The following is a 288358-nucleotide window of genomic DNA, read 5'->3' as shown; positions in this document are numbered from 1 at the left end:
TGCATGTAAAAACTGCTGCCATCTATTGAGGTCAGTTTTAGTTTAGTGCATAATTATTCATCCGATAAATATTGTATAAGTTAGCAATTAATAACAGAAATCCCCACATGTAACACCTTACCTTTCAATGCATTGATGTACTGCACATCTAACATGCACGTTTTGTCTGTCTTTGCAATTACATGATATCTGGCATCATTAAGGGGACTGATGCGTGGAGCCATTTCAAACTGTAGGGACATTTAAAAAAAAAAAGTTAAATTAGTTTAGTAGGGGATATCCTCTCTACCCCTACTCACACCTACACGCGGTTTTACAATTAATTAAATTACAATGCGACTGGCACTAGCTGGTTGGAAAAACAGTAAAATAGTTCTGATGGGTAACGTTTGTAATCCTTAAAGGACAATTCCGGTATTTCGAAAATAATGGTGAGTGGTGTTCGGTGACGTTCCAAATCATCAGTATCGTAGCGAAATACATTTTCTGTCGTGTTTTATTGCACATTTATCGCATTTTGTAAATCCCATTGATTGCTGTTGGAAGACTCATTGCTCGTTGGCCGGTAACGGAAGAGGAGGCTGGTTGTAGTCTTTTCGCTCGGTTCTAGCCCTACTGTTGATACGGAGAGCCGAGCAAAAAGACTACACCTACCGTGCGTGATTTGGAACATCATTAAACACTCGGCAGGGGCGATTCTATAATGAGCCGAATACCCTAGTCAAAATGTCGGTGTCAACCACTATTTCATCCTAGACAAACCAGAACCGGGGCTCATTGTTCAAAATATCGGAATTGTCCTTTAGAGTACAATTAACCTCTCATTAGTAGTAGAGTAGCATCCAGCTGCAGCCCTGGAGCAGGGCCGGTGGTGTATCAGCTCGAGGAATCAAGACATTGTCCATTTTTAGCTTAAAACGCCAAAAGTGAACGTTGAAAAATTAGACTGGGGCAGCTAAGGGCCGACTGTGACGCAAAAACGTCGAAAAAAACCCGAGTTATCCCACACCACAGGTCCCGTTGCCACACAACGTGCCCCGGCTCCGGGGCTGCAGCTGGATGCCATTTAACTAGCTGTCCGGCTTACTAATATGGGTTAATTTGACGGATAAACACTCGTAATACTGGTTTGTCATGCCAAAGTACCTACCGTGTGTTTCGCCTTTGCTCCTTAGAAAAAGTCCTTCTGTCATTATCTCGTTAAATCGTCGTATAAATCCTTAATGAGCTGCAAGCGATTTGGCAGACCAGCAAACATGCAGTCAGGCACCTGTCTGCACGTAGTGGACAGGAAATCACGTAATGAGGCAAGCGCGGGACTTGGTCTTCTTGTCGTTTTAACCACCGTGAAGTAGCCACGGAATAAACAATATATTTTAAAAAGGCGTTACTCAAACTGCATTCTTGACGGTTTTTGTGTTTTTGTGGACTTGTAAAACGTATTTTATGAACTATTTATTTGGAAGGATATTAAAAAACGTGAAGAAGGATTCGCCAATCAATGGCCGATTCCATTTCATTAATTTGTTATGCATCCGGTCCTTCTCCCCTCTAAATTGAATATACCGTTGGATCCTTCCAAATGAGTGGGCGATTCCTGGTGGTCGTACCTACCTGGAAGTGGGCGGTACCTAACCATATTTGCAATCCGTGTTTGGCGCAGTGAGTGCACTTACAGCAGCAAACCTTTAGGGCCGCAACTTGGCATCCTCCCAAACACTCACACACCTACCAGTAAACGTGAGTTATGGGCCATGGCTAAAAACCACACAGGCACCTTTAGAAATAGTTCCTGTATTCATTGTAAAGGGTTATCCTTTAGGGGACCTGCTTTTTTGTCCCCACACCGCAAGAGGTCCCCATGACGTGACTGTGTTTACAAATTGATGTCCCCACAACGTGATGAATACCAGCACATACACACACACACACACATACACACACACACACACACACACACACACACACACACACACACACACACACACACACACACACACACACACACACAGACTGCACTGGAAGGGACATTGCACCGCTGTGCATTTCGTGCATATACGCCACACAACCACCCATTGAACTGAATTGTACAGTAGCGCTGGTTTACTCGAATAACTGTTCAGGACTTTTTAATATAGGGTAATATAATATTATAAAACTAATATTTAATATATAGTTTTAATATAGATATAGTTGGATTGGGATTCGAACGTTAAATGCACATTTGGTGATTTAGCATGGAAATGTGTTTTATGTTTTCTTGGTTTAAATGTTACTGTTGATGGGAACAAATGTATGCACACTGTTGACTGTTGGCAAGTATCTTTTGAGCTATTTTTCTGAAATATAAGCTGTGTTTCATGTTGAGTAAAAATCAGAGGTAAATTACAGACATTTTCTATTTTATTTATTTTGTATTGGGCTACTTATCTGGGGGTAGGGGCGCTTCACCTGTTTAGCCGAATATTAGTAAAGAAGGGGGGTGGTGTCATGTTGCAAACACTGCACACACTTTAGGCGGTCCCTCAGGACATCCTGAATCCTACAATCCTACCTGTCTAGTAGGCTACCGTTGATCTAAATGGCTAAACAGTGCACAACGTGTTCACTCACCTACGTGTTCACTCACCTGGACATTGAAGCCATAGGCATTGGGTGTGGGGGACCTAGATCCTGTCCCACTCAGTCCTCTCCAGACTAAGAACTGTGTTACCCCTACAAGGCGGCGGCAATAATCCCGACCGTCACATATGACTGATATGTATTCCTTTTGATTGTTTATTGGCATTCATATGGGCCAATATGTAATACAGACAGTGTTGGGGGTAACGCGTTACAAAGTAACGATATTACTTTTTTGGTTAACGAAGTAAAGTAACGCATTACATTTAAAATATTGGTAACTACACTACTTTACTAGACTATAGTAACGCGCTTTCCTGCGTTACCCAAGCCGTGTTTGCCTGCGTGTAAAGTTCTGATCTGTTGTGGTGCGTGCGTGCTGCCTCTGTGTCTGCAGCGCCTGCTTGCCTCCGCACGTTGCCATAGCGATCGATTTGAGTGACGTAGCTGCTTGTGCGAAGGAGTGTTCAAGTGTTGGAGCGCAGAAGCAGGTGACACGGATAGACCGGCTGGTTGCAGGGTTCATTGTAGAAGCCATGCTTCCCCTGTTGACTATTGAATCGCCCAGATTTAGAAAAATAGTAGATAAAATACCCGCGACTCGCAAGCCAACATCAGACAGGAAGACATTTTCCCATTACCTGAACAAGTGTTATACCAACATGGAATAGAAGCTCAAAATAATTTTCGAGTCCTCCCTGGATCATGTGTCCACCACCGCGGACATTTGGTCCGCCAACAACAAAAGTTACTTAGGAATGACGGTCCACTGAATAGACAGCATTACTTTAAAACTTTAGAAGGCTGCTCCTGCCTGCAAGAGGGTGAGAGGAAGACACACTTACGATGTCATAGCTCGTGAAATAGATCAGGTTCATTCAGCCTTTGGACCACATAAAGTAACAGCATGTGTCAACGCCGCTTAAGTGCATTTCTGTTTTAATTGTATGGGATGAAGTGACCTTTTTATATTTTTCATTGACTACTTAGTCTTTCTTCTCATGTTTCCCGAAGCCTGTGTTTTGAAACTTGTATGTTGCTACTGATTGACCTCACCATAGCATACTTCATCCTTTTGTTTGTGGATTTTACAGTGAGGCATTTCTTTGTGTAGACAGGGATATCGTTCTTTCATATTTTCTATTAATTAATTTTAAATACATTTTATTGTATGACAGTGTTTATATGTGAAGCACTTTGAGTCTGCCTTGTGTATGAAAAGTGCTATATAAATAAAGTTGCCTTGCCTTGCCTTTCATATGGTTTTATATGCTATTTTGTATAGATTTATACAATAAACACGAAGTGATGATAGGGCTATGATGTTTGTCCATGTATCTACAGTAAATTAAACGGGAAAGTAAAGTAATAAGCAGTGGAGTTACTTTTCAAATGCAGTAAGTAGTAAAATAATCTCATTACAATTTACAGAAGTAAGTAGTAATAAGTAACTAATTACTTTTTTTGAGTAAGTACCCCAACACTGAATACAGATCAAATGTACTGGACACATAACATAGGGGATTATCACCACTGTTGTCCTAAGCACTTATCAACATTTCTCTTTTTATTATCCTTATAACCTGCTTATTAACTTTGATGTCCATCATCATGAATGATAACTGTTGTCCTAGGAAGACAAAAAACTAAACTGGCCATTTTGTGCCTGTTTTAGCTGTTATTTTCTCCCATTTTTCGGAGATCTTTTTTATCTCATCATTAAGCAGCTGACAGTCTCTTCCTAAAATTTCTACTGCTGTTGGTGGCATATTTATTTTCCCAAGTCTACAAACATTGCATCTTTAATTACATTTATTTGAGATATTCTACTCTCTAGTTTAAATCTTTTGCTTTGTCTCTGCTGATTGGAATGTGCTCCCCTCCCACCGTGGCCGATTCTTACTTCTGCTCTGCCCTGGGGCTCTTTACCCCTCCCTGATCTCCAACTTCTCCTTTCGTCACGGTTTGATACAATAGTTAAAATAGTAGCAGGTTATGTTATGTACGACAAATCCAGGAAGGTTTACACATTCACTTCAGACTAACCAAATGATTGCTAATTATTTACTACAAATCCAAGTACTTTCTATATGCTTTTCCAGCACCTCTCTGTCTTCTTATTTATTTGTGACAGAAACAACTAAAATAAAACGGGCCGTACAAGTCTCCGAGTGAATTAGCCCTACCACGGCTTGAATACAGAAAGTATGGTAGAAAATAATGATTTAAACGGTTTAAAAGGATATCTCTGTCAAATGTTGGAATATATTAGTGGAGAGAAATGTACCAGCAGGGGAGGAGGGGCAGGCTCCAGACCCTGTTCCATTGTTATTCAACACCTCAGAGGGTCCGGAGTTGACTGGAAAACAGTCATCCCAATGTAGTCAATGACATCAGTCTATTTCTCAGTTCACTTAGATTATAAGTATGAGTAAGGCAAGGCAAGGCAACTTTATTTATGTAGCACTTTTCAAACACAAGGCAGACTCAAAGTGCTTCACATCTAAACATTTTCATACAATAAAATAAAATAATAAGTAAGTAGAAGAAAACATATGCAAATAAATTGTAAAATAGATCAGCATTTTAGAAAGTGCAATGTATTTAAGGTCAGATCAACAGTCTCTCTGGTACCCACATCGGGACTCCAACCCGATCTAAAGGAATTTGGTCCTTTCTCTGGGACTCCAACCCGGATTCTAGGACTCTAACCCAGACAGAACTCGGGTCCCACCCCTTCAAAGTTACCCACATCAGGACTCCAACCCGATCTAAAGGAATTTGGTCCTTTCTCTGGGACTCCATCCCGGATTCTAGGACTCTAACCCAGACAGAACTCGGGTCCCATCCCTTCAAAGTTACCCACATCAGGACTCCAACCCGGCCTTAAGGAATTTCGTCCTTTCTCTGGGACTCCAACCCCACCTAAAGGAACTTGGTCCTTTCTCTAGGACTCCAACCCGACCTAAAGGAACTAGGTCCTTTCTCTGGGACCCAGATTCTGGGCCTCAAACCAGGATTCTAGGACTCTAACCAAGACAGAACTCTGGTCTCAAACCCTTATCCTTTCTCCCTGGTAGCAGTTCATGTATCTTTCTGGTAAAAAATAGAAAATTAAGGCAAAGTTAAAACGGCATATTAGTAATAAAATGAAAAATAAAGGCAAAGTTAAAAAAGCATTTTTGTAAGTGCAATGTATTTAAGATTTAGCAGAAAGCTAAAGCAAACATAAGTCTTCTGATTTGTTTTAAAAGTTGTCAGAGTTAGGGCAAGTCTTAAATCCTCAGGGAGTTTATTCCAGCTATTTGTTGCATAGTAACTAAATCCTGCTTTCCCATGTTTCGTGTTTAATCTAGGGATAATTAACAGATTGGTCTCAGAAGATCTTAGTGGTCTAGAAGCAGAAGCGGAGTGGGGCATTTTCCACACCGGGAGCTTCCCGTCAGGAGCTTCCCGTCAGGATTCTTCCCCCCCTGAAGAATTCTGACGGAGGTGGCAGGGGAGGTAGGTTGCAAGGCGCTGACATTTCGCGATTGCTCCTTTGCGTGACCTAGTACACAGTGGCTGCTAGGGGTTGCCAGTGCCCCGAATTACTGCCGCGGCCCACAGGGAAACCTCCCGATCGTCCTAATGGCCACTCCGCCTCTGTCTAGAAGGCTTATGTAGTGGAAGCATATCAGTTAAATATTTTGGCACTAAACCACGTAGGGATTTATAGGTTAGCAACATGATTTTAAAATCAATTCTCTGACCTACAGGAAGCCAATGTAACGATTTAAGAATTGGTGTCTTGGTCGTTGTTAGAACTTTAGCAGCAGCATTCTGAACAAGCTGAAGCTTGGAGGTTTTTTTGGGAGACCTGTAAGGAGGCCATTGCAGTAATCAAGCTTACTAGTGATAAATGCATGTACAAGATTTTGAAAGTCTTCGGTGGACATGAGCCCTCTAAGTCTTGCTACATTTTTAGGTGATAATATGCCGGTAGTACCCTGACAGCCCCAAGAACCGCCTCTTCCTTCTTGGTTCTGGGCTGAGGGGAGGCGGCCACCGCCGTGGTTTTAGCGACCTGTGGCCGGACCTTCCCCCCCCCCAGGTGGTACCCCAGGTACTGGATCTCCCTCCGCCCGATCACGCACTTCTTCGGGTTGGCCGTGAGCCCCGCCCGTCTCAGCGACTGAAGGACGGCCATCACCTGCCACACATGCTGATCCCACGTTCCACTATAGATGACCACGTCATCAATGTAGGCAGCAGCATACGCGGCGTGCGGCCGTAACACCCGGTCCATCAGTCGCTGAAACGTGGCCGTGGCCGGGGCCCTGAACAACCCGAACGGAAGCACCTTGGATTGGTATAAACCGAGCGGAGTGGAGAACGCCGTTTTTTCCCGGGCTGCTGGAGACAGCGGTATCTGCCAGTAGCCCTTTGTGCAGTCCAGAGTCGTGTAATAGGTGGCCATGCCAAGCTGGTCCACGAACTCGTCGATCCGAGGCATTGGGTAGGCGTCGAACTTCGAGACCGCGTTCACCCTACGATAGTCCACACAGAACCGGACAGACCCCTCCGGCTTCCCCACAAGCACGATGGGACTGCACCAGTCGCTGTGGGACTCCTCGACCACGCCCAACTCTAACATGGTTGCTAATTCGCGCCACACCACATCTTGTTTGTGGACGGGCAGCCTATAGGGGCGTGTCCACACTGTTAACCCGGGCTGCGGCCGGGCAGGGGCGAAAAGACGTCGGCGAACTGGAGTTGCAGGCCGGCAACGTCCCGCGCCTGACTCCGCGAGAGGTCCTCGCCCCGACCTACCGGAGGGGTGGGACCTGGGCCCGGGACTTCCGGCCCGAGCTCTTCTCCCTCCGGCAGCGTCGACGCAAACGCGACAGGGACCACGTCATTCCACCTCTTCAGGAGGTTGATGTGGTACACCTGTTTGTTTTCGCCCCTGTCCGAACGCGCTACCTCATAATCTACGTCCCCAACTCGCCGTGTGACCACGAAGGGCCCTTGCCACTTATTAATTTGGTGCTAGAGGTGGGCAGCAGTACCAGGACCTTGTCCCCCGGGGTGAGATCGCGTAATCTTGTCCCTCTGTCATACAGGCGTCTCTGACTCTCCTGGGCTCGGTGCAAGTGCTCACGTGACAATACCCCTAGTGAGTGAAGCTTTGCACGCAGGTCCATGACGTACTGGATAACATTTTTGCTGTCACTGGACCCCTCCTCCCAGTTTTCTTTAATGAGGTCCAGGACACGGGCGCAAGCCCAGGGAGTAACTCAAATGGGGAAAACCCCGTGGAAGCCTGGGGCACTTCCCGCACTGCAATCAACAGAGGGTCTATCCATCGATGCCAATTTCGAGCATCTTCATGTACGAACTTGCGGATCATGGACTTTAACGTCCGGTTAAACCTCTCACACAAGCCGTCCGTGGCTGGGTGATAGACGCTTATGCTAACGGCCTTGACATTCAACAACCCGTGAAGTCCTCTAATCGTGCGTGACATGAAATTGGTGCCCTGGTCAGTGAGAATCTCTTTCGGGATTCCCACCCGCAATACGACATGAAACAACGCCTGCGCAACACTCTTCGCGGAGATGTTGCGCAACGGAATTGCTTCCGGGTATCGGGTTGCGTAGTCGATCAGGACTAACACAAATCGATACCCGTGTGCGGAACGTTCTAATGGCCTAATAATGTCCATGCCAATGCGGTCGAGGGGGGCTTCCACCAGGGGAAGGGGCCGTAAGGGAGACCTGGTGACGGCCGGGGGATTCACCAACTTGCATTCAGAGCAGGATGCCCACCACCTGCGCACTTCCGACCGAATCCCCGGCCAATAGAACCGGGCCATTATCCGGTTAAGTGTTTTATCGTACCCCAAATGGCCCGCCATTGGGTTGTAGTGCGCCGCCTGGAAAACCATTTCCCGGCGGCTCCTGGGCACCAGCAACTGGGTGATAACCTCCTCACTCTGGGTGTCACAACTCACCCGATACAGCCTATCTCTAACCACTATAAAGTGTCGGTAAGTCAGCGCCGCGTCATACCCGACTCCCATCAATAATTATCACCTGGTCGTAGGCTGAGCTCAATGTGGCGTCACGAGACTGCTCGAGGGGGAAATCCTCCACCGGTGGGAATCTCGGCGCTGGGACCTCGGGTTGAGGACCCCCCCCTTCCCCCGATCCCTGAGCCGCGTCAGACGCCCCCGCCTTGGCGCAGAACACAGCACACGACTTACATGTCCCTACCTGTCGTGTCCACATCCCCGTAGTCCCCCTAACTGCCTGTGGAAACCCCGCCCAATCCAACCCAAGAATCAGGGGATGCGAGAGGCTCGAACTAACCGCCGCCTTGACCCTATATTTTCTACCCCCACAACGAATTTCGATGGGGACCAAAGGATTCTCGTGCACATCGCCGTGTATACACCTCAACGAAATGCTCGACGCCTCCACCAATGCCTCGGACCGCACCAGGCGCTGGTGGAGCATGGTCTGCATGCAGCCCGAGTCCAACAGCGCCTGGTGCATACCCCGTTGTATCCTCACCGGGATACGGTACGCCTCGCCGGGACCGTGGGGAGGAGACGGGGCCCCGGTGACGCGGACGACCTGACCCACCTCCATCATGGGACACTCCCGCCGGAAGTGGCCAGGCCGCTCACACCGCCAACACCCCTCCCCTGCCGTCTGAGCGCCCGTCTGTGGAATGGGGGGGGGAGGCGACTCATGTGCCCGCTCTGGATCGCCCCCCCCCCCATCTCGCCCTCGGCGCCGGGGTTGGCCTATCCCGCCGTGGGGCAGCCGCCCCGGTACGTGGGCCCGGTGTCGGCGGTCACTGGCTCGCCGGTGGTGGCTGCAGGTGGCTCTCCGCCAGGACGACCGCGGCAGCGAGACTCTCGGGCCGGTGGTACCGGACCCAGGCGGAGGTCCTAGCCGGCAACCCCTCCACGAATCTTTCCAGGGCCACCTGCTCCACCACGTCCTCCGCCGTGTTCCGGTCTGGGACCAGCCACCTCCTGGCCTGGTCCCTCAGCTGCTGGGCGAAGGCGAAGGGTCGGTCCCCCTCGCTGAAGGCCAGCGCTCGGAACCGCCGCCGATGTTCCTAGGGGTAGAGATGGCCCTGGTGATGGTATTGTAGTCCCGCTGGGCCCCGGCCGGCAGGCTGTGGGCCGCGAGCTGCACATCTCCGGTCAGGAGCGGCAAGAGGCGGTGCGCCCACCCCGAGACCTCGGCCACCCCCTGGAAGGTCTCGAGGAAGGCTTCCGCATCGTCGGCCTCCCCCATCTTCGGGACATATATGTGGGCGGCGGACCCCGGCCCTTGGGGTCCTTCGCCGCGTCCGCCGGAGGCAAGGAGCTCACGGAGCATGGCCCGATCGGCGGCCATCTGGGCCAGGTGCCCGAGTACATTTCCCAGTGGGGACTGGTCCATCCTGCCGTGCTTGCGTTCCACGTTGGGCTCCACTGTAATGGTTTCACACACACACAGGCGAGCAGGCAGGGGAGTCGTCCCTCAGCGGGAGGTCTCTTTTATTGCTTTTTTAACAAAAACACAAAAACTCGTAAGGATAACAAAAAGGGGGTCCGTTCTCACAATGTCTCCCTCTCTCTGGCCCTCGGGTGGGTTTCCCTCGTGGGGGATCTCGGGGGTCCGTGCTCCGGGTTTCTCCGTTTCACTACAACACAAAGCAGGCACATAAGTACACCCTCCCTGCATTGGAGTGCAGACACCTGCTTGCCATCAGGTCCAATCCCCCCGGCCAATCCCGTGCGCTCCCAACCTGCCCATACTCCCCCTACAGGCCAGACATCGCACGTCCCCCCACAGTCCTCATTTAGTTGAAGGACAATGTCTTTGACTTGCTCAACGCACTGGCACAGCAGATCTATTGGCCGATTTGGTGATAGCGATACATAGATTTGCGTGTCATCAGCATAGCAATGAAGGTCAATATTGTTATTTTGTATGATTTGCCCTAGTGGGAGCTTGTAGATGCAGAATAAAGAGGGTCCTAAGATCTAACCTTGTTGGACTCCACATGTCACGTTGGTTGATTCCGATACAAAGTCGCCAATGGAAACAAAGTAGTTCCTATTTTGTAGGTAGGACCTAAATCAATTTAAGACTGCCTGAAAGTTTTCTAACCTGTCCAAAAGTATTGTATGGTCTACAGTGTCGAATTCAGCACTGAGGTCTAGTAACATTAGTATTGAGGTTTTGCCAGTGTCTGTTAAGACGGATTTAGTTTACTAAGTCCTTTAATAAGGGCGGTCTCTGTGTTGTGCAGGGGTCGAAATCCTGATTGGAAGGTGTCATAGCCAGGGGTGCACATAACTGGTACGCAAGTATGCATGCTCACCTATAATCACGGATGCGTAACGTCACTTGTAAGGCTTTCTGGAAATTGCCTGATTGGAGAGAGTAATTTGCAATATTTCTATTGCTAGGCAGTCAAAAACATTATTAAAGAGGTTCTTAAAGAGGCAACAGGTAGATGGCTTTAGTTGTGTCACTGTTTCCACAAGCGTTTTAGAGTCTATGACATTAAAGCATGTCATCATTGCCATGTTACTTTTGCCTGAACAGGGTGGTAGTACAACATTTTTGTTTGAAGTGGCGATATTGATGGCGCGTCTAATGCCTTCAATTTTATCTGTATAAAATGCTGCAAACTCATTGCATTTCTGTGTTAAATGGAGATCAGGTGGAATTTGTGTTCGGGGGTTGGTCAGTCTGTCAACAGTTGCAAATAGGGTTTGTGTATTATTAGTATTGGTTTTAATGATATTGGAGAAAAATGTTTCTCTAGCACTTTTTAAGTCTAAATTGTAGGCATGGAGGCTCTCTTTATAGGTATCATGGTGAATATGAAGTTTTGTTTTACGCCAGATGCGTTCAACCTTCCTGCATTCCTATTTCTGTGCGTTTACAGAAGCAGCTTTTCTCCAGGGTGCCTTTTGCTTTCCAGAAATCGTTTTAACCTTATTAGACGGTGGGCCGAGACGCCGTATCAGCTTTAGTTTTTGAAAATAATGATCCCCATGGAGGGAGAACCTGGATCTTTGAAGTTTTAAAGTTTATTTTTTTCTCAATCAGATTTTCCTTGTTGGCACTCGTAATTCTTGCACATTTTTTCATAATCATAGTTTAAAGTTCGTTAAATTTTCAGGCAAACGCGGCAGCCTACTATGTCAGTGGAACCAATGGCACGCAGCGCTACAAATCACGTGATGTTATTAAACCAATCAGACGGAGATGCTAGGAACAGCTGTTGATCTAAACATTTACCTGGTGGACACATCACGAAATATTATAAGCTAAATAAGAAGCTTACACGTGTGTGGGGAAGTATTAATGTTGTTGGAAAATGCTAGCTATGTGCTAGTTATTTGTATAACCTTTGCGAGGCGGCGTGAGCTTCACGCGTGAAGCGTAGGAGACCTGAATCTATATTTCAATATCACTGACTATTCTCATCGAGTTTATATTAACATTATTCATGTCACACGATGTGAATAACCCAAATTGTTGGAGGTTAAGCTGTGGCAATTTGGCAGCTGGCCAGCGTCATTAAGAGCTTGTTCAGCCACGCACTCAGTATAAGTGTGATTATAAGTAACGTTACTGGTTATTATATTGGTGTTGCCGTTATACCCAGAGAGAGGGATAACAGAAGGAATTTAAATGATCTAAAGACATGGTTCTCTGTGGTATACCCCAGTCAGCAAATTTCAAACAGTGAAGTAAACCCCCCTGAAATGTTGTTGAGCATAATGGCATGTTTTAATAGTTAGGCTAATAATGTATTGATTCATTAGATAAAAATGGACTAAAACTTCTGTCTAAGTTTAAATTGTATTTAAACCAGCTTCGTGCCATATCAATTATGTGAAAGATGAATTCAACTAATGGAGTAACAATATTTCCACTAGGTGATACTCCCATGGCAGACAATGAGAAATGGTGCTCAAACCATACACTGTTGGTGAGTTAACTTTTATTCTAATATCTAACTGTTAATAAATCAGAATGCTTGGTAACATATTTACAGAAACAAATAACATTAACATGAACAGTACTCTTGTTTTCACCATGTGTTCTTGAACACGGCACTGGTTGATGAAGGGTGTTAGCCTCTCATGCTGGCCCTGGAACCACTAGTCATCTTCAAATGACCTATTGCCACAATTTGTGCATTGGCACAGGTTTGTACATGGCAGCTCATGCATTTTGCAAGTGCACCTGCCCTTAACACAGTTTGTTTTTTTACAAGAGCAGTGCACCAGTTCAAGGATTGCCTCTGGAGCTGGGGGAAGGGTCATCCAGTCCACTTCTAAGAATTCTCCTGCCATCTTCCAGCCATGACATTCAGGGGCAGGAATATCAGGCCTACAGTCAAGGCTCCTTCTGTGGACTGCAGCCTGATAGTTAGCACGCTGGATGTGCTTGTCCAAGCAGTCTTTGTTTGGAGGTAAGTCTCTCTCAGAGCACTTTCCTGACTTGAACAGCTTAACTCTTGCCTTGTTAACATCCATACACTCCTGATCATACAGGTCACATGTGAAAGCCTCCACTGCCTTGCAGAACTCTGGGGATGGAGTGAAACTTGTTCCTAGTTCTCTAAACAGGGTGATGTATTGTCTCTGGGAAATGAGCTTTTTATATGCTTTGGTTTTCCCCACCCCATATATAGCGCTCAGTGTCACATCCAGAGAATGCATGCAGACCCACAAGCGCATCACATTTGTCTTCCCCGAGGTGGGCATGAAGCCTATTGATGTCAATAATATGTGGATTTCTGCCTTTGACTGTGTGAAAGTACAGGTGACCATCAATTTTGCTGCAGAACCCAAGAGCCAGCACAATTTGCATAATGTAATTGTGTTTTCATATTGTTTTTATTCACAGATTCACAGCTGAAGTTCAAGATTCACATTGACATGACTATTCTTTTCTTATTGGACACCTACCCTCTTTTTCTGCCTCCTTGTAAAATAAAGGCGCCTTTTCAAATCTTCTCTGGGCTCGTTTTATGTTTGTGATGTTGGTGAAGTGGCTGTAGCAGTCTCTGTGGTAGCCACAGTTAGCTGGAATAGCAGCAGGTTCCTGAAGTTTGAGGTTCACAGTTAACTTATTTGAAAGGACAGATAATGAAAGCACACATAATAAATAAAAAGATATATAGTCAAAGTTAATTTCCATTTTCAGTCTCTTGGCAAGCCAAAGCCAGCCATATAACTACTATATAGTATGACGACAAACCTGGGTTCTAAGATTAAATCTCAGCACTGCCTCTTCTGCAACAGTACTCTCTCTGGTACCAAGGTCTTTCCAGAGAAACAAGGCAGCAATAAATTTCCTCCATCCTGTGTCTGTAAACGGGGTTACAGGACCATCTTTTTCCGAAACATGCATACAGCACTCCATTGTTTGCTAGCTAACGTAGTTTCAACAAGAGAAATGTAGTGTGGCTAATTGCGAAGTCATTTTTGTCGGATTGACAGGTGGAAAGAACTGTACTCCGATGCCGGTACTGACAGCAGTTAAACAAAATATCCCTGGTAACCGCCAGCAAACAAAGAAAAAACTTAAACCCCCGGGAAATTTCGAGGCTTGTCATTGGACAATAACTACAATGACATCATACATGTCGGACCCCGAGCATAGCTGCCCGCTCAGTTTGCCGGAACCAGTAACTCAGACAAAGTTACCGATAAACAAAAAATGTGCAAGAGGTAAGAGTGCCAACAATTTTTGTTTAATTTGTTGAAAAATGAAGATGTTGTACACAGAAAATTACGTCCTCCCTCGGTGGGGATCGTCTGAATACACGTAATCTCCCCTTGGCCCACCATCTATATAAGGTGCAATGACATCTATGACTTTCAAAATGTTAAAATTAAAGTTTTCTACAAGATCAGCAGAACATGGGTTGAGAGATAGTAGCAAGGAGATGGCAATGTATTGGACTTTGAACCTGGGGTCCATCAAGGTAGCCATGTCAAGGAGATCGTCTGTCAGGGCCAGCATACTTCTCATCAAGATAGGTCATTATTTTTGTTTTCATCTCTTTTGTGAGCTGAGTGTCTTCCTCGTTTACTTTAAGCAAATTGGTGCGGAACAGGTGGAGCACAGGCTTCACATAAGACACTGTCACATATGACTCCCCAGAAAGGGAGTCTGTGAACTCCAGGAGAGGAGTTAAGGCCGCATTCATGGACTCAAGGACATCAATATCCTGCCACGTTGGGATCAGGTGCCGGTTGTTTTTATCAGCAGACAGAACGTCAAAGATGGCCTTTTGTTTATCTACGACCCTTGCCACCATCTTTTGTCTCAAGCCCCACCTGGTTAGTGACTCTGTGATCAGCTGCTGTGTGGAAAGATTGAGATGTTGCTGTGCTTTGGAGAGTGCACTCTTTTTCTTCCATGAGTAAGAAAAGGCAGAGACCACTTTCTTGCAAACACCTACAGCCCTCTCCACTCTTTTGTCCTTTCCTGCGGCACCTGCAGTAAAACAATGACAGCGTAAATTACAGATAATAGATGAGGTTGAGTCAGTCAGTAAGTCAGTGTAAAGCTGCTTTCATGGATAATAATAATAAAAATTATTAATAATATAATAATAATTATATCATCTTAATAATAATTATATCATCTTAATGCATTAGCTAATAAAATCAATACATGAACCAACATGGATGAGTACCATCAAAATGACAATGCTACTCACCAATATCAGAGTGCAAACGATGGCCAAAACACTGTAGCCGAGTCCAGTCGTTCAGTGAAGTTGCCTTCACTACATTTGCCACTCTGTCCGTGGTGATGCACACCATTTTGTCTTCAATTAGAGACCAGCGGCCGTACTCACAAAGCATTTTATCTTACCGCTAGGAGTGCTCCTAACTCGCGCTAAAACATTTTACGTAGGAGTTTTTTCTTAAAAGTTATTCACAAAGCCGCTGAGACCTACTCTTACTAAGGATGAAGACTACTCGACTACTGCAACTCGCTCCTGGCTGGACTCCCTGCCTCTGCGATTAAACCCTTGCAAGCGCATCCAGAATGAGGCAGCGCGCCTCGTGTTCAACCTACCAAAGTTCTCACATGTAACCCCCCCTCTTCCGAGACCTCCACTGGCTCCCTGTAATAGCTCGCATCAGATTCAAGATGATGGTACTGGCATACAAGGCAGTCGATGGAACTGCCCCTGCCTACCTCCAAGCATTAGTAAAGCCACACACCCCAGCTCGATCCCTCCGCTCAACTACCTCAGCTGGACATCTGGTACCGCCATCGCTAAGAGCAAGCAAAGGTCGATCAGCAAAGTCACAACTTTTCTCTGTTTTGGGACCTCAGTGGTGGAACGAGCTCCCTACCGATGTCAGGACCGCAGAGTTCATCTCGACTCTGCATAGAAACCAATGCACAGCCACCATTGAATGTTGTACGTCCTGGCACTTGTACATTGCACTTATTCAAGGTACTTAATTGTGTAGCATCTACATTAGCTGCTATCGTTGCTTTACACGGGGAATGGGTTAGCCTAGCGATTGTAATACTTGCACTTGGTTCTATGAACATCTTTACTGTACCGACAGCGATATATTGTTTCACTTTTTATGACAAATGTACTTATTGTAACAAATGCACTTATTGTAAGTCGCTTTGGATAAAAGCGTCTGCTAAATGCCCTAAATGTAAATGTAAATGAAGAAATATGCGTGAACCTAAATGCTTCCTTCCCTGCTGTGTGTCACTCTACCGACGATTGCGAAAAACGTTGGCATGCACTGCAATCACAGTGTAGGTTGGAGATTGCCGACTATAAAAGAGCTGTTGCGGCTACAGGTAAGTCCATTATTAACATTGCTTGCATTCATTTGGGAAATGCATTTGCATGTCTTAAATTTACAATTAACAAAGGCTACAGTGATATGAAATGTGAATGAAACTGAAATTTAATTTGTTGGTGGAGGATCTGCACCAAAGCCGTTGTCCCCGGTCGCATCGGTGGTGTACGCCGTCCTAGGCTCGGACACAAGCATAGCTGGCCTTGAGGGTGCAGCTGATCCTGCAGTCGAGTTGCTAAAGGAGATTGAGGGGTATGCATGCATGATTGCAATAGGCTACACGAAAAACCTTTCTGTTTAATATTTACAGAAGAATTACAATGTGCAACTGGTCAACCCACTTTCCAAAAATGTGTTACAAATTCTATATATATTCCCCACAGGAGAAATGAAGATCAAAGTGCAGCTGCAGCATCACATCACACAGCTCTTCCTCTTCTCCCCCTCCTAGCCCTTCCTCTGCCAGCTCTTCCTCTTCCAGCTGCACCTCCTCTCACAGCTCTTCCTCTTCCAGCTGCACCTCCTCTCACAGCTCTTCCTCTCCCTGCTCTTCCTCTTCCAACTCTCCCTCTTGGTGCACCCACTGCCTCTCCTCTCCCTCCTGCTGCTGGTGCCAGTTCACTGTTGGAGAAGAAATTGAGGATGGAAATGAGGGTTTTAAAAAGGCAAAGAAAGGTCCTCAAAGCGAAAGAGTGGCTAGTAAAAATGAAGACAGAATATTAGTCTTAAGATTGAAAATTGAAAGAAAATAAATGTTATGAACTACACAAATGTGTGTTGACTGATTTGTGCCAATGTGTTTACCTAAAATGTGTATTCACAAAGTGATCCCTAAATGCCAGTCCACTCGGTTCCACACGGCCAAATTCATTGTCATGTTGATCGCCATCTTCATCATCATCATCGTGGTCGTCGTCCTCGTCATCATCATCATCATCATCATCATCGTCTGGCTGTGGAATGTTCCTCCACTTGCAGAGGTTGTGTAGAATGGCACATACAGTGATGACTGCTTGCCCTCTCTGGGGTGAGGCGTCTTTCGCCGTGGAGGACATGAAACCGATGTTTCATCTGCCTAATTCCTCTCTCCACAACATTTCGTGTATGTTTGTGTGCTCTAACATATATGGAGGAAAACAGTAAACTATAATAAATATGGATTCAACAAATACGATGTGTTTTACGCATAGGACTAAGCTTAATCTGCGTAATCACTTACATGTTATACTTTAACTGTGCTCCCGGTTGTGGATTGAGGTAGGGTGTCAAGAGCCACGTCTTGCAGGGTTAGCCACCGTCACCCAGCAAGTGACACCCAACTGGTACATGGTGCCTCTCAAAAAGCTGCCTCAGACCGCTCTCCATTAAAATGCGCGAGTCATGGGTAGCTCCAGGCCTCTTCGCAACATCATCCAGTATGTTAAAATTTGCATCAAAAACAACCTGCGTTTTGATGGAATGCACTTTCTTCCTATTGACGAACAAGTCCTCATCTTTTGATGGCGCAATTATTTTTATGTGCGTCCCGTCAATAGCACCGACCACACCGGGCATACCTGCAATTGCCATGAAGTTGGCTTTGATCCTGTGTAAGTGTTGAATGTCCAACGGAAACTGGATAAACTGTTGGATGATATGTGGTCTAGAGAGTGCGTTGATAGTTTGGTTTATGGCACGGCTGACTGAAGGTTGCGATATTCCTAAATCGTCGGCATTGCAAAGTTGGATTTTCCCTGTTGCTAAATAACGTAGTGTTGCCAAACATTTTATTTCGGGATTAATCTGATTATTCCTGTTAGTCAAGGATGTTATTGCATCCCGCACTAACTCCACAACAAGTTTAATACCCTCACGATTTAGCCTATATCTCTTCATTAACTCACAGTCTTCCATTGTCTCCAAAAATATTTCGTCTCGCAGTCATTTTACGATTCTTTGTGAATAGGTCTTACTGAGTTAGGAGTCCTCTTGAGGACTTTTAAGCTCTCCTAGACTTAGGTGCTACTTTTAGGCCTAAAATACTTTGTGAATTGCTCTTAGTGAAAAAAGTTAAGAGTTCTTAATTTAAGCGTGACACGCCCATTATTTTTAGGAGTTACTCCTAAATTCGCCAGTTAGGACCTACTTTTAGCCCTAAGATCCTTTGTGAATACGGCCCCAGGTCAACAGTGCCTCCTTCAAGCCTTCTGCTATATTTTCTCCTGTGTAATCTTCAGGAAAATATGCTGTTTCGAGGCATCGGGTTTTCAGATTCCATTCGTGGTCTATGAAATGAATGGTCAAGCTAATGTATGGCTCTGAAGTACGGCTTGACCACAGGTCAGAAGTTGTGGCAAAGTACCTGGCTGACAGGATTTCTTGTTGCACAGATTCTTTACACATCAGATAAAGTTTGGGAATGGCAGTCTTAGAAAAGTACTTTCGCCCTGGAATCACATAGCGTGGGTCAAGCATGTGAAGGAGATTTTTATAACCGGGCTTCTCAACAGTACTGAGTGGAAGCATATCCTTAGCTATGTGATATGACAGTGCCTGGGTTATGTCTTTGTAGCGTTTGGATGCTTTGTCATAAGGCACTGATGCAGAGTACCTCTCCATGGTGGTCTGCAGCTGCTTTTGCGGTGTTGCATTTGCACCCAGTCTTGGTGGGGACTATGGTCTTGCATAATTTACAGACAACATTAGTTTGACTACGGTCTGACTTGTGAAATCCAAAGAACTGCCATACTGGCGAGCTGACATTTCCATTTTTATCAACAATTTCCTCGCTCGTTGCGGTACTCATCTTTCACATCTCACAGCACGCTGTTTCTGTGAACACGAGACAACGAGATGGCGCAACCAAACTTGATACTGTTACATTATTGGCTATTAGCTTGTCACTCCATATGTTGCTAGGTACCAGAGGACGAGTGCCTTTGTTTGTGCAACCAACCTTGCTTCACAACCTCTGGTTCAAAGCGGAGCTAGAAGTAGACTTTTTGCTCCGGTTTCTTACAACGAGGAATAAAAATAATATCGAAACGTTCTATCGAACACATTTTCTATTGATATTGATTAAGTGTCTATCGCGATACATATCGTTATCGTTTTATCGCCCAGCCCTAATTTTAAGTAAGGTGAACTTGAAGTATAAAGCATACAAGATTAGTGTTGTTCCAAATGTTAAACACTATTGATATTACCTGGCTTTCCTTGGTCAACAAGTGCCTGCATTCTGAGGGACATTTACATGTGTTCCTCATTCACATATAAGTGGCCCCTCAGAGACGGTTGGTTCAAGTCACGGTGAGAGGAAATGCCCTCCTATGGTTTCTCGTCTGTGGCTTTAGAATGTATATTCTGTAGGCTCCAAGTTAGACGGTAAATTAACTAATCCATACCCCGGTTAAAATCAGACACTACCAGCTTTAGGATTATGACTGTATATGCCACAGGCAAATAAAGTGGCATTGTTAACGATTACAAATGCATATTTTACTGTTTAAATTAATATTGGTTTCACAGGGCTCATCTCTTAAACCCAGGTGGGTTTAAGATCATGGTGATTTAAGATCAGGTTGTTAAACAAGATGATGAATGGATTTTAATTCATATAACTAATGTAAGATATGTAATTTCATGTAACTAATGTTTAATATGTAATCCTTTTGTACGTAATGCTTGTATTAATATATAAGAAATGTGTCTTGGATATCGTGTCCGTGAACATCCGAGGGCCCGTAGTTTAGAGCATTGTGATTGGCCAAGGACATCTAAGGGGAGGTCACACAATTAGGATATAACGCGGAGCTCCGAGATTGTTTGTGAGTTATTTTGCAAACCAACTGAGGTAATGTTGTTACTCTCTGCGGTGACAATAAAGCCTTGTTCAAACCTAGTCCTTCTCAAACTCTTGTAATTTGTTATAGTATTAGACTGTGGGTATTTTCCACGACACTGTTAGCTGGAAATAGCTTTCAGGAAAAGAATCTTGCCTACCGCTATTCCCCTCTGTTTCAGTCCCTTCAGAATGTGCTGTTTCTGGTGTTTGTAGCTTTAATGCAAATGACCTGCTGCCCATTGACCAATGAGCTGGCAGACTGAACCACAGCATGGAGGAGAAGGGATTTTTGCCGTTTGCGGACTCCTGGAGCTCTATATCTATATAATATAATGCAGCGCCGGTCAGGGAGACTCGGAAGAATGAGACGGGAGACAGGTTTCAACCGCTTAGTACCACTCTCGCGCCCCTTACACCGCACGACTGCGAGAGTTGGTTCTTTATTTTAACAACGAACGTAACAGAAACACGGGGCACCTGACCAACACACGCAACACTCTCACTAATGCCTCTTCTGCCTCGTCGTCGATCCGTGGAAGCGGGTACGAGTCCTTCCGAGTGACCTCGTTAAGGCACCGGTAGTCCACACAGAATCTCCAGCTACCGTCCTTTTTTTTTACCATGACGGCCGGGGCCGCCCATGGCCTGGACGAGGGCTCGATCACTCCCCCGGCAGCCATCTCGCGGACCTTGTCCTCCGCTGCCTGGCGCTTGGCTAGTGCTAATCGGTGGGGCCGCAGGCGGATGGGCCGGGCAGAGCCAGTGTCGATGGTATGCTGCACCAGCCCTGTCCGCCTGCAGTCCTGTCCGCCTGCAGTCCTCATCCCGAGCTGCGAAAATGTCCCCGTACTCCTCGAGTAACAGCCTCAGCTGCCGACTCTACTGTACGTTGAGGCTAGCTCCACTGCGCAGCCACAGCGCATTGACGGCCTCGGCGGTCTCAGGGGAAGGAAAAGCAGCAGACACAGGGCCGCGGGGAATGCAGGGACCGGGCAGAGGCTGAGGCTCCCGGGGCATAACCTGGCGACTACTCCGCTGGCCGCCAGAGCCCCCGTGCCCCCCCCATCCGGACTGGAGCGCCACAGTCTCCGCGCCGACGGTGATGGTCGCTCCATCCATGTCCAACCTGGCACCCCAACGGTTCAGTAGGTCCAGGCCGATTATGCACGAGTCCCGGATGTCGGCGAGCAAAACTCGTGCATGACCTGCCGGTCACCCACTCGGAGGGCCAGCCGCTTCCTACCCCTCATTCCGGTCTCCTGTCCCGTAACGGTCGTCAGGCGGACGCTGGTCGCCGTCCACCCCCCTGAGAGTGCGCCGGCGATGCCCGGAAAAACGCCCGGACGCACCAGGGAGATGGTCGACCCAGTGTCCACCAGGGCCGTGCAGGGTTGGCCGTTGATCCTGCAGCTGAGGTAAAGGCCCCTGGCGCGGCCCGGGCCGCCAACCAGAGCGCACCGACCGTGGAGAGGGGCAGGAACCCGAAACGGCGTTCCCCTCACTGGGCCGCTCCGCCGCAGTTTTCCGCCGGACGAGATGGTCTAGCCCGTGGTGCCGGTGCCGGGCAGTCACGGGCCAGATGGCCTGGTTCACCGCACCGGAAACAGTGCCGGTCAGCTCTGGACCCTCGTCTGTCGTCGGGTGGTGGATGCTGCGGTGGACGCTGTCGGGGACGCTGGGGCGTCCATGCCTGAAAAGACTCCTCCCCGACGTCGTCCTCGTCCCGCTCGTAGTCCGCCTGCCGAACGTGAGGTCGGGAGGCACTGGACGGTTGCAGGTCGGACAGCTCCCGCTCCGCCCATTCCGCCACCTCAAGAGCCACCTCGAGGTTCGGCGGCCCAGTGAGGCGGACGTGCCGTCCCAGCCGCGGCGGGGCAAGCCCTTGGAGGAACGACTGAAGGGCTAGTTCCTCCTTAGCCGCAGCAGGGAAGTCGGGGTAGCCCCGCTGGGCGTAGAGCAGTACATCGGCTGCGTAGGCCCCCAACCGTTCCCCCTCCCGGCGGCGGCGGCGGCTGGTCAGCAACTCCCGGCTGTGGCCCACGACCCCCCGCTGTCCGAAACGCCTCTCCAAGGCTAGGGTCAGGGCCCGGAGGTCCTGCTGGTCTGCTGGGGCCAGGTCCAGCAGAACCTGCAACGCCGTTCCCTCCAAGGCTAGGGCAAGCTGGGCGGCGGACTCGTACATAGCCCAGCCGTAGTACTGCGCGGCGATCCTCAGCTGCGCCAGGTAAGGCTCCAGCGGTGTCGCCCCGGAAAATTTGGGCAGCCTGGCCACCAGGTGGCGGCCGACCGCCGCCGATCCTGTGGAATCACCAACGGCCGCTGGGTGGTTCTGCGACGCCGTCGAGCCGGGCCATTCTGAGTCTTCCTCCTTCGGAAGCTCCAGTTTGAATAATGTGTTCTTCTCCATAATCCCACTTCTGACACCAATGTAGCGCCGGTCAGGGAGACTCGGAAGAATGAGACGGGAGACAGGTTTCAACCGCTTAGTACCACTCTCGCGCCCCTTACACCACACGACTGCGAGAGTTGGTTCTTTATTTTAACAACGAACATAACAGAAACACGGGACACCTGACCAACACACACAACACTCTCACTAATGGTCCCGATCACACTACAATGGAACAACACACAATTAATAAAGACCCCAAACCCGTTAACCCCACTTAACCCCAACAACAGAACAAATCAACAAAACCCCTTTTGTCAACTGACAACCCCAACCCCAACTCCCAGAATCCCCCGCGGCTCCGGAACATGGCGCCCACACCCGTGGTCGCCACAATAATATAATAATAAAAATATTATATATCGGTATTTCTATAATATTATATCTACTTTCACGGACAAAAGCTATGTGCGCCTCAGATGATATTGATAATATGATGATATATATGGCCTTGACTCTCTGAAGTCCATGGAGGAGAAAGGGATTGTACTCCGGGAGCTGAGATGCCGAACTGCCGCCGCCGAGGCGGCAGTCTGGCAGCTCCAGTGGTGTACTCCAGGCGCTGCACTGCCGCCGAAGCTTTCCGGCTGCTCCGGCGGGTGTCCTCCTGGAGCTGAAAAGTCCGGCGGGGTAGCTCGGCGGCAGTCAGGCAGCTCAGTTCCGGGAGTACAATCCCTTTCTTCTCCATGTCTCCTCCTCCGGCAGCTCCGGCGGCAAAGAAAGGGATTGTAATTCCGGAGCTGAGCTGCCGCCGAATTCCCCCCACCGGAGCAGCTCGTCCGCTGGTTCATAAAATCGTAGCTATGCTCTAGAGTTGTGATGTTCACGAACGAACCGAATCTATTGAACGGTTCTTTAACATGAACGATGGGAACCGAGTCGCAGTGGTGAGCAGTTCTTTTTCTTTTTCGTTCTTTTCTTTTTTTTATCGCTGTCACGTTCACAGCATGCGCACACAAGCTCCTTCTCCTACTCCACTGAGACGGAGAGCATGCAGAGTGCACTCGTGTTGGAAACGCGTTTGTTTGTTTCACGTGAGTGCGTCTGCGGCGGAGGCAGAGTACTGCAAGTATGAACCAAAGAAAGCGCAGCAGCATCTCTTTCTAAAAATATTGTTTACTAAGATTTGCACAAATGTTACAAAGGACAGTTCAGGAGTCCTCTGCAGTGTTATACTTGAAAGAAAGTTGTTTTGTAAAAGTTTTTCTATTTAAATATATTTTTGTCAATTATATTTTTGCATGGAAGTTCATTGCCTGCTTAGTTTTTATTGTGCTACAATTAAAAAGGTGATACATGATGAACAAGTGAAAATAGCTGTATTTACACTTCGACACATTGTATACAAAGATCCAAAATAGTGATCTCAAGCACCACCTTCTGGAATGTTTTCAATGAATGCAGATCAGACATTAAAATCTAGTCCACACATGTTAAATTAAATTATAATCAATATTTAAAATATATCAAACTCAGATATCTGATGTCTAAGTTTGAATAATTCTGATCCAAAATTTACCCTATCATTCCTCCCAGTGATTATTTCCCATATAAAAAGGGTTACCACTAGGCTAGCTTCTTAAAAAAAATGGATGAGCCTTGAGTCTTTTGAACGGCTCTTTGAAAAGAACGGCTCCTCAAGATCCGGCTCCCTTGAAAGAGTCATAAATCCCATCTCTACTATGCTCTGATTGGAGGGGAGTGGGGAAGTGGGAGGTAATATTCAACTGTGCCACCTTCCTACGCGGCAGGGGCGCCGGAACTGACTCGCTTGTTTGGTAACTGTAGACGGGGTACTTTCAGAAATGCATATCTCGCTCAAAAAATCATGTACAGACTTTTTTCAAAGTTTGTATGTGTGTGGGAGCACGAGAGACCCAAAACAACACCCCACATCCCAGGAAAAGTTTTGTTTTCATAAAATGTCCCCTTTAAACACGTGGTAAGTCATGGTGATCAGGTTAATAAAGAAGGCGATGAATGGATTTTAATCAAAGATCTCACTTCATATAACTGTAATGCATAAATAACTTAATATAACTAATGTTTAAGATGTAACTATTTTGTACCTAATGAATGAATATATGAGACTGTAATATTGGCATGGGAGCGGGATTATAAATATTAATGGGGACCAGGGAGTGCCATTAGATTTAATTTTAGAGCGCTGGGTTACCTCAGAGATCGCGGCCCGGTTGGGGCAGTTCTTTGCAAACAAACTCAGGTGATGTTACTCTCTGCAGTCACAATAAAGCCTTGATCGATCAACGCTAGTCTTTCTTGACCTCTTGTATTTTGTATTAGACCGTGGTTTTATCCACAACAATAGCCGTGTAATAAGCGGGATAATGTATTATACATTATCCCGCTTATTGAATTAATTAATCGCCCTGCCGGGGCTTATGCCCCCAATAATGACCGGCATTCTATACTGTATAGAACGCCGGTCATTATTGGGGGATTAAGCCCCGCCAGGGCGAACCGGACCCCGACGCAGAGCGGTGGGGTCTTGCTTCGCCCTGAAGGGGTTTATTTTGCTGATGATGACCGGCGTTCTATACATTAACCCTTACTTAGTTCAGTAGGTTGCTGCCTTAAGCTGTTGTTACATTTACATTTTTTATTTATTGAAATTGAATAGACCCTTTTCAAAGGGGCGCCAAAGGCAACTCTGCTTTTGCTCATTATGGAAACAAAAGAGACCTTACAACTAACTTTGGAGGAAGGCTGATTTCAGGACGATTTGTATGGAGTGATGAATTGCTCTTATCTGAGATAATAAACACCTCTAAAAAATTAAATGTTCTCTGGCCATGGTATAAATTAATGTACATGATTGTAATGTGAGAGGCTTCACCTGTGTTGCGTATGATTATATGAGTATTTCTAAGTGTAGCTTGCTAGACTTTATCCGGCGTAGGTCATTGCATCCACGGGGCCACGCTTAAGCGACTCCATCCTCTAACACTGCCGCTTGTGATATACATGTTTAGTACATATGTGCAACATGTGCATGTATATAACCAGGGTGCAATTTGTGAAAAAACCAGAGGGGGGGATACTTTTGAGAAACATTTTATTCAGGAAAAATAACCACACAACAGTGTGAAAACTTATGAAAACAGTTGACCTTGTGACCTTGTGTATCTAAACATTACACTTAGGCTTCATAATGTAGGCGGTAGGCCTATTTTGAACATGAACTTAACCACTGCATTTGCAGAAATATTTTCTCATAGCTAATATTGTTTTTAAATGTAGCAAATAAAAAAAAAAAAAATTTTTTTCCCCGATATCAGTTCAACAGAAAATATGAAATACCACAATGTGCTGTCAAGACGTTTTTTTTTTTTTTATGGGTTAATTGGGTAGACTATAGGTCAGACTACGAAAACAGTCCGCTCTGATGACGCACTTCAGCCTCTTTTTTTTGCTTTCCTGTTGGCGGATCGATAGCAGCGTGGTGACCCTGCTTCAACCACATCTCTGCAAATCTGCGGGCCGGGAAGGAGGCAACATCTGGTGCATTTACAGAGATGAAAAGCAGATTGTGCAGTGTGGACACATTCATTCTGTTTCTGCCATCTGTAAGAATGTGGTTCATGGCGCTGAAACCTCTTTCACACTCGGCTGTGGACACTGGGAGCGTGGAGACAGCGGTGAGAACTTTGTGCATGCTCTCTCCTGTGACACCGTGACATTTAAACTCATGGAACTCCTTCAGGAGTATGGGACTGGTTGCGGCCTCAACAGCAAGAGTTTTGTGTATGGCGAGAAGTTTTTCATCGCCGTAGAGGATGCGCTCGTCTTCATCAGATGGCCAGTTTGATGGATTTAGAGCGGCGGCGGCAGAGATTATCCCGTTGTCATCCAGCCTGCGCTCAATGTTGTCAGCCAGGGAGACGAAAAATCGCTCGCGAAACACCTCTGCCTTGCGACGGCCCCCATCACCTGGCTGAGACACACTGACCCCCTTGAATGTGGAAGATTTTTCAAATTCCTCCCTCATGCATTTTGTGTTCACACCGTCGGCGTTCCTCATTGATCTCAGTTTGCTCAGTGCCACGCCCACCTCAGTGTTGGCACGGACAGCTGTTGCGTCTCTCCTCTGAAGGAAAAGTGACAGGGCCTATAGAATCTCCAGCGCATCTTTAATCAGTGCCATCTCCACCAAAAAAAGCCACTCTGTCATTTTAGTGTGTATACCCTGACATCTTGCCCTCTCCTTGGTGGATCGGGATGGGTTTTTGGCCACCTCTCCAAAAAGTTTCATCAAGGCTGGATAGCTCTCCCAGAGAGCTGTCACTGACGTGCAGGATGAGGACAGCCAGCGCACATCAAACACTCTCCCAATCCTACGAGCCTGGATGCCCAAATCAAAAGCTGCAGACTCAAGCTCTTTCATGTGTTTGGGGCTTTGAGAGAAAAATGCATATAGAGAGTCGATGAACATTTGGAAATGACTGGCATCTGTGGTTTTTTTCACAGCATCATGGACTGCAAGTTCTAGCTTGTGATTCATGCAGTGAATGACCATCAGGTTCACGTTGACCCTCTCACGCAGGAGTGTGGCTGCACCTCTGTATTTGCCCATCATAGAAGCTGCCCCGTCAGTTGCAATGCCAATTAGCCGGGAGCGCAACACGTCCTCGGAGATGCCCTGCTCAGCCAGGCTTTGTAGCAGGGTGTCACAGATGGATTCCCCGGTGCATGACTGCAGTTCGATAAGATGAAAAAAGAAGTTGCAGATCTCGCCCTCATAAGGAATTCTAATATAGACGATCAAGCATGTTTTGTTGGACGCTGTGGTGCTCTCGTCAATTAGGATGCTGAACTTATCGGGTGAGTTTTTGATGAAGTCCGCGAGCTGTGCTGTCATTTAATCTCCAATGAACATGTTTATGTTGCGGCAAGCCTTGTCTGAATGCAGCATACATCCGAGATTTACCCCGTTAAGCTGCTGAAGTTCCACCAGCTGTGGCTGCATTTTGAATGAAAGGTTGTTTTTACATATCATGTAGGCAGGTTTTCAGTGGCCTGTAAACGTTTTGCATTATGTTTTCTCCACAACTCGGCGCTGTTGTCAACTGCCTTCTCAATTGCGGCCTGTTGTCTTGTCTGTAAAATATCAAGACATTTCAGGTGGGAGTGGCACTTTCCATGTCGGTTTATTTTGTCATGTAGTTTTTTCGCTGACTTTGCTTTTACACCATTAATGAATGCAGGGTCGATGTGGAGCCTCTCTTGTGTATAGGGACCCAGATTTTTAATTTCAGAGCATGCTGTGCACTGGACTGACCTGTCTGTGGTGACAGTAAGCCACTCTCGACCCTCTCGCCATTTAGCGAAGCGACCCGGCTCAATGCAGCCCCCAACCATAGTTTCGGGGGGCAAGGGGGGCGAGGGATTAGCAACTGACCCCTGTCCACTCGGATCGGCCTGGGAGCTCTCCTCAGCCAGGGAGATGCTGTCCACCATCCGATCGGCAATGTCAGATCTTGTTTCATCTTCTGTTATATTTTTTCTCTGAATTTTTTGTTGTGATCCTGTAAAATATGAAGATATGCTGCTCTGTATTCTTTTCATTTTTCCTCCATTTGATTTAAACTTTTGTTTCGGCGGGGACAGGAAGTTGACTTTTGAAACCATAGAAACGCAAGTAAATCCGGTTGGTTTTCAAAATAAAACTGCTTTCTGCGAGCGCGACGCCTCTGACTCGCTCCCGGTAGATCAAAATCACAGCACAATCAAAATGAAGACGGACCCTGTGTATTTTGGTTGTTAATTATTATGATGTAATGGTGAAAATACTTTGGGTGGGGGGGATAATTTTTATCCCCACCGAGGATAAAAATAATTCAGCAGAGGGTAGGACGTGTAAACCAGAGGGGGGGATAATCCCCACCATCCCCACCGGCAAATCGCACCCTGTATATAACACACTCACTCTATAGATTATGGTGATGTTACCATTATGTCTGTCTCAACCATCTCTGGAAAGAGGAATCCTGCACTCTGCTTTCCTTGGTTTCTTTGAGTTTTGCTTCCCCACAGGATGAGGGCTTTCACAGACTAATGCCTGGGAAGCCCTTTGAGACTATACTGTGACGAAGGGCTATGAAAATAACTTTGATTTGACTTACGGTGAAACTGCAATTGAGGACTATACAAATAAAATGTATTTCAAGTACTCGAAATTACAAGTGTGTGGTGAGGATGGATGAGATTTAACTTCAGCACTACAGCAAATAAAAAATTTGTGTAGGAAAAAAAAAGCATACATAATATATATGTATGTTATATTAGTATCATAAAAGAGGGAAATAAATGCCTGAAATGCAGAAAGCAAACAATCTTTAATAGAATATAGAACAATGTGGATGCATAAAGATGGCTCTGATGCTTCAACACTGTTGGATCTCCGACGGCAGGCCGATAGAAAATGCGTATTTAAATTTGTTTGAGACTGGAGAGGAAAGAGAGATACAAACATGGTAAAATACAGAAATGGAACAGATACATGCACAAATTATGGTAGATCGTTTCATAGAATGGAACAATAAACTAATTTGGTTTTCAACTACACAATATTAGTCAGGTATAAGCTTCATTTAGCGTGGCCGTGTTTTGACATTGTCCCATCGGTCCATTTTGCATCATACAGCCTGATTCCCGGGTTTCAAGCCATGGGTGAAAGTTTTTTTTCCATAGACTTTCATTTGCTAACATATATTGGAATTAAAGCTAAAAGGGGCATTGAAAAGGTATTGGAGCTTTGAATAATTTAATGTACCCCAACATTCACAGCAATGTACACAAAATATATAAGATATTCAAGATTCAAGTCGAATTATAGAGGCAAGGGGTAGCTTAAAGGATGTGTGTTTATATTATATATGTCCCTACTAAGGATGAATTGTGGCAAAACCATGTTCATGTTGTCTCAAGTTTTTCTCAACATTAATCATCTGACAGTAATAGTATAAATAACTGTTGCTAGCAATCTATTGCACATTGTTTCACTCACTGTATTTTTTCCTACCCATTATCACTCATGAAGCAAACCTCACCTTCAAAGCAGTCTGGGATGCTGAGGGTTCCATTGATGCACTGGCTTGGCACAGCATAACCACATCTCCCAGCAGCATTCATGCAGTAGAAAGAAACGTTTTCGTTGTGAAAAACTTTGTTAGGATTCAGCTCCTTAATCCAGAGTCTCCTTCCGTTATATAATATCCTCCCTCTTTCTATGTCCACAGAGCAGGGGGCTGTAAACCAAAAGACCAGGACAGCGGGTGTTAGAATGGAATAACCAAAAGGGATTGTATGTTATTACGAAACAATAAATTTGAGAACTGAGGTAACTTGGTAAGATCCATGTTCATGGACGAGTAAAAATAACCTCATGAACAGGTTGCGCATACTTGTAACATTATAATGTTACTGTGCACATTACATGTTTCCCACATCATTGTATCGTACTTGTGGTGGTAGCTGACAAGAGGATTTTGAAAGGGTTTTAAGGTTGTTGTTTTTTTGGGGGGAGTTTCACACTTTGTTAATTGCTTCTCTCAGGGACCTACAAATGACAATTACATTTAGGCCCCGTCCACACGGCAAAAAAAAAATTGTGGAAAGGCCTACGTTTTCTTTGATTTTTCTAAGTTTTCGGTGACTGAAAACACACTTTTTTGACACCAGGTCCCAGGGTGAAAACGAGAATAACTGCGTTTTCGTGTTAGGATTCGTGTGGACGCCTGATATGCAAACAATGATGTTATCGCCCACCCACTAGCTGGGCCCCGTTAGAGTTCCTTAAAAAAATACTTGTTTGATTTAATTTGTATTATTTTTTTAGCTTTAAATTGAATTACATTACATTAAAAAACGTTTTCTGCTCAATCTACAACGTTTAACAACTGCTTTCTCCTCCTTGAATGTATGTTTGTATACAGCGCGCAGGCTTGATACATATGCTCCGCTTCGTATTCTTCTTTCTTTGGTGGGGAACCAGCACCACATAGTGGCCCTGAATGGGTACTACAGCATTTCTACAGCTAGATGAGTTTTTTGTCAATGAGTCTGTCTTTATGGAGATATTCCTGAAACACTGCCAAGGAAAACGGAAATGAAAAGATTGTTTTCGGGGGGCCTCAAAGTTATGGATACAAAGCAGTTTCCATTTTACCCAAGAAGACCAAACAGCAAAACACTACAGATAACAGATACAGAAATAAATAAATAATATTAAGTAATAATAATTAAGAATAGAACAAAAGAACAAAAACAACACCAATACAACACCAGTCAGTACAAGAATAGAATAAATAAATAAGTAAAAGAACCTTAGTAATATCTGCTACCTGTTAACACGTCAGACATTAAACAATTCTTATAGAGAGGAATCGAGAGGAAATTTAGTTTCCAACGAATTGGAAGAATGGCCGCCATATTTTCCAGAATCTTTTAGAAGAACCTCGCAATAAAAGCCTGAGTTGTTTCCAGTTTTAGAAAAATAAAGAACATACCTGGAAAGCTCATTGTGGGACTGGCTCAAAGTGGCTGTAATTCTATAAGCATCCATAAAGTAGCATGCTATGGGACCTTTAAGCATTTCTCTCTAGAAGAGTAGTAAAGGCTAGTGCTGCCGCGTTTAGTCGACTTAGTCTACATAATCGACCTTGAAAATTTGTTGATGCAATTTTTTTAGTCGACGAGTTGTTTTACTATTGACCTATTTATTTTTTTTCTCCCGTCTCAACGGCTCACTGTGATTCACCTCCACACAAACCTGTGCGTTGTGCACGCCGAGTCCTCAGAATCAAGTCCAAGAATGAGACCAAAAGCTTCCAAAGTATGGGAGTATTTCAGGCCAACTGGTAAAAGCGTGTGTCACGGCTTTCAAACATATAAACCATAAAGCCTATGGATGCCTCGAGACAGACTTGTCAACGTGCTGCGGCATCACTTTAATTGATGTTGTTTTGATTGAAGTTTGGCAGGTTGTAGAGGGTGCATGCGTGAATGAATGAACGTGTGTGTGTGTGTGTGTGTTGCGAGCATATGCGATTTCAAAGTGACAATAAAAACTCAAAGCCTCCAAATGCATCTAAAACTATTCCTTCAAAACCAAATAAACAAATCAAAAACAGCATTGCTTATTTGCTTCAAATACTTTCTTTTCTCTTCAAAACTTGGGAATTAATACAGCGCGGTACCGAGCGGTTGAAGAACATCTGTTGGCGTTTCCTGTGTGTGCCTTGCGCACCTGCTGCATTAGATTACTTAATATGACTTTGGGCGGCAGTAATGTATTAAACCCCACCATGCACCAAAGTGTAAACGCGAGCAGCATAGCTGCGTGCCTGCCTGCTTTCAGCTAGTAATTTTTTATTTGGTTATATTTAAGTTATTTATATTGTTTACATTTGTAATTTCTGTAATGAACCCATTGTCCCTTTCTGGGTTGTCTAGAATGAAATACAGTGGTTGACACCGAAATTTTGACAATTGGTCCTGTTCGGGTATTTGGCTCATTTCGATTGCCCCTGCCTGCCTCAGAATGGCTGGCTATGGGCATTCACCAACCTGTCCTTAAAACAATCCAAAACGTTTTTTTTCAGAAATGTGCAACTCACTGAGTGGTTAGTGGTGCTTGTTAATGTTAAAAAATATATATATTGTTGCAATATATGGTTTCCATCTGTGTTATTTGCTATTGTGGAACTATTCTTTCAGATACCTCACCTCAACCGTGTATACACTGAAAGCATTACACACTCCAACCACTTGATGGCGACAATGATCCTTTACTTTGGGCATGTAGCTGCACATAGTAAACAAGCAGAAGAAAGCGTTAAACTTCATTGTCGAGTTCAAAACCAAGGCATCAGCACTGGTTACCGAGCAATCGAATATGGAAATAATTTGTGCGGTCAGAGACTGCCGGAAATCCCTAAAAAAGGAGTTGTCATCAGCTTCCTCTCCACACCTCTGAAAGACGAAAGTTGTGACTTTCATTCCTTGGGTTAGACATAAATGACCCTTTAAATGTTCTTTGGGAAGCTGACCATCACTTTCCAAACCATCCATTAGTGACATGGCCGCCTCAGCATGCAAAGCAGCCACTGTGTCTGCCGCTTATACAACCAAAGGGGATTTTCTCATCACCTTCATTTACTCAATCGAAAAATAGATGGCCAGTGACTGCCGTAATAATTGCATGTTTAAAAATTGTTCAAACACGGTATGCAATCCTATCGTCGGGGACGGAGGTCTGTTTGTTTATCCCTGCGGCAAGAAGCCAACACGTACTATACTCAAAGTTAGTACGTTTTAGTCACACATTCATACCAACAGGCCACATATGCCCTTGCCAATTAAAGAGGCTTCTTTCTCATCTTAGGGAGGTATCCTGAGGCAGGGAGGCGTCCAGCTCATACAGGAAGCCATTCATCATGTGTCAATTCTAGAGATACGAGCGGTCAAGATGTTCGAGAGACCCAGAAGCTCAAGGTCACAAAAACAAGTGTAATGCCAACACATAGCCGCAAGAGATCAGCATAGAGGCATAGATGACATTACCCAGACCACCACTCTTGAGGTCTGGATTAATGACATGGCTGGACTTTGTTAGTGCCCCCCCCCCATTACACCTAAGACCTTGTGAGACTCATAGTTTATGGCAAGCTCTTACAAAGTTAAATAAAACGTATAAAAAATAAAAATAAAAGATAAACTTCAGAGGCAAGAACATCATAACTATATGAATTTAGTTTGAGTATGCTTTAAATAACAATATTTTGATTATTATCATGACTACAGTTTCAGCACGCGCATTGTGCACACTCAACCTCTAGTTTTAAGTAATCCCATAGCAATAATTTGGAAACCCCATTCAATAATGTAACACATTTCTGAGCGTGTGGAAATTGCATTAAATGAAGGATACAATTTCGCACGTTGAGCACACAGTTGTGTGACTCGTTTATTTAGTTTTAGAAAACAGGAATCAAAACGTGCTGCAAGTGAACATATGCCGCATCGGCCTCCGCGTCATGAGAAGCTCGTAATCCTTAACGGGACAGCGATCCCTGAAACACAGAGACAGTAAACGACATGCCTAACACAGTGTAAAGAACAACACATAACAAAATACTGTAGGGGAATTATGTTACACTCACTACACATGTCCCCCCAGAATTCACCATCAGGAGAAAACAAAAACAAAACAGTCATCGCGGGGGCGGGCGTATTAACCGGCCACAACGGCTGCGTCGTACAGGAGGTCGAGGAGCCACAACTGTGGCAGGCGTCCCGCCATGACAAGGGTATGAGGCCTGGAGTGTGGGAGTCCCGGGAGGGAGGGGAGCAGGGGGCAGGGGCAGAGCTGGAGGTCGTCCGCGTCGTGGGGGCTGAGCCAATTCAATGGGCCTGGCCACGTCCAAGTGAGCTGGCTTGAGGCAGTCAAAGGAGAGTCGCTCCGGCCTGCCGCCCATGTCCACCACAAAATGTTTGTCCCCCGTCTCCAAAACCCGGAACGGGCCCTCGTAGGGGGGGCGTAACAGTCCCCTGTGGGCGTCGTGGCGAATGAAAACGTAGTCAGCCATCCGAAGCCCTGCGGGGATGTGTGACTGAGGGAGGTCGTGACGGGAAGTGGGGAAAGGTGCGAAAAGCCTTGCATTGTCCAGTAGCGTGGACCGCTGGAGAGTGGCAGACCAAGGAACGGTGGTGCCAGGGAGGAAATCCCCTGGAACTCGCAGCGGCTGGCCATAAACAAGCTCTGCGGAGGAGGACTGTAGGTCTTCCTTTGGTGCAGTCCTGATGCCAAGCAGTACCCATGGGAGCTTGTCGACCCAGTTGCTGTCTTTGAGGCTGGCACGAAGAGCAGCCTTCATCGACCTATGAAATCGCTCACAGAGTCCGTTAGCCTGTGGGTGATATGCGGTCGTGTGGTGGAGTTTCACTCCGAGGCTCTGTGCGACAGCGTTCCACAGCTCAGACGTAAACTGCGCACCCCGGTCAGAGGATATGTCGGAAGGAGTGCCGAAACGGGCAACCCAGGTGCTGATAAACGCCCGTGTCATTTCGACCGACGCTAGCGACGTCAGTGGCACAGCCACTGGGGGGGGGCCGACCAGATCCACGTTCACATGGACAAACCGTCTCTCCGGCACCGGGAACAACTCCAACGGGGCTTTAGTGTGGCGGTGCACTTTGACCCGCTGGCACTCAAGACAGGTGTTAGCCCAGTCCCTAACGTCCTTCTTGAGGCCGTGCCAAACAATCTTAGCCGCAACCAATCTCTGTGACGCTTCCGAACCTGGGTGGGAAAGACCATGGATGGCATCAAAAACTTGTCGTCTCCATCCCGTGGGAATGATTGGGCGAGGACTGCCTGTGGAGACGTCACACAGGAGCGTGGTGCCGGCATCGCTAAAAACCACATCCTCTATTTTCAGCCCTGTTGTCGAGGTCCTTAGGAGTTGCACGTCTGGGTCTGTGGTCTGGTCCGCTGCAATGCGGTTGTAATCCAAGCCAAGATGGACTGCTCCTACCACAGCCCGTGACAGGCAGTCCACCACCTGGTTGTCCTTACCGGCAACGTGTTGTTAATCGGTGGTGAACTCGGAAATGTAGGACAGATGACGTTGCTGGCGGGCGGACCACGGCTCAGCCACCTTGGCCATGGCGAAAGTCAGCGGCTTGTGGTCGACAAAAGCGGTGAAGTGTCGACCCTCCAACAGGGAACGAAAGTGTCTGATGGCGAGGTAGAGACCAAGCAGCTCCCAGTGGAAAGTGCTGTACTTCTGCTCGTTGGGACGCAACTGACGGCTGAAGAAAGCAAGTGGCTGCCAGGCCAAGCCCACCCACTGCTCGTAGACGGCACCGACAGCGTAGTCCGAGGCATCCGAGGCGATGGCGATGGAGGCTGTGGGAGAAGGGTGTGCCAGCATGGTGGCGGTCGCCAGGGCTGCCTTAGTGGCAACAAAAGCCTTGTCCCTGCCCTCAGTCCAGTCCACAGCGTGCTTGGGCTTACCTTGCAAGGCCTCATGCAAGGGTCGCATGAGCTGGGCGGCTCGAGGGATGAAACGGTGGTAAAAATTCACCATGTCGAGGAACTCCTGCAGGGACTTGACAGTGAGCGGGCGTGGGAACTGTGCGACCGCCTCCACCTTTGATGGGAGGGGGGCTGCACCGTCCTTAGTGACTCTGTGTCCCAGGAAATCGATGATGGAGAGACCAAACTGGCACTTGGCGGGGTTGACAATTAGCCCATGTTGGCTGAGCCGCTCAAAAAGCGTCCGGAGGTGCGCCAGGTGCTGGGATTTGGACGTGCTCGCCACTAGGATGTCATCCAATTACACAAAAAAAAAGGCAGCTCCCGCAAAACAGAGTCCATGAGGCGTTGAAAGGATTGAGCTGCGTTTTTAAGGCCAAACAGCATCCGCAGGACCTCAAACAGACCAAACGGCGTGATCACTGCTGTTTTGGGAACGTCCAGTGGGTGTACAGGCACCTGATGATATCCCCGGACAAGGTCCACCTTGGAAAAAATCACCATACCAGCCAGGTGGGCCGAAAAATCCTGAATATTCGGCACTGGGTACCGGTCAGGCGTCGTTGCCTCATTTAGCCGCCGGTAGTCGCCACACGGGCGCCAGCCGCCACCGGGTTTGGGGACTATGTGGAGGGGTGAGGCCCACGGGCTGTCGGACCGGCAGACTATACCCAGGCGCTCCATGTTCGCAAACTCAGCCTTCGCAACGGCAAGCTTGGTCGGGTCGAGGCGCCGAGCACGGGCGTAGACGGGTGGACCAGTAGTGGCGAGATGGTGCTCCACACCATGCTTCACGGCAGACGCAGAGAAAGTAGGCTGAGTGAGGGCTGGGAAACCGGCAAGTAGACGGTGGAAGTCATCTGAGGTGGAGAGCATGCTAGACAGTCGTATGGAGTCAGCCCCGCTGAGCGTGCACGCATAGGAACAAAACGTGACGGCGTCAATCAAACGGCGGTTCTTTACATCCACCAACAGTCCATGCGCACACAAGAAATCAGCGCTGAGGAGGGGAACGGAGACCTTTGCTGTAATAAAGTCCCAGCCAAACCGATGACACAATTCAATGTACCTCGTTCCATAGGTACGGATGGGGCTACCATTAGCAGCTTCCATACGGGGGCCGTGGCCGTCGGTCACCATGTCCAAACGGGAAGCAGGAAGGACGCTCCTCTGTGCTCCCGTGTCGCACAGGAATCGCCGTCCAGAGATGCTGTCGCGGATGAAAGCAGCCTGCCAGCACGGCCGACGCTCATGGCCACTACCGAGCGCCGGCCCTGGTGTTTCCCAACCCGCCGTAACTGCATGGCGGACGGCATTTAAGAGCCTTCGGTCCAAACTTTGCATGGTAGAAACACATGCCTGAAGACTGCTGCGGGCCTGAAGACTGCTGGGGGTCAGAAGACAGCTGCCGACGGGAAATGGTGGCAGCAATGAGCGTGGAGTCGTCCAGTGTCACAGCGTGACGAGCGATGTGCGCGGGCAAAATCGCGGCCACACAGTGCCCTTGACCCGCCAGGAAAAATTTATCAGCCTCCTCAGCCAGCCTCCCACAGTCAGTGATCATGGTGTTGGCCAAAGCAGCCCTCACTTGGGAAGGCAGCTGACGCAGGAAAAGCTGAACAAAAAGAAAATCGGGTTTGTGCTCACCCATGAGATCCAGCATACGGTCCATGGGCTCAGACGGTTTGCTGTCACCGAGCCCTTGAAGTGAGAAAAGCCTGCTGGCTCTCTCAGCGGTAGAAATGCACAGTTCAACAGACCTGACGAGGTTTGAGTACCAATATGACAACACAAATTAGATATTTCCTGAGGAATAACTGTAATAACAGACATTTTATTAAAAGTTATATAATTTATAATTTAGAGATAATAATCGGCAAAACTTACAATTAGAATAAATAAGTATGATAAAATGTTATAAAAACTCCATCCTGAGTGTGATGGAGAATCTACATGTAACGTTTTTCTTTATGAACTTAGGTTTTGTATACTATTCTGTGTATGGTCTTGTCACCCTGTTATTCTGCAGGGTCATCTAAAATGTAAACCTTTGTAGTTGGTGATGCAATCTGTTCTCACTCTGTTCCTGTGTTATCTTCTGTTGGTTTGGGCCTGTTTTCTTTTCCCCTGGGTAGCGCAGAGACACATGTGATAAGGAACGGCTGCGACCACTTATTTATGACATCCTAAGGAACTTAAATTGATAGATTACCTTCTGGTTAACAAGGTTTTGGTTTATGGGGGACAGCTGCCCTCAAGAACCCTAAACAAGTAGAAGAACTCCTGACCTTAGCCACTCAGCGGACTTCTCCATGCGAACCTTTAGAGAATGAAGTGAGACGCAGGGGAGAACTCCCACCTGAGACCTCAGATTATTGTACAGTATGCCTGTTTTGTTGTTAGTTGATGCATGTTGTGATGTATCTTTGTTCGTACTTTTATTACAAATATATATATTATAAAATAAATAAAAATAAAATACACAACAAATGGAAGATAAATATACCATGTGTGCATGTCTTCTCGTGTGTGTCAGGGCCACCGAGACAATGGAGGTTACTCCCCTGGTGGACTACACAAGGGGATATTGAAAGCATACTTCAGATAAAACAATAAGGTTAATTAGGAAATAGTCTTTATTATAATTGATTACGATAACATTTCTGTCGACCAATGACTAACATGTGAATTTTATTCTTTAGGTTCAGTTTTTGTTTTGTTTATTGTACATCACCGTACCTTTAATACCCAGATGTATGAGCATAATTGTTGTGACTTTGGATGACTCTTTATTCTACCTAGTGCAGACAGTTTTGATTGACCTGGCTCAGAATTCCTCCCACAAACTTGGTGTCAGAAGTAGGATTGTGGCTCCCCTCAGGGAGCCTCCAAGCCAGACGTCGACTAACTGATCGTTCCTGCGGGTACTGGAGAGGTGACGGTGGGGCTCGTGGGGGGCTCCGGGAGAGTGGGCGATCACGGATCCATGTGGTGAGAATTCAAGTCAGTCATGATTAGAAAATGGAAATAATGTATTGATTTGATGTTGACCAACAAACAATTAGGTAAATATAATAATAAATACTCTTTATGTAATGGTATAGGCAGGTCAGGGACTTGCATAGCTAAAGAAGCAGTTTTGGAAATAGTAATGAATATGGGACATGTATAGCTATGAATACGTAAAGATAAAACTGGGTTTTACTTTACTAGTGTAACAAGTGTTGTATGTTGTGTTATAGATTCCGCCCCAATTCATTTATTGGTTTAGTTTTACTGTATTACCCGTTGTGGTGTTTGTGTTTTTATTTTGAAAAGTCTTGGAAGTTCGCGCTGTGTCTGGAATGTCGGTTGATGCAACGTCCGGTTGTCTGATGTCAACCGGATAATTGGTGAGTCGCGCTCCTCGTGGCTCCTGTGTCATATGTTGATATTATTCTGTTTAATTGTATAAATTGCCGCCATACTGTCATTGAAATGTGTTTTATACGATGGATGACAATGTACATTGCGAGGGTGGGGTTTCCACAAGTGAATTTGACGGCGGTTGCGCCCCCTTCTGTTTCTGTGTGACACAGGTGGGTCACTGTATGTACATTTCCCATTAGAGGTTTCTTTGTATGTTTTATTTCTGTGTTTTTTATTGAGATTTTGTAAACGTTTATGTTATTAATGCATGCGGTTGTCTGATGTCCACCGGATAATTTGTTTCCACAAGTGAATCTGACGGTGGTTGCGCCCCCTACTGTTTCTGTGTGACACAGGTGGGTCACTGAGAAAATAAAAGTGCTCGTGTGGAGATCAACCCTGTGTCCTACTTCTCCGTCGTCACATAATTGAATGAGGCCGGTTACACTAGAACAAGTCGTATTCACGTTTGATGTGGTATGCAAAAGTTAGAGCAAATAAGGACAACACGGAGGGACGTGTTGGGTACATAGGAGTGAATCAAAGTGTGGACAACATCTAATGCGGGCAATAGGTAGAATAAAAGAAGATTAAGTCATCCAATTTAAATAGTTAGTGTAGGACAATCGGGTAGAATAATGAAGGGAATTGTTATTATCAGAAACAGTTTACACAGACGTTAACAAGCAAAGCAAATTTTAAAACAAGCAAATTTTAATATTGTGATTTTTCTTTTTACATCTCTTTGGTTAAGGACAACAGATGGATTAGCGCTACATCTGCTGGGAAGGGATCCCACATGCTAGCTTCTCAATTTAGATTCAGACGTAGTGGGTTTACCCTTCAAATGCCACTACTACTGCTAACTAACTAACGCTTTGATGAAATGTTAGCATTTGATATTATGATATTTTTAAGTCTGATAAGTTACTTTTGGACCCACATCATCCGCCCCGACACACACACAGGGTAATCGCCCTGATGTGTACCCATTACACACACACTTGGCTGCATGGGTAACTGGGACTGAAGACTCTGTCTCCATCCCTCCACTTTGCAATCTATACCACCAGATGGTTGGGGACTGATTGTATCCCAGGCACGGCTTCCTGCAATAAGCCAGTATGGAAGGCTGGTTGGCCAGTGACAGGTAAGATCCCAACTTGACATCTGGGACAACCTAAGACAGGCACAGTCACGATTACTTGGCAGAGTCACTGTGAGCAATGGCTCACTTGATCATGAAGTGACGAGCTGAAACCATCATAGGAATAGCCGGTTTGGTGGAAGGTGGAGGAGGAACAGGAGTCAGATGTCAGCTCAGGCAGCGGAAGTGGTGGAATTGGAACGGGGCATGGCGCGTTTTCGTTTATTTGACTTTTGCGGTATATAAGCCTACTGACGCAGGTAACGTTTTCGGTTTAGTGCTTGACTGGGAACAGCGTGGTTTCATGGCAGCTGATGGTAAACCCACCAATATCGACCATTGGTTTTGGATATACTGGCTTTGATTTCCCTTCTCAATAGATTGGTTTTATTTACAGATAGTTAAAGAAAGGATCTTCAACTTGGTTGCACCAACGGCGTTATAAGGTTTGGTTATCATTTAATGCGCATGACCGATGCCATGCGCAAGGAGGGAAGTAGTGTGAAATTAAATCAAGGTGTAATGACATTTTTTGACTAGAAATGTCATGCCAAGGTTGAAATTAGATCAGAATATAGAACGGGAACAAAAATCTAAAATCTGTGCAAGCACTAAATAGAATCAGGTAGATGCACTATCTATAGCACTACTGAGTTATTACATGCAAGCTAATAGAATGTCACAGCTAACCTTGCATGAAATGCTTACGGTTAAATTCATGCCTTCCCCTACATTTCATGGGTCCCATAAGGGATTTCCATTAGATCAATTAAAAATAGAATTAACCAAAATATGCTTGAACAACTACCTGCTGTACATAAGTTTGTATTCCAATAAGAGAAACACAAAGTTCCAGAGCCAGATGCAGACACACCCGGAAGCTACCAAGTACTTCAGGATCAGACCCAGCCGAGCAAGGAGCAACAGCCACATGAGGCAATCAAATAATGGCAGGATTTTAATCGGTTCTGTTTTGGTGGTCCACCATTAGCAAAAATGTTGATCGTATGAATTACATATACCATAATCAGCAACAGTTTGTACAGTTTACCACGGATAAGGTTAAAGGGCTATATAGATATGGATATGTTATTGGCAGAGCAAGGAGGGGTGTATGGGATGATAGGCACAACATGTTGTACTTTTATCCCCAATAGCACAGCTTCGGATGAGTTGGTGGCCAGGGCGCTGGCAAGATTACAATCCCCCAGGTTTGAAGTGGCAGAGAATTCCGGCATTAATGACCCTTTCACAGGATGGATGGAGAACATGTTTGAGAGGTGGAAAGGCATGATCCAGTCAGTGCCCGTCGTGGGAATAGTGGCAGTGACCGTGTTAATTGTGGATGGCTGCTGTTGTATTCCCTGCGTGCGAGGGCTACTGAATCGGCTGATCACCACAGCAGTGGGTGCTACAGAAGCCTCAAGTACCATTCAGGCTTACGTGGGGATCAGGTATGATCCGGTGAACATGGACGAGATATCACCTTAGGGGCCCGACCCTATCCGGCTGCAGCATGTGCAATAGTCAACACTAGTAGTAACGCCTGTATCTAAAATAATCAAATCCCAGATTTACTTGAATGACGAATTGTTAAACGACCAATGCGGGTTATGTTTGTTATTGTGTAGTATTGTTTGGTTGCGAGTGCAACCTGTTATTTCTGTATCACTGCATTGATAATGGGACTGTTTAATTTCTTTGAGACAGTTGTTTAAATGTTTCTTGCTGCTGACACGACCGAGTAGACGACTGAACGCCTGAAGGAGGCTCACATGATGGGCTAGTAACCTCTCTATGTGAGCCGCGCCCTTGACAAGGAGGGACGGATGTTGGGTTCATGAATTACAGGTCCTGAGGACGACAGAGGAAACGAGCTGCGACTACAACAATGTCCAAAACCAACATGAAGCGGCGCACCATAAATGAAGATCACTGGAGCCATTCTAGTGTCCAAAAGCCCCCACATACAACAGCTCACCAATACATGAACATCACCTGAGTGATTCAAATCCATGAGAGCCTACAGACAATCTTAAATGTTACAATTTTTATTATGTCATTAATTTTTGTATTTTTCACTTTCAATGCATGCTGTAAATTCATGTCACCTATTTTTGTACCTTTCACTTAAATGCGTGCTGAAAATGTAGAACTTTGTCACATATAACCAGAAGTATTAGTTTGGATTTCTATGAATGCATTTATCTATGTGCCCTTATGACTATGTTATTGTATGACAACCAGGTAATATGCTTATTGTTGTATTGTTGGCAATGACCTGTATTGCCTTTGAGACCCACCAAGGTGAATGCCGTTTTTAGAATTAGGGAGACGCGTTGTGGTTTTCTCTCCCCTATGGAGTTTTTCCACCTCGGTCGGTGGTGTTGATGATGTTTTCCTATTTTGACTGTTTTCGGTGTGGTAAATGGTGCTTATGACTTAAAATCCTATAGAATGGTCATCTGAGATGACCAAGTAGGGATTGTTACGTATTTTAAGCACATAAGCTGCCACATAGCCACAAGGAAGCAGGATCGAACACACAAGCTGCATTACCTCCACATAGCCACAAGGCAGCAGGATCAAACATATAAGCTGTAATTACTATACATAGCCACAAGGGGAGCAGGACCAACATATAAGCTGCAATAACTACTCTAGCCACAGATGGCAGCACCTTTAGACAGGTGAGGAAGCCGGAGCCAATACGTCACATAGGCCACGCCTACTTGATACAATCGGGGAGTGGGAGTCTGATGAGGTCAGAGACATATGGCAGACCCGTTGAGAGCCCCGGGGAAAGCCCCCCGGGGCTTTAAGATAGCTCTGCGGTATTTCTCTCCACACGTGTTGAATACAATTCCCTCCTTTTGCTTCATAGTTACCATACCGAAAATTTTTAACAAATAAAGTGAGTTAAAAGCGACCCAGACTGAACTACTTTCTTCAAGAACACGACAGACGATAATCTGGTCCATAGCCAAACATTTGAGAATCACCTGAAAGATGTAAGAAAAGTGCTTCAGCGCTACCAGCAACACGGGGTGAACCAGGTCAGATTTCTTGGAAAAACTGTGTCAAAGGAAGGCTACACAATGGATCCTGCAGAGGTACCCCCTGTGCAAGACATGAAGCACAGGAAGCCATCTACAGTGGGTAAGGTGAGGAAAGTATTGGGGTTCATCTCATACTACAGAGCCTATATCCCAAATTTCTCTCACATAGCTAAGCCTCTATATGCCCTGCTGTGTGCTGAGAAGTCAGGCAGTGAGACTCCAAAAGACAGAAAGAAGCAGAAGGCTGGGGTGAGAAAGAAAAAGCAAATGCAGGTACCCTCACACCATTGCATTATATGGAAAGAAGAACACAACATTATGCATTGTGATGCGTCCCAGGAGGGACTTGGAGCGGTGCTCTATCAAAGACAGGAGGGAAGGTTAAAGGTCATCCCTAATGCTCCGACACCCTCTCTGCTCAAGAGAAGCTAGAGTTTTTAGCAATGAAATGGGCAATATGCAAGAGGTTTAGGGATTATTTGTATTATACTTCATCATTTGTTTTATATACCAGAGATGGGACAAAGTCACTGTTTGGCTAGTCCCAAGTAAGTCCCAAGTCTCAGCAGTCAAGTCCGAGTTGAGTCCCAAGTCAAGACAGGGAAAGGCAAGTCGAGTCAAAGTCACACCAAAGCCAAGTCGAGTCCAAGTCCAAGTCCCAAACTTTTTCAAGTCTTGAACAAGTCACCATGTAATTTTACTTAATGTCATTATTAGGCTATTGATCATTTCAACCTATCACTCTAATGTACAGTCATTTCTTATCAATACAGTTATAATATGTTCATTTTTTCTGTCTTCAAATGTGTGATGATATGCGCATGCGCCAAAATCTTATGTTGTTAAAAGTAGCCCAATCTGGCAACACCGCTTGAACGTCCTCAAAATGTAGCCCAATAGGGCAGTAAAAAACACCCAATCTGGCAACACTGCTGAACGTCCTCACCTCCAGCGTCAACGTAAATCAATGAGACCAACTGAAACGAAGCCGATATGGAACTTAAACTGTGATTCTGAAGAAACCATATTATTGAAGATAAGAGTGTGTAGATTTGTTACATTTTTTGAACAAAGGTAAAGAGTTGAACAATGATTTAGTTACGATGTCTTAAGTGTCAGAGGCTGGCCAGACGGCTTCAATGGGACCAACTCAAACGCAGCCGATATGAAACCAAAACTGTTATTCTGAATAAAGTATAAACGATATTGAAAATTCGTTTCGATATTATTGAAGTGTAGATTTGTCTTCGCTCGCTGTTTTTTTTTCATCTTCACGGAAGTGAATGCGTCTTGGGTGTCTAGCCCTCTAGGCAGGAAATAGGTTTTCTAAAAGAATAAATGTTTTTGACTCAAAACATGTCGAGTCATTACAAGTCAAAGAGGCAAAGTCCAAGTCAAGTCTCAAGTCAATAGCAGTCAAGTCTAAGTTGAGTCGCAAGTCACGCGTAATTTTGTCAAGTCGAGTCTGAAGTCATCAAAATCATGACTCGAGTCTGACTCGAGTCCAAGTAATGTGACTCGAGTCCACATCTCTGGTATATACTGTTACATTAATTAAGCACATAAGCTGCATTACCCCCCCATAGCCACATGGGAGCAAGCTCAAACATATAAGCCGTAATTACTACACACAGCCACAAGGGAGCAGGATCAAAAATACAAGCTGTAATAACTACTCCAGCCACAGAAGGCAGTATCTTTAACACAGACACGGAAGCCGGAGCTATTACGTCACATAGGCCATGCCTACTTGATACTGACGCAGCGCTAGGAGCCAGATGAGGTCAGAAACATAGGGCAGTCCCGAGTTAGATACGAGGGCCAGCCGTTTGTTGCTCACACGTGTGTTAAATACAATTCCCCTCCTTTTGCTTCATAGTTACCATACCGAAATACTTTAACAAATAAAGTGAGTTAAAGCGATCCGGTTTAGACTACTTTCTTCAAGAACACGGCAATACGGATAATAACCCTCTCACATATGTGCTGACAACAGCTAAATTGAACGCCACATTGCTGAGATGGGTGGCTAAATTGGCAGACTTTCGATTCACAATTAAGTACAGGCCAGGAAAGTCTAACTCTGACGCAGACGGGCTATCAAGAATGCCCCTTGACATAGAGAAGTACATGCTTACCTGTTCACAACAGATACAGTCTGAAAGGTTGTCCATTGTCTCCAAAGGGTTATCAGTTCACCAGGAGGAACGAGAGCCATTGCTATGTCCATTGACCATCGCCACGGCCATCGCAGAGCTTAGCAGTGAGCTGCAGGTGAGCGCAGTGAAGCAGATCTCCCCTCAAGCACTGAGAGCCTCTCAAGATGAGGACCCACTGCTGCGGCAGGTGAAATGGTGCGTCACACAACATCAGTGGCCGAGGGTAAAGGACACTCACAGTGAGCTGGCTGTGTTTACAAGGGAGAAAGCAAAGTTGGTGATTGATGCTGAGGATGTGCTCCGGAAACAGACAGCAACACGAACACAGCAGGTAGTGCCTATGAAGTTCCGCCCCCTCATCTTGAAAGAGTTTGAATAAAAGGGACACTTGGGTGTTGACCGGACACTCCATCTGATCCGTGAGCGCTTTTTCTGGCCTCACATGCAAAGAGACGTTGAGCATCACATCAACAAGGTGTTTAGCTGCGTGAAGCGGAAGAGACCACAGAAAGCAGTAAGAGCACCACTTACCAGTATTGTGACAACATACCCCTTTGAGCTGGTCTCAATTGACTTCATGCACCTAGAGAAGTATAAAGGAGGATATGAGTACATTATCGTGGTCATGGACCATTTTACACGGTTCGCTCAGGCGTATGCGTGTACGAACAACGCTGCTTGAACTGTTCTCACGCCACCCCGTACTACCCGAAGGGGAACGGTCAAGTGGAGCACTTTAACCACACCCTGCTGGCCATGCTGCGTAACTTGGATGATGATGCCAAAGCCGATTGGAAAAGTTCTCTTGCCAAGGTTGTGCACGCCTACAATTGCACTCGCAATGAGTGCACCGGAGACGCACCGTATTACCTGCTCTTTGGTCGTAACCCCAGACTGCCCATCAACATCATGTTCGGCATCTCTCACAGTGATGGCAGTGCATCTCATGATGACTACAAAGAAGTGGAAAAAGAGGATGGAAGAGGCAGAGGTCGGCCCGGCAATCAGTCGTATGCCTCGTTTCCGCCAAGCGGTGCGCTACAGTTTGTTGCGGTACAGTGTGACTCTGTTCCATTTCCGCCGAGCGCTGCGGCTCAGTTTGCTTATTTTGGCGTTTCCAACACCAAAAGTGGGGCAAGGTCCCGAAATAAACATACTGAGCCTACCTATTTTTCGAAACTCCTCTGTTGGGTTACCAAGCCGTCTCAAAGGGTGGCGAAAACGTGGAGCTGCACATGCCATTATTCTGAAATCACTTAAAAATAACCTGTTTGGTATGACCAGGTCGCTGATATCTTTGCAACACAAACAGCGAGGAGGATTGACTTGATCTATAAATGAAGTCCCTCAACCTTAATTGGCTTAACACCATGACCAACATTCTGAAACATCCATTAACATCGACATTTGCCTCAAACAATGTTAGGCTTACAGCCTATGTTGTCATGATCCGCCCCTGGTTTTCCCATTCACCTGCCTGCCACCCTGATCACTCCCAATTAACCCAACCACCTTCACCTGTGTTTCCCCTATATCAGTCCTTTCCTCCCAAACATTCCCTGCCAGATTGTCTCTTGTGTTTCACAGTGCTTTCCCGCGATTCGAATCCTGATCTACCACCTATCCTGCTTGCTCCCTGATCCTCGCCTGTCTGACTATTCTGCCGGTTCCTGATCCCCGCCTGTCCGACTACCCTGCCTGCTCCTGATCCCCGCCTGTCTGACTATCCTGCCTGCCGATCCTGAATCTGAATAAACGATTGACACTGTTCCACGCTCTTCGCCCGTCTGTGCACTTGGGTTCAGCCAAACGCTCACGTTACAGAACAATCTTGCCAACAATGGACCCAGCCCAGATGGACGACCGCATTTCCCGGATGGAGAGCGCGCTACAGCAGATGATGGACGTCACGGCTCAGGGACAGCAAGACCTGATGCGAATCCGCCAGGAATTGGCAAACGTCCAGACCGGCGACACCGCTTCACCTCCTGCCCCAGCGGCGACCGAGACTCGGGCTCCTCTACTCCGTGAGCCTAGTGTAGGAGTCCCCGAACGCTACGATGGTGATCCTACCACCTGCAACGCCTTCCTGTGCAATTGCACAATTCTCTTCTCCCTTCAGCCACTCACTTTCGCCTCCGAAGAAGCCCGGGTGGCTTACGCCGTAAATCATCTCTCCGGACGGGCGCGTCTTTGGGGCACCGCTGAATGGCAGAGAGGTACCTCCGCCTGCCGCTCCTTCCACTCCTTTGCCGAAGAGCTCAGGAGAGTCTTCGGAACCGGTTCTCTGGGAGCCGAGGCTGGGCGGGAGTTGTTAGCCCTGTCCCAGGGACGTCGTTCAGTTTCGGACTACGCCATCGACTTCCGCACCAGGACCAGGACCAGTGCAGGTGTCTTTTTACACTGATAAGGAGTTCAAACATGTGCCATTGATACAGATAAACAGCCTCTTAAAGAAGAAGTTACAGGTCTGTGACAGCCAGAAATCTTGCTGGTTTGTAGGTGACCAAATACTTATTTTCCACCACAATTTGCAAATAAATTCTTAAAAAATCAGACAATGTGATTTTCTGGATTTTTTTTCATTTTGTCTCTCGTAGCTGAGGTTTACCTATGATGAAAATTACAGGCCTCTCTCGTCTTTTTAAGTGGGAGAACTTGCACAATTGGTGGCTGACTAAATACTTTTTTGCCCCACTGTATATACATATACATTTATCTAGTTATAATATAAGTAGATCATAGCTTTTATTCAATGAACAAGATCTGTATCTGACCATTGACCAGCCTGAATTAAATTCATATTAACGGTATGGCACTATATCCCTATTCTCGCACACCCATCTTGAATTTAATATACCATTCTCGTTGCTTCGAGGAAGTCTGGTGGTCTCTGTATATATTAAATAAATACATACATATCCAAAAAACTATCCCATAGGAAAGATGCTTACAGCGTCTATTGGAGCCATAGTCGGGTTAATACAGGAGTGAATGGGCTTCTGGAGCAGCCGCTCTGAACGTTAAAACCAATGGCGGTTCTACACGGGGGCCCACGGGGGCCCGTGCCCCTGTGGACATGTCCCTGGCCCCCCCTGTGGCCCCACCGTGCTGACCAAATAAAACAATTATGAATTGATTATGATTTTACACGCGAGTGCCAAAAGCGGAACTAATGCGACGCAACGTTCTACACGGGTAAATTAGAGCGGCGCACCCAAACGGCGCACCCAAACACTGTGTTGCTGCTGCTCGGTGAATGCGAGCTCAGCAAATACTCCTGGAGAAAGAAAGGAGCTACGATTTCTCCTGTTGCAAAAGTCGAAGGTAAGCAAAACGATTTAATCTTTTATGTGACTTGTTGTTCTTGTTGATCTTCCCGTGTTAAGTAGGGAGAGATGGTTATGCAACGAAGTGTAATGCATGCCCCTACGATTTTTTCTTCTAATAGCAGCTATCATGAAACGAGGAAAGAATATAGCATCCTTTTTTGCCCCAGTAAACAAAAAAGTGAAAGAAACAGCAGTGAGAGAAACAAGTCAAGGTATTGAGAGAGCTGAGGAGCAGGAAGAGGGAGAGTCGGAGGAGGTTGGAGAGAGGGCATGTGATGAACGTGAGGGCTCTGACACAGAGAGGGAAATTTCAGAGAGTGAGAAGGATGAAGAGGGTGAGGAGGAAGAAAACATACAGAGACAGAGAGAGAAACAGCCAGAGGTACAGCAAGTAAATCCATGTGGATCAAGTACTGCAGGTTTGTGATGAAGAAGGTTATTTCTGTTTGCAAAGTAGTGCAATTACAATTTCATTGTAGGTCTACTGTGTATCCTTAAAATTATGCTTTCTGCTGTAAATTCAATTTGTGCCAATATGGCACAAACTTGAACTACATGCAGATATACATGCGTAAGTAAATAAATGTTGTAGTTGTGCTCTATGTTTACTGTACATCTTTCTACAGATATCAGCAAGTCCAAGAATGATGCACCAGTACAGCCGAACTTGAATATATTCCCAACCACTTTGATGGGGGACAGAAGACGGTGCTTCAGGCAAAACTGGTATACTCTTCATCCATGGCTTGAGTATTCTGTCATAATGGACTCTACATATTGCTATGCATGTAGACATTTTAGCACACCAAAGGCCCCTGACACTGTTTTTGTTTCAACCCCTGGGTTTAGAAACTGGAAAAATGCAACTATGAGAAAGGCAGGGTTTTCAGTTCATGCAAAGTCTGAGCGACACAAGTGTGCGATGATAGCATGGCGGGATTATCAAAGTGCTGTTAAAAATGATGCAACACTAGCAGATATCCTTAACAAAGAACACACTAAACAAGTACAAGAAAATCGGGCATACATTAAAACAATTGGGGAAGTGCTGTTACTTACAGCTACACAAAACATAGCACAAAGAGGGCATGATGAATCTGAAGAGTCCAATAACAAAGGAAACTTTAGGGAAATTCTTAGCACAGTTGCTAACCACGACCCACTTGTTAAGAGAAGATTAACTTCTATTAACAATGCAAAGTACACAAGCAAGATCATCCAGAATGAGGTTTTGGGTTGTTTGGCAGAAATGGTTCGTTCTGAAATCATAGAAGAAGTGAAGAACAGTGAGGTTTTCAGCATCATGGCAGATGAAACAAAGGATGTTTCAAAAAGTGAACAGATTTCTTTCACACTCAGGTACTATTACAATGGGGCCATTAAGGAGAGTTTTCTCCATTTTGAATCTGCAGAGAGGTTAGATGCAGCAAGCCTCACTGGAAAAATAGTGAACTTACTGGAAAGTTACGGCCTGAACTACAAAAATAACCTTGTAGGCCAAGCATACGATGGCGCTGCCGTTATGAGCGGTAAACATTCAGGGGTTCAGGCAAGGATCAAAGAACAGGCTAAATTTGCCTTCTACATTCATTGTAGTGCACACTGTCTCAATTTTGTGTTAATTGATGTAGTCAAAAATGTCCCAGAAACAGAGGAGTTTTTTTCTTTGTTACAGAGCCTTTATATTTTTACCTCTGGCTCATATGTGCACCCAAAATGGCTGTCTCTCCAAAAAGAAATGTTTGGCAAAACAAGAGAGTTGCAACGTTTTAGCGACACACGTTGGGCATGCCGATTTCTAGCACTACGCAACATAATTGACACTCTACCTGCCCTTAAACGACTACTGCAACAGATTGCTCAAGAACGCCACGGTGAAAGAACTGTTGAGGCCCGAGGTCTTCTGCCTCAAATTGACCTACAATTTGTTGTGCACCTTGTCACTCTTAGTAAGTTGTTTGGGGAGACAAAACTACTGTCTGACATGTTACAGTCACAAACTGTTGATCTGGCTAGAGCTGTTGACTTGGTAAATGCTTTAGTCCAGACATTGAAAGACCACAGGCAGGAGTCTTTCTTTGATAAGTTGTGGGATGAAGCATTGACTATTTGTGAGCACTGTGATTCTGCACCATCAGTGGCAAAACGTCAGACAATGCTGAGCACTAGGCTCAGTGGCTACTGCACACTAAGCACTGTTGATCAGAGGGAGGTAGAACGTGACAAAGCTATGTTTTGCACATCATTTTTATATCCTGTAATTGACAGCATGCTCAAGGAGTTGAACAGACGTTTCTCCAATACCAACTGTGAGCTCATGACAAGCATACCGTCTCTCAACCCCCAGAGTGATGCCTTTTTAAAGGAGACAAATGTTTTTTCATTTGGCCGTTTGTACAATGCAGACATTGATGATTTAGGGCATGAGCTCCATCAATTTAAGAGAGTTTTGGACAGAAAAATACAGAGTGGTGAAATTACAAAGCCATGCAATACAGTTGAGCTGGTTTGTTTTATTGAGCCATACAGGGAAGTTTTCTTTGAACTCTTTAGACTGTGCAAGATTGCCGTAACCCTTCCTGTAAGCTCAGCCTCTTGCGAACGCAGTTTCTCCACACTGAAACTGATCAAAACCTTCCTGCGGTCCACCACTACTGACATGAGACTCAGTGATCTTGGTGTCCTGAGCATAGAGTCCAGAAGGGCCAAGGCTCTGGATCTGGATGCATTTGTGGACCGTTTTGCCAGACAGCACAACCGCCGTATCCTGTTGTTGTAGTGTAGTGTTTACATTAATAGGTAATGTCACATTTTTATACCCTTTGTTGTACACTGGAGGTTTGTTCACATTGAATTGAAACACTGTATTTGTACCCTGTACTGTATTTTTAATTTTTCTACGGCCCTACCTCCTTTAGCTTCAGGATTTAGGGCATGAGCTCCATAAATTGAGTGGTTAAGTTAAAAAGCCATGCAGTACAGTTGAGCTGGTTTGTTTTATTGGGCCATACAGGGAAGTTTTCTTTGTATTTTACTGATTTGAAAATAAAATAAATAAATCTTTAAATATCATTTTGTGCCTTTTTTTTGTGCCCCTCTGGTTGAACACCGGCCCCTCTTTGGCCCCCCTAGTAAAATTTGTCTAGAACCGCCACTGGTTAAAACATCGCCGGGGATGGCATAACATTGTATTGAATTGAACCCCCTCTCCGTCTGCAGACGACGCTGAAGGGTACCTTTCCCTCAGCGACCGAGGCTAAAGTGCCCTTGCCAACAGTTGGTATCTGACATTCTCGGAGTGAGACTGTTGTCAATGCACACCCAGTAAACACTCAGGAGGAGGAATGACCTCTCACACATGATAACTTAAGGAATTATTTTATTAATATTGAATTAATTTAATATTAAAATATATATACATATATTTATATATATATATATATAAATATATATACAATTGTTTCATTATAATATTTAGACCATGTAGCTTTTATTCAATTATCGTTATAACAAGATCTGTAGCCTATCTGACCGTTGAAAATCCACTTCCACCAATGTGTAAGTGTGGTTCAAGTATACCAGACAATATTAAAACATTCATAATATAAAAACAATGTAAAAAATAAGGTTATTGGCCGAATTCGGTTAAAATTAAGCCTCTGCTGGCCCACAAATAGACTCTTTTCCTCGTTACATGCTTTCATTTCATTATATTTAAAATATGACTGTGGAGCCTTTATTTTCTTGCCGTTATCATTGCATCCTTTCTCGTTTTATCGATATAAATTCTCGAAACACAGTGGAAAAGAGAGAGAGGAAGCCATAGAGAGGGACACTGATGCACTGCGGAGCTAAGTAACTGATGGGCTTAAGAGGGCCTCTCCTATATAATGAATATATATATATATATACAGGGTGCGATTTGCCGGTGGGGTTGTTGGGGATTATCCCCCCCTCTGGTTTACACGTCCTACCCTCTGCTGAATTATTTTTATCCTCGGTGGGGATAAAAATTATCCCCCCCACCCAAAGTATTTTCACCATTACATCGTAATAATTAACAACCAAAATACACAGGGTCCGTCTTCATTTTGAAACATTTTAAAATGTTTCTCAAAATTATCCCCCCCTCTGGTTTTTTCACAAATCGCACCCTGTATATATATATATATATATATATATATATATATATATATATATATATACACAATTCTTGAATTTTGATATGGCTGGGTGCTAAAGGTGTTCCAATATATGTAGAAACAACACATGCAAAATATTTTTCCAGTACATGATGATTTAGGGCCGCCACCGCACATCTGTTTTTGTTGGATAAAGTGGTTAACAGGGCTCAATGGTTGCCATGGAGATCTGAGGTAAACAATACTACAGCTCAAGAAAACTGAGGTGATCTTTCTGTTTGAGGTGATCTTTCTGTGTTGGGTATGTATTATTACATATTCCTATCTAATCTGTAGTTGTGTCTTTGTATAGTTATTTAATCATAAGTCATTTAAGCCATGTTTATAGGATTTGGTGCTCATTACATCTAGGTAACGTTAGCTAGCAACAGTTTGCTATCTATGTTAGCTAGGCTATTAAGCTTAACATCAACAGTATTCTAGAGTGGACAATGTCATATTCAGAATATAGATGTCTCGTGTTTATTGAGAGTAGCATTGTAGTTGTTACAGTAAATTAACATTTTAAATACAAGTATATTTGCAAGCACAGCTAGCTACTCTGGTAGTGATGTAACAGTAAGTTATGATGTAGTTAGACTATGTACAGAAAAAATTGAGGCTTATACAAGAATGGTTGATCATAATTGTGTGATATTAAGTATGGTAAGATATGATTTTAAACACTATCTTTGAGTTTGTATCCTTTTCATTCTCAGGCACTGCACAACACAATCCACCCCAGGATCCAGCTCTCCTAAGATGCTGCTCTCACCAACTGGTCCCTGCCAGACGAGCAGTCGCAGCCTGGTCTTTGGTCTTGGCCCCAGCATCACCAGTGGGGATGGCATCATCACAGGTGCCAAACTGCCAACAGGTCGTTAGATCTTACGCTGCATGCTTGCCAAGAAACCTGGTGCAAATGGAGCGTTGTCGCAGTTCGAGGCAGCCAAGGTTGTCCTGGAGCAGGTGCGGCCATTTTACAAGAAAGCCAACATCCCAATGGTGAGCGATAAGCGTGCGTCCCACAAGATGGTAGACTTAGTCAATGCTAACAACAAGCTGCGGAAAATCTCCCAGGCCAAGCGCTCCAATGAGAATACAGCGAAACAATTGGAGAAAATGAAGTGCAGACTTGATGCCACATTTCCGCTGAGGCCTCCAAATATTGAAAAGCTAATTGATGACAAAGAAGACCTAGCTTTCTTGGCCAGCATGAAGATTGACAGAGTGGCCACATTTGGTGTATTGGACAAAAAGCTGCAGCTCAAGGTGAAGCGGCGAGAGGAGCGTCAAGCTGCCCTAGCAGCCAGGCAGTCCCGCTGTGAAAAGGAGCTGGAGGAGATGACGGCAATGTCCATCTTGGAGTCGGAGAGTGATGAGGAGTCAGAGGAGGATACTAACAAAGTCTATCCACCATCTGAGGGCGAACCATCCCACAAGCATAAGAGTGGAACAAACGTCTTCATTACACATGACATCCTTAGCCGACCAAGTGTCGTGTCACTGGCTACAAGGTTGAAGATGTCACCAATGCAACAGGCTGCCTTCACGCGTGGCCTTGTTGCAGAGTCAGGCGGTGAATGTACACATCTCTCTGCATCTTACGCAACAGCTGACCGAGCAAGACGCAAAGTGCTGGAGACAATCAGTGAGGAACAGCACAAGCAGTGGACACCACCTCCATTGTGCACCCTACACTGGGACAGCAAGTTAACACCGATGCTCAGCAATGTGCGCCAGTTGGAGGAGCGTCTTACAGTGGTCGTTGGAGATGCAGAGCGGCAGAAACTGCTTGGTGTCCCAGCATATAAGAAGCAGACTAATGAGGCATGTGGAGTGATCATTACCTGGTTGACATGCAAGTTGCTGCAGGACTGGTGCTGCGCAGACCAGGTTGTCAACATGGCATTTGACACCACTGCGTCAAACACCGGCCATCTCACAGCAGCCTGCATTGCCATACAGCTCTCACTGGGCCGACCACTGCTTTGGTCTTGGTGCCGGCACCACATTGGTGAGGTCCTCTTGAATCAGGTTTTCACAGACCTGAAGGTGGAGACATCACGCTCGCCAAAGGTTACCTTGTTCACACATCTGAGAGAGAAATGGAACCTGTTCCCACAAGAATCAAGCAGCCAATGGTCCCGCTACATTCCTGGCAACACTGAGCAATCAATCCTGGGCAATTTACGTGCTGAACTTGTCAGGTGCACAAAAGAAGTCACAGACCACAAGCGAGGTGACTACCATGAGTTTGTGCAGCTGTGTCTTGTGGTTCTGGATGCAGATGGTGAAGAGCAGACTGCAGTGACCTTTCAACGACCGGGAGTGCTCCACAAGGCACGATGGATGGCCAAGCTGCTCTATACTCTCAAGCTGGCTTTGATGGAGCAGCACATCGCGTTGCTTCCCCAGGGCACAATCACCACACGGCAGCAGGTGCCGAAGATTCGGGCATTTACCATTTTCATTACACACATCTATGCAAAGTGGTGGTTGACCTGCGAGAAAGCTGTAGATGCTGCCTGGAATGACCTGACACTCTACCACCACCTGCAGGCATACAAGGCTGTAGATGAAGGCATTGCAGCATCAGCGATCAAGGCGCTGGAGAGGCATCGCTGGTACCTGACAGATGAGATGCTACCCCTGGCTCTCATCAGCAGCAAGGTGCCTAATGATGACAAGCGTGCACTTGCTAGAGCGATCTTGTAGCACAAGCCCGCTGATCTCCCCATGCACATCCCTGAGCAGCGCTTTGGCACTGGCTTTGGCAAGCCAAAGTTCCCCATCCTCTTGCCAACCACCAGCTTGGCTGACCTTGTCAATAAGGATTGCTGGTTTGGGATGCACCAGCTGCAAATTGATCAAGAATTCATGTATCTTGATGTGAAGGAATGGGCCACCAATGCTGCATTCAAAAAGAGTGAGGTCAATATACGTGCAATGAACGTGGTCAATGACTGTGCCAAGCGTGGCGTCAAGCTCACATCCGACTTCGTCGAAGTGGCAAGGAAGGAGCAGCACCTGCAGAATATGCTGCAGGCAGTTGAACATGACCGCAACCAACAGCCAAACCTTCGTCGCTGCAAACGCAAGCTAATCCCTGAATAGGACCGTTACTCTTGGGTGGCGGGTGGGGAGACATATCTGGGGGGAGACGCACTGGCTAGGTTCAGGTTCCATTTCCTCTCTCTTTCTCCCTGGTGATGTTGCTCAGTGCACAGACTGAGCAATTAAGTTTGAAGTTTAGTTAGTGTCAGCTCTTACCATTAGGCCCTGTTAGTTGCCAGTGAGTTAGCCACTAGAGAGGGTTTGTTCTTTTAAGTGTGTCAGTATCGCCCCTTGTGTTTAACAATAAAGTCAATTAAACTTTATATGTGTGTCCAACATCCATCACTGCTGCACAAAATTCAGGGTAAGGCCACGTGAACATGTCCCATTGACCTCCATTAATTTTGTCTATAGAACAAATGAATGAAGAATCTTGAAAGTTGAATTCTGAGAAATGCCCAAATTACCCAAAGGGCAAACAAACAACTTTTACTTTGATAACCCTATAGAACATGTTACTGTATACAATTTCACTGTACTCAACATTTCCAGGTCAACCTTTTGGCAATTAGACAAAAAATTGCACATTTTTCGAAATTTTGCCAAAGTTCATGTGTTAGGTGGAACCCCTAAATCTCAATAGAATTCCTCAAAACTTTGCAAAAGTCTTTTTTTGTGTTAATTGGAACAAAATGCAATGCCAGCCAAATTGATATTTTGAAATTAAAATTTCCCATTCAAATTTGATGCACCTTAATATATATATATATATATATATATATATATATATATATATATATATGCCTACCTGTGATTATTCTGAGAAACGCTCCAATCCAAAATGCATGGGTTTACATTTCATTCTGTGTAGTACAAATAATGTCAGGCAATCCTGCGCTGGGACACGATTCAATAGATTTCTTTCCGTGAGCGTGAGAACGAAAGGTTTTTGAGGAGGTCTGCTGTAAAAAACGGGGAAATCAGAGTATCACTAATACAATACATTTACCCTTTGATGCATTTGTTGTTTTGACACATACATAGGTAGAGGGTGCACTGTACTATCTGCGCACACCCCTTCTGTGGTCGAAGAAAATATCCCAATTGAAAGGCAATGTTTTAAATTTCGTACTGTGTAGCACAAAATAAGTCAGACAATCGTGCTCTGGGTTACGATTCAATAGATTACTTTTCTTGGGCATGAGAACAAAATGGTTTTGAGGTGGTCTGCTGTAAAAAACGGGGAAATGCCTAGTACACTACATTTACACTTGATGCATATATTGTTTTGACACAAACATAAGTAGAGGGTGCATGGTACTATCTGCACACACCCCTTCTGAAGCCTCTCTCTCTCTCTCTCTCTCTCCCTCTCGTTCGTTTCAGTTTTTGAGGAGGCATGTTTAAAAAATCTGAAATATTGACATATATATAACTAGAGGGTGCGCTGTACTGTATGCGCACACAGTCTCTCTCTCTCTCGTCTGAAAAATGCTCCCATTCAAAATGCATTGGTTTACATTTCGTTCTGTGTAGCACAAAAAGTCAATCGTGCTCTGGGACACGATTCAATAGATTAAAATTAAAGTTTTTTGAGATTCAGTTTTTGAGGAGGCATGTTTAAAAAATCTGAAATATTGACATATATATAAATAGAGGGTGCACTATACTATCTGCGTACACCCCTTTTGAAGCCTCTCTCTCCCTCTCTCTCTTTCTCTCGTTTTTTTTCTTGGAGTACGTTAATTGTCTGAGAAACGCGCATTCTGTGGAGGACGTTCGTTTCAGTTTTTGAGGAGGTCTGCTTAAAAAATTGGAAATATTGACATATACAGTGGGGCAAAAAAGTATTTAGTCAGCCACCAATTGTGCAAGTTCTCCCACTTACAAAGACGAGAGAGGCCTGTAATTTTCATCATAGGTAAACCTCAGCTATGAGACAAAATGAAAAAAAAAAATCCAGAAAATCACATGGCACCTGTTTGAACTCCTTATCAGTATAAAAGACACCTGTCCACAACCTCAAACAGTCACACTCCAAACTTCACTATGGACAAGACCAAAGAGATGTCAAAGGACACCAGAAACACAATTGTAGACCTGCACTAGGCTGGGAAGTCTGAATCTGCAATAGGTAAGCAGCTTGGTGTGAAGAAATAAACTGTGGGAGCAATTATTAGGAAATGGAATACATACAAGACCACTGATAATCTCCCTCGATCTGGGGCTCCACGCAAGATCTCACCCTGTGGGGTCAAAATGATCACAAGAACGGTGAACAAAAATCCCAGAACCACACAGGGGGACCTAGTGAATGACCTCCAGAGAGCTGGGACCAAAGTAACAAAGGCTACCATCACTAACACACTACGCCGCCAGGGACTCAAATCCTGCAGTGCCAGACGTGTCCCCCTGCTAAAGCCAGTGCATGTCTGGGCCCGTTTGAAGTTTGCTAGAGAGCATTTGGATGATCCAGAACAGGATTGGGAGAATGTCATATGGTCAGATGAAACCAAAATAGAACTTTTTGGTAAAAACTCAACTTGTCGTGTTTGGAGGAGAAAGAATGCTGAGTTGCATCCAAAGAACACCATACCTACAGTGAAGCATGGGGGTGGAAACATCATGCTTTGGGGCTGTTTTTCTGCCAAGGGACCAGGACGTCCGATCCGTGTGACGGAAAGAATGAATGGGGCCATGTATCGTGAGATTTTGAGTGAAAACCTCCTTCCATCAGCAAGGGCACTGAAGATGAAACGTGGCTGGGTCTTTCAGCATGACAATGACCCCAAACACACCGCCCGGGCAACGAAGGAGTGGCTTCGTAAGAAGCATTTCAAGGTCCTGGAGTGGCCTAGCCAGTCTCCAGATCTCAACCCCATAGAAAATCTTTGGAGGGAGTTGAAAGTCTGTGTTGCCCAGCGAAGGCCCAAAAACATCACTGCTCTAGAGGAGATCTGCATGGAGGAATGGGCCAAAATACCAGCAGCAGTGTGTGAAAACCTTGTAAAGACTTACAGAAAACGTTTGACCTCTGTCATTGCCAACAAAGGGCATGTAACAAAGTATTGAGATGACCTTTTGTTATTGACCAAATACTTATTTTCCACCAAAATTTGCAAATAAATTCTTTAAAAATCAGACAATGTGATTTTCTAGATTCATTTTTTTTCATCTTGTCTCTCATAGCTGAGGTATACCTATGATGAAAATTACAGGCCTCTCTCATCTTTTTAAGTGGGAGAACTTGCACAATTGGTGGCTGACTAAATACTTTTTTGCCCCACTGTATATAACTTGAGGGTGTACTGTAGGCTACTGTCTGCGCACACTCTCTCTCTTTCTTGTCTAAAAAACGCTCCCATTCAAAATGCATTGGTTTACATTTCGTTCTGTGTAGCACAAAAAACATCGGAGAAATGCTCCCATTCAGAATGCATTGGTTTACATTTCGTTCTGTGTAGCACAAAAAGTCAATCGTGCTCTGGGACACGATTCAATACATTAACGTTTGTGCGCATGAGCACAAAATCGCGTGATACCGGGTTGAAACCGGATGACTATTCCCCTGAAGTCAGGGGGTAAAGGGCATATGAAGCCATCAACACAATGTAGCGTCACCTTGAGGTTTTATCATTGTATGTAAGAACACATCTCAACATATGTACAGCACAAGGTCCTGTCCACACGGAGCTGAAACGGGCGAAAACAATCCGGTTTCGTTTCATGCAGTTCAGGAATATCTCCGTAAAGACGGAGTCATTGCGAAACCGCATCGAGCTGTAGAAACACTGTAGTAAATATTCAAGGCGCTGGTTCTCCACAGAAAATGTGGAGCGCATGAAGCCTGCTTGCATACAGCCTGCGAGATTCAACCTTTTAAATTGAGCTGAAATACTTTTTAATGTATAGTTAGTAATTCAATTTATCAAGGGGCTTTATTTAAAGCTACAAGAAGAATACAAATAAAATAATAAATAAAAAATTAAACTCAACTCTGACGTCCCCCAGCTGGTGGGGGGCTAATGACGTCATTGTTTGCGTTTCAGGCGTCCACACGAATCCTAACACGAAACTGCATCGGTCCGGATAGATTTGAAACCACCTCCAAGGGTGATTTCAGAAATGTGCGGTTTTGGGCACTGGATTTGTCGGCTCCGTCTGGACGGTCGGCCGAAACGCACAAGACTTATGCAGTTTCACCAAAAAAACGGCTTAGTGTGGACTAAGTCGTGTCGTTTTTCGATATTTCTGAAATGTGACATAATTTACCTTTCAATATTTCCATTGAAAGTTAGATGTTGTAAAACATTTCAACTCAACTCTGTGTAAGTAGATTAGTAAACCTCCGGCCTTAGAGGCAGAAAATTATTACATTGCCACACACCAAGTGAGTATGGCCCTTGAGGAAACCTACCGCCACAAGCAGGCTTGGGGGACCACTGTCCTGTCTCCAGGCATTGGACAAATGGGTTACCAGAAAGGATGTAGTCTCCCGTGCAGCCATATTTGATGGTGTCCTTGTAGTTGCTCATGGTGCGGGAGGACATGTGACCGTGAGCGATGGGTTCTGGACTGGGGCAGGTCACCACTGGAACAAAGGGAAGGTGGTCAAGCAAAGCAGGATGTTTTAGCTTGTCTTCCCACTTGAAAAGGTTTTCTAGTGCTGGCTGTGTTTGTGTTCCCTGTAAGCCAAGTGGACGATTAAAAAGTGCCTTCAGAAACACGATTGGTGGAAACAAACATGAAGCAATGACAGTGAAACTCCCCGTTCACCCAGATCTGAGCTCCTCTACCATCAGACTTTAGATTGTTAATCTAATCTGATATCCGAGACTAATTCATGCATAACTTCAGCACAGGGGATTCTCTTTAAGAGCAACCGTCACACTTGCTATTTTCTCAAATTCTGATAAAAATAGCGGCAGAGGAAGGAACAATGGTTGACCATTGTAGCATTATTGTCTTACTTTGACACACGGGTGCTACTGTCCAGGTTCCAGAGGAAGTGCATTCTGCTCTTGGGTTTCCTATGAGGGCCATAGGAGGCACACATTTGTACGTCCCTTTCACACCAAATTTGGCTTTTTCCCCAGGGGCCCTTCGAATGTCGTACACAATTCTACCGTTATCCGGGATAGGAGGTGGACCACAAGTCACAACTGGGAAAACAGACAAAAGGATGTTTAAGCACAATCAATTGTTTTTGAATGAAGTAAAAGAATTTCAAGAATTTGCATTTTCCTAAATATGAATCTATACTTACTAATTGTTGATTATAATTTTGTTTGAGAAATGACGATAAATTTTGTTCACTCATTACGCAACTAGACAGCAATTTCTTTTTTTAATGTACACACACTCACAAACAAATGAGTTCATACCTTTGCACTCTGGACTTGATGCGCTCCATTCTGCATTTTCTTGGCACACAACACTGCTGGCTCCATGCAAATTGTACCTGAACAGACCAAGCCAACAACAATTGCATAACCATTCAGTGCAAAAACAGACTTGCCTATTTTGGTCAGGTTTTTGAATATTGGAGCATGTGAGTGTACATTTCCCAAAAAGTACTAGTATTTAAAAGTTCAGTGTTATTATATATAAAAATAAGCACCATGTGAGTGCATTCAATTCATCATATATATATTTACACAAAGTGTTTAAATGTCATGTTAAGAGACAATACTTGGTTGATATCTAAGCGTTGGAGAAGCTGCTGTATCTCCCTTACCCCTCATTGCAGGTGAAGTTGACTCTACTCTGGTATGAATTATCCTCAAACTGCATCTCTGCATTGAGTGGGGTATCTATGGCAGGGCACATCTTTGCTAAAGTAGAGAAAAAGGAAAGATTACTTTGGCAGGAAGTGCTGCTGGCTCTAGAAGATGGCTCCAGTTCTGGGTCAAGTTCGACTGGACAAAACTAATTTTGATGACTTGGAACCTTCCACTTCAATCGATCGATTGTTCATGATTCATGAGTTTTATGAAATTTCATAAAGATTGGAAAATGAATTTTTCTTGTAGGCTGCTCATCAGAATAAATGTATACATTTTGCAATGATTGAATCGATGATTTGTGTTTCCACTACAATCAGCAGTCCTTTTTTGCTTTTACATGATGAATATATTTTGTTTGATCAGAAGTACCCACGCTGACACACAAACTCGATCCTGCCCCATGTCCCCCGGACGCTGCAGATGATGACCCCCTCGCCGCTCTGGATGGTGTAGCCCGGGGCACAAGTCAGGTGGGCCTCCGTCCCCGGAGGAGATAGCAGCTGCAGCCCCAGGGCCTCCACGTGAGGCGTGAGGACAGGTCTGGGACAGCCTGTTGGGGAGACCATCTCTCTGTTTTCCTCCCTCTTTTAGTTTCACTCATGGAGCCTTTCGTATGATCATGTCAGTGGAATCGCTGAAGAGATCAGACTTTCCCTTAGATAGTTAGATATGCTCAACTTTCAACAGCATAGAAAATTAATACATTCACTGACAACCTTTAAGACATAACCAACCACTCTAAATATCAAGCAAATGGCGGAAAAGGGAACAACTGGAGACAAATAAAGTAAGAAAATATATATTGAAGCAAATATAAAGCCAAACACAAAACCTCTCACACACACACACACACACACACACACACACACACACACACACACACACACACACACAAACTAATATGTACACACACACGCACACACAAAACTCAATACATACACACACATACACACACACACACACACATACCCTCGAGGCCCTTGATTATTACAAATGAAAGATTTGAATGCGGTACCTTCATTCTCTGACCTCACGATGGATAGAAATGGACTCAACAGAAGTAGAGCCAGTAAGAGACGCATGTCTGCTGGCTTGACCGAGAACTCCAGGCCCCTGTTTGACTTTGTTTAAAGGTTAACAGATAATATTGAATGAGCTTGCTGGCAACCCTACTCTCAGTTTTTCTGAAGGTCCTGCCTTTTTATTACGGGCAGAGGAGGAGTCAATTGTATCTGTGCTTTTTGTGGCATTAAACCACAGCAGACAGACTGCATTTTGCTGCAGTTTAACTGACTTTAGATAAAAAAATAGATTCACCTTTAAGAGCCAGTGATCTTTTGCTTTAAACGTGGTAATATGTCTAATATGAGAGGGCTAAGCTTCTCAGTGTGATGTCACGTTGTGTGGCGCCATTCATATACAACGTCGCCCCAACCTTCCTTCAGCTCTCAGCCCAAAGCGCATTTTTTTTTATCTCATCGTGTTTTAATCGCTGCTGAAATTGTAGGTTCACTGGCTCTTTAAAGAGGAATGGTCGCATCTATCGATAAAAAAACAAAAAACAGTATGCATACTTCATGTCTGTTTTGGTTCCTCTTTTACTTTACTATCTTTTTTTAACAGATTCAGGTAGTCAGGGTGTCGTTTGAAGGCTGAGCCTTTTGTATCAGTTAATTGGGAGATATATCAAAAAACACATCTTCGTAATCTTTGCTTAATGTGGTGGTAGTGAAACAGAACTTTTGTTATTTTCTTTGTCGAAGTGGACATTTGCTTAGAAAAATCGTATCCTTGCATCATGTTTTTGAGTTTTCCTAATCTGTTCGAGTGTATGGTAACAGTGAGGGAAGTGTGTGGTAATACACCCTTCCTCTTACTCAATGCTGCTGTGTCCAGGATTCATGTGAGCATGTGGGTTCTACTGGGAACCCTTCTGTAGGCGCAGATCCCCAGGGAAATTACAGGTCTTTGTGATCATTAAGTGAAGATAATCCATTGTAGCGAGGACATCAGTCATCAAACAGTGGATGTAAAAGAAAGAAAAAACTGTGTTCAAAAGTGTGACGGGCGGTAGAGTGAGGTTTGAGTAGATATTATGGGTTGATAAAAATAAACTGTACCCTTGACTGCAAATCAACACCCAATATCGCTGTGTCCTTCACACTTTCAATATTTCATCTTTATTTAATCCAAGACACTTAATAATTATATTAGCTTCTGATGTTTTTTTTATGGCTTAATGAAATTAGTTTGACAAGCAGTACATATATGCAAACGGGAAAATGCTGAAGTAAGATGCAGCAAAAGAAGACCAAACTGTTATTGAACAGCGCCTGTTACTGCGTTCTAGTTGTCCATGGCCCTGGCCCTCGTCCTGGGGTAACCACTGGGGCTGGCCCTCTGTTAGGCTGGCGCAGCAGAGCTCGGAGCAGCAGAAGGATTGGCATCACACACGTTGATCTCCGACGGCAGAGTCTTCGGCCTCATGATGTACTCCATCTTTCCTGGTTCTAAAAGCAGGCAACAGTGAACCGGACAGTTTGGTGGGAACCACATTTATTTTGGAAGGGATTTGACCAGTATTATACCACAGTTAAATTATAATGAAGGGAAAAACACAAAATGTTGTATTATTTAAAAAGTAACAGCAAGGCTAGATTCTCACCCTCGTTCCAAACTAATATGCAACTAATATGCAATGCTTCCTCAATTAGCATTAGCTGACCAACTAATATGCAACACTTCCTAAATTGGCATTAGCTGATCAACATTGCGGTCACAAAAATAACCCAGGTAACTCATTATAAACTAGCATTTACCAAGATGAAAAAAAAATCTTCCTGAAATTTGTTTTAAGATGCTGCTGCTCAAATCTCCAGGTCCAACAACCCGATCCTACTATCTTAAAAGTAATGTGACATTTGAGGCTGCAGCTGCTATCTGAACTGCAGTACTTGTTATGGTGAACTGGTACATTAGAAGCCCTATCATTCTTAGCCCTGTGTCATGCTTTTGATAACAGGATCCCTTAGATTTCCCCTTGGGGAGGACTCTTGGGGACCATGGATATCTACTGTTGGCTGATTGCACTTACCCTCAAAGCATTCTGGGAGTGTCAGGGTACCATCATTGCAGGTGGAGGCGACTGGGTACCCACATTTCTGCACTTTGTTCTTGCAGTAAAAGAGCACCCGCTCCCCGTGGAGCACCCTGTTAGGTTTCAGATCTGCAATCCAAAGCTTCCTGCCGTTGTAGGAGATGCGCCCTCTCTTGATGTTGACTGAACACGGGGCTGTAGAGAGACATTTGGACATTAAAGCATGCCATCAGTGTTTGATAGGATCAGCTGAACACGGGGCTGTAGAGAGACATTTGGACAGCATGCTGTCAGTGTTTGATAGGATCAGCTGAACACGGGGCTATAGAGAGCGTTTTGGACATTACAGCACACTGTCAGTGTTTGATAAGATCAGCTGAACACGGGGCTGTAGAGAGATTTTTGGACAGCATGCTGTCAGTGTTTGATAGGATCACATTGAGATTGCAGTAATATTTTGATTCCCAGGTTCTACAAGGGTCCACTTGGGTTGAAGGGTTCTCCCATGGTGCATCCTGTCTAGTGAGTGTTCAGCTGCAGTGAAGGATGGGGCCTCACTCAGATGTTGACTTTGAAGCGTAGAGGTTCAGTTCTGTCTGGGCTCCACTCGCCACTTTCACTCATAATGATATCATTCTCTGTGTTCTGACTCTCTGTGGTCTTTCATTGGGTGTGTGTATGTTAAAGGTGGTTAAAGGAAGCCAATATGATGATCTTTTTTAAAAGTTTCTTCACAATGGCTCGCCATCACTCACCCCTGCAGACAGGCTTAGTGGACCAGTTCCCTGTGTTTGTGCAGCGGTTCTCTGCCTGTCCGTCCAGCACATAGTGGTCGTTGCAGGCGTACCTGACCGTCCCCTTGTAGCCATGGGTCCTCATGACTGCGAAGGCGAGGAAGCCATTAGGGATCCCCTCAGGAATGGGACAGCTGACATCTGGGATAACAGATGGGAAAAGGGGTGCCATATTGTCAGTGTCCCAGTCTGGGTTAGGGACACAGGAAAGTTTTCTGATCTTGGGGATCGTGATGGTACCTACTGTCTGCTTACTTTTACATGATGTCGCACCTTGACTGTGTTATCAATGGTTGGAATGAAATAACTGCCACATAAACCAAGTTTGATTTTAAGACCGCTTTTGGTTAATGTCTGCCCAATCAGGGTATCTCTTCACCAATTGGTTTGGGATCCACCTTAACTGTCAATCATCAGGTGCGTGAAATGCAACACTTCTCAATGGTGGACAAATGTAGGAAGGGAGGGAGCAGGGAGGAAATGTTTATTTGATTGTTTAGTTTCAAAATTGGGCTCTCTCTCTTTACAAATCTCAAATCGGACCTACAACAGTTTAAGGGAGAAGAGTTGAACCAATTGGAATGTAAAATAGGTTAGAAAATAAGATGTTGCAGGTTGTTTATGGCTTGTTGAATTTCTGATGTTTTTTACCTTAATTTGAAGGGGGAGGTACAGATGGTTAGCCTACAGCCTAAAGAAATGACTTACCAGGTTTGTATGTATAGCAGTTAGGGAGGAAGACATTTTATCTGGAATCAACCACCATTTCCATGTAAAAAATTGATATTAGATATAGATAAAGGAGGCACGTTGGGGAATGAGATTTACCGCGACAAACGGGCGGTTCCGTTGCGGTTCCGTCAGCCAAGCACTCCCCTCTCTCGAAGCTGGGAGCCTTGGGTGGGGTGCACTCGTACGTCCAGCCCTGCCCGTACATGGTGCTGGTTGCAGTGTGTGCCTTGTCCAAAACAAACCTACCGTCTTGGGGCGGCTTTGGTAGTGCACAGCTCACTGCTGTTGGGATAAAGTCAGAAAATCGAATGTGATTTTTCTTTTCCCTGACCTGCTCTCCATTGCCTGAATTCAGTTGTGCAGGAGCGGTATAGTGAGCCATGTTGAATAAGTAATGTGCGCCCCGTGGTTTTAGACTATACGTTTAGAGAAGCTGAACCCTCTCTTGGACGCGGACATCAAAATCAACCGCTGGTTCAGATGGAGCTCCTCACACACACACACACACACACACACACACACACACACACACACACGCACACACACACACACACACACAAACACACGCACACACACACACACACACACACACACACACACACACATACACACACACACTGTCCATTACTGTCCCTCACATGATAAATGTGAGTTATTTTCTACTGTCCTCAAATACCTTTGCAAAGCGGGGGAGGATGGCTCCAGGTTCCGTCAGCTAAACAGCTGCTCTCATTGGCTCCTGTCATGACATATCTGCATAAACACAAGTCAGCCAGGACCGTTGATGATTTTTGTTTTTCTTTTCCGTACATCTTAAAGTTTCAGTGTGTAGAATGGAGTGGCATCTAGTAGTACAGACTTGGAAGAAATTTCAAATAGTGTATAATCCCATTCAAATATGAATGATGTTACATTAGAATCAGAATTCATCAGAAGATTAACCCTATCTTGGACGCAACTTATATAGCTTCTGAAGACGGGCTTATGCTCCATCATTTCACAAAAATATCCTATTAATTATACTGGAGTTTCAGTTTTAATGTCAGTGTAAAGTAGTGTAACAAATGGTTGTTCGTGGATGAAGGGGATTATGATAAATTAGCATTCTTTCATATTCAGTTGCTTGCAATCTGCAGCCCCAACGCTAGTTGCTATTCAATTCTGCTCGCTCGACCTTTAATGCCTACCCTTCATCACATGTGTAGTTCAGCACCGTCTTGAAAGGAACCTGGGTTCTGCCCGGCACAAGAGCCTGCAGAGGTCTGGGGATAGGACAGGTTCTAGCTGGAAAACAGGAGAACAATTGAGGGGAAAATGGAAGGAACTGTAGCAAACACTGAACTGCATGCATGAAAACAGAAACATATATAAAATAATGTTAAGAATATATATATATATATATAAATGTAAATATATTCAATGCTTATCAAATATATATTTATATATATATATTCTATAACTGTATAGATATAGAGATATAAAAAAAAGTAGGTAAATCCTGGTTTGCTGGTGTGTTTAAGGAGGTTAGCTTTGTATAAGAATGCTATCTAACATGTAAGTATCACGCTACCAGTTGGCCCCATGCCAAATAAGTGAGAAGCCAGCTGATGACATCATACTTAGTTTTGCCTGTTTGAAGCATTCCTGAAATTCAGATTACAATAAAATCTATGCAAATTCCACTGTACACTCAACCTTAGTTGTTCATTTTGGCTGAAATGAGCTTGAAACGTTTACATGATCCTACCTCAGGGTCCGGCCTCAAGTGACCATTTGAAGTCGAAAAACCTTTCTTGTTGAAAGCTGAGTCATTGAGCCAGTATAGGTCAGTGAAAGCCATGTAGCCCAGCCGTAGCCGGGAACTCACGTGTGCACGCTAGGTCGGTCACCGTCCATTCCTGGGTGGGGGTGCAGGCCAGCTTGCGCGGGGAAGGAGTAGAAGGTGTGTAGCCCTGTTCACACGCTAAGGTCACTTCCTCCCCAACGTCATACACGCTCTTCAGACTGGACACATCGATGCCATCGCTCAAGGGCGGTCGGCCACATGCTGATCAAAGGGGACAGACTCATGCATTCAATCACGGTCAGGACAAAGTTTGTAAACCATGTGTACATTTCAAAACACTACACAGACGCAAATAGAGACGACCTGTTTAGCCATTCATAATTCACCAGAGAAGACTTGTCTAACAGTTCACCTTTATTGGGAAAGACGGAATGAGGGAGAGACCTTAGAAATTAATTAACAATTGAAACATTTTGTATTCGAAATAACTTTGAAAAAACTGAAAGTACAATGTTCTATACCTTTTTTGGATGTCACTGTTGTATATAAGGCGACTTGGCAGAGCAGCAGGAAAGCGAGTGGAGCCATCTTGTCTGGAGATCAACAGGATGTGACCACTCCAGCAGGTCTGGAGGAGGCATATGGGTACCATGCAGCCATCTTCCAATCAGAAGACATGATTGATTCAGCTCAAAGGTCAGCCCATTCATGCATATTTGTTCAGAGTTAAAGAATAACTTTCAACTTGGGATAGTGTGCAAGCCCCGAACAGAGATGCATCATGTGCCTCATATGTCTCTTTATAGCTATAAAGACATTCATATACCTCTATATAGCTATATAAAGCCTCATATCTATCTTTATAGCTATATAGAGACTCATATATCTCTATATAGCTCCATAAGGCTCATATATCTTATATATCACTATAAAGCGATAGAGATATATTAGCCCCTATATAACTACTGTATATAGATATATATATGAGATATACAAGCCTATATATAGGTAAATAGAGATATGAGGAACTATATAGCTATATAGAGATATATAAGCTATATGAGCCTCTATATAGCAATATAGAGATATCTGAGCCTTTATATAGCTCTATATAGATATATGAGCCTATATATAGCTATACATATAGATATATGAGCTATATGAGCCTCTATATATATATAGAGGATTATTAATCTCTGTTATTATATGTATGTTACTGTCTGTCAGTGTGTCTTTCTACTGGTTGTTTGGGTGTGTCTATTTATTGAAACATTGTAATCATTAACATCAAATCATAATGTTGTCATATTTTTCTGGATTATATGCTCAACCATGCATTTAATCACCTGTAATCTGCCTGTAAAATCCCTCACCAACTTTCACAATCTCAACTGTGTCAATATATTAGCCTGCAACCTGTAACTTTGGTGATTTCAGCACTGTTCAACCATACAGTGTGGATCTAAACCGGGGGTGCCCAAATTCTTCACAGTGGATGGCCACAATTAAGTCTGGTTCATGTTTTGCAGTATATTAAGTTCAATATGTGTATAGCATGTGCAAAATAAACACTATGAGAAAGTTATCTGGCTACTTTAAATTAGAAAAATAATTGAAGCACTAGGAAATATTTGTAACATGGTACAAAACATACCCCCATTAATCATACAAGTAGAACATACTCCAAGGTTACACATTGGAGGCCTAGGCCTACACAAGTAGACAGACATGAAGCCTGTCCTTGGTTTTTAGAAGTGTCTCAATATCAGGCTCCAGCTGACTAACTGAAATAGTGAGAATTTCATGCAGGTGAGTCAGATAAAGCATATATATTTATATTTATATTTTGAATTATGAAATTATACAGTGGGCAAGGTATTGGCTGAATATAATCTGTAGAGGGCCAAGTTTGGCCCACAGACCCCAAAATGGGCAGCCCTGATCTAAACGATAAACCTTTTCCAACAGGCTCTATGTGGACCTGTTGTGGCCCATCAGGTACGTCTGCTAGGAACGGATTTTACATGTTTTATGGCTGAAGTATACCTTCTCTCTGTCCAACTAGTTGGTCGGGGGGTTGTGAATGTATTTCATATGTAGAATGAAATTCTAGGTTCATTCTAATAAAAATCTTTCACTGCAGGTGAATTTACTACATTCCCTTTTCCATGACTAGATAGAAGGATCTGGTATCGGAATTCTGCGGAGGCAAGAAGCCAGTAGGACAGGAAGTCAGACCTCGGACTGGGATGTAGCAGCTGGTGTTGTGTGGAATTACCCACAAACACAATGATATTCATTGAAGAAGCCCACAAAGGCCTGAGTCTAATGGAGAAAGAACCAGGCAGACTGGACCAAACCAACCACACCACAACACATGAAGTCAGCATTAAGGGTTGCCTTGATGTGTTATCATTTTACTCCTCCTGACCCCAATTTAATTATTGATCCTATAATTGCTGCATAAGTGCATTTGATTATTATACATTTGTATTCAATCATTTAACAAAACAAACATCCAGACTAACTAGGACCCCTGCCGGATCCCCTCTGCATTCAACTCCAATTGGTACGGCCTTTGGTCTGATCAGGCCCCTGAGCATGGGTAACCTCAAGGGAAGCTCAGACTAGAAGAGGGCAGGATGATATTACACATAAAGAAAATGAGGATTACCTTAATATATTAAAATGTATATGCATATAAAGATAGAATGGGTTAAATTCATGGGACCAGTGAGATAGATCAAGTAGCATCATCACAAAGCCCCGTCCCTTGTGGCCCTCCGAGGGCCAGGGAGGGGCCCTCAGTTTAGCTGAACCACACCTGGGGCCTCCAACCAAACCTTGCATGGCAGTGTGTGGCAGCTGCTGTAAACGAGGTCAGTTCTACCCCAGGATAATTTCAAGAAGTAAAAAAGAAGTGTTCCGATATTAAGGTCGAGTAAAAAAAAACTCATCTCAGAATACCGGCAGAGTGTAACTGGAAGTGGGCACGAGAAGCCCCATCACCCCTGGACAAAAGGGTGGCTGGCATCATAGGGGAAAAGTTGCTTCCTGGAATTGTGCCTGAGGATGAGGGCTACACAGACTCATGTAAGTGAGATTGAAAAGTTGTATTAAAGCTAATACCCTTCATTATAAACACATCCACTCATACAAATTCAATACAAAACAGGAGACCAAAATTCAATTTATATATACATTTTTCCAATTGTGGTAGTGGCAGCAAGAAGTCCCACAAGAAATGTGCGCCAAATGCCAGCGTCCTTTCATGCATCAGCGGCCTCAGCGACGTCTCCCCCGGCTTTTCCAGGCTCCAGTGGATCCAGTGCCACTACGCCGGGACTCAGCGACGTCCTCCCGTCTTTGATAGGCTCCAGTGACTGCTCTGTTTCCTTACTGATGTTGTGATGCAGTCACAGAAAGACGTAATCGAAGCCATTGGTAAATTAACTGCCGAAGTGTGCAATGTCACGAGTGTATTGTCTGACATTTGTTGAGCATTGAAAGATCGAAAAAAGGATATCATGTGTCTTACCTGTCCATAAACGCTGCATACCTTGTTCTCACAATGCAACCACTCTAGGAGCGTGCTCCTCATTCGCCACGTGCGCATCCATCTCGTCTGGCAATATGGGAGCAGGTGCAGGAATTCCGTTCCTCTGTGGCATGTTGTGCAAAACTGTACATGCCCAAGCCCATAAACCACCAAACGACGGCGTGCATGAACAGCATTATAACGATGCTGAGCTTCGGTTTGTGGGTTGGGGAAGGGAGTGAGGAGCCAGTACATCAGGTGATACCCAGTGTTATCTCCTGCATGAGAATTGTAGGTTGTAAAATATTGTTGGAAAACCACTCTAGATAACTGTTTTACACAACCAAAAACTCACTTTCTCAGAAGCCAACCATCCTGCACAGCGCCAGCCTGGAGCCTTCTTCCTACACTACTTTGTCCCAACATAAATGAATCGTGGGTTGAGCCTGGCCAGCGAGCCAAGACATTTAATAATGTCTTGTCTGCATCACAGATAATTTGCACATTAACTGCGTGGTATTGCTTCCGATTCACATAAGCACATTCATTATCAGTCGATGCTTTCATAGCAACATGTGTTCCGTCAGCAGCTCCCATTACATTAGGTAAACCGGACATTGCAGCAAATTGCATTTTAATCTTGGATCTCTCAACAGCAGATTAAGGTAACTTTATGTAGCGGGGGGTCAATTCAATCAAACCATGCCATACGGCTTGCATAATCACGCTCAGTGATGGCTGTGATTGGCAAGCTTGCGCACGTCCCGGTAGCCAAAAGTCCAAGAGTGGTCAACACTTGTATCTGCACAGGTATAGACCTATTCTGTCGAGTATGTCGTTCTAAGGTTAGTGCCAATTCAGCACAGATGTCAAGGAGAATGGCTCTAGGTAACCTGAAACGGCTTAATAGCCATTGATCATCATGGGCCAGGATATCTTGTTGGTCTCGAAAAATCGCACTCGCGTCTCATACCCCTTGCCAATGCCAAAGCTGCCATATTTTAGATTGTTAGAATACAGAGGACACCAGGAGTATTATTTATAGGCCTTGCCAATAGGAATTTTTTTTTTTTTGGGTGAAAGGATGCTTAGAACTGCTTACTCTTTTCCCCATGGATTTTTTCTGTAAATCATGACTTTGGCAGTGAAAGATGCGTACACCATTTCCTCCCACATTTTTGTTTTAAACCAAGAAGTTAAATGAAAACTCCTTGAGCGAGCCTTGGTTGGACACATTAACAAACAGAGCAGATCAAGCGAATGGTGTAGAAAAGAGTTGTACTTCCTCTCCAGGGACTCTTTCTGTAATGATAGAAGATAATCTGAGTCTGTCAGATGCTAATACAAGCTCTTCTAGCGCCACACAGGGCCTGGGGCTGTTGCCCCTCAGGATCACAGCCCGTTGTAGATCATGGCTGCAGCGTCTCACTCAGTACTGGACCAATCTCCGAATGGTAGTCCTCATTATTCACCAAAAGAAAATCCCCAAATTTTCCTTTAACGTTATCTAATGGGTTTGACTTTGGAAACAAAACTTCAGGGTCTGCCATCTCTGTCCTGGTGGGATGATTCTTAATGCACATTAAAGTGTTGAGATGTCTTGTTTTGTCACTGTTTCTCTCAACTTGCTGGCTGCTCTAAGATCTGATTAAATAAAAATGTATCCTACCCATCCTTGTAATAGTTCAGTTCACTCTCAGAATGTCAACTTGTCCATGTTTAAGCTTTGCTGTCTTGGCCTCCCACTAAAAACACTCTTTTGTTTACTCACTAGATTGTGCAAGGGATGCGTGTTATCGTCCATAATACTCAACAATTTCTTTACCATCCTTCTCTCCATCACCACCTCCAGGGACACTACAGCAGTCCCCAGCACATAGCCAGCCCTCCTTATCAGCTTGTTAAGCTTTTTAGAGTCACAAGCCCTGATGCCGCTGCCCCAACTGATGGCTGCAAAGAAAATGGCACTTGCCACAACAGACTGATAAAACATACATAACATTTTGCTACACACATTAAAAGACCTAAGCTTCCTCAAGAAGTAGAGTCTGCTCTGACCCTTCTTGTAGACAGCCTCTGTTTGTTGCTTCCATTCCAGTTTATTGTCCATGTGCACACCCAAGTATTTATAGCTCTATACCACCTGCACTTTATCCCCAAGGATAGAGATGGTGCTTAGCTCAGGCCTGGCCATCCTGAAGTCCACCACCATTTCCTTGGTCTTTGTTACATTTAAAACAAGGTGGTTTTCCCCACTCCATGCAACAAAGTTATCCACCAGCTGCCGGTATTCTGTCTCATCTCCACCACTGATACACCCCACTACCGCAGTATCATCTGAGAACTTTTGTAAATGACAAGCCTCACAGTTATACTGGAAGTCTGAGGTGTATAGTGAGAAGGGGAAAGGGGACAGCACAGTCCCCTGCGGCGCTCCTGTGCCACTGACTGCCAGCTCAGAAACATACCTCCCCAGCCTCACAATCTGGGGTCTGTCATTCAGGTAATCCATGATCCATGATATTGTGGTGGTGTCTACCTACATCAGCTCCAGCTTCCCACGTAACAGTACTGGCTGTATGGTGTTAAAATAACTTGAAAAATCAAAAAACATGATCCATGATGAGATAATAACATCTACCTTACCCTATTTACTATGAGATAAAAACATCTACTTTACCCCATTTACCATGAGACAATAACATCTACTTTATCCCATTCATCATGAGATGATAACATCTACTCTACCCTAACATGAACCGACAATACTAGGAATACAATGGGACACTTACTATTCATATTAAGTCAAATGAATGCAAAATCAACACACATCAAGATAAAAAATGTTGTTTCATTATATATATATATATATATATATATATATATATATATATATATATATATATTGTGTATACACACAAAGCATATGCTCATATTATAGTTTTGAACCTTGAACTTGATTTCATTGCTGGTGTGCGTGTGCGTCATTTTCCATACGGTGGCGCTCCTGTCCCGCGGCCTCCGTAGGCGAGCCCTGCGTGACGTCATCCGGAGCGAGGAGGAACCAGGCGGCCGGGGCGAGCTGTCACTAAAGCGACCGAGTTGGAGCGGCGGACAGGGAAGCCAGTGTCTCCAGTTACAACCGAGTGGAGATCACATCCGACACTTCTACTGGTTTAACTTAACTCAGGCGGCGCGTCTCTGAAACCTCCGTTGGACTCAAATACGCACAGAAAGAGCGGAAAAGCTTTGCTTTTTTGGCCATGGCTGACGTTAGTTCAAACGAGTCGTCCTCCTCCTCGGACGTGGCGAATCGGTTCGCCCGCAAAGGTGCTTTGAGGCAAAAGAATGTCTACGAAGTGAAGAACCATAAATTTATAGCACGATTCTTCAAGCAGCCGACTTTCTGCAGCCACTGCACCGACTTCATCTGGTAAGCGTGTGTTGCCCCCCCGCTGAGCGCCTGTTGCCCCCGTTGAGCGCCTGTTGCAGAAGTTCTGATGTTCTGCACGGTGACGGGCCACAACTTCTCTTGCTTCCAAATGCAAACTGCATGGAATGGTCACCGTTAATCCATTGGTTTCAGGAGATATGGTACTTTTAAAAATAGCGTTTGCAGTTGGTGACAACTCTTTTAGACGCTGTTAAACATGTTGTACATTTATAACCACGTTTACCTAAATTAATCCGTCAGGATGCTCCATCCTTTCCTTTCCCATTGCCTAAATTGTTTACAGATGACTGTTTACTACTCGGAGCAGTGCATGAGTTATTTTTTTCTGTTTAAAATAGCTCTATCAGTACAGGACATTTCATCACATAGTATGCGAATTCATGTCACCTGTTAACCATAATGCTACACAGCAATTCTATGTCTGGTAGGTCGTTTACCTAACGAGCTGTAGTCTGTGGAAAGAAAGTCATGTTGGCAGCCTTGTGCTGGTAATGGGCGTGTTCCTCCAGGACTAAACTTATCTTAACCGGTTTGCAACCATTGCAATCTTTTACCTTGGCCTCGGTGCTTAGTCAATGAGTAGCTAATAAAACGTGAACAGTGTTTTTCTATGGTACTTTATATGGTTTTATGATTTTTGAATTATTGTGTTACATTTGTGTGTGTGTGTGTGTGTGTGTGTGTGTGTGTGTGTGTGTGTGTGTGTGTGTGTGTGTGTGTGCGTGCGTGCGTGCGTGCGTGCGTGTGTTTGCTTCTACAATACTTGTACTGTACTGACATTAATGTTAATGAAATACAGCTGACCGTTTGAACAGATTAATCGAGAACCCGGAAAGATGTGATCAATATCTTTTAAATGTCTTTCTTTTTTTCACAGGGGGTTTGGAAAACAAGGCTTCCAGTGCCAAGGTAAGACAGACTCTGATTGGCGGTCCAATCCACTCTGCTGCCTCCCTCACACACACTATGAGCCCTACACCTGGGGTCCATTTTTAATAAGCAGTAGACACAAGTCTTCATCAACGAGGGGTGTATGTCTCTCTGTTTCTTTCTTCCCAGAGTTATTGCTTATTGGAAGCTCTGCCTTGTTGTGTCTTAGGTCATGGCCTCTATCCCATAATGATTAAGCCCAGTTATTACTATCATAACCTGGCCTCCTCCAGGTAATCCTCTTTATGACAGCAGGGCTGAGCGGAGCAGCCTGAACACGGCTGTTCCTCACACACCACCTTGGATACAGAGAGGGGTACAGATGATAGCAGTGGAATTAGAGTGCTGCTGTGGTGAACCATGAGCAATCATAATCCTATTAATAATGTTGGCTAAGACTCAGATCATTTGTACTATAATGTGTTGTACAATCCCGATCAAACGGACTGTTACCTGCAGAGACGAGGCCTCACCCTCGCCACGACCTCTCCTCGTCAGAACCCAGACGGCCCTAGCAGGCCCAGAGGAGAGGCTGGTCGCGGCCCCTGATGGATGGATGTAATATACAGGGGTAGTGCTGGCCACACTTTTGCTTTCTCCCTGGGCTCTGGGTCGCTGCCCACAAACAGGGAAGTTCTAATAAAGGCCCTTATTTCATGTGACCCAAAAGAGATTGATATGCACCAACACACGCACACGCACGCACACACACCCTCACTTTCTGTCATGTGCTTCTAGCTCTCTCTGTCTCGCTTGTGCTAACACACTCATACACACTGTTTGTTGTCTGGTCTTCCCTGTAAGGCTTTGGATATCCATGCTGCTGAAGGCCGCTGTATGTTGGATCTGTTGTTGATGAATGGGATGAGGATCATTATGAGAAGGATGTTTCAACGCTTTCCAGCTCTCTTAACCTGCGCCTCAGTCTGCTTCCTGTGCACCTCTGATGTGATAGAGCCATGGGGCAGGTAGCCTGCTGCATCTAATGTGGAAAAGGCCGGCACTGCCAGGGACTAAAGCCCGACTTGGCAGCTCAGTTGGATAGATGGGCCTGTACACTTTGTTTAATGTATCCCCTTTTAAATGAGATTTCACCAGCAAGCGACAACTGTGTTGTCTGTCCAGGTGTCCAGATTTCATCCATCGATTATGACAATGCTATACGACGGGGGAAGCTGAACTCCAGCTGAATGTTACAATGACCATTTAGCCCTTAACATTTAGGAACACCAGTAGGACTGTGTGTGTGTGTGCGTGTGCGTGTGATTACAGAGCTCTCATTGTAGAACTTACAGCTGCATCATTGTTAGCAGGTTGGCCTATGTCTGTGTGTGTGTGCATGAATGAGGGATTAAGTGAATGCGGTTGGAGCTTGTTTTGATGGAGAAATGTGTCTAGGCTCAACCAGGCATGGAAACAGAACCAGCAAAGGGGGCTTGGATAAGATACATGCTGGATTCAGGTCAACATTAGAACTGTTCAAAACCTTTTGGCCCCGCTCTCCCTTGACAGAGCCTAGGATGTCTTAAACACACTCTCTGAAACGTAATGAGTCCTCCTGATTTACATTGCACCTGATATATTGTTTCACAAAGTGCATGAGATAATGGAATTATGTATGGGATCACAATAGTACATCTTAACACAGACTAATAAAACACAATTTACACACTAAGATGATGCTACGTTGTTGATGATATACTTATTAAGGGTTGGTTCTAAAAGAGTTGTCTGCTTGCTCCTCTGCTGATGTTCTGTAATAATGTTAACTATAACAAATAACTATATAACTTTAAAATATATATATAACTATAAAATATATATATATAACTATAAAATTTGTAACTATACAAATAACTATAACAAAATTTTAATTAGTGGTTAGTTAATGTACCCTATTTGTTAAGGGTTACCGCAATGTGACCTATACTAGCAATAGTGGAATACTCACAAAACACTTTTCTTTGACAATAGTACCTACTGTTAAGCTTGATCTGAGAGGTTCATTGGAGACCATTCAGACTCAGAGAACCTACAGGGTGGAAATGGTTGGCTAGGACATTTTTTTATTGAACCATCACACGCAGGAGACAATGTTTGGGGTGCATGGAAGTGCTACATGAGCTACTTAATAGTGGCCTTCTGCAGGGGACTTCAGGGCCACTCACTTCACCGCAGCTGGGTTTAAACGTTTAGGCTAGTTTGAGAATGTAAGGTGAAGCAGGGCTGAGAATATTTTGGTACCTATGATTCGATCAGATTCAGATTCTCTATTCGAAACGATTCACAATACAAAATATTTTTTCAATCCAGTACAGACGGTGCTGGTTAGGATTGATCCAGGCTGCTGTGTGCTAAGAAGGCACTGGGGCAGATGAAGGCATGACGGCAGAGTACAGTGCATATACAATGAAGTTGTTTTAAAAAGTCATCAACTGAATGCCATAATGTAAACACAAAGACAAATTGATTTTTGAAGTTTTGAAGCAATCCAGAACAATAGAAGATAAGAAGCTCTATTCTCAGGTGAATCTATTCTCCCTAATGGGTAGGCCCCCCTCTTCCCTCTCTTCCCTTAACGATGTACTCTAGAGCCCTTGATGCTGTCTGAACCTGCTGTATGTCTGGCTGTTTGAACAGTGCTCAAAACATCCTGGAGTGCATCCGCCAGCCTGGTCCTCGTAACGCCGCGTTGACAAGGCCAGTGGAAAAGCAGAAGGCCCCGTGCCCATCGTCTGGGCTAACATTGGCACCAGCAACCTTCACGCATCACTGCTTCTCCTCCTGGTGTTAACTTCCTCCTCCTCCTCCTCCTCCTCCTCCTCCTGGTGTTTAATCCCTCCGCATCATCTTCCTCCTAGTGTTTACTCCCTCCCTCTAGTCCTCGGCTCCCCCTCCTGGCATTTACTCCCTCCTCCTCCTCCTCCTCCTCTTCCTGGTGTTTACTCCCTCCTCCTCATCCTGGTGTTTACTCCCTCCCTCTGCTCCTCTTCCTGGTGTGGACTCCCTCCCTCTGCTCCTCCTGGTGTTCTCTCCCTCCCTCTGCTCCTCCTACTCCTGGTGTTTACTCCCTGCCTCTTATCCTCCTTCCTACCTTCGCGCCTCCTCCTTCTCATCCTCCTAGTGTTGACTCCCTCCCTCTCCTCCTCCTCCTCCGTGTGTTTACTCCCTTCCTCTACTCCTCCTCGACTCCCTCTGCTCCTCCTCCTCTACCTCCTTCTCCTTCTGGTGTTAACTTCCTCTCCCCCTCCTCCTGGTGTTTACTCCCTCCCTCCCTCTGCTCCTCCTCCCTCTTCTCCTGGTGTTTACTCCTTCCCTCTGCTCCTCTACTCCTCCTCCCCCTACTGGGGTTTATTCCCTCCCTATGCTCCTCCTCCTAGTGTTTACTCCCTCCTCCTCCTTCTCCTCCTCCTGGTGTTTACTCCCTACCTCTGCTCCTCCTCCTGGTTTTTACTCCCTCCCTCTGCTCCTCCTCCTCCTCCGCCTGTTGACGCTGTGTTGACAGGCCGGTGCAAAAGCATACGACCCTATGCCCATCGTCTGGGATCACGTTGGCACCAGCAACCTTCACGAAACATTGCTCCTCTGCTCCTCCTAGTGTTTACTCCCTCCTCCTCCTCCTCCTGGTGTTACCCCCTCCCTCTGCTCCTCTGCTTCTTCTCCTCCTCCTGGTATTTACCCTCCCTCTGCTCCTCCTCCTATTATTCACTCCCTCCTTCTGCTCCTCCTCCCTCCCTCTGCTCCGCCTCCTTTTCCTCCTCTTCCTGGTGTTGGTTCCCTCCCTCTCCTCCTCTTCTTCCGAGTGTTTACTCCCTCCTTCTGCTTCTCCTCCTCCTCCTCCTTCTCCCCCTCCTGATGTTTACTCCCTCCTTCTGCTCCTCCCCCCTCCCTCTTCTCCTCCTCCCCCTGGTGTTTACTCCCTCCCTCTGCTCGTCTGCTTCTCCTCCTCCTGGTGTTTACCCTCCCTCTGCTCCTCTTTCTGGTGTTCACTCCCTCCCTCTGCTCCTCCTCCTATTATTCACTCCCTCCCTCTGCTCCGCCTCCTTTTCCTCCTCTTCAAGGTGTTGATTTCCTTCCTCTCCTCCTCCTCCTCCACCTCCTTCTCCTCCTCCGGCTGTTTACTCCCTCCCTCTGCTCCTCCTCCTCCTCCTGGTGTTGACTTCCTCCCTCTTTTCCTCCTAAAGTTTACTTCCTCCTTCTGCTTCTCCTCCCTCCCTCTGCTGGTCTTCCTCCTCCTCTTCCACATGGTGTTAACTCCCTGCCTCTCCTCCTCCTGGTGTTTACTCCCTCCCTCTGCTCCTCTTCCTCCTCCTGCCCCTCCTCTACCTGGTGTTTATTCTCTCCCTCTGCTCCTCCTCATCCCTCCTTCTCTCTGCTTTTCCCTGGTGGGATTTTCCTTATTCTCTCCATCTCCTTATTTAGCCATGGATGGATTAGAAATATAAAAAATATATTTTTATAATTATATTATAAGATCCTCCCCTTTCCCATTTTATTTTCCTATTTTGAAAAGGAATGCGGGACATGTGATTCACTTCATGGAATTTAAAAAAAGGTAGTCTGCCATTAACTGATGGGTGTTTTTTGGAGAGAAAAGGGCTCCGTGCTTCTGTGTTGAGTCTGGTTCTTTGTAAAAGGATGGAGGGGTTTAGCTCCATTACCATGGTGAGATATATTCCGCAGCAATGCATCCAGCGTCTGGTGCAGCAGTAGGCTAATCAATTGGCACCAACGTTAACGCAACAGATCCCTCTTGCCAATTCTAAAAGGAAAGAATGTTCTCTTAAGTTGTCAGGCAAAAATATATCTCCCCGTCTGTCAAACTTAATTCTGGAATTTTAAGATTGAAAATGGATGTGTTTCTTACTCTCAATCTAGAGACCCACTAGTGTTCTGTTCAGGAGGATCACTGTTGGTGAAGAGGGGATTTCGAGAACATACCCCCACTTGTGTTTAGGTTAACCTACTGAGCTTTTTACTTCCAGGCTGCTACACTCAAAGTTGTTGCTGTTGTTGGGACGCCTACTACATTCTTAGGGAAACAGCAACAAAGAGGCAGTGTTCCCATTGGGCAATGATTCAACAAACTGACACATAGCGTGGATCATCGCAGCACTGCTCTTTGCTAAACCTGTGTGCAGAAGCTGATAAGAGAAAACCCTAAGGAGCTCTTCCTGAATGATGTGTATGGGTCTATGTTAGGCAGTGATTAAGCGCAGTGACTTGTGTCTCCTGAGTTTATCCAGATGATACCTCTGCTGCATGGCATGAATGATGGCAGGTAAAGAAGACATCATTTGACCGACTTGAGCTGCAATGGCTTTTGTCATCAAGGTGCACACACAGGAATAAAACGGTTTCAGTTTTCATGTTTTCAGGCTTTTTTACAGAAGTAAAGTTTTTGAAGCCAGGAACTTGGAGGAACCATATTTGTAGTGGTTGGATCAGTCTCGTTCCGATGATGTGACACTCTGAATCACTGTTGTCCCCAGCCGTTTGGGGAGTTTCACTCCCAGCTTCTGCACACGTCACTGTGTGACTGGTGGGACTGGTTGGCTGTGTGGTTGCTGTAAGTTTCCTTCACATTTCTTGCCCATTTCTTGCAAGACTCCATTATAACCTGACCAGCTTTTATACAACAATTCATTTAAATGGCTAACTGTGGCTTATATATTGCCCCCTCATTGATTTATGAGTTAAATGTATTATCTATTGAAAATAATAATTAAGTCTAAAATTCTCTTTGGTAATCTCCTCCATGGCTTACAGTATTTAAATGGTTTAAAGTTGTGTCATTTATTTAACATTAGAAAGTAATAGTTTCTGTTTAATAAACCGAAAAGTATCCCTTTTGTATTCATAATATTTTAATCTAGTCCAGATTTGTTGAGTCTCTAATCCTTCCTGTCCTCATTACGGCCATTATTCCCAAAACCCTAGACCGAGTCCTCCTGCACTGCAATCACTTAAGGATTCTAATCTGCACTTTGGTGAGGACATGGAAAAAAAGCTAGTGAGAGGCGCCTGTCAGGGGAGGGCAGAAGGAGGTCGTCTGTGACTGGTATGAATCACAGAAGGTCTCATATCTGGTCTCGTACCTTTATAAAGTGAGCACAAAGCAAACTGTACTGACCAGATAGTTATAGAGTTATAATGTATAGAGCAGGAGATGAGATAGAGCTGTTAATACTACTATAATATTTGGTGAATATGGAGTTGGCTATACATTTATTTGTCTTGTCATACAGTTAAATGTTTTTTTGTTCAATGTCTTTGTGTGTAACTTTTGTTAATGTCTCTCTATTAATATTTACAAGTAAATATTAGTTTGTAATTGTAACCAATTTCAGAGCGCATGGTATAATAATATTTTGCCTATAATGTTACAACGTATAACATTTTGGTTCACCTATTACGTAATGAAGCAAGCATAATCATTTTCTACTTATAAGCCGTTTTTTACACATTTTTGCCGCATTTGCATATCAGGAAATTTGACCCTGAGGGTGATTCACACTTGATGCTTTATATGCGGACATCAATGTTGTTTAAACATCAGTAGAATCAACGGGGGGTTTAGGGGGTTGGGCTTGCAAGAAGTGGGATATGAAGTAGGGTCTAGGTTCGCAAGATGCGGGATAAGTGTGGCCGCTGTCACTGTAGCTTGTTTTGATTTGACCATAGGCAAAATGGAGGCATAACGGGCAGAACTCATCGCGATCATCTTAAATGTTGCTAAACATTTAAGATGTTTAGCAACATCTTAAATGTCTGTCTGTCTGTGTCTGTCTGTCTGTCTGTCTGTCTGTCTGTCTGTCTGTCTGTCTGTCTGTCTGTCTGTCTCTCTCCATCTCTCTCTCTTTATCCATTACTCTGTCTGGTAAGCCTGGGTTTTAAGATAATAATCCTTTGGGTTATTGTCAGCCTGTCACTCACCAACTCTCTGTCTTCCTCTCTCTGTGTCACTCTCTGTGTCATACGATGTTCCCCATAGGCTGTATTTGAGCCTCTCCCTGTCTCTATCTTTCTCCCTAGATTCCCCGCTGCCCTCAGTCCTACTGAAGAGTTACCTCCCAGACCCTCCCCTCTCCCTCTCCCCCAGCACACACTCTTAGCTCCCAGACCCTCCCCTTTCCCTCTCTCCCTAGCACACTCTCTTAGCTCCCAGACCCTCCCCTCTCCCTTTCCCCCTAGCACACACTCTTAAGCTCCCAGATCCTCCCCTCTCCCTCTCTCCCTAGCACACACTATTAGCTCCTAGATCCTCCCCTTTCCCTCTCTCCCTAGCACACACGCTTAGCTCCCAGACCCTCCCCTCTCCCTCTCTCCCTAGCACACACTCTTAGCTCCCAGACCCTCCACTCTCCCTCCCCTCTCCCTATCTCCCTAGCACACATTCCTAGCTCCCCTCTCCCTCTCCCTCCCCTCTCTCCCTAGCACTCACTCTTAGCCTCTCTCTCCCTCTACCTCCCCGCTCTCCCTAGCACTCCCCCACCCGTAGTGGTCAACTTTGTGTTGGTGGAGGATCAATGGGTCCCTGTGAGGGTGCTTCTCTCTGCACAGAGCCAGAGGGACGCTTCCGCCGCAGACGTCCAACTGCTGGCGGCTGGGGACGGCAGGAAGCTTGACTCAGGCCTTTTAGGGCCCCTGCCAGTGCCAATCTGGAGGAGCCGGCTCAGAGGCGCTCCGAGAGAGAGAGCCTGGAGTGTGGGATTGTGTCTGTGGTAGATCTACTGCTATTATTGTGTGTTGGTACGGCAGGCTTGTCAAACGTTATTACAGTATTCGAAAAAACACAGACAAAGAAAGACCACAAGAATGAAAGATGGGGAAGAAAAGAGTGAAGGGGTGAGTTTGTTGGAGGTCAGAGGTCATAGGGGTGGGTGCAGTATGGGGACGTTCAGCTGGGACTAATTATAACCCTGCTGGTTGGTTCTCCAGAAGATCCGTCGCTACACGTTACACTTGAGTTCTGTTTATAGCTCCCACACTCCCAAGAACCAGTCTGCCATGTTTGATGTGTTTCAGTGATGAGTAAGGTTCACTCACAAAGTCACTTTGGCCCTGAGACCTGGGACCATGGGGGCCTAAGGCCTGGGACCATGGGCCCTGAGGTCTGGGAACATGGGGCCCTGAGGCCTGGGAACATAGGGGCCTGGGACCGTGGGCCCTGAGGTCTGGGACCATGGGCCTTGCGGCCTGGGACCATGGGGCCCTGAGGCCTGGGACCATGGGCGCCTGGGACCATGAGGCCCTGAGTCCGGGGACAATGGGGGCCTGGGACCATGGGCCCTGAGGCCTGGGACCATGGGGCCCTGAAGCCTTGGACCATAGGGGCCTAGGACCATGGGGCCCTGAAGCCTTGGACCATAGGGGCCTAGGACCATGGGGCCCTGAGGCCTGCGACCATGAGGCCTGGTACCATGGGGACCTGAGGCCTGGGACCATGGGGGCCTGGGACCATGGGCCTTGAGGCCTAGGATCATTTACGCCTGGGACCATGGGGCCCTGAGGCCTGGGACCATGGGGCCCTGAGGCCTGTGACCATGGGGCCCTGAGGCCTGGGACCATGGACCCTGAGGTCTAGGACCATGGGGCCCTGAGACCTGGGACCATGGGGGCCTGAAACCATGGACCCCTGAGGCCTGGCAACATGGGCCAAGGATATGGGGCCCTGAGACCTAGGACCATGGAGGCCTGGGACCATGGGGCCCTGAGGCCTAGGATCATTTAGGCCTGGGACCATGGGGCCCTGAGGCCTTGGACCATGGGGCCCTGAGGCCTGGGACCATTGGGGCCTGGGACCATGGGCACCTGGGACCATGGACCCCTGAGGCCTGGCAACATGGGCCAAGGATATGGGGGCCTGAGATAAGCCTTTTTCTAGCAGCAGCCATGGTGTTCTGTTTGGGAGTCTCAGGCAGGTGGTTCTAGTTTAGTTCCTCTGATGGCCTCCAGGAGGTTCTAGTGTGGTTCTGATGTTCTTCGGGAGGTTATATTGTGGTTCCTCTGATGGCCTTCAGGAGGTTCTAGTGTAGATCCTCTGATGGCCTTCAGGAGGTTCTAGTGTGGTTCCTCTGATTGCCTTCAGGGGGTTCTAGTGTGGTTATGATGTTCTTCGGGAGGTTATATTGTGGTTCCTCTGATGGCCTTCAGGAGGTTCTAGTGTAGTTCCTCTGATGGCCTTCAGGAGGTTCTAGTTTGGTTCCTCTGATGTTCTTCAGGAGGTTCTAGTTTAGTTCCTCTAAAGGCCTTCAGGAGGTTCTAGTGTGGTTCTGATGTTCTTCGGGAGGTTATATTGTAGTTCCTCTGATGGCCTTCAGGAGGTTCTAGTGTAGTTCCTCCAATGGCCTTCAGGAGGTTCTAGTGTGGTTCCTCTGATTGCCTTCAGGAGGTTCTAGTGTTGTTCTGATGTTCTTCAGGAGGTTCTAGTGTAGTTCCTCTGATGGCCTTCAGGAGGTTCTAGTGTTGTTCCTCTGATGATCTTCAGTAGGTTATATTGTGCTTCCTCTGATGGCCTTCAGGAGGTTCTAGTTTAGTTCCTCTTATGGCTATCAGGAGGTTCTAGTGTTGTTTCTCTGATGTTCTTCGGGAGGTTCTAGTGTGGTTCCTCTGATGGCCTTCAGGAGGTTCTAGTGTGGTTCCTCTGTTGTTCTTCGGGAGGTTCTATTGTGGTTCCTCTGATGGCATTCTGGAGGTTCACACATTCTATGTCAACGGGAGAGAATTGGATGTATTCGGAATTAACTGTGACAACTTGACTACCAGGATTGGTTATCGGTGAGGGAGCATCAGCCGGAATGAAGACACATTTTTTTATCAAGTCTTCTTTATTGAACATCGTGGTGATGAAGTTGTGGCCGGCAGATTTTTCAATGGCTCTTGGCTGTAGAGCCATTGATCGGTGTGGGATATCTGAGGTGTGTACAGACTAAACACATTAAACTATACTGTAGTTCTTGTGCTCTTTGTGCCCTCTCCATAGCTGTCCTGCCCATAGCGTACTTAAGAACAACTTATGATTAAAGGTTGAATTGTTGCTCGACTACATTGACACGGATCTCTTTGCCTTGTCCTGCTGTCTGAAATAGTTATATTTCTCATCAGCACATCAGTGGTCACAGCATCGACAGCAGGATATTTGTTACAGCAGGTGCTCCTGAGTCACTACTGCGCTGCTAAATACGATGTGTTTACTTTATGGCTTTCCGGAAGGAGAACCTGAAGCTCTCCTGTTTCTCAGCCAGTTCACTTTTAGATGAATGATGCCTCTGCAGAATTTGAGTAAAACACATATTTGAGTTGTTTTCTGCTGCTTTAGAAAATCCATTGCTGTGAGGGATGGCATTGTTGGGAAAGGTTTGGCCACTGCAGTAGAGGGCATATTTCTACATTTCAGTGCCAGAGTGCCAAAGGCGGTCCTATCAATGCAGCCATCAGTTTTAGCCAAAATAGATGTAACGGCAATAGAACATAATGCATCGACTACTGTCAGAGGGACGCCGTGGGCCTGTGAAGTGCACACTGTTCTTCATCAATGTCCGCCTGTTCCATCTGTGATGCTGTGTTCATTTGATTTGCTGAAGGTGCTGTATGCAATGCATGGCCTTACAAGATAAAGTAGTTGAACCAAGCTACTGCTGATCAGCACACCATTAACAAAATGAACTCCATTCACCCTTCCAAACATGACAGCGAAATTTTGAAAAGATCAAGATTATTTAAAAAATATGAAATGTGGTTAAAAAACTGTATGTTTTCCAACAAATCATAGTGCACTCATTGTACACACTCGATGTACAGGGGAAAAAAGCAGGACAACACAAGGCGGTTGGTTCTAAAGTAGTTGATGATACCATGCTTGTGAGCAAGGCATCAATTTCTCACCACAATTGCATTCTCAACAACAGGGCAGAAAGTGATCACCTACCCAAGCAAATTAGACGCTTTTAGGTGAAATAGTGAATTCAACAATACGATTCGATGGTCAATTAGACTTCTTCATGCCAAAGGTGCCATTGAGAAGGTTTGCAGCCTCAAAAACTACTACTACTGCTTTTTTTAAGGAAAGTCATGCCTTTTACGTTTGAGAAGAAGTGGAGGCAGTAAGCTGAGTATAGGCTGGAACTACTAATCCTGTCCATTAACAGATCTTTGAACAGGGGGATTAGGGCTTTGGTACGAGGGCTTGCATAATGGGTAAAGATGCTTAATAGCTGGGTGTGGCATGCCTTTACGTAGTACATTAAAAAGGTAGTTGCGCACAATGTATTAATACTGTAAGTGTGTGGATTTATTTAGTTTGAAGGCATGCGCATGTGTTAGTTCAAATGCATGGGGGCTGTGTATCTGGAATCGATCCATATGACTTGTATTTACATTCGGCAGACATTCACTTCACTCAGTTCGTCATTCATTGTCGATGTGGAACCAGCAGATGAATCCAAGTGATTCTACTAGATTCTTCTTCTATACAACTCCTTTCCTTCCTTGTGGGCCTGTGTAAATGTAGAACTGTAGCATAGTCCAAATCTGGAAGGGAACAATCAATTGGATGGATTGAGCTATTGGCAGCCACTGAATTATTACCTAAAATGTACCATGCCCAGATGCACCATCGTGGCTCTATGTCTTCCAGGGGAAATTATGCAACATAGACGAGAGAAGCCCTTCCTGGTATTCTAATTATTCATTTTGTGTTTACCCATAATGCATTTGGGAAAACATTTCATCTTGTTTAGAATGCAACGCCTGTCCCCAATGTTTATGGTAGTGTGCACGTAAGGTGGTGTTTTTATCTACAACAAAAAACATCCAACCTGCCACCCTTGCGTGTGACTTATTATGTAAAATTTGTGCAAAGGTGGATGCAAAACCAACTGATATTCCAAGACGCTTGGAAACAGGCAGCAGCGATGTATGCATGGGGGACGGGGGGAGCTCAGGATAATACTTTATTCATCCCAGACGGGAAAGCGAGGATGAAGATGGAGCAACAGGCTGCCACTCACCCCAGCTGCGCTGGATGGGTGACATTTTGCCGTCTTGTCTCTGATGCTTGGCGTTGATCTCAGGGGGCCACAGGGGGCTCCCACAGGGGGCCTCCCCAGGGGCCTTATGATGGGGGTATTCATACATAACTCTTGCCCAGGAGACGTCCTGTTGTCAGTTAATACAGAAGCAGATTGGTGTTGGGATTACGCCTTAGTGTTCTCTGTCTTCCTCGTGCTAGCGGCCCTCGGATGGAATGACAATGACATTCATGTGTACATGTATACACATACATACATAATACATACATACATATCTACATACACATACACACGTATATTCGTACATACACACATAAAACATGCATTTATACATATGTACATACATACATACCTACGTACATACATATACATATATATGCATACTATTACATAAAGATATAGGTACATATATATATATACAAATATATAAATGTACGTACATACATACATACTTACACATACAAACATATATACGTGCGTTCATGTATACATACACATATACAAATTTACGTACATACATACATATGTACACGTACATACATATATACATACATACATATCTTACCACTATATAATAGCAGGCCTGTCGGACAAATTACTCCGGCACACTTGGTGAGTACGCATGTGCCAAGCAGCCCGCACATATGCACGCATGCACACACACGCACGCATGCACGTATACACACACACCGCACACACATGCACACATGCACGCACACACACGCACGTGCAGATACACACCGCACACACACACACGGATTCAGACGTTGCAAGACAACAGCAAGATCGAGATAACAGCCCCGCTGTCGACACTCTCTTCCAGCTGAGACGTTATGTCAATAGACTATACTTTTTTGCAAAACATTATTTATTTTTAAATATTACTCAACACTTTGAGGATCCTGCAAGGTCGTGCGATATTGATATTCCCCCCTTCCGACTGTTTTAACGGCCCCGCCGTCGACAAACTCTCCCAGGTAAGACGTTCTGTCTATAGACTGTAGAAATTGTGATAAAAGAAGTGAAGAGACAATGTTCATGTCGACAATGCAACGGCAGGTCGTTCATTTTATCATATAAAACAGTAAAATTCAAACGTTGCCCAGACCGGCATATGAACAAACAAGTCACACGATCTTAAAGAGACAGCGTCCCTATAACACAACGAAAACATGTCAATAACAGAGTATGATGAAATATGACCAGTCCACCACAAGACTACACTTTGTTGCTCATAGTCAATATTACGTTCCTTCTTGAACATCCTAAACTCTAACGTCAGGTAGCCAATGTACAATCTGCAATCTTGCCCTTTTCCCTATCCCCCTCCCCCACAAAAGCCTGTGCTTTACTTCACTATAGTTAGGTAGGATTCTGCCTTAGCTGTTGTTACACTTAGTTTATTTTACTGAGGTGCTTCTGTAAATGAACACAATTTTCAGATGTTTGTAATTATTATTTTCAACTAACCAATAGTATTTGCCATGCATTTTTTAAATGCTAATGCACTTTGATTCCTGAGTAACAGTTGAAGCCATTGAATAATTGATTTACATGCATAGTATACTACACTTTCCATTGAACATTTACCCCTGTAACTCATTAATTGACTCATTGTATAATGTAATCAAATTCTCACACACTAGCTGCTTTCAGACACACATGTAAGACCTGATATTCTCCGGCTATTCTCCTGATGGGCCGTATGTGTGAACAACATATCCTAGTATATTCTCTGTAGGAAATGTAAATCACCTTGTATGTGAATGAAGAGTAGAAAGTCTTTATTCCTCACACCTCTTAAGTGGGCATTGGATGATGCTTTTGCATGTCATTGAGAGGCCACCTAAATGATAATCAGTCTGTTGCCTTTTGTTCGCTGAATGGTTAAAAAATATTTAAATGTTGGCACTGAGAGTGCCAACTCTCAGTGAGAGAGTTTTAAGAGTCATTCGTGTTGAAAGCGTAAAGATAGTTCTTATTGTAACTTAAAAAATACACATCATATATTAAATTGCAATACATGAGTTCACAGCTGCATGCGTAGTTATTTTTATTATTATTATTGACAACAGTTAGCTGAACATTATACTCTCCCTTTTTTCTCAGGTAAACACAGAAATCAACTACATTTGTCCCAGTGTTTGCTATATGTGAAATTAAGCAAAAAAAAATACGCTCTCTTTCTTCGGTAACGCAGTCGTTCGCGACGCCTTTCTTCGTCATTTCTTCTATTTGTCTCTTCCTCATGCTCCAATCATTCATCGATCGATGCTTCGGATTTTGTGGATGCAACAGAATATATGATGCATCATTTTAGCAACATTTAAGATGATTGCGATGAGTGCTGCCCGTTCTGCCTCCATTAAGTCTGAGGTCAAACCAAAACAAACTACAGTGACAGCGGCCGCACTTATCCCACATCTTGCGAACTTAGACCCTACCTCATATTGCGCCCCTTGCTAGCCAACCCTCGTTAACCCCCGTTGATTCTACTGATGTCTAAATAACATCGATGTCCGCATATAAAGCATGAATCACCATCAAGTGTGACTAACCCTCAGGGTCAAATCTGATATGCTGATAAATGCGGCAAAAATGCGGAAGACATGTATGAAACGGCTTATGAGTAGAAGATTATTATGCCTGCTTCATAACGTAAAGAGAAAATGATTATGCTTGCTTCATTACGGTGAACCAAAATGTTATAGGTTGTAACAATATAGGCAAAATGTTATCATATTATGCGCTCAGAAATTTGTTACATTATCGACTGGGGTTTCCACATTATTGCTATTGGTTTAATTACAACGCAACATGCTCGCGGCAACTCTAGTATATATATATAAGAGCAGTATAGGATTTTAGTTTTCTGGCAATAATGTTATACTTAGTCACACTTTGTATTACTGTCTAACACTATGGCCAGGGATAACAATAAGTCATAAATGTAGCTGTTAGGCTCCATTGTAGCTAGCAATCATGGGGTTTATGGTGGGAATTTGCACCACGCCAATCGTTTCTGTATAAACTGTTTAACAATGAAGAGTAATCGGAACTAACAATTTGTCAAACATACAATAATCCAAGGACACAGATGGGAGTTTCCCCTGCGTGTCTCTAAGAGCTTCACAAGGAGAAGTCCAATGCATTGGCAAAAGCAAAGACTTCTTATAAAGTGGCAGACGGGTCTTAGGAATGCTTGGAACAGCTCTGCTCCCCGATAAAAACTATCGTATTAGTTAATCAGATGGTAGTAAACAACATATGAAACTCCTCATGATGTGTGAAAAATCCATATGTTTTTTCCTTTTCATCATCTAAGCTTTGTTTCCTATTCCTTGTATTGTCTAGCCACCCTACCTTGTGTTATCTAACGTTAACCTTTGTGCCTGGTGTAAACCGTCACAAGGGAGCAGGGATCCCCTTATGCATTCTTCTACTTGGTGAGGAAACTCTGTACTTTAGGTAAACATGATTTGATTTGATCATTCACAATTGTAATGTGGGGAGATGTAGTGGTGCCTTCTCATTTGGAGCCTTGCTCCCCGACCAACCCAAGGGAGTCAAGAAAACAGGCCTTAGTTGGAGCCTTGAACCACGACCACCCCAAGGGGGCAGAGAAAAGGCACACCAACAAATGGCAGCTAGAGAACTGGAATATGAAAAGATAATATTCCCATTGCAGCTTAACCCTGATAACTCTTTTAAGCACTAAAGCATAAGCTATCAGCTACATTTAACGGCTTGTGTTGCTAGTGTTGCAGAGGAACTTGATACAATAAAATGAAAACAGTGAGCATTATTTCCTTTACCAAGTCATTCTGTGATCATGATAATGCACCACAATGTCATCAATCTCAATCCTCTCTACAACCACTTATATATCTATATATATATATAAGTATGAATGCTGCGTTGCCTTGATAACGTTCAGAGTTTAAAGAAAAGGCGTGTTAGGGGGTTGGGTTTATCTTAAATCCTTCAGGTGTTACACAAACCCTCTTTAGTGTCACCGGCAGTTTTATTGACTGCTAGGTTTGGCTTGTTTTTTCTCCTGTTCTTATTTGTGCCATGTTTATTGTTGATTAAAATCCCCCTGTTTAATACAAATGGTGTTGAGGCATGGATAAACTAAAATAATAATAATCTGTTGAGACATGGTGAAAATAACATTATAGAGGAAATTATGACATGTTTAATTCAAAGAAAAATAGAAACATTTATGATTTCATTACTTACCTTTAGAAATGTTTGTGTATTGGACTGTAACAGGTATGATAACAGTGGGCTAATGAGGTTAACATGGTAAAGCATTGATGCAGCTAAAGCATAAATCAGGCAGAGCCATCTAACTATAGACTCCGAAAGTATGCCCTTGTGCTCACCGCATGACTAGGATAGTCCCAGGAACTATTTTTAAAGGCTCATTCAGAGGACCCTTTGAATCCATTTGACTCACGTCCATTATTTCATTTCTAACTCCACTTCGAAATGAGAACGTGATCATGACCTGAGGAATGAGTTATAAATTAAAGGCAGCTCCTGCTTTTATTATGGTTCAGTTGATGGACGCATCAGTTTAGTTATTTAATTTTTATTTGATAGAGACAGATACAACTCATGTGGATTGTGCATAATCCAGCAGAAAAGCATCATAGCATTTGTAGCTTTAGCTAATTTCCAATGCCCGTCCGTAGAGGGGACAGGCATTGGAACGTGTTGTCGTTTATCTCATGCCTGTACGATCCACCACATCGTTCGCTCATGCACACGATGTGGAGAATGAAGGGCGAATCTCTACATGATGGAGGTTCCATAGCCGTTCATAAAGACTTACCCCCCTGTACCTCACTATTCATAAAGACTTACCCCCCCCTGTACCTCACTGTTCATAAAGACTCACACCCCCCCGTACCTAACTGTTCATAAAGACTCAGCCCCCTGTACCTCTCTGTTCATAAAGACTCACCCCCCCTGTACCTCACCGTTCATAAAGACTCACCCCCCCTTTACATCACCGTTCATAAAGACTCACCCCCTTGTACCTCACTGTTCATAAAGACTCACCTCACTGTTCATAAAGACTCACCCCCCGTACCTCACCATTCATAAAGACTCAGCCCCCCTTCCCATTGTACCTCACCGTTCATAAAGACTCACCCCCCTGTACCTCACGTTCATAAAGACTCAACCCCCCTGTTCCTCACCGTTCATAAAGCTTCCCCCCGTACCTCACCGTTCATAAAGACTCAGCCCCCTCACCTTGTACCTCGCCATTCATAAAGACTCACCCCTGTACCTCACTGTTCATAAAGACTCACCCCCATTGTTCCTCACCATTCGTAAAGACTCACCCCCTGTACCTAACCATTAATATAGAATCATCCTTCCCCCATCCTACCTCACCATTCATAAAGACTCAGCCCTTCCCCGCCCCGTGTACCTCATCGTCCCCCCCCCCCCCCCCCCCCATACCTCACGGTTAAGAAAGACTCATTCCCCCCTGTTCCTCACCGTTCAGAAAGACTTCCCCCACCCCCTGTTCCCTGAATAGCCGCTGATCTTTCAGCGACGCCCCCTGGGGACCTGCATGTGTTTGAGTGGAGGAGCTCTCCCCTAGTTCCCTCTGCTCGGGGACCAGGGCTGGTGGCAGCTTCAAGGACTCCTTCTGGAGCAAAGAAGACCCACTGGACCATCATAGACCAGGTGGAGCCCATGAGGCCTTCCTTTATGAAGTGATCTGAGTGATCAGGCTGGTGGACAGTGAAACCTTCCTGGAGTGATCAGATTGATGCAGGCTGATGTAGAGTGAAGTGATTAGGCTGGTGGAGAGTGAAACTTTCCTGGACTGATCAGAGTGATGCAGGCTGGTGGAAAGTGAAGTAAAACCTTCCTGGACTGATCAGAGTAATGGAGGCTGGAGGGTGAACCAGATGGTGAGAGAGTGTGGATCCGGTGCCTCTACAGAGAGCACCATCCCAGCCTCTGTAGTGAGCACAACCCCAGCCTCTTTAGTGAGCACCACCCAAGCCTGTATAGTGAGCACCACCCAGCCTCTATAGTAAGCACCAACCCAGCCTCTTTAGTGAGCACCACCCCAGCCTCTTTAGTGAGCACCACCCAAGCCTCTATAGTAAGCCCAACCCAAGTACCCAACCCAAGTACCTCAATATTGAGAACCACCCCAGCCTCTGTAGTGAGCACACTCCAGCCTCTATAGTGAGCACCCCCCCAGCCTCTATAGCGAGCACCATCCCAGCCTCTATAGTGAGCACCACCCCTGCCTCTATAGCGAGCACCATCCCAGCCTCTATAGTGAGCACCATCCCAGCCTCTATAGTGAGCACCACCCCTGCCTCTATAGTGAGCACCACCCCAGCCTCAATAATAAGCACCAGCCCAGCCTCTGTAGAGAGCACAACCCAAGCCTGTATAATGAGCACCACCCTATCCTCTATAGTGAAAACCAACCCAGCCTTTGTAGTGAGCACCACCCAAGCAGCGTCCAGCCTCCCAGAAGCTCCATAATCTCTTCTGGTGGGGGGTATCCAGAAGTTACGCCACGCTGTTATTATCTATTCATGCATCATCAATAACAACTGTTTGGTGATTGGTTGGTGGGTAGTTTGGTGTGTGTGTGTGTTTATATACTATAGGTAATGTCAGGTAATGCTATTTTGTCAGTCCACCCAGAAGCACTTTTAGATGGCTTCCTTAACCAGCCTTGTGGAATATAGACATCATTATGAGCTCGTCCTGTTTTCAGTTCCATTGTTTATGGCCAGAAACACGTGTAATTAGAGTTCAGGAGAGTATAAACTATTTTCTAGCTAACAATTAATGCACTAGCATTGTGCGTGCTCTTGAGGGCTCATTCAAGTAAAAATGCCCTTAATTCATAAACCAGATCAAGAGGGATTTACCAGGAAGACAGCACTCATTGCATAAATTTGTGTCTGGCTAGTAATGCTCCAACTGATCCACTCGTGTGAAATGTTGATAATTGTGTGATTGATTTATCGGTCAATTCATAGGTTGTGGGAGTGTTTGTGGAGGATGGCTGATTTAAGCAGGCTCACCTGGCCGAGTCTGATCAGTGTGCACAGGTTGAACCAGCCATCACCTCACACTCAGGGGGATCTCCTGCATGGCAGCATGGAGCACCAGGCCATGAATCATTATATGCAAACCCAACAATAAAGCTTCTTCAACACCACCGTGCTTGTCTGGAGGAGCCCAATAAACTCCACCTAGGTTGAGTGAGGCAGCCACCTAGGTGGTGTTTAGTGATTGGCCTTTGCTACATGGGTCATTTGATGTGCTGTTATCTGTTTATAGGACTGAGCCAGCCGGACCTTATGTCGCCAGATACAGTTTACGTAATTGGTATTGGATTGTCAATGCAAAAGTTGTCAAACTGTCAATACTTTTTAATCATTAGTCAATATCCTATAACGTCAGAACAAGTAGATCAAATCTTCAAGAAATGCTGATTGAACTACAAACTGCAGCCACAGCCACTACAGATAGGAAAAAGGCAATCAAAGTTCAAAGGCCACAATTTATGTGTTTGAAGAAGCTTTTTTACCGTCGTGTATTGGAGTTACTCCAATGGAGTTAGAACTGAATGTCTTCCTACTCATTTATGTATTCCTCAATAGTTTACATGGCATATTAGCACAATTTTAAATTCTGACAGAATTTTGATCAGTGTTTGTACTCAGGTGATTTGTCTATTTCATTTCTGTATCAATGTTATTCTGTATGGCATGTGAACATTTTGGAGGCAGCATATCGGCATGGCTTAGTGCTCTCTGGTAGGCCTGTAGCGCTCCCCACAGAGAATACCAATACTTTCTAATCTATTCAATATTCCTTCACTGTAGGCTCAGAAAGGATGTGGTTCTGGCTGGCGGAGAACATCATTTCTGCCAAGATATGAGTCCCGGAAGCATGCTAATCACCAGCATGCTCTACTTCCTTGAGAGATACAAAAGGCCTGTGCAGTGTGCATGACAATGCATGCTGTGTATAGTGATGCTGTGAATACAGCTCCACCAGTATACAGCCTGTATTGTCATGCACACTGCGCAGTCATCATGTTGCTGACATTGTACATTACTTAATTCACCATATAACAATCAGTGCTGAGCAACAAGTAGCCTAGAGAATGATGTATGTGAGAATGTCAAGCAGTGTCCATATGCTGCAAACCAGGATAACAGTATCCAGGCCACAGCTATGGCTCTCTGCTTTGGAGTCCCATGCAGAAGAGACTACCTTAGTTCCTCTCAGGGCCTCAACATACTATGAATCAGTTTGTGGCAGGATGTCACTATTCTACGTCTAAGGGAAGAAAGAGTTTGAATTCTACTAATACAAAGCAAATCCATTTTTGTTTTGTTATGTAAGGATCTCCATTAATTTGGATATCATGTTTTGGGTGAGGTCCTGGATGTACAGGAATTAATAATTTTCTTCTATAGACTGGTTCGAGGTGGCCTATCATGGCCTCCATGTGCGGAATGTGGATGTAAAAACCGCGGTCCGAGCCTAGCGGTGTCAACTGTAAACTGGAAGGCAGAATGGATGGTCTGAGAGCAGTAAAGGTGTGTTTCTCTGTTCATACCCACGTGGACAGTGTCATAAAGGCTTCATATCTGGCTGAACCCTGATAGCCATATCCTTCTGTTCCTGTTCACTTTCAATGGTGTTTCTGAAGGGAACAAAACTTGACCATGTAAAGACATGGCCCAACATCTGTACTTCATCATTCAACATGAACATTATCAACAGATCCTGTTGGTCTATTATAATACTCCTCTCTCTCACTCCCCATCTGTGTCTGCTTCTCTCTTACTGCCCCTATGTGTGTCTCTCTCTGTCAGTCTGTCTCTGTCTCTTCCTGTATTGGTCTCTCCTCCATACATTGACTTCTGGAGACGAGTTGATGGCAAACTTACCATCAACTATACACTTGATTTTATATAGATATCTTTATATACAGTGGAGGAAATAACTATTTTATCCCTCACTGATTTTGTAAGTTTGGCCACTGACAAAGAAATGAATGGTCTTTAAAAAAAAACACAAGAATCACATAAAAAAAAAATATATCAATTGATTTGCATTTTATTGAGTGAAATAAGTATTTTATCCCCTATCAACAATAAAAGATTCTGGCTCCCACAGATTAGTCATTTTGCTTTAAGAAAGCACTCCTGATCTCAACTCGTTACCTGTATAAAAGACACCTGTCCACAGAATCGAACAATCAAAACAAGACTGGAATCAGACTCAAACTGCTCCATAATGGGCAAGACCAAAGAGCTGTCCAAGGACATCAGGGATAAGATTGTAGACTTGCACAAGCCCGTAATGGGCTACAAGACCATTTGCAAGAAGCTGGATGAGAAGGTGACAACTATAGGTGTGATTATTTTAAAATTGAAGAAGCACAAAATGATTGTCAATCTCCCTCGGTCTGGTGCTCCATGCAAGATCTCCACTCGTGGGGTATCAATGATCATGAGATGGGTGAGGGATCAGCCCAGATATACACGGGAGGAGCTTGTAAATGATCTGAAGGCAGCTGGCACCACAGTTACCAAGAAAATCATTGGTAACACACTACGCCGTAATGGATTAAAATCCTGCAGCGCCCGTTAGGTCCGCCTGTTCAAGAAGGCACATGTACAGTTCTGTCTTTTTGAAGTTTGCCAATGAACACCTGGATGATTTAGAGAATGCTTGGCTGAAGGTGATGTTGTCAGATGAAACCAAAATCAAGCTCTTTGGTATCAATTCGACGCGCGGTGTTTAGAGGAAGAGGAATTCCCCCAAGAACACCATCCCCACCGTCAAGCATGGAGTTGGAAGCATTATGGTTTGGGGGTATTTCTCTGCTAAGGGGACCGGTCGACTGTTGCAAGGGGCTTCTGTGTTTACCAAGCTTGATCTCAGGAATGCCTATCACCTTGTTCACATTAGGGAGGGGGATGATTGGAAAACGGCGTTCAACACCCCTAGAGGCCACTATGAGTACCTGGTTATGCCTTTCGGACTTACTAATGCTCCAGCAATATTCCAAGCCTTAGCGAATGATGTGCTCCGGGATTTTCTCAATGTGTTTGTGTTTGTATATCTTGATGATATCCTAATCTTCTCAAAGTCTGAACAGGCCAAAAATTGCCCAAATTACCATTTGCCAAAGAAACCGCTGAACTTATGTTGCATCATGTTTTCCGTCTGCACGGCCTCCCCTGTGACATTGTCTCAGATCGGGGGCCACAGTTCACTTCTCGTTTTTGGACAGACTTTTGCCAACTGTTGGGGGCCACGGTCAGCCTTTCCTCTGGTTTCCATCCTCAATCCAACGGACGGACTGAACGGATGAACAAGGAAATGGAGACTGCCTTGCGTTGCATCGCGTCCCACACACCATCCTCCTGGTCCAAACAGCTTTTGTGGGTGGAATATGCTCACAATACGCTTCCAAGCTCAGCAACAAGGCTTTCTCCTTTCCAGTGCTCTTGGGGATATCAACCTCCACTGTTCCCTGAGCAGGAGCGAGAGGCCATTGTCCCGTCTGTCCAGGCGTTCATCCAGCGCTGTCGGCGCATCTGGTTGCGGGCCCGTTCTGCTCTCCTGCGTTCGTCCAACCGGTACCAGAGAAATGCCAACCGCCGTTGGATCCCTGCACCATGCTACACTCCTGGTCAGAAGGTTTGGCTGTCCACACATGACCTCCCACTCCGGGTAGAGTCTAGGAATTTGGCCCTAAGGTTTGTGGGCCCGTTCTCCATCACTAAGGTCATCAACCCTGCTGCAGTCTGTCTTCGCCTTTCTCGCTCTGAGGATTCATCCCACCTTCCATGTCTCCAAGGACAAACCCATTAAGGAAAGCCAGCTCCAGCCCTCCTCCAGACCCCCGCCACCCCCCCGGCTCATTGATGGGGGTCCTGCTTACTCTGTCCATCGCCTCATCAAGTCGCGACGGCGGGGAAGGGGTTTTCAATACCTTGTCGATTGGGAGGGTTATGGCCCTTAGGAGCGCTCATGGGTTCCGACTCGTGGACCCTGACCTCATCTTAGCTTTCCATAGGGACCATCCTGACCAGCCCGGTGGGACGTCAGGAGCCGTCCCTAGGGGGGGGGGTTCTGTCACAACTTCAGCAAGGCTTTAGTTTTTCATTTGTCTGTTTCCTGTTTTGCCACACTAACTCATGTCATTTCAGACTCTGCCACTCCCTCCTGCTCTGCATTACCTGCTGTTTTTATTCACCTGGCCTGCCCCACCCCCATACTCGCCTGCTCCTCATCAGCTAATCAGCCCCTCAGTATATGTACCGGTCCATTTCCCTCAGTTCTTTGCCAGATTGTCTAGTGTGTTTACCTAGCTCTCCCACGTCTTCTCATTCTGATCCTGAACCTGCCTGCTCGTGTATTGACCTGCCTTTTTGGACTTTGGACCTTCCTTTTTGCCTGTTCCTACTGGATTGACTTGCCTGTTTGGACTTTGGACCTTCCTTGTTGCCTGCTCCTACTGGATTTGTTTGCTACACGGATTGACTACCTGGTTTGACCTCTGCTTCTCCTCTATTGGGTTCTCGTCTGCCATTTGGTGAAACCTGACAATCAGTGCAAGCAGGCCAATGGCAACCAAGCGCGCAGTCCTTCCTCCCTCACTTTAAAAACCACCAGCCGCCACTGTACCTCCTTACAGGATAAAACATACTTTACGGGATCCTTTGCAATGTTACATCATTTTGAAGGATAAACTTTTGAGATGCTTTTATTTTCCCCTCCCACTGTCACAACAAGCTCAAACATTTCCCAAATGATTGTAGTGAAATGTCAGGTAATGAGGATATTAAATTAATAAGGGTACTGGACTCCCGAATGATCCTGGTTAAACTCTAACGTGCAACTGTATCTTTAGGCCTCCCTGAGCAAGATGGCTGACCCCACCTGCTCCTGGAAGACATGTGACCTACACACAGTGTAATAGAGAGTACATGTATTAGACTACATGTTTGTTACATTATGTGTAAATGTTCGATCAAATTCAGTCCGTATGCCAACTATTTCTTTCACCAAATGTACAGAACTTTGTAAAGAGCACATATTTATTGCATTGATCCAATGCAGAGAGGGGGTTGATGGGGTAACTGAGTTTGCAGTGAAAGTTAATTGCTCCAGTCCACTCAACAGTAGCCCGTACTGGACTGTGAGCCTGCTGCTAGTTTACACAATGTCCTGAGAACACGTCCCCAAAGGTCAGATGTTGCCCTAAAGCTACATTAATTACCGCTGAGTCGCGACATGGGGAAGAGGCTCTGGGGAGGACGCCATTGTTTTCTCTTCAAACTAATGGCTGCTAAGCTCGTCATTTGCACCTGCTAGTCTCTCTCTCTTCCTCTGTCAGTGTATTAATCTGCCACGCTCTGCTTCCATCACTAAGCCTGTCTCTTTACCGCTCCACGGTTGTGTCTATGCCAGTTTAAATCATTGAATGCCAAGCTCGAAGGTGACAACCTGGAATTATTGCATCTTAACACAACGTGGCGGCTGAAACTGTCCACCATGGCTTGTCTTGGATACAGATATTATCTATATTACAGCTGTAAGGCTCCTTTGTTTCTTTGTTCACTATAAGACAATTCACCATGATGTCACAACAATAATATGCGTTCTTCCGGGTGGCAAAAGCCAAAGCGTTCTCCGATTGCACCAATAGTAAACAAACCTTTCCATGTCATTCGACCAGGGCACAGCAATCGAGAAAACAGAGGCTTGAATTAATGATTTTCTGCTTGCGGGGTGCTACGGGACGTCTCATTATATATATATATAATATTATATTACATTAATATCGTTTTCGTTATCGTTTCAACAAAATGATCGCTTCAGGTCTGCGGAAGCTGCTCGCATTCTGCCACCCGAAAGTATCTTGACGCCTATTGTTTGCAAACATTCTGAAATGCCGTAGAGTGTTGATTGAGAGAAATATGAGTTGACGGTTGTAAACACTGGGAACAGTGGAAATTTAACGCAGAACCCTCCGGGCCCTATCTTACACCCAGCGCAATATACTTTCTACACAGACGCATGTATCGACGCTAGTTTGCACCCGGCGCAAATCAGATTTTCCCCCGCAGCAAACTCGCGCCACTAAACTTGCGCCCTGAGAGGCATGTCGGCGAAAAGCAGTCTTGTTCCGGCGCAAATGATACATGGTGCTATCTTACAGATCGATAAAGCAGTTGCACAACTGACTGAAAAGTACCTGGTCTAAGTGCACAGCGGATAGCGCAGTTGGTGTTGCTATTTTGACGTACAATGGCAGATCGGAACTGCAACATAAGCTTACACACCAGTATGCTATACACAGCACAAACATGCAAACGATTTGCATATTATGATGATGATATAGATTGTGGAAACAATTTTTTTCCATAGGGGCTGCATGAATGAACACTGTAGTAGGCTATGCCATGCGTTCAAATAATAATAATAACAATAATAAACTCGAGCTAAGTAGGCCATATCCCAGCCTTCCAAAATGAAATCTCGTTGGTTAAATTATTTGGGAAAGAACAGCTGATACAGCGGTAATAAGTTGTACTTTTAAATCAATGCATCTGCAAACAACGTACAGCAAACTCATATTTTCTTGACACAAACATGTACAATTTTATATTATAAAGATATCTATAAAGTATATAATCTTATATTATTTAGATATAGTGCTCCTGGACTCCCGCCGGAGCTCCTGGAGTGTTCTAGATTAGAATATTTCATAGAACGGATGATATTATGAATCCTAAACGACTGCGTCTGTTTTTCTGACGTCTCTGGTACTTCCACAACACGTAGAAACTGGCCAGGGTTTAGAATAAATTGGCGGTCAAAACAGGAAGCCTCTCTCAATCTCAAGCGACCACACAAACAAGAGACCAAATCATTTTTCGGTGGTAACACAGCATAACTAAATCTCTGGAAATTACAGAGTGAAATGACAGGGCAGTATTTTGAGTGCCAGAGGCTACCGCCTCTTCTGTCAGCCAATCAGGAACAGAGGAATCAAACTCACTTCCGTTTCAGTCAAACTCTCTCACACACACTACTATACTCTCTCACACACACAATACTATTCTCTCACACACACTACTATATTATCTTGCATAAACAACTATACTCTCTCACATACACTACTATACTCTCACATACACTACCATACTCAACTATACTCTCTCACATACACACGACTATACTCTCATACATACATGTAAAATGAGTATAATAGTGTGTGTGTATTAGTATAGTGGTGTATATGCAAGATTATCATAGTGTGTGTAAGACCAAGTATGAATTCTGTCTCAGGCGGCCCCTCATAGGTGCGCATGTGTGTGCTTAAAAGCATGAATGAATGCGGGGACGCGTGTGTGCACCCATCTATGAGGTAGTAGTGTATGTGAGAGAGTATGGTAGTGTATGTGAGAGACTATAGTTGTTTATGCAAGAGAATACAGTAGTGTGTGTAAGAGAGAATAGTAGTGTATGTAAGAGTATAGTAGTGTATGTGAGAGAGTTTAGTAGTGTGTGTGAGAGAGTATAGTTATTTATGCAAGATAATATAGTAGTGTGGGTGAGAGAGTATAGTTGTTTATGCTAGAGAATATAGTAGTGCAGGGGTTTTCAAAGTATGACAGAGTGAGCCCCCCTCAGAGAACAAATTTAAACTGAGCCCCCCCCCAATATATTTTTGTCTAAATCCCTGTGTTTTGAAAGATCTTCTAATTATTTTACACATTTTATACATCTCTGATCAAATTTTAAACATCTATGATCATATTTTACACATTTTAAACATCTCTGATCATATTTTTTGAAACATTTTAAACATATTTTTCAAACATTCTAAACATCTGTGTGTTTTTAAACACATTTAACACATTTTAACATCTTTATCTAAGCATGTTTTTGCTTAACATTTTTAAAATACATTTGAACATCTTAATCTGTAAACTGCCAGTTTAGCCTCCTTTTTAGCTCACCTCAACTTTAGTGCGAGCAATGAGTTTGCGTAGCTGTGTTCGAAATAGTTCCCAATCACGGATATAGTGCACTATATAGGGTGCTCGCCATTTTGTAGTGGTGTTCGAATTCTCAGTGGTAAATTTCACGTACCATAAAGTGGACTTAAAATACCCAAAATTTGAGTGAACGACGATGTTCCCTACATGGTACTCCCGTACACCACAATGTAATGCAGTCGTGTTTTTCCGGAGGAGAAGCTGAATAATAACGAAAACGAATACATTTAATGATGGAGTCTCCGGCTTTCGTTTAGAAATGTCAACAATTTATTTGGGATTTAACAAAGAAAATGTAACATTCAAAATTAATAAAAAAAACCTTGAACAACGTCAATTCAACATCAATACAACCTCCGGCTTTCCTCGTGGGTGCCCGGTTTGTTTGTTTTCATGATGTGGGCGCATCTGGCTGCGTCACACAAATACCCGGCTCATTTACTGACGCAAATGACGTTTAGAAATGTTCAGCGTAGTGTCCGAATTCTCGCTTGTTCGTTCCCTATATAGTGCACTATATCATAAACACTATATAGGGAATAGTGAGTGAGTGAATAAGGAACGATTTCGAACAAAGCACGTCTTCGTCGTTGAGTTTTTTCTGTTACTTTTTCTGGTTTCTTTTTTTCTCACGTCGCGCCCCCCTTGAAGATCTCTGGCGCCCCCCATGGGAGGCGCGCCTCACAGTTTGAAAACCACTGCAGTAGTGTGTTTGAGAGAGTATAATAGTGTGTGTGTGAGAGAGTTTGAATGAAACGGAAGTGAGATTGAATGAAACGGAAGTGAGTTTGATTCCTAAGTTCCTGATTGGCTGACAGAAGAGATAGTAGCTTTTGGCGCTCAAAATAATGCACTCTTTCACTCTAGAATTTCCAGCAATTCTGTTATGCTATGTTTGCACCAAAAAAATTGATTAGGACGTTGCTTGTTCGCTCTGTCGCCTGAGTTTGAGAGGTCACCTCTTTTGACCGCCAATTCATTCTTAACAATGGTCAGTCTCTACGTGTTGTGGAAGTACCAGAGATATCAGAGAAACCGACGCAAAATATTCCAATCTAGAACACTCTGGGAGCTCCGGCGGGGGGTCCTGGAGCTCTATAACTAAATAAAATAAGATGATATAATATATAGATATCTGTATAATATAATATATAATATAACGGCCAAAAGCTGTGTGCGCCTCCGGATGATATTATGAATATTAACGACAATGACGATTGTGGCCGTTTGCGGACTCCAGGAGCTCCTCCAGCGGGGACCGAGAGCTCGGGGGGTGGTGGAACCTCCTGCACTTCCTCGCAGAAAGAGCTCCGGGAGTCCGCAAACGGCAACAATCCCTTTCTCCTCAGATTGTCGCGGTTCAATTTGGACTTCAGATTACCTGACGCAGTTCATATTATCATCTGGAGGCGCACATAGCTTTTGGCTGTGATATTATATATATTGTGATGACCACGGAAGAGGCAGTGAATGAAGTATTGCTTAGACAGCGATTTATTAGATACCACCGCTAATAAACCGTTGGAACCGTTCTTTAATAGGTCCATTGTTGGAACACACGCAAGACCGGTAACCACGGCAACGCCGGTAACCACAACAAACCCTGCAAAGCCGAATCCCCACGAGTGCTCCCCCCGCTAAGGCCCGCCCCCATCTCCCAAACCCTGTGACGCTACAATATAATATTATACAGATATCTATATATTATATCATCTTATATTATTTAGATAAAGAGCTCCAGTACTCCCGCCAGAGCTCCCGGAGCAGGGGCGTAGGAATGAGTTTAACATTGGGGGGGACACATATCGGAAACCTGACAGATCCGGTATAATTTTTAGGTGGGACAAATGCTCCTGTCTCCGATATTGGAGGGGACACGTCCCCTCCGTCCCCCTCGGTTCCTACGCCCTTGTCCCGGAGTGTTCTAGATTAGAATATTTTATAGAACAGATGGTATTACACTGCGTCGGTTTCTCTGACGTCTCTGGTACTTCCACAACACGTAGAGACTGGCCATGGTTGAGAATGAATTGAGAGGCAGCCTCTCTCAAACTCCGGGGACAACGCAAACAAGCGATCAAATCATTTTTTGATGAGAACGCAGCATAATAGAATCGCTGGAAATTCCAGAGTGAAATGACAGCGCAGTATTTTGACCGCCAGAAGCGACCGCCTCTTCTGTCTGCCAATCAGGAAGTGAGGAATCAAACTCACTTCCGTTTCTGTCAAACTCTCTCACACACTACTATACTCTCTCATACACAATGCAATTCCCTCTCACACACACTACTATATTCTCTCACATACACTACTATACACTCATACATACATGTAAAAGGAGTGTGTGTGTATGAGTACAGTGGTGTATATGCAAGATTCTAATAGTGTGTGTAAGCCCAAGTATGAATTATGTCCCAGGCGGCCCCTCATACCCATCTATTTAAACATACGCAAACTAAACACGTAACGCATAATACTGTCCATGGCAATGAATATTAACGGGGGGACACATGCATATTATGAACACAAGTTGATAACGATAATGTAGCCTATACAATACTGGTAAGAAACTATGTTTGTTAATGTATTGCCGCATATCATTAAATAGACCCACAGGACTGCATATCATATGTGTGTTAAGTTGTAGAAGAGTTGTAGAAGAAAACGCTATTAGAATCTATTTGGCCATAAAGTGAGCCATTCGAAGTTTGAAATTCATTTGGTCATACATCAATCTCATCGGTGACTGCAAACGCGCTGTGAAAATATCAACTCATCAGGTTCAAATGCGCTCATGGCTCTTAAAGGGGATGGGGGATGACACTCTCATTGGTTTATTGCATGTTACTCCCAAAACACACCTACGGGTATTCAGACCAACCCATTTTAGATTTGCGTTGGGCGCAAGAGTCATTTATCCGCCGGTATTATAGCAACAGTGCCAGAGGTCTGCCCACAAAGCTAGTTCCGTTTCGTGCTTCTCACTTGCGTTTCAGACGGATAAAATAGGGCCCTCAGTCTTCTTGGAAGAATGATCCAGAAGTATTCCAGTGTGAGGACACCGCACAATGCTGCTGCCTGATCTTTCTCAGTAACTGTTCCCCCATTCAGGGGAACAGTTCAGGAGGCCTGAGCTGGCACTCTCACCTCAAAAGACTCCTGTGTGTATCAGTGTGTGCGTGCACATTATGATCATTATGATATAATCAGCATTACTGCAGCAAAACTTGACACCCAAGCTGTTGTTCTTTGAGATATTGATAAGCTCGTCAAATCAGAGCAACAGTACAAACCCAAATGGAGCATAGAAATATTTGCTGTGTGGTCTGCACATCCACTTTCAGAAAGAGACACACTTTGTTGGTTTTACGGATCTGGAAGCTTTCAACTTAAAGTGGGTTGGTCTAATCCACTTGGATGTGAACCACTGACATCACCAAGGATTAGATGGAATATAACTGTTTGATTGCATTAGAAGGGTATGATAGCTCCATCCTTTAGCGTGGGGTAAAGGCACCAGGCTACCCATGACCTTGTCATCTTTCTGGAAAGGCCAGCTTTTGTTTTGAAAATGGCATTATCTAAATGGAACCCATAAAAGTGAAGATGAATGGGGCAGGCCACAGTGCAGAGTCTTAGAGTAATCTCATGAATGCTCTGGTGCTGTTTTCATTAAAACAAATTGAATAATGGCTATTATGTGCTAAAGGAATTCTTCGCATTGAATAGAGCTATTTGTCTCTGCAAAATATATATATATTTGTATTTCCTTTCTTGCTCTGATCTAAGAACTGGCTGTCCAATCTGGCTTGAAATGAGATCTTGGCGAGTTTGTCTCAGACACATCTGTTTTCATAGTTTCACAGTGCCCACATTCATAATAAACAAAAATAATGCAAGATTTCGTGTTAGTACTAGTCCTCATCAGGCAAACACTCCCTTTGAAAGCTGCTTATTAGCCTGCCTCTCAGACTCTGACCAGGCCTCTAGCCCTGCTCTACCCTCTACTGACCAGGGGCCGTGTTCACAAAGAACCTTAGAGCTAAAATAGCGAATGAATGGCGGATTTAGGAAAAACTCCTTAAAATAATGGGCGTGTCATTCTTAAATTTAGGACCAAAAGGAGCACCTAAGCCTAGGAGAGCTTAAAAGTCCTTGAGAGGACTCCTTATTCAGTAAGACCTATTCACAAAGAATGTGAAAATGGCTGCAGCAAGACAAAATGTTTTGGAGACAATGGTGGACTGCGAATTGATAAAGAGATATAGGCTAAATCGTGAGGGTACCAAACTTGTGGTTGAATTAGTGAATAACACTTAGATATTTGGCAACATGGAAAATTCAACTTTGCAATGCCGACGATTTAGGAATATAGCAACCATCAGTGATAGTTAAAACACACTTAAAGGGATACTTAAGCCATTCAGAACTGGCGTTCTATCATTATAAAATCACTATTGTAATATAAAAAATATATATATTTTCCCTCAGTCTAACCCAGTCGTCCCTTGGCCCAGCTTTCCTGATCTAATTTTTTCCCGAAATGACGTCAAATGACGCGTTTGACGTCATCTCGGGAGGACTTGCTTGCCTGCTAGAAGGGCCGAGGGCTACAAACCACTTCCGCAAATTTGTGAGCCCACCAATAAAGAATGAGGGGCAGCGGGAGCTTGCGTACGAGATGTAAACACAATGTCCGCCATGTTTCTTCACCGCTTGGCCAGAGAACAAATTTGCAATGTGAAACAGCCAAAGTGGATTTTGAAAATCTATTGTTGGATTCGGACATTCAGGGCTATTAGTACGAGCCAGAATACAGCCAGGAAGAATTGACACAAATAGAGGAGGAGGCTGCTGCGGCTGCAGCTGAACAAGCCTTGCCTGTTGCCGAGGACGAGGAGCCGGAGCGCGCCAGTTTGTTCTGTTCACCTATAGATACTAACACAGAGTCCCTGTGCTGCAGCGAATTTCAGCGATGCCAGTTTCTTCTAGAATAAATGGCTGAATCTGGCGAGGACGGGGCCATCTCTCTCTCACCCAGGCTTTACGCCTCATCTTAACAGTTGGATATTGGATGCATATTTCCGGACCCAGAAAGTGAACTGGAAACGCCAGCCAAAGCCCGCCGGGAGAAACAGACGTCTGAGCATAGAGTAAGTGTTGTTGTTTTTTAACACATTGGCTACAATAGTTTTGAGCCCAGGGAACGTGACAATGTATTTATCCGAAAGTAGCCGATGTTATTTGCAGAGCATACGCTACGTTACGTTAGCTTGAAGTCTGTGTAATGCTGTATAGGCTACTCAAGGCATAATTTATCTTGCTTTGCTAATGTTGTTCTATTTCTTTCTTAGACAGTATCGGCTTCCTGTGTTGCCCAGGCCATCAGAGCTAATTACCCAGCACAAGATGGGCAGTACCGTGGCTACCAGGAGACAGTAGATGCTCAAGATAAGCTGTGACTATTTTCACTCTAGCAAACGCACCCCCTATACGTTTTATTTTTGTAAATAGTTCATATTTTTTCATGAATAAAACTTCAAATTCATGCTGGTTGTTGTGATTTGTTTACCAACCCAAGTGCTGTTATACTAAAGTAGGCCTACTGTATAAGATAAACACTTATTTCAACTGGGGAGAAAAGGTTGAGTACAAATACTTGATATGCTGAGATACTGTAATTAGCAAATGTTTTTATGCTGTACAGTAAAATGATGCGTTTGAAAAAACAAGGGCAGGAGTCTAAACTAATCAATGTATCATGGGGATATGTTTACACAAAGTTTTCTCGTGCTACCATTCGCGCTAGGACCATGGGTCCTTCCCCCTCCAAACGGAAACAGCTGGGCGGTGCAGCGAGCGCAATGCACTGTGGTAGTTGGAGGATTTCTTACTTTTGAGCCAGAGAGACACTTTCTGCCTTTTCTCAGGCTAGGATGAACCGATTTCTATTTTTTTTGCACATTTATAATACATAGAATTATTTACTTCACATAACCTTCATATCTCCATCGGCGAAGTATCCCTTTAATGTTACAAATGTACCTTTAATCATCCTTTATTGTTTAATATATAAATAAATCACTTAAACCATCATTATTTGACTCATGTATTAATAGTAGTGTATAACTTAAATCATCATTACTTATTTCAAATAATAATAGGAATAAATCAATTTAATAATAATGATCATTATTTAAACAGTAGCAATGTAAGTTTCAAGTAAAAAACTACTCTTACTTATGATAACTATCTAATAATTTATTGTAAGATGTTTTATTATATTAAGTTTATAATCAGCTCGGTAGCAATTGGTCCTGGGACCAGTTGGGCTTTCGCTTGCATTTCACGTCTTTGTCCTCGCTTTCAATATATCATGATAGGGGGACTTGAACGGTGGTATGTGCTGATATTAAAAGTGTTTAGTGCTGGAAACATGCTTAGCGGATAATATTTTGCAGGGTGCTTTTAATTACCTCCTTTATATAATGCAATTACGTATTTTTATTGTTTGCTTTCCCTCTCTCTTTAGCGTGAATACAACGTCATTATCGTGTTCTTTACAAACGTGTCTTCATGCCTGTATTCTACTAACTGCACTGTCCATAATGATTTGATAGGACTTCATTTGTAGCCTATGTTGCGGGGATGTTGTGGAAGAGTTTCACGGAGACCAACCAATCACCGTAGTGACCGCTTCTAAACTCGTCCACGAGAATCAACGAAAGGGGGTGTCACTCTTAGTTCACTCTTAGTGATTTATCCTTAGTATGAGTAGGTCTCAGCAGCTTTGTGAATTACTTTGAAGAAAAAAGTCCTTTTAGCGCAAGTTAAGAGCACTCCTAGTGGTAGGATAAAAAGCTTTGTGAATACGGCCCCAGGCCTCAAGCCCTACTGTACCCTCTACTGACCAGGCCTCTAGCCCTCTTACCCTCTACTGACCACGTCTCTAGCAGTGGTCTACCCTCTACTTACCAGGCCTCTAGCCCTGCTGGCTCCTACCCTCTCGTCCAACATCACCGCGGCTGGCTCTTGGGTCTTTGGTTACGTTTAATGGAATGATGAGTAGAAGGCGGAGGCCCCTAGTATCCCCAGTGGTGTCCTCTCCTGTGTTTGTCCTATGAGGATGCCTCTGTGAATGGGCTCTTACGGCTCTATACCTGTAGCACAGGCATCAGCAACACACCTGTGCACCAACAGGAATGTACATGAGTCATGGTACTGCACATGTGTTCAATGTCTTCAAGGTGGTACCTGAGGTAATGATTAATGACACCAAGTGGTTACACTGGGTAGATGATTGGCTATAAATTGACCAGCCAATCGAATGTGAATAACCCCACAGGGTAAGTTACTAACCAGTTCAATACTCATGGTTTCTTAGAACAGTGCAGAACATGGCAACTAACAAAAAACTTAAGGTTAATAATGGACAGACTAATGGAGAAACCTTCAAACCAACTATAATTTAAAATACCCAAGGTAGTTTGATGGCACAAACGGAGAAGGATTTAACTTTATGTTTCCCCTGTGACCTTACCAATCTGCTGCCACGCCCCCTTAATTTTGAGACGGTTCAGATTGTAAGGATTCATTATTAGGTTTGAAGTGTTGATTTACCACAGCTGGAAACCATGATGAAACCTTGATGGAAATGGCATTGGAAGAGGATATTCTTGCTTTAGAAAGTGGAAGCCGTTTTACCTTGTTGCATGCTTGATTTTTGAATAAGAACGTCCAGGTGGTTGACTTAAAGAACCAGAGATTGATTTTACTCTTTCTCAATGTACATGTTCTGGGAGCAGCTGCTGACTGCAGGCCCAATAGCATCTAGCTACAAGTTCCAGTAGCATATTGCTACAGGTTCCAGTAGCATGTGGCTACAGGTTCCAGTGGCATGTGGATTGGCAGGTGTAAAACCCATCAGCTGGACTAGGTCCAGAGAGGTGGAGTGGGACTAGCTCCAGAGAGGTGGACTAGGTCCAGAGAGGTGGAGCGGGTCCAGAGAGGTGGAGCCGTACTAGATCCAGAGAGGTGGAGCGGGACCAGAGAGGTGGAGCCGGACTAGGTCCAGAGAGATGGACTAGGTCTAGAGAGGTGGAGCGGGTCCAGAGAGGTTGCGCGGGACTAGGTACAGAGAGGTGGATTTGGGCCTGGTCCAGAGAGATAGCGATGGACCAGGTCCAGAGAGGTGGACCAGATCCAGAGAGATCGAGCGGGTCCAGAGAGGTGAAACGGGACTAGGTCCAGAGCGGCAGACCAGGTCCTGAGAGGTGGACCTGGTCGGGAGAGGTGGTCCTGGGTCAGAGAGGTGGTCCAGGTCCAGAGAGGTGGAGCGGGTCCAGAGAGATGGAGCGGGACTAGGTCAAGAGAGGGGGACCTGGTTCAGAGTGGTGGACCTGGTACAGAGAGGTGAACTAGGTTAAGAGATATGGACATGGTCCAGAAGGTTGTCCAGGTCCAGAGAGGTAGAGCGGACTAGTTTCACTCATCTGGCTCTGCAGTGAGCACCAATGCATTAAGTTTCAATCTCTGCATTAGTTAAGTTGGATAAGTTAACCTTATCTCGTAATGAAAAGAAACCCCCAATTGAGTATGATTTTTATTATACTAACCAGAATCTACCGGAATATTGTATATTACCTCAAGATATTACCATCCTTGCCGAGCTCAGGTCTTCACTCCATTCTAGTTTCTTGATACCGTATATTTTAAGCTTTGGTGTATTTCCTGCGACTCATCATGTGATCATGGAACCAATGGAGGAAGAGAATGCAAGCAGATGTTTTTGTACTGGTTCCATTGAGAACATGACTGGCTTTGTACTGGTTCCATTGAGAACATGACTCCCGCATCCCTGGCAGTCTGTGGGTCGTTCCCTGTTGTACCCTGTCACAACACATGCCACCAGACACATCCAGCACCAAGGCCAGCGTCTGATTGGTCAGTCACTGTGACTCACGGCAGATCGGAGATGTGAATGTTGTTTTCCTGCCATCTGAGGTGTCTCCTGTCATCACTCTCCTTAGAACACAGCACCCTCTGTGTGTGTGTGTGTGTGTGTGTGTGTGTGTGTGTGTGTGTGTGTGTGTGTGTGTGTGTGTGTGGGTGTGTATGCTAATAAACCTTTTTTTACGTCCTGTTAAATGTTGTATCAAATCACTGAACTGTTAAAATAGCTATTACATATACACATAGATTGTGGCCTGTTGAAAATAGATGCAGAAACAAATTTGCCTAAAAGATATGTATGACTATTCCGTACTCATTCTTTTAAGTTGTATCCAGCCGTTTTACCCTGCACCTCCCCGGTGGGGATGTGCACACTACCACTACTGATAAACGACTGTTATGCCATTACAGACCCACAGCATGTTTCTCTGAGATTAGGCATTTAATGAAACACCAATCAGCACGGACCACACTCTGCTTACTTCACAGGCCAGGTTCAGCTCACCTCCTCTGCCAACAACAGGATTGACTCTCATGTATGGCTGCCATTCCCTCCTTGTTAGGGTTTCAATGGGTACTAAACCTGTGGTGTGTTGTCCTTTGTAATTTTGTTCCATTGCTGTTCGGTTGGTTGGTTCTCTGTTTCAGATCAGACTTTTTTCTCTTTGCATGTTATGACACAGTAATGCTGGGGGGGGGGGGAAGTCTACAAATCATCAAAGCTATCAATGAGAGGCAGAGTTGGGTGGGTCACGCCGTCTGTCTGCTTTGTCGGCTGAACTCTGCTGCTGCTGACAGACCGCCTCGTGCCACTCGTTTGCTCACGTTAACTGCTAGCTCAACTTCCAGTCAGCGTGGAGAACACCCTCACTGTAAGCAACTGGTTTTACAAAAGTAATTATGTAGGTTAAAGTTCAGCCTGTCAACTTAAAAATCCAGTTAACCCACTGCTTTAGAACACTAAAATTGTGTTTTGGGCTGTGAGTTTTCGGAAAAAGGGGGGCATGTTATCCCCATGGTTAGGACCCAAGAATACTTATTTAGTACTTTTGTTGTGTAAGTGTTATCAGCGTTATGATGAGCGATGTTGTTTATGAAATGTGCCAAACACCGTAGCGGTATACTACTATAGGTCTGTAGTATTAGGTATGTACTGTAATTACTACTATAGTTCTGCAGTATTAGCTATACTCTATAAGTACTACTATATTTCAGTGTGTAGCAATATGAGGTCTGCTCTGTAAGTCTTGTCAGAACCATAGTCTTCCTGACCCTACTGCTGTCATGTTCCCAGAGTCACGTAACCCACAGCTCTATGATGATGTCATCACAGTGTTTCTGCTGCGGGCTCTGCCCACAGAGCTGCCGCAAAGCGGATCATTTTACGCTTTGCATAGCTTGGAAACAGGAATGTCCTGGCTCTGTGCTGGTGGCTCCCAGCAGGAAGGCAGATCTAGTTCTTAGGGATCAAGCTAAGTCCGGACGTCTAGTGAGTTAAGAGTCTTGACTTCTAGTTAGTTAAGAGTCTTGACATTGTCCCCAAGGGCCCGAGGCCGGGCTGCAAGAGACCCAGGCCGGCCCCCAGACCATCAGGCCCCAGGCCGGTCTCCAAGAGCCCCAGGCCGGTCCCCAAGGGCCCCAGGGGACCTAGGCCCCAGGCCGACCCCCAGACCATTAAGCCCCAGGCAGGTCTCCAAGGGCCCCAGGCCAGTCTCCAAGAGCCCTAGGCTGGCCCCCAGACCGTCAGGCCCCAGGCCAGTCTCCAAGGGCCCCAGGCCGGTCCCCAAAGGCCCCAGCCCGGTCTCTAAAGGCCCCAGACTTGTCCGCAGAACATCAGGCCCGAGACCAGTCCCAAAGGGCCCCAGGTCTCAGGCTGGTCTCCAGGGGCCAAAGGCCAGTCTCTTAGGGTCCCAGGCTGGTCTCTAAGGGCCCCCCGGCCGGTCTCCAGGGACCCCAGGCCGGTCTCTAAGGGCCCCTGGCTATTCTATAATGGCCCAAGGCTGGTCTCTAAGGGCCCCTGGCTATTCTATTATGGCCCCAGGCCGGTCTCTAAGGGCCCCTAGCTATTCTATAATGGCCCCAGGCCGGTCTCAAGGGGCTCCAGGCCGTACTCTTAAGGGTCCCAGGCCATCTCTTAGGACACCAGGCCAGTCTCCAGGGGCCCCAGGCCGGTCTCTAAGGGCCCCAGGCCGTCAGAATAATTATTGTGGTGAACATCAGCTGCAGGCACTTTCTCTGTCAGATAAATAATATAAATCTGAAATTTGAAATCTATCTCTCTCTATAGGTATGTATATCACCACTGCTCTGACATGTCATTAGTAATTTCCACCTACTTCCTGCTTCCTTCACTATTGTCTGTTAGGTTGCATGACAGGAAGTCATAAGCTGGTAATCACCACTGTCTTTACACACACACTTGTGTGTGTGTAAAGTGTGTAAAGGGTGTGTGTGTGTGTGTGTGTGTGTGTGTGTGTGTGTGTGTGTGTGTGTGTGTGTGTGTGTGTGTGTGTGTGTGTGCCTTTTTTTCCTGGTATCTTTCTCACTCTCGGACGGTGTGCATGCATGTGGCTTGAATCATTAGACCTATTTTACCGACATTTCCCTCTCTGTTGGCCTGGCTCCCTACCCTACCCGCTCTACTCTACCATCTCTACCCTACTCTCTCTACCCTACCCTCCCCTCTCTACCATACCCTCTCTACCCTATCGTACCCTCTCTACCCTACCCTACCCTCTCAACCCTACCCTCTACACGACCCTATCTACCTTACCCTCTTCACTACCCCCTCTACCCTACCCCCTCTACCCTACCCCCTCTACCCTACCCTCTCTACCCTATCCTCTACACTACCCTCTCTACCCTACCGCCTCTACCCTACCCTACCCTGGCATTGCACTGCTAAACAAGAACTTACTTGCAAGACAGCACTTTAAATAGCACCATGTACTTCCCCTCTCTCTGGATTGTTACAAGTTTGCATAACTGCACTTTACCCTCCTATTTATGATGTCTAGTGGGGTCTATGTCTTTCGTCCTGGTGTTGTGTTGTGGGGGGGGGGGGGTGGGTGGGGGTTGAGGTTTTTTTTGTCTATCCTGTCTAGCTGTCTTCTGTATTGTCCCTTTCTGTCAATGAGTGTATATCAGACGTATGGCGCGGAATAATTTTCTGCAAGGACAAAATAAAATAATAAAAACCCTCTCTACCCTACCCTCTATTCCCTACCCTCTCTACCCTACCCTACCCTATCTACCCTACCCTTCCCTTTCTACCCTACCCTCTCTACCCTACCCTACCACCTCCACCCTACCCTCTCTACCCTACCCTCTCTACCCTACCCTATCTTCTCTACCCTACCCTCCGCCCTACCCTCTCTACCCTACCCTCTACCCTACCCTCTACACTAACCTCTCTACATGCCCTCTCTACCCTACCCTCTCAACCCTACCCCGTAAGGACTTCAACATGTCCCTCTGTGTTAGCCTGGCTCTCTACCGCTGCAATCTCTCCATGGGTCTCTTCAGAGTGTGAATATTGGTTGAATATTACCTGTTCACAGCAACAACAGCTCTGTGCTGCTTGGTGCTTCTGGAAGGTAATGGGTGCTGCTTGGGGCTGCTGGGAGGTACTGGGTGCTGCCAGGTGCTGCTGGGTATTGCAGGGTGCTGCCAGGTGCTGCTGGGAGCTGCTGGGTGCTGCTGGGAGGTACTGGGTTCTGCCAGGTGCTGCTGGTTGCTGCTGGGTGCTGCCGGGTGCTGCTTGGGGCTGCTGGGAGGTACTCTGTGCTGCTGGGTGCTGCTGGAAAGTAATGGGTGCTGCTTCGGGCTGCTGGGAGGTACTGGGTGCTGCTCAGCGCTGCTTGGGGTTGCTGGGTGCTGCTTCGGGCTGCTGGGAGGTACTGGCTGCTGCTTGGTGCTGCTGGAAAGTAATGGGTGCTGCTTCGGGCTGCTGGGAGGTACTGGGTGCTGCTCAGTGCTGCTTGGGGCTGCTGTGTGCTGCCTCGGGCTGCTGGGAGATACTGGGTGCTGCTGGGGTTGCTGGGTGCTTCTGGGAGGTAATGGGTACTGCCAGGTGCTGCTGGGTGTTGCTGGGAGCTGCTGGGTGCTACTGGGAGGTACTGGGTGCTGCTTGGTGCTGCAGGGTGCTGCCGGGTACTGCTGGTTGCTGCCGGGTGCTGCAGGGTGCTGCTGGGTGTAGCTGGGAGGTACTAGGTGCTGCTGGGTGCTGCTGGGTGCTGCTGTGAGGTACTGGGTGCTGCTGGGTGCTGCTGTGAGGTACTGCAATGTAATGAGTTAACTTAGCTCCATAGCCTAGGCTACATTATACTTACGTTGGTTTAATAAAGTAATCTAATGAGTTCTCGCCTAGGTTAAATTGTATTTACGTTGGTTTAGAATCTGAAAGTACCACAACTTCTTGAGTCCTCCTAATATGGCAGAATATTGCCAACTACAAATCCCATGATGCATTCTGAGGCCTCTGGGGTCAATATTATAGAACTATCCGGCAAGCTATTGGTGATGTTGGATGAACAAACCTTTTTGATACAGCGTCTCAACAACACAGGGCTGTGCACAAAACTGAAGGGAAGACAGATACTAGGCCAACAGGCACAGGATATTACACCACAACCACAAACAGGCAGCCACGTGCACACACACGTAGAGCTGCCCTTTGAGAGTGTGAGGGTGGTCAATTGGGGGGTGGGGGGCTGTTGGGGTGAGGGACCAGAACTGAGGTGTAGGGGTGGGGCCTTTTGGGCGGAGGGACCAGAGCTGATGTGTAAAGGACAGAGGACCTGCACTCGACCTCATGATGTTACGCAACATTCATCTAACGGCACAATAGTGTGTGTCTGTGTGTGAGGACAATCATTAAGTGCATTTAAACACGCACGCACACACGCACGCACGCACGCACGCACGCACGCACGCACGCACGCACGCACGCACGCACGCACGCACGCACGCACGCACACACACACACACACACACACACACACACACACACACACACACACACACACACACACACAGAATTCCCGCTCCTGTGTGTCGTACCTCCCCTCAGGATTGGACACAGACACACTCTAGGTGTTGTTTGCAGGTCGGTTTGATTTTAATGGCAGTCATTCTTAATACTTTATACTCAGTAATATGTAGAAATATAAATATATTTTACTCATTGGAATTGTCTTTACAACATAGGAATTTTGCATGGTGTGATACTCAGTGTAGACATTGAAATGATTAGGTATAGATTTGTATGAATATATATATGGAAATGGCCACGGTAACATAGTCCATATTGTGAAGATTTTGATGGTACTAATGTAACACCCCTTCTTTCACTCTTCTATTTTAGCCCCCCGGCTTCTTTCTCTCTCCCTACCAACACCTTTTATTTTTTCTCCTCTCTTCCTCCATCGCAAGCTTCATGCCCGGCCCATTATCTGGTGTCCCTGCTATATGCAGCAACCCTTCTTCCATTCTATTAATAACAACTTGTTTCCATCTCTCTCTGCCTTCTCTTCCTTCCAATTCCTCCGGCTCCCCGTCCGCCCTTATTCAGAGACGTGTTGCCATCACACGCTTTGGTGCTTTTTAAAATGAACTCCACAGTGTGAGTGGGACAGAGATTCAGGAGCGGTGAGGAGCATCTCGCTGTTGGGCTTCAGTCCCTTTGCCGCTGCTCCGTGAGGAACTTTCCTCCTCAGTCAGTCGGCCCCAGTGTTTTCCCCCACAGTAGGCGGTCTGTCGCCCCTAACATGAGAGGGGTCGTCTGAGGTCACGGCCCCCAGTAACCCAACACAGGATAGACGTCCCGTAAACCACCACCATGGCTGATTCACTTTATACTGCCAAACAATTAAATACCTGAGAAAGTATGTATAGACTGTGGCAACCCGTCTCCCCAAGTATCAGATACCCGGTAGGAATTACACGGAAAGCAGGGGTTAAAGCCGCAGTCTGCGTTTATTTCAACAGAATAAATAGTCTGTATACTCGTGCTAGGGTCTCCGGGAGCCTCTAGATCGCCGGCGTGGTGCGGAATCCCTCCGTGTCGCTTCGCCCTTCTCCCGGTCTAGCGAGTACTCCCGCCGTGTCACTTGCCCGGCGCTGTGCGGAATCCCTCCGCGTCCCTTGCCGTTCGCCCGGTCTGGTGCTTACTCCCTCCGTGTCACTCTCCCTGTGGTGCGGACTCTCTCCGTGGCACTCTCTCGTTCGCCCGGTCTGGTGCGCCTTTTAAGCCCGGCTCCTGGTCCTTTCCCTTCCTCCGGCCAGGTGTCCCCGATTGCGCTGATTGGGGGGAGAGACGTGGTGCTCTCTGTCGCCGGCTGGAGGGTGGCGACGGTAAATCCCCTTCTACTGCGTGTCCTCGGACCCGCCCGGTCCGAGGTCCGGCGGCGGGATGCCACAAGACGTGTACATTGTGTTCTGCATACTAAGAAGTACATTTTTATTGAACTCTCATATTCTAGAGCTGTGTGTGTGTGTGTGTGTGTGTGTGTGTGTGTGTGTGTGTGGGCACGCACGTGTGGGTGGGTTTCAGCCATACCTCATTATCTTCTAGAATCAATGCAGCTCAATAAGTAATTTCATAAAGTAGATCCATACATTTTTCTGCCATCGACAATGTCAACACAGCGCCTGGGCATAACCGTCATTGACTTTGGCTACACTAGCCTTTAGCAGTCTGGCTAAGCTAAGAAAACAATCAAAATCCACCAAAAGACATGCCCGTACTCCCTCACTCACTCATACACTTACATACACACAGACACACAGACACACAGAAATGAAATTTGCTTTTCTGTACAATACTCCAGTTCAATTAAAACTGATCTCAGTATACAACATACATGTACACACGCACACACGCTCACACACACATACTCACACGCAAGCACACACACACACACACACACACACACACACACACACACACACACACACACACACACACACACACACACACACACACACACAAACACATAAACACACACACACACACACGCACACACACGCTCTGCTGCTCTGATTTAAACCTCCTCCTGTGTATTGTAATTGGGGAGAGATTTCAGACCATCTGGTCCTGAGGTTTAATGTAATTGTTGGTTGTCGGTCCAATTTCGACAGCAGAGTGTGTATTGTAGTCTTCTGGCACACCCCTCATTCTGTACTGTACAGACTGCCAAAGAGAGGATCACACTCCTCTCCTCCACTCCGCACGCCACAAGTCACTTGAACCTGGCTTCAGGGGAAACGGGTAGGGATGATTTCCTCTGCTGTCCCTAGAAAAGCTTCTCTGTCTGAGGTCCTCTGGGCTGATCAGTCCTGAAGAGGACCCATCATCTAGTGATCACTGAAGCTGACCCATCATCTAGTGATCACTGAAGCTGACCCATCATCTAGTGATAAATAAAGATAACCAATCATGTAGTGAATACTGAAGATGACCCATCATCTAATGATTACCTAGATGACCCATCATCCAGTGATCACTGAATATGACCCATCATCTGGTTATCACTGAAGATGACTCATCATCTAGTGGTCACTTAAGATGACCCATCATTTAGTGATCACTGCAGATGACCCATCATCTAGAAGGTGATTGCTGCGTCATCTGCATCCTCTCTAAACTGCCCTCCCTCGCCTTGCAGAGTAATTCCATCACCCGTTATGCCAAAAATCCTGTCTCACTCTCACTCTTTTTTTTATTGTGCAAAGAAAGAGAAAGAAGTGCACACATAGCAAGGCTGAGAAAGCGAACACAGTTCCTAGTGACCACATCCTTGTAGCTGTGCAGGATACAGGATTACAGTAGTCAAATTAAAGCTCTTGCTGATCTTACTAAAGCCACATGACTGACCTGTTTAAGTAAAACTGTCTACAGACTTCCATTCATGAATTTAACTCATTCTTCGAAGTGTATTTATTTAGTAGATGAGTGCACCGTAACTTTGAATCCATAAAAATACAAGAGTGTTTTACCTCTATATTGTTGCTTCAAGCAGGAGGTGTTTGTGGTTTTCTACCGCGGTCGAATGCTGTCAAGTTAGAAACGCAAGTGAGAAGCGCCAAACGCAAGTAGCTTTGTGGGCGGTTCTATGGAGATGTTGCTATTTTACCGGCGGATAAATTACTCTTGTGCCCGACGCAATCCAAAAAGGGTTGCCCTGAAGTAGCCTAATTACCCATAGGTGTGGTTTGGGCGTAACGTGCAATACACCAATGAGAGTGCCATCTCCCATCCCCATGAGCGCATTTGAATCTGACGAGTTGATATTTTGACAGCACGTTTGCAGTCTCCGATGAGACAGATGCATGACCACATGAATTTTAAACTTCAAATGGCTCAGTTTATGGCAAAATAATATGGCCTAATTCACACATGGAATAGCGTTTTCTTCCACAACTTCAGAAATACTGAGTCCTCAAATAAATTTCGGCAAAGAAAACTTAACACACATATGATATGCGGTAACTATGATTCTATTTAATGATATACGCAATACATTAACAAACATCGTTTCTTACCAGTATTGTATGCATTATCGTTATCGACTTGTGTTCCTAATATGCATGTGTCCCCCAATTAATATACATTGCCATGGACTGTAGCACGCATTACGTGTTTAGTTTGCGTGTGTTTAAAAAGATGGATGCACACAAGCGTGCCCGCATTCATTAATTATTTTACACATACACACACGCGCTCCCGCATTCATTCATTCTTTTTAACACTCACTCGCGGTAAAACAATGTTCTCTCACGATCAAATACTCAGCAATCCTAAAAGTTACGGGCTTGTACTTGAAGTCTGTGTTAAGAAAATATGTGTTTGCTGTACGGTGTTTGCAGATGCATTGATTTAAAAGTACAACTTATTACCGCTGTATCAGCTGTTCTTTCCCAAATAATTTACCAAGAATGTGTGGCTAGGTAGATGAGAGAAGCAAAGTGTATGCGCGAGATGCACAAGCAACATTATGCATCCGCCCTTAAAATAACATCTGAGCAACGCACCACTGACTTTAAACCAGGTATTTCCTGGTTTGTGGCGGACTTGTTTTCTGAAACTGCAAAATAGCACCAGGGAACGTTTGCGCCAGAATGCGCCTCCTCCTTTCGCTGAACCTCCCCTTGAGGTGCAAGATCATTCCCTAATATAGCGACGCGTGCCTGTGGAGGGAAAAAAACGATCTGCGCCAGTTGCAAACTAGCAACGACACATGCGTCGGTGTAGAAAGTCAATTGCGCTGGATGCAAGATAGGGCCCAGTGTGTGTGTGTGTGTGTGTGTTACCCGTAAACTATATTTATAGCTCTATATATGATGACCTAACATGAATCCCTCATATGTAATAATGCTATATTGCATTAAAAAGGTGAATGAAGTCCTTTAGAAGAATCCAGTCATGTATTATTCTATACTTGTGTTGCGGTGCGTGCACACGCTGCGGCTTCTCTCTGCCCCGTCAGAATGGTGCTTTCAAGTTTGTTTTGCGAGTCGCAGTGTTTTTGTACGTCTTTGTTGCGTCAACCTGTCCTGAAGCACTCATACAGCCGTGAGTTTTTGCTCGAGGTCGGCAGATCCAATTTTTTTGAGTTGAACTCAAAAAAATCTGAGAAAAAAAAAAAAAAAATCAAGCTGAAGAGATACGAGGCTACGGTGTGCTCCAGACAGAGCTCTCATTGAAGGAGGTAAGACCAGAGGCGGGAGGCTCTGTGTTTACATAAATGATGCCTGATGTCACAGCGCTGACGTAGTCCTCAAACACTGTTCGCTCCTAGGTGAGTTCATGACTATTAAGTGTCGACCATCTATCTACCGAGGGATTTTACAGCCATACTGCTCGTTGCTGTTTTCATACCTCTGAGCTGCAATAGCAACAACAGGAGCAAAGCACTGAATGAACTATACCTGCACATCAGTGAGCAGCAGACAGCCCACCCCGATGCTTTTCTCATCTTGGCTGGGGATTTTAACCATGCCAAAAGCCAAAGACTATTCTTTTTTTAAATACACCAACATATCAACTTTCCAACTCAAGGAAATAACATTTTGGATAATGTTTACACCACCCAGAGAGGAGCATACAAGGCCTTTACCCTCCCCCACCTCGGTGCCTCTGACCACATCACTGTTATGCTGATGCCAGCATACAGACCATTCTTTAAGGTCACCCAACCTGTCTGCAAGCAATTACATGTGTGGCCTGAAGAGTCTGCAGAGGCACTCAAGGACTGTTTCAACCGATTGGAATATGTTTAAGCAGGCTGCCACCCATTATGACTCCACTGACCTCCAGGAATACAGCGACACTGTCACTGCCTACATCACCAAGTGCATTGAGGATGTAACAGAACTGAAGACCATCACCGTGTGGGCCAATCAGAAGCCGTGGCTGACGGGGAAGGTGTACAGACTCCTGAAGGTTCGGAACGCTGCCGTCACAGCAGGAGATGTGGAGGGCCTGAGAACAGCTAGGGCCAACCTGTCCCGCGGCATCAGAGATGCTAAGAGGCAGTATTCCAAGAAGATTTCCCACCGCTTCAGCAACAGCGGAGACACACGGAGCCTGTGGCAGGGCTTACAGATCATCACAGACTACAAGCCCTCACCGCGGACCTGTGATAGCACCATCTCTCTGCTGAATGAGCTGAACACCTTCTTCGCTGGCTTCGAAGTACAGAACACCACACCTGCATAAAAAGTCCCCTCCCCCTCCTGATGACCTGGTCATCTACCTCTCACAAACCTGTATGCAAAAGACCCCTATGTTACAATGCTGTTCATTGATTTTAGCTCAGGATTCAACACCATCATCCCCCAACAACTTATTCACAAACTGGACCGGCTGGGGCTGAACACCTCACTGTGCAACTGGCTGTTAGACTACCTGACTGGAAGACCACAGGCTGTTAGGGTCAGCAGAAACACATCCAGCACCATCACACTGAATACGGGGGCCCCCCAAGGATGTGTACTAAGGCCCCTCCTCTTCACGCTGCTGACCCACGACTGCACTCCATCACACACTTCCAACCTGTTTGTCAAGTTTGCGGATGACACAACTGTGGTGGGTCTCATCAGCAACGGGATGAGTCACACTACAGGGGCGAGGTGAGCCGCCTGGCCTTGTTGTTTAAAAACAACAACCTTTCTCTGAACATCGAAAAGACAAAAGAGATTGTAGTAGACTACAGGAAAAAGCGCACCCAGCATGCTCCTCTGACCATCAACGGTGCTGCAGTGGAGAGGGTGAGCAGCACCAAGTGTTTGGGTGTGCACGTCACAGAAGACCTTTCCTGGACCATCAACATTGCATCGCTAGCCAAGAAGACTCAACAGCACCTTTGCTTTCTCAGGAAACTGAGGAAAGCTAAAGCCCCGAGAGTTGAGAGTATCGTAATTTCAATCCTCAGTATGTCCTGTACATATTGCTGAATTGACATTAAAAATTACTTTGACTTTTGACTTTGACTATACTTAAGACTTCATGTTTTCTCTGAGTGCATGATAAATGTACAAGTGAATAACATGTACTGGAGGTGGAGGATGAGCCTGTTAAGAACCAGGAATCTGTTGCATTAAGTCTCCGCCATCTTGCTTCTATTGATCTACCTTCTTCCACAACACACAACTTGACAGAAGGCCAGATATCCCACTTTGGTAAAGCTACCATGGTTTATGTTCACAATACTTTCCCACTCGGCCTATGCAATCCAATGGTTTCTGCACTTTCTTGCATAGAATTCCATCACTTTCTGTCTCCACCCTTCATACACATTTTCACACATTGACAGCAGTCCGTCCATTGGTACTCACGGTCACACATTCCCAGCAGTTTTGGCCATGCGGGCCAGCAGCTTGTTAGGAGCAGGAGAGGGTTGAGCCGTCTTGCTTTGGGAATGCTTCTGGCAATGATTAGCCAAGTCACATCAGGATCAAATTAGCAACTCTCCAGTGAGATACTAGTTGCCATCCAAGTGGCAGCCAGGATTGCCTGTTTGCAAAGCTCTGGTGTAAGGGACTAAAATATTATTCCTTTAACAGCCTATTGGTGGTTCACTGTAGAGACTACCATATAGAGACTACCATGTAGTTCCTCTAACGGCCTCACGGGGGTTCACTAGAGATTAGCATGTAGTTTCTCTAATGGCCTTTAGGTGGTTTATGGTAGAGACTAGCATGTAGTTCCTCTAATGGCCTTAAGGTGGTTTACACTAGAGACTAGCATGTAGTTCTTTTATCGCCATTTAGACGGTTTAGGGTAGAGACTAGCATGTAGTTCCTCTAGCGGCCTGTAGCTGGTGCACTATAGAGACTAGCATGTAGTTCCTCTAGCGGCCTGTAGCTGGTGCACTATAGAGACTAGCATGTAGTTCCTCTAACAGCCTTACGGTGGATTTCATTATCGTAAGGCTAATAATTTCTTTCATTCAGTAAGATCTCATTGGCTATATCTCCATATTATGTATTTTGAGAGGTGCCATTTTATTTCATTAGTTTACTATAAAGTGATCAAGTATTGACTCTAATTGACTTCTGCTAGGCAGCTGTTCAAAAACTGCAAAGACGCCAATGATGGATTGATTCTGCTGCAACGTACTGGCCTGCTAGTTCCACTCAGAGAGAACGATCTGCTGTTGCATCTTTTGCTGCTTGAATATAACCAGGAATCTATTCCAGTATACAACAAACAAGTTAACCCGGCAACATGTCACCCCACTGTGTTGTTCTGTCAATATAATATCAATCTCAAGGACTTTAATGGTCTTCGAAGGAAAAGAAGGAATGGAAACTCTATCAGCTTATTGATCATGGCTTGTTCATAATGTGCTATCAAAGGCCACCTGTCTCTCAGAGTAGCTTGTGTTTGTGTTCATAAATACATATGTATGCATATAACTGTTTTGACATACATCTCGCTGTTTACATGTCAATAGAAACCTTAGTTAGGGTAAAAATACTGATGCACACGTGCAAACACTAGGGCTAGCCCCAATACATAAGTTCAAGCTTTGAATATTCGTTAGGTTCCAGACAAATAACTGGTGGAGAAGAAAAATTATCTGTTCATAGTGCGTATCTTTCACTGCCTGTAAACGTAGCAGGCAGAGACCACTGCTAAAGGTTCTATCAACTGAGTTTACACTGTTTCACTTTCAAGCAAAGGTTGGATTGGCCTGGTAGTGACTGCTGAGGTTGGTATACAGTGGGGCAAAAAAGTATTTAGTCAGCCACCAATTGTGCAAGTTCTCCCACTTAAAAAGACGAGAGAGGCCTGTAATTTTCATCATAGGTAAACCTCAGCTATGAGAGACAAAATGAAAAAAAAAAAAACAGAAAATCACATTGTCTGATTTTTTAAGAATTTATTTGCAAATTACGGTGGAAAATAAGTATTTGGTCACCTACAAACCAGCAAGATTTCTGGCTGTCACAGACCTGTAACTTCTTCTTTAAGAGGCTCCTCTGTCCTCCACTCGTTACCTGTATTAAAGGCTCCTGTCTGAACTCCTTATCAGTATAAAAGACTGTCCACAACCTCAAACAGTCACACTCCAAACTCCACTATGGCCAAGACCAAAGAGCTGTCAAAGGACACCAGAAACACAATTGTAGACCTGCACCAGGCTGGGAAGTCTGAATCTGCAATAGGTATGCAGCTTGGTGTGAAGAAATCAACTGTGGGAGCAATTATTAGGAAATGGAATACATACAAGACCACTGATAATCTCCCTCGATCTGGGGCTCCACGCAAGATCTCACCCTGTGGGGTCAAAATGATCACAAGAACGGTGAACAAAAATCCCAGAACCACACGGGGGGACCTAGTGAATGACCTCCAGAGAGCTGGGACCAAAGTAGCAAAGGCTACCATCACTAACACACTACGCCGCCAGGGACTCAAATCCTGCAGTGCCAGACGTGTCCCCCTGCTAAAGCCAGTGCATGTCTGGGCCCGTTTGAAGTTTGCTAGAGAGCATTTGGATGATCCAGAACAGGATTGGGAGAATGTCATATGGTCAGATGAAACCAAAATTGAACATTTTGGTAAAAACTCAACTCGTCGTGTTTGGAGGAGAAAGAATGCTGAGTTGCATCCAAAGAACACCATACCTACAGTGAAGCATGGGGGTGGAAACATCATGCTTTGGGGCTGTTTTTCTGCCAAGGGACCAGGACGTCTGATCCCTGTGACGGAAAGAATGAATGGGGCCATGTATCGTGAGATTTTGAGTGAAAACCTCCTTCCATCAGCAAGGGCACTGAAGATGAAACGTGGCTGGGTCTTTCAGCATGACAATGACCCCAAACACACCGCCCGGGCAACGAAGGAGTGGCTTCGTAAGAAGCATTTCAAGGTCCTGGAGTGGCCTAGCCAGTCTCCAGATCTCATGTGATTTTCTAGATTTTTTTTTTTTCATTTTGTCTCTCATAGCTGAGGTATACCTATGATGAAAATTACAGGCCTCTCTCATCTTTTTAAGTGGGAGAACTTACACAATTGGTGGCTGACTAAATACTTTTTTGCCCCACTGTATATAGGGCTACACAATTAATTGCGTATTAATCCGAATCACGATTTTGACAAAAATTGCTTCATTATTATAGTGTTTTTATGTACACTGTTGATAGTACATAATCTGTTATTCGCAATTAATAAACACCATTTCAATCTCACAATTAGCGTCGTAATAGCTTATTGTATTAATACCTGTAAGCCAATTCTACCAGTTTGGCTGACCGCTCCTCCTGTCGTTCCCCATGTACCTAGTGAAAGATTGTTGATATCTGAAACACAAAGTGTGCTCTGATGATCCCGGCAGTATGAAGGTTTACCTCTGCACCCGTTGGGGGATCACAATGCATGACTCCTGGTCTTGAGGTTCTGACTGCTTGTTCAGTTCTGCATGTTAGGAAACGCCCACTAGCTGACAGCCGACAGCACTTTAGCGAGGTAAGACTCCTGACAAGACCCATTCCTCCAACCTTTATCACAACCTTTGCCTTCATTTGAATAGATGATGAATGCAAACAGAGCCGGCGTTCCCATCTCTCAAACACATGACCTCAGCTCTCTCTCTCTCACACAATACTCCGTAGACGGGCTCTGGTGGTGCTCTGTTGTTAGTGCTTGCATAGATTGAAACAGTAAGAGGTTCCATTCCCACACTGTATGTAAGTCTGGGCCGAGTCCCAGGAGAGATGTGTGTCTACAAACCATTCTCCTACATTAGAATGGTTTTGTATGCCGGCCTGGAGTAGGAAAAAACGGTGGGCGGTTTGGCAGGTGCTGCGTTGCTGTTTGTAAGAAACCGGAATATTTCTTTACACCAGCAGTACCATGCAACATACGGTAACACCGTTAAAAGCAACATGCTTAATCTCAAGATCATCGCAAGGATTGGCGTATATGTCCTGTCTCTTATGGTCAATTCAGTCCAACCGTGTTTGGTCACCTCATTGAATCAACAACAACTTTCGGGTAGCAGGCCTACAATGGCCACTTCAATAACAAACATTGAAATAAAGTGGATTTACCGGCATGCGCTTGACTACTGGGCAATTTGTTACATACTGCAGTGCTCTTAATCACGGAAAAGCTAACGGAAAAGCAAAAGTACAAGAACAAAACCACAAAGTCTCCCAAAGTTTCCTGGAAGTTCACGGGTTACCTGCTCTTCATGCTCCTACTTGCGGGAGACGGGCACGCAAATCCCGGATCAACTGTGAGGGATATGGACAGAGACCAATATCACTCAACTGCACATGCTGCGAACACACCTTCTTGCCTCGATGGTATTGCATCCTACGTTGGATATACTGGGGCTGGCGATGATCAGTATGCCAACGAGGTCAACGGACTGGGTGAGTTCTCCGCTAATCCATCAGCAGCAACTGTAAACCCTTCATGTTGCTATGCGCTACTAAATGCCCAAATGACGAGCGTGGGACCATCGAAAAGGGTTATTCCTGCAATTGTGAAAAAACGTGGCTTCAGACTTTTCAAAACAGTTAACCAGGCACGCATACTCTGGGACCGCCAAGTCAAACCAAGTGGATTATTAGGGGGACATCTTAACATTTGAAGTGCCATGCCCAACAGAATCTCCTGCATGAATCCAATTTGGACTTTTTATGAGATGTGACATTTTAAAAGTGGATGGTTATAATATGTTTCGTCGGGATAGACATGTTGGTCGGGGAGGGGGTGTGTTAATTTTTGTTAAGAACAGTATAAATGTAGACAAATAGAATGGTCACGTGATTATGACTTGGAATGTATAGGCCTCCAACTAATACAAATGTCATTCAATGTTATAGGAATTTACAGACCGCCATCTGCTTTGAGGAATTAAATGTTCTTGTCAAGGAATGTGATAGCAAGAATGAAATCATTTCATTGGGAGATTTTATTATCAACTGGCTAGATAAAGCAAAGAGAAAGGTGTTAAAAGGGAAACCAAATGTATTGGATTTTCAGCAGGTTATCGAAGGCCCTTTAAGAATAATTGCTTCCTCACAAACTATAATTGGCTGAGTATTTACCAGTAGGCCAGAAAGAATAAGGAAATCCTATGATCTAGTCACAGGGCTGCCTGACCAGAATATGATCCTGATCCTAAGAAAGCTTACCAAAAGGAGGCTCAATGAAACATCATGCAAAAAGCTAGAACTGTGTAAAATCCCTTACACAAAGCTAAGTGATCTTAAAATACTACTTAAATACTTAATCTCTAAACTCCATAGTATCAAACATGGTTTTATGTGAAAAGTAAAATCCAAACCTGGACAAAGAAAGTATCTACCATGTCTAAATGATAAATTACGGTCTCTTATGAAGCAGAGGGACCAGGCTTTGAAAATGGCCCTAAAGAATAAGTCAGAACATGAAAGGTGTTCATTCATTACACTAAGAAACAGAGTCACAAAATGAGTTAAGACAAGCTAAAGCAACATCTTTTATTAATGCCTTCACTGAGGCCAAGGGAAATGCAAAAGAAAAATGGAAAAAATCGTATGAAATTAACTGGAAAATGTGCTAATAGCAATACGATAGAACTGAATATAGAGGGAAGACAAGTGGCAACAGCTTTTAACACTTATTTCATTGACTATATTAATGAATTGACACTGAACCTCCCTGGATCTAGCAACATTACAACTCCCATAAATACTGATGCGCCCATTCTGACTTTTGGAGAAATAACCAGTTTAGTTTGTACATAAATGACCTTCCTCATGCATGTCCACCTTATGTAACTTGCAGATGTATGCTGACGACATGGTCATCTATTTACATTCTAAAAATAAGAAAGGAGCTGCAGAGGAACTATCGGCTGCCATGGTTAATGTTTCTAACTGGTTGACCAGTTCATGTTTACATCTCAATATTAGTAAGTCTGTATGTATGTTTTTTTCAAAGTCTGCAAATAAAGATCCCGAGCCTGCTGTGTAAGTAGCAGGGAGAAAGTTATTATTTATGAATGAATATATGTATCTTGGTATAATAATTGACTCAAAACTCACATTTAAAACTTAATTGAAAAAGGTTGAACTGAATCAAATTCAATTTAAACAATTTTATATATATAAGGAATAATCTAACAACTGAAGCATCTAAATTGAACATGCATGCCATCATCCTCTCACACATAAATAACTGCCTCATCAGCTGGACCCAGACATCAAGAACTACTTTGCAATCATTGGAAAGATTTTATGAGAAGGCTTTGAAAACACTAGATAAGAAATCAAATGCTTATCACCATTGTAACATTTTAGCAAAATATGGTTTCCTAAACTGGGTAAACATGATCACGTTTGCTGATATATTACTAGCATAGAAGATCTTCAATGGCTTAGCCCCAACTCCACTTAGTGAGTTCATAAAAAAAAATCAAAATACATCGAAAAATTCTTCTGCTAGAGGGGACTGCAAAATACCATACAGAAAAACAATTGATGAATGAGTGAATTTAGGAATGATAATGACAAACATAAACTATTTTACTAAATCCATAAAGCAATAGCTACTGTACAAACAAACATGGAACCATAGGTAATTTGCTAGCTTGAGTGTGGTACTGCTGTACTAACCTCCTTCTTGTCTGTGATTGTGAGCTTACTAACTGTTTAAGAGTTCCATGTTTAACAATTTTATGTTTTTTGTTTGTTATTCTCTTCACTTTTAATCCTTTTATTCTGGCATGTTACATTACGTCTTTGACATCTTAGTTTGTGTCCTTGTCCATGTAATATCAATGTCAATCATCTGTCTAACTATATTTTGTGCTTGCTGCCAGGAACTACAGATGAAAAATAGTTTGCATAACTAAATCTGGTACATTTACATGTCCTATGCAATGGACATGTCGATTAATGTACACTGTCCCTTTGAATAAATAAATAAATAAATGACCTCCGCCCCGCTGCTGGGTTGGGCCTCGCTGTGTGAGCCAGCCAGCGGTGACGTCCAGGAGAGCAGTGAGGCGTTGTGTAGATCTCCAGCCCTGCTGGCTCTGTGGTCACCGCGTCAACCGACCGTCCTCCACCTATGTCTGGAGAGTGGAACATAATGGGCTCTCTGATTGGTGTAAGGAGCCTTACCAATCCACCTAATCTGCATTTAGACTAGCCATTTATTGATTGTTTTACCAAAAGTGTGGTGTTGGTGTCGACATTGAATGCAACTGAAGTTTGTTGAAACAGAACAGACATTTGGGGTGTACTTTTTTATTTGAACCTTTTTAGGAATTCCATGCATCCTTGGGAACTGAATCCAATATGCAAACTAAGCCTGCAGGTCAATCCCCTTAAAGATCGCTGTTGGCTTGGTTTATTTAGACCAATAGATCGATCAACCTGCTGTGACCCGTAGACTAAGTAGTGTGATTCAGGGAGCTGCCTTAAGCCCCCATCTTGTGTCAAGAACATTTTAAAGTACTCTGGGCTGTCTTTGATTGGCTTGGAGCGAACCTTTGGGATTAAATGAGCACAATGGTGTGGAATGAATAAACAGGATTTAAAGGTACTGCGATTTGGCATTCAAATCACAGCTCACTGGGAGCTCGAAGGACGAAGTGTCCGTTCAGACGCAGGCCTCGGGAGAAGGGTATGCATGTATGCAAGTATCCTTACATAACATGCAAACAACGTGCATCCAGGTTAAAAAAATCCCTCAGAATGTTGTGTTTTTACCTAAAATCCACTTCCCAAGAATTTTATATTTTATATATATGAATTTTATATGAATTTTTGACCTGGCAAATGGTCAATTCCATCTGCCATTATCTGGTGGATTTTGTCCAAGCATATATCATTTAGACTGAAAACTAAAGTATGGGACCAGAGTGATTTTACAGTGATGATGTACTGTAGTTAAAGGTGAGTCAGAGACAGGCTGTGTAAGAATGAATCCAGAACTGCTTCTCCTCATGTTTTGAATCTGATATGGTCTGTTTTACTTATTAACTGGTATCTAATATTGCACCAAGTAACTTATTTTCCCCTAATGGATTTTATACTCTTGAGCAGAAAAGCTAATGTCTTATGAAAACAAATGGCTTGAACTCTGTTGCCATGGAGACAGGCAAACTCACTCACTTTTTTGAATGCAAGTTTGCCACACCCTATCTGGAAGGGACGACTGGGTTTAAAGCAAACTAGCTAGTCCCATCCAATCTGTGCTGTAGAAAAATGCCACTGAGCATCTCTTATCTATGCTCTTACACAACTAAGAGACATAATGGGTACAATACAATTATTATTCAGCCCTAGGGTGAAAAAGCTGAAGTGTGTGTGTGTGTTTGTGTGTGTGTGTGTGTGTGTGTGTGTGTGTGTGTGTGTGTCAAGTTGTAGTCAATCGGTGGATCTCATTGGTCGATCCCAACAATCGCTGGGTTTCTTTTCATCAGGAAAGAAGCGCTTCTTAATCCAATATTTTTTAGCGATTGGCTATATTGTATTAGAAATAACAAATTATTATTAAAACATTTTTATTAGAAAAATAATATTAAAGGCTCCCTAGTTTCTAATTTAATGATCATGTGGGTTAATAGACTATAAGACTTATAAGAGGTCAAAACACCCCAGTTTTCACAACGTTGACCTTGCCCAACTTAAGAAGACTGCTAGTCGTAACTTAATGAACATTTGTCCAAGATGTCACAGAAGTCGTCGGTGTGGCTGTATTTTATTAAACAAGAAGCATAAAAGGACACAGGCATATCATCTGAAAACGTTAGGCAATAGTTATTCTTGATGCTGTGTGCATGCTCCGTTTGCTTGGGTGTTTAATACTCGATAGGCTTGCATGTGAACATCCAAGCCTATCAAGGCGTATAGACTAGACATGAATCACATGGCATCCATTTAGACGATTATACTCAACACAGAACCAAACCTAATAGCCTCTTTCTACGTGTCGTCCATCTGCTATGCCACGCTGCCCAGGGCTCTTCGTTAACTTATTCTAGAGATAATGTGCAGGTTATTTTTTAACTCGATTTTCTTTGGTTGACTTCAACTGTAGTGATTTTATATTGAGTATGTTCATTAATGATGTCAATCGTTTTTTTATTTCTATAATATTTATTGAAACTTGAGAGTCCCATTGAAATGAAAGAAGAGACAGAAAACACCTTTGGACACTGAACTTAAAGGAATAGAAAGCATAGAGAAATAGGAGTCTGCTTACTCATCATACATTAAAACGCTCTCACAACACAAATTAGTTCTTGCGTCGCGTTCAGTAGTGACAAAATGTTAAACACTGCCCGGCCCAACCAGATTAATTTGTTCTGATCAGTGGGGCTAATCGCGGGACGTTCTGCTCCACCAGAAACTTCTTGAATGCACAGTAGAGCGCAGATTCTGCAGAGGATTTTTTTATAACATATTAGTTCTGATATCACTCTACAAGCAGAGCACAGGTCGACTTCATCATAGCGCTTTGCCTCCTGCCCAGTGGCTCACCATTCAGCCAACATCAAGTGGAAGACATCTCAAAAACCTTCACCACTCAGTAATAAGGATGATCAGGCGTTTGTTCCTATAACCCAATTTGGTCCGGGTCACTGAACCCATTATTTGCTAAATACCTTAAAGACGTGGTTGACTGCGAAACCGTTGATGTTTTCACTGTCCCGCTCCACTTTGTTTGCTGATGCACCTGGCTGTTGATCCTTTGTTCATTCCTCTTTCAAGTTTTCATTCAACATGCCGACACGTGCACACATTCCGCAGACCGTTGAAAACATCAGGTGTTTTGGAGTGGAACCTGTCCTAAAATATATATTTTGAAGTTCAGATGGAGTATACGTGCTTTTGGTTTATAGAGAGAGTTCTGATGTTAAGTTAGTTGAATCGTCTGATATCAGCCTAGGAAAATTCAAATTTCGATTGATGCTTCAAATTTACAATTTACGATCAGATCCCAGATTGTCACAATCCTCAATACAACACTGCTGAATCCCAGACCTGAGAGGGGAAGGATGAGCCAAACCCTCCCTCGCATCTTCCAGCGGCCACTCACAGCCGTTGAGGAATGGCCCCATAATTATTCATATGGTAATTGCCCACTGGGTATAAGGGGTGGGAATTTTCCCCTATCTCCCAATGCATTTTGATAGCCAAGCTTGGGGTCACAATTCGATTCAAAATAGATTTTTGATTCAGGGATAGGGGTTAGGGTTAGGTTTACAAATGTGAGGGTTAGGGTTAGGGTTACTGGTGTGATGTACGGGTTGATGGCCCATTGCCCCTGGATGGTGAAGAAGAACCAGGAGCCCAAGAAGCTCAATCAGAACAGAGCAGCTCTAACGTGGGCCCCACCAGGGACCCATGTGTGTCCATGGTGATGGAGCTCATCATAGCCCTGCCCATTGACCCCCTCTCCCTCTCTAGCGGGGGTCATCAGTGGACACCAGTGTTGTGTTGGTAGCACATTATCTCCACGTGTTGTCCGCTTATAAAAATACAACTTCCATGGGAAATCCTCAATCCTCGAAACTTTTTGTTATTGTATATATATATATATATATATATTTTTTTTTCTTTTTAATTGATTAAATGTAGCTATAAATTAGCTATACCACAGGTAGAACGACAGTTAGAATTTGTTTGTTTTAGTCTGTGTGACGGTCCTTTACTCTGAAACCTGTATCGTTGTTGTTGGGCAGAGGAGCAGCGCTGCAGTGTGCCACGTTATCGAGTCCTGCAGGATGAACAAGGAGCTTAACGGGGGATGGTGGGGATGTGTTCCCCGGCTGTCTCGGAGGCGGCCCGGCACCATGAGTAATTGTTGCTGCTACGCTGTTGCTGATTGGCTGGGCGGGCAGGGGTCCGCTGGGAGTCGGGGGAGGGGCAGTAATGATGAGAAAGGAATATTGATTTTGGTCTGCTCACTTGCACAGGCATGGTCCAAGTTAATTGATGTGTGTGTTGATTTGGGAGTTCTCTCTGGAATAATGTGTACGTGTGGGTAACAATGTAAAGGTCTTTGGATGAGAGACAGGGGTAGATGCAGCTGTGCATAACTTAAGATGTTTTCGTGTTCTGGCTGCCCCACTAAGTGTTCTGGCTGCTCCACATTCCAAGTGTAGGCATTGTGAAAGCCCCCACCACAAGCCATTTAAATGCTTTCCTCTCAAATCAAGTGTTGGTTTGAAATACCAGGTCTAAATGGGGGGGGGAGAAATCTCTGGCTTGAACAAGAGGATCGGCCCACACACCCAGACGTTTGCTGGCAAATGTCAACTTGGTTGCAGCACAAAAAGGCAAACAAGAAGTGTTTGTGGATGTTTCAGAAGCACATGCCTGTCCTATCAACAAGCTCTTCGCTCTACCAAAGAGAGCTCAGACACTCTTAATTGTCTTCTGTCTCACTGAACGACTTTACCCTACAACTTCAAACTCCTAAAGTACAAAGTATGTGCGTGTCTGTCTGCATTTGGTCTGTACTATGTGTTCGTTCAGCATGTAGTACAGCTGGTTTGAAGTGTTCAGATGCCTCCCAATACTAGCTGCAGTTCCCTTACCATGTATGCACACACACATGCACACAGATGGCTTCATTGTACCAATGTGTATTTCCTTCAAGATGAAAAAGTTGACCCTACATATTAATCCTCTCTCTCTGTCTCTCTCTCTGTCTCTCTGTCTCTCTCTCTCTCTCTCTCTCTCTCTCTCTCTCTCTCTCTCTCTCTCTCTCTCTCTCTCTCTCTCTCCCACTCTAGTTTGCTGTTTTGTTGTCCACAAGAGGTGCCATGAGTTTGTGACCTTCTCCTGTCCTGGGGCGGACAAGGGTCCCGACACTGACGTGAGTACCCTCCCTCGTTAGGAGGCTAACCTGACCTGTTGGTGTCCATCGTTAGGAGGCTAACCTGACCTGTTGGTTTTTTCATAGTGGAGCACCATTTGGAGGCTAACCTGACCTGTTGGTGTCCACCGTTAGGAGGCTAAGCTGACGTGTTGTTTTTTTCATAGTAGAGCACCGTTAGGAGACTGACTGCAGATCACAGTAAAAATTTAATTAGTGGAAATGTAATCCCAGTTTTGATATGCAAGCACATACACGTGATCCAAGCCGGACCAGCAGATGTTAATACAGACTCAGCTTGCTCTCCGTTCCTAGGTAACATCAATCAAATACTCGGCACACGGGACCAAACGCCCCTGTATCCAGCAGCATGAACAGAGTGCTGCTCCCTCTGCTCACCTTGTGGTGTGGTTTTGTTTTTTGAAGGGGCCTGAGGGGCGAGGTGTGACTTCCTCTGCTTTTGACAGGGCTCCTTTCTAGGCGGGGGTGGTGTGGTGTTAGACGTGTCTTGATCAGGGCTATGTAGAGGGCAAATCGTTTGTATGTGGGATGACAGAACTGGAGTTTGCAACCAAGTCATGCTTAGGGTTGCAAAGGGGTGGAAAATATCCGGTAAATTTCTGGAAACTTTCCGATAAATTACCATGGGATGTTAAGCTTGGGAATTTTGGAAATATTAAAAATATTAAAATTATGGGAATTAATGGGAATTAACTAGGAATTTAGGGTAATTTAATCAAACTGTATCATATCCAAGCCTAAATATATATACATATTTTTTGTTATAAGTAGACACGCCATGCAAAATAACACTATAAAAAAACACTATGAAAAACATCATTTAGCAGATTTATTTGTAAGTAGAACTTTAACAAATTCTAATTATTTTATTCTTTCATTGAAGAACAAAAACATGAATTTTGAGTTAAATATGCTCTGGGCTCAAAAGTGTGGTCTAGGGTTCTAGAAGTCATCAGTGCACATGTGATGGAGGAATACAAAGTGCATGTAGGGGGTGTGGTTTGAGGAATAGCATAGATATTCAAGTTTACTTGCATGAAATCTGGTTGTGTTAGTCAAGATTATGCTACAATATTCCCGTTTATTCCCATAAATTCCTGTTAATTCCCATAAATTCCTTTTAATTCCCATGTAAAGTTTCCAACTTTGAAAACTCCCGGGATTTTGCAACCCTAGTCATGGCGTTGACGGTGGACGCTTCCTCACCAGGTTTCTGTCGTTGCACGTTGAGGAAAGCTCTATATATTTCTGTTCTCCTTTTCAAGCTCCTAATTGAAGTACTTCATTGGGCATTGTCGCACGAATGAAGAGTTCAGGTTAAATAGGATACGACCTTATCGTGGTCCACGTCCTCTAATTCACTACCAGATAATCCTTCATTAAAACACTTCTTGCCAACCAAGGCAGAAGGGTTACACCGGCCAGGCCCCCTTCGTGGTCGTGGTTGGAGGCTGATCGGCTGATTCACGTGCTCCTCTGACCGGTGGGAGGATGACCGGCTGCTTGACGTGATTGTGGCGATATTTATGTTTTAATGTTAGATTTATTTTTGTGTCTGCTCACCTGGCCTCTGAATCCCCGGTGGCCAAACAGCAGGACGGCCTGGCCCTGTAACTGGAGATATGTCAGCATGTCATCCAGGATCACCCGCCTTCCTTTAATAGATCCAGGAGGAGGCAGGCACTAAGGAAACAGCCTGGTCTGATCCCTAAAACGAAACAAAGGGAATGGACTTTGACCTCAAGTGTGGCTAGATATCCTAACCCAAACAAAGAATACGTATCAGTATTGCTGCTTCATAGAAATTAATTTAGATAAGATTATCTTTTTTTAGGGTTGTAGGTAGGTTCATAGGTATCCATAATGTTATCTTTATCTTAAGCCCCTCCCACTTATGGGTTTGTCTTAAGCCCCTCCCACTACTTGGTTTTTCTTAAGCCCCTCCCACTACTTGGTTTATCTTAAGCTCCTCCCACTACTACTTGGTTTATCTTTAGCCCCTCACACTACTTTGTTTGTCTGAAGCCCCTCCCACTACTTGGTTTGCCTATAGCTTTCTTGAACCTCAAAGATTTTTTTACCTTCCAAAATCCCACACAGATGTTGACCATGCAAACATGTTGTGATTATTCAGAGGATCAAGGATGGCGTGATTTATCTGATCGGATTTCCCTGTCTCAATGGAGACCCCCCTGGTCTTAACTAATGGCCATGAAGAGATCAAACCGACACTGCTGTATTGAGCAATGGTGTTGAAGACAACAACTCCCATGAACCCACGGTGTGCACCGACGTCATCAAACTACGTCTTGGGTTGTTGATTGAGCGACCCCTGGCGGCAATACATATTATACCTTTAAAGTCAGGATAGGCAACTTGGAGAAACTAGCCAGTCAGCTTGATTTTGGAAATCCTCACCCCTCCCTCCTAGCAGACTTTACACAGGCAGAGTGTGCAAGGCAGAGTGTGAACAGCAGAGTGTGCACAGGCAGAGTGTGTACTGGCAGATCGTGCAAAGCAAAGTGTGCACGAGCAGAGTGTGCATGACAGAGTGTGCGGGAGCAGAGTGTGCACTGGAGAGTGTGCATTAGCAGAGTGCACGGCAGAGTGTGCACCGCAGAGTGGGGAGAGGTGGAGGAATCCCACTCTGAGTTTTCCTGTTTAAGGGGCGAGTTGGAAGAATCCCGTGTAAGAACTGGGGGGAGGTGGAGCAATCCCACTCTGAGTTGTCCTGTGTAAGGACTGGGGAGAGGTGGGGGAGTCCCATTTAGTTGTTGACCTTTGAGGTTCCCTCACGAAAGGAACCGTGACATTGATTGTCCCAATCCCTATATGCAGAAAAGCCTTGGGTTTTGAGGAACAAAGAGGGTGGGTTGTCACTCCGGTGCCCAGGGCCTCTCCCGGTGTGTAGCGGTCCGCAGTGAGGGCAGAACACACCATATCAATAATGCAGTGGGCGTCGTATTTCACCCCAGGGACTCTGGAGATTAAACTGTGTATGTGTGTGTGTGTGTGTGTGTGTGTGTGTGTGTGTGTGTGTGTGTGTGAGTGGGCCTATTGCATCATTTATGTCCACTTTACTCATATATGACCCGTGACAATCTGCTTTCCATTTTCACCCTGATTTTCACTGTTGGAACAACGGATACAAGCACACACGCCTCCTTCAGCCCTGAGGTGCTGAGAGAGAGAGAGAGAGAGGTGGCTGGGGGGACACCGAGCGTTGGCAGGGCCTGATGTCACAGAGCGTGTCATTTGAGTGAACGGGCCTCTGGTTCTGCGGCTGCCAAGAATATGGGAAGCCTCACGTGCCAAGACCAGCATCAGGTGGCCGGGCAGAGAAACAACTCCCTTCCCCGGGGCCGGTTAGTGGTACCATACACGGAACCTCAAACATGGGCCAGAAGGAATGAAATCCTCAGTGCCAACCTTTTCTTAATTAGATGCCTTGCTTCAACTTGAGAGCGACTGCCAGACTTTGGTCAGGGCATCGTTTTCCATGTTTGAACGTACAACTTCCCTTTGTCCATCTGTTCTGTCTCCACTCTGCTCAAGGGCAATGACCTATGTGGCGAGGGGCATAAAGTGGAGCTGACTGCAGCAGACTGGACTCTCCATCCACCACTGCCCCTCACTGCAGGCAAAGAGAGCAGGGACCAGCCACTGGAGCTCTGCCTGCCTGAAGTCACTGCCCCTCACTGCCCTTCGCAGAGCAGGGACCAGCCACTGGAGCTCTGCCTGCCTGAAGTCACTGCCCCTCACTGCCCTTCACAGAGCAGGGACCAGCCACTGGAGCTCTGCCTGCCTGAAGTCACTGCCCCTCACAGAGCAGGGACCAGCCACTGGAGCTCTACCTGCCTGAAGTCGCAGCCTCTCACTGCCACTCACAGAGCAGGGACCAGCCACTGGAGCTCTGCCTGCCTGAAGTCACTGCCCCTCACTGCCTCTCACAGAACAGGGACCAGCCACTGGAGCTCTGCTTGCCTTAAGTAACTGCCCCTCACTGCAGGCCCACAGAGCAGGGACCAGCCACTGGAGCTCTGCCTGCCTGTAGTCACTGCCCCTCATTGCTCCCTCACAGAGCAGGAACCAGCCACTGTTGGATTGCAATTTAACTTGAGAGCGACTGCCAGCCTTTGGTTAGGGCATCGTTTTCCATGTTTTAATGTGCAACTTCCCTTTGACCAGCTGTTCCGTGGTGAGAAAAATGTGAGATAGGGCGTAGCCTAGTCCAATTGGCCCTCGGTTGAAAAAGACTTGATGGCTTTTGTTTTGAAAATCACACTCTGCCCTGGCTGATACTAGTTGGAGCCTCATGGCCACTCCTTCATGACAATCAGACCAGGTCAGGTTATTTTAATTGGCCTACTGTGGAATCATTACTGTAGCATCCTGCTTCTACTCCAGCTATCTAACGCTACAAGGAAATCAATCAAATAGAAAAGACTAAGGCGATTCTGGGAGGGAACATTACAGTACAATGCGTCAATATGGATAATTTAACTCATCAAAAGACCTATGATTATAATTAGGGGGCTAAGCACAAAGTGCGAGGCAACCTATTATAATCTTTAGGTTTATTATTATTCCGCCACGTTTTTATCTTACAAGGCCTTAACCACTCGCATTCTTTTTATGAAACTTTCTACAGCTATAGATGCTGACTCAAGATTAACAGAGAAGAAATATTACACTGATTGGCCAAAAGGTGACACTATAGCAATTGTCCAAAAATGCAAACTTTGAACAAGCATATCTCGTGACCTTTTTGACTTACATTCATGAAACTTTGTTCACACATGCATATCCTCATGTTTAATAAATCTGCCTCAAGAACCTATGACTTCCTTTGGATAGATTTACGTCCATCTTGAATTTTGTTAAAACAACTAAATCCCCTAAGGATCCTAGGTCTGACTGAGACAAAAATTCTAGCACATATCATCTATAGACCAATGTCTTCAATCTGACATAAACGGAAGTCTGAACAATAAATATTAAAGCTCCCAGGAGCCATTGACTTCTAAAAAGGGTGGTTTAAAACGCATGGTTTAAAATGCTTAAATCAACATCAAGATGGACTCGTGGCCTGTGACTAAAATCCCAGCAGTTCCTAGACGGAATGTTTGATTTGACCGGGAAAATCTTAGTGGCTGTTCGGGAGAAAAGTTCCAACTTATCAAGTAAGGTGAAGTCAATTGACATAACAACATGGCTGCCTCAGGCTTAAAATCGCCCAAATTTAACTTAACACCAAAAGGGGGGGGTTAACTTAAACCAATCATCATCATGAATCTCATCATCATCATAAATCTTTCCAAATTATATTCAGATCGGGCCGTAGGGGCCACTATAACAATTAACTAAAAATGCAGATTTTGGAGGGCCATATTTCCTGACCGCTTTCACCTAGAGGCATGGCATTTTGTAGCCATTTGTCTCTCCTCATGTTGTGAAAATGTTCCTAGGAAACCCAGAACCTGTTACGAAACGGCGGCTGGACGTCCAAATTAGCCCAATCAAGGTTATGTCATTAAAGGCTGGGTTAACTTCAGTCAATCATCACCAAACTTGGTGTACTTAAAGGGAGGTATTATACCACAAGGTGTGAGTGTGATTAGCCTCACAAGCCGTTTCGAAAATCGTCTATATAGGACTATAGAGGTCACTAAAGCGGACAATTGAAAACTTTAAAGACTCACAACTCCTAAGTCTTTTGGATCGCCAGATCCAAGCTGAGGCTATTCAACCTTATGCAAACAAAAAAGGTCTTAATGGTCTTCGTCAGGGTCTTTATGGTCTGCATCACTGTCTTAATGGTCTATCAGGGTCTTAATGGTCTGCTTTAGGCTTGGCCCCCATAAATGTCTGCTTGCAGATTTAATTATATATATATATATATATTTATATATATATTATAACAGTCGTTTTTATACTTAAGAGCTTTCAAATCACTCTGACCTGGATGTATCCCAATGGACATGAACAACAGCCATATTTCATGGCTTTTAGTTGAACATGATGTTTTGGGATATTTAAGTTTTTCTTCAGAGCTTGACCATTCAGTTTTGATAGCTCTAGACAGTGGTTCTCGATACCTCGGCAGAGGAGCCTCTCCTCTGTGTGTTCCAATGAATATCATACGCCACCTCACTGCACTCCAGACTAAGCCCATCAGAGGGACACGCTGCTCATGTCCAATCTTCTAAGCTGAGAAGATGAATGGATTACTACACATCATTTATCATCATATTCAGTGTAGTTGGGATAAAAGTGGTTTTGATTGCTGCGTAGATTGCTACTCTTTCCTCAGGCCCAGAGGACATTATTATCTGGAAGATAGCCTATTTTTTTTTTTACTTTACCGTCTGAAAAAGAACTGCAATCAAGACGCACTTTCTGTCTTCTACAGACACTCAAAGATCCTGTTCACCAAGTCGCAGACACACATTACCAACAATCACAAGTGACATGACGATCAGGAACTGCAGAAAGAAACCGTGGTCAACACCGTGGCCGTTTCGGAAAAGACAGGAAGTTCTCTTTTTCAGTTTACAAAAACTTACTGCGACAGTACATTGAGCTTCCGTTTATAAAAGTTATTGCTTGTGTCGCGCTACAAAACGAGAAGGTTTGCAGTGGCTCCATTGTCCGTCTGTCTGTCATGGCAGAATAAGATGTTTTGCAGTGGCTCCATTGTCTGTTTATCTGTCTATGGGTCTGAAGCAGGCACACAACAGAAACCATTCCCTCAACACACCCCTGAAGTGATCACTCCTTTGATCACTTCATTCTCTCAATCAGAAATTATATGAATTTTGTTTTAAATTGACTGGGTGCAGTCAAAGAACCATTTATTATGAATTTGTCTTCACTTTTCCATTATGAAGTAAGAAAAAATAAATCCCATTCATGTCTATATACATAATTATATGTATATATTTGATTTATATCTAATATATACATGATTATATATATATATATATATATATATTTGATATGTTACGTGTTAAAATGGCAGCAAAAGCAGGCAGAGAGTCATGGATGAGTTTCGAATATTTATCTGAAAAACTTCAGCATCAAGGTTTTCGTAGTTCACAAAGTTACACTACTTTTTCCCTCTTTCCTAAACACCAAGGTTCACTTTCAGAAGAATGTGCTTAGGAAGTCCAATAATTTCCATCTCGACCACGGAGCGTCGGAGAGTGTCCAAATGATAGGGCATCCATGAGAGCGGAGAGAGTGAAGAGCGTCCAAACGATCCAACAATAAGGCGCGTCCAAACGATAAGGCATCCACGAGAGCGCAGGGAGTGAAGAGCGTCCAAACGATAAGGCATCCACGAGAGCGGAGAGAGTGAAGAGCGTCCAAACGATAAGGCATCCACGAGAGCGGAGGGAGTAAAGAGCGTCCAAACGATCCAACAATAAGGCGCGTCCAAACGATAAGGCATCCACGGGCACGGATAGAGTCAAGCCTTCCGGAATTCTCCGCGCTATATATCGCATGTAATCAGGAATGGCCCAATCACCAATCACTAACAGTCACCACGCATGTTGATCTGATGATTGACAAAAATAAATTAGATGACCTGCACAAATAAAATACAGAATCATGTCAAAATAAAACAAAACAATGTAGAAATAAAGTATTAATGTAGGTTCATTACACCTTCACCCTTAAAGGGAAAATTTTGATCCCCTAGATCAAAATTTTCAGACAGGTCTATTGTGGCATCCTGCCCCTTAAACCTCAGCCCGGGCGGGTCCGAGGATTAGTGGTGGACGGCGTATACCGCCGCCACCCACTAACCGGCAACAGAGAGCATCACTTCTCTCCCCCCAATCAGCCAGATAGGGGACACCTGGCCGGAGGGAGGAAAAAGCCCAGGAGCTATTTTAAAAGGGGCACCAGGACGGGAGAAGGGACACGAGTGGCACGGGGGAACAGCTGGAGACCCCAACAGAATAGAGGCTCTCGGAGACCCTATGCAGAGACAATCAGCAATAACATTATCTTTTCCCTTTGATATGCTTATTTACCATGTCATACTCTTGCTAAATTAAACTCCAGTTTAACAATCTTCTGTTTTTGTTTCTCATCTTACTCAAAAACACTAAGGGATTATGATCCGTGTATACAATGAGGGCTTTCTGATCTGTACATAAATAAACATCAAAATGTTGTAGTGCTAGAATCAAAGCTAATAGCTCTTTCTCAATTGTTGAATAGTTTATCTGATGCCGGTTGAACTTCTTGGAAAAGTATGCAACAGGATGCTTCAACATTGTCACTCCCATCATGTTGTAACAACACAGCCCCAGCGGCATCATCACTAGCATCTACGGCCACTGAAAATGGTTTACTAAATTCAGCAGACTGGAGTACAGGGTAATTACATAACATGGACTTCAGTTTGTCAAATGCCTTTTGGCAAGATTCGTTCCAGACAAAATTCTCTCTCTTCTTGAGCAAGTTTATTAATGGTAAGGCGACGTCAGCAAAGTTCTTACAGAACTTGCGATAATACCCCACCATTCCCAAGAATCGCCTCAGGGCTTTCTTACCAGTGGGAACAGCAAAAGCCATAATTTTCTTAACTTTAGCATCAACAGGCACCACCTGACCTTGGCCAATAACGTGTCCAAGATAAGTTACATGGGCACATCCAAATTCGCTCTTGGACAAATTAACTGTTAAGTTGGCCTCTGACAGGTTCTCAAACAGTCTTCCTACATCCTCCAGATGATTCTCCCAAATCTCATTCCCAGTCACTAAATCATCAATGTAAGCACTGGTGTTGGGCAAATCTTTGATCACAGAATGAATCATTCTTTGGAATGTGGCTGGCAAATTCTTCATTCCAAATGGGAGAACATTGTATTCGTACAGCCCAGAAGGTGTGACGAAAGCAGAGATTTCTCTTCCACGTTCAGTTAATGGAACACACCAATAACCTTTTAACAGATCAATCTTAGTGAGAAACTTTGACTGCCCTACTTTGTCAACACAATCATCAACCCTTGGGATTGGAAAAGCATCAGTCTTGCTAACAGCATTAACTTTTCTATAGCCAGTACAAAATCTTGTACTGCCATCAGGCTTTGGTACAACCACACATGGTGAACTCCAATTGGAGTGTGATGGCTGAATGATGCCGTGCTTCGACATGTAAACCACTTCCTCTTCAGCTAACTTACATTTCTCAGTTCTCATCCTATATGGATGTTGTTTGATTGGTAGAGCGTCACTTATGTCAACATCATGGACTGCTACATGTGTTCTCTTAAGAACATCAAGAAACAAATCTTGGTACTCAAGCACCAAGTCCCTCATTTGAGCTTGTTGCCAAGGCTCTAAATGTGACATTTTCACATCAAGGTTCTGCAAAATCTCAGAATTGGACAATTTACAAGGAATGACTTCAGGTTTGATGGAGGGTTCCTCCTCCTGACAATGATCATCTACAGAACTCTCATCCTGGCTAACAACTGAGACAGCCTGTACAGCTCTGTCATGGTAGCGTTTGATGTGGACACTTGTGCCATGTTGATGTGGCACAAGTGTCTTGACTTTCTCCTATCTGGAGTTGGCACAATGTACAGTGGGGCAAAAAAGTATTTAGTCAGCCACCAATTGTGCAAGTTCTCCCACTTAAAAAGATGAGAGAGGCCTGTAATTTTCATCATAGGTATACCTCAGCTATGAGAGATAAAATGAAAAAAAAAATCTAGAAAATCACATTGTCTGATTTTTAAAGAATTTATTTGCAAATTATGGTGGAAAATAAGTATTTGGTCAACAACAAAAGGTCATCTCAATACTTTGTTACATGCCCTTTGTTGGCAATGACAGAGGTCAAACGTTTTCTGTAAGTCTTTACAAGGTTTTCACACACTGCTGCTGGTATTTTGTCCCATTCCTCCATGCAGATCTCCTCTAGAGCACTGATGTTTTTGGGCTTTCGCTGGGCAACACAGACTTTCAACTCCCTCCAAAGATTTTCTATGGGGTTGAGATCTGGAGACTGGCTAGGCCACTCCAGGACCTTGAAATGCTTCTTACGAAGCCACTCCTTCGTTGCCCGGGCGGTGTGTTTGGGGTCATTGTCATGCTGAAAGACCCAGCCACGTTTCATCTTCAGTGCCCTTGCTAATGGAAGGAGGTTTTCACTCAAAATCTCACGATACATGGCCCCATTCATTCTTTCCGTTACACGGATCAGACGTCCTGGTCCCTTGGCAGAAAAACAGCCCCAAAGCATGATGTTTCCACCCCCATGCTTCACTGTAGGTATGGTGTTCTTTGGATGCAACTCAGCATTCTTTCTCCTCCAAACACGACGAGTTGAGTTTTTACCAAAAAGTTTTATTTTGGTTTCATCCGACCATATGACATTCTCCCAATCCTGTTCTGGATCATCCAAATGCTCTCTAGCAAACTTCAAACGGGTCCGGACATGCACTGGCTTTAGCAGGGGGACACGTCTGGCACTGCAGGATTTGAGTCCCTGGCGGCGTAGTGTGTTAGTGATGGTAGCCTTTGTTACTTTGGTCCCAGCTCTCTGGAGGTCATTCACTAGGTCCCCCCGTGTGGTTCTGGGATTTTTGTTCACCGTTCATGTGATCATTTTGACCCCACAGGGTGAGATCTTGCGTGGAGCCCCAGATCGAGGGAGATTATCAGTGGTCTTGTATGTATTCCATTTCCTAATAATTGCTCCCACAGTTGATTTCTTCACACCAAGCTGCTTACCTATTGCAGATTCAGACTTCCCAGCCTGGTGCAGGTCTACAATTGTGTTTCTGGTGTCCTTTGACAGCTCTTTGGTCTTGGCCATAGTGGAGTTTGGAGTGTGACTGTTTGAGGTTGTGGACAGGTGTCTTTTATACTGATAAGGAGTTCAAACAGGTGCCATTAATACAGGTAAACAGCCTCTTAAAGAAGAAGAAGTTACAGGTCTGTGACAGCCAGAAATCTTGCTGGTTTGTAGGTGACCAAATACTTATTTTCCACCATAATTTGCAAATAAATTCTTAAAAAATCAGACAATGTGATTTTCTGGATTTTTTCATTTTGTCTCTCATAGCTGAGGTTTACCTATGATGAAAATTGCAGGCCTCTCTCGTCTTTTTAAGTGGGAGAACTTGCACAATTGGTGGCTGACTAAATACTTTTTTGCCCCACTGTAATTGAGGTCATTAACCTTAGAATAGATTTCATAGGGACCATGAAATCTAGCCTGCAGGGGATTGGACTGCAGGGGGATTGGACTGCAGCTTAAATGTCCTTGTCCTAGCCTTGCAGTCATACCAAGTTTTCATCTTCCCTTGAGTTGCCACAAGATTATCCTTGGCTAGCGCACAGGCTCTATGAAGTCTCTCTTTGAAATTCAGGACATAATCCAACAGATTGACATGAGTCTCTTTGTTAGTCCACTGCTCACTCAGCAGGGCCAACGGTCTTCTTACCTGGTGTCCAAAAACCAGCTCAAAAGATCTGAAGCCCAGAGACTCTTGAATTGACTCCCTAGCCGCAAACAACAACAAATTAACTCCTTCATCCCAGTCCTTCTCATTCTCATAGCAGTACGTCGGAATCATGGTTTTGAGAGTGGCGTGGAATCTTTCCAACGACCCTTGACTCTCAGGATGATAGGCACTTGAAGTGATCTGTCTAATTCCTAGCTGATAAACAACCTGCTGAAACATTCCCGAGGTGAAATTACTACCCTGATCGGATTGGATCTCCTTAGTCAGACCAAACGAAGTGAAAATTTGATAGGGAGGCTGGACATAAGCCCCATTTTAACTTGTCCTGTTACTAAGTCTGACTTCAGAAACACAGAGTGCAGAGGTAGTCACAATTCTCCCCTCGATACACTGAACAAGAATGAAGTCACCCATTTCAGTGTCTTCATTTCCACAGGAGGGCAATGCCTCTCTTAACAAAAGCGACTGGAAAGCCCCAGTATCGCGGAGAATTTGAATGGGTTTAGGAGCAGAATTTTCACTTGGAGAAACAAATCCCTCAGACACGAAAGGAAGGAACTCTTCTCTCAGAAGATCAGACGACTTTTTTTTAGCATTGTCAGGACAAAATGATTCCATTGAACCACACTCAATAGGCATTTCTGTCAAAGACTTCACCAAAGCGTTAGGCGAGGCCTCTTTTTCCCGCTTTCTTTTAAGAGTTAGGCACTCAGACAAAACATGACCTGGTTTCTTACAATAATGACATGTGGGACCCGTGGGCACCTCCTTCTTGGTGTCACTAAACTTGTTCTTAATATAAGCACTTCTCTCTTTAACATCCATTGCATGTGCTAAATATGGTTTACAACCACTCTTCTTAGGTGGATATAACCTATCATAGATTTGTGAGTGAGTGAATACTCATCTGCAAACTTAGCAGCTTCATGTAGTGTGGACGCATCTTTCTCATCAAGATAAGACTTAATATCATCCTTAACACACCGCTTAAATTCTTCAACCAGCATCAAGTCTTTCAACAATCTGACATCAATATTGCCAGCTCTAGATGCACACCAACGCTCAAAGAACACCTCTTTATCATGAGCAAATTCAACATATGTCTGGCTATCAGCCTTTCTGAGACCACGAAATTTCTGCCTATATGCCTCTAGAACCAGCTCGTAAGCTGTCAAAATGGCTTGCTTAACCACATCATATCTTGAGGTATCATCAACAGACAAAGCTGAATAGGCTTGTTGTGCTTTTCCTTTTATAACACTTTGTAACATCAAGGGCCAATATTCTGTAGGCCACCTTAAACACTCAGCTACTTTTTCAAAATGCTGAAAATATTTGTTAACCTCCAGCTCATCAAAAGGGGGCACTTCTCTGCTAGCACTGAATTTGTTTGCCTTGAATGGATTTGCTTTTCCTAGCTTTGCTAACTCAAGTTGTTTTTTCTATTTTTTCTCTTTCCAGTTCAATTCTTTCTCGTTCAATCAACTTTCGTTCTTTTTCCATTCTTTCATGTCTTTCTCTTTCTCTATTCTCTCTGTCTCTTTCCAATTTCCATTTATCCAGTTCAAACTGTCTTTCTTTGTCTCTTTCATTAGAACATTCTTTTTCTCTGTCATTCTCCAACGGAATCAGCCGTATTTTTAACTCAGTTTCAGAGCTAGGCTTAGGTTGAGGCTCACCAACAATGTCTACAAACTGAGCTAAGTTTTCACTTGTGAACATAGACTCATCATAAAAATCAACTTAGCAATCTGAGCTTTTGTGTAGCTTGCATTAACCTTAACTAGGTTTAGCGATTTAGCAACTTCCAATAAGTCAGCCTTTCATAGCGTACGAACGATAAGGCATCCACAAGAGTGGATGGAGTGAAGAGCGTCCAAACAATCCAACAATGAGGTGCGTCCAAACAATAAGGCATTCACGGGCGCGGATAGAGTCAAGCCGAACGTCCAATCGATAAGGCATCCACGGGCACGGATAGAGTCAAGCCCCGCAGAATTCTCTGCGCTATATATCGCATGTAATCAGGAATGGCCCAATCAACAATCACTAACCCTAACCACGCATGTTGATCTGATGATTGACAAAAATAAATTAGATGACCTTATGACCACAAATAAAATACAGAATCATGTCAAAATAAAACAAAACAATGTAGAAATAAAGTATAAATGTAGGTTCGGACTTCCGGTTATGGCGTTGAGCTAGACAGTCGCACTTAGTGAGTCTCTGACAAGTGAATTATAAAACAGACCCTTTTAAGTCCTGAACGGCAGCTAAAGCGGGTAAAGCAAACCAAAATGGGAAAAAACAAAAATTCAACAAGACAAAAAACTGAAAATCAGTTTAATGCTGAATTACCAACTACAAGATCAACGCTAGCTAGCAACGAGAGTCGCGCTAGCGAGGACGAGGTGGCTGCTAGCCCGCTCGCGGATAATTGCAACACCATTATGACTGACACAGCCGCAGTCTCCGATGAAGATACTCCACATGCCATTCGTCCCCAACAGCCAGATGCTATACTTGCGGCCATTAATTCACTAAAGACAGAAAGTTTAGAGCGGCATCGTGAAGTACTTGACGGTATAGCACACATTAGAACGGATCTGGATACAATCAGGGGACGGTTAACCACAGCTGAAACCCGCATAAGTGACACGGAAGATACAGCAGCCCAGCTTACAGCCAAGATGACGGAATTGGAAACGCAAGTTAAATTTCTTACTGAGAAGAACGAGGACCTGGAGAATCGCTCACGTCGCTCCAATCTACGTCTCATCGGCCTCCCAGAAAGCGCAGAAGGCAGGGATGCAGAAGCTTTCCTGGAGAAGTGGCTCCCCGATATTCTTGGTGCGGAGAATTTCCCGACGGCGGTGCGGATTGAACGCGCTCATCGTATCCCCAGTTTCCCCACCGGTCCAGCAAAATCCACGCGCTCTGCCCCCTTTCCCAGGCCGTTGATCATGAAGTTTTTAAACTTCAAGGATAAAGTTCGTGTGATGAAAGCGGCTCAAGCAAAGGGGAAAGTCATGTACGAAAACAGACAAGTGAAGTTTTTTTCGGACTTCTCCGCTGAAGTGCAACGCCAGAGGAAAGCCTATGACGCAGTGAAACAGAGGCTCCGCTCTGAAGGAACCCAGTACGGCTTGCAGTTCCTTGCAAAGCTCCGCATCACACACGGTGGAAAGAACTACACATTTCTGTCTCCTCAAGATGTGCATGTCTTCCTCCGGAAAAATATCAATAGTAGCCATCCAGAAGAGGTTGAATAAGTGAGTACGTATTTGCATAGGCTATGTTAAAGTGCTGCATTTACTGAAACGTTGGAGTAGCTTTCTAGGTTAGACTTTATTTCAATGATGACTGAAATTCCTCCTCTTTTGGGATGTGAGCATGGACGTTCAAATTATTTAATCATTAGAAAGCACATGCAAATATAACATACTTTGGGTGGTAATTTTGTTATTATATACTATATGTTAATTTGTGCAGTGCATAGTTTTCTGTTTGTTTCTTCCATCTTCCTTTAAATTGTCTCGAGCAACAATATTAAGAGGCAGAAACATAAGCTATTATTTACACCTAGTTTGTGCTAAACTATAGTCATTTTTATTAATCTGAGTCAACCTGGGCGAAACAACATTTACAATTTTAGTTCCATAAGAAATCCTGTATATTTAAAGGGTCTTTACATTAAATTACATAGACTAAGAGTCAGAGATAAAGCGTAAACAAGTTAGTTTTATTTTTTTTGCTCCTCTCTGCAGGATCAACAAAAGCCAAGGAAGTTGGTGCAATAATTTAGTTTTGACTGTAGATAGAAGGCAGTCGTTAGGTCGATGCCACAGTTGTTAACTGTGGTTGTTTTGCAGGTTCTAGCAAAATGTTATATGTTGCTGTTGCTTTTTTGTTTGTTTGTTTATTTTTTTCTTTTTGTCTTTCTTTCAATTTGTCTTATTGTTATTTTGACCTGTTTTTCAACCTCTTTTGTAAAATTTGTTAAGCAAACGGTGATACAGCCACTCAGATACATGATGGTCCCCTTTGACAGATCTCTTTATAAAAGGTTACATGGCTAGTAATCAGCTATTTAAAATATCCTCTTGGAATGTCAGAGGCCTGGGTAGATTGGTCAAGCTAAAACAAGTTATGACAAGGCTTAAACACTTAGGTTCTAAAATTGTACTCCTACAGGAGACACATTTAACTTCAGGTGAAGTTGTCAGGTTAAGGAGAAGGTGGCAAGGTCAGGTCTTTGTGGCTAATTTCTCATCCCATGCTAGAGGGGTTGCCATCCTAATTCACAAGTCAATTCCATTTCAGGTCAATACCACCACTCTAGACCCCGGGGGTAGGTTCATTATTTTACAGGGCACTCTCTTTGGTCAACATCTTATTTTAGTAAATATCTATGGACCTAATAAAGATGAGCCACAATTTTATAATAATATTTTCCTAACACTTGCCTCATTAAGAGGGGATATTATTATAGGTGGGGATTTCAATTGCGCGTTAAATCCCGATTTTGATCGTAATGGTAATCAGGACTCCTCCCACAATCAATCGAGGAAAATAATCCTTAACTTCATGGGAGAGTTGGGCCTTTGCGATGTTTGGAGGGAGCGTAACCCAGACAAGAGAGAATTTTCATGTTATTCGACCACGCATAAGACGTTCTCAAGATTGGATTTTTTCCTGTTTTCTAAAACTTTAGTACCAAATGTGAAAAATTGTTATTACAATAGCATAATCATCTCTGATCACGCTACAGTATCTATTGAGTACAGTGCTACCAAAGAATTCTGTGGACCTTCCAGATGGAAATTTGATAATAAATGGTTGCAGGATCACAATTTCATTTGTTCCATTGGCCAACACATAGATTTGTTCTTTCTCGTCAATACCACTGAAACTTCTTCTTTAATTAGGTGGGAAGCTTTTAAGGCGTATATCAGAGGCCAGATAATTTGTTATACCAGCTTTAAATCTAAACAATTCAAGAACAAAATGATGGAAATTGAAAACCAAATTAAAGAGTTGGAAGGTGAGGTCATAATTAACCATACCCCAGCACTTGAACATAAACTAACCATACTGAGAGCCCATTATAATGAACAGTCAGCAAACAAGGCCCTAACTAATTTAAATAAATTAAAGCAGTCCTTCTATGACCAAGGGGAAAAAGCTGGTAAACTGCTTGCCTGGCGAATAAAAAAATTACAGAATGAAAAAATGATCCACGAAATTGAAAATTCAATTGGAGTTGTTACTAATGACCAAAAGGAAATAAATGAGAGATTTAAATTATATTATGAAAAACTTTATAAATCTGAACTGCCTAGTAACACGAACAAGATCACAAGAACCAGTTTTCTTGATAGTCTTGATTTTCCAACGCTTTCTATTGAGGACCAGGAATTTCTCGACAGTCCCATGAAGCTTTCAGAGCTAGATATTGCACTTGCAGATATGAAGAGGGGGAAAGCCACGGGCCCTGATGGACTTCCCATCGATTTATTTAAAACTTTTAAAGATAAGCTGCTGCCTCCCTTTTTGGACATGCTTGAAGAAGCATTCAAAACAAATTCCTTGCCACCTTCTCTCTCTAAAGCTCTTATTATGAACATTCTGAAGCCTGGTAAACCACCATCTAAATGTGAATCATATCGACCCATATCACTTTTAAATGCTGATGCAAAGCTTATAGCTAAGGTCATAGCAAGGAGGCTAGAAAATCTCCTGCCAGGTCTAATTCATGTAGACCAAAATGGATTTGTTAGAGGCAGACAGGCGTTTCAAAATTTAAGAAGGGTGCTCAATGTTGTTCATAACGAAAAGGAAAGACGAGATGCGGCCATTCTGTCCCTGGACGCTGAAAAAGCCTTCGACAGAGTCGAATGGCCGTACCTATTTGAAATATTGCCTAGATTTGGTTTTGGAGAAAAAAATATTAAATGGATAAAATTGCTCTACAACAATCCCACTGCTGAAGTTCTGACGAACACAATTATATCAAAACCCTTTACCCTAACCAGGGGTACACGACAGGGGTGCCCATTGTCACCTCTCTTATTTGTCCTGTCGATCGAACCCCTAGCAATGGCAATCAGATCTCACCCTTTAATAACAGGAGTTACAATTGGAAATTATGAACATCGTCTGGGCCTCTTTGCTGATGATGTTGTTATTTTTATGAGACAGCTAACGCAATCCTTACCATCACTTACAAAACTGTTGGAGACTTTTGGAAGTATCTCTGGTTATAAAGTGAATAACACAAAATCAAATATTATGTTTTTTAGGAAAACTGAGAGGGACAATCCCCCATTAGTGAATACATTTCATAACTCGCCTCATGGCTTTACCTATCTAGGAATAAAAGTAACGCCAGATATCAATGACATAGTTCCTACTAACTATAATCCAATTTTAAAATCTGTATCGGAATCCCTTAAAAGATGGTCAGAGCTTCCCATTTCTATGATTGGCCGTGTCAACATTATTAAGATGAATATCTTACCAAAACTTTTATATTTATTCCAATCTATCCCTTTGCAGCCCCCATCTAATCTATTCCCCAAATTGAAAGAAATTACAACAAATTGTATTTGGAACAACAAACGACCAAGGCTTAGACTCACCCTACTTTACTTGGCATTCGAAAGAGGAGGACTCCAAGTTCCAAACTTTGTCTGGTATTATTGGGCGGCCCAAATTAGTGCAGCAATGTTCTGGTTCTCAGACAATTCCACAATACCCTGGGTCACAATAGAAAACGCCACTACATCTCCTCTCCCACTAAAGCTCTATCTGTATTCTAATACATTGAAAAACCTGCTTAAAGACACTCATAACCCATTTGTCAAGAATACTATAAGAGTCTGGTATAAAATCCAGTCTTACTTTAAAATAGAACCAGATATATCAGGCTTTACACCGATTTGGGGAAACTGCAGATTTGCTCCTGGCAGAAGTGACCTTGGCTTTAAATTGTGGGCAGAGAGAGGGATTAGTAAAGTTATGGATATGTATAATGAGAATGACGTGCTTTATAGCTTTGATGATTTAAAAACAATTTATAATATCCCTTCAAAACATTTTTTCAAATACCTACAAATTAGGAGTTATATTTTAACGGCACTCAAAAAGTCCCCCTATAGACCACCATTGTCCAGTCTGGAAAAGGCTGTTCTTGACCATCTTAAAGGACGTGGACAGGTCTCCTTGATATACAAGATTCTTGTGAATGAATCTAAAGAATCATCAGATAAATGTAGATTGGCCTGGTCTAGAGATTTGGATGTAGAGATTGCTGAGGACGAATGGAAGAGAGTTTGTCATGATGCACAAACCCAGACTATTAACACCAGATATAAACTATTACAATTTAAATGGATCATGCGTACATACATAACTCCCTCTCTGTTACATCGCTTTGATAATAATAACCTAGATTTATGTATTAAGTGTGGTCTTGAAGAGGGAATATTGTTTCACTGCATCTGGAGCTGCCCTGATGTTAAATGTTTTTGGGAAAAGGTCATTAAAACAATTTCAGATGTGATTTGCACTGTGTTGCCTGTCTGCCCCCGCATTTTTATCCTTGGAGTACTTCTACCAGATTTAAAGTTGTCTAGTATGAACAAAAAAATTGTTATTCTTTGCTCCCTAGTGGCTAAACACTGCATTTCAGTCACATGGAAAAGTACGGAGACTCCGACAGTGAGCCATTGGCTCAAAAGTCTCTCCAACTGTTTAGCTTTAGAAAAATTGACATATGCCTCCAAGGGGAAAATGAAAATTTTCTTTAAAGTGTGGGGACAATTTATGGGATTTCTTGAGAGCCACCACGCCAGGGGTTTGCTTGAGGCTTAGATTGACATTTCTGATGCAAGTGCAATATTTCCAAGCTTAACCTTGTATGGAAAGTGCAGGTTGTAATTACTTATACATCTTCTTCTTTTTTTCTTCTTACTATTATTTGCTTGTACTTTGTTTTTGTTTTTGTATTTGTATTTATTTTATATTTGTTTTATATGTGAATAATTATATTTGTCTGTATGTTGAAAAATTTGAAAACTCAATAAATATATTTCTAAAAAAAATAAATAAATGTAGGTTCATTACAGATATATATATATACATATATATATATATTTTATTTTTCATCTTTTGTTGACCATTTGTGACAGCGGGTGCAGTGGTTGTGTGTAGCAGTGACCTATGAGTTGTGTGGCAGTGTGTGTGTGGCAGTGATCTATGAGTTGTGGGGCAGTGAGTGTGTGTAGTAGTGATGTTTCCCCTCCCTGCAGGCATGGTGGGCGTGTCATGTCTTTCCTCTCATGGCTGCTAGCGTTCATGCAGAAGTTACTTCTGAACAGAGCGGATCCATCCCAGCGCCCCCTGCCACCAAGTGGAAGATATCAAAACAAAATGTCCGCTCTCAGTGATATGACCGCGTTTGTTCCTCTAATCCAAAGCACTCCAGGCAGGCAAACTGATTATTTGTAAAGTCTCAAAAACATAACTTTTCATCACGTTCGACTGTAAACACTTGATACTTTCATATGTTCCGCTTTCTGAATGTGCGTTTCCCCTAAAGAATTCACTCTACTTCTTCGTCTCTACGTGCCAGTTTATACTGGATCGGTCTGGGATGCTGTTTAATTTATAATTAAAGGTTTTATAAATTTATAAATATACGGTCAACAATGAAATAAGATTACTGCATACCATTTGAAGGTGAAATAACACTCTGACCGTGATCGAATTGTTTATAGTTATCAACTTATTAATGTTAGAAATGTTATAATAAATGGTAAAAGACAAAAAACATGTATAAAAAACAAAAAAAACAAGACTAGCTTTTAGAAAAAAATCCAAACCTATTGAGCATGAAACTATTTAGCATAAAGTGGATGACGGTAAGTCTGGCGGTGCATAGCCTACTCACAGCCCAAGTCCCATGCAGTAATGTGCAGTGCAAACCTTTGGTGGTGTGGGTGGTTCACAGCCGTTTCCGTTTCAGTCAGGAAAAGACACTGCAGATTATAGCGGGAGCACTGCTGACATAATGGCCGTTACTTTCTCCTCACACTGACAAGACCAAGACGCTGTCTGCTGCTTGCGCGCTGGCCCGTCCCTACAGCTAAGCTCAGTGTTAAGGATATGGAGTCTGATCCTGGCTGAACACAAAGAATATCGGTCTATCAACGGTGTTGCAATTCACGGAACATTCTCCACTCTCTCGGGCACCCTTCCATAAAGTCCTCTCTTTCTCCCTCTCCGTCCCTCTTACCTAGATTGTTCACTGTGAGAATTCTCTCTATCTCTTTAGTTCTCTCTCTATCTCTTTAGTTCTCTCTATATCTCTATAGTTCTATCTCTATCTCTTTAGTTCTCATTATCTATTTAGTTCTCTCTCTATCTCTTTAGTTCTTTCTCTATCTTTTGTTCTTTCTATCCATTTATTTCTCTCTCTATCTCTTTATCTGTCTATCTAATACAACAGGAAACACTCTTAGTCCAGAATGAAACCATGTGACAGACACATATATTCACACACACACACACACACACACACACACACACACAGAGCACATGTGCCCACACATCCTTACAGACAGACTCAAACAAGCATAGATACACATCCAAAAGCATGCCTGTTAGTATCCGCATGCATGTGCAGGCCGCCACACAGTTTGTGCAGGGTTAACTCAGCAGAGTGATCCCAGCATTGGAGATGAACCACTGCCACCCTGAGACCACTGGCAGCAGTTTCATTACTGTGAAGACAGGCTAGGACTGTCTAACAACCTTTTGGTGAAGAACTCTGGTGTAGATTGGTTAATGATTTAGCTCCTCCCAGATGTTCTCAATCTCTTTTTAATCAAATGGAGCCCGGTGAATGTTTTCTGAAGGGCAGGTGTTTCTTCTTTTCTTGGTGTTGTTGCAGCGTCGTGTTCCATTGCCAAGCCTCGTTCGCCCACATGGTTGAAGTTGCAAGCTTCTTCTAAAATGGACGAGTGTGGGAGAGTGTAAGAGAGCTGGCCTGATGATCAATCCTGGAGACAGCCTCAGATTGCCGGCGCACATTGTTCCTCCCTCAGAGGCCTAGGGAGTGCTTGTCATTTCAATACAAATTTGCAGGATCAGACGGCAGACCTGGCTTATCCAGACTGCTTAGCCACGTTATAAAGCGCTCCATGGTTACGTCATTAAACCACGCCCATGTCAGCTGATACAGTGCATGCACCAGTCTCCCAGTACGCTCTCTCCTATGTAGCGGTAGTGTTGGCACCAGACTAGTAAGGTTGAGAAGATCTTAGGAAAGGCCCAAGCACTACGTGAATGATGTGACCTCAGCAGGCACGTGGTCAAAATTTGACCACAGCAGGCAACTGACTAGTCTTATTTACCTTATTTATGCAGATCCATGTTTCAGTGGCGATGGATACTATGCATCCATGGAGGATAGTCCTCGTGTCAGGCAGGGACCATGCATGGGGCGGGCTTTAGTGAAAAGGCTAGAGGATTCAGTGTTTCAAACTTGTTTTCTAGTGGTTTGAGGAACCAAGATAATTCCTTGAGGAGCAGTCAATGCAAAATCTGGCTATCTGTCCATCATCACCTATGCCTGTCGATCTGTTGATTCCTGGTTGCCATGGAAATGTCCTACATTTCTCCAAATGTGTGAAGTATACTTGGAAAGAGAGAGCACGTAATATAAACCCACGCATGTGTGTGCGTGTGTGTGCAAGTAAAGCCCAGTAGCTGTGTGGTCTCTACCAGGTTCTCAAACCATCCCACCCCCCAACGGCTTAGTGGGACATGAGTCCAACCACATGTGATCCATGATTGGAATCACCCCTTGGTGAGCTCTGACATGGTGACATGGAGTTGACCTGGACCACAATAAGACATAATACACTTGGGTATTGTAGCCTCATGGGATTCTGATCATGTAATTTCCAGATGATATGGTAATCATGTTGTCATTCCTTGTTCCTAATAAGGCATAGCATATCTGTGATCTGTTACTTAGTAAGGTTCTTGGGTCTCCATCTCACACACATTCATGTGAGGAGAAGATATGCTCCTCAGTCCATTAACAAAGCGAAGTCATTAAGAGCAAAGAGAGCCAAGGTCAATTCTTCATGCCCAGCTGTATCCAGGCTGGGTTATGACACCTTCCTTCTGCGCTTTATTCAAACAACAACCTCCATTTGAAGGCCAGCATGACGAGCAGATAGCTTGTTCACAGAAACCGGGTGCTGATGCCCCCCCTCCCTCTCAGGGATCCACGCCTTAGTTAAAGGCCAAGAGGGACGGGTGGCGATCTATAGGCTAAAAATAGAGCGCTCTGAATGAGCTGTGGCGCCTCACATGGCTTCATGATGGAGGTACGTTTCCACCTCATGGTTGCTAACCTCGACCCTGCTCGCTAGGGGCTAGCACTGACGGCTAGAGGCTCCACTGCAGGCTACAGCTGATCACTCCAATATCTACATGTCGGCATAAAGTTGCAGTGGCTTTGGTTTATAATACTTTTTTTCTAGAACTGAAGCAAATCATCAAGACATCAACATCAACAAAAACATCAATAGTTCTGCAACACAATACAAATAAACTGAACCTTAGCAATGATAACTCATTTAATGCCAGCTGACCTTCAGCAGATTATGTCATTCTGAATGCAACGGTGGCTTTTCATGCTTTTTTCCCTATTGAATCTTCACAAAGATGCACATGCCTCTCCTCCCAGAACATACATGTAGAACTTACCTCGTCACTCTGACTGCTTCAAGGAATCTGTGTTTTGTTTCTTTGGTCTATTATTGACGTGCCTACACTCTGATTATCGTGTATTTTATGGGACACACACACACACAAGCATGGTGCATGTCTTAGTGGATTTCTGCATGCCGATGTTGTCGTAAGCAGATGTGTGATCTGTGTGTGTGTGTGTGTGTGTCTGTGTGTCTCTATGTTTTGAAGCGTTGCCTAGCTGTGGGGGTGTGACGGTAGCCATGGGTTACCTGGAGCGCAGATGACTTAAAAAACAATAAATAAGGAGGGGCTTCCTCTCGTCATGGCTCCAAATGTCACCTCCAGCCGAGACGTGATGGGTGGATGCGGGGGTCTGATGGATGGAGGTTTAGTAGCAGGGAGGTCGGGATCGATCTGACAGCTCTGCACACAGGGCTCAGTGCAACCTAGTCCATAACCTGGTCCATAACCTGGTCCATAACCTGGTCCATAACCTGGTCCACCTTGGGCCAGGTTGCAAATTAGGTGGTCATACACAGCAGACAGGATCCTTCAATGTATTTATTTAATTGGATTGTTTAAGGTCATTCCCACAGTAATGTTGGCTGGTATAGTAGGCTATTAATGTTTGACTATTAGTATGGGTGTTTAGCTAGTAGTATCAGTGTTATTCTGGTTGTATTTATCTTTGACTGGTATTGCTGCTTCCATTAACCTCGGAACAATTCGGAAAACCTAGATGCCATTTAAAATTAGCAATATATATATATATATATATATATATATATATATATATATACATACATTGAATACATGATCAATGTATAACAGGCCTAATTATTATTAATTGTGAAAGCTATCAAGACATTAGGCAGTATGCTATGATACAACATGGCACACAGGCAATAAGAGTTTGATCTTCCCTTTGTGACAACAGCCATAGAGCTGGCGACCTGGCTCTGAGAACTAAACTAGCAATGATAACGTTAGTTGCGGCTGAGCTCGCCATACCAAAAAACAGTCCAAACCCGAAAAAAAAAAATACTTCACTGAACATTTGAGTCTGCAGCTTCACTGAGGCTAGCATGTCTATGCCAAATAAAAAAGGGACAATCAGTGAACCTTTGCCTGGCTGGTCTGGAAACTGCATGTTTAACCCTAGATGCATTGGCCATACCTGGGCTCCCAGTGCCAGAACACACCAAGGACCGGGTTACCCTGGTTACCCTGACTACCAGCTGGCTTTCTTTCACCGATTTAAATGTTGCGAATCGTTTGAGTGAAGCTTTAGCTTGATATCAAGACAGCATTTTCAACTCATTTCATTCTGTTTCCAATACAGATCAGAAAAATGGAATTTAAGGGAATGGGCGGATCTGTGTGTGTGTTTCTGTATGTTTGCATGAGCGTCTCCGTGTCTCGTGAGCAGGGAACAACCAAAGTTGTGAGCTAGCGAAAAACAGCCATATTAAAAATAGAACAACAACATGCCCGAAAAACTGTGAAATGACTTTCAGTGCACCAGCAAATCTGAAATTAAACATGTGGAAGTCCTTTGGGTTTTGTAAGAGGGAGGGGAATATTGACCAAAGCCCAGGTCCGCTGCTAAGCTTTTGGAGGCCCTAAGCATAATTTGTCATAAATTGGTTAGGGAAAAACATGTAATTTGCCCGAATTGAGTGATAGGGTACCCACTAAAGAAAAAACAATGCTGGGCCTCTTCATAACTAATTTATATAATTTTTAATATAATAATGTAATAATTATCATGAATTATTTTTTAGCAACCTTCATTTTTGGGGCCCCTACCAGGTATTTGGGGCCCTATGCGCTCTGCATACTCTGCATATGGGGAGCCTGCCAAAGCCTCACTATTTGTAAATTGTATAGGACAGCGATCAAGTCTGTATATAAAAAATAAATAAATAGACCTATAGTTTAGTAATGCGTGATATAAACGATATACGATATAAACGATAAAAAAATGGCCTACGGTAGAGATTTTAATTATATCGCTCTATCGCGATAATGCATGTTGATGACGCAAAATACAATGTTTAATTTTTGGTTTGGTGCGGTTCCTTTTCACATTTCAATTTTCGCAACAGTGCCAGAATTCGTCAACAAAACTGCATGTGTGTAAAGAACGTTAAATCATTGGACAAAAAGGTCTGGGGCGGGGTAAAGCGTTAAAGAAAAAGGGCGGGGGGGGGGGGGGGGGAAGCACCGGTGAAAGTAAACAATCATTGATATCCAGCGTGATAAACATTGATCTGCGGACTGGTCCAACTCCTTCTCCCTCATCCTGACTCGGAATGTGTTAAATGCATCGGCATTTTTAAGTTATGTTTTCCAGCATACTTTTTACTTGCTTTTGTCGGACCGTCGGGTGGTGGCTCAACATGGACCAAAGAGGAGACGGAATGTCTTTTGGATATTGGACCCAAATATCCAATAGACGTTCCGTCTCCTCTTTGCTCCATGTTGAGCAACGTCTCCGAGACCCCCTCTCCGGCTGGGTCAACCTCATTTTGATCGATAAAAAATGTCACGCAATCGACAAAAATCGTAACAATCAATGATCGATCATCAATTAATCATGCCCATCCCTAATTGTCAGTACAGTGTCTGTTCCTTATCTAGAAAGACACCCGTTTTTCCTGTTCTCTGCATCTTGGGTGGCATTAAAGAACCAAGGACTTAAACTAAGTGTAGTGCCTTTTAGAATGGTTTGCACTAAAGGAAAGAAACCCAATACAAATTTTATTTATCAGCAACATTGTTGTATGATTACAGTGTTTCACAATAAATGTTCTCGAAATGACATACTATATTTCTCTTTTTTTTAAATACATTTAGCAGTTTGGCTTTCCTTAGGGTCTATGTAACCTGTTCTGAATTTGTTCAGATTTTATATCGTGATATATATCGTTATCGCAAGAGGCTGCAATGTATATCGCAATATGGATTTTAGGCCATATCGCCCATCTCTACTATAGTTCTACAATTTGTCTTCCATTTTTTCCCCATGCCATAAAGAAACAAATATTAAAACCAAAGATTCCATGGTCCCTATACCGTATATCTATTTAAAAGTAGGCAATGGCTCTTTTATAGAAGGCTTATTTTAAATAATACTAACGTTATGTGTTAACATTAAATGAATATTAACTGTATCTATCGGAATGAAACATATCTCATCAAATCGCACTGGATCGTTATAATATCAAATTGATTGGCATCGAATCGTTCCATATTAAAATGCATCGTGTCTGAATCGTATTGTATCACATTTATCTAGATAATTATCAAATCATCTTATAAAGGAGTGATGCACAACCCTAATATATACATATTAGGGACTACAGATGAAAATTTGCCTGCATGGCTAAATCTGGCACATTTACATGTTTAACTCTGGTGCTTATGTTTATTAATGTGCGCTGTCCCTTTTAAATAAAGAAAAAAAAAAAATATATATATAGAGATAGACATAGACATATACAAACAATGTCAGTGTTTATGTTTCATGTGTGAAAATATTGACCCATCATTTTCAGAGACCAGATGTCTGAGTTTAAATAATCAACCAATTGTGAGCAGTTAACATTAGTTTATTATCCACAACTAAAAGGATTCAAACAGGGGATTTAAGGGAGCAAAAGGGCTGTTCTAGGGGTGTTTCCCTCTGTTGGCAGAGGCGTGACCTGGGAGCTGGGCTGCTGAGCTGTCTTCCTGTACTCCACTGTCGGCCTCTTGAAGTTCTTTAGAACCCGCTCCACAACGGACCAGGAACATTTGTCATCCAGCTCCTCAACGGTGAAAGAGGCTGAAAGCTCAGTTTTTATCCGGGACGGGAAGATGAAGCTGTGAGGAACATAATGAGAGAAGAGCGCAGGAGAGGAAAGGTTGGGGAGGGGTGGAGAGAAAGGAAATATTTACCACTGAATGGTTGGGTGGCAGGGGGAGTTACCTTTAGAGGTTTGCCTCTTTTCATCTCCAACTTGCTCTGTCCTCTCCCTGTCCTCCCCTATCTCTTTCTTTACCTCCCCTTCGCCAAACCGTCCATTCTCTTCTGGGTCAGATGGAGTGGAACGCAAGTAGTGACATCAAAATAATACACACAGCCTGCCCATAGAAACCTGCAAGGAAAGCTGAATCTCTTTCCATTGTACCTGCCTGTCCTTGAATGCTCAATTACGCGGAAGAGTTTGGAACTGACCAGAAAATGGAATGCTGGGTAATATTTTCAGTAGATATTTATTTATTCCCAGCAAATCACTCGGCTAGGCAGAGTGAGTTCTTGAGACCTTTATGTAATTTGCTGTTCGAAGCAGTGTTCTGAAGTAAGTAGTTTTGCATGAACATTCCTTTTTGCTCGTTGAGTTTTTTTGTGTACACTCTTATCCTGAATTAGTTGACCTACTATTAAATCGCTTGGAAATTTGTGGCCTTAAACCATTGCATTTTTACATAAGGTTAAACTAAACAGGGTCAGTTGTATTAACATTGAACCTTAATTGGATGCAGTTGAATAAGTAGTAAATGAGTTAGTCTTTACTCAAGATCATTAGTTCACATATATTTATTGAAATTTATAATTTGCATTAAAAAATATAATAATTGGCAAGCACTGTTGTTAGCATTTAGCTTCCACCGGGATTGCACCCGGATATTTAGCACCTTAGCCTCTAGCCATATAAACGGTCCTCACAGACAAACGCCCCATAAATAACAATTGTATTTATAATCGATGAATAATTTTAGCTTAAGTGTAACAGAAATAATGGAACCTTTTAAGCTTATATTGTGTTTCTCATCTAGAACATCCTCACGCTCGAGCGTCAACGTCAATGAGACCAACTGGAAATATACGAAGCGCGAATGAAATTGAACCTAAACTGTGATTCTTTTATGTCATACAGTTGAAGATAACAGTGTGCTGATTTGTTAAATGTTTGAACAAAGGTTAACGGTTAAAAATTGACCAAGTTGCGAAGTCTGAAGTAATAGAAGTGTCAAAAAATAGGCGGACAGCTTCGCTGCCCTCCCATTGACTTCCATCATAAAAAATATATATTTTAAAAGTAGAATATCTTAAAAAGTTTCAAAAAAATGAATGGAAGCACACGATTCCAAGATTATCTTAATAGATGAAAAATTATGGAAGGAGATAGGTCCCAAAGTTTATAAAGAAAGAAAGAAAGATAGAATAAAACTTAAGAAGAACAATAGTTGAACCCTGCATGCAGCACTTACCTTATGATATTCTATATTGGGTTTGAGACTACCGTAACCTGAAATACTGCTTATTCAAATGGTATATTATATTTGTAATCTTCCAAGCGAAATCTCCATTCTCTTTTTGGGCACAATCACAAGTGGAGTGAAATGAGAGCAGACAGATTATCTTCAGTCTGTTAGATCGATGCCAGAGACACATTGTCAACCACAAATCTCAGGCTTCAGCGAGATAAGTGCTTTATTCTCCCCTCCCTGCAAGACACACACGCACCCACGGACGCACACACACACAGTCGCACACACACAGATTGATACATACTTTTGATAGAATCACACGTTCACACATGAATGGACAAAGAGGAAGTGGGAGTGCTATATATTGGCGTGTTAAAGTACTCCTGAACTTGACGTTTAACCTGTGCTACTGCTGACAAGCTGGCCGGCACCTCTGCTGACAGCCTGCAGCTCTTGCTCAGAGGAAAGTGACAAAGGAGGAAGGGATCGTGTGATGGAAAGAGGCCTGTCAGGTTTGTTCTGAGATAATAGATAATATAATAGATGCAATTTGTGATAATATATGTTAAGGAAAACATGAAGTGATGGAGACCGCCTCCCTCAGATCCACTGGGCTGAGTCTGCATCTGGAGCAGACAAAGCAGAGTGCAGATGAGAGACTGTGGGCCTTCATCATGACCTCTGAAGCTCCACATTTATGTGCAACGTCCGCTCTTCAAATGCTTCTCCTGCTTTCAAGCGGAGAAATGACGCACATGAAACTACAGAGATGCTAAATAGCTGTCCACGCCTACCTGGTCTAGTGAAAGAAAGAGATGAATATAGAGGAGGAGAGAGAGAGAAAAAAGCCTGAACCAGGGTATGGAGAAAGGAGACGGCTTCCTACTGCAATGGGAGACATATGAAAATTCAAGATCATGACTTGAACTCATTAAAGTCTACTTCATGCGTGGGAGGACAGATCGAAGCACTGGTCGCTACAAACCTTGCTTCTGGTCATACCAAAAGAGAGTCACTTTGCTATTATGATGGTGATGTTATATTATCATTTATGAATTCTTAATTATTTGTTTTTTTGTATATTTTTCAGATGCTTTGGCTATAGTGTTTCATCAAAGGAAGAAAGAGGGACAGAAATAAAGGGATAATGTGTAGCCTGCTTCTGTAGAGCTTTCATGGCCGTATCATAGGGTGTAGAGCGGGTCGTGAACACAGAGGGCCCTATCTTGCATCCGGCACAATTGACTTAATCACTGGCGCATGTGTCGTTGCTAGTTTGTAACTGGTGCAGAGCGTTCTTCTCGCTCCTGCGCCACGCGTCGGTAAATTAGGGAATGATCCTGCGCCACAAGGGGCGGTTCGGCGAAAGGAGGAGGCGTGTTCTGGCGCAAACGTTCCCTGGTGCTATTTTGCAGTTTCAGAAACCACTTGCGCCACAAACCAGGAAATATCTGGTTTAAAGTCAGTGGCGCGTTGTTCAGATGCTATTTTAAGGGCACATGCATAATGTTGCTTGTGCACCTCACGCATACACTTTGCTTCTCTCATCTACCTAGCCACACATTCTTGGTAAATTATTTGGGAAAGAACAGCTGATACAGCGGTAATAAGTTGTACTTTTAAATCAATGCATCTGAAAACACCGTACAGCAAACACATATTTTCTTGACACAGACATCGTGTACATGCCCATAACTTTTAGGATTGATGAGTATTTGATCGTGACAAAGCATTGTTTTACCGCAAGTGAGTGTTAAAAAGAAGGAATGAATGCGGGCACGTGTGTGTATGTGTAAAATAATTAATGAATGCGGATGTGCGTGTGTGTGTCCATCTGTTTAAACACACATAAACTAAACACTTAACGCATAATTACAGTCCCTGGCAATGTATATTAACGGGGGGACACATGCATTTTAGGAACACAAGTCGATAACGATAATGCATACAAAACTGATAAGAAACGAATTTATAATGTATTGCGCATATCATTAAATAGAACCACAGTTACCGCATATTATATTTTATATCATATAAGTTTTCTTTGCTGAAATTTATTGGAAGACTCAGTATTTCTGAAGTTGTGGAAGAAAACCTTATTCCATGTGTGAATTAGGCCGTATTATTTGGCCATAAACTGAGCCATTAGAAGTTTGAAATTCATTTGCATCTTTCTCATCAGAGACTGCAGTCGCGCTGTCAAAATATCAACTCGTCAGATTCAAATGCGCTCATGGCTCTTAAAGAGGATGGGAGCTGGCACTCTCATTGGTTTGTTGCACGTTACGCCCAAACCACACCTACGGGTATTTAGGCTACTTCAGACCAACCCTTTTAACCCGTAAACTAGCGACATCGCCATAGAACCGCCCACAAAGCTACTTGCGCTTGGCGCTTCTCACTTGTGTTTCAGACTGTTAAAATAGGGCCCAGAGTGTTTTCTATCATGATCGTATCACAGGGTATAGAGCGGGTCAGGAACACAGAGTGTTCTCTATCATGGCTATCACAGGATGTCGACTGGGTCATTATACAGAGTGTTCTCTATCATGTCTGTATCACAGGGTGTAGATCATGTTTCTGTCCATGCCACCCTGTGGGCTGCGTTCTTGAGGTCAACATGTGTGGTGATTGGATATGCATCCTTTTGTGATGCAAAGTGGGGACTAACAGACACTGTCCCCTCCCCTTTTCCCGTCCCCCTGTCCCATCCCCCTGTTCCCTCCCCCTGTTCCGTCCACCTGTCCCCTCCCCCTGTCCCCTCCTTCTGACTAACAGGGACTGTCCCGTCCCCCTGTCCCCACTACCTGTCCCCTCCCCCTGTCCCTTCACCCTGTCCCCTCCCCCTGTCTAATGGGGACTGTCCCCTCCCCCTGTCTAAAGGGGACTGTCCCGTCCCCCTGTTCAGTCTCCCTGTGCCCTCCCCCTGTCCCCTCCCCCTGGCCCCTCCCCCTTTCTGAAGGGGACTGTCCCGTCCCCATGTCCTGTCCCCATCTCTCCTCCCCCTGTCTAACGGGGAATGTCCCCTCCCCCTGTACCCTCCCCCTGTCTGACATGGACTGTCCCCTCCCCCTGTCTAGCGGGGACTGTCTCCTCCACCCCTCTGATCAGACCTGGCGTAGCAAGGCTGTTAAATGCGTCGCCCAAATCCCTTGTTCCTGATTAAAGGTAATAAATCAAACGGCGGTGAAAGGTGGTAGTTGCTCAGCTCCAGGGTGTCTCATGTTATCAGATATATTTTAAGCTTGTTCAAAGAACGATAATAATAGCGATACATTTGTATATTAGGAGGTTAGACCGTCAGAGTCATTCACACTTATTCACTCTTGTTGCCCGATATTCGGACATCGGTGTCGCTCAGAAATCAGTAGAAACAACGGGGTGTTTAGGGGGGCGGGCTTGCAAGGGGCGGAATATGACGTGGGGTCGAGGTCCGCTGTCACTCTAGTTTGTTTTGGTTAGTTTGACCGCAGACAGCACCGAGGCAGAACGGGTAAAACTCATCGCTATCATCTTAAATGTTGCTGCAGCGATGCATGATATATTCAGTTGCATCCACAACATCTGCATCGATCGATGAAAGTTTGGAGCATGAGTTAGAGACAAATAGAAGAAATGACGAAGAAGAAAGGCGTCGCGAACGACTGCATTACTGGAGAAAGAGAGCGTCTTTTTTTTGCTTCATTTCACATATAACACACGGGGACAAATGTAGTTGATTTCTGTTTTTAACTGAGATAACAGGGAGTGGAAGGCCGGGACTCTATAATGTTCAGCTAACATTTTCTATACACACGTGCAATTGTGAACTCATGTATTGTAATTGATTGTATGATGTGTACTTTTAGAGTTATGATAAAGACCTATCTTTTAGCATTCACCACAAATGACTCTGAAAATCAGGGAAAATATTCAGCGAACAAAAGGCATCTCAACTCAATGACATGCAAATGCAGACTGAAGCGTCATCAACACGACCACTCAAATGGTGTCAAATGCCAACATTCTACTCCTCATTCACATATAAGGTAATTGACATTTCCGCCGGCTAAAATACTACCTCAGGGGTAGTATTTTTTCAGGATGTTTTCAGGATACCAATGTCAGGAGATGTCATTCACATATACGGCCCCTCGGGAGAATAGCAGACTAATAGCAGGTCTTACGTGTACGTGTGAAAGCAGCTAGACATTTACTAAATGTATTTATTACAGACATGTTCAATTTAAGAGGGTTTTGGTTTGTATGTATTTATGTGGAATGACTCCTCTACTGGCGAGACTAAGACTCCCGACAATGTCATAAATATATGGCCTGTTAAGCCCTTTGAGACTGTACCTGTGATTAAGGGCTATACATATACAATTTAATTTAATTGAACAGTGTTGTGTGAGTGTTTTGAGTATCATGAGAGAGTTCTCCTAGTTCTGCATCCTCTTTCTGCCTCAGCACCCCTAACAACATGCTGTTGACTCGCTGCACCACCAATTCATTCACCTTTGGTGGGAAGCAGTATTTCAACGAAGGTGTGTTTCTCTGATGTATGTATTAATTCTAGTCGTTCAAGTCAATGCTTGGCTGAGTCTGCCGAATTTTTGAAGCAGCACTTGAGGAGCAGCACTTCCCTGCTATTGTGATGGCCTCAGCTGCCTCTGGGAGTCTGGTGGAAACACGGGGAAACCATGATACTCAACCATGCTTCAGCCTGATGTCCACTGGACATTAATTAGCAGGCCAGGGCTTCAGTCGGCTGCCCGTTAATTGGGCAAGGCTTCACTGCATTACGGCTTCGATAATTACTAGCATGTCTTCCACACTGTGAGCTGTTTGTGTGTGTGTGTGTGTGTGTGTGTGTGTGTGTGTGTGTGTGTGTGTCTGTGTCTGTGTGTGCGCCATGCTTTTGATCCCCAGCTCACCCTCTGAGACTGACTTTGATCCTGAGATGTCAGTGGGATACATTGGGAGCGTTAGAAAGGAAGATCACCTGAGCTAAAACCTGAGGGGTGAGGGGGGGTGGGGGGAGTTCAAAGTACTCCCCCCCCCCCCCAAGAAGAGAACTTCTTGTGGAGGATCTCAGCGGCCCTGTTTTTTTTTTTAAAGGCCCTGCCTGTCTTTCTCTGGATGCATCTTGTGTGTGTGTGTGTGTGTGTGTGTGTGTGTGTGACGTCACGTGTCAATCTCAAACAGGATGCATGTAAGGGCAGATATAAGCGCAGATTCGCCACCGCACACACAATTAAACACACACGTAAACACACACAACCCCTAGAGCAGAGGTCTTCAACAGGGGGTCCGCGAATCAGGCAAAAAATGACACTAACAAGCAGGGCCGTAGGAATGAGTTTAACATTGGGTGGGACACATATCGGAAACCTGACTGATCCGTTAATGGTTTGAACAGAAATATGTCATGAATTAACTACACTGAAAGAATTCACAAATATATTTTATTCTACTAAAAAGATACATTTGTAAATGTAAAGGAAAACACATTTTGAATGGCAGTAATGAACTGATAAATATCAAATCAATTCTTTAATTGCTTAATCATACAGTTTTTTAGAATAAGAAGCGGTGACAAGACGCTGTGTTGCGCTTTCAAAATAAAATAAAATATTTTTCTCCCCCCGGTATAATTTTTAGGTGGGACAAATGCGCCTGTCTCCAATATTGGAGGGGACACGTCCCCTCCGTCCCCCCCGGTTCCTACGCCCTTGCTAACAAGCATCACTAATTTTCATTTCCACATTTATGTTTTAAGAATGTCAATTTGAATAGCTGTTATGCATGATTACATGCAATTGACAGACATTGTTGATCTTGGCAGGTATCAGTTTACTATGTTATGTTATGTTTATGAATGGCAGTGGCATGGCCACCCTACTCACTGTACTTTGCACATGTTTAAAATAAAAACATGAATATATGAACCTGTGTATTATTTGAATATCTTAGTATTGAATGCAAAACAACAAGGTACATGTATACATGGCACTATAGGACCAGTTTAATATAAAACACAATTTTATACAATATATAAGTAGGGGGTCCCCGCTCCATCTCTTCATCAGTTTGGGGGTCCTTGGCCTGGAAAACATTGAAAACCCCTGTCCTAGAGGCTACCATGAATCTCTTGACTCTCCATGAGTCTTATCGGCCGGTCAAGCCCTCTGGCTATTTGTTCAAATCGATGGCCATCTTCCATTGTGCATTATCCACTCAGTGGACAACACCCTGCTGTTGACCTCTGCTAAGTCCCGGCTTTAACAGTGTTTGGCCAGAAAAAGACCATGAGGGGCTCATCGGGAGGAGCTGAAAGGGTCCAGGAGGCCGGCCTAGCTTCCAGAAGGCAGTGCTCTGTACGGCCTCTTTGCCCTGAGAGCACTGTGCTTCTCAGCTGAACATATTGGGGCCCAGTCCACAAAGTTGGGGCACATCTACATAATATAGAGTCAAATAGAGGATTCAGAAGAGTTTAGAAGCTCCTCCTGATTCTCTGAACATGAAAGACCTTAAAGCATTGGATTGTCCCATTGGTCTCCTCAAGGGCAAGCTTCCAGAATTTGAGTGGCCTCGACTGCAGTTGATGTTGCTGTAGTAATATGTTTCTTCTGCCTGGCATGACCATGCAGCTTCTTTGAATCCAATATGATCCCCAGTCAAAGGTATTTCCTTGTGGAGTAAAAGTAAGAACACAATACATTATTCTTTGACGCAGCTCACTTTGGTCAGCTCCTTGAACACATCTGCCAGAAGGGAGTGCACAGATCTGTCCTGTCTGCCTTTCTTCCTTATCCTTATTCCTTCAGGGAAAGGGTTCAAGGTGGGGTTACCTGTCTTCAAGGTGGGGTTACCTCTCCTCAAGGTGGGGTTACCTGTCCTCAAGGTGGGGATACATGTCCTCCAGGTGGGGTTACCTGTCCTCAAGGTGGGGTTGCTTGTTTTCAAGTTGGGGTTACCTCTCCTCAAGGTGGGGTTACCTGTCCTCAAGGTGGGGTTACCGTTCTTCAAGGTGGGGTTACCTGTCCTCAAGATGGGGTTGCCTGTCCTCAAGCTGGGGTTACCAGTCTTCAAGGTGGGGTTGCCTGTCTTCAAGGTGGGGTTGCCTGTCTTATTCTTAGTATTTGAAGGCCGCTGGAATAATAATATAATCATTCTTAATGATGAAAAGGAAATGCAGAATGATAAGGATTCTTCATATCCTGATTGCTTGGTGGAACATTGCATGGGTTGATTCTAATTGGTTTGTGAACTCCCTGGAAGGCTAAAGATCATATGTCTAGTTAGTCTCCACAGCCTCCATCTGTTCAGATCATCTTGATCTTCACAACTTTCTTTTTCTCGTGTCGTTCAAGTCTCTTCACATTTAATAATCTCCTCTCTTGTATCGCCTTCTCTGTCCTTCTTCTCCTCTTCCAACATGGACCTTCTCTATTGACCGTTGACTCACAAAGTGCATGTGTTTGCCGAAGGGCTAACCAAGCAAAAAGAATAGATAGAAAATGGATCTCTATTGGTTTTTACTTAAGCTATACTTTTGTGACATTTTCCTAAACCAAGGCTTCCAAGTTGAGAAGAAGTGTCAATTATTTAATTCCTCAGCTCACTGCAATATGATAGATGGAGGGAAACATCTCTCTTTGTGCTGTAAACGTCAATTTTGTGATCAACCACACAATAGATGTCTGAGAGACAATGATGTTGTTTTATGAGCAAAGGGATCTAGGAATAAAAGTGATACACTTTAATTACTATTTGATTACTAATATTTCACGTTAAAAAAATCTTTGAACAGGTCCTAATGCCCTTCTAACCATGCCTATTGTTGACCATTTCTGTAAGAAGCACAGCCAGGTCAAGCACAGTTTGATTCCAAGCAGATCCAAATGTCTGCGTCCATTGTTGCCAGCAGAGAAGACCAGAAGATGGTGGATACGGGCGTCCCCTCCAATGATGATTTGTCTCTACAGCATTTCTCCTTTATTGACCACTGGTGGATTTATGGTCTGCTCTATTTTTCTCCAAACTGCCCAAAAGGCAGATTGAGATATTTCTTCCCCATTGGTCTGCAGGAGTTGTATTGTCTGCATGATGCGGGTGAGGGCCCTAATGCAACCTGGATTGGATGATCACCAGAAAGAGCTCTGATAGGCTGAGGAAGCCAATGGACATGAGGCTACACCCGCAGGTCGGAAAGTAATCAGTGCAGGGTCTATAAGGAGACCTATGGGAATGCTCCACGCTTCCTATTGTTTGGGGGTTTTTCACAGAATATGACAGGATGAATATATACAATTGATATACTTTATCTATGAAGGTGGATCTATTGGTTGATTTAAGCCTTCACCTCAGAGTATTTGGTGAAGCTAGCTGCCAAACATAGGTATGGAGCTGTCCCCAGGGATCTGAATGCTTTGTTATGATTCAGGGTCTGAATCCTCACAGAGGCCTTCTAGGAAAAAGGAATAGGAGAGACACAATACATCTGGATGCAGGTCGTCCATAGCAAGTTCTCAGTGGCACACCAACACTTATGTAACAGGGGAAACAGTCATCCATGCATCCCCTCTGTTTTACACGCAATATATCAACATCAATAACTAAAGTACTCTCATCTGTGTATCATCCCTTGTCTCGGTCATATACAGTAAGGATAATAGTAGAACTATAGTCCACTGATTTAGCAGCTCTGTATGCAGCTGTATATTGCAGACTGCCTGGCCGACCCACGGCCAGCACACACAAACGACTCTCCTCTCAACACCTCACTGCGAGCGACTCTAGTCTTACCCAACAACCCGATGGGGGATGGAACCACATGGGACTGGAACACACACACACACAGACACACAGTCACACAGACACACACACTAACCTGATGCGGTTTCTGGGTTTCCGAGACTCAAACTAAATGCCAGGATTTTGACATTCCAACAGCCCAAACAAAAAAGCTGCTGTTAGCTCTGTCTATTAGTGTATTTGTGTTTGAGTGTCAGTGCTTAATTATTTATGAATGATATCCATATCTGTTATTCTTTGGCCTGCCTTCTATGGAGTGGCGACGCGGGCTAGCTCTTGTTTTGGTTTCCACTGGTGTGCCTCAAATGGCTCTCATCAGTGGGTTCTCTGTGAGAGAGGAGTCTGCAGCCAGCTGGGCTACTCTTTCCTATGAGTTGGATATGTTAACAAATCTACATTTTGCCAACATTATTTAATTAGTTATATTTGTACTGCTACCACACCAAAGGCTTTATGGAACCTAGAAAAGTCAATCTCTGTTCAGTCTCCATTTACAACCAACTGATTGTGATGGCAGTGATGGTCTGCCCTCTGCTGGGACAACTCATTCTGATTTGAAGCTACGCGGCCTGTTTCAATCATCCTATACTGGCCTGGCTGGGTGGCTTCGACTCGGCTCTGCTGGGATTTGCGTTTCAACCAATCTTGATTCGATGACACAACAACACAATATTTAAGAGAATATTCAGCTTTATATCATAGCCTGCTTTCAAAATCTATAGATTTGTTTATAGGATATTATAGGACTTTTCTTACCTTTATTTAACCAGGAAAGTCCCATTGAGCTTAAAAAGCTATTTTTCAAGGCAGTCCTGGCCAAGAGGCATCAAAAAAGACAGCATGAGTTACACAGTTACAACATACAAACAGCAATTAAAATGAAAAAAAGTTACAAGTAAAGGAGGTCGTCTCAAGTGCTCACAGCGTGGATTCAAAAGTATTCAAAGAAATCAGTTCAGGTATTTTCCAGTCTTTTTGCAGCATTTTCCGTGTTCTGTGTGGGCAAATGGAACAGACAGCAACATCTGATCATTTCAACGCAAACTGTAAGAATCAACACTTTTCCGTTTGATTAGATTACAGATGTAGGAGGGCAGTAGCCCAAACATGGCCTTGTAAATAAAAGTGTACCAGTGTCCCCGCCTCCTGGTGGACAAAGAAGGCCACCCCACTCGAAAATACAATTCACAATGATGGGTCAGGGCTCCACAGTTTAATAAACCTTATAAACCTCAGTCAATCTTACTTAGATATTGAGCTGAGGTGTTCATATACATCAGGTTCCCATAATCTAAAAATGGATTAAAAAAAAAGTTGTAATGACGAGCTGCGTTTTCTCCTTAAAATAGAAACAAAATTTAATTTGCAAGAAGAAACCCAATTTAAGATTGTCAATATGGGGTTTGAAGGTGAGGGAGTCATCAAGCAATACACCAAGGTATTTCTAAATTTGAACCACCTCTATGTTATTGTGGTGGATCTTCAATGATATCCATGATGTTGAATTCAGTTTGTTGAATTTTCTCCCTCTTTTGCTTACTTATCTCATCTCTAATTCTCAAACTCGACAATCGAGAGGCAATCGAGAGTCGATTGTCGAGTCTAATTCTTAAACTCGACAATCGAGAAGCAATGCATTTCAGATTAGTCTTGTTTCCACATTTGACAATGATAATATAAAACGCATTGAATATCAATATCAGCTATCTAACAATAAGAAATATTGCCTTATGAAGACTTATAAACCAATAAGACTTTCCTGTCATATTTCAACCAGCTATTTTGATTTACAAGTCTACCTAAAATGACTGCTATTTTTAACTGCTAATGGAAACGCATCTCAGCGTTGCATGGTTTGACCCGGTCCGACAAAACAGGGACCAATGGACCACCGCCCATAGCTCCACTACTGGAATTACTCTGTCTGATAGAGCTGCAACCTGTGGTACCTCCTGAGCTAACGTCATCAGACCCATGTTTCTATTCAACTCTTCAAACTTTCTGCATCGTCTGCTCTTGTGATCGTTGCATTGCAACATGCAACACGATAGTTCCTTTGACGCTGAAACATGATCGTTCATCCACTGTTGTGTCCTGTGTTCTGCAGGACCCCCGGACCAAGCACAAGTTTAAGATCCACACCTACGGGAGCCCAACCTTCTGCGACCACTGTGGCTCCCTACTCTACGGCCTCATCCACCAGGGCATGAAATGTGACAGTAAGTTCTGGAGTCTGAGGACAACCGTAGCCCTGGCAATCCAGGCGTCTCTGATTCTTGGGCTGCTGGGGCCCCCTGAAGACCCTTCAATTCAGGTTCTGTTCATTCTGGGGCTGCTGGGCCCCCCCTGAAGGCCCTTCAGTTTAGTTTCTGTTCCTTATGGGGTGGGAATGGGGGCCCTTTAGTTCAGGTTCATCAGACGGAAGACAGGTGTGCCGCATCAAGGCTTAATCAGCAGGTGACCAGGTGACCAGAAAAGCTAATCAGAGGTTTAGTATGCCATGCCATGTGTCTAACCTAGAGAGGGAGTCACTGAATGCCAACCAAATAGGCTTGGGTTCATGATTCAAATGCAAGTAGCCTCTGTTTTATTACATCTTATTGTACAAATACACACAAATACACAAGAGGCTTAAGCCCAAAATACACAGGCCCTGTAGCGCCTCGGTGCACAATGCGCGTCAAGTGCCGACCCTAGCACCAATAGGAAACGTTGCGCTGCAGCGCCGTTGAGATTATGTTTTGAAAGCAGCAGATCACCAACATAGTTGGTAGGCTACCATAACGTTACACCAGTTTTTTTCTGACTACACATATGGGCCTGCTGCCCATGATCCTGTTTGTGCTCACAATGGTCACTTTAATTCATAGTCACTTTATGTACTGTCGGGCAATTTGTTTACGGTTTAGTCCCTTTATTTACTGTCATTGCTCATTATTTTTGCATTGTAGAATTATTCATCTACTGCATCCACAATCTCCACATGTACAGGACCTTGTATCAAGCTGGAATGCACAGCTTTAAAAAAGTGCTTTTCAGGGGCAGCGACGCTATGCAATATGACAGTGGCGTGAAGTATCGCGGGGCGGTGCATCGACAAGCGCTGGTGCACGTCTAGCCGCCGTCAGTGTGAGGTTGTACGTAGGAAATAATGGGGGCGGTTGTTTTGAGGTACGCGGTTCGCCGCCGGTGTGTTTTCGGCTTTAGGCTTGGTTCCTCAATAGCCACCTAGCACCAACAATACAAGATAAAGTAAATAACATAAGTCAAAATATGTAAGAAATAAGTAGAAATAAGTAGCAGCATAGATCACAATAATAAATAATAATAATATTAAAATACAATAAAGTAAGTAATAATAAGAGATACGAGGAAATTAGTAATAAGATCCAATCAACCAATCAACTTAGACAGTTAAACAAAGAAATGAAGAATAGTGCTTCTTGAACAGCCCTAATCAAGCGTGAGGAGGGTCTGCTTTGCACCGCCAGCAGGACACCTTCTCACCCCTCTGCTTCTCAAGAGCCTCAGTGTTGCTTTTAATGAGCCCTGCTCAGCTTTTCCATGGGACTGGGAAACACTTCACCACCAGTGTGCTCCCAGCCTTTGGAGACGTTCTTTTTCCAGACTAAAGACTGGCAGAGCCTCATTTCTACATGGATAGCACATGGAAGCAAAGTAGTCAAAGCAAATGGCCCAAAGTGGAACTCAACCCTGGTCTCGAAGGAGAAGTGGGGGAGTCGGGTAGGGGGTCCAGTTTGTGTCATTAATGAGCACAGGAGTTTCTATGGATTCATAAAGCAGCCTTGCAGCTGTGATGACTGCTCTTCTGTCATAACTATAGACTTATTTAATATATCAGGTCCATTCTACTTTTAGGAGTATATCCACCAAGCAATTGATTCCAATTATGTTTAGCAGATTTCTATGTTGCTTTAGACCTGTGCTTATTAAGCTCTGGGTTTGATCGATCTTAAACCACACAAACCGGACCACCTGGCAGAGACCTGTCCTTCCGGTTTGCCGTCAGTGGGTTCTATTCTTGAACCATACTTAATAAAAAAATGTATCCCTTTCAATTTGCTAGAGTGTTAAGTACAGCTCCTGCTGCATAACGCTCATGATATGTTTGGAGCATCATCAGTTAAGAGTTATATATTCATTAGCTGTGATGAGGTGAAGGGAGGCTCAGATAAAATAGATTTTTATTTGAATGTTACTGGGGGCTACACTGTTTGCACCTATGTGTGTTCTAATAAAACTTGAAAGGGGTTTCTCATCACCAGGTTTAGCTGAATGTATAGAAACAGGGCTTTACTGATAGTAAAGCCTACTGATAGTGATCCTGTGGGGTTGAATCAGTTTTCATCTCATAAAAGCTCCTTTCCTAGCGTTTCCCAGGCAAGGTGATTCAGCTAAAGGTCACACAATGGACCCTGGACATTTTCTACAAGAGAGCCTTGACTGCATCATCTTATCTGATACTAACGGCCAAAGTGTAATAATCAACATTCAACATGATAATGGAGTGACATTTGGTCCATTTCTAAAAAGATAACAATTGTTGTGTCCCTGCTTCCTTCAGATATCTTTATCTTTCCCATTCTCTCTCTTTTTTACTCTATCTCTATCTCTTGCTATCTGTCTTCATTTCTTGTTATCGCTGTTTTTCTATCGACCTATCTTTGTTTATCTCTACTTCAAACAGTGTCTCTCCTCCCTCTAACGATCTTTCTCTCTCTCCCTCTAACAAACAGTCTCTCTCTCCCTCTAATGATTTATGTCTCTCCTCCCTCTAACAATCTTTCTCTTTCTCCCTTTAATGGTTCCTGTTCTCCTCCCTCTAACGATCTGTCTCTCTCCCTCTAACAATGTCTGTCTCTCTGTCCCTCTAACGGTGTCTCTCTTTCCTTTTAACTGTGTCTTTCCCTCTAACTGTGTGTCTCTCTCTAATGGTGTCACTTTCTCTAACGGTGTCTGTCTCTCTATCGGTCTGTCTCTAATGCTGTCTGTCTCTCTAATGCTGTCTGTCTCTCTGACGGTGTCTCTCCTTCTGACGGTGTCTTTCTCTCTAACGTGTCTGTCTCTCTAACGGTGTCTGTTGCTTTAACCCATTTGTGCCGGCTGCTGCGCGGCGCAACATTGTATCTACTAGATACAAAGTTGCGCTGCGCAGCAGCCGGCACAAATGGGTTAACAGTGACTGTCTCTCTGTCGGTCTGTCTCTCCAACGATGTCTGTCTCTCTAACGCTCTCTGTCGCTCTGACGGTGTCTCTCTCTCTGATGGTGTCTTTCTCTCTAACGTGTCTGTCCCTCTAACGGTGTCTGTCTCTCTAACGCTGTCTCTTTGTCCCATGCAGCCTGTGACATGAACGTCCATAACCAGTGTGTGATGAACGTTCCCAGCCTTTGTGGGATGGACTTTACCGAGAGACGCGGCCGTCTGTTCCTCAAGTGTGAAGTCAGTGGGGACAGACTGCAGGTCACAGGTAGGCCTCCACACACTGACCGCTCTGAGCCACCTCCTATGCTCGGGAACACTGCCTTGTGTGTTTGTGCATGTTTGTGTTTGTGATTATGGATTTCAAGATGGCAGCCGTGAGGCTTGCCACAGTACAAGCAGTGTTCCTGTCAGTTATTTTATTGTCTGCGTTACTTGTTTGCAAAGTGTCGTGCTCAATCCAGTACACCCGACCTGAGCTCTTAAACCTCAGATCCATCTCTCACAGTGATCTTGGCCCATCTACATCATTGCTGTAGGAGAAATTACAGGACTTAAACATCTCAAGCCACTCAACACCATGGCTGCCGGCCAAAAAGGGCCACCTCTCTGGCACCTTTGCCAGGTTCAGAGGACGCCCTTACCGGCCACCGCTCCCTGCCCTTCTGCTGTCAAACGTAAGATCCCTCCAGCACAAAATGGATGAACTCCAAATTATGATTCAAACTACCAAAGACTACAGCGAATGCTCTGCCATCTGCCTGACAGAGACCTGGCTGGATCAATCAGTACCTGACCAAGCGGTAAGACTTCCAGGTTTCACATTAAATTGTGCCGATAGATCATCCAAACTATCGTGCAAGGCAAAAGGCGGTGTTGTTTGCATAATGATCAATTAACGCTGGTGTACAAATTCTACAGAACTCACCCAATTGTTCTCCCCGCACCTGGAGTACCTCACTGTCAAATGCAGACCACCATTCCTCCCACGGGAGTTTGCATCAATAATTATCATCTGTGTTTACATTCCACCTGAAGCTAACGCCAACACCACAATAGCCGAGTTGGCCAACTACGTCTCCTCAGTGGAAAATTCACACCCGGACACAGCAGTCATCATCCTTGGAGACTTTAATCAGACCAATCTGTCTGAGCTCCCTGGCTACCATCAGCAGGTAACTTGCCCCAGCAGAGGGACCAACACACTGGACCACTGCTATACTACCATCAAAGAGGCTTACCGGGCATTCCCGAGGGCTCCGCTGGGCAGGTCTGACTACACAATGCTGCTGCTAATTCCACAGTACAGGCAAAAAGTTTAATCCTCCAAGACACCACCAAAACTTGTCCGGTGCTGGTCCCCTAAAGCCATCAAGAAACTTCGGGGTTGTTTTGTGTGCACAGACTGGGATGTTTTCCATGCTGCGATGACCTCCACAACGTTGCGATGCAGTGACGTCATACGTCTATTACAATAATAATGATGTTTAAGAACATTGCATAAGAAAGGAGAAAAATTCGGCACATCTGGCAGGAAACAAAGATCTATATAGGGTTGCCAAATACAAACTGAGATCTGCAATAAGAAGAGCCAAATCCAAATATGCCACTAAACTAGAAGAACAAATCACTTCTAGGGGCACACATTTCATCTGGAAAAAACTCCAAAACATGACAAACTACAAAAAGAAACTCACCCCCACACCAGTCAGTGAAAATCAGCTTCCTGATTCACTCAACTTTTTCAATGGAAGGTTTGAGCAGGCACCGGCTCCTCCACCGTCTCCCCCTCCCCCCTTCACCATCTACGAGGAGGACCTTCAGGGGACTTAAGAGGAATAAAACCCCTGCCCGGAAAACATCAGCCCCTCCGCTCTCCAACACTGCGCTGCGGAACTGGCGGGGGTTTCCACCAACATCTTCAACACCTCCCTATGTCAAAGCTCAGTACTAAACTGCTTCAAAGAGTCCATTATCATCCCAGTTCCCAAGTCCAAGACCATCATTTGCCTCAATGACTACAGACCCATTGCCTTGACATCGGCAGTCATGAAATCATTTGAGCGCATCATACTCAATCACCTGAAAACTGTCACCAGCCCCCTCATTGACCCATACCAATTTGCATACAGAGCCAACAGGTCAGTTGAGGACATAGTCAACTTAGTAATTCAGCACATTCTGAACCACCGGGAGTCCGCAAACACATATGCCCGCATCCTGTTCATGGATTTCAGCTCTGGATTTAACACAATAAACCCGGCCAAACTGTTCGATAAATTACTGGACATGAACATCGAACCATGCATCTGTCACTGGATTCACAGCTTCCTTTGGAACAGGAAACAGAGGGTGAAGATCAACAATAATTCATCCTCCCCTCTGTTCCTCAGTATAGGCACACCTCAAGGCTGTGTCCTCTCACCCTGGCTATTCTTCCTTTACACAAACCAGCTTACATCCCTCTACAGCTATCTATGTTATATGTTTAATGTTTATTGTAATGTTGGAACCTGTACCAAGGAGCTGTACTGAAAACAAATTCCACCAGCCTGGCTGTGTGGTCATTAAAATAATCAATAAAAATCAATCAATCAATTATGTGTGTGTGTGTGAATGCTTGGGGATGGGGGCTTTGTGTAAGATTGTGTGCGCATGTGTTGTGCTACTCCTAATGAAACCCTCAGCAGGCGTATGAATGGAAACGTTGCTAATGTTAATTCACCAATGAAGAAATAAAGCTGGTTTATAAAACCCTTCCACATAACGAAGGCTGTGTCTCAGGGTCTTCATGAAATGTCTGCCGGCTGCGTCCTGCCCTGGCCATTAGATACATTGTTTTATCTCACACACAGAAAGCACAGATGGACCAAAAGGGCAATACAGACAGAAACTGATTTTAGTGACTTTCTACATGAGCGACACAATCGTAACCCTTTTCCTGGATTCAAAAGACACATTTTGGACTCTGCCACACCCACCAGAACCTTTTATTACATCTGATGTGTACAAAGATGGAGACCGCCGGCCCTGCAGGGCTGGGAGTCTCCTCCTGGCCCTGATCCATCGCTGAAGGACCCACGACCGATCAAATCGTGGTGAGGCCGAACCACGATTCAGGTCCAGGTCCCTCCAAAGAACCCATGTCACAGAGCGGACAGGTGAAAGTACTGGGCAGCGGCATTGCTACCAGTAGCCGCTTCACCAGTTGAATTGAACTGAATCTATCTTGCGTACTGGCAGTGTTGCAGTTGCGTTCTCAGTCTTCTCCCTTCTCAGTAGCCAAGCTCTTTCCTTGGTCAAGGATTGTGGTATCGTTGACAAAAGCTCAGTTTCTCTTAGCATTTTGAAGCTCAACGCTGAGGTCTTCAGTAAGAGAAGGCTCAGTCACAACACATTCATAGTCGCCATGAGGGACCGATGCCAGTATGACATCATCAAAGCCCTCTCACACGGGCTGTCTCAGATTTGTTCACTGGAACATGGCGCAGGGGATGGAGAGAGGAATAACTCCCAGTGTCTCACTCACTCACTCACTCACTCACACACTCACTCACTCACTCACTCACTCACTCACTCACTTACTCACACACACACACACACACACACACACACATAGATGAACATAGATACTTTTTCAGCTCTCACTGTTACAATCCAGCAAAAAAGTAAATAACAAAGCAGAGAGTGTATACCCCCACTCTTATCACCTGCTTTTGGTTATTTTATTCGAAATGGAAAAAAAATAGCTTTAATATAGTAAACTGCTGTTGCCATGCTGCTGCGGCTCAGTGTGCTACATGATGTGAAGGAGCTGGTATCTGAACTCACTACTTGTTACAAGTAGCTTGCCAAACACTGAGTGAGGAGTTCTTGTAAGGAGCAGGTCAAGAACCAAACTACCAAATAAGCCGTCCTGTACGAACGATGGTGATGCAGTCTGAATTTTAATCTGGCCACTCCCCCTCCAGTATTAACAGTATTGAGCAAGCCAATCTGAGTTTACCCCGACATAAATCATACTCTACCTCGGTCATAAGTCTTAACGTAGCCTGGGGAGAACAAGGGTCTGTATCTGTCCAGTAAACCCACCAGCCAGCCAGAGCTCAGTGACACCTCCCCTTGATGGGGGCCGTGGACCTTGTGGAGAGTAGTCAGCAAGCTGCCCTCATCTAATGCTCACATCCATATTCCATCGGTGCTCAGCAGATCTAACAATAAAAGATCTCAGGGGGTCGGAAATCTAATTAAGCACGCACACGACATAGGAGATAACTTTTGTGAGCAGAAGAGAGGGAGGTCTTTGGGTCTCTCCGGTAGAGTGGTTGTATGCTGCTACAAGGCTTACCCACCTCCTCAACATGCTCTACTCTGACGATCAAGCAGCTCAGACCGTTTTGAGGAACTTGCATGACATGACTAACACTATTAAGCGAAACAGAAATCATGCTGTCGCTTCTGTGGGTGACTGGTCGCCATTAAGGGATAAAGATTGCTACCTGCAGTTATCAAAGTGCTACTGAAGTATTGGAAACATTTTTATAATATCAAAATGCAAAACACACAAAAGATAATTTGGTCATCCCCTGTTTGGCCAGACGGCTGCTTTTACCTTCACTTAGGCATCGGCATGGAGGGTTCTCAGACTGAGACTGGTGCTTTTACCTCCACTGAGGCATCGGCATGGAGGGTTCTCAGACTGTGACTGGTGCCTTAACCTCCACTGAGGCATCGGCGTGGAGGGTTCTCAGACTGAGTCTGGTGCCTTAACCTCTACTGAGGTATTAGCGTGGAGGGTACCCGCGTCCCGCAAGCATGCACAGGCATAAAGAAACCTGAAGCACTCAAGTCCTGAATGGACATTTGAATACCTAGATAAGGAACAAATATCCCAATAATCCAGCTCAGCTCTAGCTGGTTGAATTTTCTTCATTACGAACCAAAGATGTATCCAGACAGTAGTTGTCGATCACATATTGTCATATCAGTATTGCCTTACTGTACATTGTGCACTGACTACAGGAACTAAGATCCTATATCATCATGACAATATTGGATCTCGGTCAATAGTGGAGTCTGAAGCCATGGTGTACACATACACACACGCACAATCACAATAAGACAAGTATGCACACGCAAACGCAATAAGAAAGTATGCACACGTAATAAGACAAGTATGCACACGCAAACACACACACAAACACACACACACACACCAAACCAGTCCTCCAAACCACACATGGAAACGGGCTCATCGCAATGCACACACTGTCTGCACTAAAACCAACTACATGTTCATCTTAAGAACAGAGTTCAACACTGAATGCAATATGGCAGCCCGTGTAAACCGTGGTGTTCCCCAGACATGTTGTGTGTCTTAAGCATGCATATATTTCCTAGATAGTTCCTGTCTCAATCAGAACAACTTGACACCTTTCCCAACTGCCAACTGTCTGTTTGTCTGGTCAGCCTGCAGTTTAGTACATAAGAGCATCAACTCACACAAGAATAAGCATGAGCATGAGATAAAGAGACCCTGAACCAACACGACGTAAGAGATAGAAGAACAAAGAGTGGATATCTCTGATGTTTTGCAGACATGTTTTTACTGGTTGGGTTGGCCAGTTTCTCTGGGAGATCAGCTAGCTTTAATTAAAGAGGCCACACTTTGTTGTGAATTTACTCCTTTTTTATCCCGTCATGAGTCCACGAGGCTGCCCCATGGGGTGGCAGGACATGTGCATGTACCCTCTCTCATGGACCTTGCTGACAGAACACAATGTGAATGGCTTTCCTCCTGTTCAGAAAGCCTTTATATCAGAGCATCAGAGCAGAGGGAGAAGACCTACCTCAGCTGTCTGGTGGTTAAGATACATTAGCTGCCGACCTACCTCAATTACCTGGTGGTTTAGATACATTATCTGCAGACCTACCTCAGCTACCTGATGGATTAGCTACATAGGCTGCAGACCTAGCTAAGATACTTGGCGGTTTAGCTACATAGGCTGCAGACCTATCTCAGCTACCTGGTGGGCTAGCTACATTAGCTGCAGACTTACCTCAGCTAACTGGTGGTTTATCTACCTTTGCTACAGACCTACCTCAGCTACCTGGTGGTTTAGCTACATAAGCTGCCGACCTACCTCAGCTGTCTGGTAGTTAAGCTACATTAGCTGCCGACCTACCTCAGCTGTCTGGTAGTTTAGCTACATTAGCTGCCGACCTACTTCAGCTACCTGGTGGTTTAGCTACATGACCTGGAGACCAAGCTAAGCTACTTAGCGGTTTAGGTACTTTAGCTGCAATTCTCCTCCTTTGGCATTTCTCCTGGACAGTGTTTCCTGTTCTGAAGTGACTGAAGCACAAAAAAAACACAACGTGCATGCACACAAAAATGCACTGACACACACACGTGCACACACAGCAAATACACACTCATGCAGCCACACACACATATGCAGTTATGCACACACACATTCCTCTGGACAACCTGCAGAGAGCCTCGAGCAACGTTGTTGTAGAAACGAGAGGAGGTTGACTCCCCAGGCGACAGAAAGCACACACTACTAGACAGACAGCTAACCCAACCAGCGCCTGCCCCGCTGCGGCGGGACAACACAGGAATGTGGCACCTCCGGCCATTCTCAAGGTGGCTCCAACCCCGCCTTAGAGTCTGTTTGCTGTCTGACTGGGCGTTGCAGCAAAAGATAATCTGTAGCCAACTTTTAACCTCTGCATTGTCATCAAGAGCTGTCGCCGACCACCTGATATGCAAACAGTAAAAATAGATAAAGAAACATCCAGTGGCTGAGCAAAAATGGCCACGCCCCTTGATACACAAGTATAACTGCAGGAAGTCATGGCCACGCCCCTTGATACACAAGTACTACTGCAGCAGCCATGGCCACGCCCCTTGATACACAAGTATTACTGCTGGCAGCAGTGGCCACGCTCCTTGATACACAAGTTGTACTGCAGGCAGCAGTGGCCAGGGGGAGACAGTTGAAAGATGTCGACAACGCTGCTTATACTCCCATTGTGTTTATTTAGCATACACAAAGAACACAATGGCAAACATATTATGGACTGCACTAAGGTTTAAACTATTTTTGAAATAACAAGCCGTGACACTATATTTACTTTACAACATTTATTTTAAATTATTATTTGTATTATTATTGTAAATGTGTATAATTTAAGAATAAATTCCCACGTACCACGACATACCCTTCCGTAGCACCAGGGAAACCCCAGGATGAAACCCTGGTCTATGCAGAGTGTGAGTGGAGGAGAGGTGATGTGACGTGTGCAGAGCCCAGCCAATCAGCACATAGCAGCCTGTGGCTCTCTGTTCTGCCCCTCTGCCTGGGCGTGGTCGGTGTCTCCCTCCAGGGCTCTGCTGACTCAACACTGGGGGAGGGTCACTGCGGGGGTAGCAAAACGGAGGAGTGACCTCTCTCTCTAAAACGCCTAGTATTATCTACATCTTTTTGTGTTTCCTGAGCTTGAGGAAGGGTCCTCTCATTGCTCAGGAGAACCCAGACTCTGTGTCAGCTGAGTTTCACTGAGTTGTCTGTAGTATTCACTCTGTGTGTGTCTGCTGGGTTTTACTGAGATGTTTGTAGCATTCACTCTGTGTGTGTGTGTATTGGGGGATGGGGGTGTGTTTAAGCGTGTGTGCTTGTTTTGACGTTAGTGTGACATTTTGAAGTGCCTTTGCGGGTAGTCCTGGTAGGCAACAGAGAGTAAGAAGCCATTTATGTCTATAAAGGCAATCCTCCCTGAGTTGTATCCTAAACAGGATGTGGACACAGGAATCAAGAAGTTATCAGCAAATTATTTTTATGGCGTACTCAAAAAAACACCCGTCCAGTATAACCAAAGACATGCCCTGGGCCCTGGGCCCAAATAATTATAATACATTTTTATGTTTTTTATCTTAATTTTTTATTTGACTAGACATGATTTTCAATATTATTGAACTGCAAACTAAACCTACGGGAGCATTTGATGAACAATATTCATGATGAACATATTACGTGTTCTCACGACGGTTATTGGTTCCAGCCCCAATATGAACAGGCTATAGCAGCTTTAGGCATAGAGGATATCTAGGGGCTCAGGATCTGATACGTCACTTTGTTAGTTTGTTATGCTGGGGAGACTGGAGAAAGCTTTTTATTATATATTTTCTTAATGCTAGGAGTGCTCCTACCTCGTACTAAAAGTTTTTACGTAGGAGTTTTTTCTGAAAAGTAATTCACAAAGGCACTGAGACCTACTCATACTAAGGATAAATCCCTAAAAGTGAACTAAGAGGGACGCCCCCTTACGTCGATTCCCGTGCACGAGTTTAGAAGCGGTCAGTACGGTGATTGGTTGTTGATATGAGTGCAGGCGGTCTCGGTGAAACTCATCCGCAACATCCCCGCAACATAGGCTATGTAATAAAACACGGAATGTCCAGACACAGGTAAGTTGTTACTTCTGACTTTATCCAGGAGCTCTCGGGTTCATGTCCACAGCATACATGTCAAGACTCACGTGAAAAGCCCCCTCCCACTGCCGTAACACCCACTAGAGTAAACATCAACAGCTACGTTACGACAGCCGTAAAGCAGAGTACCGTAAACACTCTAATACTCTGACATCTCCCCTTTTTAGTTCTACTTTCCTCAATAAAGTAAACAGATAAACATTCTGTAAAGAACAATGCTATTCTGTAGCAATAAGCAGGACCACATTAAACATCTTGTGAAATGTAAACAATGTCATTCTTCATTAAATATCAATAAACGACATTCAACCCTTGGTCTGTCTTCTGTAGTACTTATATTCAATAAACCTTTAGATTATCAAACGATTATTAAATTACTTTTCACTATAAGATAACAGTTTGCATTACTGAACTCTTTTGATATTAAGACACATCAGTTTATAACATTCTATGGAACTCTTTTTCTTTTTATGTGGCTTTACCACCTGGAACTCTTTTATGTGGTTTAAAGGTTACCACGCCTGGAACTCTTTTCCCTTCTTCCCCCCCAAAGGCCATGAGTGCGAGGACATGTTAACTCACAAGTCCAGTCTGATGACTGGCTTAGAGATCCGTCCAGACCTGGTCTGTGACAGATTTTCAGCACCAGCATGCATGCTGACACTGGAGTCCCCCTGCTGTCGATTGATGTCCGGATTGTCCGTGCAAATAGGTAAGACAGGTACTTTGCCTCCAGGCGGCTGTGGAGCAGGCATCTCCTGCAGGTGGCGCCGGTTGCGCCTGAGTCTTGCCCCCTGCTGCGTCTGGATGATGTAAGAGCGTGGCGTGACACTCTCAGCGGTCACAACTGCAGGAGCTGTCCAGGATTTCTGGTGGTCCAGCTTGGTGAGGACGTTACCACCAGGCTGAAGTGGGGGTAGGGGTCTGGCCCCATGGCGTCTGTTGTAGTAGAAGGCTTGCTTCTTCTTCTCTGCCTCGTCCTTCTGCCTGATGCGCTGCCCGTCGGGCCATGAGGGCTGCAGGTTTCTCTCGAGGGTAGGCAGTGTCGTTCGAATCTTCCGGCCCATTAGTAGTTCAGCTGGGCTGGCTCCAGTTGTGCTGCATGGTGTTGACCTGTAGCACATGAGTGCGATGAGAGGGTCGTTCTGTTTCAATATTCGCTTTGCGGTCTGCACCGCCCTCTCTGCGTGACCGTTGCCTTGTGCGTTGTGTGGGCTTGAGGTGACGTGTTCAAAGTCAAGCTCACGGGCGAGGTCTCGAAACTCTGTGCTTGTGAACTGCGGGTCGCTGACGACCACATCTGGAATGCCGTAGCGGGCGCATATAGCTTTCAGCTTCAGAGAGACATGAGCACTTGTTGTTGTTGTCATGTGCAATATCTCGATGTATCTCGAGTAGTAGTCTGAGATGATTAAGTAGTTCTGTTTATTATGTTCACATAGGTCCAGAGCTATGCGCTGCCATGGTCTGTCGGGGAGCGGGGTAGAGATCAACGGCTCCTTCTGCTGTGCTCTTCTCAACTCACAGCAGGACTGACATGACAACACCTTGTGTTTCAGTTGTGAGGAGATGCCGGGCCACCAGACAGCGGCGTTTGCCCTGTCCCGACACTTTGAGAGCCCTTGATGTCCGTCGTGGATTCTCTCAAGGATGTCTGCCCTCAGTGCCCCTGGTATCACGATGCGGCTTCCTCTCACGACCATCCCGCCATACTCTGAAAGTTCATCTCTCATAGAGAAGTACTCACGTATGTTACTTGGTACTTGGCATGCGTGTTCTGGCCAGCCGGACCCAATGTACCTGATCACTGTCTGCAGCTTCTCATCAGCTGCAGTAGCTGCTCTGATGTTGTTCATCTTCTGTGGGGTAGCTGGCACGCTGTCCATGACTGCAGCAATGTAGCACTCAACCTCAGAGTGTGTGTCTCTCCCGTCCTCCGCGTTGCTCAGAGGGCTCCGTGACAGTGTGTCTGCCACAACAAGGGTCTTCCCCGGCGCATACGCAGCCACTGGCTTAAAGCGCATGAGCCGCATAAGAAGTCTCTGGCACCTTAATGGAACGTTGTCTAAGTCTTTACTGTTCATTAGTGGGACCAGGGGCTTGTGGTCTGTCACAAGTTCAAAACTCTCCAGGCCGTAGAGGTATTTTTCAAACCGTTCACAGGCCCAGACACTCGCCAGGCACTCTTTCTCAATCTGCGCGTATCTGGTCTCTGCGTCTGTCAGCCTCCTTGAGCAGTATGCGACTGGTTTCCAGTTTTGTCCATGGAGCTGCAACAGCACGCCACCGAGCCCATAGCTGCTTGCATCAGCTGAGACAGCGGTGGGTCTGTTGACGTCATAAAACACTAATACTGGCGATGTCATCAGTAGCTCTTTTAGCTTCTCAAAAGCTGTGTGTTGTGCGGGACCCCAGGTCCAAGCTGTCTTGGACCGGAGCAGCTCGTACAGTGGCTGGCCCACTGTGGACAGGTTCGGCACATATTTACCGAGATAGTTCACCATGCCCAGGATACGTTTGAGCTCGTGGACGTTCTCTGGTGCAGCGAGCTCCCGGATTGCTTGCACCTTTGCTGGATCCGGCCGCACGCCTGTGGCATCGACCACCTGGCCCAGGAAGTTGAGCTGTTCTTGTCTGAGCTTACACTTTTCCTTATTGAGCTTGAGCCCAGCAGACTTGACTCTCTCCAGGACCTTCTGGAGATGGAGGTCGTGCTCTTCCATGTCCTTTCCATACACAACAATGTCATCCATGTAAACTGAGACGCCCTGTAGGCCTTGAAGTGTCTCCAACATTTTCCTTTGGAAAATTTCTGGGGCGCTCGTTATCCCGAATGGTAAGCGCCGGTAACAGTACCTGCCAAATGGCGTAATGAATGTGGTGAGTAGGCTACTCTCACTGTGCAGAGGAATCTGGAGGAACCCAGAGGCTGCATCAAGGCTGGAGAACACCGTTGCTCCACACAGCTCCGCTGTAATCTCCTCTGGTGTAGGTAAGATGAATCTCTCTCTCTTTACCTGTTCATTTAGTTTCTTAAGATCCACACATATACGAACCTTTCCGTTCTTTTTGAGCACGGGCACCATGGGGGCGCACCAATCGGTTGGCTGGGTTACCTCCTCTATGATGCCGTACTCCTCCATGCGGCGCAGCTCCTCCCTGACCTTGGACGTCAGCGGTATTGGGACCCTGCGCGCAGTCTGCACCGCGTACGGGGTGGCATTGTCCTTGAGCTGTATCCTCACAGGCTCCGTCTTGAGCGTGCCATGCTCTCCAAAGGCACCATGGACCTCCTCGATCCGTTTCACGAGGCCCATCTCAGCTGCAGTGGATCTACTGAGTAAGTTGTTGACAGACTTTCCTCTAATAACATACACTGGGAATGAGTATGAGTTCTTCTTGTATGTGGTGTTAACTTGAAATTGTCCTTTACAGTCTAATTGACCCCCTGGGCTGGTCAAAGATACACTAGTCTGCTTCAGTTCTTTCTCTGGAATGAGCATATTGAAAGTCTCTTCACACATTACACTAGCATCAGCCCCAGTATCGATCTTAAACTTAACAGGAGTTGCACCAAGCAGAAGTTGCACTGTCCACTCATCACTCGCGTTCGCATTCACTGATCCCAGGAAGTATTCACTCTGCTCATCTGCCTCTGTTACTTCCCTCACCGCTTTGGTTTTGCACTGGCTCCGCCAATGTCCGTTCCTGCCGCATTTGTTGCAAGCTGAATTGCGAGCGGGGCATCTCTCTGGATCCTTGTGCTCCGTTTTCCCACACCGGCTGCACTTCCTCCCGTGCTCCGTCTTTCCCGCTCTCTCGGCGTTGCGCTGTCATTTTATATTCGTCTTCCGCGCGCCCCGCACCTCTTGTACGTATGCCGTGGCTGCCATGGCCTCTGCTGCCTGCGCGCTGATCTGCATGTTCACTGTCTCTGACTGGCGAACAGACTGTATAGTCTGCGCCAGTGTAAGATCCGCCATGAGCTGCAATTTACGAGACTGCTCTTTATCTTGAACCCCCACCATGATTCGGTCCCGAATATTTTCATCTCTACCCCCCCCCGAACTCGCAGTGTTCTGATAAATCATAGAGAGCCCTGATGAAAGTCTCTGCCGGCTCGCCAGGCCGCTGCACGCGCTGGTGGAAAACAGCACGCTCATGGATCACATTCCGCCGCGGGAAAAAGTACTCGTCGAACTTCTCCATCACTACATTGTAATTATTCTGGTGTCCTGGGTCAGTAAAAGTAAACGACCTGAAAATATTTTCCGCTTCACTCCCCATTGCGTACACCAGGGAACACACTTGTACTTCACCCGACTTCTTGTTGAGCTCCGTAGCCGTCCGATATCTCTCGAACCGCCTTTTCCAGTCGGTCCACTCCGTCGGTTTATCAAAGCTAAAACTCTCCGGTGGGTTGAACTTCGCCATGATTTACACTCTTTGCAAAACCACTGGCCACTTCTGACACCATGTAATAAAACACGGAATGTCCAGACACAGGTAAGTTGTTACTTCTGACTTTATCCAGGAGCTCTCGGGTTCATGTCCACAGCATACATGTCAAGACTCACGTGAAAAGCCCCCTCCCACTGCCGTAACACCCACTAGAGTAAACATCAACAGCTACGTTACGACAGCCGTAAAGCAGAGTACCGTAAACACTCTAATACTCTGACAGGCTACAAATGAAGTCCTATCAAATAGTTATGGACAGTGCAGTTAGCAGAATACACTCATGATGACAAGTTTGTGCAGACCACGATAATGACGTTGTATGCAGGTTAAAAAGAGAGAGAAAGCAAACAATAAAAATCTGTAAGTTGCATTATATCAAGGAGCAAATTAAAAACACCCTGCAAACTATTATCCAATGAGCATATTTCCAGCACTTAAACACTTTAAATATCAGCCCATACCGCCGTTCAAGTCCTCCTATCATGATGAATGAAAGCGAAGACAAAGACGTGAAACGCAAGCGAATGCCCAACTGGTGTGACTCCCAGAATTGTACTGAGTTGATTATAAATTTAATACAATAAATCATCTTACAATAAATTATTAGATAGTAATCATAAGTAAGAGTAGTTATATTATGTTTAACTTGAAATCATTTATTCCTATTATTATCTGAAATAAATAATGATGTTTAAAGTAATGTATTACTATTAATACATGAGACAAATAATGATTGATTTATTTTTATATATTAAATAATTAAGGTTGATTAAAGGTACATTTGTAACATTGCCCCGTGCTAAATATCGGAGTGTTATTTACTAATTCAACCACAAGTTTGATATCCTCACGATTTAGCGTACATCTCTTTATCAATTGGCAGTCCTCCATTGTCTCTAAAACATTGTCATGCTGCAGCCATTTTCAGATTATTTGTGAATAGGTCTTACTGAGTTAGGAGTCCTCTCGAGGACTTTTAATCTCTCCTCAATTTAGATGCTACATATTTCGACCAAAAATACTTTGTGAATTGCTCTTAGCAAAATTAATTAGGAGTCCTAAATTTAAGACTGACACGCCCATTTTTTTTAAGGGTTTCTCCTAAATTCGCCACTTATGAGCTACTTTTAGCCCTAAGATTTTTTGTGAATACGGCCCCTGGTCAGGATAATGCATGCTTGACACCACAAGTTTATAATCCGTATTTTCCTTTGTTTAAAAGATATGGGAAACGTTATCACCAACCATAAATTTGTAAACATACACACACATGCGATCCATGTATTTTGTGTAGCCTCATCTTGTATTGCATTCAAATTGTACAGGCAATGTTCAACAAGAAATTAAACAGTCTAGGTCGCCATCTTCTGGACATTTCTGCCATTGCTACAAATTTGTTTTATATTGGTTTGTATATTTATTAGGTGAGTGCTGCATGCAGCGCTCAACTATTGTTCTTCATAAGTTTTTTTTCTTCCTTTCTTTCTTTCTTTCTTTCTTTCTTTCTTTCTTTCTTTCTTTCTTTCTTTCTTTCGTATTCTCTACAAACTTTGGGACCTATCTCTTTCCTAAATTTTTCACCTAGAGACTCCATTCAAATTAAAAGAATCAGAATGGCTTGGAATCGCGTGCTTCTTTTCAGATTTAAAAAAATATTTTATACATTTTTCCAGATATTCTACTTTTAAAATACTATCTTTTTTGGGAGTCAATGGGAGGTACTTCAACTGTTTAAGACTTCACGTAATTAAATACATTTTCAACCGTTTATCTTCGTTCAAACCATTTAACAAATCTACACACTTGTATCTTCAATAATATTCAAACGGAATTTTGACATCATTTAAACTTTCTTCAAAATCATAGTTTTAGTTTCATACCGGCTTCATTTTCAGCTGTTTTCATTGAAGACGTCTGCCTATTCTGACACTCCTACTTCTGAAGACATCATAACCAGTTAATTTGAGCCGGATCCTGCCGGAACAAGATCCGGCACCTCTTAATTTTGGCCTCCCTGTGTTCTGGTACTTATTTGGGCAGATCCGGTACCTCTCATAAAAAAAATAAAAAAATAAAAACATGTTTAAAATAAAATAATATTATGCATATATTAATTTACAGAACAAATCCCAAGAATTTCATGTTGTTTATTAAGATTTAACGGCATTTGAAAGTGTCGGAGATCTTTTGACGCACTGAAAAGCAGCGGGCCAACAAACTACGCCCGACGCTTTTGAAATTTGCGCATCTGAGGAGCAAACAGAGAGGAAAAAGCGGTTACCATGCATGACCACGTGTGTGCGCCACACACAAGTTAACAGAAATTCTGATAAATTAAATATCACAGAGCAGGATTGTGATCGTTTACAATATCTCATGTAAATTTACAATCTGCAAAATGTGTGAGCGTTGGCGACTGAATCTTTTTAATTAGGATATTGATCCTGCATGCCTCCTCTTTGCAACAGAATTTGTTTAAGATATGAAACCATTTAATTGAACAGACACACCCTAAAACAGATATTTTCGTTTTTAAATAAATATTTGGAAACGAAAATTCATGTTTCCTGCAGTGTGCCTCATTGGTATTGAGCAGGTCTACAGGATCGCTCTCTGCACAACCCAGTCGGTAAAAAAGTCACGTCACGCATGACTCCATAATCACCGTTTTCCAAGCATCGGTATTGATGGCAACTTTCTCCGCTAAGAGCAGGATCTCACGGAGGGAGGCTGCTGCTTCACTGTACATTTTCTCAAGCCGCACAGTCATAGTTTGGCGACATGGCACTGTGTAATCCGCCTCGAGAAATGCGATCAGATTGCGGAAAACAAACCCGTCACGCCTCTGGCAAAGGCTGCCGTATTTAAAATAGCATACATATGCATCAGTTATATTCTCAATTTAATTTACAGAGCAATCCCTGCAAAGTATCTAGATTAACTATATAAGAGACTAGGATTAGTATGTGTCTGACATGGGGGGGGTGGGGGGCGTGCCATCACGATGGTGGCCCTCCATCATGATGTCAGTCAGCCATCACGACAGACGATGACATCGTCCATCGGCACAACCCTAGTAGGCAGTGTATTTTTTTTTTTGTTCCATTACCCCTGTACTAAGTCGCCGGATCCACCCCCCCTCTGCGTTCCGGGACCTTCCACTTTACAAATTAAGCACTGATCGTAACTCAATCATTTTTCAACCGTTTACCTTCGTTCAAACCATTTAAGAAATCTACACATTTGTATCATCAATACTATCCAAACGGAATTTCGATAGCATTTATACTTTTTTCAGAATCACAGTTTTACTTTCAAACCGGCATATTTTTCAGTTGCTCTCATTGATTTCCGTTGACGCCAGAACGTGAGCACGTTCAGGCACACACGATATAGAACACTAGATGTATTACGGCGGCATCTAGAACGTCATCACAGGCGGCCATCTTACCACAAGCAAGCTTTGTGGTGGAATCTGTGGTCAGTCAGTGATCTGCACAAACGCTAATACTCTTATCTTGCTGAAATCTTGACGGATTTTCAAACTGTTTGTTTTCTTACAAACGTTATTAACGTGGTTATAATCTTGTATCAGTGTCATAACTACATCTCTGACGTTCATACAAACCAAACTGTTTGAAAATCAGTTGAAAATTGAGCAAGTTATGGTTATTTAAAAAGTACATGTACCAATACCAACACAATGTAATGGGTGAGCAGCTGACTGTAGCAAGATGGCCGCCAGTGCAGACGTTCGACTCCATTGGCCTGTAGCGCGGACGAGACATCTAGTGTTCTATAAATAGCTATCCACACAAACACACACGCAATAGCTCCGCCATTCTCTTAAAGAGACACACACACACACACACACACACACATACACACACACACACACACACACACACACACACACACAGCTTTATTCCAATTTTAACATTTTGCTGTCTACTACTACTTCAGCTACTACTGCTACTACTACTACTTCAGCTACTACTACTACTTCAGCTACTACTTTCAGATTCTTCAGTTCAATTCATTTTACATTTTTTTATTTTCAGCAACGCTTTGCGCTTTTCATTCAGCCTTCAGCATTCACACGCGTTTTCTGCAGGAAATGCAAGAGACACACACACACAAACACACACACACAGACACACACACAAACACACACACACACACACACACAGCTTTATTCCAATTTTAACATTTTGAACCCTGTTCAAATCTCTCACTTGATTAAAGCTATTCAACGTTTATACTGCCTTCTACTACTACTACTCCTACCACTACTACTACCATTACTACTACTTCTACTCCTACCAATACTACTACTACCATTACTACTCCTACCAATACTACTACTACCATTACTACTACTACCAATACAACTAATACAACAATTACTACTACTACTTCATCCACTACAACTACTTCAGCTACTACCTACTACTTCAGCTACTACTACTACTTCAGGTAATACTACTACTTCAGCTACTACCTACTACTTCAACTACTACTACTTCAGCTACTTCTACTACTACTTCAGCTTCTACTACTACTTCAGCTACTACTACTTCAGCCACTATTACTTCAGCTACTACTACTACTTCAGCTACTACCTACTACTTCAGCTACAACTACTAATTCAGCTACTACTACTACTTCAGCAGCTACCTACTACTTCACCTACTACTAGTACTTCAGCTACTACCCACTACTACTAATACTACTACTTCAGCTTATACCACTTCATCTTCTACTACTACTTCAGCTACTACTACTACTTCAGCTACTACTTTCAGATTCTTCAGTTCAATTCATTTTACATTTTTTTATTTTCAGCAACGCTTTGCGCTTTTCATTCAGCCTTCAGCATTCACACGCGTTTTCTGCAGGAAATGCAAGAGACACACACACACAAACACACACACACAGACACACACACAAACACACACACACACACACACACAGCTTTATTCCAATTTTAACATTTTGAACCCTGTTCAAATCTCTCACTTGATTAAAGCTATTCAACGTTTATACTGCCTTCTACTACTACTACTCCTACCACTACTACTACCATTACTACTACTTCTACTCCTACCAATACTACTACTACCATTACTACTCCTACCAATACTACTACTACCATTACTACTACTACCAATACAACTAATACAACAATTACTACTACTACTTCATCCACTACAACTATTTCAGCTACTACCTACTACTTCAGCTACTACTACTACTTCAGGTAATACTACTACTTCAGCTACTACCTACTACTTCAACTACTACTACTTCAGCTACTTCTACTACTACTTCAGCTTCTACTACTACTTCAGCTACTACTACTTCAGCCACTATTACTTCAGCTACTACTACTACTTCAGCTACTACCTACTACTTCAGCTACTACTACTAATTCAGCTACTACTACTACTTCAGCAGCTACCTACTACTTCACCTACTACTAGTACTTCAGCTACTACCCACTACTACTAATACTACTACTTCAGCTTATACCACTTCATCTTCTACTACTACTTCAGCTACTACTACTACTTCAGCTACGACTACTACTACTTCAGCTGCTACTACTACTACTTCAGCTAATACTACTTATACTTCAGCTACTACTACTACTACTTCAGCTACTACTTTCAGATTCTTCAGTTCAATGCATTTCACAATTTTTCATTTTCAGCAACGCTTTGCGCTTTTCATTCAGCCTTCAGTATTCACACGAGTTTTCTGCAGGAAATGCAATTTCTACTTCTTTATTTCTTTCTTTCTTTCATCTCTACAAACTTTGGACCTATCTCCTTCCTCAATTTTTCACCTAGAGACTCAAATTCTAAAAAGTTCAGAATAGCTTGGAATCGCGCGCTTCTTTTCTGATTTATTTTTACTTACTACTACTACTACTTCAGCTACTGTCTACTACTTCAGCTACTACTACTACTTCAGCAACTACTACTACTACTTCAGCTACTACTACTACTTCATCTTCTACTACTACTTCAGCTACTACTACTACTTCAGCTACGACTACTACTACTTCAGCTACTACTACTACTTCAGCTAATACTACTTATACTTCAGCTACTACTACTACTACTACTTCAGCTACTACTTTCAGATTCTTCAGTTCAATGCATTTCACATTTTTTCATTTTCAGCAACGCTTTGCGCTTTTCATTCAGTTTTCAGTATTCACACACGTTTTCTGCAGGAAATGCAATTTCTAGTTCTTTCTTTCTTTCTTTCTTCTCTACAAACTTTGGGACCTATCTCCTTCCTCAATTTTTCACCTAGAGACTCAAATTCTAAAATATTCAGAATAGCTTAAAATCGCGGGCTTCTTTTCTGATTTCTTTTTACTTACTACTACTACTACTACTTCCGCTACTGTCTACTACTTCAGCTACTACTACTACTTCAGCTACTGTCTACTACTTCAGCTACTACTACTACTTCAGCTACTACTACTACTTCAGCTACTACTACTACTTCAGCTACTACTACTACTTCAGTTACTACCTACTACTTCATCTACTACCTACTACTTCAGCTACTACTACTACTTCAGCTACTTCTACTACTACTTCAGCTTCTACTACTACTTCAGCTAATACTACTACTTCAGCTACTACTACTACTTCAGCTACTACTACTACTTCAGCTACGACTACTACTACTTCAGCTACTACTGCTACTACTTCAGCTACTACTACTACTACTTCAGCAACTACTACTACTACTTCAGCTACTACTACTTATACTTCAGCTACTACTACTACTACTTCAGCTACTTCAACTGCAGCTGAGTGCTGCATGCAGCGCTCAACGATTGTTCTTCATAAGCTTTATTCTTTCTTTCTTTCTTTCTTTCTTTATTATTCTCTACAAACTTTGGGATCTCCTTCCTCAATTTTTCACCTAGAGACTCCATTCTCAATTTAAAATATTCAGAATAGCTTGGAATCGCGCGCTTCTTTTCACGGCAGAGCCGTCATCTGCTCTTCAACTGTTAAAGACATAACTTAATCAATTTTCAACCGGGAAATGCATTTTCTAGTTAATGTATATTGTGTTCATTATACAGTGGGGCAAAAAAGTATTTAGTCAGTCACCAATTGTGCAAGTTCTCCCACTTAAAAAGACGAGAGAGGCCTGTAATTTTCATCATAGGTAAACCTCAGCTATGAGAGACAAAATGAAAAAAAAAAATCCAGAAAATCACATTGTCTGATTTTTTAAGAATTTATTTGCAAATTATGGTGGAAAATAAGTATTTGGTCACCTACAAACCAGCAAGATTTCTGTCTGTCACAGACCTGTAACTTATTCTTTAAGAGGCTCCTCTGTCCTCCACTCGTTACCTGTATTAATGGCACCTGTTTGAACTCCTTATCAGTATAAAAGACACCTGTCCACAACCTCAAACAGTCACACTCCAAACTCCACTATGGCCAAGACCAAAGAGCTGTCAAAGGACACCAGAAACACAATTGTAGACCTGCACCAGGCTGGGAAGTCTGAATCTGCAATAGGTTAGCAGCTTGGTGTGAAGAAATCAATTGTGGGAGCAATTATTAGGAAATGGAATACATACAAGACCACTGAAAATCTCCCTCGATCTGGGGCTGCACGCAAGATCTCACCCTGTGGGGTCAAAATGATCACAAGAACGGTGAACAAAAATCCCAGAACCACACGGGGGGACCTAGTGAATGACCTCCAGAGAGCTGGGACCAAAGTAACAAAGGCTACCATCACTAACACACTACTCCGCCAGGGACTCAAATCCTGCAGTGCCAGACGTGTCCCCCTGCTAAAGCCAGTGCATGTCCGGGCCCGTTTGAAGTTTGCTAGAGAGCATTTGGATGATCCAGAACAGGATTGGGAGAATGTCATATGGTCAGATGAAACCAAAATATAACTTTATGGTAAAAACTCAACTCGTCGTGTTTGGAGGAGAAAGAATGCTGAGTTGCATCCAAAGAACACCATACCTACAGTGAAGCATGGGGGTGGAAACATCATGCTTTGGGGCTGTTTTTCTGCCAAGGGACCAGGACGTCTGATCCGTGTGACGGAAAGAATGAATGGGGCCATGTATCGTGAGATTTTGAGTGAAAACCTCCTTCCATCAGCAAGGGCACTGAAAATGAAACGTGGCTGGGTCTTTCAGCATGACAATGACCCCAAACACACCGCCCGGGCAACGAAGGAGTGGCTTCTTAAGAAGCATTTCAAGGTCCTGGAGTGGCCTAGCCAGTCTCCAGATCTCAACCCCATAGAAAATCTTTGGAGGGAGTTGAAAGTCCGTGTTGCCCAGCGAAGGCCCAAAGACATCACTGCTCTAGAGGAGATCTGCATGGAGGAATGGGCCAAAATACCAAAATAGCCTAAATAGTGTGTGAAAACCTTGTAAAGACTTACAGAAAACGTTTGACCTCTGTCATTGCCAACAAAGGGCATGTATCAAAGTATTGAGATGACCTTTTGTTATTGACCAAATACTTATTTTCCCCCATAATTTGCAAATAAATTCTTTAAAAATCAGACAATGTGATTTTCTAGATTTTTTTTTTCATTTTGTCTCTCATAGCTGAGGTATACCTATGGTGAAAATTACAGGCCTCTCTCATCTTTTTCAGTGGGAGAACTTGCACAATTGGTGGCTGACTAAATACTTTTTTGCCCCACTGTATATATTTGTATATAGCTGCATTAAACAGATTTGTTGGGAAATGACACTCAGCTACACACACACACACACACACACACACATATATATATATATATATATATATATATATATATATATATATATATATATATATATGTGTGTACATACATAGAAAGGGAATACATGTTCCCTTATTTTAAAGTGAAGCAATATGCTTTATAATTCAGGAAAGGTTTTCACCATTCTTAAACATGGATGAGATATTGTTTTAAGAGGAATTTGATACAGGCTGTTGATGAAAGCCTGTTTCAAATGTAGCGATATGCAACACTGTCTAGACTCTAGATTCTTCAGATTTCAGCCATGACATCAGTTAATCAGCATTATCTTCAGACTGCTGCACCTGCTCGTTACATCAGTGGGTTCAACATGGGAGGATATTAAAGAACAACTCGCCTTTTTACTTTTGGTTTAAGCCATATTTTTGCTTGTGAGTGAAAATGATTAATCAGCTGATCGCGCCCCTGTAATCTAAACAGAGAGGCATGTCAGGAGTTGCGTAATGACAACTGTTTATCAAATCATTTCAGTAGCTGCATTTCCATTCCCCTGCTTTTATGCAAACTTTGAAGTATCAAATCAGTAAAGACACTTTTCGAAACAGCTGTGACGTAGCGAACATTGAACAAACGGGACTGACAGTCTTTCCGATTACCGCATAACAACCGGCCATAGCAACCCCGCCCACATCAACTTGTAACGTCAATGTATCTATTTTTAACCGTTTGTATATCCTTTAATTATATCCTTTAATTACGTACAACAGATGGCCAATGTAAATACTAGATACGTGTGGACCGATGAAGAGATTAAACTATTCCTTGCTCTCATCCAAGAAAAAAACGTAACAGCTATTTTAGATGGAATACAACAACGTAATTCCACTATTTATCAGGACCTAAGAGACATGATGTTAATAAAGGATACGACAAGCCCTGGAATGTGTGTCGTTTTCCGCTCCAACCACTTAATGGAAACGCACCTAATTCGAATTTCTGTTTTGCGAACTTTCTAAAGATTCGCTTCACCTTTTGGATGGAAACGTAACTACTGTGGAACGCGGATGCAAAAAATTCCGTAAAGTTTGAAAACGATAGTGTGGACGGAGATCGTTTTCATTGCGAATGTGCATTTTTATATTTACCCGGATTAGTGTGGACAGGGCCTTAAGTTTTCATTAACGCTTCCACCACAGCTGCGTCTTCTGAATCTAAACAATGCCGCGACTAGCGGGGATTCAGGAAGTAGCGTAATCTGATACAGCCCCAGAAATAAATAAAATAAACAAATTTTTCTCGACTAGTTTTGGTCAACAAAAATGAAGAGACATTTTAGTTTTATTTTGTAAAACACATTAAGGGCCCTATTTTAACGGTCTGAATCGCAAGTGAGAAGCGCCAAGAGCAAGTAGCTTTGTGGGCGGTTCTATGGCGATGTTGCTATTTTACCGGCACAAAAAATGACTCTTGCGCCCGGCGCAAATCTAAAAAGGGTTGGTCTCAAGTAGCCTAATTACCCGTAGGTGTGGTTTGGGCGTAACGTGCAATAAACCAATGAGAGTGCCAGGTCCCATCCCCTTTAAGAGCCATGAGCGCATTTGAATCTGACGAGTTGATATTTTGACAGCGCGTCGGCAGTCTCCGATGAGACAGATGCACATGAATTTCAAACTTCAAATTCAGTTTATGGCCAAATAATATGGCCTAATTCACACATGGAATAAGGTTTTCTTCCACAACTTCAGAAATACTGAGTCCTCAAATAAATTTCAGCAAAGAAAACTTATATGATATAGCATATGATATGCGGTAACTGTTGTTTTATTTAATGATATGCGCAATACATTATAAACATCGTTTCTTATCAGTATTGTATGCATTATCGTTTTCGACTTGTGTTCCTAATATGCATGTGTCCCACCGTTAATATACATTGCCATGGACTGTATTATGCGTTACGTGTTTAGTTTGCGTGTGTTTAAACAGATGGCCGCACACACACACACCCACATTCATTAATTATTTTACACATACACACACGCGCGCCCGCATTCATTCATTCTTTTTAACACTCTCTTGCGGTAAAACAATGTTTTCTCACAATCAAATACGCATCAATCCTAAAAGTTATGGGCATGTACACGATGTCTACGTCAAAAAAATATGTGTTTGCCTCCTCCTTTCACCGAACCGCCCCTTGGGGCGCAAGATCATTCCCTAATTTACTGACGTATGGCACAGGAGGGAACGCTCTGCGGCAGTTGCAAACTAGCAACGACACATGCGCCAGTGATTAAGTCAATTGTGCCGGATGCAAGATAGGGCCCTCAGTCTCACTTTTATTCGTCAACAATATTGCATTATGTATTTAATTATAGTTATTGTCACATGACCAGCATTTACGTTGCGTCTCGTCTCGTTTCCCTCACTTGATAAAGGTTCGTTGACGACGATATTTAGTCATAATTTTCGTTGACAAAAGCAACACTAGGCGTAACCATAGGGATAACCCTCTCCTTCCTACAACTCTCAGCCCAAAAGATACTTTTTAAAACCTCTTAGTGTTGGAGTTGGAGCTGAAATGGGGGTTGATTACATCGGTGTCTTGAGGTTCTCAGTGGGGCAACAGGCCTGCTTCAGATGGTACTGCGGTTGCTCTGCGCTGTCCTCCCTCGATCTCTTAAACATATGGACACCGTCGCGTCATTAAGGCGGTGCAATGTGAATCTTTAAGCTACCTTTAGCAAGCAACCATCTGCATCCTCTTCAACCTTTAACATGAAAGACACCCAGTTCTTTAATATATGGTCTCCAAACTAATTATATTGTGTTTTTAAGTGCAAGAAGATTTATTGCGTTGTTTTCAGCGCACACAGCCTTCTTTGTTCCTCCATGTGCTTCACGCTTTTTGCTGAAAGTGTGGATGATAACAACATGAATGTGATGATGTGTCGATACCGACTGGGGATGAAGTTATGACCGGGTTTGGCCATCAGTCCCATTAATAAAGCGCCAAATACGGAGGTATGTGTTTTCACTCTCTCTCTCTCTCTCTCTCTTCCCCTCTTCCCCTCTCTCCCCTCTCGTGTCTCAGTGACTGAAGGGAGGAACCTCATCCCGATGGACCCCAACGGTCTGTCAGACCCCTACGTGAAGCTCAAGCTCATCCCGGACCCCAAGAACGAAACCAAACAGAAGACCAAGACCATCCGCTCCAACCTAAACCCCACTTGGAACGAGACCTTCAACTTGTCAGTACATCATTACTCTAGCATTAGTAGAGATTGTAGTGGTAGTAGTAGTAGTAGTAGTAGTAGTAGTAGTAGTAGTAGTAGTGGTAGTAAGAGTAGTGGTTGTAGTAGTAGTATTATAGTAGAAATAGTAGAAGTAGTATAGAATTTGTTGTAGTAGTAGGAGTAGTATAGTAGTAGTGGTATTGAAAGTAGTGGTAGAAGAAGCTGTAGTTGGAGTAGTAGTAGTAGTAGTAGTATAGTGGTGGTAGTGAGAGTAGTAGTGGTAGCAGAAACTGTAGTTGTAGTACAGTGGTGGTAGTAGTAGTAGTAGTACAGTAGTGGTAGTGAGAGTATTAGTAGGACAGTAGTGGTAGCGAGAGTAGTACTGGTAGAAGAGGTAGTAGTTCAGTAGTGGTATTGAGAGTTGTAGTAGAAGTAGTAGTAGTATTACAGTAGTGGTTGTGAGAGTAGTAGTGGCAGCGGAAGCTGTAGTGGTAGGAGTGGTGATGGAAATAGTTGTTCTTGTAGTTATATGAATGAATGTGTAAGTACTGAGCTTCATGGTAACATGGGACATCGTTGAGGTCCTTACCTAGCAAGGTGGCCATTCTGGGTCCCCCACAATGAAAAGTTGTACTACTTGTCTTGCTGCTACTGTTTACTATGGTTACCACTTGTGTTTAAAGTTCCAAGCCCATTCCAAGCAGCCATCTCGCTACTTCCTGATACACACGGCCACCAGTTTTAGGTCTTGTTTCCGCAGTCACATAGCACCAAGATTGCAGCTTGGAATGTGTGTGACATCACGTGGACGCTCCTACTTCCACATGATGAACAGTGTTCCTGGATCGACTGCTCCTGTCTGTTCTCCAGCAAACTCAAGCCGACCGATAAGGACCGCAGGCTGTCTGTGGAGGTGTGGGACTGGGACCGGACCACCAGGAACGACTTCATGGGGGCTCTGTCATTTGGCGTGTCTGAGCTCATCAAGTCCCCAGTCTGTGGCTGGTAAACCTCACTTCCTTTACCCTGTCCTTTTTTTCACCTCACTTCCTCATCTGAGAATGTACTGTGCTGCATCACCTACTTTACCAGATGCAAGGAAGAGAAAAGGAAAAATGATATACGTTTTATTATCGCTGATATGGGTTTATTTAAGCAATATCATATTGCAGGCTTAGGCCTGATCGTAAGCTCTTATGGTTGGAAACCAGGTCTTTTTTATATACACTGGAATGAGAGGGGGCCAGCATTTCTCGGGGGCATTAGTTCATAGTCAAGTGCATCTGGGCCACTATACATCACTTGTTGTGAGGCAGGGCTGGACAAGATGTTGAAAGGATCTTTCTCTCTCTCTCTCTCTCCTCTCCCTCTCTAGGTACAAGATGTTGTGCCAGGAGGAGGGAGAGTACTATAATGTCCCCATCTCAGAAGAGGATGATGGGAATGAGGAACTGAGGCTGAAGTTTGAGGTAAGGGTTAATCCACCTTGAGATGATGTCTGGCATCACAGTTCCAGCTGTGTCTGTTGGTCCTGAAGATGGTAGTTTATACCGTCCTGTTGTTGTGTCTCATTAATCTGATGTCTGTCTGCTTACCAAGTAACTCCATGTGCCAACCTGTAGTCGTGTGTTTGAGTTAGGAATGTCCCGATACTTCGGACAAATGAGGAATCTCACATTATCTTTATCAACAGCCAATTTCTTTAATTGTGAAAACGACTGTTCATGACGGATGAAACTGGTCTAGCCTCTTTTCCTGTTGGTATAGAAATCGATCATATCAGCACATCCCTAGTTGTGGTGTTTTAGTACAGGTTGATTAAATAGTGCCAAGGTCAATCAACCATGTTGGACATTTAGCACAATGAGGGCCAACCAGAACTTTAATAATGAGCTCCCTCAGCCATCGTCTAGCTCCTCAAAGGGATCTGTTTGATGTCTACGGTGGCCTTATAAAAGGGCCACTGTGTCTTTAATGGATATGTGGGATTCAAGCACATGTTCCCAGATGTCAGATGTCAGATGTGGTCATAAGGTCAGAATACAAGAGTGCAGTACCTCCTCGATCAGGATGTTTCTATAATCCACTACAAATGAGGACAAGAAGGTTTTTCATAAATCTGGATTTTTGTCAGAATCAGCATTAAAAATAGAGGGGGAGGGAGGGGAGTGAACTAGGGTTGGATTTAGTGATTTGTTTCCGCGATTCAGTTCGCGTCGTTCAGTTCGCAAAGAGGAGTCGTTCGCGAATTGTTTGTTTGTTCGTTCAGTTGAGTTTCCGGTTGCGGTGAATCGAATCATGCACGGTTCTCTGAGTCAGTCAGACTCAGCCCCTCCCTCGTTCGTTCGCTCAGTCGACTTTCCGGTAGCGGTGAATCGAATCATGGAATGAACAGCTCAGACTCAGCGCCTTCCTCATTCTCATTCTCAAACGTCAACATTACAATTTTAACTAAACAAAGCGGGATGGGGGGTGTAGTTGATTATTGAATGTTTAACATATCAGCAAGATAATAGACTTGATTTAGCAATGATGGTGGGGGTCCCGGGTGTTTTAGGCTCTCATAAATAGAACCCTGTGCAGCCCAAGACTAAATCTTGCTGCCAAAATTAACACTGCCTTCAAAACGAGAGCTGGTTAATTGTGAAAAATGCATTAAACTGTAATCAGAAAATGTGGTTATATGCTATAGACCCTATAGTATCTGTGGTATGAAGGGGGGGACGAATTTCAAATGATAAATATGTACACTTAATGTTGAAAGTATACCGTCGCGATTCCCATTGAAATGAATAGCGCGGTGACTAGTCTTCACAACGAGAGCTGGTAGGGTGTAAAAAATGAATTAAACTGTAATCAGACAACGCGGTTATATGCTATTGTAATGACCTCGCCGGTGACATAACGATGTCCAGTCATGAGTACTTGAAGGAACTTTAATGTAACAAACCAGGTCACTGAAAACCCGTAACCAACGGCAAAAAGCCACACTAACAACAAGCGGTTAACCGGGCAACCCCCCAACCCGGTCCCTTTAACGTGCAAGCCCCCACCCTCCTGTTCTCCCAAGGCCCTCCCCCAGCTGACCTGATGATTCGCCCCCCACACTGATTGACAAGAAGAACATTCCAATGCATGCACATAGAACAACCGGCATAACGGACAACGAAATACAATGCAACACATAACACACAAACTCTTTAAATGTCCCAGGGTCGCTACACTATAGACCCTAGAGTTTCTGGTATAAAGGCTGGGACAAATTTCAAATGATAAATATGTACACTTTATGTTGAAAGTATACTGTCACGATTCCCATTGAAACGAATTGTGCGGTGACTAGTCTTCACAACGAGAGCTGGTAGGTTGTGAAAAATGTGGTATAAAGGCTGGGATGAATTTCAAATTATAAATATGTACAATGTATCCTTTAAATACGTCCATCCAACAGATGACCAATGTGAATAATAGATAGCTGGCTCACTAAGCCCATTTGTTTTTCCCCATTAAACCGGTTGATTTCTGTCTCTCATTGACTAAAATTCAACGAGAGCGTCCTAGACTCAGTCCTAGAACAGCATACGATTGGCTGGCTCTCGTGAGTCGTGACGTCTCTCAGTCGGTCCCTCCTCACCACTCACACAGTGAGTGAATGAACTGTCAGCGAGTCAGCGACTCGTGGGTCTGGGAGGAGTCGAGTCTGAGAACGAACGAGACGAACGAGACAAACGAGACGAACGAGACGAACGAGGCGAACGAGAGAGAGGAACCAGTTTGGTTCGTTCGTCTTAAGGATTCGTTCATTCGAACTGATTCGTTCGCGACCGAGCCAACTCTAGAGTGAACAGCAAAAACGCACAGGAAGTCAGCCAAAACAACGACATTGCTTATAGCGCCTTTCATTTAGATTGCTTGAACAAGGCAAAGAATTTGATATCATTATTTATAATTTAATGTCATATGTCAATACCCAAAATAACCTCAATCTTAAGAATTGACTCACTACAATAGTTATTGCACCTTTCTTTCATAACATAAGCAGACAGAGAGAGAGACACACACACACACACACACACACACACACACACACACACACACACACACACACACACACACACACACAGGGCATCCATTAATTGCAGTACATGTTGTTTGTTGCAGAAATTCTACAATCTTTAATTATCCAGTTAAAGGGGACATATTATACCACCAGGTGTGAGTTTGATTAGACATTACAAGCCGTTTTGAAAATGTGCTGCACATTTTTTAAACGGCTTGTTAAGGCTAATCACACTAACACCTGGTGGTATAATATGTCCCATTTAAGGACCACTGTCAAAGGACTGACGAGGTGAATTATTATGGCGCTAAAGTACTCCTTTCCTTTTTGCCAGCCATTAAACGGCTTATTCACCGAAAAAACGCAAATTAATTGAAAACCTAGATTGATAATGAAGACAATGTAATTCAATTTGTTATGTAGTAGTACTATAGTACTACTGATATGGTATTATTTACTGTCGGCTGGTCATAGTAATGGTCAGCTGATCCGTCATGCACACAAACAAATTACGAGATGGACACGGACAGACACAACAATGCATTTGAGTGTCACATGCTCACAAATCTCCTCATAGCTTATCCTCCAATTTATCCTATCATCTAATACAGCATTCTTCTATTTATGCTAGCATCTCCTCCTAGCTTCACCAGCTGGCTACTCCTCCTAGTTCCTCCTCCTAGCTTCTCCTCCTAGCTTATCTTTCTTGCTTCTCCTCCAACTCCTTCTTCTTGCTTCTCCTCCTAGCTTAACCAGCTGGCTTCTCCTCCTAGCTTTTCTTTCTTGCTTCTCCCCCTAGCTTCTTCTTCCTCCTTCTCCTCCTAGTTTAAGCTGGCTTCTCCTCTTAGCTCCTCTTCATTGCTTCCCTTCTTCTACTTTCTCCTTGTGTTTCCTGCTAGCTTCTCCCTCCAGCACCTTACCATAGCTCCCCCCATAGCCTGATTAATTGCCTCTTCCTCTAAAGCTTCTGTCTCAGCAATGAACTCTTCCCAGAGCATCTCCTCACCTTCCGCAGCTGGCACCGTGTGGACCTCCCCCCTTCTTTGTCTCCTTTGTCTCCTCTGTCTAATCTAATACTTGAGCTTCTCTCCTGCTCTCTTCTCTTTCCTGCCCTTGACCTAAGGACTGCCAAATTAACTATCGCCTGAAGGTAGCTCTCATCATCGCCTCTCCTCCTCCAACTCTCCCCCTCCCTCCTGCTCCTCCTTTCCTCTCCTCACTCCTGATTCACTTCGACTTCCTGCCTCCCTCATTATCCTTTCTCTTTTGTTGTCCTGTTCTTGCTTTGATCTCTCTCTCTCTCTCTCTCTCTCTCTCTCTCTCTCTCTCTCTCTCTTGCTCTCTCTCCTTCTCGCTCTCTCTCGCTCTCTCTCTCTCTCTCCTCTATATCATGTGGTTAGAAGTGTGTATTTGGCCGGGGTTGGCAGACCAGCAGATCAGATTCTGCTCTTTGATCATTGCCGGTCCCTCTCTCAGAATAGTTACTACCAATCAAACCAAATGTGACTTATGTCCCTGGAAATGTGAAGGGAAATTGGGAGGATGGGTGTGTGATGATAAAGATGGAACAGTGGAAATGACCCCCCTGCTTTTGTGGAAAGATAAATCACATATTTTTTCCTGTGCCTTTTTATATTCCTTTCTCTCCCTCTTTTCTACTTTTTTCTCCCCCAATATAAGTTATTAGAAAGTACAGTTGCTAGGTGATGAGCTAGAACATGAAGAGGTCTGAATACATCTGTCTGCAGGAAAAAAAAACTACTCGTGTTCGACTTAACATACAAAAAGGGCCATGTGTAACATGGTACAACTGATGGTTGCAATGGGCTAAGACCACAAGCAGTACTCAGGGCTGCCACTAGGTGGCACCATTTCATTGCTAAGCAAGGTCCTGTTTGCAGTTAAGTTTGTGTGTCCGTCTGCGTGCCTGTGTGTGCCAAGTCTCTATGGCTGTTTTGATAATGTTGGATTCAGTTTACATTGGATTATTTGTTCTATTATAAATGAATGAAGGACCCTTCATCAGATCTTCGGATCACTTGCATGCCGATAATAAAGTAAGTGTGAGTGAGCGGGCTTCTCTCGCTTCAATCCCAGCTCCCTGTATTTCTGTGTGGTCTAAGGTGAGGTGGACATGTCGGTTCCTTTCTCCCACTGTGGTTTCAGGCTAAGACCTTTGTGGACGACAATGATCAGGTGCGTGAGAACGCGCTGCGTGAGTGGCGACTGCTCCTGCGTTCTGGCTCAGCTCAGCTCGGCTCAGCTCAGCCCAGTTGGCTCAGTTTGGCTCATTTCAACTCAGTTGGCTCAGTTCGGCTCAGCTCAGCTCAGTCGGCTCAGCTCCACTCAGTTGGCTCAGCTCCGCTCAGTTGGCTCAGTTCGGCTCAGCTCAGCTCAGCTCTGCTCAGCTCGGCTCAGTTTGCACAGCTATGCTAAGTTGCCTCAGTTCAGCTCAGCACAGCTCAGCTCTGCTCAGTTGGCTCAGCTCGGCTTGGTTTGGATCTGCTGAGTTGGCTCAGCCTTCCTCAGCTCAGCTCGGCTCAGTTTGGCTCGGCTCAGCTTGCCTCAGCTCGGCTCAGCTTGTCTTAGCTCAGTTGGCTCAACTCAGCTCGGCTCATCTCAGTTGGCTCAGCTCGGCTTAACTTGACAGGCTGGTTTCAGTGGCTTAGCTTCCAGGTGTGCAGTGATGTTGAAGGTGGCTCTGTGTTGTCTGCTTTCTGCTCCCCCCCAGGGAAGGGGTTGTGATGTTTTAGCTGCTGGACATTAACTAACCCTTACTGAGAGGTTTGGGTAGCTTGCCCGCCTTGCTGGTGGTTAAGCATGATGTAAACACGTGGTCAGGGGGAGAGGCGATACACAGAGAGAGAGACGTTGGTGTTTTATATCCATGGCTTCCGCTGCGTGTGGTGGTGGTGATCCGTGAGTCGGTTGGCAGTGGTTGGTCATGCGCAGCATGGTTTGGCCTTGAGAGTGTAAGAGTCTGAATCTGAATCTGTGTGGGATGTGTGTGGGGCATTGGGAATGTGTGTGTTTGTGTGGTCGTACTGTTGCATCAGAACCCATTTGCAAGCTACAAATCAAAAATACTTTTCAACTGTTGCAAAAAGGTATTTTTTTGTGTGATGCATGAGTGTTGTGTGATGCATGAGGTGTTCATGAAGCAGAGCATTTTAGCAACAGGTAGGACATCTTAGAGAGGCAGTTTCAGCCTCACTGGGACTGAACACATCATGACTGGGATCTGTAAGGCGTAATGAGATCCCTTTATGGAACAATGCAATACTTCACCGTAGAGGCGGGATGCTAATCAACTAGTACAACTGTGTTCAGGACAGATCTGGTCTCTGGGCGGAGACGGAGACACACTCTGTCCTGTCAGGGAATGAGCGGTTAACTAAAACTTCACTCCTCTGGGTGGAAACGTCACGTGAAGGTGGCAGCAGGTTTCCACTGTCAGCCTCTGTTGAGACAAAACATATTAACACAACAGTCCTGTGAATGTTGATGTTTGCGGTCATTTGACATGTGCTCCGTAATGGCGTGCCAGTGTCACGACTCTTTTGTCCCTGAGTCGTCTGATTGGTCCGAGGAGGGCTGCTGGGGGCTGTGTGTCTTCTTAAGGTGTGAGCGTGTTGAGCGGGGGGACAGGCTTCAAGCTGTGCACAGCGTCATCAAATAGTAGATCAATCAATACGCCGCTTGTATTTTTTGGCATTCTCAATTCTGATTAGCTGCAGGGTGTCCATTAATCCCTGATATATGGACACCTGCTAAGTAGTTCCAGTCAAATTGTCTGTTCAGCCTTCAAAACGATAACTGGTAAATTGTGAAAAATGCATTAAACTGTATCAGAAAACGCGGTTATGTGCTGTAGACTCTATAGTGTCTGTGGTATAAAGACTGGGACGAATTTCAAATTATAAATATGTACACTTTATAATGAAAGTATAGACTGTCGCGATTCTCATTGAAACTAATGACGCAGTGATTATTCTTCAAAAAGAGAGCTGGTAAATTGTGAAAAATGAATTAAACTGTAATCAGAGAACGTGATTATATAATATAGACCCTAGAGTATCTGTAGTATAAATCTCGAATTCTAAATATGCACAAACCATAACGTTAGCTCTCTGGCTCATAGCTGAGCGGACTAGAGTACCCCCCATTGCCAAGTCGTATCTAAGGTCCAACGTTTCCGTTGCATAAGAACCTTCCGGGAGGGTAATTATTGTTCCAGGTATTAGTCAAACCCTCAGGTGTTACCAGGGAAACAAAATTATGGCTTGTGAAAAACTTTATATTTGGATTGTAAAACGCATGAAAATATGAATGAATGATCTTCATTTATTTTCTTTGGCAAGTGACCATGGTATAAGCGTGATAATGCCCTTCGAGGTGTCCAAAACATGTTTGATCGATCGTAATTAAAGGGGACTACCTTTTGAGGGAGATGAACTCAAACAGATTATACATTTAATAAGCATGCAATATGAATAATAAAAAGCATAATTATTAAAGTATTTGAATTGTTTTATTATGTTGGCAAGCAATAAGTAGAATAAACGGGATAATCACAGAGAGGCAGGGCAATAAACTGTTTGATATGCCCGGCTCGTGGAAGGTAAGCCGTCAACGAACCGGAGATATCAATCTGTTTATTGCCCTGCCTCTCTGTGATTATCCCTTACTTAACATCCAACGTAAATTAAATGTGGTGGAATATGAGATGGTTGACTGATCATTCACCTGTAATATTGGATCAATTACAGAATATAACATCAAGACCACAAAAGCTAAATGTCTAGGACGAATTTACTGTACTAAGATTTATTTGACTTTAGATTTGACATTTTACACAGATTGTTAGTTCCATGCCTCAATATGACAGGGTGATAACAGTGGGATTTGATGTGTATAGTTTTGACAAACTGCTCCAGTTGAATGAGGTATTTGGTTTGCTTAGTTGGCTTTGTGTTCCACTGGTGCAGAAGGCCAAGCTGGGACCACAGAAAAAGGTGATCACCCCGGACGACGACAACCACTCTGCCTATGTGCCCTCCAGCAACCTGGACCGGGTCAAGCTGGAGGACTTCCACTTCCTGGCAGTGCTGGGGAAAGGCAGCTTCGGCAAGGTAGGCCACCAACGCATGTAGGCCCCAGGGGTGCCAAACTTTTTTCAAAGGCGGCCATATTTGAAAAATTAAAATACCTCGAGGTCCGAATGCCTCTCCCGTCATATCTTTGGTCCATAATAAAGTCACATACAAATTAATTGCATTTCATCATTTTTATTTAACGATATGCAATAGTCTGCAATAGACTTCAATTTGACAATAATAAATGCTAGAAGAAAAAAAGTCTCTCTCACAACTTGTATATCGAACAACACAAGGAACAAGCAGTGAGGAATAGCTGTCCAAGTTAATTTGAGAAGACATGTATGATTTCATGACTACTTTTTTGCAGTAGGGCCGAGATCATTTATTGGCCTATGGCATGTGCCATCGCGACCACTGACTTACCATGGCGTATGCCGTTCAGGAACGGCATGTGCCGTTTAGGAACGGTAACTGCCGTTCAGGTGGAACGGCATATGTCGTCCAGGAACGGCAACTGCCGTTGGGATGGAACAGCAACTGCCGTTCGGATGGAACGGCATATGCCGTTCAGGAACGGTAACTGCCGTTCCCAACAATGGTATATGACACCAGCACGCCCCGCCTCCTCCGTATAATTTCAAGACAAGTATTGCCGTAAATGTAAAGCTATATATATTTGGTCTTTATCGACACTATATCACAACATAACCCCGTAAATAAAGGCATTTATACGTTTCTCGTGTCCGTTCTGTTGTTAATATATGTGCGATCTGTTTGTCCTTGCTTTTGAAATGACAGATGCTTTTGAAAACAGCCGGACTTGCTCCGGTGACGGTAGTTAGCCTAGCCACCTAAACAGGTCTGACTAATCGATAACAGAGATTTAGAGCTATAGTCTATGACTACAGAGGCAGGACCCTATATCTACCATGGGGTGGAACTGTAGCCTATGGCTAGACAGTTATCCATTTTTCCACTCGTGTTCTATCAAGGTGTCCTAGTAGCGTAGCCTATATAGCCTACTGTATGACTGCTTCAGCTCATAACTATTCAATAGGCCAAATATTAAGTTTTGCATTTGTTCTTATTGGTGTTTAACCCAAAAATTGAAGTAGGCCTACAGGTTCCTATCATTTAACATTGATCCATTGTCATAAACCTTTCTATACCGACATGATCCAGTGGTATCATGGCATATAGGCCAACCGTTTTTCCGCTGGCATGCCAATTATGTTAATCAGAAGTTCAATTTCCTACTGGAACCACCGTTTTTCCGCTGGCATGCCGCTCATGTGAAATGGTAATTACCAGTTTACACTGGAACCTACCGTTTTTCCACTGGCATGCCACTCATGTAAAATGGTAATTACCAGTTTATACTGGCACCTACCGTTTTTCCACTGGCATGCCACTCATGTAAAATGGTAATTACCAGTTTATACTGGCACCTACCGCTTTTCCACTGGCATGCCACTCATGTAAAATGGTAATTACCAGTTTATACTGGCACCTACCGTTTTTCCACTGGCGTGCCACTCATGTAAAATGGTAATTACCATTTCGTACTGGCTCCTGGCCACACCTGTCCTGTGGTATTTGCCCGTTCATACTTGCATACCACTCATGATTCAGCTACATAATCATTTGTATAACAAAATATATAGGATTTTTTGTTTGGCATACATGATGGAAACATAAATTAACAATGTCAAAAGTGTTAAAACTAAAATTCAAGTAAAATAAGTAAGAAACAATTGAATAAAGAAGTGTAGAAACAGATCTGTGTTTATTTATGGAGGATGGTTGGGAGTAGAGGGGGCAATGGTGAATGTGGCGGGCAGGCTGGGTCTAGGCTGGGTCTAGGCTGGGTCTTCTTTCGTGAGTCGGAAATTCTATGGTGATGAGAAACAACACATTACTATATCTGAATTTACTTTATCTAAAAATTATCTAAGCAAAAAGTTTGATGAGGCTGACCTCAGCATTCACGCCTTTCATCATCTCAGATGCATGGTGTCTCCTCAGAGTCCCACAATGGTTGAGGGTTAGAGCTTCGCTGCTGACCTCTCTGTTTTTCATCTCATTCTCTGCCGCCTTTTTGGGGGGGAGTAACATAATAGTCACATTACAAGCAGTTATTTATTTTTCTTATTGTTGTGTTTTATTGTAGTGTGTGTGTGTGTGTGTGTGTGTGTGTGTGTGTGTCTTATAAGTAGTAAAAGCTTATACTACAGATTTACAAGTTTACTTACTGAGCACACAAAAATGCCACAGTTATCGCAGTCTGTCTGCCTCCATTGTTTTGGGAATGTGACCTTCCATCCCTGGAGTCCTCCCTGGTTCCTGAAAACATTACTTTGAAAGAAGCCATAAGGAGTCATTTTTCTATGACAATAGTTAGATGTTGTACATAAATTCAATATTGTAATTTTCTTAAAACACATTGTCTGAATTGAGTCTTATAATAATTAACCTCAAAAGAGCCATGTCCTCATCTTTTATTGTTGTATATATCCGTAGAGAGTCATAGACTCTGATTTCCTTGTTTGGGAAGTCAAGTACCTATGGCATAAAGAAGCACGTGTAACCCGTTTAATTTTTTTATTGTCTAACATAGAATATGGATACTAATGTATCCACAATGATAGCTGTGTCAGCCAACGTCTCCCTATAAGATTAAATATTGTGCAGGAATGTTTAACTTACACTTAAAGCTAAATTTATATATATATATATATATATATATATATATATATATATATATATATATATATATATATATATATACACATCATATCACACTAGACATAATGTTTCATTCATTATTTGTGTTGAAACATGATCCAGTGAGAGCCATATTCCTGTGCAAGATGAATTTACATTTTTACATGTATTACACTTAAAATTGTCTGACATTATACAGTTATTATAATTGTTATTAGTTATAAATTATTTGTTTTTATTCTTGTCAAATAAGACTTCATGTAAATTATTTTACATGTAGCATGTTTGTGTCTTGCATTGTTCCTTCTGAATGTGTGTTTGGGTGGTAAAATGAACACTAGTCCATATTCCAATACTACTCCAATGTTATTGGATGCGTAACTGAGGGAAACATGAATGAACTCTGGTGGTGTAATTCTGATTTGGTTGCTACAAAGTACCATAAACATAGATTGTACATGAAAATTTGTTAGTAGCACATCTTGTTTAAACATTCTTATCACATTATCCTCGTCAACCACATTTCTTTGACAACATTTTGCGTGATGGTTGATGTGTTCTAATTTGTGCCTACCCAAAGGATGAAGTGGTTATCAGTCTTGGTGGTCCTGTGACCCACAATCTTTGGCAGAAAGATTCTGTCTGCAATCTAGGGTGGTGGAGACAAGTGTGATTTCAGCATTTAATGTCAATGGTAAAACAATAAATTGTAAATACAATGTAACTAACAAAAAAGGTAAAACCCACCTCCAAGTTTCTTAGAGATTTGTCCTGGACATTGCCATATTTTAACCAGTCACGGCTCCAGATAATGAAGTCAAAGTGCCCCAAACTCAGACTGTGCAGTGGGGAAAAAGATTAAAAGGCTAACTGTCTTTTAGCATTAGCAAACATGTTATAGTATATACTATTTAACATTAAATATATTCAATTTATTTCATCATACACATAGAACTACTTTATATTACCTTACTACAGTCCAGTGCAAGCTGTGCCACCCCGAAATTGACAGCCTGAGTAGTTTAGAAATGATAGTGATATACATTTTTGCAGGATATAACTGACTATACACATATATCTTTGAACAGATGTTTCAATATAAACAGTACTGTCATACATCATCTGTCAACCATGGCATCACCCGCGAGGTCTCCTCTATTACATCCAGAGGACATACACTCTTCAAGTCTCTTATAGAAATTGGGAACTTTTCCCCAATTTTGTTCACAATTTGGGACTCATCCTGAGATCCAGTGAAAATACTTTTCAAAGATACCTATAGGCAACAGTATATTAATTAGTCCACACAAGGTATATTCATGAAGTACACAATTCAGAAAGTGATTTATGGTATGCTCATTTAGGGGATGGATTTCATGGTAAAACATTTATGTACTAACCTTGTCCTCCTCTGAGATGCTGTAATTGTTGGCTTGAAATGTGCTGTCTGTGTCCTTGTCTGTTGCAGTAGGTGTAGGTGTAGATGGCAATGTCACATTGTTAGATGTCTTCCCTGAAAATACAAATATCCTAAGGCACATATTTTGTATTAAGACAGATTTTGCAGACATGTCTACAGGCACCGTCACCTAAAACCAGTGTTTTCCTAATTAAGGCCCCTTCATTAAGTAATGGAAGAGAAATGTTGTACCGTACATATTGTATGCTTGGTGTTTGAAGTACACATACTCCAAGGTATTACAAATGATTATGAAATACTACTGTGTGACTTTTATGGTTGTGCAGATACTTTATAGTGTTACAATGTTTTGTATTCTACGACCTTACATTACACATCCAAGTGTTATGTACTCATTTATCTTGAAAAAACGTAAACCAAGCTGAAGACATGCAGACAAGTGTGCCCAGCCGACCCACTGTAAGGGGGATGGATGACTGGTGTGTCATGTCTTCTAGGAATTTCCTATTTATGTTGCGGTTGTGCAGTTCCAAAATAATCCTGGTGGTCTGTTTGAAGTGCACTTCGTTCATTTGAGGAAGAGAGTATCGGATAGCTGCCAATTCCCGATTCAGCTGTTCTGCTACTGATGAGTTCATTTTGGACTGTAAATCAGGGCACAAGTTCAAACTCCGCAGACTCTCTTCTGGTGTTTTTGTTTTTTTTTGGTGGAACCGGTCGTACAGTGCAAATCTCTCTATCGTTCTTGTAATGGGATGGGGCAATATCCAGGGATTGCCATTCACTGATGGTGGTTGAAGGGGGTTGTTAAGGTTTTCAACCCATGGCATTTGTATTTGGAGTTTTTTCTCAGCTGCAAGTGCCAAGTTTTCCTTGGTTGTTGGACACAATCGTCCTCCATTCATCTGGAAGAACAATTGCTGGCTGCGATTGTTCATGTGTCTGGCAACTTGGCCAGACACATCGGAGATGAAGCATGTTGGAAAGGCTTTAAAACTCAACAAACCATCTACATGGTCCCTGGCAGACTCAGACCAAAGCTGAAAGTTGACATAGTAAACTACTCCATGACTGCAAGAAAAGCGCAATACACCACCTGCAAAAAAGTACAAAAACACAACTGTAGACAAACATAGACCAATAAAGACATTATGGGTTTAAACACATTTCAGTTTGCTATCTCACCTCCAGTGTTTTGCAACTTCAAAAATAGATTTGGATACACCTCTTTGTAGTTTAGGAGCTCTTCCAGTCGGTTCATGAGGTCAGTGATGGATCCCTCATCACTCACCCCTAATGCAACACAGGCCTCCTGCAGGCTTCTCTTTTGTGGCTGTTGGTGTTTTGAAAAGTATGTTAACTAGAATAACTACTACTAATGTAAAAAGTGCATACCTTCTTTGACGCAATCAGGGTCAGAATGGTGTCCTCGTCCACCATTTTAGTCGACACCTTTGTATCCTCTTTTCTTTTTTTCATGCCTTTCTTAACCTCAGTTTTCGGAAGACAGTCACCCCTCCTCACATCCTCCCCCATCCATGGAGCAAGTGTAGAATATGAAGGTTTGGATTGATAAGGATTTATTTTTGATGTGCCTGGTGATATTTTTGAAATACAATCATAATATTCATGAGTATTACCAACATACTGTATCAATTACACATATTAGTATTGTTAAAACTATTGTGTACTGCACACTCTATGTGCAAGCTAAAAATCGGTGAAAGTTGTACTGTTTTCCTGGTGCACTAGGTAACACTGTTCCTTTACTGTAGCTCCATGATAGTGCTGACCACTTTAAATGCGAAATATTAAGTATTGTAAATGGGGAAAAGTATGGAAATTCCCCCAAAGCACTACAGAGAAAGACTGAATCAGAAAATAATCACTTATAAGGTCCACTTGCACCTTATAAAAGAGTCTAAGTTTCAGATGTATCGGAATAGTTTCTAAATTTTATACATTCATTACACACCAAGTATCTGGTCACACTTTAATTTTAACTAATTCGCTGTTCTTGGGAATTACCCCCATTTGTTCCTTTGGAGATAAAATTGTATGCCAACATGAATACAACTGGGCTGGTGCATTTGCTCATAAAGGTTATGCGATAATGTCTAAAAATGTTCAACATTTACATAGATTAACTAACCCGATGTAAAGCCTTCAGCAATGAGTTATTTTTCCAGGTTTGCCCATGTTGTGACAATATCGATGTTGAGGTCTTTGTCAGTTATTTCCTCTAGATCAGGCCGTGTAAATGTACCAACTGCAAAAAGTAATCAGATTTGGAACAGCAGTGCAGAATCATATCAACAGTTCTGGTTGATAACTAAATAGATTGCAAACATCAGTAAACTTATGTAGATTATTAACTCCATGTATAGTTCATGTATAAGTTGCAGATGTACCTGGGATGTCAAAGGCTATTTTCCAGTTGGCATCTGCAATAATCACAGGTGGAGAGTCACCACACTGATAGCAGCTGAACTTGAATTCATAATTTGTCAGGGCGAGAAAGTGATGGAAAGCCTTTCGAACTGTCTGGTGATGGAAGCAGTTATCGTTGAAGAAAGTCAGGGTTGACAACATGCGCCCTGGAGCAGTTTTGTTCTGTAAAGTAATTTAAAAAGTATGATTGCAATATACTTACGGTAGTCACATTGGCACATACTTTTCTCTAGACAATAATCACAAAAACTAATATAAGTAATGTGTAACTGAATTAGACACTTTAATAACACATTTGTACAGCATGCAATTTGACAGCTGCAAATAAAGACCTTAGACACTGGGAGAGGTAGAGCATTATTTGCATTAAATAGTAAAAAACTAACAAACTAACTAACTAAGTTGAATTAAGATATTTAGAATGAATAATAACACCTAATAAGAACACACGGTCGTTGAAGTTATGGAACCCGGACTGGTATTCCTGGAATCTTACATGGTTTTGGCAGACAGGGCACTGCACCAGGGCAACAGAGATACCTGTAGATATATTATGATCAAATTAAGACAACTAAAAAATGAAGAGGACACATTGAACGACTTAATATTCACAGTGTGTAACCAATGGGTGTTAGAGCCACAGAGTAGACACCTTTTTCCTAGCTACAGCACTTGCCTTTTTTAATATAGGTGTAACCATACACAGTGGCCTGGTTGGTTATTATCTCATGTTGCAAAAGATCTGGTGGAGTGGGCCCTGGACAATAGGGGCATGTTTTTTCCTCTGGGATGAAGCAGGTGGGGGCATCCTTCTCCCTACTTCTCAGATCCACTGAAAGGTCATTGTGGTGGTGGAATTTTCTTGCTTGAAAACAAATACTCTGTCATTTCACAAACCTTTTTGTGGCTTTCAGCATAGGAAGTCATTTCAGCCTCAGACATTGGGTTTCTGGATTTCTGTTTCCAAGTCATCTACTCCATCTGTCAGATCTTCTGAGTTTGGTAAGAGAAGATGTGTGGACTCTTGGAAAATCCACCACATTGCCATCTTACGGTGAATACAGCGATGGGATCGCCCAGTCCCTCCAAATTGGCAGTTCCACCTTCCAGACCCTGAATCAAAGCTGACTCTTGTGCGACCAAATTTGCACCAGTTGTCTCTTTTGTCAGTGTACACAGAAAAGAACACCCATCTCTTTGAGTAGCCCATATCCCCATAAATGATGGGGTAAACAGTATATACTCCATGTTCAACTGCAGTGCCATGTAACTCCTCACACATTTCAATCCACTCTTTTGAAATGAGACCTTTGTCATGCATTTCCTTTAAAGACTGAAGTGTTAGGCTTGCAGGTCGTGAATATGGGTCTGCATGTTTCGTCCTCTCAAGATGTATGCTCTCTTTAGCTGGATGTGATGTGTACTTGGCGGATTCTGTTAGTTCTCCAGCAATAAAGCAACATACTGCGAAGCTCCGTCTCTTCATTGTAAACTAAGTAAACGATACCCACAAATACCACACTGGCGACGAGGATCCAGGAGAAGTACTACACGTTTCCCCGGAGAGTGGAATATTGCGTGCGGAAAAAAAAATTCGGAGCGAAAGAGACTACGGTAACAAGCTGCTAAGTGTGCTAGTCAGTTAGCATCCAGACAGGCAACATGATGTTAGCACATGGCCCGACCGTACCACCGTTCGATACCGAGAGCGAACATAGCTCTATCGGACCGCGATGGACTAAGTGGCTTCGGAGATTCGAGAACTACACCACGGCTGTGAATATCACCGGAGAGTCAAGATTGAAAGCCCTTCTACTGCATCTAGCCGGCGAAAGAGTGCACGACATATACGATACGGTGGCGGGGGAAGGAGACAAGTATGGAGATGTGAAGACGAAACTCACCGACTACTTCTCCCCGAAAAAGAATGTCCAGTACGAGGTCTACGTGTTCAGGAAAGCCACACAGCTGCCTGGTGAGAATTTAGATGTTTATAATACCAGACTTCGAATGCTAGCAAAACACTGCGAGTTTGGTGATGTAGACAATGAAAGAAAATCACAGATCATTCAAAGCTGCACGTCCTCCAGGGTGCGCAAATACGGTTTGAGGGAGACAAATAAGACATTAAAAGAACTCCTTGAATACGGCAGGACGATGGAACTGTCTGAATTACAGTCAAAAGGAATTGAAGAGGGTTCTAGTCTCGCTGTGGCAGTGAATCAAGTGCATAGACGACCCCAGAAGGAGGCATACCAAAAACGTCCAATAGGTGGCAGCAACACCCTATGCAGGAACTGTGGTGGCGAGTGGCCACACAGTAACGAATGCCCTGCAAGAGGCGAACAGTGCAAAGCGTGTGGCAAGCAAAACCACTTTGCAAGACAGTGTAGGTCGAAACCACAACACACTGAGCAGAAAACAGACACAAGGACCTACAAGAAAGACTACAGGAAAAGAGTCAACCAGGTAGAAACACAAAGTGAACCAGCTCAGCGTGAGTTATCCTCAAGCAGTGATGAATGTTATGCGTACACTGTTAAAAGCAATAAAGACACTAAGCAGCCACTGACAAAAATCAAGCTGAACGGAGACACAGTGCCAGCTCTGATTGACTCCGGTGCTGCAGTAAACATTATCAGTGAAAAGACATTTAATAACCTGAATATCCAGCCCCGCCTCCAACACACAGATCTCAGAATACTAGCCTATGGATCCAAAGACGCGCTGCCCATCCTGGGGAAGTTCACAGGCAGCGTGGAGGCGAGGAATAAGAACAAAACAGATGGAACGTTCTACGTGATCAAAGGCGATGGCTGCTCCCTACTCAGCTACCAGACAGCTGATGAACTGGGGTTGATCAAAATTGTACATTCTATCAGCCTTCCCCCAATGAGGCTCACAGTGGCGGATGAGCTCGTGAACAGCCACCCCGAGCTGTTTGATGGCATCGGTAAGCTCAAAGACTTTCAAGTCACACTACATATCGACCCAGACATACAACCAACATGTCAGCCACATCGCAGAGTTCCTTTTCATGTACGTGAGAAAGTTGAAGCTGAGCTACGCAAACTCGAAGCCGAGGACATCATCGAGGAAGTGACAGGCCCGACGCCCTGGGTCTCGCCCATCGTAACACCACCAAAGCCCAAGGATCCAGACAAGGTGCGCATATGTAGCGACATGCGGCAGGCAAACACAGCCATCCAAAGAGAGCGCCACCTGACTCCCACTATCGACGACGTCATACACGAACTGAATGGAGCAACTGTATTCTCAAAGCTGGACCTGACGTCGGGATACCACCAGCTGGAATTACATCCCAACAGCAGGTACATTACCACATTCACAACGCACCTGGGACTGAGGAGGTACAAGCGCCTCAACTTCGGCATCTCCTCAGCTGCTGAGGTATTTCAGAACGCCATCCATCAGACACTTCAGGGCGCCGGGGTGAAGAATCTCAGCGATGACATCATCGTTTACGGGGCGACACAGGCTGATCACGACAAGAGCCTGACTGCTGTGTTCCAGCGACTAAAAGAGCGCGGCCTCACACTGAACCGCAAGAAGTGCGAGTTCAACAAGACTCGACTAGAGTTCTTCGGGTTCATATTCTCAGATGGCGGCGTCTCAGCTGATCCGAAGAAGGTTGACAGTATACGCCAAGCCGACAAACCCAAGGATGCAGCAGAGGTAAGAAGCCTTTTGGGCATGGCGAACTACTGCTCACGCTTCATTCCCGACTTCGCTACAGTCACGGAGCCGCTGAGAAAGCTCACGAGGAAGAGCACTCCCTGGCAGTGGGGTGCGGAACAGGACGCAGCGCTGAGCACGCTGAGAGAGAGTCTCACCAGTGAGACCACGATGACGTACTTCGACCCGAACAGGGAAACAGAGCTCATTGTTGACGCTAGTCCAGTAGGACTTGGCGCAATACTGCTGCAAAAGAACAAAGAAAAGAAACACATCATCGCATATGCAAGCCGAGCGCTCAGTGATGTAGAGAGGCGCTATTCTCAGACAGAGCGTGAAGCGCTTGCAATCGTATGGAGCTGTGAACATTTTCATCTCTATATCTACGGCAAAGAGTTCACTATGGTGACGGATCACAAGCCACTCGAGTTCATCTGGAACAACCCGAGGTCAGGTTGCAGCCGTACAACCTCAAAGTAGAATACAGAAAAGGGTCTGATAATCCGGCAGACTAATTGTCCCATCACCCAATCCCAGCACAAGCACCTACCAAGAACACCCGTGCAACGAAAGTAGCTGAAGAATACGTGAACTTCATCATGCATAACAGCACACCAAAAGCAATGACTCTGGATGAAATCAAGTGTGAGACACTCAAAGATGAAACACTACAAAAGGTCAGTACTCTCATACGCAACAATACGTGGCACACAGTCACAAAAGACACTGTACTGAGACAATATGAACATGTGAAAAGCGAGCTCACAGTGTTACATGAAAATGACATTATACTAAAAGGTTCCAGAATCGTCATTCCCTCCGCACTCGAGCACAGGGTCCTCCAGCTCGCACACGAGGCGCATCAGGGAATCACAAAGACAAAGGCACTCCTGAGAGAGAGGGTGTGGTTTCCAAACATCGATCGACAAGCTGAGGCGATGGTGAGAAACTGTTTGGCATGTCAAGCTAATACACCAGAAACACACAACGAACCACTGCAGATGTCAGAACTCCCCGACACAGTCTGGCAAGATGTCAGTGCAGACTTCTACGGCCCACTGCCGACAGGTGAACATTTGCTAGTTATCGTGGACGAGTACTCCCGGTATCCTGTAGTGGAAGTCATGCACTCCACCTCTGCAAATTCGGTCATCCCTGTCATGGACAAGATCTTCTCGATGCTTGGCATCCCCAGAACGGTGAAGACCGACAACGGCCCCCCTTTCAACGGTGAGCAGTTCAGCAAGTTTGCAGCCTACATGGGGTTTCACCATCGGAAAATCACGCCACTATGGCCCCAGGCAAACGCAACTGCAGAGAGGTTCATGAGAACACTTGGAAAGTGCCTCCGTGTTGCCCACATGGAAAACATCCCCTGGAAGCAGCATCTCTACACATTCCTACGGGAGTACCGTGCAACACCACACAGCACAACAACAACATCACCTGCTGAGTTGCTGCTCAACCGCAGGATGCACACAAAGATGCCTTCAATGAGCACACCTATCAGACCAGACGAGGATCTTCGCAAGACCGCAAGGCCAAAGCCAAAATGAAGGCGTACTCAGACACTTGCCGTCACGCTGCGCCTTACCCTCTCCGACCTGGTGACATGGTGCTGTGCTCTCAACCCAGACACAATAAACTTACTACAGCCTACAATCCTAAGCCGTACAGAGTGATCACCGTCAAAGGCTCTATGGTCACAGCTGAGCGGACTGGACACAGAGTGACAAGAAACTCCTCCTTCTTCAAGAAGCTCAACCATGGCCTGCGCGACACATCTGTAACAGAAGTAGAGGATGGAGAAGTCACCGCTGACACAATCCCAGTGTTAGGAAGGTACCCTGCTAGGCACCGACTGCCTCCACAGTACCTCAAGGACTTTGATACGGCCTGAAAAAAAAATAAAAAAATGGACTGTGAAATGGACTGAATTTGCTAAAGTTTGAAAAGAGTGTTCAGCAATGAAAAAAAAAAGAGATTTATCTCCAGACAAATTTTGTATTTGAAAGTGTTTGCAAAGTTGATTCTATGTTCCATAGGTGAAATGATATTTGAGAAAGCATTTATGTGATGCATTAGACTGAAGCAATCCAGTTGTTTGCCTAATGGTTTATTGTTGTTTACAGACCAAGTGGACGTTAATTAGTTAGTTAATGAATATTCAAAGTAACCAGAAGTGGAAGTAACAGACAACGTTGAGTTCAAGTTTAAAAAAAAAAAAGAAGTGATGTAGTATTCAGATCATGCCAGTAGTCTGAATACATGTTAATATTTACCATAAGCTTGCACGTACTGCTTACGTCATTACGGTAGTAGAGGCGCGTACCGGATGTGATGTGTACGTGGCGGATTCTGTTAGTTCTCCAGCAATAAAGCAACATACTGCGAAGCTCCGTCTCTTCATTCTAAACTAAGTAAACGATACCCACAAATACCACAATACCTGTGGTTTGATCCACGAAATAGATTGCCTTTTTGAGGTGTTTTGTCCGTAGGTGGTCGTCATTGGCCAGTTGTTTCGTCCGACAGAACACACACTCCTCAACAGTGCAAGACAAAAATGTGTCCACGTCTGTAAAACCCTGATGAGAACCTGTAACGGGCAAAATAGTTCTGACAATGGCTACATGCACACACTGCAGTGTATGGGGTATGGGGTTAAGGGGTAAAAAAAAAAAGAAAACCTATGCCTACATGGTTTTTAATGTAATTCTATCTACATGTGCAGTCCATTTACTATTAACATAATGTAACATGTAGGCTATTAGGCAATTTTCGCTGCATATAAGACTTAAGTCATATTTAATATTAGCAAAAATATCAAGTTATTTTGTATCACACATGACAAATCATAGAATGCAAATATTAAACTCTTTACTGTGTTGGGTAACACTTTATAATAAGGTGCCATAATAAATAGCAAACTAATCATTACCTAACCCTTTTTTAATATTTGTTAATTGTTACTAAAATATTTACTTGGCACAAGTTAATAGTTTTCTCATCATTAATTAAATATTAGTTGTTTGCATAACCCTAACCCACGGCCCTAACCCTAACACACGGCCCTAACCCTAACCAGCGACACTCTGTGTTCAGTGAAAAATAACTATTAACTTGTGCCAAATTGATATTTTAGTAACAATTAACAAATATTAACAAAGGGTTAGGTAATGATTAGTTTGCTATTTATTATGGCACTTTAATATAAAGTGTTACCCTGTGTTGTGGTCTATGTAGCGCTACAGGCCTTTTCCTGTTTTGGCTTTTCCCCTCTTCAACTCATTACACAATACTGTATACTGACTGATACTTCATTATTTGAAAGAATAGCATACTTTAAAATCATGTAAAGCACTAAAGACTTACCAGCCATGTCGTCAAACCTTCACTTCGGCTGTCGCAGCCGGTGGGGGTTATGACGGGGACAATTTCCAGGTGCTAATGGCCCATCGACTGACCACATGGCAAGCAGGGTGACTCCTGGCTTGTAGCGGAACTAGGCCTAAATTGCGCCTATTCGATTTCAACCAAGTAAATTAAAAATAAAATGTGGATCGCTTAATTCATAATTTCTTCATCAGATTTACGTTTATTTTATTTTTCATTCTATAGGCCTACTTCTAATTAGATTCATTTTTCATTTTTGTATAAGGGTCAGCGCACATTAATAAACATGGGCACCAGCCCCGACCCGACCCGGGGTCAACCTCGGGTCAACCCCAGCGTCTTCCGTTGCTAAGCGACGTCACTGTCTTTGCGGACAAATTATTTCTCTGCTGATCAACACTACGAATGCTGGTAACAAATAAATTGTAAAAAGACACACCGTGTAAATTTATTTGGCCATGTGCTAAAGACGTGTCTAGTTCACCGTCATGCAGGCTGTGTTCAGTAAAATAAATAGCGATATTTTAATAATTTTGATTGATTTCATACAAATCAACAAGCCTCTCCCTGTGTCATTGTGTGTGCGTGTATCCGAGGTGCATGCGTACGTGGGGGGTTCTTGATTGACTGATTTTCGAACATTATTCGAATACTTCTCAGCGAATGTTGAATAGTATTTTTGCCAGAAATGCACATCCCTAGAAGCCTACTTACCATTTTACATGAGTGGCATGCCAGTGGAAAAACGGTATGAGCCAGTACGGAATGGTAATTACCATTTTACATGAGTGGTATGCCAGCGGAAAAACGGTTGGCCTATATGCCATGATACCACTGGATCATGTCGGTATAGAAAGGTTTATGACACTGGATCAGTGTTAAATGATAGGAACCTGTAGGTCTACTTCAATTTTTGGGTTAAACACCAATAAGAACAAATGCAAAACTTAATATTTGGCCTATTGAATAGTTATGAGCTGAAGCAGTCATACAGTAGGCTATATAGGCTACGCTACTAGGACACCTTGATAAAACACGAGTGGAAAAATGGATGACTGTCTAGCCATAGTCTACAGTTCCTTCCTATGGTACATATAGGGACCTGCCTCTGTAGTCATAGACTATAGCTCTAAATCTCTGTTATCGATTAGTCAGACCTGTTTAGGTGGCTAGGCTAACTACCGTCACCGGAGCAAGTCCGGCTGTTTTCAAAAGCATCTGTCATTTCAAAAGGAACAACAAACAGATCGCACATATACTAACAACAGAACGGCCACGGGAAACGTATAAATCCCTTTATTTACGGCGTTATGTTGTGATATAGTGTCGATAAAGACCAAATATATATAGCTTTAAATTTACGGCAATACTTGTCTTGAAATTATACGGAGGAGGCGGGGCGTGCTGGTGTCATATACCCAGTGTTGGGCAAGTTACTTTAAATTAGTAACTTAGTTACAGTTACTAGTTATTTCTTTCAAAAGTAACTCAGTTACTTTAAGTTACTCGTTACTTTTAAGGTAACTAGTTACTAGGGAAAGTAACTTTTTTTTTTCTAAATTATCTTATTGTGTTAATGTGGCAAAGAACCTCCCTAACTGGATAGCTAGGGAGGCTGCCAGTCCTCTGGCTTGCTTACACGTAAGTCCTATCCTACCACAAGCGCAATGTGCCACATAGTGACCTGAACGTGCCATAGCAGTGTAGTAGTGTAAGTGCAAATAAATGAAATATTTCCATTGTTTCCAACTCTTTCCAACCCTCTACAAATGCACACACATCATTTTGGGGTTGATGTGGCATAGTGTTCGACAAAACAACTTTAAATTTGATCATTGTACCCAGTATCACTACGATGAAGCAATGGATCAACAAAACACAACATACAGTTTGTTTTGAAACTTTTGATAGGCATATTTATCGTAGCCATTGAAACAGGTACAAAGTATAGTTTTGGCAGTGCAAAAATTAAACTGTGCCTCAGACCATTTAGCAACTGTAGGAATCAATAGTGCAAAACTGATACAATAGATGTTTTCAATGTAAACACAGTGAGGTTTATCCGTTCTTTGTAAGTTAACCTTAACTCAAAACAGCTAAACTCCACCAACTGGAGACCTCATCATCAATAATGATGGGCAAACTTAAAAGTATTTTCAGCCTCACAAAGAGAAACTAAATAAATAAAAAGTACTTTCAGCCTCACAAACATAGTTAATGTTTAACAAAAATAATATTCCCTCCACTCTGGCTGTTTAGATAAATAAAACAACTGATGAAATCAATAATGGTGGATAAAGTCCTTTAGTAGTCTATGTTAGTATGTCTATGTCTATATCAGTCTTTGTCCATACAGCTCCATCATTCGTTTAGCTGTGTCTGGGTTATAGACTGTGCAACAGGCTTTGTAAAATCAAGCTTTTGTTGTTTGGCTGGAGTCGCTTCTCCTTTAGCGTCGGCGGAGCTGACGTTAGCAGCAGCATCACCTGTGTTACCTTCAGGGTCTTTTTCAACTAGCTTGGTAGATGCCTGTTGTTTCTGAAGATGTTTCATCAGATTAGAATTGCTAGTTTTTGATGTGGCTAGAGTTTTCGAACCTCCACAAAGATGACAGGTCACCAAAATATTCCTTATGTATTTTACTGTCAGAAAGGAAAAATAATGTGCATATTTCCATGAGAAAAATACAACGCCTGGGCCGTCGTCGACTGCCGCCATTGTTTTAATTCATTTACTTGCGCGTCGCTGCGTCACGGGACTCACGTCCGCTTCACGTCCACCACGGAAACTGTAGTCCTTATGCACGTGAAGTAACGAGTAACGAGCCTGTTTAAATCGCAGTAACGATAACGCGTTACTGATTTTGACAAAGTAATTAGTTACAGTGCTCGTTACCGCAAAAGTAACGTAGTTACTGTAACGCGTTACTTAATAACGCGTTAGTCCCAACACTGCATATACCATTGTTGGGAACGGCTGAGCGGCTGAGCCATCTCACGTCGGTGTGATAGATAACGTCTCCATATTCTGCATCAATGTTGAGTAGGAATCGCTGAAATTGACGGTGGTGCAGTGACTTGGAGCGAATTAAGTTAATAGCCTTTACCCGCGGTTGCATAACATGTTCACATTTCACACATTTAGCGCAGAGGACCTGTTGGTGAATTATGCAGTGTAGTTTTACAGTGTTGCCTCCCTGTTCGCTGACTTTGTCACACATCAGTTCTGAGAAGCCCCTGTGTTCCCCAGCCATAGCGGGTGCACCATCGGTAACAATGCCGCTAACTTTACTCCACGGCAGTTTAAAGTCATCAACAGCTGAACAGACCGAGTCAAATAAATCCACTCCTCTTGTCTGGCCTTTTAAACTTTGGAGGTCCAGCAGCTCTTCTGTTATGTTCATTTCATCATCCACTCCTTGAAAAAAAATAAGTAACTGGGCAGTTTCAGACGCGTCTGTGCTTTCGTCACAGGCTAAAGAAAAAAAGTCCAAATCCACTCCCCCGTCACCCACTTGCCTCTTAACGTCCCCTGATAATTCTTCTATTCTGCGGGCCACGGTGTTGCGCACTAGACACATGTTAGCAAGCTCTTGCTGCTTTCCGGGGCAAATGTTATCCACCATCTTCATGACACAGTCTTTGACAAACTCGCCCTCTGTAAAAGGCTTCCCGTGTTTAGCGATTAGCATCGCCACTTCATAGCTGGGTTTTGTGCTGTTTTCTCGAGTCCCGAGCCCAGGTGAAAAGCTGCTTTACTTTTTCTGCACAGTCGCTCCCTGTGAACTTGTTGAATGCATTAGCATGGGTTTTCTGATAGTGTCTCTTCACATTGAATACTTTTGCAATGGCAACACTCTGTTTGCAAATGAGGCAAACGCAATTGTTTCTGCTTTCAGTGAAGAAATATTCTAATTTCCATCGCACCTGGAAGCGACGGTCCTCTTTATTGACCTTCCGCTTTTTAGCTACAGCAGCCATGATGTAGGAATACGTCCATGCAATTGCTAATGTTTATTAGCCTACCTGTGGGGGGGAGGAGTCAGGTTCATGGGGGTCGCGGATGTGGCTAGCGCCAGAATGGTGGTGCCACCATGTGGTGAAAAGAGAAATTGCAACGGTGGCGGGCTGGCGGGCCATAAATAATACATTTTCGTAAGGGAGCTGCGGGCCATATAAAATATAACCCCATGCCAAGATTGGCCCACGGGCCGGACTTTGGACATGCCTGGCCTACATACTAAAAGAAAATCAGAGAAAACCACTGAGCCAAGGTAGGCCACTGACGCATTTAGTCCTACATGATGACTCAAAGAAACACAGAGATTACCAATGAGCCAAGGTAGGCCACCAATGCATTTAGGCCTGCGTGATGACTCTCTATGTATAAGGAAACACAAAGAAAAAACCAATGAGCACAAAACAATATGTTGGATATGTCTGTCTCTCACCCCAGGTAATGCTAGCAGAGATGAAGACCTCCCTGAAGCTTTACGCCATCAAGATCCTGAAGAAGGACGTGGTGATCCAGGACGATGACGTGGAGTGCACCATGGTGGAGAAGAGAGTGCTGGCTCAGCAGGACAAGCCTCCCTTCCTCACCCAGCTCCATTCCTGCTTCCAGACCGAGGTAGTTACCCCCCTCTCCCCCCAGGACCTGCTCCCTTCCTCCCTCACTTCTGCTTCCAGACCACGCCCCAACCACAGCGAGTTCTACCAGCATGCAATGCGGAAGTGACAAACATTGCAGTAGCACCGGGTGGCCACTACGAGGTGGTACCGAATTCTCTGTTGACTCTCTTGTAAAACAGGCCGTTTTCACAGTCTTATTAAACCTATTTACAGCCTTCTAGTCAGTATGTTTAGTTCATATCTCCATGACAACACTGAGGGGGGTGAATTTTCTTTTAGCAGGTTAGTTAATATTTTATTGGAGGTTACAATTTATGAATAATTAGGGGCGCGGCCTCTTGAATGACAGCTAGCCGCTGACCCTCACCTCGCCTAGGAGGTTACTTTTCAGAATTTGCATGCTATCTCCGTCATCTTGACCTCGACTGCGTTCATTCCTATTGTTCATTCCGGTGCCAAAATGCCTCTGCAGTCAACTGTACCAACCAATCGTTTAAAAACTAATGAGCTATGAGCTAATTCGGTGTACGTCACCTAGATGGGCGTATCTCCCGCCCCCTGACGTCACATCAATGCCCTTTTTTGGTAAGAGGAAATGAGGCGGAGTCAAACTATGACAAGATGGCGACGCTGATAAGCCAAGAGAATTGGATGCAGTTGGAGAGAGGAGAGCTTGTTGTGGTGGAAAGAAAAGACAGAAAGCATATCTTAGAGTTATTTAAAAGAGGGGAGTTGAGTTTGTAACGACCTTAGGGGAATATCTTGCAACAAGAGATTTCAGAGTGAGACTCCTAGAGCAAGGCTTGGTTAAACAATAGAAAACAGACAGGATCAAGTGAAAGGTAAAGAAACAAGCTATATCTCGCTGTAGGTATCCATTCCATAATGAAGGAACATAATCTTAGACTATCATTGGCAAAAAAAAGTACTTGTAGAGGAAGTGTATCGATGGGAAGTAATGCACCCTATGGATAACATTGCAGTCCGATTTTGCACATAATGGCTGCAGCGTTCTTGCTCAATACTGGACCAATTTGAAAACTTGTTGTCCATGTAAGTCCTTTAGACCCAAAATGAGCGTTAATACAGTTGAGTTGAGTATTCCAAAAGTGTCCCTTTAGGGTTACGTTGTTATCTAGGTCCTAGAACATAACATTAACCATATTAAATGAAAGAAGCTTGTAACAAAGAAATGCTTTGCACTCCTAACCGCACAGGTATTCTTTCACAATTTACAATGCATATATTTTACCCCAAAGCTCTCTGGTACCAATGAATTTGGAGTGAAAGTAACGCCAAGCCCAGCAATACTCAGGCCAGCAGACTGGTTAGAGAGCAGGCTTGATAAGGTGGCGGACTTACACACACTTTTGCTCAACTCCTGTTTATTTTTAGCTTTTTTAGGTTCACCTTTTGGCAAGCCTTTTTTCATAATACGTTTTATGAGACCCACTGAAGACATTTGACAGGGAGGTAAAGCTGCTGACTGAAGTGGATCAGTCTTCTGTTTGTGTAGGAAGAGGAATGTTATCTGATCTTGATCTATTTTTTTTATTATGGTACGAACACAAACACAATATTGTTTATGCACACAGATTATTTATCATTTATTTCACTCTCTTTCCAATCTCTCACTCTCGATTTCACCTCTAGGATCGCCTTTACTTTGTGATGGAGTTTGTGAATGGAGGAGACCTCATGTACCACATCCAACAAGTTGGCAAGTTCAAGGAGCCCCAGGCTGTGTAAGTTTAATCCAGGCCTAGTTGCAATTCATGCTCTCATAATCCTATACAGACCATGCATCATGTTTTACTGGGTTTTCTGTGTGTTCTCTGTAACTTGTTAAAACTGCTGTGTCTCTGTGTGTTCCTCATCACAGCTTCTATGCAGCAGAGATCGCTGTGGGCCTCTTCTTCCTGCACAGCAAAGGAGTGATATACAGGTATGGCCAGCCTTCTGTCACATGGGTGTTTTAAAAGGACGAAAAACCACACACGCATATGCACGCATACTGGCACACACACACACTTAGCCCCTAAACGTACATGCGCATGCACAAATGCACCCGTGTACATTCACACACTCATATGCAAACATGCCCATACGCAAACATTCGCACACACACTTAAAGGCACACACACAGATAGAAGATAAGAAATCAACCCTAATTATATGACGGAGTGTGTGCATTTCTTTGTGTATGTATATTCATATGTATGTGTGTGTGTGTGTGTGTGTGTGTGTGTGTGTGTGTGTGTGTGTGTGTGTGTGTGCATGCAGGGACTTGAAGCTGGACAACGTGATGCTTGATTGCGAGGGACACATCAAGATCGCGGACTTCGGCATGTGTAAAGAGAACATGTCTGAGGAGGTCACCACTCGCACCTTCTGTGGCACCCCAGACTACATAGCACCCGAGGTGAGAGAGAGAGAGAGAGAGAGAGAGAGAGAGAGAGAGAGAGAGAGAGGATATTCGTGGCAAGGTGTGGCAACCCGGCTCGGTGGGTGAATTGCCTTCTTCCAATCAGCACACGATTCTGAGCTTACTTAAAGGACAATTCCGGTGTTTTGAACATTGAGCCCCCTTTCTGGTTTGTATAGGATGATATAGAGTGGTTAACACCGACATTTTGAATATTGGTCCTGTCTCTGGTATTTGGCTAATTTCGAATCGCCCCTGCCTGCTTCACAATGGCTGGCTATGTGCATTCACAAACCTGTCCTTAAAACACCCCTAAACGTTTGTGTTCAGAATGTGAAACTCATCGAGTGGTGAGTGGTGTTCGTTGATGATCCTAATCAAGTATCGTGGTAAAATACAGTTTCTGTCGTGTTTAATTTGGCATTTGACCGGAACCGGAAACGGAAAGGGGGGGTGGTGGAAGTCTTTTCGCTCGGTTCTAGCCCTACTGTTGATACGGAGAACCGAGCGAAAAGACTACAACCACCCCCCCTTTCCGTTTTCGGTTCCGTTCTGGTTTCCGTTTCAACGGATTTACAAATTGCCAAATAAAACACGACAGGAACTGTATTTCGCTACGATACTTGATTACGATACTTACTCAGAATAACCGAAAAACAGCTTGGAGGAATCAACGGTCCTGTTCCCCTGGGTGGAATCTGTCACCCAGGAAGACCGGTTTCTCCACACACAAGAACCTGGAGGTCCTGAGAGAGCCTTCAAGCAGGCTATTTAGGCCATGCTCTCCACCTGCCCCTCAGGTGCTCTGCATTCCGTTGAGTTGCGTTTGCATCAAAGTGCTCTCTGGCGCCATCTGTTAGAAATGGGTGGTAGACCCTGGGCCGTCAGCGGCGCTGTGCCGGAGCCGGGTTGCCACAAAGGTCATTGGATGACCAGTCTGGTCTGAGTCTGTGCCCCCACCTGATGCTCTGGTCTGAGGTCACAGCCTCTAGAAGGGCTCACACACACACTCCTATAGACCAGTCATTCCCAAAGTGTGGTCCGCGGACCACCAGTGGTCCGTGACGATACTGCAGGTGGTCCGTGGAAAAGCTAAATAAAATATAAAATAATGTATTATTCTCATAAAAACAAAAAAGATGTATAGTGATAAAACATTTATTTGAGTTATCGTGTGATTACTATAATAGGCTAGTACAAAGATAAGAGCGTTCCAGAATCATTGGGGTAGTGGCACTAGACGGGAACGTTGAAGTCCAGTGCCGTCTGAACCACAAGATTAATCGGTGGATGGCAACAGGTTGTCTGAAGAGAAAAGAGGCAGAGGTTGCCAATAATACAGAGATTGACAGTGAGTCGGAGGCATCTACGAGCCAGATTCCTCATAAAGAAACAAAGAAAAGGAGGGTGAAAAGAAAATACTACGAAAGCTACTTAGCATTCGGATTCAGCTACACTGGCCCCGAAGAGGGGCCGTTGCCCGTCTTCGGGGCCAGTGTAGGGTGTTGAGATATCCGGTTGGAAGCTGGTGACTGGTTGGTAAACGAGAACAAGAGACTACCTGGTCATCTTTGCCTGCTGTTATTCCTGGCAGCTTAATAAATGAACACAGAAGTGAGAGGGTGGTTCCAACAGCAGCATCAACCACATCAAACAGCAACATCAACCACATATTACTGCACAATAAGCTGATCCAGCACCAGGAAACACTTTGTGTCATACCAGTCACACAGACTGAGGCTCCCATTCTGCGTGTGTGTGTGTGCGCTTGCGTGCGCGCGTGTGTGCGTGCGTGCGTGTGTGCGTGCGTGTGCATCGCTAGCAGCTTGATCCAGAACTGTCATGTAGCATTATGCCTAATGGGAAAGCAATGTATGCAGTATTTACACACACACACACACCTAGGCACACACACATATACCCTTAGAAACTCTCACACAAAAACATATTCACATGCAGACCAGCCACACGCACATCAAACACACATAAAACACACATCAACACAGAGCCACACACAAATCAAACACACAACCACACGCACATCAAACAAACATTTTCATGCACAGGCTAAGGTAGACGCAAGCGCACCCCCAAACATGCATGCCCCTACACCCATGTGCATAAGTGTGGCTGTCACAGGGCGTCAGAGGAGCTCTGCTGGTCACAGGGTTAGGATGAGTGAAGGGATGGCAGGCCTTGGTCACACCTGTCACTGTCAATCATCCTCAACCTCGGTTGCCATGGCGGCACGCAGCCTTGCGCATCACTACACAATGCAATATTCATAGAAGCCCATCCACACATTGTCATGTCATAGTACATTAACAGAGACGTAGAGCAGAGCAGGATTCTACATAGGCAACTTCCAACCAAACAACAGGCTGTAACGCCCACAGCTGGAGGAAATGAGTACAGTGCTGCCCTGCTTTGAACTGTTATGTAGCTGAATGCTGGGTCTCAAATCTGTCCTCATACATCGCTCTCCCCGGCCCCACTACTGCCAGTCTGCAGCGCTCCACGATCACCACTGTAACTACTGCTGAAGTGGACCCCCCCAATATCAGAGCAACCCTCTGCTGTTTGAGGGACTGAGAGGTCAATCCATCCTGACACAGCCAGACCCGGCGTCACGGTGGACTCACCAGGTCAGGGTCAAACTGCTCTCTGGCCTGGAGGCTAGTGTTCAGCACACACAGCAGACCTATACCTCAACTCTTTTGGAAAACCAAAATGAGTTATTTAGGCTGGCTTTGCAGGGCTGGAACTGAAAGTGAATGCTGTTTCAACCTCCATGACCCCAGGATGCTGAAGAAACTTGTGCTGGAAAACGAGAGCCGAACAGAGGAACTGGGATTAGGCTCACTGGGTCTTCTGTACAGAGTCTTAGCGTGGGAACGACGGCTGAAGCTTAAAGCTCATGTCCACCTGCATTTTCTTTCCATTTTGTCATCGGTTTTGTGCTCCTTTATTCTCCATCAGAACACAATAGCTCCTTGTTTGTTATAAGTAGCTCCCCAATTCAGCATCACAGCTCAAGTTGTGAAACATAACCAATATTTAATTTTCATCTTGAATATCGTGGACTCACCGTCCGATCAGGAATCAAAGGATCAGTTTGAAAATCAAGCCCTTTCTAACTGTGGCGCCAGCTTACGAAGCGTAGCTAGCGTGGTGCGGCTAGCGTAGCTTGGCTAGCCTTGCTCAGCTAGCGAAGGTTGGCTAGTGTAGCTCGGCTAGCGTAGCTGTTCTAACCCTAACCCTATTGTCCCCCCATTAAGGTCCCCCTATTGTACCCCCATTGCGGTCCACCCATTGTCCCTCTGTTGTCTTCCCATTGTGGTCCCCCCATTGTCTCCCCATTGCGGTAGAGCAGCAGGAAGCCCAGGGTCCTCAGGGGGGTTGGGAGGAGCAGTGGGAGTGGGAGGAGCACGGGGAGTTGGTGGAGCAGGGGAGTGGGAGGAGCAGGGGAGTGGGAGGAGCAGGGGGACTGGGTGGGAGGAGTGGCGGAGGATAGCCAAGAAGCAGTTGTGATGGACAGAGAGCAGCTATGATGGACAGCGAGCAGTGGTGATGGACAGGGAGCAGCTGTGATGGACAGGGGACTGGCAGACAGATAGGTGGCCCAGATGTTCCATAGGGTGCCACAACAACAGCTCTGAAGTGCGGTAGTTTTGTAATAGTCCTTTCCTTGGTCCTTAAAGCCAATACAATATTGTGGACTGAAGATAAGTCAACACTTTTTGTTGAATTTGTTCAAAGCGATCAACAAATTGAGGGGTGTGGCTCCCCTGGACATGCCCTGATGATAGGAAGGTCTACTGCCTTGTTGGCTGAGGATTTAGACTGTGGGAAGATACTGAGTCAGTTTTCAGATCAACACTAGTGGAATTACAATATAAAAACGTATATTATATTTACCTTAACATTCAGTCAATTCAGACACAGGTCATGAATCTGCTGGCTGTGAAAGTTGGGTGTGGGACCCCTAGCCTACTCTACAGGTGGCAGAGCAGGTTGCCTCACAACCCGAAGGTTGCTGGTTCGATCCCTGGCTTCTACCTGAGCAAGATCCCGACCTAACCCTAACTGCTCCCGACAAGCTGGCCGCTGCCTGGCCTGGTCAGCACTGCCGTCGGGGTATGAATGTGTGGATGAGTTCATATAGTTTATATAACACATTCATATGTCCAGCGAGAGCTGGCTCATCCACAGGCTCAGTCCTCTCGGTCGGTCATCAACTCTAACCTTGCCTCAAGGTGGTTTGCACCTCCTCGATGAAACTGAAGTCCATATTACCCGCAGGAGGTATTATCCGTGGGAGGTAATAATCAAATGTGCCCCCTTCCTACCTAGGAGGGGGCGCCGAAACTGACTCGCTCGTTTGGTAACTGTAGGCGGGGTACTTTCAGAAATGCATATCTCACTCAAAAAATCATGTACAGAGTTTTCAAAGTTTGTATGCGTGTGGAAGAACCAGAGTCCCAAAACAACACCCCAAATCCCAGGAAAAGTGCTGTTTTCATAATATGTCCCCTTTAACAACAGGCTGAATTCCTAGGACACGATGTTGAACTTGATGATCACCTTCTGAACGTCAAATAGGAACTGACAACATATGAAATCATGCATATGTACAAAAATCTGGCTCAACGTTCTCAACCTTTGTAGGACCCCTGATCCGGTGCTTTTAGACCCAGGACACGGTGTCCTCGTCTTCCAAGCCTTGTGGTCACCTGTGCCTGTTTAATATCACTGGCATTCTGTCTTTCCTCCAACACTGTCAGAATACACAGGGCTTCCACTGAGTCACTTAAAGTGCACCACCTCATCTAGCATCATCTCATCTAGCACCACCTCATATAGCGTTCTAGCACCACCTCATCTAGCACCACCTCATCGAGCACCACCTCATCTAGCACTACCTCATCTAGCACCACCTCATCTAGCACTACCTCATCAAGCACTACCTCATCTAGCACCACCACATCTAGTACCACCTTATCTAGCACCACCTCATCTAGCACCACCTCATCTAGCGGTCTAGCACCACCTCATCTAGCATCACCTCATCTACCGATCTAGCGCCACCTCACCTACCATCACCTCATCTAGCGGTCTAACAACACCTCATCTAGCGGTCTAGCAACACCTCATCTAGCACCACCTCATCTAGCGGTCTAGCTCCACCTCATCTAGCACCACCTCATCTGGCACCCCCTTATCTATTGATCTAGCACCACCTCATCTAGTGGTCTAGCATCACCTTATCTAACGGTTTACCACCACCTCATCTAGCACCACCTCATCTTGCACCACCTCATCTAGGGATCTAGCATCACCTCATCTAGCGGTCTAGCAACACCTCATCTAGCACTACCTCATTTAGCGGTCTAGCATCACCTTATCTAGCAGTCTTGTACTTGATGGTGCTGCTCAGACATGACTAGCACTAGTCACCGGTACTCACTACCAGGTAGAATAAACACTTCTGTTTGAGGTGGAAAGATGGTTTAACGGGTTAATCTTGCTGTTTTCTCATTGTCCTCGTCCGGCTCTTTATTAAAGAAATCTGGGATATTGCCTTTTCTCTTGTCCATGATCTGTCAATGAACAAGAACAATCATCTATTTAAATCTTGGTGACTAACGATTAGTTACCATTTAAGTTATTGTTGTATATTCTGAGAGCTGTGAAGTTTTGCAATATTTCAAAAGTAATAGACATAAAACCCTTACGTGGGCGCCAAAGACTTTATAACCTCTGGATATTATGGTGGTCATCTTATCTCCTGATATCTCTCTCTCTCTCTCTCTCTCTCTCTCTCTCTCTCTTACATTGAGACCTAGTTGTGTGTGTCTTATTGCTGACAGCCCCTGGCTGTAAGCAGAGCGTGTGTTTATAGTGTGTGAATGGCGTGTGTGTATTGTGTGCATTAAATATAGGACTGTTTGCAGGTAATTGCAAAACCCACCCCCACCCCATTGATTAAAGGGGAAGTGAAGCTCTAATTAATTCATACAAGTCTGTCCAAAGATACAGTAATGGAAGCAACATGTAGCAAGACTGCTATTTGAAGTGATACTTATTATGTTATATGTATATATATATATATATATAGTATATATACTGTATGTACAATATAAAGTGTTGTTGGTCTGGATTAACTCTTAACCCTTTAACCCTGAGGTTCACTCTTAATCTTAAATACATTGTGCTTTCTAAAATGCTGATCTATTTTACTCATTTCTTTGCATATGTCTTCTTTTACTTATCTATTATTTTATTTTATTGTATGACAATGTTTATATGTGAAGCACTTTGAGTCTGCCTTGTGCATGAAAAGTGCTTTATAAATAAAGTTGCCTTGCCTTGCATTAACCCTGATGTTAACTCTTAATCCTTAACCCTAAGGTTAACTCTTAACCCTTTACTCTGAGGTTAACTCTTGACCCTGAGGTTAACTCTAAACCCTTAACCCTGAGGTTAACATTTAACCATTAACCCTGAGGTTCACTCTTAACCCTTAACCCCGAGGTTCACTCTTAACATCTTCCTATTGGTTGCAGATCATCGCCTACCAGCCCTACGGCCGCTCAGTGGACTGGTGGGCGTATGGAGTCCTGCTGTATGAGATGCTGGCTGGACAGGTGAGGCACACACACACACACAGACCCAAATGATCACTCCACTGTGAAGGGACTCCTAGGATGATTGGCACTTAGGGCATAAGTGCTCAACACATTCAAGTGCTTTGTAGCCCAAAATCATACATGCAAATACACACTATTACAAACATATGCAATACACATAAACTCACAAAGAAGTGAGTTTGTGTACACACACAAACACACACACATGCACAAACACACACACACACCTATATAACCAAACATATGCACACAAGCTCTCTCTCTCTGTCTCTCCCCCTCTCTCTCTCTCTCTCTCTCTCCCTCTCGCTCTCTCTCTGTCTCTCTCTCCATGCTATGTATGAGCTAGAGAGGTCATGGTTCCGGGGTGGGGGTGGGGGGGGGGGGGGGGGGGGGGGGGAGGGGGCAGTGAAGTGGAAATGAAGAATGAGGCGTATTACAGGCGGTCAGAACACTCACATTAGGGTTATAAATGAGATGGCTGCTCTCTATTTTCTCTCTGTCTCTCTCGCTCTTTTTCTGCTCCAGTTATTTTGCTCTGAAGCCTCTCCTCCTTCATATGGTTCCTCTCCTTTATCTTCCTAACTTCAATCCATCACTTCTCTAAACCTGTTTCCTCTCACATCTCCTACCCAAGCCTTCACTTCCCTTAACAGTGTGAACAGTAGGAGAACAGAACTCTGCTAACTACTTCTTCTTTTCAATACTCTTGAAAGTATACAGCCAAAGTGTGTATTCTTAAATTATTCAAATTAATAAATAGGTAAATCACATTAGATCTTTTTTTAATGAAAGCAGCTTATTTTTTGGGGAAAATTGATTATATCGGGAAAGATAAGAGAAGCCTGTTGTTTGGAGGCTATATAAATACATATATTCCTATTAATACATATATTCATATGTAATACATATATCAAATAAAGTCCTGTAATCCACAGCCTCCGTTTGATGGGGAGGATGAAGACGAGCTTTTCCAGTCCATCATGGAGCACAACGTGTCCTATCCCAAATCCATGTCCAAGGAGGCAGTGCTCATCTGCAAAGGGGTGAGTAGCGTCATAAAACAACCTAGCATCACATAACCAACGTAGCATCACAAAACATGTAGCATCCCTACACCAACGTAGCGTCACATAACCAACGTAGCATCACAAAACAACATAGCATGACAAAACCAACGAAGCGTCACAAAATGTTGCATCACAAAACAACGTAGCAGGACAAAACCAATGTAGCATCAAAAAACAACGTAGCATCACAAAATAATATAGAACCACAAACCAACGTAGCATCACAAAACAACGTAGCATCACACTACCAACGTAGCATCGCAATACCAACGTAGCATCACACTACCAATGTAGCATTACAAAAAAACGTAGCATCACAATACCAACAGGGCATCGCAATACCAACGTAGCAACACAATAAAAACATCATTTCAATATCAACGCAGCATCAAAAAAAAACCTAGCATCACACTACCAACGTAGCATTGCCGTGTTCTTTAGAAAACGAGCTGACAAATTAAAATCAGGTTGCTGTTGGGCGTTTCTCCCCGAGTCACGCCGTGCTGCCGCTTCAGTTGCCACTGAGTGCGCAATACTGTTGTTTCTGCGCTCTCGTTCCACATTGGGCAGCGGGCTTCAGATCGCCCGAGTATCAATCCAAACGTAGGCAAACGTCGCCCCAAATTGGTGCACTAATAAATTGGGCTCTTAATCCACTTCAATTACCCTTACGCTGCATGCAAATCTAGCCAAGTCACTGCAATCACACACACACTTCACATACAGGCATTAGTGCATAGTTTATTTCATAAACTGCAGTATTAAAAAACAACCGGTGTGCAATATAACAAAAATATGAATAAAACATAAGATCCCACCCCCCCTTGTTATTAAATGTGCTTAATAAATTAATTTGATTTTATTAGCATTTTACAGACCCATACAATGGATAGGGCGTTTAGTACGGTCCACCACCGTTGCTTCTTTCCCCATAAAAAGCTACAGTCAGTGTTTAATGACGTTTATTTACCTTTGAGCATTTCCTATTATAGACTACTGTGTAAAATGCTGTTTAGAATTAATGTTTGATTCAAGTAAGAAAGAACCATCATCACAGCTATTGCCGTTGGACATGGCTAAAACCTGCTTTGCACATGCCTTCCCGCATCAGCGTCGGGTATCCAACGAGTGACGCTCTTATTCCCGCGCGCTCTCCTTGCTTGACCGCGATCTAGCATCTAGGATTGATTGCTCTTCCTTGGGTCCCCAGATGTTAACACTGAATTTCATACATTGAATTTTGCAGCTGAATTTGGCATGGTGAATTTTGGGGCATTGAAAATATTTAAGTTTCATTTTAAACATTGAATTTTGCACATTGAATTTTTTAACATTGAATATTTGATTGAGAATTTTTGAACATTGGAAATAAGGTGAAAATGATCATGAGGTAAATTCAGAGGCAAAGAATTCAGATACATTTTTTCAATGTTTAAATAATCAGTGCTTTAATGGCAAAAAATCCAGATACGTTATTTCAATGCATATTTACTCAGTGCTTAAAATTCAATGGCTTTTTATTTTCAAAATCCGATGAGAAAGATTTACCTCCATATCTTTCTGTTCAATAGATAAAACTTTCTCAATCCCCGTAGGATAAGTTTGTTAATGTTTGTCCATATAAAACAGGCCTCTTTTCAGTTCTCCTCATGTTGGGCATATTTTTCAGAGGAAACTCAAATTCGATGTGAACATGTTTAAGGCTTTAATAAAATCTCAAACGATTTTTAAATTCCGTCCGGACAAATTTTTAGGTCTCAAAAAGAGGACATGTCCGGGCAAAAGAGGACGTCTGGTCACCATACGTACGGGGAACCACCTTGATTCCTACCTGTTCCACTGTTAAAAAAATAGTGGCACAACTTGGTGGGCGTTATCCTGGTAATTTCTCTGCGTCAGAAAAGTGTGGAGTGTAAGCATGTGAACGGGTTGAATTGTGTGTGTCTCATGCCCACTGCTTGAGACTTAGCTTTCAGATTTCTTTAATTGACCAGCATAATAAGCAGATCAAATAAATATCTCCCATCCTTTGCCCACAATTTGAATATCGTTTTGGTCATTTGCTATGTGAAAAATCCCCCAAAAATCATGAAACACACTGAGAGGCCAAGGTAAAGTAGTTGTTATATAGCAGGACCCGGTGACACAGGTATTTTGAGGCAACTGGTCTCTGAACAGAAACAGGACCTGTTGATGTCCTAGTCATGACGAGGTGTTGCTTGTCACGGTGACATATCCTTTTTCTCTTGTACTGGTTTGTTCTCTGATCCGTTTCTCACCACCACGTTGGTTTTGTGACGGGACAAGGCTAATGCCCTCGTATCTGTTGACAGATACGTATCTGTTGTCTATAACACACCAGCTTGTACCTCCGTCCTGCATCTGTCCACACACCTTTAAAAGACATCAGAGTTGGCAGTTTTGGATTACAGAGTACAGGATATGAAAGGCTCATAGGTGGATTTGTAAGTGTGAATGGTTCAGTTTGAATGTTAACACAGTATTGTCAATAATGACGATAGCAGTTTGTGTAGTGTCTCCGTTGATTGTCCGTTCTCCTGCAGTTCTCATGAAGCAGGAGCTCATAGAGGCTGTACAAGGAAACGGGAGTTGGAAGAGAAGTGCATTGTCCAGTAAACAGACAAATCGTAACATCTGCAGCAGAGCTAAGGCATCAAATCAAGTTCACATCTAAAGACTGGTAGTCTTGAGCATTTTCCCAACATCTGTGAGGGCCATCCGTTCAAAAAATGTTATAAAAATAGTATTCAGACGCACTCTGAATTCCAATATGATTAGCTACCCATACGCCTGGGTAGCTAATCACATATGATATGTTCAAAAGGGTAATATAGAGTAAGTACTGAAGAATAGCATATAGAATTAACATTTTGAAAGAGGTGAACGGTCATCATACTACAAATGTGTAAAGTGTTCAGTGATTTGTGATTCTTGGATCGATCTCCAGAAGTGTTCACATTGTTGGAGAAATGTTGTGAAAGGACTCCCCAGTCCCATGCATGGGTTAGGGGCATGAGTTAGTTTGATGGAATTGTGCCATCAAACTCACCGCTAAACTAGAGCTGTAATCGGGCACTTAAAGTTAGGCCCGACCCGGCCCGAGCCCGACAGGAATCTGCCCGAACCCGTTCAAACCCGAACAAACTGAACCCGTTTTCAGCCCAACATATTCAAATATGCGCAGCTCTTTTTCAAGAATGAGTCGTATATATACATATATTCTTTACATTTATTGACAATCGTAGGCTATAGGCCACTTAGAACAAATATAATGAGAAAGTCTTCTGTAACGTCGTCATCTCAGCACTCTAAATAGGCCTATATAGGCATAGCCTACCCTTCTAAATAGGCCTACGGGCATATAACAATTAGTCTTTCTTAACAAATTAAATTAAAATAAATTCTAAACTAAGATAGGTATTTGGCAATAACAACATACAACGAAAAGTTACATAAAATTGAGATTAGACCTAAAACAAACGAAAATGGCAGACTGCTGGCAGAGATGCATGAGTGTCGCTAGCTATTGAAAACATTCGGGGCTGTAACCCAGAAGCTAGAGTCCTTTTAAAACAGGGGTTCGGGGGTTTCTCCCTCGAGAAAATATGAAAATTGGGCTGATGAACATGCAATTGTAACGTAGTTTGAGAAGGAAAGGAAAGACCAATCGTCATGTCTGACTCACGTCGAGGCAGGCCTACTGAGTAGGTTAATGTTTACGTTAAGGATAGGAAAGTGCACAACATACACCAGCAGCCAAAATGAGACATTAGAAAAGCCTATAGCCAAATAATATAGGTTTTGGCCAAACCGACTGTTTAAAATACTACACTAGTACTTCAGCAGTAGAAATGGTATCTGCAATGTCCGGAGCACCGTCGGCTTTGGAGAACTCGGCAATGTCTAGACCATGGCACAGTACCGTATGAATGACATGATCAATGCAGTCCAATCTCTGGTATGGCAGCAGAGCTAATTTGATGTTTGCCCCTCATCAGTCACCCATACAATTTTGCTGAGAGAGCATGCGTCAAGACCAAACTTTGTCACCAGTAGTTTTAGTATCTCCCTCCTGATATTTTCTCCTGTCTTTGCCTCTTCCAAAGGGAACATTGCAGTTGTCAGGGTTGTATTCACTAGTTCCATATCCTTACTTATGAAATGGCATGTGATTGTCAAATAACAAATTTTTCGATAATCCTCCATCCACATGTCTGTGGTCATTGCGACTCTGCCGTCCTTTAAGAAAGTCTTCAGTGTCTTTACCAAAGCGTTCCTTTTTCTTGAGCCATTTCAGTGCATCTCATTGCAATTGTCACAAGGCTGGGAATAACAGTGTTTACGGGAACCCTCCCATGTGCGGCCCGACATGAATTAGTTATTGCGCTTGCTCTTTAAATCCCTCGTCATTAACAATGTTTAAAGGCATAATGCCTTTACAGCAAAAGCTGACACACTTCTCAGTCACCGTTTCTTTCACCATTGCAGGCATGGGTTTTGATGCTGTAACAAACAATGTGATAGAAGGTTGTTGGGCACTCGTGGCATGTGTTGAACAACTTCGATCAGCATGCCTTATCAATAGGGGTGTAACGGTACACGTATTTGTACCAAACCGTCACGGTACAGGCACTTCGGTGCGGTTACAGAGGTGTACCGCGATTCGTAATTGTGGCGTACATAGCGTTAATATGGCGAATGTAAAGACTTGTTTTGCGATGCGGAATTTAAAACATGAAGTCGGAGTTCCACCCGGACCGTTTAGCCAAAGTATACTACTCCGACTCCGTAATCCGCTCAGCAGCTCTCAGTCGGGATGTCAGATAAGCAATGCAATTCGCCGACCGATCTATCTTATATGTTGACTACAAACCATGTTAGCAGTGTTGTAAATAAACTTCCAAAGCTTTTCAAATCTTATTTGGTGTTTTATTGGTCCTTAAGGTGCAAAGTAAACAATGTATAAAGTAATCAAGGTGCAAAGTCAAACCGGAGAAGTGATTCAGGAAATGATTTTGTTAGAGGACCAATTACAGCCCTTGCCGTCTCCGTTGCGTTGACCAATAGGTCCATGGCATCGACGGATAGTTCAAAAATATTGGTTGCGCACGTAAGCTACGGAGAGGGTCTCCGACAGGCTCTCCGGCTATGGTGAGGGCTCTCCGTGTCTACGTACAGCACTTTAACATGCACATTTGAAAAGGCACCATCCAGGTGTTACTATCACCGTTGCTGTGAAAAAGAAACGAGCTGTGCAAACCCAGCTCACAACACTATTTCAACAGCCCCTGCCTGGGTATTCAGAAATGCAAATGCCATAACCAAGTTTATTGATGTTTTCATTGCTGCTTATCTAATGGTTGAGAAACAAGCAGTTTTTTTAAATTTTCCCCTTAACTATTAACCGTTCCGTACCGTACCGTGGCATAGAAACCGAGGTCCGCACCGAACCGTGACTATTGTGTACCGTTACACCCCTACTTATCAGCGATGAATTCCCTGTTGTTGTGCTGTCGTACTTTAACAGAACACTGCATTTTTGGCATTTCACGTAACCCACTGGCTCATTTACCTAATTATGCACATGGTCTAAACCTTTACATGCCTCAGACTTTGCTTTCTTTGATGATGCAACCAAAACGTAATTGCCAGAGGCCAGCCTTCGATTCACCTCCTCGGCATTCACTTTCGCATCTTTCTCGTGCTAATCGAAATGTGTCACCTGACCTCTTTACTTCGCAAGCCTGAGCCCAGCCCGAGCCTATGTAAAATGACAGAAATTAAGACCGAAACCGACCGGTCGGGTCCCGTCGGGTCCCGTCAGGTTCGGGCAAAGATCTTCAGCTCTACACCAAACTCACTAAGCTGTTTCAGTTGCATCGTTTCCTCAAAGGCAAGACTGCAAATGGAGAAAGGGCACATCACCTCTCCTCCATCATCACACTCAACACCGGTGCCCCAAGGCTGTGCCCTGCTTTACTTGCTGTACACATGCGACATCCTGGTCGAGTTTGCAGATGGCACAGCTCTGCTGGGTCTGATCTCCGGAAGCGCCAAGAGGGCTCACCGTGGGGAGGGGAGGAGCTGGTGCCAGACTGACAACCTCTCCATGAATGTTGATCAAAAACAGGAGGAGTTTGTGGACTTCAGGAGGGGTGCAGGCTGCAGCCTCTCAGACCTGGATAGGTCTCCCTTGGAGGGTGGACACCTTCAAATATCTTGGGTTCAGCTAACCTGAGCAGCTGCTCGGCATTCATTTTCCCATCTTTCTCGTGCTAATCGAAATGTGTCACCTGACCTCTTTACTGCGCAAGCCTGAGCCCAGCCCGACCCTATTTAAAATGACAGAAATTAAGACCGAAACCGACCGGTCGGGTCCCGTCAGGTTCGGGCAAAGATCTTCAGCTCTACACCAAACTCACTGAGCTGTTTCAGTTGCATCGTTTCCTCAAAGGCAAGACCGCGAATGGAGAAAGGGCACATCACCTCTCCTCCATCATCACACTCAACACCTGTGCCCCAAGGCTGTGTCCTGCTTTACTTGCTGTACACATGCGACGTCCTGGTCAAGTTTGCAGATGGCACAGCTCTGCTGGGTCTGATCTCCGGAAGCGCCAAGAGGGCTCACCGTGGGGAGGGGAGGAGCTGGTGCCAGACTGACAACCTCTCCATGAATGTTGATCAAAAACAGGAGGAGTTTGTGGACTTCAGGAGGGGTGCAGGCTGCAGCCTCTCAGACCTGGATAGGTCTCCCTTGGAGGGTGGACACCTTCAAATACCTTGGGTTCAGCTAACCTGAGCAGCTGACCTGGTAGACTCACGCCAACCATGTGGTGGGGAGGGCAGTCAGAGCCACCTCCACAGATCACCAGGATGTTTGGGGTGGACAGACCGGTCCTGCTGAACCTTAAAGGTGACATATTATGAAAACAACACTTTTCCTGGGATTTGGGGTGTTGTTTTGGGTCTCCCACACGCATACAAACTTTGAAAAAAGTCTGTACATGAATTTTGGAGTGAGATATGCATTTCTGAAAGTACCCCGCCTACAGTAACCAAACGAGTGGGTCAGTTTCGGCGCCCCCTCCTACGTAGGAAGGGGGCACAGTTGAATATTACCTCCCAATTCCCCACTCCCCTCCAATCAGAGCCTAGCTAAGATTTTGTGGACCAGCGGACGAGCAGCTCTGGCAGGGGGAACTCGGCGGCAGCTTAGCTCCGGGAGCACAATCCCCTTCTCTGCCGGACTGCCGCCGAGCTCTCCCCGCCAAAGCTTCGGCGGCAGTCCGGAGCAGGAGACATGGAGGAGAAAGGGATTGTACTGCCGGAGCTGAGCTGCCGGACTGCCGCCGAGCTACCCCCGCCGGACTTTTCAGCTCCCGGAGGACTGCCGCCGGAGCAGCTGGAAATCTTCAGCGGCAGTTTAGCTCCCGGAGAACACCGCCGCAGCTGCCGGACTGCGGCCGGACGGCTTTGACGGAGGCCGGAATGCTGCCGATGCTTTGGCGGCAGTCTAGCAGCTTTGGCGCGGGGAGCTTGGTGGCAGTCCGGCGGCTCAGCTCCTGGAGTACTATCCCTTTATCCTCCATGTCGCGGTTCATGGACTTTAATATGATCTGAGGCGCACATAGCTTTTGGTGGTGATATTAGATATAATATCATATAAATACCCATAAATAATATTGTTTTTATTATTATTATTATTATTATTATTATTATTATTATTATTATTATATTATATAATATAGAGATATAGCTCCAGGAGTCATTATTATTATTATTATTATTATTATTATTATTATTATTATAATTATTATTATTATATTATATAATATAGAGATATAGCTCCAGGAGTCCGCAAACGGCAACAATCCCTTCTCCTCCATGCTGTGGTTCAGTCTGACAGCTCATTGGTCAATGGGCAGCAGCTCATTTGCATTAAAGCTACAGACACCAGAAACAGCCCTTCATGGAGGGGACTGAAAGGGACTGAAACAAAGGGGAATAGAGGTACGCAAGGTTTTTTTTCCTAAAGGCTATTTCCAGCAAACAGCTTGAATTTTTTTTTTCCGGAACTCAAATACTATGTTTACTTGTTGGGAAAACACCATAATATGTCTCCTTTAACACCATGCTATTTAGAGTGTCTTCACAGGAAACATGGTCCTGGTCTCTCCGGACCACGGAACTTGGTCAATTCTCACGTTGACGCAACGTCTTGTTGTTTATTTTATCATATAAAAAACGTGCCGACCGGCATATCAATAAACAACTCACACGATCTCATCGAGATAGCGTTCCTATAACACTGAAAGAAAACATGTCAATAACACAGTATGGTGAATTATGTGTGACTGTAGGCTACTGCTGCCTGTCTTGGCCGGGTCATTTGAAAAGGAGATGTTTAATCTCAATGACGTATTCTTCTAGTAAAAAAATAAACAAAAAAAACATCTTAAACTCTCATGTCAGGTAGCCAACGTACAATCCACAATCTTGCCCTCACACTTCACTTCTCCCTCTCCCCCTCCCCCACACAAGCCCGTGCTTATTTATATAATTAAGTAGGTTGCTGCCTTAGCTGTTGTTACACTTAGTCTATTTCACTAAGGTGCTTTTGTAGCTAACGCAATTTTCAGTTTCAGAAGAAGCTGTTTGTCATTATTATTTTCAATAACCAATAGTAGTTGCCATGCATTTAAAAAATGTCAATGCACTTTGAACCCTGAATAACAGTAAAAGCTATTGATTAATTGATTTGCATTCATAGTATTCTGAACATAAATTGACTAATTTTATAATGTAATCAAATGCTCACACTAGCTGCTTTCACACATACGTGTAAATCCTGATATTCTCCTGCTATTCTCCTGATGGGCTGTATGTGTGAACAACATATCCCAACATTTGTAAGTATTATTTTTCTCCGTAGGAAATGTAAATTACCTTAAATGTGAATGAGGAGTAGAAAGTCTTTATTTCTCACACCACTTGAATGGGCGTGTTGATGATGCTTCGGTCTGCATTTGCATGTCATTGAGTGGCCCCCTAAATGATAATCAGCCTGTTGCCTTTTGTTCGCTGAATGGTTAAAAAATATTTAAATGTTGGCACTGCTTTTCAGAGTCATTCATGGTGAACGCTTAAAGATGGGTCTTATCATAACACTAAAAGTACACATCATACAATAAATAACACATGAGTTTACAGCTGCGCATATATTGAAAATGTTTTTTTTATTGTTATTATTGACAAAAGTTAGCTGAACATTATACGGTCCCGTCCTTCCACTCCCTGTTTTTTCAGTTAAACACAGAAATCAACTACATTTGTCCAAGTTTTTGTTATATGTGAAATGAAGCAAAAACAGATGCTCTCTTTCTCCGGAAACGCAGTCGGTCATGGCGCCTTTCTTCTTCGTCATTTCTTCTATTTGTCTCTAAGTCACGCTCCGATCTTTCATCAATCGATGCTTCGGATGTTGTGTATGGAACCAGTACAATACGAGTACAAAACGAGTACAATAGTTATGATATTATAACTCTAGTTCTATGATTGTAGGCGTAGCCATCTAGGCTTCGCCTTATGGGCTTGTCCCGTGTGCGTGCTCGCGCGCACTGACGCACCCATCAACGTTGGCACCACCCACATTTCCCACGGTACTCTGTATATAAGGCGGCACATACCGCTGCTCATCCTCCACGCTATTCCTTCAGCATTTGGAGGGTACAGCAGGTGGGAAACTAGATGGCTACGCCTACAATCATAGAACTAGAGCTATAATATCATAACTATTGTTCTATTTCATGTAGGCTACGCTGTCTAGGCTTCGCCATATGGGCTAAGGCGAAGATGCGAGCGAAGCCCAATCAATGTACTCCTGCTGGACCCCAGTCAAAAAATTTAAGTCACCAGGGCACATCAGACTCAAAAAAGCAGAGGATGTGCAAAACAGCTTAATAAAAAAAGAATTCCTCCTAGATCAAGCAGGCGATGATCAAGAGAAAAAAGTGAGTCTGTAAAAACTCTGGCTCAAGCCATGCTTCATGGAATCCATGAAAAGGAAAAGAAAAACTAAGAGTATTACGGTTTCCATTAGGTCCACTACCACCGGGAGCGGAGCTAAGGGGTCCAACTCTCCAATAAGGAATTTCTCTCGTCCGTTTCTCATTTGAAAAAAACGGTGGGAGTGCTATACTGTCAGATGAATCCAACTCGTCAACTGGCGAGTCAATAGGAACCCCTCTAGTCCGTTTTTCATTTGAAAAACGGCGGGAGAGAAATTCTGGCAGCCAAATCCAACTCGCCAGCCGGCGAGAGGATCTTAACGATTCCGCTTAACAGAACATGCCTATATTCTTAAGCCGTAGAAGGGGCCCCGGACTCCAACACAGAGTGGCCGAGTGAGCCCCTGGACATGTCTAACATGTAAAAACAGACAAAGGGGCCGGTGGAAGGCCAAGATGCAGCTGCGCAAATGTCTTCCACCAAAACGCCTCTGAGTAGAGCCGTTGAAGCGGCGACGCCCCGCATCGAGTGAGCTTTAACGCCCAACGCTGGCGCTAAGCCCTGCCGAGGATAGGCTAAGCAAACACCCTCACATATCCAGTGAGAAAACCGTTGTTTAGAGAGAGCACGGCCCCTGCCAGCGTCGCTATAACACACAAACAACTGTTTGTCCGCTCGGCCACCGAGCATTTCACGTACATAGCCAGCGCCCGCACCGGGCACAGGAGATGCAACTTCGGGGGGTGAAAAGCCTGAAGCACAATATCGCTTGACTGGAAAGAACTGTTAATGTTCTTTGGGAGGAACGCAGGATTAGGTCTGAGCAGTACAAAGGAGCTGTCCTCGTTAAGCAACAAGCAGCTCGGGCTGACAGACAGAGAGGTCAACTCACCGGCCCGCTTGGCAGAAACCAAAGCCAATAAGAGCGCCGTCTTAAAGGACAGGGCATCCAAAGGGGCCTGAGACAGATGCTCGAAAGGGTCCCTGGACAACCCAGGCAACACATCCCATGAAAAGGAGGGGGCTCAGCGAGCGTGGTAGTCGCTGTACAAACAGCGAGCTGTCTAGATTCCACGCTCGTGTCCGCTGAACAGGCAGCGAGCCGTCTAGCCGCTGCACTCGTGCCCGATGAACAAGCAACGAGTTGTCTAGCCGCCCCGCTAGGATCGCGGCACTGTCCGCTAGCTGTCACCACAGCGAGCAGACCCGTCTTCTCACCTTCAACAGACTGTAGGAGGGAGGTAGAGGGGTTCTTTAGGAAGTATGTACTGCCGTTCGGCCGAACGGTCTTTTGAATATTTATTCAATGGTACAGAAAAACTGGGAGCCAGCTTGCGGTACTTAAGGCTCCGCTGTGCTGCTCCCCCCCGCTGGTGCTGGGGCGGCTGCGGCGGCTGCAGCATCGGGGTAGAAGGCGGCCCCCTGGAATGCTGGGACCAGGCTCGACCCCGCTTTCTCCCGGGCTGCTGGTGGGAGGAGCCCATGAGAATCGCCCCGAACCGAAACAATTCTCACGGACAGACTACTGGTGCGCGAGCACCTCCGAGAACCGGGGCCCAAATTTCCCATCCAGAGCTAATGGGCCCTGGACGAGGCTGGCCCGCTCTCGCTCCGGCACCGCAGTGTGGGAGAGCCAAATGGCCCGCTGAACCATGGTGGACCAGGCCATATACCGGCCGAAACGGCTATCGGCTGGCATAGCTGGAGGATGGCGCGGAAACTGCAAGGCATCTTGCGGCTTCCTCCGGGCCGTAAGCCGCCCTGCCAGCCGAAAAGGAGACCAGCGCAGAGGAGAGCAGGGCGATGTTGTTGTGGCACAAACGAACACTCCGTCAGTCCGACAATCTGCTTCTGGAGGCAGTCGGGGGGCAGCAGCTTCTCGTTAGGGCACCATCCGGCGCCTGGACAGAGAAGCGTTGCCAGGGGAGGCTCCAGGCGAGAGATCCCCCTCGCCTGAGTATCAGCCCACCCCTCCACCTTAGTAAAGTCAGTGAAGGCCTTCACCGGGGCATTCAGTGTAGAAGGGTCTCCACCCACAGCAGTGAAGAAATGCTGAATGGGTGGGAACAGGGGACACTGGGTAGCACGCCGGGAGGAAGACTGGGTGCGGAAGCACTCGCCCTGCATGTCTTCCGACATGAGGGCGGGAGGCGGGGCTGGCATAGCAATGCCCTTGATGGCCGCTGCCTCGCCCATGATCTCCCCGAATAATTCGGCCATCCGACGTGGCTTCTCCCTCGGGACGACCGTGGAGGTGGAGGCCCTGGAGTGGGAGAGCCCGGACGCAGAGTCCGCAAAGACGTCGTCAATGGAGGCAGAGTCGTCGTGCTCGATGAGGTCCCCGTCTTCGACGTCCAGAACTCCAGCTTTAAAAATGTCGGTAGCCTCAGAGAGGGCCACCGACGGTGAAAAGAAAAGGTGCCTGGAGAGGAGCCCCTCTTCAGGCAGCACGCGGCAGGCGGCGCAGGAGGCAGGGGTAGACAAGACCTGAAACACGCCAGGTGCCCGTCACCCGGCGGCAGATAGGCGGGACAGGAAGAGCAATGAGGCCCTGAAAAGGGCCCAGCTCTCAAGGAATCGCTCTTTAATGACCCTGAAAAGGGCCGTTGGTCTGTTTCCTTGGCCCACGCCGCTGCCACAAAGTCATTTAATTTTTGAAGCCATAACTGTTGATAGTACAAGGCTGAAAAGAAAGGGAGGATGAGCGGCGGTATGCGCCGCCTTGAGGTGCTTGCACACCGCCGCGCGGCAAACCGCCCTTATAACCGCCTTGCTGCCGGAGGGTTCAGCGCGGCGGTGTGAAGGGCCAGGCGTTTTCAAAAGCGACTGCTGCTGCTGCTGCCGCCGAAAGTTTCGACGTGGGGAAAGCTGAGCGGTAGGGCAAAGTCTGTGCGCGTTCACGTGGGCGGCAACCGCTTCCTAGTTTTCAGCCGCTTTTGTAACCGCCTCCCCTCTGCCGCCCTTCCCTCATTGAAATGAATGGAGGCGGCGAGTTGCCGCGCGCGGTGTGAAAGCAGCTTTATATACACGGTGCCGTGGGAAATGTGGGCGGTGCACACGTTGATGGGTGCATAGTTCAAATTTTCAGTGTGCGTGAGCACGCACACGGTACATGCCCATAAGGCGATGCCTAGGCGGCGTAGCCTACATGAAATAGAACATACAAGTTTTTGTCAAGATTCATTTTGTACCCACCACAAAAAAAAAAAAACTTCAGTTGAATTATTATGGATTATTATTGAATGAGCTGCCACCCTGGCTTGGACAATGAATGAGGTATTAATACCAATACTCTTTGTCTGGGAGGCAATGATGAGGCATCAGACAATCAAGTAATTTAAGTCTGAATACATACATAAAAAGCACCAGACCAGGTTGCTAGTAGCATGGACAGTATCGGAGCGATAACCTGTTGAACTAAATTGATGTGGTAGGCTACACCACAGGATTTTATCTGCAGACCACTGCCACATAAATAAAGTCAAGACGCGATATTTATTGCTTAAGATTTGCTGGTGATGTTGTGAAGGGTTTTGTGTTTTTTGCACTCAAGTGGTCAGCTGTTTTAACTCATGCAATTAATGTTAGCCATAGCCACTAAGTAGCCTAACTTATCCACTGTTTGCGTTCGTACAGTGTTTGGTATAGTGGAGATGACGATGGCTGAGTCAGTGGAATCAGTCTGTTGTTGACACAAAGTGACTTTTGGTCATTCTTGCTTTGCTTGAATTCTGGAATAATTGTGGTGGGGAGTGCATGAGTTTTGTTCAGAATGCCTGATGTATAGGCATTATATATGTTTGATTAGATGGATGCGTGTTGTGAATTGAGAAAAGCCAGCTCATGATGTGATATAGCATTCAGCTCTGCAACAAATATTTTTTGCTTTTTTAACCATGACAACATTTGTAGTGTATAGCCACACGTTTGCCCCTTCTTAACTTAAACACGTAGTTCATTACCTTTCCTATCTTCTCTTTGTTTATGTTAGTAGCTTAGAGATGTCATTTCACGTTGTCAACATTGGGTACTTGGTGCAGGACTTAGTGGATCATATGTCCAATGCTTTTTGGAAACGCTTTCTTCATTAAACATGTCAGACATCGCAGTTTTTTGTATACATTTTATTCATTATTAATCTACATGGGTTTGCCGTCTTTCAGAACCTTTCATTACCTGCACTAAAGAGAAAAAAAAGCTGCATCCTCATGTACAAAGCACTTCTGAAAATGCACTTCCGAATGTGTCTCTGTCCCCAGCACATTTCAAGTGTGTGTGAGTGTTGCGTGTGAGGGTTTTAAATCGTTATAGAGTTCTTTTGTGGACGGTGATATTTTCTATGACATTGTTTGTGGACAGGAATGTTTTCCGAAATGAAGGGTGAAAAATCTTTTCAATATATGTGTGGACGACTCCAAGACTAAACAGACTAAACATATCCATCCCCTCATAGGGGTTAGCATTCACTGCAGAGGGTGGAGAGGTGGAGAAATGGAGTTGATGCAGAAGAGTAACAACCAGCCATTAATGTATAGTAGTATTATTAGAAGTAGTAGTAATAGTATTACCATTTTAAGAAACACGGTACAGGTTTCAGTGGTCTCTAACCGGCTGTCCTTCCTGTGTCGTCCCGGTGACCAGCTGATGACCAAGCACCCGTCCAAGCGTCTGGGCTGCGGGCAGGAGGGCGAGCGGGACATCAGGGAGCATGCCTTCTTCAGACGCATCGACTGGGAGCGCCTCGCCAACCGTGAGATCCAACCCCCCTTCAAACCCAAAGACGTGAGACACATACAAACACACACCCACTCACACACACCCACTCACACCCACACACACACACACACACACACACACATACACCCACACTCTGACAAACACATACACCCACACAAACACACACCCACACACACACACACACACTCTCAGACAAACACACACACACAAACACACACACACACACACACACACACATACTTTTACTGACAAACACACATTCAGATTCACATACATGCATAAACACACACCACAGACATGCACACACACACACATACACACACACACACACACACACACACACCATATACGTGTGTGTGTGTGTGTGTGTGTGTGTGTGTGTGTGTGTGTGTGTGTGTGTGTGTGTGTGTGCAGGCCTAGAACATCAAGCTACAGGGCAGCAAACCCAGTTGTGATTAGAGTTCCACTCTGTCATGCATACAAAGCAGCGCCCGTAGCACACAGTCCACCTAGCAGAGTGGACGCAGGGCAGAGCATTACTCTGTACCTCCCGTCACAAAGCCAAGACAGCTGGTTTTGTGTCTCATCACAAAACATGACATCTCGGAGTATAACCATTCAGGGACACAAAGACATATGCACAGTTAAGACACACCGACACACACGAAAACAAACATTATCAGAGATAAAGACTCTAAATGTGCAAAGGTTCATACACTGTGGTGCTCGTTATGTCCCTGTAGAGGTGGGATCCTTCCCCCTTCAATCCTCCAGTAGTTTTGATGCTAATCCCTTTCTATTGGGAGGGCTATGGTTAGGGGTTGTATCATGTTACAGCCTTTCTCTTGGGAGGGCTGCAGTTAGAGGTCAGAGAATGTTACAGCCTTTCTCTTGAGAGGGCTACGGTTAGAGGTGGTATCATGTTACAGCTTTTCTCTTTGGAGGGCTACGGTTGGGGATTGTAGAATGTTACAGCCTTTCTGTGGGAGAGCTTTGTTGGGGTTTGTAGAATGTTACAGCCGGGGACTGTAACTGCAAGGGCAACACAAATACAATTGACTCGACATATGACATGCAGCAGAAGACATCTGCATCCTCACATCTTAGTCAGCGGATATCTGTTCTCCACTTGCATAACTTATCCTTAACAACAACATGTGGTTGAACATGTGGTTACCAAACAGGAGACAGTGCCCTGCCGGGGCACAGATTACCGGCTGGAGGGAAGCTCTGTTCCCGCTGTGGTTGCCATGGTGAAGAGTTGATTTATAGTAGCGTTCCCATTTCTTCTGTTAAACTATTAGAGCGAACCAAGATATATATATATAAATACATAGATTCACAAATAGTTCACAATAGCTATGTCTTCAGTTTAACTATTCACATAAAAGCAGTTCTGTAAATGAACAGAGGAACTTCTTTCTAAGTGTGTCCTGTGATCATCCTGTTGAAAGCAGTATCCTGACCTGCTTTCTATGTGTATCCTGTGAGCATCATGTTGAAGGTAGTGTGCTGAAGCTATAGGTGTGTCCTGTGAACATCATGTTGAAGGCAGTGCCCTTAACCTCTAAGTGTGTCCTGTGAGCATCATGTTGAAGGCAGTGTCATGAACTTGTTCATACTCCCATGACATACCTCTAACACAACCTGAGCAAAGCAAATCATCAAAAGAAGCAGAATTGTTGTAACTCCCATTTGATTACAAAAATCATAATCATAATCATAATCACATCCTCCATTATGCAACGCAAACACGGCACACACACAGGCCAACAGCAGGGCTTCATACGCATTGTTGATAGCATTACTACGTACCAAGGCAGGGGTCAAACAGCTTCAGTCAGATCAGGGCTCATATGACAGTATTACTCCTTACCAAGGCAGGGGTCAAACAGCTTCAGACAGAACAGGCTTCATATGACAGTATTGCTCTGTACCAACGAAGGGGTCAAACAGCTTCAGCCAGAACGGGCTTCATACACATCTTTGACAGCATTACTCTATACCAAGGCAGGGATCTCAGCTGTCAGGGGGAATCAACACTGATAAAACTGCCCTTGATATCTTATAGTGATCGCTTCCACTTGAGTTAAGCCTGTTGGACTATCAGGACTATCTGTTGAGCCTGTTGGACTTTCAGGACTATCTGTTGAGTCTGTTGGAATGTCAGGATTATCTGTTGAGCCTGTTGGACTGTCAGGATTATCAGTTGAGTCTGTTGGACTATCAGGTCTATCTGTCTGTTGAGCCTGTTAGACTGTCAGGACTGTCTGTTAAGCATGTTGGACTATCAGGACAATTAGTTGAGTCTGTTAGACTGTCAAGACTATCAGTTGGCAATCCAAAGCATAAACGCTGTGGCTTTGAAAGCTAACGTGCCCGTACCTATCAGATACTGCTTGGTGTTTAGCCGTGAGAATACACGGCTAACTTAGACGTTAGACTGACATACATTTAATCTCAGGCTACACCTTGCATTCGCAAGATGTATCTATGTATTTATCAAGTCACATTTCAGTTATGATCAGAAATGTAATTAACACAATGGAGCCTATGATGCCTCCCCAGGTAGTCGATATTAAGAGACACAACGGCTGTAGTGTCTCTCGTTTGAGGGGTCACACAAGGAAAGGCCTTGATTGTTTAGTAGGAGATAAGGTATATTATAATAATAACTAAAGTTTCCGACCTCTAGTGGGTCATGAGTTTGATTCAGAATTCATTGATTGTCATCGCACATCTGTACAATGTAAACTAAAGCAACTCCTCTCAGTGTACCAAAAAAATTAAGTGTGAGATAAAAGCAGTGCACAATAAATAAGTACACCCAACCACACAGTGAAGTGAACTGGTAACATTGTATTGCAAAAATGTTCACAGGGTAATATGTATCACTTTTTCATCAGCCACAGTGCACTTAGAGCAGTTCTGAATACACAATGTTGTCTGTCAGGCCGTCCTTGTGGTCTCCAACAAACACCCTTACGCAGCTCACCCACTTGCATCCGTCCATCAACGGACGACTGAAGGCGTGTCTGACGGATGGGGGAGTGGTATTTGCCGACGGAGCCACGATCTGATAGGCTGACGGATCCATTGCAGCCTGAAAAGTTTACATTTTCTCATCTTCTGAACGCAAGAGACTGAGCCGATGGAACGGACGGACCCACAATGCATTTCGGGATCGCCCCATGCAAAGTCAATGAGATCCGTCAACGGACGGAGGCAGTGGGAAAGGGGTGTTACACCTCTGGCACGCTTGCCTCTGCTAAAGCCAGTGTAAAGCTGGCCATGTGCGAACACACTTTGGGGCAGGAACACTACAACGCGATCATTTTCTTAACGTCTTACCTTGGCGAGTGTCGCTGCGGCGTGTGCGCGTGCGTGTGTGTTCTTACCTGTGCGTGTGTTGATGGCGGAGCCGTTATGTTTAAAAACATAACGTCTTACCTGTGTGAGTGTCGCTGTGGTGTGTGCGCGTGCTTGTGTGTGTGTGTGTGCATGTGTGTGTGCGTGTGTGTGTGCAATTCCGTGTATATTTGTGCGCATGTGTGTGCGGTGTGTGTATGCGGTGTGTATGTGCGTGCTTGCGGTGTATGTATGCGTTTGCGTTAGTGATGGGTTGGTCGTGAACGATTCGGTCAGAAGGAACGAATCCCGAAGGTGAATGACGAGAACTGATTCCCAAAACAAGACAACTCATTCTTTTTTTTTTTTTAAAAACATATAACAAAAATATGGTCATGTAAATAAAATATACAAACAAACAGAGCTTCGTCTCCCCGCGACCTTATATTGATTGAGTCTAAAACATTCTCAACGATTCAGCCAATGAGAGTACTATAGCAGGTAGCAATCGCGTTGCCGTGGCACATGGGTAAACAAACGATAGGGCACCACCACACAAGTTAACTAACGATCGCTGTAGGCTTCAATATCATGCAAAAACTTTATGTTTTCTTTTTATTTTGTTATACATCACAAAAGCATGCTTTAATAAAGTATTGTTTTTACCTACCATTACGAGTCTTGTTTGGTCTAGTAGGGAATTTGCACAATGGTGATTCAATGCTTATTAGCACTACTTGGAAGACGCCATTTAATTCTTACTGAACCCCATTATGTATTAAGGATAATTCTGAAAAAAAAGGCACGTATATGCTTTATATATGTGCTTAATATTTACACTTAACCTGGGTAATTTCGGCAGAACATTAGAAAGTTGTAGGCTACATGCATGTTGATGAACATTTATTCCATCATTTCCGATTCCCTGCCAAATGAAGTAAGAGACCATCTGACTCAACGAACGAATCAAACGAACGAATCAAACGAATAAATCGTGATAGTGAACAGAACTGAAAAAACTGATTCCCGGAAAATAATCGTTTTGCCCATCCCTAGTTTGCACGTGCTGTGTGTGTTCGTGAGCTGCAGGCTGCTTGGCCCATGCGCACTGACCAACTTGTGTAACTGGTGCGACAGGCCTGCTATTAAAGTAGTAAGATAATAATGGCAACACATTTTTTATTGTATTATTACATGAAAGAACAAATTATATTAAATCCTTAAGGTTGAGCTCTGCTGCTGCGTGCCTGGTGAGGGGTGTCCCACAAAACACTTATTCTACAGGTGTAGCCTACAGCTATCCGAACATTTGATTTTTTTAGTTTAAGGGACATTTATATGTTTGGTTTGTTTCAGACCCAGGGAACAAACACAATGATATCCGCAATAATGAATTCAGTTTGACCTTCGATATTCCCCCTTTTCTGCTTCCTAATTTCAAAAGCTCATTGAGATCTGATTTATTTCAGATTAGACTTGTTTACACATTGGACAATGTTTCACACATATTTCCCAAATACCACATGATGTCCTTGGTATTAGGAAAGAAATTTTTGATTATCGATATCAGCAATCTAATAGTGTGGAAATATTATTCCCTATCCAGTGTATAGACCTGGATATGGGTCCTTTTTTAACACACTATTCTGTTTTGCAAGCGAATATCAAAATGGAAACCTTCATTAACCTTTTCAATTGTGTAGCCTAGCTATAGGAACCAATAATATAGAATCATAGATTGTGTGATTTGAGAGACTTATTTGCTTTAGAGGAGGGGTCACCAACACACCGCCCGCGGGCACCAGGGCGCCCACAAGGACCATATGTGGCGCCCGCAGGCCTGTTCTAAAAATAGCACAACTCATTCTTGAACAACTCTTTCTCACATTTTTTAAGTCATTCTTGATAACTATTGTGAGAAATCATTAACATAATCAGTGTCTTCACATAGATGAGTATCATTAATCATTAATAATAATATATATAACTAAAGGCAAATTTGTTATTTCAGAAGAATGTATCAAACTGGGTGCCCTTCGTATGACTCAGTACCCATGAATTAGCTCTCAGGTTCAAAATGGTTGGTGACCCCTGCTTTAGAGACATTTACTATTTGGTAATGGTCTACTTCATATATTGAATGTCATACAGGCCGAACACTCACAGTCCCCTTCCTCATTAGGTCCACAATGGTCACCTTGGCTTCAGGACTCTGACGTCTTGGTGGTTTCTCTTTTTTTTTCTGCGTGAGGGGGCTCAGGTGTCTCTATCTGGCAGGGCTGGGCACAGTGCAGGTGCATGCGTGGGTTTGTTCATCTTTGCTGGTGCATGTGTGTACATACCGTATACTTTCATTTAAACATGTCATTATTTTCCTCTCCATCCCAGAAGGACTCCTGGTTCTCTGAAAAGGTGAATTTTGCCCTGTGTGTGTGTGTGTGTGTGTGTGATTGTGTGTGTGTACACATGTTTGTGTGTGTGTGTATGTGTGTGTGTATAAACATGTATTTGTGCGTGTTTACATGTGTGTTTTGCTCCGTGTCGTGTCAAAAAGGTCGCAGTGAGGGTTTTCTGCTTGTTCAGCCTCCCAGGCAGCAGGTGTCAGCGGAGCAGCTTTGCTGCCAGCATGCAGACATGATGCGCATGTACCGCCTCAGACCACACACACACACACACACACTCACAAACACACAAAGACAATTACAATTAGGGCATTTAGCAGTTTTTATCCAATGCGAATTACATCGGTTAATACACACATTGACACACCAATGGCAGAGTCAACCATGCAAGGCGACAGCCAGCTTGTCAGGAGCAGTTAGGGTTAAGTGTCTTGCTCAAGGACACATCAACACTCCACACCTTTCGGTTACAAGACAACTGCTCTTCCTCCTGAGCTAAGCCGACCCACACACACCCATACACACACAGACGCTCATACACACACACACAGACGCTCATACATACACATACACATGCACACGCACACACAAACATGCACAGAGACGCTAATACACGTACTCAAACACACACACACACACACAGGCACTCATACACAAACACACACACACGCTCATACACACACCCACACACACACAAACACACACACACACACACACACAGACGTTCATATACAAACACAACACAACACAATGCATGGACATGCACAATTAACGGCATGGTCGCTGGGAAGGAGAAGCAAAGCCGACTGAGTGGAAGGAAGAAGCAGGCCTGGGGTCTAGGACACCCCAGGAGGGAGACGGTACATCCCTCGTCTTTCTATTCAACTGCTTTCCGACATCTTATGAATACATTTTTTTATATTTTGAAATGACAACTAATCACAAATCATAACAGCAGTGTATGTAGTTTGAAAGTTGTGGTTAGAACATTGGCCGATGAGGACTCCTTTTCTTCCTCATGTCCACTATCATCTCCTTGGTCTTGTCCTTGTTGAGGGTGAGGTTATTGCCCTCTCACCATGACACCAGACTGGCCACCTCCCTCCTGTAGGCCGCTTCGTCCCCGCCCGTGATGCGTCCTATCACTGCGGTATCGTCCGAAAACTTCAAGATGGTGTTGTCTATGTGGGAGGCGACACATCCTCTACACCCTGTTCATGAGTGAACAGGGTGTAGAGGATGGGGCTGAGCACGCACGGATGCACGCATACACCGTACGCACGCACAGACACACCGCATACACACACACCGCACACACATGCATACACGCACGCACACACGCACACGCAGAAACACACTGCACACACATGGGCGCGGACGCAGACATTGCAAGACAACGGCATGATCGAGATAAACGCCCCGCCGTTTACACACTCTCCCAGCTGAGACGTTATGTCTATAGACTACACTTTAGTTATTTTTAAATATTACATCCCGCAATGTCTTGCGATGTTGATATCCTCCCCCCCCCCTTCCGACTGTTTCAACGGCCCCGCCATCGACAAACTCTCCCAGGTAAGACGTTCTGTCTATATACTGTAGGAATTGCTATAAAAGAAGTGAAGAGACAATTTCTAATATCGACAATGTAACGTTAGGTCGTTCATTTGATCATATAAAAACAGTTAAATTCAAACGTCGTGCCGACCGACATATCAACAAACAAGTCGCATGATTTTAAAGAGACAGCGTCCCTATAACACAGAACGAAACATTTCAATAACGCAGTATTGTGAATTATTATCTATAGAGTCCACCACAAGACTACACTTTGTTGCTAAAATGTAATATTACTCTCCTCCTTGAGCTTCCCGAAAGGTCTTTACACTTTGTTGCTCAAACTTCATTTTACCCTTCTCCTTGAGCCTCCCGAAATGTCCTGCGATATTGTTATCCCCCCTCCCCCCTGCTGACTGTTTTAGTTGTTTTATTTTTGTTTTGTGTGTAGGCTATGTGTGACTGTAGGCTACTGCTTCCTTTCTTGGCCAGGTCACTTGAAGAGATGTTTAATGTCAATGACGTATTCTTCTGGTAAAGAAAATGAGGAAAATAACATCTTTAACTCTCACGTCGGTTGGTAAATGTACAATCAGCTATCTTGCCCTCACACCCCTCTATCCCTCTCCCCCTCCCCCACACAAGCCCATGCTTTATTTCACTATAGTTAGGTAGGTTGCTGCCTTAGCTGTTGTAACACTTATTTTATTTCCCTAAGGTGCTCCTGTAAATGAATACAATCTTCAGCTGTTTGAAATTATTATTTTCAACTAACCAATTGCAGTTGCCATGTATTTTTTAAATGTCAATGCACTTTGATCCCTGAATAACAGTTAAGGCTACCGAATAATTGATTTGCATGCATAGGACCCTATCTTGCACCCAGCGCAATTTACTTTCTACACTGACGCATGTGTCGTTGCTAGTTTGCACCTGGCGAAAAGCAGATTTTTCCCCCGCAGCAAACTCGCGCCACTAAACTTGGCCCTGGAGAGGCGTGTCGAAAAGCAGAGGGGTGTTCCGGCGCAAATGATACTTGGTGCTATTTTAGTCATCCAAAAAGCAATTCGCCATTGACCAGCAAATACCTTGTCTAAATGCACTAGCCGATAGCGCAGTTGCTGATGCTATTTTGACGTGCCATGGCAGGTTGGAACTGCAACATAAGCTTAAACACACGTAGGCTACAAACAAGCAAACGATTAGCCTAATTGAAATTTTATGATGTCAAAGATTGTTCATATATGTGAAACTGCATAGAAATGTGGATTATGAAAAAAGTAATGAACTGTATGAATGAACACTGTAGTAGGTTAATGCCATGCGTTAAAATAATAATAATAATAACAATAATAAACTCAAGCAAAGTATATCCCAGTCTTCCAAAACAAAATCTTGTTTTAGGGGAAATGATAACAGCTGATACAGTGGTAAGAAGTTGTACTTTTAAGTCAGTAAATCAGTCTGCAAACACCGTACTGCAAACACATATTTTCTTGACACCAACATTGTGTACAAGCCCATAACTTTTAGGATTGATGAGTATTTGATCGTGAGAAAACCTAGTTTGACCGCGAGTGAAGGTTTAAAGGAATGAATGTATGCGGGTGATGTTTGGCGTGCAGTTCAACAATATGTGTGCACCCATCTGTTTAATCAAACGCAAACTAAACACATTATGCATAATACAGTCCATGGCAATGTATATTTATGGGGGGACGCATGCATGTTATGAACACAAGTCGATTACAATAATGTATACAATCCTGGTAACAAACAATGTTTGTTAATGTATTGCCACATATCATTAAATTGATCAACAGTTGCAGCCACAGGACTGCATATCAAATATGTGTTAAGTTCTCTTTGCTGAAATTTACATGAAGGCTCAGTATTTCTGAAGTTGTAGAAGAAAACGCTATTCCATGTGTGGATTAGGCCTACTATTTGGCCATAAATTGAGCCATTTGAAGTTTGATATTCGTGTGGTCATGCATCTGTCTCAGCGGGAACTGCGTGCTGTCAAAATATCAACTCGTGAAGTTGTAATGCGCTGGCTTTTAAAGGAGATCGAAGATGGCACTCTCATTGGTTTATTGCATGTTATGCCCAAAACACGCCTACGGGTAATTATGCTACTTCAGACAAACCGATTTTAGATTTGCGTCATTTATTCGCCGGTATAATAGCAACAACGGCAGAGATCCGCCCACAAAGCTACTTGCGTTTCGCATTTCATACTTGCGTTTCAGATTGTTAAAATAGGGCCCATAGTATACTACACTTTCCATTGAACAATTACCACTGTAACCCATAAATTGATATAATGTATTCAAATGCTCACACACGAACTGCTTTCAGACACACGTGTAAGTCCTGATATTCTCCAGCTATTCTCCTGATGGGCTGTATGTGTGAACAACTTGTCCCATTGCAATTACAATTAGGGCATTTAGCAGACGCTTTTATCCAAAGCAACTTACATCGGTTAATATACACATTGACACACCGACGGCAGAGTCAACCATGCAAGGTGACAGCCAGGGTTAAGTGTCTTGCTCAGGGACACATCAACAATCAGCTAGAAGGAGCTGGGGATCGAACTAGCGACCTTTCGGTTACAAGGCAACTGCTCTACCTCCTGAGCTAAGCCGACCCTGTATTATCCTGACATTTGTACCCTGAAAATCTCCTGAATAATACTACCACTGAGGTAGTATTTTCTCCATAGGAAATGTAAATGACCTTATATATGAAAACCCCCCGTTGTTTCAACTGATGTCTAAACGACATAGCATATAAAGCATGAATCACCCTCAGGGTCGAATCTCCTGATATACAAATGGGGCAAAAATGTAGAGGTGTTAAACCGGCTTATAAGTAGAAGATTATTATGCTTGCTTCATAACGTAATGAGAAAATTATTATGCAAAATGTTATACGTTGTAACATTACAGGCAAAATGTTATTATATTATTACAACTAAAGGTTGAGCGTGCAACGCAGCGCGGGGATACGGGCCGTGGACCTGAGTTCTGGGCTGTTTGTTCCCTGTCTGCCTCCAACCCACACATCATCTCCCCCCAGCCTCTTGACGAGTCCTGGTTCCCAGGGGAATGAGATGCTGCCCACACCCAGGAGAGAGTAACCAGAGAGTGTGAGAGAGAGAGAGAGAGAGAGAGAGAGAGAGAGAGAGAGAGAGTGAGAGAGAGACTGCAGTAGAAACTAGAGACTGCTCCAGAGACTAGTGACTGCTCTAGAGAGTAGACACTGCTCTATAAACTTGAGACTGCTCTAGAGAATGGAGACCTGTGATTGCTCTAGAGACTAGAGACTGCTCTAGAGAATAGAGACTGCACTAGTGACACAAGGACAGACACGAGAGAGAGGCAGGGAGAGGGATGAACTGGGAGGGTCCGAAAGTAGGTCACAGCCACGGAGGACATCATGTCAGTTGAACACAACATGTCCTGCTAGTGTTCGTCCTTGAGGTGGAAGCTACATCTGTCAATGCACAGCACTGAGCTCACGGTTAAGCTCGGGAAAATAAGTCCTAATTCATGTAGTATGAACCACATAATATGAGTATATTGTTAACTATTGAAACATGGGCAATCATGTTTTCTTTAAACTGTTCAACCTAACTAATAATTGTTAAAAAACTGCTTCAGAAGCGGTAAAAGCTGTTGGATGCTAGGGAGGCTCCGTGAACTCACTGTGGTGTGTCTGAGCCAACGTGAGACCTCCACTGCAGAACAACTTATTCAATCTGGGCTCCCTCTGACATAACACTGTCTGAGCCCAGTGAGCTGAGCACAGACCAATGTGGGTTGGCAACTTGTTTCCAGAACTCAAGGTAGCAAATGGCAACATGGCTCCGCCCTTACCACACAAACACACACACACACACACACACACATACACACACACACAACCACACACATACACACACAGACCGTCTGACACAGGCCTTTCCCACCTGCATCCACCCCTCCGCAGTTGGAGCCACAAGGCCCCTAGTCTAAGGTCCGGAGAAGCATTTCTATCATGCAACTACCGGGAGTACCCGAGTATTCATGGCAATGTTAAGACCTCTGGAGCGATGTACCAAACCATGGAAACACAGATACTCATGTCACAGACGGTCATCAGCAGAGGCAGTGTTCTTAAGCTGTAAAAGGTAGGGTCAACACACTGTGGGCGATATTAACCACAAGTATTCAGGAAACGTGGGTCAGTTGTGTTCTTGAAGATTTCTTTCAACGTTTTAATTAAGTGAAAGTGCATCACAGCTGTGTCGGAATGTCACGTGATTGTGGTCCGATCATGAGGCAGGGGGGGATAGGCCCAGGTGTACGGTCTTAAAACAGTGAGGGGGCCCAGGTGTACGGCCCTCTGACAGTGAGGGGACAGGCCCCAGGTGTACAGTCCTCAGACAGTGAGGGGACAGGCCCCAGGTGTACAGTCCTCAGACAGTGAGGGGACAGGCCCCAGGTGTACAGTCCACGGATTCAGTGAAGAAAAATACTTGTTGACTTTGCAACTTAGCGATGATGCTGCTTATGCTCGTGATGATGATGAGGATGATGATGATGGTGATGATGATGATGATGATGATGCTGATGAAGGTGGCGAGAGTATGGCCTGCACTTTAAGTGGAGCTGTGAACATCTTTGGGCAGAGCTGTGAACATCATTGCAAGGATTTCAGAACAGCTCCTCTGGAGTATTTAGTTTTGTTACATAACTGTTTTGAGCTTCACTGTCTCTCTCTTCATGGCGTTCATCCAAACTATTTCTCCGTATTCCTCCCTCTCCTGCAGTGTGGCAAAGCAGCTGAGAACTTTGACAAGTTCTTCACACGCACCCAGCCCCAGCTGACCCCGCCCGACGAGCTGGTCATCGCCAACATCGACCAGGCGGACTTCAACGGCTTCTCCTTCATCAATCCCCAGTTCACCTACCCTATTGCCCCCATCGCCCCTGAGGCCAGCACCGCTCAGTGAGGGGGGAGGCCGCGGTCAACCCCATCCACCCCCACACATCCAACCCTCTACTGCCAACCCCCAGTACCCCTGACCACCACTTGAACCAGGCCCAGACACGGCCTCACATCTTTTATACAAGAGTCAAGAGAATCAGAGGAAATCGATTTGGTTTTGATGTCTTTGTTATTATAGCAATACTCCAAATTGGCCGCATAAATTAAGTGCATACTATAAACGTGTTTTAATAGTATTCTAGTATTTGAAGTACAATACCATGTTGATTATTTTAGAGGATGGGGGAGTGATCAAGGCTTCCCTGCCCTGCAAAACACATGAAATAACTTAGAATGTCTGAGACTTCAGGGGATTTATACAAAGCCAGGTGAGAGAAGAGCGCTGAGAGGAAAGAACAGTTTAACTTGGATATGAACAGTATGGTTAAAATATACAGAATGATAGGAGCTAATGAAAATATGCATTATCGGGTAATGGTGGCTGATGGTTTGATTCTATGCTGTTGACATAGACTCATGAACGACTCCAGTAGATCCTCTGTCCTAAAGCCCAACTGGGACAGGGAACAAGCTCAAGCCAAATATGGAGGAAGAGGGGCCAACATCAAAGTTGCTTAAGGTGTTGCTAACTGTATTTTGTTTACAAATGTCTTTCCCTTTTTCTCATGGTGATGACAAAAGTCGATTTTAGTACATTCTCTGGACTGTAGCCAGACACGTTCCAGTGCAGAGGAACACCAGACAACACTAGTCTATTGCAGCATGTAGAACGTGTAGAGCAGATGTTGCCCCGTTGACGGCATGCGGCTCACTTTTTTTGAAATAAGAGCAGAAAGCTTCTTCCTCGCTCCTCTAGACTTTTCTAAAATGGACCGGGTTCAGTACGGTGGCCAAAGCAGATGTTTCTTTCTCCAGATCATATAATGATCTATCCTTAGAGCTAAAAGGTTTGCAGTTGGTCCGTTTACAAGATGTCTGACCCTATTTGTCTGTCCTGCCTGGATGTCTCTATAAGCTTCCTGTGGCCATAAGACGTATTTGTCTGTTTGTTTTAAGCCATGTTGTTTTTTTGGTATTATCATACTAAACCATGTGTATTATCCATGTCCTGGTAGCTCAAGCAGACATGCTGAGTTTTTGAGGTACAGAGTAATACTACTCCTGTATGGGAATGTGCCAGCATTCCTTCATCTATTTCATCATTTCTTTATTTTGTGAATTCATGTATTATTGTTTCTGTAATCATCTTCACATTGTATCCTACCATGCTTTTGTCCTCAATTTCTGATGTCTTGAATCTCAATTATGTTAGATCATTTAAAAATACTTCAACCTTTCTCTAGTCCTTTGTAAATATCCTATATTCTGTATAGCAACTTACATCTTTAATGCCAACAACTGAATGAGTTTTTATTGGATTAGCTATGTTTAGCATATATCTATGTCTATAAAACAATTACAAATAACAGAAGCATACCATGGTTAATTCAGATAATATAGGTTGTCTTCAAAGCATTCAGATTCATCAAAATGTGAGGAAATATTGTTTTGAACTTTTTTCAATAGATTGTTGGGTTGTTTCTTTTTCTTGTTCATATCAAGTGTAGTGAAAGTGTGAGTGTGGAGGGGGTGGTCTTCACCTGCATGCTGCCCAGGTGTAGTGAAGGTGGGAGTGTGGTGGGTGTGGTAGGGTTACCCTAACCCTCCACCTGCATGCTGCCCAGGGCTTTACACCCAAGTGCTGCATGCATAGAGGGTAGACATCCTCTGAGAATACGACTTCAAATGTATGTGTATGTATATACAATATATGTATATGTATATATACAGTACATGTACAGGTATATATATATATATATATATATATACGAACATATATATAATATATGTACATATATATTATATATATATATATAAATATGTGATCAAATTAAACATCCCTTTTAAATTTATGTATAGTTTCCATTTTGATCTACCTTCCTAACATTTTGTTCGGTTTAATGTTGAGGCAAAAGTTCTAATCTAAGAATGCATTATATATACGAAGCTAGAAGTAATTATTGTTGTTATTCTAACAACTATTCCAATTATCTTGCTTCAGCAAATATCAAAACACTGACATCATTTCTTTAAATCCCCTACGTCTCTGATTCATCTGTGCCCTGTTTCCTTTTACCTCTCTCTCGCTCTCTCTCTCTCTCTCTCTCTCTCTCTCTCTCTCTCTCTCTCTCTAGACCAGACAGGCCCCTAGCTCTCTCTAGACCAGGAGGGTCCCCAAGCTCTATCTAGACAAAAAGGGCCACTAGCTCTATCTAGACAACGACGCCCCCTAGCACTATCTAGACCAGGTGGGGCCCTAGCTCTATCTAGGCCAGGAGGGCCTCTAGCTCTATATAGACCTGTTTCTTATTTTTGAGGTTATAGGTTTTTAGGTTATAATGTCAGTGTTGTGTTACTGTCAGATCTTAACAGTTGTATCTGTACATTTTCCCTGTAATTGTCAATGATATATATATATATATATATATATATATATATACATATTGATTGACCCTTTTATTTATTTCTAAAGAATTTATTCTATCCCTGTGTTTCCTATTGTATAACCTTCCGTTTGTGCCAAACCAGAAAATGCCACAACCCGATCCTAGCAGCGTTGCACTAGCCTTCTGGTCACACTGATGACTTTCTGTGATAGCATCTCTCCGTCGTAGCCTCTCCCAGCCTGTTAGCCCATTTGAAGCTTCACCTGCTCAGCCCTATCACCCTCCTACCCTTGCATGTAGCCATAGTTGCATCAGTGCAAAAGGATGTCAGTCATTGCCATGTCATGTAGCTCATGGATGCAAAACACATGGGCTTCCTTCATTGGTCTGTGTCATGTGTGGACCCGACCCCTAGATGGCTGGCCTGTGGACCCCTGGAGCTCCGCAGCCTGCCGCTCTGAGCTGTAGTGAGAATGTATTGTGGGCGGCTTCCCAAAGACCTGCCCTCTGGTTTGAAGCAAGTCTCATCGCTGCATGTGTTGGTTTGAAGGCCCAGAATATACGTTTCAATTATCGTAAATACTAACCTTGTAATAAACAAATAAATATTTTAAAAACAACGTGACTGCTGTAGCCATTGATGTACTCTCTCACTCTCTCTCTCTCTCTCTTTTTCCCAATTAAATTCTCAAAAAACACAATTCAACCCTAACCTTGATTAAAAAAAAGCTTTATTGGAATTAGAAACAAACGTTAAAGGTCCCATGGCATGAAAATTTCATTTTATGAGGTTTTCTAACATCAATATGAGTTTCCCTAGCCTGCCCATGGTCCCCCAGTAGCTAGAAATGGCGGTAGGTGTAAAATGAGCAGTGTTGCCAAAGTTACCTTGAAAAAGTAATCAGTTTACTGATTACTAGTTACTCCTTAAAATAGTAACTTAGTTACTTTACTGATTACTTGATTTAAAAAGTAACTAAGTTAGATTACAAGTTACTTTATCAGTTACATTTAGCTGCGACAACACCCCCTGCCGTCTCAAAAAAAAAGATTACAACCAGTTTTGCCAATACTAACTTTATTGGAAGAGTAACGTCAACAATATATCTTCTGACAATTTAAGTTGAACTTAAAAACAATTTCCTGAAAAAATCCATGTTTTTATAAAAAATAAAATACAGTATTTTCTGAATTCTCAACATAAATACTTGCTTTTATACAAAACAAAATAAAGACAGTCTTTCTTGACCTGACATTCTTTTTAACATGTTTTATGAACATTGAACTTGCACTATAGTCAGGGGGGCAATTCTGAAAAGGGCTTCGGTTAAGACTTTTGCGGACATGTTTTTTTACAAGCTGTCACCCTATTTTTTTAGTTAGAAGACACCAGTAGGGACTTCCGGTTATGGCAGCCAGGTAGGAAGATGTGTTTCAAAGTGCTCTGCTTTTGCTGCTATAATTTGTATTGAAAACTCCCTCATTTGCGACAAAAACAAATTGAACGGTGTTGGAGTGTATGCTGCGATGCCCAGGGGTGGCAAAAACAAGGGCCAAGCGTCTCCTACACAGTAGAAGTTAACGGACTACCGTGTTCGTAGCGAATCAAAGCAAGCTAACGAAGACAACATGGCGGCGGTGGCAGCGGAGGAGGCCGAGGAGGCCAGCGTAGAAGGTGAACTTGTGGGAGAAAATGAAGGCACAGTACTGACTGCTTTAAGCTCTATGAAAAGGGAGTTTTTGTCAAGATTTGATGCAGTTTTGAAGGCGATAGAAAATATGAGGAAGGACATAAGTGAATGTACAGTTGTCACAGGCTGAGCTGCGAATATCTAGTGCTGAGGATGACGTCGTTGACTTGCAAGCTAAAGTGCACACGCTGGAGTCACAAAATAGAACGCTGGAGAACAAGCTCTTGGATTTGGAGACCAGGTCTCGACATAATAACCTGCGATTAGTTAACCTACCGGAGGGGGCCGAAGGATGGGATGCGTGCCTCTTTTTGGAAAAATGGATACCGGAGGTGCTGGGTGATGCGGCTCTACAATCATCAGTGGTCATTGAGAGGGCGCACCAAATCGAACCGGCGAGGGACACCAAGATGCCGCCGAGAACTCTGATCGTGAAGTTCCTCATCTAAAAGGGCAAACAGGCAGTTGTTGCTGCTGCACGGGCTAAAAAAGACATTCGGGACAAGGGCCAGCAAATACGGTTTTACCCGGACTTGGCTACGGGAATACACCAACTGAGGAAAAAATTCGACCCGGTCCGTCAGGAGCTGCGCAATCTAGGCATCCGACGTGGAGTGATCCATCCTGCGAAGATGCTGGTCACACATAAAGAACGAACCTACACTTTCAACACCCCTGCGGTACAAGAGTTCATAAAGAAGATTCAGATGGACAATGGTGGGGGCTAAATCACACTTGCACGCATAAACACCTTGTAGTGTGGCCGACATGCATACACATGCAAAACATACGCATTATACACATTGAGCTCATATACAGTGGGGCAAAAAAGTACTTAGTCAGCCACCAATTGTGCAAGTTTTCCCACTTAAAAAGACGAGAGAGGCCTGTCATTATCATCATAGGTAAACCTCTGCTATGAGAGACAAAATGAAAAAAAATATCCAGAAAATCACATTGTCTGATTTTTTAAGAATTTATTTGCAAATTATGGTGGAAAATAATTATTTGGTCACCGACAAACCAGCAAGATTTCTGGCTGTCACAGACCTGTAACTTCTTCTTTAAGAGGCTCCTCTGTCCTCCACTCGGTACCTGTATTAATGGCCCCTGTTTGAACTCCTTATCAGTATAAAAGACACCTGTCCACAACCTCAAACAGTCACACTCCAAACTCCACTATGGCCAAGACCAAAGAGCTGTCAAAGGACACCAGAAACACAATTGTAGACCTGCACCAGGCTGGGAAGTCTGAATCTGCAATAGGTAAGCAGCTTGGTGTGAAGAAATCAACTGTGGGAGCAATTATTAGGAAATGGAATACATACAAGACCACTGATAATCTCCCTCGATCTGGGGCTCCACGCAAGATCTCACCCTGTGGGGTCAATATGATCACAAGAACGGTGAACAAAAATACCAGAACCACACGGGGGGACCTAGTGAATGACCTCCAGAGAGCTGGGACCAAAGTAACAAAGGCTACCATCCCTAACACACTACGCCGCCAGGGACTCAAATCCTGCAGTGGCAGAAGTGTCCCCCTGCTAAAGCCAGTGCATGTCCGGGCCCGTTTGAAGTTTGCTATAGAGCATTTGAATGATTCAGAACAGGATTGGGAGAATGTCATATGGTCAGATGAAACCAAAATAGAACTTTTTGGTAAAAACTCAACTCGTCGTGTTTGGAGGAGAAAGAATGCTGAGTTGCATCCAAAGAACACCATACCTACAGTGAAGCATGGGGGTGGAAACAACATGCTTTGGGGCTGTTTTTCTGCCAAGGGACCAGGACGTCTGATCCGTGTGACGGAAAGAATGAATGGGGCCATGTATCGTGAGATTTTGAGTGAAAACCTCCTTCCATCAGCAAGGGCACTGAAGATGAAACGTGGCTGGGTCTTTCAGAATGACAATGACCCCAAACACACCGCCCGAGCAATGAAGGAGTGGCTTCGTAAGAAGCATTTCAAGGTCCTGGAGTGGCCTAGCCAGTCTCTAGATCTCAACCCCATAGAAAATCTTTGGAGGGATTTGAAAGTCCGTGTTACCCAGCGAAGGCCCAAAAACATCACTGCTCTAGAGGAGATCTGCATGGAGGAATGGGCCAAAATACCAGCAGCAGTGTGTGAAAACCTTGTAAAGACTTACAGAAAACGTTTGACCTCTGTCATTGCCAACAAAGGGCATGTAACAAAGTATTGAGATGACCTTTTGTTATTGACCAAATACTTATTTTCCCCCATAATTTGCAAATAAATTCTTTAAACATCAGACAATGTGATTGTCTGATTTTTTTTTTATTTTTTTTTATTTTGTCTCTCATAGCTGAGGTATACCTATGAGGAAAATTACAGGCCTCTCTCATCTTTTTAAGTGGGAGAACTTGCACAATTGGTGGCTGACTAAATACTTTTTTGCCCCACTGTATGTATAACTTCAGGGATGCAAACTTGTCACCTTTCGGCGAAATTCGCTGTTTTTGTTCCGAAAAAGGTCATTTGTGTGATTCATGGAGATCTGCAATAAAAATATTTCGGGGGGGGGGGGGGGGCGACCAAGTAATCGGCGAATGCAAGCTGTCATAAATATTTATTCCAAGCTTGTTCGTTTGGCCAACCCGTGTAATCATGTCATCTTCGGGTCTGTAGCTGCCTTGATGCCGTACTAGACAGGAGTGACGTTGGTACGCTTCAAAAACGTCAGGCTTTCTAACGTAGGCTAACGTGCTAATGTCAGACAGTTCGCTGACATACGCATCGCAAATCACAACCATTTTTGCTGGTTACAATAACGGTGTTATCGGATAGTACAGTGTCTATTTCTCAGGAACCTTTGAAAAATCTAAGCGAGAAAACAACATTAAATGTACCTACCATACCTTCACATTAAAAAAAAAACCTAAAATAAATAATGGAAAATCAACGGAGCAAAGGCTTACTCTGATATCGATGTAATGTTAGCGAATGAGGGGTGAGAAGCCCCCTACCTCCCCTTGCTAATATTTATTCCGTTCGTCCAGAGTCAAATCTATTCTTGAGGTTCCAAATATTTTCAAAGCAGTTTGTCTTTCAATGTGAGGAGTCGATCGAGTTATTTTATGTTCCGTCGTTTGAAGCAAACCTTTTAGCCCTGGCATTGGTCTCCCATTATTTATACCTTCACTGGAAGGGAAGTCCATTTTCCAGGCTCTCGCCAGCCCACTTCAGTGAGGCAGAGGTTAGGTATGCCTTCCATGCTTTTTCACTGTGGTTTTATGTCTAAATAGCTTCTACACATACGTGAAATACACTACCTATTCTATGGATACAAACGACATAACAAAATACAAATATAAATTGTAAAATAAATACGAATATTTCAGGGATGACAAACAATGAGAAAGCAAAAGGCATGCGCTCAACCCAGTGTGTGAGGGATTGTCTCTGCCTCATCTCGCGAGTCTCCTCTCTGTATGAACAGGACATGGTCAAATTCAGCGATTTTGATTATTAAAATGTTTGGGATCATTGTAATCATATAAAAATGACATTTAAAGCACAGATCAGTAGATACATATTAATATGTATTTTATTTGATCATTATTTGTTTTTTGCGTTTCATAATGACTTTTGTTTAATGATGACGAGGCGGAATTACGCGTTGAAACGCACCGTTACGTCCTGTTAGCAAAAATATAGAAAAAATTGTTCACAACGGTCCTTCATGCCGGCTGTCCAGCGAGACAACGTTACAACACTTAAGGAAGCTGCTCTCGTTTTACGGTAAGCAATCTGTATATTATATACAATACAATAAGTAATTATGCAGGTTACCTTGTCAAGTTAGTTTTTTTTTCTTTTGGCTTGCCAACGTAGTTAGCTAGCCAATATTGAAAATGCCTTTTTATACCTTAACTGTTTTATAATATGCCTGTTTATTGCAATGTAAAGCACATTTTAGTTGTTCTATGTATGAAAGCCTAGCTAGCAAATTTACCACTCTCCCACTTCAGTTTGTTTTCAGAATGAGAGATTTTGAGGAGGAGGATGCCATTACTGTGGCTCAACTAGAGGCAGGAGTAAGGTGCAAATGGTCCTGGTCCTGGCTGAAGCTAGACTCTAAGAGCAATGTGAAGGGAGTAGAATATGTGTTTCCACTTTCTCAATTTTTCAAAAAAATTGACAAACCAGGCCATACCCGATGCAGCCTCTGCTGCAAAGAGATAAATTATTCTACCAAGGGCTCCCATGCCATTATGACCACACGTAGCATATTAGTGTCAACAACTCAGGGCCAGTCACAGCAGGGACCATCAATGCCTGGCCCATCACAACAGAGCTCATCAATGCCCGGCCCATCACAGCAGAGCTCCTCAATGCCAGGCCCTGAGCAGATGAGGGAAAGAGTGAAGGTGCCAGTACCACTCTTTGAAAGGGTAGCAAATGCAGAAGTGAGTGTTGGTTAGCCAGTATGTGCTAGTTGTTGTCATAGATCATTACATTAAGCCTAGATAAGCAGACAAGGAAATCATTTTTTTAATAAAGAATGTGCTTTGCAAGTGGTATCATATAAAATACTAACAATTTTTTTTTTTCCAGGCACTGGTTCTTGGAACCATTGCAGAACATTCCCTCCCCCTATCTGTAGCTCCTGTCATTGTTGAGCTTGCCCAGACACTGGCTCGGGATAAACCAGCTTTGACGGGCATGAAGCTGTCCCGGACTGCTGCCTCACACAAGATGGTCCAGGGCCTGGGGCACACCTTCTCCGAGAGGACGTATGAGCGCATCAGATCAACACCATTCTCAATTAATTTAGATGAGAGCACATCAAACTCAAATAAGAAGGTGTTGTCCATTCTTGTGTGCTACTTTAATCAGGAGCTTAAGCATGTGGTTGTTGAACACCTTAGCTCCATTGAAGTCCTAAAGGGAACGGCTCAATATTTGGAAACAGCCTTGGTGACCTTTTTCAATGACCATAACATTCCCTTTGCCAACCTCATCAGTATGATGATGGACTCCTGTAACGTCATGCGTGGGAGCAAGTCTGGGCTGGAGACCAGAATCAGAGGGACGCACTGCCAAAACCTCTTGGATGTTGATGGAGATTCTTGCCACCACATCCATAATGCCGCCAAACAGTTTGCTGCCCCCTTCGGCCACCACCTAGAGCAGCTCTTTTCTGACCTACACACAGACCACCAGTGGGCTTCAGACCAGTCGAAATACCTGATTGAGATCTGTGAGTTTATGGGCATTCAGGGAACGAACCCACAACGGTTTGTGGCACATCGGTGGCTGTCGGTTTATGATTTGGGGATCAGCACTCGCTGAATGTTGCCGGCATACAAGGTGCTCTACTATGGATTCCTTAGCAAGGCAGACCAGACCCTCTACGAAGAAGTCCTACAGGAGATCTACAAGGACCATAGTGTTGGTGAGCGGGCAAAGGCCAGGATCAACTATTTCCACCAGGATCTCTCCAAAAAAGGAATGACACAGGTTGGTAAGGACAGAAAAGAGAGGGTGGTGAAGAAACTCTGGTTCGAGAGTCTCAACACTAACCTCCAGCTGAGCGCTTACCTTGGTGTCCTTCCAATCCTCAAGGAGTATGTGATGGTGTTCCAGGGTAGCCAAACCCTTGTCCACAAACTGCATGACAAGCAGCTTGGAGTGGTCACCAACTTCATGGCATGCTTTGTCAAGGCTGAGCATCTTCACACCACACCGAAGAAGCTCATGGAGATGGAGTTCAGGGACAAAATGCTGCCTCTCAGGGAGTTTTATGTCGGACCGGTGGCTGAGAAACTCAAGGCAGAAAATCCAAGTCATCCGATTGCGCTGCAGTTTCTCGACACAGTGAAGACTGCATATATGTCAACAGCAGCCTACATGCAGAAAAAGCTGCCACTGAACAGCAGGACCCTACAGGCACTGTCTGCTCTGGACCCATTGCTAAGAGGCCACTCAGAGACTGGAATACTGCTGAAGCGGCTGTCAGGGCCAGGGATGATGGGCCACTTGGTGCCACCCCAGTGTGACGTGCCACTGGAAGTGGTGAAATTCAATGTGGATTCTACCCTTCCCCTGTACAGTGATGGTGACAACATGGTGAACTGGTGGGCAAAAGTGATGGACACTGGCAGGTACCCAGGCCTAAACCATGTGGTTCGAGGGGCTCTCTCCATTTTCCACGGACCCATGTTAGAATCATCATTCAGTGCCATGGGAGACATAATAACCAACAAAAGCACCAAAATGAGCATGGCAACCTACAATGCTATCCAGACAACCAAATATGCCCTCAGGTCCAGGAGTCAGACGGCCATCCAGATGTTTAAGAGAGATGATGTGAAGCTCTCCAGGGTCGATAAGGTCCTCTGCAGGAACATCCACACTGCAGGAACATTGGACAAGGCTCGCAGACAACAGGCCATGTTGAAAAAAAAAGAGAGGCAGGTAGAGTTTGAGTGCCAGCCATCAACCAGTGGCGAGCAAAGCAGGAAGACTGCAGTGGAGGAGGACAGGCAAGCCAAATTGAGGCACATAACCGCTCAACAGCGGAAAAAGGCACTGGAAGTACTGGTACAGGCAAAAAAGGCAAAAAAGATTTGAGATTTTTGTGTACCTGACATGTTTATTTTATTTCGTTTTGTATGTAGTTCAATATTGTATACAAAGGTTTATTTAAATATTTGGTTGTGTTTCTGTCAAGGGATGCTGGGTTGGGGTGGGGGGAGCCAAATGGGAAGGGAGTTAAGTAGGAAGTATTTCAAATGTTTATTCTGTGAGTTACCCATGTCAAATTCTAATAAACTGAAGTAAAAAACAAAGAACTGGCTTCATTTCTCATTCCCTTGTTCGAAAAGAATCAAGGACGAGTTAAAGGGGTTGTGAAAGTTGATAACCATCCAAGCTAAGTAGCCGCAACTTATTTGTGTTTTACTGGAATAACATTGAAGCATATGCAATATATATATATATATATATATATATATATATATATATATATATATATATATATATATATATATTCCGCGAGGGGGTTTGGGTCCTTGTCACCTTTTTCATCCCTGATGAGTTTGCACCCCTGAACTTACGGTAACTTAAGCCTACGCATTGGGGAAAGTATAAAAGGTGTTTTATAAATTTAAAACTTAAAATTATGTATTAGAACAAACCTATTACAAACGTTGCAGATGAGTGTTTATTGAGGTCAAAATATGCAGAAGCAGAGATTGTTTGGTAAGTGAAAAGTAAACAGTGGTCTGACTGATCCTCACTTGGTGTGGAATGATCATCAGCGAAAGCAGAAGTCAGAATGTTTTGGAAAGTGGGTAGAGGGGAATTGTTTATGTACAGTGTGTTGGATGTGGGTTCTAACGTCCTGGTTTGTTACGTAATCAAAGATAGAGGGGGAAGATATTTGATAGTACAAGGCTCGTTGTTATCAGTAAATCTAAATCTAATAAATCTGTATGGTCCTAACATTGATGATCATACATTTTTTTTAGATCTGTTCCTTTCTATATCATCATTTTCTGGACAACACATAACAGCAGGAGACTTTAACTGCACATTAAACCCCAGTGTGGATAGATCCACAGGAGTAGATCAATCACACAACAGGTGTAGAACAGTTATAAACCGTTGTATTAAAGAATTGAATCTGCTAGACATATGGAGAGAATTGAAATCACAAGCTAAAGCCTACTCTTGTCACTCTAACACATTTCAGACATACTCTCAAATTGAGGATTTTTTGATCTCCTCAGAACTGCGGTCCAAATTAATAACTGTTACTATGGTAATATAGTGGTTTCAGATCATGCACCATGTTGCTTAGTGTATGTCGATAAACAAATGGCAAAAGATCCACCTAGATGGCACTTTCAGCACAAATGGTTACAAGATGAAAAAAGAACAGATAATAGAATTCTTTGAAATTAATTCTACACAAACATCTGCTTGTATAAAATGGGAAGCATTTAAAGCTTTTCTCAGAGGGCATATTATAAGTTATACAGGCTTTAAATCCAAAGAGGTGTGTGAGGAGAGGTTACAATTGGAACATAAATAAAGATTCTTCTGGAAAAAATCAATGAGAAACGTGACCCACAAATGGAAAATAATTTGCTTGTTTTTACAGCTAGACAAGTTGTCTGCTTTCAGAGCTGCATCTAGTCTTCTGAGAATGAAGCAATCTTTTTATGAACAAGGCGATAAGTCTCTTAAATTATTAGTATGGCAGATTAAAGAACTACAAACTAGAACATCAATCACCACCATTATATCAAACGGGCAAACTGTGGTCGATCCTGTAGAAATTAATGATGCCTTTAGAGATTATTATAAAGAATTGTATGACACAATAAATGAAACCAACGTACAAAATTTAAATATGTTTTTAGATAACTTTGCTTTACCAAAATGAACAAAAAGCAGATATGGATTTAGAAATGAATAAAAAAGAAATTGGGTACGCTATCGATAGTATGAAACCCGGAAAAAGTGCAGGACCAGATGGTCTTCCTGCTGATCTATATAAAAAATGTAAGAACAATTTACTAATACCACTTCTTGAAATGTTTCTAGAGCTTTTTAAGAATGGCAGTCTTCCGCCAGCTATGAACAGTGCTATAATTACTTTACTGTCAAAACCAGGCAAACCCTCGAACAAATTTGAGAACATGAGACCCATCAGTTTATTAAACTCAGATCTGAAGATAATATGTAAGCTTTTAGCAAAACGATTATAGCCATTATTACCACATATCATTAATAAAGATCAATAGGGTTTTATTACAGGAAGGCAAGGTTTCCAAAACGTAAGAAGAGTACTGAATATAATTTATGCTAACAAAGAAATATCAGATACAGCACTTCTAACGTTAGACGCTGAAAAGGCCTTTAATAGGGTCACATGGCCTTATCTTTTCAATATTCTAGAAAGATTTGGGTGTGGAACTGGCTTCATAAAATGGGTGCAGATAATATGTAAAAATGCTGCAGCGGAAATCTTAACAAATAGAAATATTTCAAAATCAATAAAAATCTGTAAAGGTTGCAGACAAGGATGTCCTCTTTCTCCCCTTCTGTTTACATTAGCAATCGAACCTCTAGCAATAGCAGTACGTTCACACCCTAAATTTTGTGGTATATGAGTAGGGCCAATAGAACACCGGATTTCATTGTATTGTGATTATGTTATTTTATTCATGTCCTGTAGTGGACATTATGGAAACAATTCCCCATACTGTGTGTTACATTTATTTCCCTTGATATATATTCCCTTATTATCCTTGTTTTGCTTATCATCAGTCGTGCGTTCTGCACGACATGTTATTGTGTTCCAATATAAGGGACGCTGTCTCTTTAAGGAAGCGGACCTGTTTTGGTTGTGATGACAACGGCGCGGTTTGTTTATTCCGGTTTGGAGAGCAACAATAAATGACACGCCGTTGCGTTGTCAACGTGAGAAATCGCTTCTTTCATCAAATCACGATTTCCACACTGGTGACCCCGACGTTTGTCTGCTGGACGCATTCCAGTGACACACCGAACAACTATGTCGACGAATGCTGTTTCATTGAAACTCCCGGAGTTCTGGGAGTCGTCGGCTTCTGCTTGGTTCGCGCAGACTGAGGCACAGTTCGCGTTGCGTGAAATTACCGCGGACACCACCAAATACTACTATGTAGTGTCGGCCCTCGGCAGTTCAACAGCAACAAGAGTGGTTAGTCTCCTGAAACATCCCCCTGCAGAGAATAAGTATACAGCACTCAAGGCTCACCTGCTGAAGACTTTTGAACTTTCTGATGCTGAGAGGGCTAGCCGGCTATTTTCTCTGCAAGGCTTGGGCGACAGCAAACCGTCTGAACTTATGGACAGGATGTTGGATCTGCTTGGAGAGCACAGGCCTGATTTCCTCTTCGTCCAGCTCTTCCTGCGTCAACTCCCGTCTCAGGTACGGGCTGCTTTGGCCAACACTGCCATCACTGATTGCCGCGCGCTGGCAGAGGAGGCTGACAGGTTTTTTCTGGCTGTTCAACACCCTGGCATGACTGCTGCTGCGCTCCATCCTGCGTACGCCATTGCAACCAACTCGACCCAAGTCCCTCACACCGCCGCCCCGCTCCCTGGTGACTCAGCGCTCACTGCAGTGGCTACAGTTTCGCACCGGCAACGTTCTGACACAAGCCTGTGTTTTTACCACGCTAAATTCGGCTCCAGGGCCAAGAAATGCCTACCACCTTGCAGCTTCAGGGGGACGGGAAACGCCAGGGCCGGCGCTCAGTAGTGGCTTTGAGTGTCGGCCGCACTGGCAGGCTGCTGTTCATCCAGGACACCATCTCCGGGCGCCGTTTCCTGTGTGACACCAGCGCACAGAGGAGCATTCTGCCTGCATTACCACTGGACATCCTGGCGGATGGATTTGGCCCCCCCCTGGAGGCTGCTAATGGTAACCCCATACGCACTTATGGCACTCGACACGTTGCACTATGTTTTGGCGGTCAGCGCTTTAGCTGGGACTTTATCACAGCCAAAGTGGCTGTCCCCCTCCTGGGTGCGGACTTTCTATGCGCTTATGGGCTGCTGGTGGATGTCAAAAACCGTCGTTTGATTGACGCCACCACGTTTTCTTCATACACCTGCGCTCTCAGTGGTTTGGACTCCATCAGACTGTCTAGCGTGCTCTCGCAGGCCGACGAGTTTCATCGCCTGCTCGCAGAGTTTCCAGTGCTCACACAGCCCACCTTTTCTTCATCTAAGGCCAAGCATGGAGTGGAGCACCACATCGCCACCAATGGCCCGCCTGTCTACGCCCGGGCACGACGACTAGACCCAGCCAAGCTGGCCATTGCCAGGGCTGAGTTTGACAGCATGGAACGCCTTGGCATCATCCGCCGCTCCAGCAGCCCGTGGGCTTCGCCTCTCCACATGGTTCCAAAGCCCGCCGGCGGGTGGCGCCCCTGCGGCGATTACCGCAGGCTTAACGACGCTACAACGCCAGATCGCTATCCAGTGCCTCATATCCAGGATTTTTCAGCACACCTGGCTGGCAAAGTTCTTTTTTCGAAGGTGGACCTCGTCCGTGGATACCACCAGGTTCCTGTCCAACAGCTCGATGTGCCCAAAACAGCAGTGATCACCCCTTTTGGACTGTTTGAGTTCTTGAGGATGCCTTTCGGCCTGAAAAACGCCGCCCAGTCATTCCAGCGCCTCATGGACTCTGTACTACGTGATCTGCCTTTCCTGTTTGTGTACCTGGACGACATCCTCGTGGCCAGTACCTCCAAAACCGAACACCTGGCCCACCTGCGGATCCTCTTCGAGCGTCTCAGCCAGCACGGCCTTATCATCAACCCAGCTAAGTGCCAGTTTGGGTTGACCACCATCGACTTCCTTGGACATCGAGTCACCAAGGGCGGGGCCGTGCCACTCCCATCTAAGGTTGACGCGATCTCGAACTTCCCACGGCCCGTCACAGTGAGGTCCCTGCAGGAGTTCCTGGGAATGGTGAACTTTTACCACCGCTTCATTCCCAGAGCTGCTGCAATCATGTGCCCCCTGCATGAGGCCTTGAGGGGGAAAATACCAAAACATCTGGTGGATTGGTCCTCGGAGAGAGACAAAGCGTTCATGGATGCAAAGGCCGCGTTGGCCAAAGCGACGATGCTGGCACACCCATCACCTGATGCGCCCATTGCCATCACAACAGACGCTTCGGACTATGCAGTGGGCGGTGTGCACGAGCAGTGGGTGGATGGTGCCTGGCAACCGCTTGCTTTCTTTAGCCGCCAGCTACGCCCGCCTGAACGCAAGTACAGCACGTTTGACCGGGAGCTGCTTGCACTTCACCTTGCCATCCGACATTTCCGTTCACTGCTAGAGGGTCGACAGTTTACAGCTTTTGTTGACCACAAACCCCTAACGTTCGCCATGGCTAAGGTGTCTGAGCCGTGGTCTGCCCGCCAACAGCGACAACTCTCTTACATCTCAGAGTTCACCACAGACGTTCAACACGTTGCAGGCAAAGCCAACCTTGTCGCAGACTGCCTCTCTCGCACCGTTGTGGGGGCCGTCCACCTGGGGCTTGACTACGCCCACATGGCAGCCGATCAGGCCACGGACCTGGATGTACAGGCACTCAAGACTGCTGCCACTGGACTGCAGTTGTCGGAGATCGCTTTTGGCAATGGCGGCACCATGCTGCTTTGTGATGCCTCCACTGGAGAGCCACGGCCCGTCGTTCCCTCGGCATGGAGACGACGTGTTTTTGACGCTGTGCACAGCCTTTCCCACCCGGGTAGGAAACCATCTCAGAGGTTGGTGGCGGCCAAGTTTGTCTGGCATGGCCTCAAGAAGGATGTGCGTGACTGGGCAGACTCTTGTGTGGAGTGTCAGCGATCAAAAATTCACCGCCACACCAAGGCTCCGCTGGCGCATTTCCCGGTGCCGGAGCGAAGATTCAACCACGTCAACGTGGATCTCGTGGGTCCTCTTCCTTCCTCCCTGGGTTTCACTTACCTCCTCACCATGGTGGATAGGACCACTCGATGGCCGGAGGCTGTCCCATTGACATCAGGGACGACTGCTGAGATGGCGCGGGCGTTCATCGGTACCTGGGTTGCCCGGTTGGGCACCCCATCTGACTTGTCTTCGGACCGGGGCTCACAGTTTACCTCTGAGCTCTGGAACGCCATTGCGGACAGCCTGGGTGTGAAACTTCACCGCACCACTGCATATCACCCCCAGGCCTTTGCGAGCGTTTTCATCGTGCTATGAAGGCCTCTCTTCGAGCCAGCCTCAAGGACAGTGGCTGGGTTGACAGGCTCCCTTGGGTCATGCTGGGCCTGAGGACTGCCCCTAAGGAGGACCTACAGTCCTCATCAGCGGAGCTGGTGTATGGCCAGCCATTGCGGGTTCCAGGGGATTTCGTTCCTGACTCTACAATTCCCTGGTCCTCAGCCCATCAGCGGACAGTGCTTCAGGATAGGGCTAGGCTTTTCGCGCCTGTGCCTACTTCACGCCACAGCCTCCCACAATCCTACACGCCCCCACGTCTTTCGTCAGCGGAGTACGTCTTCATCCGTCATGACGCACACCGGGGGCCGCTGCAGCCTCCTTACGACGGCCCGTTCCGTGTTTTGGAGACGGGGGTAAAGCACTTTGTGGTGGACATTGGCGGTAGGGCAGAGCGCATTTCTGTGGACCGCCTTAAGCCAGCTCATCTGGATGTGGACAAGCCTGTTGGGCTTGCCCAGCCTCCAAAGCGTGGGCGCCCTCCGGTGCGGCCCAAGTCCCTGAGGGTGGAGCCTAGGTTTTCCTCACACCGCCATTCTCCCTCCCGCCCCAATGCCTCAGAGGCGCCGCCGCCGTGCGCAGGGGCCTCGACCCACGCCCAAGTGCAGAGGAGTCGTTGTGGCCGAATTGTTCGCCCTCCTCCTCGCTGACTTTGGATTGTTTTTGTTATGGTGAATTCTTGGGGGACGTATGTAGTGGACATTATGGAAACAATTCCCCATACTGTGTGTTACATTTATTTCCCTTGATATATATTCCCTTATTATCCTTGTTTTGCTTATCATCAGTCGTGCGTTCTGCACGACATGTTATTGTGTTCCAATATAAGGGACGCTGTCTCTTTAAGGAAGTGGACCTGTTTTGGTTGTGATGACAACGGCGCGGTTTGTTTATTCCGGTTTGGAGAGCAACAATAAATGACACGCCGTTGCGTTGTCAACGTGAGAAATCGCTTCTTTCATCAAATCACGATTTCCACAGTCCAAACTAAATCAAACCATTCCGGCCTTGTCACAGCTAATTAAAACATTTGGTGATATTTCGCGATATAAAGTGAATAATACAAAAACTTCTATATTACTACTTAAAGGGGAATTTCACAGGTGGAAACATGAATATGTATTGAAATCGGGTCCCATATGTAGTCGAATAATAAAATAAATTTCTAATTTGGTTCCGTCTTGACCGAGAAAAGGCAGAAAGTGACTTTTTGGCGCTTGTGGATTGAAGACAACAACTCCCACCATGCACAGCTTCGCAGGCCACTCCCGCTGATCTAGATCTCCGCCTATCAGAGACCTCGCAGTTCCATCTACCAAGCTGATACCGGAAGACTCTTCCTGAAAGGCAGCCAGATCAACTCGTGACCCTACTAGTGGGGTCGGATGCATGTGTAATTTGTCTCAGTCATTTCAAATTGGTGTTAAAGTTTGGTTTTCACTTCTAAGTTGAAGTTTAGTGTCTATAGAAAAATTTGACTCCGAGTGTCAAACACACAAATAAAAAATGGCCTCTAGGGGGCGCCGCAAAATATGTAAACTGCTACAACTTTTGATTAGATTAACCAAATTTAACAAATGAGGTATGTATGGATTCAGAATTAAAAGGAGAAACTGGTATGCTAAGCATTTGGTGACCATATAAAAATAAATACACTTTTAGCCCAAAATATTACTTGGACACAAGCGAAATTATGCTTTTTTAAAGATAAAGTCTGAAAATATCCTCACAGTTGCTAAGGAATTTTACTTTTTAATGTTATTTCACAAGTCAAGACTGTGTGGGGATTAAACTGAAATTGAAATGCTCCTCACTCTTCTATTCTATGCCCTAGGAGGCGCCGCAAAATGTAGTAACAGCCATGAACTTTCTATGTATTGATTTAGGATCAGGTGTCTCAACTTTTTTCAGTCAGTCAATCAATCAATCAATCAATCAATCAATCAATCCAACAAGCCAACAAGCCATCATTTTATTCACAAGAAATTTTCACAAAATAACTTTATATCTGGAAGAAAGTAAATCAATAACAATGAGAAGATAAACAATAGTTTTTCTGACATTCAAAAAATGAACAGAGGACCATAGGGCTAACATTTATTCTGAGAACTTCACTCTACAATGATAACTATAATTTACTTCTGTGATTTATTCTATGTCAGTCTTAGAAGTTCTGACATGTGCACTTGCACAGACGTGTGCACTTTAACTTCGCCGTCATGCACTTGCACCGAGAACTGGCAGGTCGACTTGTATAAGTACTTGTACAACCACACTTCACATCTAGTTGGAATACGTCTTTGGCAAGTGGTAGCGTAGTCCAAATGGGAAGAAGTTTGCTGTCCTCTTCTTTCCACCCATGGTCAGTGGGGTTGTTGTCAGGCATGATAGACCTAAATGAATGAATACATAAATGCATGGTTTTTTTGTGATTATATAGTACTCAAATCCATACAGGTGCATACTTACATGTGGGCTGTTGTCCAGATGCTTGCTTGGAAGACACTCCTTTTGAGATGTAGATCCAAAGCATCCATTGTTGGGGGGATTCTTTCAACATCCCTCGTCTTCTGTGATAATAGCCTCATTCGAAGAAGATCAACATCATTTTCCTCATTTGATTCACTGGAGTACAGCCTACAGACAAAGTTTACTGCAACTTCTTTCAGCCTTGGAGAGGTTTGGAATGGAGTCTCAATGATGGTTGTGAACTCCTCTGTCAAGTGTGGAACTTCGTGCATCAATTTGCAGCAGGATCGCTTACCCCTGAACTTGAAAGAAGATGTGCTGTCTGATCCGGTGAATGCGTGGAAGAGAGCCATGGCTTTACATGTTTCTGTGCCCAGTTTTGTGGCGAGAGTGTTCAGGGAGATCATTCTTGATGTCTTTCCAGTTTTGAAGCAGATCCAGATTTCTGCAGTTGCATTCAAAGCCTTGATATGATGGAAATTACTCAGCAGGATTACGACAACATCTGTGTCTCCAGTATAGACCATCCCAACTGATGCTGTTTGGAGGGCATGGAGAAGATGCACTAGGACACGAGTGTCAGCTTCCTCGTGGTTGCAGCGATCCACTGGAGGACTGTTTCCAACATGGTGGGCGCAATCATCTGCTGTTATGTAGACATCTTTGTCATCTGGGAACTGTCCATTTGTTACAAGCGCAGTTGACAGGAATGAAAACAGTTCTGTCTTATTATCCTCATTTGCCAGAAATGCCTGCCAATCTCTTGGGACTTTGGCAGTGCCAGAGATGCGTTGTCGGGTGCCTGATCCTCGCTTTTCTCTTGTTCCTCCTTTGATTGTCAATGCACGATACTGGTCCCAGACGATGTCCACTCGTGTTGATCTTTTCAGGTCACGTTGAACTCTTGGGCAGAACACCTTGTCGAAGTAGGACTCAAAGGTCTTCCCTTGGACAGTCGTGCCAGGCAGTGAATGGATAAGTGCTCCACCATCAATGACAA

The 288358-nt window shown here is 44.2% G+C and overlaps 3 protein-coding genes across 4 annotated transcripts; 1 reads left to right on the top strand and 2 right to left on the bottom strand.

Annotated features, from left to right (window-relative positions):
* Positions 1-29165: 29165 nt before the first annotated feature.
* LOC307071298 (beta-2-glycoprotein 1-like) lies at positions 29166-63032 on the bottom strand (the record flags this gene model as incomplete). The annotated part of the gene is made up of 8 exons (XM_079730284.1): positions 29166-29227; positions 29832-30029; positions 60582-60755; positions 61135-61326; positions 61549-61625; positions 61902-61998; positions 62324-62500; positions 62966-63032. 8 exons carry the CDS (start codon positions 63030-63032, stop codon positions 29166-29168), a joined length of 1044 nt encoding a protein of 347 aa, XP_079586410.1.
* Positions 63033-64353: 1321 nt separating this feature from the next.
* On the bottom strand, positions 64354-68947 carry LOC307070769 (beta-2-glycoprotein 1-like; the record flags this gene model as incomplete). Its single annotated transcript, XM_079729407.1, has 8 exons — positions 64354-64460; positions 65045-65242; positions 65803-65982; positions 66670-66855; positions 67250-67326; positions 67761-67857; positions 68441-68620; positions 68881-68947. The coding sequence occupies 8 exons, from the start codon at positions 68945-68947 to the stop codon at positions 64354-64356; spliced, it is 1092 nt and encodes a 363-aa protein (XP_079585533.1).
* Positions 68948-75004: 6057 nt separating this feature from the next.
* Positions 75005-269805, top strand: LOC307091786 (protein kinase C alpha type-like). Of its 2 annotated transcripts, XM_079758587.1 has the most exons (17): positions 75005-75330; positions 76229-76260; positions 135625-135707; positions 175158-175269; positions 178412-178540; positions 203088-203244; positions 204100-204234; positions 204605-204698; positions 212278-212421; positions 230531-230704; positions 232360-232451; positions 232589-232651; positions 232990-233128; positions 239698-239778; positions 240717-240824; positions 255519-255659; positions 267744-269805. In XM_079758587.1, the coding sequence occupies exons 1-17, from the start codon at positions 75161-75163 to the stop codon at positions 267924-267926; spliced, it is 2037 nt and encodes a 678-aa protein (XP_079614713.1). In that variant the 5' UTR covers positions 75005-75160; the 3' UTR covers positions 267927-269805. The 2 variants fall into 2 exon arrangements, with proteins under 2 accessions (XP_079614713.1, XP_079614714.1); XM_079758588.1 differs by lacking the exons at positions 75005-75330; positions 76229-76260 and adding an exon at positions 89210-89290.
* The last annotated feature ends 18553 nt before the right edge of the window (positions 269806-288358 follow it).

Source organism: Pollachius pollachius (genome assembly GCF_949987615.1).
Source record: "Pollachius pollachius genome assembly, chromosome: 2".
Taxonomy (NCBI): Eukaryota; Metazoa; Chordata; class Actinopteri; order Gadiformes; family Gadidae; genus Pollachius; species Pollachius pollachius.
The sequence above is the reverse complement of the archived record's forward strand: the minus strand, read 5'-3'. Positions and strand labels throughout refer to the sequence as shown.

Bases quoted from the DNA above. Each gene is read 5' to 3' on its own strand.
- LOC307091786 (XM_079758587.1), top strand. From the start codon at position 75,161: ATGGCTGACGTTAGTTCAAACGAGTCGTCCTCCTCCTCGGACGTGGCG. The intron at 175,270-178,411 runs GTAAGTTCTGGA...TGTCCCATGCAG, and splicing joins CCAGGGCATGAAATGTGACA to CCTGTGACATGAACGTCCAT. The intron at 204,699-212,277 runs GTAAGGGTTAAT...CCACTGGTGCAG, and splicing joins AACTGAGGCTGAAGTTTGAG to AAGGCCAAGCTGGGACCACA.